General features: G+C 36.5%; 2 protein-coding genes and 1 pseudogene across 8 annotated transcripts in view; 2 read left to right on the plus strand and 1 right to left on the minus strand.

The window, feature by feature from the left end:
• TSPAN5 (tetraspanin 5) overlaps positions 1-9763 on the plus strand; it is a 175484-nt gene extending 165721 nt beyond the window's left edge. For both annotated transcript variants that reach the window (XM_043571959.1, XM_043571963.1), the window contains 4 exons: positions 2964-3089; positions 4967-5014; positions 5113-5229; positions 7573-9763. In XM_043571959.1, the coding sequence (XP_043427894.1) occupies positions 2964-3089; positions 4967-5014; positions 5113-5229; positions 7573-7638 (357 nt within the window). In that variant the 3' untranslated portion in view covers positions 7639-9763. The remainder of the gene's footprint in view (positions 1-2963; positions 3090-4966; positions 5015-5112; positions 5230-7572) is intronic.
• Positions 9764-28222: 18459 nt separating this feature from the next.
• RAP1GDS1 (Rap1 GTPase-GDP dissociation stimulator 1) lies at positions 28223-204195 on the minus strand. 6 transcript variants are annotated; one of them, XM_043571980.1, is made up of 15 exons: positions 203862-204191; positions 174660-174767; positions 137734-137856; positions 126600-126725; positions 90544-90690; positions 77149-77277; positions 63245-63370; positions 55139-55282; positions 54553-54684; positions 52948-53082; positions 51846-51971; positions 50949-51085; positions 44549-44675; positions 34429-34557; positions 28223-30122 (listed from the first exon to the last, which is right to left on the minus strand). In XM_043571980.1, exons 1-15 carry the CDS (start codon positions 203863-203865, stop codon positions 29995-29997), a joined length of 1821 nt encoding a protein of 606 aa, XP_043427915.1. In that variant the 5' UTR covers positions 203866-204191; the 3' UTR covers positions 28223-29994. The 6 variants fall into 6 exon arrangements, with proteins under 6 accessions (XP_043427915.1, XP_043427907.1, XP_043427923.1 ...); XM_043571972.1 differs by having other exon boundaries at positions 50949-51088; positions 203862-204159; XM_043571988.1 differs by lacking the exon at positions 90544-90690 and having other exon boundaries at positions 50949-51088; positions 203862-204195.
• LOC122478368 lies at positions 73720-74552 on the plus strand (annotated as a pseudogene).
• Positions 204196-271594: the final 67399 nt, after the last annotated feature.

Below are 271594 nucleotides of genomic sequence, written 5' to 3' on the forward strand. Positions count from 1 at the left end.
TTGAAAGCCTTCTCGAGGAATGAGAACATTCCTCCTGGCTTCTGCATGTGCCAGCTGGAACCTACCTCTGGTTCTTCCACATGGTTTTGTTTGTTCGCTTGTGTATTTATTATTTTCTGACCTGCTTTATGACTTACATGATTTGCACCCTGAATGGAAATGCCCTATTTTCACTTATCTCAATTTCTACGAAGTCCAAGGGACCAAGAAAACTTCTTGAGCAACAAGATTATAACTACAGTTGCTGTTTCCTATTGACATCTGAAGAATATTATTTTGCTAGAAGTGTAGCGTTTTATTTGGTGTTTAACATGCTTTCTTGCTCCTTGTCCCTTTAAAAAAATTTTTTTTTTTTTTTTTTTGCTTATTTTGAGAGAGACTGAGATAGTGTGAGTGGGGAGGGGTAGAAAGATTGAGAGAGAGAGAGAGAGAGAGAATGAGAGTCCCAAGTAGGCTTCAGACTGTCATCACAGAGCCCAGTGTGGAGCTTGAACTCACGAAACCATGAGATCATAACCTGAGCCAAAATCAAGAGTCGGACGCTCAACCCGCTGAGCCACCCAGGCGCCCCTTGTCCCCTTTTGATCGTCTTCCACACTTCACAGCTCACAATAATACATTTAGCAATAGAAAATTTGTCCACAAAGTTCCTAACATGTCCATCCAAATATCCTGGCACATGCAGTTCCATGCAACTGAAAGTTGAGAAACTTCTAAGCCCTGGCGGCTTCTAACAAGTAACGAATCTCTCACAGAGCCACCCCCCACCCCAGGTTTCTGAACATTACCAGGTGATGTCCTCTGTAATGCAAATGAAGTAGCAGGCACCCCGTTTGACTCAAAATGCAAAATGGTATAAACAAGGTTCAGAAGAACTACAGATCTAGTGCCAAAATCTGATTAGCAAAGTGACCATGGGCTAACAGAACCTTGACCTATTTCCCCGAAAGTAAAACGGAAATAATAATAGCTACTGTTTAACTCCTGCAAATATTAGGGCACTCTAATGAGATGTGCATTGTTTTATATTAGGCTTAAGGTGTAACTGTCCTAAGGTGTTAAGGTCTTTATTTGCATGCACTGAGAAACTGGATAAGGTGAGCAGAACTGGACAGTGCTGTCTGTGCCATAAATGCAGGACTGGAGGGCCAACAGAAGCCCAGTGGATCAACGGTGGTCTCTTGGTTGGACAGCTTTCCAGAATGAGCTGGGGTCCCTTCTGATAAAGGGAGGAGACAGCTGCATCAGCACTTGCTATCTGGGAGACCACCCTCCTTCCTTAGGTACTCAGAAGTCAGCTGAGTTGTGTTGGTTTTGTTCAGTAGCATCAATGACCGTCCTCGAGTAAGCTGCACCTCAGGTGTGAAATTAAGCCCTGTTTCATCTCCTCAGCAGACTTCAGTGTTTTGTTAGGTCATAATGGATGCAAGCTCACACCTTGCCAAATGTCATCGCTGACTAGTTTGCGTGACAGATCTGATGAAGCTTTGTGGGCAAACCTTGAGACGCACAACCCAAGCCCTCGAAGGACCAGACGGGTTGGAAGAACATGCGTGCACACGTTCTCTTGAAATGCTGTCTGCTTTATATGGAAATCCTGTTATTTCATGTGATTTTATTTTTCTGTTATAGAGTTTAATGTGTTGAAGTAGCTATTGGTCCTGAAAGCCTTAAAATGGTCAAGGCTTGATGTGTATTTAACTCTTGAGAGGTAGAGCTAGTCCATTTGAGGGGAGTGACGAAGTTGGCTTCTGGAGCAAGCAGTACTCGGACCAGTCCCCATTTGAGACTCACTGACTTTAACTGCTCGTTTTATATACATTTTAATTACATGATGGAATTTTTGTACATGCATTTACATTTTTTTTTTAATTTTTTTTCAACGTTTATTTATTTTATTTTGGGGACAGAGAGAGACAGAGCATGAACGGGGGAGGGGCAGAGAGAGAGGGAGACACAGAATCGGAAACAGGCTCCAGGCTCTGAGCCATCAGCCCAGAGCCTGACGCGGGGCTCGAACTCACGGACCGCGAGATCGTGACCTGGCTGAAGTCGGACGCTTAACCGACTGCGCCACCCAGGCGCCCCAAAATTTTTTAAGTTGAAAATGTAAATACATGCTCTTTAAAAACTTCAGAGTAGTAACAGATATATAATGAAAAGTAAGCCTCTAAAACTTTTGGGGGCAATGAGCATGTTCACTATCTTGATTGTGGTGATGGTTTCACAATGTATACGTATGTCAAATGTTATAAAATTGTACACTTTAAGGGGTGCCTGGGTGGCTCAGCCAGTAAGTGTCCGTGACCTTCGGCTCAGGTCACGATCTCGCAGTTTGTGAGTTCGGGCCCCGTGTCGGGCTCTGTGCTGACAGCTTGGATTCTGTGTGTCCCAGTCTCTCTGCCTCTCTCTCTCTTTCTCTCTCTCTCCAGAAATAAATAAACATTAAAAAAAGTTGTACACTCTAAATATGTTCAGTTTATATTGTATGTCAATTATACCTCAATAAAAAGGATTTTTTAAAAACCCTTAATGCGGTAGAGACCACAATTTTTAGACAGTAAGCCTCTAGCCCTCCCACTCATAACCCTACTTGCCTCCTTCAGGCACAGTCAGGGTTCAGTGTCTTATTTATCCTTCTAGAATGTTCTTCCACGTACCCAAGCCAGGCAGACCTTGTTCTGATTGAGCCTGCTGAGCAACTCCTCCCCTTCCTCCACCTAACACCATGGGTCTCCTAAATCATTTAAATCAGATGCTAACACATCTTACAAATCTTGGGCCTTAATCACTTTGGAAGCTTTTATAGGAGCTGCTTAGGTTTAGTTTGGTCTACAACTAAATTCTGAGACAGAAAAGAAGGTTAGAGCTGGCGGAAGCTAGGTGTCGGTCATTTGGTCGTGAGTATAGGCACCTGGTCGCCTCCAAGTCAAGATGTTCTAATTCTCTCCTGTTTGCTCTAGTGGCAGTGCTGTGGGGCTTTTGGAGCTGATGATTGGAACCTAAATATTTACTTCAATTGCACAGATTCCAATGCAAGTCGAGAGCGATGCGGTGTGCCATTCTCCTGCTGTACTAAAGACCCCGCAGTAAGTGAAGGCCAGCAGACTGTTGGCCAGCTCCACACGTCACACTGAGAATGGGCAGGGGTGGGGGGCTTGGGGGGAGGAGCACAGTGACTTTTTTTCTCGAAGCCTCTTCTTACGTGCTCATTCCCAATTGTAGCTCCTGTAGGGGGCACAGTTCTCAGATCTTCCCAGTAGGGGTAATAATTGCTGACCTTAATTTAGTAGTACGTGCTGGTTCCTAGTCTCAGTCTTTTTGTGAGTTGGCTCAATAAAATTCAGAATGTTCCTCCTGGCGGATACCACCATTATCTTCCCTCTTTGGGTGAAATGTAGGCCGGTAGAGTTTAATTAACTTTCCCAAGCTCACATTGCTAGCAAGTGAGGAGCCGAGCTTCAGACCCAGGAAGCCTGCCTGTGGTGTCTGTAATTCCTTCTCTGTTAGGTGAGAGCTCCCTGCATTGGTTTGGGGTTAGTGATCCTTTGTGTCCCGACTTGGTTCTGGGGGAGATATTAGGGATAGGAGAGGAGTTTGAGGTAGGATAGGGCTCATCTACTAGGTAGGAAGACCGCAGCTGCCTGGACTTTCAGTTGCAATGATGATAATAACTGTAGTTGGTATTTGAGAAAAAGATAAAATATTACACCTGTGCATAACGCCTTCTACCATGACTTTGGTTGTATTTTGGGTCAAATCATGTGACTGGGATATGGGATGTCTTGAGATGCAATTGCCTTGTCATAAGTTAAAAGCCAGGAGTGAATGTTAGAACAAGCGGGAGAATTTGCTTCTGCACATGTCCATCCCCCACTCTTCGGCCTTCTGGGACATCAATCCAGGCAGCCTCCTCCAGGCCGCCCTTCTCGAAATCAGGTGGAGCCCAGTGAGGACCACTGAACTCGTCAGCAATTTCCCCATGGAGGGTGTAAGGTGTGGGGCTCTTTAAAAGAGGACATGGTCTTGGGGTGGAATAGTAGTTCTCTGAGGGCTTCAGAGGGGTCTCCGGGCTATTACTCTTGGTCTGAAAGAGACTGAGAATCAGAAAGGACTGTGCTTCCCTGCTCTGAGACCCTGCCAGGAAGCCCACCTTTCCTACTGGCTAGTTTCGTGCTCTCCTCTGAGGAGGGCTCACAGGCAGGAGAGCACCCAGTACAGAGCCCTGGGTGCCCACGCAGGTACTGGCCGGCAGGTGCAAATTATTCTGTCTCCAGTTCCTGCCCTGTGTTAACATTCCATCAGAAGTATGAAGCGTCTCTGAAGGCATTATGCTCCCCTTTTGACTACAGATACTCTGGGTAGAGAGTTTTCATTCCATAAATGCCAAGCTAATAAAATCCACCCCATACCCTGCAGAGGGGAAAAAATAAACCTAAAACCGCAGAACCCACATTTCTTGTCAGACCTGTGAGATGTCAGGGTGTCTGTCCATGTGACGTGTTGTCAGCACATTGTTTTGTTTTTAATTATTAAAGTAATGCATTCTCATTGAAAAATCCTTTAAATGACACAGAAGTATATAGATTAAAAAGTAGAAGTCCCCCCAAAAGAGCATAAGTAAACATAGTCGTTGTGCCCTTTACCATGGTTTTATCTATGTCTTAGTTTTCTGAACCCCATATGCTTCCTGAGGTTGTCAATAACATGCTTGCTTTTCTTATATTTCCCGAGCCTCAGTTTTCTTCTTTTGGAAAAAAGAAGGCATATTTTAATACTTACTTCTGAGAATTTTTATAACAATTACTTGGGATAATACATAAAAGTGTTTAACATGGTACCTAGGACATCTCCATGCCTAAGCACACAGTTTATTAACAACACTTAACAGGGATCTTCTGCTAATTCTTAGGTGGGCTTCCTGTCTATTGAGTGAATTTCACTTTTCTATTTTCTTCCTCCCCAGGAAGATGTCATCAACACTCAGTGTGGCTATGATGCCAGGCAAAAACCAGTAAGTGGAATCTCATCTTGTCACTTAGCACAAAGGGTGTTTCTGAGGAGCTTTTGAACTTGCATGGTGACACTGTGCTCTCCTCTTCCCTTGCGAAGGAAGTTGACCAGCAGATTGTTATCTACACGAAAGGCTGTGTGCCCCAGTTTGAGAAGTGGTTGCAGGACAATTTAACCATCGTGGCTGGTATTTTCATAGGCATTGCATTGCTACAGGTAAGACCAGGCTCCTTTATGGATGTCACAGAGAAATGATGCTCTGGGAGAGCCCTTCCCAGGACAGGAGCTCTGCTTAATCACCTTAACATCACAATTTCTAAGACACATTGGAAGGCTGGGAAACAGACCTAAACTATTGGGTTTATATTTTATTTAAAGCCCATTTTAGATGCTACTATCCTGAAATACTTCAGGAAATCTTTTTTCCTTTCCAAGATGGAGAAATTGATTGGGTTAGAGTTGTCTGCTGGGATTCCAGTGTTTCCATGGGCAAAATAATATTGTATTGTGACAGTTGGGGCAGGTAGGAATGGTCAGAAGTAGATCCCAGTGGCAACATTAAGACTTTTTAGAATTTCACACACATCCAGTGTTCTGTTCTCTCTCTGGACCGCCTTGTCAAAATGCTAGTGAGGGAAAGAAGACACCCACTTTTCCTCCTAAGCCGCCCCAAGAGCTGAGGTTTTTATCTTGTAAAGATGTAATACTTTTCTTAGAGGGTCACAAATGGGGCACAGTGGTTGAAAGAGATTAAAGAAGTCCTAAATAAATGGAAAGCCATTCCGTATTCATAGATTGGAAGACTTAATTTTGTGAAGGTGGCAGTACTCAAATTGATCTACAGGTTCAGTGCAATCCCTTTCAAAATTACAACTGCCTTCCTACCCCCACCCCGCCCCCAAATGGACAAGCTGACCCTAAAATTCATGTGGAAATGCAAGGGACCGAGAATAGCAAAACAAACTTGAAAAAGAACAGAGTTGGAGAATTCACACTTTCCAGTTACACTTACTACAGAGCTACAGTAATCAAGATGGTACATAAGGTTGGATCCACAGATCAGTGGAAGAGAACTGAAAGTCAGAAATAAGCCCTACATCAATGGTCAGTTGATATAAAAAAAAAAAATTTTTTTAATGTTTATTTTTGAGAGAGAGAGCGTGAGGGGAGAGGAGTGGCAGAGAGAGAGGGAGATACAGAATCTGAAAAGGCTCCTGGCTCTGAACTGTCAGCACAGAGCCTGACACAGGGCTCAAACTCACCAACCATGAGATCATTACCTGAGCTGAAGTCAGATGTTTAACCAACTGAGCCACCCAGGTGCCCCTATGGTCAGTTGGTTTTTGACAAGGGAACAGAGATCAGTCAATGGGAAAAGAAGTCTTCTCAACAAATGGTGCTGGACCAACTGGATACCTATAGGTAAAAAGAATGAATTTGGGCTCCTACCTCACACCATATATGAAAATTAACTCAAAATAGCTCAAAGACCTAAACTTAAGAGCTAAAGCTATAAAACTCTTAGCTAAAGCTAAAGACAGTGTAGGTGTAAATCTTTGTGACCTTGGATTAGGCAGTGTTTTCTTATATATGACACCAGAAGCACAAGCAACCACAGAGAGTACATAAGTTGGACTTCATCAAAATTTTAAAACTTGAGTGCTAAAAATGATAAGAAAGAGAAAAGACAACCCACAAAATGAGAGAAAATACTTGCAAATCATTGTGTCGGATAGGGGTCCAAAGTCTAGAATATATAAAGAACAACTCAATAAAAAGACCAGCCCAATCCAAAGATGGGCAAAGAATTTGAATAGATATTTCTTCAAAGAAAGTACAAATAGCCAATAAGCACATGAAAAGATGCTCATCATTAGATATTTGAGAAATTTAAATCAAAACCACAATGACCTAGCACTTCACACATGCTAGGATGGATATAATTAAAAAGGAAGACAATAATGAGTCTTGGCAGGGATGTGGAGAAATGGGAACCGTAATACATTGTTAAAGGGAATGAAAACAATAGAGTCACTGTAGAAAACAATTCGGCACTTGCTCAGAAAGTTAAACGGAGTTGCCATTGTGACCCAGCAACTCCACTCCCAAAAGAACTGGAAATCTGTTCACTAGAAAGTTGTACAGGGACATCCATAGCAGCACTATTAATAATAACAAAAAAGTGGAACCAGTGTAAATGTCCATCAGCTGATGATGGATAAACAACATGTGGTTTATCCATAGAATGGAATATTAGTCAAGTCATCAAAAGGATTGAACTTGAGTGGTTGTGAGGGATGGGAGAATAGAAATGCCTGTGAATAGGTACAGAGTTTCTTTTCAAGGTAATGGAATGTTCTAGAATTAGACAGTGGTGATAGTCGTACACCCTTGTGAATATACTAAAAACCACTGATGTGTATACTTTAAAATTAGGACATGCTTTATAGTGTATGAATTATGTATCAATTTTAAAAATAAAAGAGATTCATTGACCTAGGAAAAGCCTAATGACGTTTTGAGTTTCACTGTTTGACTCTCTTTTCCTTCCTTTCCCAGATTTTTGGGATCTGCCTGGCCCAGAATTTGGTTAGTGATATTGAAGCTGTCAGGGCTAGCTGGTAGGGCCCCGGCAATGCTGCTGCAAAACACTGGACAGACCCAGCCTTCCTGCCCCTCCAGCGTGCCCAACCCAATCCATGCTGCACGGACCCTGATCACAGAGGCATCTTGCAATCCCACCTGATGGAGCTGCCAAGAACTTGGTTTGGGGGAGGGGGGTGGTGCAACTGGGAAATGCTGCTCACTGACAGAATTAAACAGATAACCAGTATGAAAGTCGTTGAGCCGTGAATCTCTACTGTAGCCATGAATTTATGGATGGATACTTACCAAAAAAAGAAAAAAAGGGAGGGTGAGGGACCCAGATGTACCTGAATTTGTGGAACACACAGTCTCGTTCTCCACTTCGATAACTGGAGGGCTGGAAGAAGCAGTTTTGTTCTTTGTCACACCTTGAAGGGACTGCTTTCTGTTCTATGGCCTAAAGAAGTACATCTTTCCTAAAACTCAGCCCCTTACCTGGGGGGGCTGTGGTGTTTTGGGGCACCCCTTCACTGTACATTTCAAGGAACTGTTAACAACTGTGATCCCAAGAAGAAAACAGCTTGTCTTCGGGGTTCAGATTTTGTGACCGCATTCAGCAAGTAATGCGGGTGGGCATGCGTGGTCTCTCCTGGAGTGTCCCTTAGAAGGGACGTTGTGTATCCCACGTGCATGGAGTAAGGGCAGCAGGACACTTTGTGATGCTGAATTTTAGCAGGACAGATCGTTGTTCTAAGTAGGCCTGAGCTTTATTTATCAATGACATTCAAGGAGAAATTGAAGTTAATGAAGAGGTTATTGGTTAACATCCCTCACCCCCGCCCACCCTATTAGTTGTTGGATTCTTTGGAAACTCTGGAATATTCTGGGTTTTGTTTGGCTTTTTTTTGCGTTTTTGTTTTTGTCTCCCAAAAGTGAGAGCTGGGATGCAGTTTCTCTTAAAGTGTTTTCTTACTCAGCTCAATGTTAATTTTTTGGTATAATCTCCCTGCATGATCTGTGAACCTGAATCCACCAGCTCCTTTTCCTGCCCTGTCTCCCACGAACATTTATAAATGTTATTTGGTCGGGATTCACTTTGTAGGTTCCTGGCCTTCAGAGGTGTGGCGTGTCCTCCCTGGCTGCGAAGCGACTGGTAAATGCTTCCACAGACTCGATAGTCCCTTTACCCCATCAGTCTCCGGGACCTCATCCGCAGCCCCCAGTTTTCTCTTTGAATGGAATTGAACCTAATGCTGAAACAGTGTTGACTCACAATCAAGAAATTTATAATGTTTTTTTCCCCCTTCTGGTTTTACTTTGCTTTTATTTAACAACAACAACAACAACAACAAAAAAGCATGGCCAGAGCTCCCTCCTAGTGCAGACTAGCCATCAGGATGGTAACAAAGCACAAATACTTAGGAGGGAGGGGCATTGATGGGGCAAGTGTTCTGTGACCCAAGGTCGGACACCACTTCCAGGTGCTGCCGCTCATCCTTACCCCCACGAAGGTGGGGAGGGATGAGTCCTGCCCCCAGATTTTAATCCAGCTGGTATCCACCAGGATGCCACTCTCCTGGGGAGCAGACATCAGCCTGTGGGATGGCGGGAAAACCACAGGTACATTTTACGGTGATGCCACACTTGCCAGCACAAAACTGGGCAGCTAGCATGCTTTGTGGAAATTTAGCAAGCTTTTCCGTTTTAGCCCCATGTTGCATCGCTGTGGCTGATGAACGTGTCAATCTGCTCAGAGAAAAGACAGAAATTCTTTGAAAACTGTCTCCAGAGTGTGGGTGTGTGTGTGGCTGCATGTGTGTTTTTGTGTCTCTGTGTAGTTAGAGATGTTCATTCCATCTTCTGGCTGTAAGATGATTTGATGTCATCTCTGCCCCCACGCAGTTGTCATTCTGTAATGTCATTCCAACACGGAGAAGACTCGAGCCCCGCAATTGGCACTCTTGTCTTTATTACCTCATTCTCCGGTGAACTCCCTCTGACCAGTTGATTCAGAATCAGGCAGGATCCCCTCCCTTTGGCACATCCAGTGAAAGGCCAAATGGCAAGTCCAAGTGCGTTCTAAATTTTAATTAGTCACCCTTTATTTTTTACACTTGAGAGTGGTTGTAATTAAGGCTGTCATTAATAAACTGGTTCTACCTTACGTGGAGTTCTGTCTTTCTTCATTACTTGTCTTGGAATTGCAGAATTCTCAAATCCAGTGGCTCTCGGACTTTAACGGGCATCAGAATCAACTAGAGGGCTTGCTGAAACAGATTACTGGGTTTGCCCCATCCCCACAATTTCTGATTTAGGAGGTGCGTTTCTGACAAGTTCCCTGGTGATGCTGTGCGTCTTGGATGCACAGTTTGAGAAGTACTGCTCTGATCAGCTCTCTAAGGGGGAAAGGAACATTTCGGGGTTGGGGAGGGAAAAGTCCCTTTGTGCTACTGGGTGCAGATAGGTGGGTATGTAGGAACTGTCTGTCCTTGAGGTCATTGTCTGCTGGTCACAGTCACCTGGGGACCACGTAGGATGCAGATCATCAGGCCTTGCCCCTGGCAGTTTGGGAGGGCATGAGCCAGAGCCTATGTTTTTAAGAAGCTCCCGTTAAGAATTTAATGCACAGTGAAATTCAGGACTCACTATCTTGGTAATATTCACAACTTTTTTCTAAGAAAATAATTGCTAGTAGTCCCTGAGAATAAGAATCTTAAAAACCCATTTGAAAAATGCTATTGTAAATGTCCTTTCATTGTGAATTACCACTGTAGAAAGACTTGTCTTTAAAACTATTAGACTTTTTTCAAAGATCAAACAAAATGTGAAGTTTCATAGAGACCCAAGTAGGTCCCAAGACTTGCTTGAGAAACGTTTTACCTCGTTTCCCTGGATATTTGAGACCAAAATGTTATTTTGACTTTAGAGAAGTTGTCAGTGGCAATTGGAGATAAACAGTCCCTACTGAGTTTTCTTAGCTGTGCTGGTAGGGATTATGTACCTCTATGAGGTGATTGGCCCTCCTTGCTCACAGCAGACACAGAGCCAACAAAGAAAATTCTAGCTTAGTTGTAAAAGGATGCTTTGTCCACAAAACTCAGGGCTTACAGGAAGTTTCTTCCTGTTTTGAAGGTAGACTCCTGCAGGATAGTTCCTAAATTTCTCTTTATCTGTATCGTTTGCTTATGACAAAATCATTGCTTCCATGATTTAAAAATATTTAATACCATTTTTAAAAATGAACACAGGAATAAAAGAATTTTGCATCACAAAGCACTTAAAAGAGAAGTCAGTCCCTCTATTTTTTCTCCCTCTTTTCTTCTCCCAAGGAGTAGATGTCTCTGTCCCCCCTTGATGTCTCTGTCAGCCTTCTCCCTACTGTAGGTCCCAGTCTTCCTTCTCTCCAGGAGATTCTGAAAAGTGTCTCTTTGCCTCATTGTGCAGAATGTTTCCTCATTCATGCCCTGGGTCTGTGTGGGCAGGAGTGGGGTCATTCTGCAGTTCTGTGGAGTCCCTCTGAGTGTCAGTTTCCGGCTCACTTGGACAGGAGCCCTGGGAAGCCGGGGGGCTGAACAATGAGGAGCTGGAGCCCAGTGACCTGGCTGGCCCTCTGCAGCTCTCTTTGTCATTTGTTCAGTGAAGCCCTCCTTCTCTAGGGAAATCCTGTTTAGACCTCCAAGGAAGAACTGGCAACCTCTCCATGAACACTGGCCAACGAGGGTTCATGGCCAGCACACTCCAGTGAGGTCATGGGACTGCTCGGAGGTGCTGCCCTCTCAGCAGTGAGAAGCCGCGTCTTTGAGGGAAAAATACAGTGTTTGCCTGGAAATATACTAACTTTGGCCTTCTGGTGACATAAAATCTATATATGACGACAGATAAGGCAGATGTCTCTGGGTAGGGGTAGGGGTTAGAGAAGAGAAGCCAAACTCAGAACAAAGACCAACGCCAACTTCAGACTTCCTTTGCCTTCTTTTTTGGAAGAGTTTGTGACAAAGGTCGAGTTTATAAAATCATAGAAGTGCTAATTTTTAGGACTTCTGTAATTTTGAAGAATTAAATACAGCTTCCTTTGGATTGTTCATGATGAGTACTTCTCTTATAAGCTTGGCACCCATGACAGGATGCCTGAATTAGTCCACTCCTGGTATCCGTTAACCCAAATCAAACTCCTTGGGACCTGCACTGGCCAGTGGAGGCCCCAATTTACTTCTAGGAGCTCCCGATCGGAGAATACCTGAAGGAAGAGCAGGTTAGTTTAAGAGTTTCTTACTGTGCAAAGACATTCTAAAAAGAAAACAGCATGCAAACAAGATAGTGCTTCCCATGTTGTTGCTTTTCTTTGAATGTGTACTTGCAATGTATGTGGGAGAAAACCAACTAGAAAGACTCCTTTTAAATCTGGTGCTTATAGGCTCCCTAGCTCAGGGTTTAGGGCACTGGTCTTGTAAATCTGGAACTTATCTTCGTATATTAACTTTTGCAGAGCAAATGGTTTGACAGGAACGTATTAATGGCCTGCCCCCTAGTGGTGACCATGTAGAACAACTACTGGCTGGAGTTCTGGTTTCTGCAGGAATGAAATCACTATTCAGAAGTACTTGTGCTTTGGAGACACTTGAGCATTATATGGCTGTATTTTGTGTGCCCTGGGTTGGTAAGTCCTTCATTCCCTTTATGCACTCCTGAAAATGACATAGATTGTTTTGGAAAGTGAGAGAGCAGGATGTTTGGCTCTCTTTACCGTCTATGTCCTGGGACTTTACAGGGCTCTGCGTCAGGGTGCATGCAGGTGAAGCTGGGCCCTGCCTTCCTGCCAAGACTCAGACACAGTTTACATGAGAGGTGGTGGCAGTTTAAAACTGCTTATCTGCCGGGCAAGCAATTCTCCTGAAGCAATGAATACGACATTTCTGGTATTTTCTCTATAAGCACCCGTTTGGATCCCCTGGAGTTTGCTTTGATCCGAGAATTTGCCACTTTGATTTTAAAGAAGATTGGTAGGGTGTTGGGGGTGGTCTGGATTACCAACTGTAACTTGTGTTTTAGGAGTTCGTTGTGAGTTGAATTGTCTTCCAAAAATTCGTATGTTGAAGTCCTAAACCTAATACAGCAGAATGTGACCTTATCTGGAAATAGAGTGGATGTACTTAGTTAAGATGAGGTCATACTAGAGTAGGATGGGTCTTCTGGGGAAATTTGGATGTGGCTGCACACAGAGGGAGAATGGCACATGAACACAGAATGCCGGGAATTGCCACTAAGCCACTGGAAGCTAGGAGAGAGTCAAGAACAGATTCTCCCTCAGAGCCTCCAGAAGGACCTAGGCCTGCCAACACCTTAATTTTGGGCTTTTACACTCCAGAATTGTGAGACAATTTCTGTGGCTGAAGCCACCAACTTTGTGGTACTTTGCTATTGTAGCCCTAGGAAACAAATACGGAGTTTGATTGCCTTGTGCTGGTTTTCAGGGAGGAAGTGGAAGGACTGTTCTGAGGTCCACATGCTGTTTTTCACATTAGAATTGGCATGTATGTGCCCTGGGCAGAGCTCCTCCATATTGTTTAAATGGATGCACCTGAACATGGCTTAGGACGTGCTCTCTGTATCTTCCTTAAGCTCTTACACATAGTCTCAGCATGTTTTGTGGGACATCTTAAACATAGGGAATGATTTATTTAAAAAAAAAATTTTTTTTAATGTTTGTTTATTTTCGAGAGTGAGGGAGAGGGAGACAGAGGATCCAAAGCAGGCTTCACACAGTCAGTCGAGAGCCCGATGTGGGGCTGGAACTCACCAACCGTGAGATCATGCCCTGAGTTGAAGTCGGACGGTTAACCAACTGAGCCACCCAGGTGCCCTAGGAATGTTTTATTGTTAAAAGTCGTGGTCCATTTTTAAGTAAATGATCTTAAATGTAACTTGTTGGGGTGATTAAAGCCTTATAAATAAAATAGCTGTATTTCCATGATGTGTGCTTTCTTTAAGTTTTGTTACTTTGTGACTGAATCAGCCCACTGGCCCACCCACAGCCTCCTCCTATAAGCTGGTACTGCGGGTAATGCGTCATCTATGCCTTGAAGTAACAGGCTGCATTTACTGAAAGTTTACTATGTTCCAGGCACTGTGCTATAAGCACTCTGCATACGTTTTTGAGGAAATGTAAACCAAAGGAGAGAATAACCCCACGCATGTGGAAAATTTAGACTTCATCCCGAGTTAAACCGGTATCTTCCAAGGTGGTGCTGGCCCAGAGGGGAAGAACACAGGGCCATGGAAGAAGGCCTCAAGGAGGAAGACAGGCTTGACCTGGGCCCCCAGCAAGAGCAGAGGAAGCCATCCCAGGGCAGGAGTGAGAAGGTGAGTGTTGCTGGGGAGGCCCCAGGGGTGAGGAAAAGTGCAGATAAGCAGTGAGAAAGTCAAGCACACAGAGTCCCGGAACTGTGGCCCAGTCCCTGGCACAGGCCAAGACCTCAGAAACTTGCTGAATGACGGGGGTTGGTACCTGAGGTGATCCATAGCCCCCTCCTTCTGGAATGAAGAGGTGTTTGATGCAAAGTAGGATTTGTGGTAAAGCTGGACAATGTCTGCAGGTACAAAAACCTGGCTTTTGATGAGAATACTCAAAAAATCATTTCAAAAATTTGCCAGAATTTTCTTTCGAAGTATTTTGTGGGAAGCAAATAAAATAACAGCCATGACACCCATGCCCATGCATGAAGTCACTGTAACTTTACAGATCAAATGGCCTTAGAGCTCTTCAGGGCAGCAGCAAATACCTTATTTTCTCCTTGTTCTGGAACCCAGCCATTTGCTCCATCCAGCTCCACCGTCCCTGTGAAATTTCTATGATCTGGGAGCTGGCAGGGTGAGCACCAACATGTTGCAGCGGGGAACATTGCATGGAAGCATGTGGAGGTTGGAGGTGACAGTCTTGTTCTTTTTCAGGTTGAAGCCAGGCCCTTGCCTGAGAGTAGTTGTTCTCAGCAGTAGATGCACATTATAATCCCATCGGAGTATCAGACAAAAACAAACCAAAACCAAACCCAAAACACCACCATGCAGAACTTCCCCACTCCCCATTTTTAAATTTTTTTTTTTTTAATTTTTTTTTTCAACGTTTATTTATTTTTGGGACAGAGAGAGACAGAGCATGAACGGGGGAGGGGCAGAGAGAGGGAGACACAGAATCGGAAACAGGCTCCAGGCTCTGAGCCATCAGCCCAGAGCCTGACGCGGGGCTCGAACTCACGGACCGCGAGATCGTGACCTGGCTGAAGTCGGACGCTCAACCGACTGCGCCACCCAGGCGCCCCCCCACTCCCCATTTTTAAAAAAAAATGCATATTTTTGTGAGAGAGAGAGAGAGAGAGAGAGAGACAAGTGGGTGGGGAGGCAGAGAGAGAGAGAGAGAGAGAATCCCAAGCAGGCTCTGCACTGTCAGGGCAGAGCCCAACATGGAGCTCAATCTCATGAACCATGAGATCATGACCTGAGCTGAAATCAAGAGTCAGACACTTAACTGAGCCACGAGGTGCCCCCTCCATTCCCCATTTTTTTAATGTTTATTTATTTTTGAGAGAGTGAGTGTGTGTGTGTGTGTGTGTGTGTGCACAAGTGGGGAGGGGGGAGAGAGGAGGGACAGAGGATCCAAAGCGGCATCTGCACTGACAACAGCAAGCCCAACGTGGGGCTCAAACTTGCAAACTGCAGGATCATGACTTGAGCGGAAGTCGGATGCTCAACTGACTGAGCCACTCAGGTGCCCCCCCATTCCGCCTTTTTAAGCTCCCAGGTAATTCCTCCTGCACTACCAGGGTTTTTCACATTTTAATGTAACATGAATCATTTGGGTCACCTTAAATCACCTGGGTCTGATTTAGCAGGTCTTGAGTAGCAGTGGAGGCCATGGTTCTAGCAGGCCCCAGGTGACGCTGCTGTCATCTACAGACCACACTCTGAAAGGCAAAGGCAATGTACAGGTAGGCCTTAGTTACAGCAGTGCAAAATTCATACCTTATCTTTGATATTTCTGGATGACATCTTTCCTAAAGTTACTGAGTTGAAATTTTCATGTCTGGGAAGGAAAACTCAGGGTGGCAATAAATAGGCAATATGTGTGTATTTGTTAAGTATATCTTGTGCTAACTGCAAAAGAATTTCAGTGCAAGAAGCACAGGAAAACAGAAAAAGAAATATGTGTTTTCATTTTTATATTTTATATCTTTGTGTATTTATGTGTATATATATTTGTATATATTTTATATTTTTACCATCTGAAGATCTGTATTGGTATAGACTCACGAATTAGTGTGTCTATGACTTTTTTGTTTTAAATTTTCTCCCATCCAAGTACTAACCAGGCCCGACCCTGCTTAGCTTCTGAGATCAGACAAGATAGGGCGTGTTCAGGGTGGTATGGCCATAGACTGTTTTAAATTTTCTAATACTGGTTATGCTCTTTTGTAGTCTGCTTTCTTCAAAATAGGACATTTTCACTATCACTGAATATTTTATACAGTAAACATTTTTATGGTCACATAGTATTCTATTGTATAGATTAGGGTTTTTCAAAAAAGGCAAAATGAAGGCAAAAGTCCAGGCAATTTTTGAGGTTCCCCAGGCCTTCTCAAAGAATCCACAATGTCAAGACTATTTCATTATAATACTTAGACATTTTCTCTTTATTATCCTTTCTGAGTGCACAGTGGAGATTTTCGGAGACTGAATGCTGTAGTGATGTCCTCACTCTGACAACTAACGGAATATATATTTGGGTATTTTTGTGCCTTACACATTTCTCCTTTTTAATTTTTAATATAGTAAATATTCATAGAAATAACCCACATAAACAAAAGTTCTTTGGAGCCTCAACCATTTTTAAGTGTAAGAGGATCCTGAGCCAAAAAAGTTCAAGAATTGCTGGTCTAGATAAACCATAATTTAACTAAACAACCATCACTATTGGAAAGTTAGGCCCTTCCCAAGTAAATACAGTTGCAGTAAACTTTCTTGTACATTTCTTATACTTTGCACATTGGTAGACTCCTAATAGTGGAAGAACTATATCAAAGGACTAACTAAGAACATCTAATTTGTGGCACTTACAGTTAAGCCTTATTTAAAACTGTGCAAAGTTGATACCTTATCATTCACAAATTTTAAAATGAAAATTGTTAATTTTGTGAAGATTTGCACCCAAAATAAAAAGAGGAAAATTTTCTTTTTTTTGTTCCAGATTAGTGCTTATGTTAACCTAATAAAATATTAGAAGGCTGGTTACCCCACCCCCCAAATCTGTTGTGATGGAGGCATTTGCCACTGAGCTGTCCGAGGGCAGAGCAGTGCTATCCTCTCCCACCATCTTCTCAGTGGGAGAACATGAATAAGAAAATGGCTCTCGAGGGTACATTATATCTTTTGGGAAAGATCGTCTCAGGACTCTGGCTTCAAGTCCTAATTTAATTTAAAAAAAATTTTTTTAAGTCCTAATTGTCAAGTCCTAATTTAATTTTTACTAATGCTTTCGTTACTCTGCTTCCTTGAACAATTGCTAATGCTGGCTCTCAACATGCGTCTTCTCAACCTCCTGTATATCAAGTGTTCTACTCAATTTTAGGGTGATGGAGGGAATACAGGGCAGTGTTAAAGCAAATACAAGGAGTCAAGTCATTCCACTCGAGTTCAAGGAGAGCCTTTATGAGATGTCGATTCCTTTATGGACTCTGTCATGGGAAGAGCTGGAGTGAAACTCGACATTGGAACATATGCCTGAATGACTCAGTCTCTGTGAATAGAAGTCTGGTCACTTGCTAAGCCTGAAGGATACTTTTGTTAAAAAACAAAAGTCAACCGAGTAAATTTTAAAGATCTTACTGACTTTATTCAATGATTCATGAATCGGGCAGCGTCTATCTAGCACATAGAAAGGAGCTCGGAGTTGCTGTACAAAATGAAAGACTTCTATGGGCAGAAGGCAGTGGGAACAAGGAAGTTATGCTAGCATAAAGCAGATTGGTTGTGGCAAGGTCACTTTCCTTTAGGGGATGGCAGGAATCTGTCAGGTACATAATCAACTCACTGGTGTGATTGGTGATTCCTGGTTGACTGGTTTAAGATTCCGTTTCTGGGAGAGGCCAAAATGTAATTAAGTCTTGGTTTGGTAACTCCATTTTGGGCCTATTGTCTTGTTTTTAATACTGTCAGTGAAAAGTCTTGGGGTTGCTTTTAGAAAAAAGGAAACCCATTTGTGGTAAAGTCAGAAGGTCATAAACTGTACGCGCTCCTTAGAGCTCGGCCACACCCCCGCCCCTAAGGTGGGTCCTTAGATACACTACTTTCTCTCCTACTTCAGTGCTCTACCCTGTAAGATGGAGATGGTGGTACCTATACCGTGGGATTAAAGGGGTCAAACTGCTCTTTTTCTCCAAACCCCATGCATGCCCTAGACTCACCTAAAAAAAAAAAAAAGGCTTTCTCAGGGAGATCCCGTCAGAACTCGGGAGGCCCTCTCTCCACTCCCCCAAACACATGCTCCACAACACTCACTTCTGAAGAACTCCTAACACATGAATTCCCTTGAACACTGCCTTTTTTCCATGGAATTGCCCCATGTTGTTGACCGCTGTGTCTCAAGCACCCAAATATTCACGAAGCTGCTTTTCTGAGGATGTCAGTACAGGATGAGAATAGAGAGTATAGGCTCACCTAAAGGATCGACTTTTATTCTATAAAATAGATCTTTACTTCCCTGTAAGATGATTTTTTCAAAGTTGAACTGACCCTGACAACTGCCAGACAACCCTGGATGAGCTCCGGCCTGTGTCTAACCCTCACAGGCTCTCTTCTCCTCCCTCCCTCCAATCCTATTTAAGCATCGAACAGGGAAGGCAAATGTGGGTGAGGATCAGACCTTGGGAGAAATTATTTTGCTAATGAATTCAGACTTTTTCCCAGGTTTGAAGGATTTTGGAAACAACTATTTTTTGAAATAGCTATGTTGCCGGGAGGGGGGATCAACATTAAGCTGAGAAAAACTCTTGTGAGATTGCCAAATGAAATTGAGATCCTCATGAGTCTCATGAGCTTAGGTTCAAACAGTAAGAGTATTTGTGCTGCACTAGTTGGCTATCCTTCAGGTATCCAGTGGTGGGAAGAGAAACCACCCTTTCCCAGACAAGAGGAAGTCATGGGTCCTCACATGGAAAGGTTGTAAGGCACACATGGACACATGGAAAGCTGAAGAGAAAGGCTATGTGCATATCAGGGGTGCATTTACTCCCTTTACCTTCTCTAGGAGCTCAAGGCCCCAGATTATCAGAAGAGGCTCTTGATGTCTGGGCTTTCCATCAAGGTGATGGGGGCAGGATGTTGTGGACAATGGGTGTATCTGGAGTTGTGCCCAGTAAAACTGAGCAAGCAGGAGCATATTCAGGTCATATCTTCAGAGGATGTGTCAAGAATAACCATTCCAGGGATTTTGGGGTGTCAGAAAGATCTGTGACCATTCTGGGAGATGTCTACCTTAGACCACATCTGGAGTGGAGCAGCTTAAGAAGTCCACTCATGGGGCACCTGGGTGGCACAGTCGGTTAAGCGTCCGACTTCAGCCAGGTCACGATCTCGCGGTCCGTGAGTTCGAGCCCCGCGTCAGGCTCTGGGCTGATGGCTCGGAGCCTGGAGCCTGTTTCCGATTCTGTGTCTCCCTCTCTCTCTGCCCCTCCCCCATTCATGCTCTGTCTCTCTCTGTCCCAAAAATAAATAAACGTTGAAAAAAAAATTAAAAAAAAAACAACAAAAGAAGTCCACTCACTTAGAAAGTTGTTATTGGTCCCTGGGTCAGAACTTAGTGGCTCCCAAAAGGTTGAAGTTTGAATAATGATCCTGGATTATTGATGCAGTAAATGGCCACCTGCCATTTGTTGGCCAGGTCAAGTTCTGAAGACTTTAAGGAAAGTTTGATTGGCCTAGTTTCTAATAGGCCAATGTTTTTCCACTATAGCTGCAGATAGATATCACTTCTGGAGCTTTAAAAATTCAAATGCCCAGGCTCCATCTCCGGAGATTTAATTCCCTAAGTTTTGAGTAAGGTATACCTTTTTTTTTGGCAGGCAGGGGGATGTTTTTGGTGTTTCCTGGGAACCCTGATGCAACACAACAATATGTGCATTTAGGAAGTACTAAAAGGCACACTGCAGGCTGAGGGTCTTATTGTTATATGGAACATCTCCTATAGGCATGGCTTAGCTAGATAAGGACCTGCCACTGGATGTCTCCTCAAGATGCCCTAAGCACCTCCAACCCAGTGCATCAAAGTCAGCTCACTGCTCTCTTACAAGAACCTGTTTCTCCTCCTTTGTTCCTCCTCTCCATTAACATCTTCACTGTCTTCTGCACTGCCACCCAATTCAGACACTTCACAATCAACTTTGCTTCCAAAATCCACCCTTTTCTGTCCATATGGTCCCAGTTTAAGCATGAAGAACTGTGATGACTCTGAGGCTTTACCCTCCATGTGAGCTAACAGGTCAGCCTGCCTCTGTTTCACCAATGCTGAGAGGAGGTATGAGATTCTTGGGTCAGAGACACAGGACTTTATTACTCACTGCCCTGCAGGTTGTAAGTTTCTCATGCCCCCTAGTCCCACAGGGGGCAGTGACTCAGATGGTGACTATACACACAGTAGGTTTGTGCTTTAATTGAGGAACACTTAGGAGAGCCCCAATCTTATAAAGGGGTCTGCCAACAATCTTGGCCATATTTTGCCATCAAAGGAGGCATTATCTCTGTCTTACAAGGCTGTTTCTTATACCAACATCCTTGTAGGGATAGAGACAAAAAGCTATCTCTTCACAGAAGTATAGAAACACAAGATGCCCATGGAGAATTGTCTCTCAATATTAGGAACTTAGCACAATTACCTATTAATCTTCCTGCTGGTGCGTGTGTGTCCTATTAGCAATAGTTCTGGTTGTAGAACAAAACATAAAGCCAATATTCCAATCTTCTGTTTAAAAACTTTTGGTTTTCTATGACAAAATAAAAATTTTAAATGTCTAAGCCCCACTGTCCCCATCTGGTCTTCTCTATTTTTCCCACCTTATCTTTTGCCTCCACCCTTCTTTCGTATGTATTCTCTGCTGCAGGATGCTCGGAGTCCTCTCTCTACAGACCCCGGTAATTGTTTATGCAGTTAACACTCTTACTTGTTTACTTAATGTAATAGATTAATGTTTCTCATCTTCTTCCCCAACGGACCATATCTGTCTTCTCGTTCTATCCCAACATGGTGCCTGATGTACACCGTAAGAGCTCAGTAAATTTTTGTGTAATGAGGAAAGCTGCTACATCAGCAAGTGAGGCTGTTCGGGGACTTTTCTGAACTTTGAGAGTTAAAGCCGGTAGCCCCAACTGTTTTAATCCTTTGTCTTTTGTTTTAATGAGTTCTGTGTCTATGGCTCATGAACAGAACAACTTGTCTTCAGAGGTTTTGATGCTTTAATGACTAGCCTTGCTAATCAAAATTGCATTCTCCTCCAAATAACAGAAAGCCTTGCTCTAGGGGTTTGAACAGCAGGTGTGTGTCTCATGTGTTACTGAGAGTCCTTGGCACAGGGCAGCTCCTCCAGGTCATGGATGCTACTGAGGGTCGAGGCCCTTTTCACCTTTCTGCTCCACTATCCTTGGTGTATAGTCCTTTCACCTCATGTTTGTACCTCATGTTTGCAAGAGGGCTGCTGGACATGTGGAACCATATCACTATCTGAGGCAGGGAAAAGGAAGAAAAGGAAAAGGTGAAGCTTAGAAAGCTGAGAAATTGGAGTATTTTAAGCTTGGCTTAATGTCTCCCTGAACAAAACTGGAGTTCTGGTAAAAAGGAATGGGGAGCTGGATATTGGGTGAAAAATTCATAATATCTATCACAAAATGTCTTTTAAATTTTTTTTAATTGATCCTACTAATCTGACCCTTTGCCTAAGCACACTGTTCCCATATGTTCTGGCTTTATAGACATTTGCACCATGTCTGTATCCCAAGTGGTGGCTGCTTTCTTCTTCCTCTACTTTTTCATGTTCTGCCTCATTTTCTCAAACTGAAGACGTTTTGTTTGTTTGAGTCTCTTCTTGATACTATATTCATCTTCCAATATGGGACAGCTATGGGAGCTCTGGCATATATTTGGTCCTGAATTAGTCACCTCTAGTGAAAACAAGGTTTGACAACTGTTCCTGTGCTATTGTCATATTTTAGCTCACGGTCTGTGTGATGTTGGTGGTTTGAATCACAGAGAATTACCTGGCCCTTGGGGCTTATTCACTCTGGAGTATACGGGGAAAATACTTCCGTTTGGTATATGATGTCAATGAAACATTTAGGAGCAGGGTGCTTTTCTTTTTGGGTTAGCAGTATCCCCCTTTTGTATAAAAGCACTCAACTCATGGGGATGGTTAGGATACTTTTGGCCTCAGGAGAAGGGATGCATTTCTGACCCAGATAAGAAGGGACTTTTTCAATTTCTGCAGTCACCACAGTGTGCTGCCAGCCCTGTGAGGGGACAAGAAGGTCAGCACCAGCCCCCTCCTGCTAGCAGGATGGAGTGGGGGCAGGCCGAGGCACGGCTTGTAGCTGTCTGCATTTCCACGCACTGACGTTTGTCAGATTGCAGCTGTCACTGACCCTCTGAATTTTAAGTCTTTGAGGGGATAAAAACAATGCATGTTTGCTCAGGGTCAATGCCCTTCGGTCAAATATTTGGACCTCCATTAGAAATGGCTTTTCCCGTAGTGCTGCTGCTTTTGCCCTAAAAATCCACTCCCCTTACTCTTGCTCCAAAAGTAGGTAGCTTGCACATACGGGCTCCACAGGGTCGCAGACACATGGACTTCCAAGAACTACGGAGGAACAGGGGAAGGCGGCCAGGCAGGGACTCTTAACAGGCTGGAGAAGCATGCCTTATCCAAAGGGGGACCACAGCCACATGCTGTCCTCCTGGAATAGAGAGTTCCTGGTTACCAGATTTCCCCATTGAAAAAAAAAAAAAGACTAGGTTTTTATCCAATATCATACAAATTTTCATTTTTATATTAAAATTTTTTTAATGTTTATTTTTGAATGAGAGAGACAAAGTACAAGCAGGGGAGAGACAGAGAGAGAACGGGAGACACAGAATCCGAAGCAGGCTCCAGGCTCTGAGCTATCAGCACAGAACAAACACAGGGCTCAAACCCAGACAGCAAGATCATGACCTGAGCGAAAGTTAGGCACTCAACTGACTGAGCCACCCAGGCACCCCCAAAATCATCCAAATTTTAAATGTTTACAGCTTTTCAGCACCACCCCCTGCCCCGTTTTTTTCAAAATACCCTGTGATACAAAGATGTATGAGGGTCCCCAGTTTGCCATGTTTGGTCTATAGGAAGAAATGGGTTAGCCAGGTTATCGAACCCCAAGGAGTGTTAAATGAAGATTCTTGAGGAAGAAGAGGCTCTCCACCCCACTCTTCCCCTCTCCATGTGAGTGGTGCCTGGAGAGTGTTTATCAGCTTGGAACAAATCAAGAGTGGTGGTTCACAGGATTGGTAACAGGTGCAAAAGTGCTGGTAGCAGTTGAGGACACTGCCAAGAGGCAATTAGGCTCCAATTAGCTAAACATCAGCTCTAATGGGTGTTTGGAGGTGTGTTCTGTGCCTACTCTTTTTTGGCCCACTCTGACACATTTGTTAAGGAAGAGGGTGTGGTCACTGGTGAGTGGGTGTAACTGACTTAATGCCTAGATGCCCAGGAGGGAGGTGCTGTCAGTCTGCTCTTGTGGCCCCTCTTCCCTAGGGTGGTCAGTCCCTTTAGGAGAATGGGGAGGGCTTGGCAGGAGCAGAGTGTCCAAGAAGTAATGAAAGGACAAGTGGAATCAGGAGGGTGCAAAGAGGCTACACTGAGCAATTGACAAGGACCTCTGAAGAAGATTGTAATAGGAATTAGAGGCAGAAAGTAGAGGGACTGACAGGTCAGATAATTTTTTAGGAACTGCTCTAGCATCTCCAAGTGCTCACGGCTTAGCGTTTGGGGTTTGTTTTTCAAAAATCAAAATATGTCTTAAGTGTCTAGATGTGGGGAAAATGGTTAAGTAAATTATGGTACATCCATATATTTGAAGAATATGCATCCATTAAAAATGAGGTTTATGAAATGGAGTTCTTAGTAATGTGGACAAATGCTTATTGTATAAGTGGAAAGAAGACGATGTAGGTACACGAGGCAGGACACTTCACCTTTGCATCATATGCACACGCACAGGGCAGTTGCTGTGGCCGAGCATGCCAGAACCTCATTCTGAAACTCTGCATAGGACTTTAGTCACAGGTTGAACAAAGCCTGCATTTTCTAGAGTAAGGGACTGCCAAATCCAGTTATAGGTGCTCATATGTACGGGTAACCCTCGGATGCTTTTCTTAGGTCAGTGCACATCTTGCTCCCACTTCTCATGGTTCCGGGTAAGGCACTGAAGCTCACAGTTATCCTGATAGGGGAACAAGAGGGCAGGATGTAGGAGCAGGGAAGCAGAGGATTTAAAAGGTATTAGTATGTGATATTATAAAGCTCAATGGTCACTCTGCTGTGTCACTTCCTCTACTTTCTGGGTACTAGGAATTGAGTGGTATGGGTAAAGAGTGGAATAGGAGTCATTCATACTTCCTCCCTTTTACTTTCCTTGCCTGCAAGAGAAAGGAAGTTATTGTAGGAAAGATATGATGGGGGAGTGGGTTGCATTCTAGAACCTTAAAAAAAGGGAAGGTGGGGTGAAGAATTGTATACTGATGGTTGGCCCCAAGTGAAATTGAGAACTGTTTTGGATTGCTTCAGAGATGGGTCTGAAATCAAAGCTGCTCTGGTTAATATTTCCTCCCCGTTGTTCACCCTGATTAGGTCAGCTATTTATCTTTTTGTGTTGGGTTGCAACCTACATGCCTTTATATTAGGGTATAATTCAACCTTTCCCTCCTTCATAAGTTCTAGGTAACTACAGGTATTCATCTGATGTGCCTATGCTAGACATGGGGATGGGACTGAGAACCAAGAACCTGAGCAGAATATCCCTAAGGGAAGACAAGGTCAAAAGCAGCTACCTTGCTGTGTTCCTGGTGATGGGGTGATGCTGACCTTGGAAGAGTCCTGTGAAATGTCCCAAAAGGAGAAGGGGTTTTTCATCTGAGTGCATGGACTCTGTGAGGTCAGGGATGAAGCCAGCTTCCCTATGGTCTTGGCTTCATTCATATTGCAGTCCCTTAAAAGCCAACAGAAACACTATTTTGCTAGGCCTATTTTAAAATAGATATGGTTATAAAATTTGAAGTGAGCATTCACAGAGAAATTTAGTAGGACTGTAATCTAAAGGGACAGCCAGAATTTCTTTCCGTCAAAATTCCTCAGGATTCCTGGGAATCAATAAATAACAAGTAACTACTTAAATAGTAATGTCTCTCAATTATATGTGAAAATAGATTACATATATTTTTAAAAGATCTATTATTATATTTAAAGTTCATATACTGGATGTATGTGTTAAGGATTTAAAATTTTAAAATATTAACAGAAGTCTAGTAACTTTAAAATTATTTCCTGAAAAAAAAAAAAAAACCTGAAACCTCAAATAGGTTTCAAAGCATGACAAGATTAGGCTTTATACTTCCCTGATGAAGATATATTTAGCCAAATTTCTGAAAGCCTAATCCTGAAACAGAAAATTACATATGTGACCAATACCAACTAAAAACCATTCCACACACTGCTGAATGTGGTTTTAACTCTATTTGGCTAAACAGAGTAAAATAAAATTGCACACATGCCTACCAGCAAGACTACAAATCTCTGAGCCATGGACAAGTTCCAACAATGTGCCCTCAGGTCAGGGGTGAAGGTAAAAGCCTTTTTTTTTTTTTTTTTTGATTCAAGTCAATTTTCCCTTGAGCCCCCATTTCCATGCCTTAGCCACCTTGCTTGCTCTGTTTTTGATTCCTTGAAAACTGCATTGACAATGTTGGGGACCAGAGAAACCATTGAAGTTGCTTGTGAGCCCAGGACACTGCTCATAACATCACCCTGATCTTCCATTTTGCTCAGTAAGTAGGAGGCTCTACATCTCTCTTTGGATAAATGTGGTATTAGGCAGTGGGAAAGCCAGGGACTGAGAAAACAAAAATGTCAGGAGAACCACAGGCATCAGTATGTACCTAAGTTTGGTCTAATTGTAATTGGTTCTAATATATAAATGAACTCTCACCATATTAAGTTCCTATCTATCTAGTATTATAAACAGGTGTATACTGTCCATTTTTGAAATGTTAGATTAAAATGTGGCCGTAGTGAAAAAGTTTTGGTAAAAAGTTTTGGTTTGTTGGTTTTCTAGGATGAAATAAAGTGAGAATAAGAAAATAATGATTTTTTAGAAGTCCACTAAGAAGGAAAGAATAAGGAATTAGTTAAATTTAAAAAGGAGCATAAATTCCATGCAATGCTCCCTTTTTTCCTTCAAATACTGTAGCTGACCATTCATGCCATATAACCAACAGCTTACCCTTGAAACCTCCAACATAAAGGGACTCTGCCTGTGTAGTCAAGAAGCATAATGACCAATAGGCCATCACAGGTGGATTCTATCAGGATTCAGAGCATAGCTACCAAAAGCCTTCATGTAAAACACACAGTATTTATATTTAAGAAAAAGGCATAAATGAACAGGTATATAAAAATATATACTGATAAACTGAGCAACACTGAAAATGGGAAGAGGGATTGAGAACTCATAGTACTGCAGTTTCATTTATATTGGCTTAATAATAATAAAAGGTAAGATTATTGAACTGTTATTTCCACTGTAGAGACAGAGACATCTGAATGGGAAGGGGAAGTACTGTATTAGGGACCTACATCCAAGGCCTGCTCTGCAGACCTGGCTGTCATAGTTTTGGCAGGGAGGGGAAGCAAGGGGTTATGTATTTTGAACTGAGAATAACTCAGTGCTCCTCAAACTATTAATCGTGTCTCCTATTTGGCTGTTCTTTGAATTCCTTTAGCTGGGATCCTGCAGGGGGAAAAGGGGATAGGCCATAGGGTATCACAGATATTATAGTTCTATCCAACCTTACCTTCAACCTCTGCAAATTTCAGTTATTACAGAAACCCTGGGAAGGAGAGATTATTAAACTCATCATATTGATGAGAAAACAGGCCCAGAGGGTTTAAGTAACTCTGTGATGGTCACATAGCCAGTATGTAACAGAACTAGGATGTGACTTCAGATCACACAGTAAAGACCTTACTCTTTCCACTAATTACACTTGAAACAGTTTTCATATGTCAGACACCCCTATAAAACATCAACCTATGAAGCTACATGGCATTAATTATGTATTGTATCTATATAAATTAAGAGAACACATCTGTAAAAAAAAAAAAAAAACCCTCAATTTTCCTGGTTACAGCTATGAAGATTCATCCCAAATATCATTGAGTGCTTTTTAAAAGATACTTGTATAATTCAAATATTATGGTTGCCTAGAGTTATGACTTTAAAGCTTACTGATTCTAGTTAACAGCTGAACACAAAGGGGGTAAAACTTACCTAACAGACATTTTCATCCCTCATATTCAGAATTAGATAATAAGCTTTCTAATGACACCAAAGAGCATTTCTGTTTGAAATCTTCACATGCAGGGTTTCTCAGAACACTTCACACTAATGCTTATATTTAAGAGCTGCATTTTGGTCCAAGTCAAAATCATTTCACAACCAAAAAACTTTGTCTACATCTCCATGGTTATCAGATAATATGCACAAACCATGTTTTATCAAGTTGAAAACACTGAATTATGGACCAGCATTTAATTAGTTTTGCTTTGAGCACAATGAGGTTAGTCTTAGGGTGGGGGTGGGGGGCTAGCAAGATCCCAAGGAGGTAATGGGCTTCCTTCCCAGGAGGGAGAGAAGACATTTTAGTGCATTTCACTCAGACATCATCTTCCTTCTAATTCCTGGCCTTTTTGCTTTTCAGCTATGCTCTAATCCTGACACAGCGATAATTAATGCTATGCCAGGCGGTTCCTCCCATTGTCTCCCTCAGAATGCATGTTTAATGGGTAGCAAACATTTAAATGTGGCCTCTAGAACTAAGATGAAGTAGCAAGATATATGGTATAGTATTGTCTGTAGACTCCCACCTCCTGCCCTGGCAGAGCAGCACGTCACCCAGTTTGGTGGACTTCTGTTATCATAAGGGCACAGCCTTCTGGTCTCGCTGTAGAAAGACTGGTGATTAGAAATGTACTTTGTTTTGCTGCAGATGGGAATTCCTAGTGTATCAATTGATTGCTGGTAGGTGGCCCAGATGATAGCTTCTCTTAAATCTGTAACTTTTGGATGCCTCTGACTTGAGGTTTTCTATATGATGCTTTTCAATAGGGATAGATCCTATAAAAGATATTCTTGGAAGCCAGACAAAAACACCTAAATCTCAATTTCTCTATGTAAATGGGAATTCATCAACAAATACTTAGCACCAACAATGAGCAATTACTGTTCTAGGAGCTGAAAATAGAAGTAAAATATACAAACAAACCAAATGATGCCATAATAGTTTGATATACTATTTATTTAGTTATTAATATGGATAGCCTATTCAACATTACAGATGTTTTTCAAAACCTATAATAAAATATAGTCCACTATCCAGCCCAGAAGAAGACAATAAACAAGATCATTCTTACAGTAAGTGTAGCATAAGCACTCACAATAATCGTTCCTTTTCTGGACATCAAAGGGAACAAAGTTTCTTTACCTCCACTGAGGTTTTAATTTTCTTGAATTATAGCTGTTTCTGAGTCAAAAGTCCAACTTCAATCACTCCATAGATATGTGCAGCATCTCCCATTGGACAGGAAAGAGCTTCTGTCACCCTGGGCAGCCCATTCTACTGTCCTGCAGTCCTTCCATATTGGAGCCCATCATCGTACCTTTCAGCCAGTATTTGTCAAACTTGTGCATGGGGACAAGACAGGTATGTCACAAGGATCTTTTGATTTACAAAGATTGTGTTTCAAAGTTCTAAAAACCCATTTGGTGGTAGTAGTGGCAGTGAAGAATACACTATATTTCGCCAAGAGGGTCTTCTCATCTCTTGGGTCTTGGCGTTGTCACCTTTTCTGATAGCTTTAAGATCTATTGCAGTTCTCTGTGGCAAATGGAGGTGGGACACTCTAACAGCTACTTGGTATGAGGCCATCTGCAGAATGAACTGGACTGGCTACTATGGCTTTTATAACCTGCTTCCTTTCTTTAGTATAGACAAACTTCTTTCTTAATCTTTTATTCTATGTACTGCTACTTCTATTTTCTTAATCATGTTTCCTATGTCCTGCTAGTTCTATTAGAAGGTTTAAAAGGATTATAACAGGGGAAATATCTTGCTTTCAAGCTGAATGATGAAAAACAGCCAAGAAAAACCAAAAAACCCCCCAAAAGAACTACCCTCCGATGAACTATACTCAATTTCCTTAGGTGAAAACAAATGCTAAGTGACTTTTAAAGACAAGTGTTGGACGACGCTGATTAATTGATAGAAGTGCTGAGGTCAAACTATATCAGATTCTAAAATATATAGAAAAAAAAAAGATGTACTTAGTGTAAAATAGATTCTTCAGCCCCTTAGTTTCATGCTGAAAACCACAAATGTTTTCAGTATCAGGCTACTGATGATAGCCAATTAAATATGAAATTTAAAAACCTCAGGGAAGTCTTGCCAAGTTTGTGGCAATTTCAAGAGTCTACATAGTTAAGAAGAAGGAGAAACCATAGGGTAAAGAGTGAGAGCATTGGATTTTATTTAACTCTAGGTACCATGGTTTGACATTAGTAAGACTAATGAATGAGCAGCCATACAGTTTTTTGGTCACTGTGCTTCCCAAGCACCAAAAAATGGAGCTATTTTTACTATTCAATTCCATCTTTAATAAGCTAGACAGATCCTGCTGCATTCTTGTTTGTTTCTAATTTACCAGTACATTATTATGTAGTTTACCAAGTGTGAGGAGCAAGTCATTATGTAGTACCAAGTTTACATCATCATAGGACTACAACATGCACATTCTACTTAATGTAGCTCAAGCAACAGGAATACAAGAGAACAGTTATGGGGTGGAGACTTGTTTTTGACAAATTCATGTTCACACTAACTATGGGTTTAGAAATCTTATTGGGCAGGTACCTACAGCAGTTCTTCAATTGGTACGGGAACATTACACGCATGCACAAGTGATATGGAAGAAAATGAAGCAGAAGAGGCAGCTGGATGGGAGGACAAGGGAAATCAGAGGTGGGATGATGCTGTGTGTCAGGGAAGGGCGGTTCTCAGCTTTCCACAGTAAGTCTCTGCTCTGTGAGAGAGGCCTGTTGGGCAACACTTTTGTTCTCATGACTGCGAAGTTTGGATACAACATCTAGAAAGGCCAAATCCTGTACTTCCTTGTGCAGAGATTCTGGAAGACAAAAAAACAAGATAACAGAGATGCTTCTGTTAAACTGTTCTAATCTTACTATACAGTCTATCCAATACATATACCCAAAATGTTTATTTAGATAGTATTTTGAAAAAACTGTAGTAGCCTAGAAATGCTAAGACACTTTTAAGGACAAGGTTGGGCACAGCAGTAGCCTAGAAATGTCTTCTTTATAGATGTGTTATAAAAAATCAAAGGAACTTTACTTGCCATATTTATACATAGATAAATCAAATGTCAAGTTCTATAGTCTAAGTTTGATTAGGGTAATGAGTTATAATGAAACACAGCTCATTGTATGATCTCAAGTTTCAGTTATATACCCCTTGACTCTATCATCAGTTCAAATATGAAGTCGATGACTTAAAAAAAAAAAATCTCAGATCTGTTTCAAATTAATTTTGTGGCAAATGAATAGGTTGTACTTCACATCCCTTCAACAAATTTCTGTGTCAACAGGCTTCCCTTTTTTATTCCTGATCATCCTCTTTCTGGCTTTCTTGCTCTATTTAACCTCAATTACAGGAAAATACAAGGCTCTTCTTAAGACTTTGAGACTGCAAATGAGAAGACTGAGGTCTAGTAAGTTTAATGTAATCAGCATTCCTTAAATTGATATATTTACATTAAGAAGACTTGAGGTCTTATTGTAAATAAGGTTTTTAATAGAAATAGAAAAACATATCCTAAAATACAGATGGAATTTCAAAGGACTCTCAATATCTAAAACAATCTCAAAAAAGAACAAAGTTGGAGGTCTCACACTTTCTAATTTAAAACCTGTTATAAATCTATAATAATCAAATCAGTGTGGTGCTGTCTTTATATCATATAGATAGGTTGCCATATACACACCCACACCCCAACAGAATAAAGCAGAGATCCCAGAAATAAACCCTCATATATGTAGTCAAAATATTTTTGACAAAGATGTCAAGACCATTCAATGATGAAAGGACAGTTTTTTCAACAAATGGTGCTGGTAAAATTGGACAGCCACAAGCCCTTATATACAAAAGTTAAATTTAAGAACTAAAACTGTTAAGACTTAAAATAGAAAGGGAAATGACATTGGACTTAGCAAGGATGACCTTGGATATGCATCAGAAAACACAGGCAACAAAAGGAAAAACAGATATACTGGACTTCATCAAAATTAGGAACTTCTGTGTACCAAAGTATACTACCAATAGAGTGAAAAGGCAACCCACAGAATGGAAGAAAACATTTGCAAATGATATATCCAATAAAAGATTAATATCCTAAACATACAAAGAACCTTTTCAACTCAACACAAAATGACCCTATTAAAAAATGGGCAAAGGACTTGAATAGACATGCCCCAAAGAAGAAAAACAAATGGGTAATGAACACATGAAAAGATCCTCAATGTCACTAATTGTTAGGGAAATGCAAATCAAAAGCACAATTTGATACCACCTCAGACTCCTCAGGATGGCTATTACAGAAAAAACGAAACAATAAATGGTAGAATGTAGAGAAATTGAAACCCATGTGCATTGCTTGTAGGAGTGTAATATGTTGCAGCCCCTGTGGGTGATGGTTTCCCCCAAAATTAAACTTGTCATTACTGTATGATTTAGCAATTCCATTTCTGTGTATATACCCAAAATAACTAAAAGCAGGGCCTGAAAAAGATATTAGTGCACCAGCGTTTTCATAGTGGCATTATTTACAATAGCCCAAAGGTGTAAATAACCCAAATGTCCATTGATGGATGAATGAATAAACAAAATGTAATACATCTATACAATGGAAAATTATTCAGCCTTAAGAAGAATGAAATTCTGACACAGGTTACAACATGGGTGAGCTTGGAGACATTATGCTAAGTGAAACAAGCCAGACCAAAAAAAAAAAAAAACAAAAAAAAACACTGCATGATTCCACTTATGTAAGGTACCTAGAGTAATAAAATTCTCAGAGACAGAAGACAGAATGGTAGGTGCCAAAAGCTGGGGGATGGGTGATTGGTGACATATTTTAACGAGTACTGGGTTTTAGTTTGGGAAAAACAATGGCGGTGATGGTTGTATAACAGTGTGAATGTACTACTCTGCCAATACACTATACATTTAAAAATGGTTATAAATGGTAAACTTTATGTATATAATAATCTCAATAACAGAGTCTCTGCAAGGGAACAAGACATAAAGAACTGGCAAATGGGAATTATAAGACCTAAAACTATAGTACTTGAAATAAAAACTTACTGGATAATTTCGAATCAGAGTGGAGTAGAATGGAGGGGATAAAAGAAATCAGTGAACTTTAACAACAGAAATTACCCAATTTGAACAAGAGAGATAAAAATCTGGGAAAAATTTAATGAAATATTCAGGGGCCTGTGGGATATAACTATAGATCTCACGTTCCTGCCACTAGTGACCTGGAAGGAAAGGAGAAATAGAGTAGGAATGAAAAAGTACCTGAAGAAATATGGTTAAAAAAACTTTCCAAGTTTAGCAAATAGTTATAAGCCTATCATGAAGGTGAGAAAACTTGAAACAGAATAAACCCCCCCAAAAATCCATGCCAAAACACATCACGGTCAAACTTGAATATTAAAGACCCCTCCCCCCCCAAAAAAAACCCAACCCTTGAAATGACACCTTACCAACAAGGGAAAAAAATAACAGGAAGACTGAATTTTTCTTAAACTATGGAGGTCAGAAGAAAGTGGCACATTTTTCAAGTGTTGAGAGAAAAGAACTGTCAACCCAGAATTCTATACCCAGAGAAAATATTTTTCACAAAAAGGGGAAATGAAGACATTCTAAAATAACAGAAAACAAAGAAAATCTGTCACTAGTAGACCTAACCCAAAAGAATGGCTAAAGTAGGTTCTCCAAATAGAAGGAAAATGTTTTTTAAAAAAGAAAAGGAACCTTGGAACATAAAGAAGGAAAACAACACATATAGCAAAGATGTAAATAAATACAACAGACTTTCTTTCTCTTGAGTTTTCTGAATTATATTTGAAGGTTGAAAACAAAAGTTGTAACAATGTCTAAATGCTGTTGTAAATATATAAGAGGAATATCTTAGATAATTATAAATGAGAGAGGGTAATGAAACTAAATGTTCAAGCAATCAACAAGAAGCCATGAATGAGAAACAAATAGAAAATAAAAAAAATTAAACTGCAGACATAAGCCATAACATCAGTCATTACATAAATGTAAATGGACTAAATAACACAATTAAAAGAGACTGACAGAGTAGATTAAAGCACATAACCTAACAATACACTGTACTTCAAATATAATGATAAAGCAGATGGAAACTAAAAGGGTGGGGAAAGATCCCATGAATGTTATTCAAAAGAAAGTAGAAGTAGCTATATTAATATCAGATAAAGTAGACTTCAAAACCAAAAAATTACCAGAGATGGAAAGGAACATTACATAACGATAGAAATGTCAATCCACCAGGAAGACACAGTAATCCTAAAGGTGTGTGTATCTACCAAAAGAGCTAAAAAATATGGGAAGCAAAAATTGACAGAATTAAAAGGAGAAATAGATAAATCCACCATTATTTTTGGAGATTTCAACACCCCTATCTCAACGACAGAACAATTAGTTAGAATATCAAAATAATATAGCAAACTCAATTCCACTACCATCAACCAAAAGGATCTGACATTTTAAAGAACACTCCACCCAATAAACAGGATATACATTCTTTTCAGTGTCCATGGAACATATACCAAGATATGCCAATGATTTCTTGACCAAATCCCTTAGCTAATATCATGATACACAAAATCAGAACTTGTTCTTTATATGAAATATTTGAGTTGATGAAACAGGTATTATTTTTTTAACACTGATTTTTGACTATTTGCTATGATACTTTAATTATAATCTTTTTGAAATATTTTCAAGTAATCCTATATCCTCCATAAACTAATTTCTTTTTTTTTTTTTTTTTAATTTTTTTTTCAACATTTATTTATTTTTGGGACAGAGAGAGACAGAGCATGAACGGGGGAGGGGCAGAGAGAGAGGGAGACACAGAATCAGAAACAGGCTCCAGGCTCTGAGCCATCCATCCGCCCAGAGCCTGACGCGGGGCTCGAACTCCCGGACCGCGAGATCGTGACCTGGCTGAAGTCGGACGCTTAACCAACTGCGCCACCCAGGCGCCCCCATAAACTAATTTCTAATGTTCTTAAAATCCAAAGCCACCATTTACGACTATTCTATATTTAATGTCAACCATATGTTGATAGATGTAAAATGATAGAAGAAATATTTACCAGATCCCATGAGAGCACAAATCAGGACCATGGAATTGTATTTGATTTCAGGAGCACTTCTCTCATCTGCTAGCAGTCTGTGTAAAATCTGTACAAGTTTAGCACTTTCTAGATCTTTCTCAGCAGTGCCTAGAATATGAAACAAAGTATCAGTTATGACCACTGTTTACGAGCCTGGTGCAATGTGGCTAAACATCGATTCCCTTTCTAGAAACTGACCACATAAAACCCTCCAAAAGGGACTCATTAAATAAAATAACAATGACTGAGAGAGACAGAATATTAAATTTAGACCTTATTTAAAAAATAGAGTTAAGAATTCAGATATTTCAGGAGTTTAAGCTTAAAATTTAGCTTTACAATATTCCTTTTAATATGAGGCAATTAAAAATCTTTATTTTGGAAAATGTTAAACACATACAAAAGTAGAAAAGAATACATAGTGATACATTACTTACTATTATGTCCAAACATGTTCATCTAGCTCTAGATTCATTCACCTACTTTCACCCATCCCAAATTATTTTGGAGAAAATCCTAAAAATGACATGGCTTCTTTCATATGTATTTAGGTATGTATCTTTAAGAAATGAAGTCTCTTAGTGCAACTCCTATCAAAATACCAGGAGATTTTCTGTAGAAAATCGCTAAGTTTATACTAAAATTTATATGGAAAGCCACAGGCCCTAGAATCTTGATAAAGAAGTAATAAAGTGGGGGGAATTTTCTACCTGATATTAAGGCTCACTATATAGCACAGTTATCAAAGCAATGTGGTCTTGGTGGAGAGACAGAGAATTTAACAGAGAACCCCAGAAATAGACCCAGTGTGATTTTTGACAAAGGTACAAAATCAATTCAGGGAAGGCAAGATAGGCTCTGCAAGAAACATTGACCTAAACCACACACCCTGTACAGATATTAACTCAAAATGGATTACAGATGTAAGTAGAAAATGTAAAACTATAAAACTTTTGGAATATATAAAAAATTTTCAACTCAATAGTTAAAAATTAGAAAATGAGCAAAAAGGGAGGTGTCATAATGGCAGAGGAGCATGGAAATTCTCTGCTTCTTTCATCCCTGAAATGCAGCTCAATCAGCACCAAACCATTTTGCACACCTAGAAAATTGAGCTGAGGACTAACACAACAATCTGCATAACTAGAGCCACAGAACTCAGCAGATAAGCAGTGCAGAGAGGTGAACTGGGGGAGAGAGAAGTCATGGAGGGTAGGGAGCTGTTTTTGTTTGCAGAGACAGGGGGAAGACAGGAGGGAGAGTACAGGAAAAGCACTCCCCCCAAAAGCCTCTAGAAAGAAAGAGAAAGAGTAGAAATACCCACAAAGAACTGAACAATAAAGGGAAAAAGGAGAGGGTTTCAATACCATTAAGACTCTATAAATAGGGGAGCACAGAGTTGGGAACTCCACAGCTTGATACCTGGTGGGGCTCTGGTGGGAAGGATGAATCCCTAGGAGCAGTGAGGTCTGAAGGGTCCTTGGGCCACACGGGGAGAAGCAGGTCCTCTGCCAGGAGGACATTTTGTAGAGGCCGTGAAACCTCCCCACAGGCAAAAGTCCCAGTGGACCCCAGATTATAGACAAGTTTGCTGGTGTTGCAAAAAGGATGCTAGGGTGCAGTGAAGCCTGGAGCCAGATATGTGTTATGATTTCCCTTAGTCCCTGGATCGCTGCTGTTACACCATCATGCAAAATTTTTCTGGGGTGGGCTGGCACCCGGACACAGTCTCTGAAGTGGTGTGCTTGTGGGAGCATTTCTGGAGGCAGGCCGGCACCCAGCCATTGCTTGGTGACCCCCTCCCCTAGAGGGTCAGAGTGGGTTCAAGCCGCAGGGCCATTAGAAGTGAGGGGTTTGGAAACACAGAAACATCTGAGATAAAATTTGGGAGGGAGGTGCTGCTTGGCAGGCTAATGGCTTGGTGGTGGACAGTGAAGAAGCGGAAGTGGATGGAAGCTGGAGACAAAGGAGGGATGCTTGATAGCCAGTTGGAAAGAGCACAGCTCTGATGCTAGAACCTGGGAAGCTGGGTGATTCCCCTGCACAAGTGTATACACGCATATGCACACCACACCAATCCACCCCAGTAAGCTAAGCAGCGCCACCTAGTGGAGAATGGAGCCGTTACACCAAGCCCCGTCCAATTGTGCCAACCAAGCCCTAGAAGACGACCACAAATTTCTCCCCCTACTTAGTGTATGGACTATAAAATGCTTCACAGTTTGACTTCTAGGGGAAACTAGATGTAATTTCATTCTTTTGACTGGTCCATCTATTCATATTTTGTCTTTTCTTATTCATGGATAGAGAAAGAGAAAAAAATTATTTTTATTTTGTTTTATAAAAAAGATTTTTAAAAATTTTTTGACGATATTTTTATTATTTTTTGTAGTCTACCTCATTTCATTTTGTCCTGTTATTGTATACATTTTTAAATGTTTTCTTTTTTTCCTTTTCTTTATTTTCCCTTTTCTTTATTTTCCCTTCTCTGTTTTACCAAGCTACTTTCAACAAACCACACCAAAATACATCTAGGATCTAGCTTCCTTTACTTGATTTGTGTGTATGTTGTTTTTATTCTTTTTCTTCCTCCAAAATGATGAAACAAAGGAATTCACCCCAAAAGAAAGAACACGAAGAAATGACAGCCAGGGACTTAACACAGATACAAGCAAGATGTCTGAACCAGAATTTAGAATCAGGAATACTAGCTGGGGTTGAAAAAAGCATAGAATTGTTTCCTGCAGAGATAAAAGAAGTAAAATCTAGTCAGGACGAGATTAAAAATGCAGTAACTGAGATGCAATCTCGAATGGATGTCACAGTGGCAAGAATGGATGAAGCAGAGCAGCAAACCAGCACTATAGAAGAGAAACTTATGGAGAATAATGAAGCAGAAAAAAGAGGGAAATAAGGCAAAAAAGCACACTATAAGAATTAGAGAACTCAGTGATGGATTAAAAAGGAATAACATCCGAATCATAGGGGCCCCAGAAACTGAAGAGAGATAAAAATGCGTAGAAGGTTTATGTGAGCAAATCATAGCAGAAAACATTCCTAACCTGGGGGAAAAAAAGACATCAAAATCTAGGAAGCACAGAGAACTCCCATTAGATTCAACAAAAACCAACCATCAACAAGGCAATCAAAGTCAAATTCATAAAATACACAGACAAGAAAAGAATGATGAAAGCAGCAAGGGGAAAAAAACTCCTTAACCCTATATGGGCAGACAGCTCAGGTTTGCAACAGACCTATCAACAGAAACTTGGCAGGTCATAAAGGAATGGCAGGATATATTCAACATGCTGAATCAGAAAATATGCAGCCAAGAATTCTTTATCCAGCAAGACTGTCATTCAAAATAGAAGGAGAGAGAGTTTCTCAGACAAACAAAAACTAAAGGAGTTTGTGATCACTAAACCAGCCCTGCAAGAAATTTTAAGAGGGACTCTCTGAGGGGAGAAAAGATAAAATAAAACAAAAACGACCAAAAGCAACAAAGACTAGAAAGGACCAGAGAATACCACCAGAAACTCCAACTCTAGAGGCAATACAATGGTAATATGTTCATATCTTTCAGTACTCACCCTAAATGTAAAGGGACTAAACACTCCAATAAAAAGAGATAGGGTAATAGAATGGATAAGAAAATAAGATCCATCTATATGCTGTTTATGAGAGGCCCATTGTAGACATAAGAACACCTTCAGATTGAAAGTAAGGGGATGGAGAACCATCTATCATGCTAACAGTCATCAAAAGAAAGCTGGAGTACCCATACTTATATCAGACAAATTAGGTTTTAAAATAAAGAGTGTAACTAGAGATGAAGAAGGGCATTATATCATAATTAAGTGATCTACTTGCCACGAAGATCTAACAACTGTAAACATTTATGCCCCAACATAAATGCACCAAAATATATAAATCAACTAATCACAAATATAAAGAAACTCACTGAAATAATACCATAATAGTAGAGGACTACAATACTTCACTTACAACAACGGACAGATCATCTAAGCAGAAAATCAATAAGGAAACAATGACACACTGGACCGGACTTATCCTGAAGCAGCAGAATACACATTCTTCTCTAGAGCACATGGAACATTCTCCAGAATAGATCACATACAGGGACACAAATCAGCCCTCAACAAGTACAAAAAGATCCAGATGATACCATGCATATTTTCAGACCAGAACACTGTGAAACTAGAAATCAATCACAAGAAAAATTTTGGAAAGACCATGAATACTTGGAAACTGAAGAACATCCTACTAAAGAATGAATGAGTTAGCCAAAAAGCTAAAGAGGAAACTAAAAAGTACATGGAAGCCAATGAAAATGATAACACCACAGCCCCAAACTGCAAAGGCAGTCATAAGAGGGAAGTATATGGTAATCCAGGCCTTCCTAAAGAAGGAAGAAAGGTCTCAGATACACAACTTAACCTTGCACCTTGAAGAGCTGGAGAGAGAACAGCAAATAAAACCCCAAGCCAGCAGAAGATGGGAAATAATAAAGATTAGAGCACAAATCAATGGTATCAAAATAAAAAAAAAATAGTAGGACAGATCAATGAAACCAAGAGCTGGTTCTTTGAAAGAATTAACAAAATTGATAACCCCCTAGCCAGTATGATCAAAAAGAAAAAGGAAAGAACCCAAATAAATAAAATCAAGAATGAAAGAGGGAAGATCACAACCAACACTGCAGAAATACAAATAATAAGAGAGTATTATGAGAAATTATATGCCAGTAAATTGGGCAATCTGGAAGAAATGGACAAATTCCTAGAAACATACAAACTACCAAAACTGAAAAAGGAAGAAATATAAAAATTGAACAGACCCATATCCACTACAGAAATTGAAATAGTAATCAAAAACCTCCCAAAAAACAAGAGTCCAGGGCCAGATGGCTATCCAGGGGAATTTTACTGAACACTTAAAGAGGCGTTAACACCTATTCTTTTGAAGCTGTTCCAAAAAAACAGAAATGGCAGGAAAACTTCCAAACTCATTCTATGAGGCCAGCATTACTTTGATTCTAAAACCAGGTAAAGACCACTCTAGAAAAGAACTACAGATCAATTTCCTTGATGAACATGAATGCAACAATTCTCAACAAGATACTAGCCAATCAGATCCAACAATACATTAAAGGAATCACTCACCATGATCAAGTGGGATTTATACCTGGGATGCAGGGCTGGTTCAATATGCACAAATCACTCAACATCATACATCACATTAATAAAATAAAGGACAAGAACCACCCGATTCTCAATAGATTCAGAGAAAGCATTTGACAAAATACAGCATTCTTTCTTGAGAAAAGCCCTCAAGAAAGTAGGGATAGAAGGATCATACCTCAAGACTACATAAGCCATATATAAAAGACCACTGCTAGTATCATCCTCAATGGCAAAAAAATTGAGCATTTCCCCCTAAGATTAGGAACAAGGCAGGGATGTCCACTCTCACCACTATTATTTAACATAGCAATCAGATAACACAAAGGAATAAAAGGCATCCAAATGAACAAGGAGGAAGTCAAACTTTCACTCTTTGTAGACGAAATGATACTCTATATGGAAAACCCAAAAGATTCCACCAAAAAACTGCTAGAACTGATCTACGAATCCAGCAAAGTCACAAGATATAAAATCAATGCACAGAAATTGGTTGCTTTACTATACACCAATAATGAAGCAACAGAAAGAGAAATCAAGGAAACAATCCCATTTACAATTGCACCAAAACCCATAAAATACCTAGGAATGAACCTAAGAGGGGAACAATCTATACACTGAAAACTAGAGAAAGCTTATGAAAGAAACTGAAGATGACACAAAAAAATGGAAAAACAAATATTGCTTTTGTTCATGCTCATGGATTGGAAGAACAAATATTGTTTACATGTCGATACTACCCCAAAGCAATCTACATATTCAAGGCAACCCCTATCAAAATAACACCAGCATTCTTTACAGAGCTAGAACAAACAATCCTAAAACTTGTATGGAACCAGAAAAGACCCCGAATTGCCAAAGCAATCCTGAAAAAGCAAACCAGAGCTGGAGGCATCACAATCCTGGACATCAAGATATATTACAAAGCTGTAATCGTCAAGACAGTATGGTATTGGCACAAAACAGACATTTAGATCAATGGAAGAGAACAGAGAACCCAGAAATGGACCCACAAACATATGGCCAACTAATCTTTGACAAAGCAGGAAAGAATATCCAATGGAATAAAGACAGTCTCTTCAGCAAGTGGTGCTGGGAAAACTGGACAGCGACATGCAGAAGAATGAACTTGGACCACTTTCTTACACCATACACAAAGAGAAACTCAAAATGGATGAAAGACCTAAATGTAAGACAGGAAGCCATCAAAATCCTAGAGGAGAAAGGAGACAGGAACCTCTTTGACCTCAGCCAAACTTCTTACTCAACATGTCTCCAGAGGCAAGGGAAACAAAAGCAAAAATGAACTATTAGGACCTCATCAAGACAAAAAGCATCAGCACAGTGAAGGAAACAATCAGCAAAACTAAAAACCAACCACAAATGGGAGAAGGTATTTGTAAATGACTTATCAGATAAAGGGTTAGTATCCAAAAGCTATAAAGAACTTATCAAACTCAATACCAAAAAACAAATGATTCAGTGAAGAAATGGGCAAAAGACATGAATAGACACTTTTCCAAAGAAGACATCCAGATGGCCAACCGAAACATGAAAAAATGCTCAACATCACTCATCACCAGGGAAAATACAAATCAAAATCACAATGAGATACTACCTTACACCTGTCAGAATGGCTAACATTAACAACTTGGGCAACAACAGATGGATCTCTTTTGCATGTGGGAATACAAACTGGTGCAGCTGCTCTGGAAAACAATATGGAGGGTCCTCAAAAAATTAAAAATAGAACTACCCTACGACCCAGCAATTGTACTAGTAGGTATTTATCCAAAGGATACAGGTGTGCTGTTTTGAAAGAACACATGCACCCCAATGTTTATAGCAGCACTATTGACAATAGCCAAAGTATGGAAAGAGCCCAAATGACCACCGAAAGATGAATGGATAAACAAGTGTGGTATATGTATACACAATGGAGTATTACATGGCAATCAAAAAGAATGAAATCTTGCCATTTGCAACAATGTGGATGGAACTAGAGGGTATTATGCTAAGCGAAATAAGTCAGAGTAAGACAAATATCATATAACTTCACTCATATGAGGAATTTAAGATACAAAACAGATGAACATGGGGAAGGGAAGCAAAAATAATATAAAAACAGGGAGGGGGACAAAACATAAGAGACTCTTAAATATAGAGAACAAAATGAGGGGTTGTGGGTGGGGTGATGGCTAAATGGGCAAGGGTCATTGAGGAAGACACTTGTTGGCATGAACACTAGGTGTTACACACAGGGGATGAATCACTGGATTCTATTCCTGAAATCATTATTGCACTATATGCTAATTAAATTGGATGTAAATTAAAAAATAAATTTAAAAAAATGAGCAAAAAATATCCATAGGTATTTCACCAAAGAATGTATACAGATGGCAAATAATGATGAACATCTTTTCATATGCTTTACCATCAGAAAAATGGAAATTAAAACCATAATGAGATACTTTAACTACAGTTATCAGAGTGGTTAAAATAAAAAAGTGTCAACACCAAATATCTGGTGAGGATGTGGAGAGGACTAGATCACCTATATAGTACTGGCGGGAATGTAGATGGTACAGTCATTCTGGAAAATAGTTTGACAGTTTCATAAAAAATTAAACCTGTAGTTACCATATAACCTAGCAATTGCACTCCTAGACATATATACAAAGAAATGGATACAATGCTCACAAAAAAATTTACACATGAATATTTATAGTAGTTATTTATTTTTTAAAGCCCCAAACTGGAATCAGCCCAGATGTTTTTTGACAGGAATGGTTAAACAAATACTGGTATGTACCTACCATCGAACACTATTCAGCAATAAAAAAAATTATTGAGACTCAAACAAATTGGATCATTCTTTAGGAAATTATGGGAGACAATCCCAAATGGTCACATACTACATGATTCTATATATATAACATTTTAGAAACGAAGGGAAGATTAGTGGTTTCTAGGGATTAGAAGCAAGGTGAGGGGTAAGAGTAGGAGGTAGGTGAGTGTGGTTATAAGTGGAGGGATCCTTGTGGCATTAAGCCATTCAGTAGCTTGACTATGGTGGTCGATACACAACCCTATACATCATAAAACTATATAGAACTTAACAAGCGCACACAAACGACTGGGGAAATCTGTGTAGGACTGGTAAATTACATGAATAGTTAAAATATTGTTTACAGTTTTGCAAAATGTTACCATTGGGAGAAGCTGGGCAAAGTATACAAGGGATCTCTGTAGTATTTTTTTTTTAGTTTTACAAAACTGCATGTGACTTTGTAATTAAATAAAAAGAAAAAAAAGACTCTTAAAGGTTGCTTTAATACTATTATCATACAAAAGATTTGTAATTCCTTAATCATATCAAACACCTGTAAGGAAACAAGGCTAGAAAAATATGGTTTTCAAAGTGGGTTGTGTATTAAAAAGTATTATCTTAAGCCCAAGGAGCCTAGAAAACATTAGGTAACAATAAAAAAAGTATGTACTGCCTTTTATATAATTCTACGGTAAAGGGACCAGATTCAGGCAAATGCTCTGCTATCAGGAAGCGATGCAATTACAGCTTGTTTGGAAGATACTGGCACAAAACCAGATTCATCCCAGGCTGGGTGGTCAAGCTTATTCTGAAATTGCCCCATCACTTTAAACCATTTAAAATCATGCCATGAACCCAGTTTGGTATTCAATGTCCTCAATGATTCCCACCTTCATTCATCATAGCTCCTCCAACCTAACCCTCCAAGATGGTTGGACTTCTAGGCTGATTCCACCCAAACCCTGTGTTAAGTCATGACTAATCCAGGACTCAAAATGACCTCCAAAGCATCTCTAACTATAGGCCAAGTCACTGAGAATAAGCATATATTTTCTTGAAGTGTTTTATCTTTAAAATTAAGAAAAATTTTACATCCTATTTATACCTGTGATTTTTTAAAGACTTTGAAAATTCAAAACCCTTTTAGATGAAAAAATCCAAATCTCTCACATCTAAAATCTGAGTAAATGTGACACTAGAGGAAGATATATGATGTTTATGTTTTGGCCTCTCCCTTAGGATAGGGGTTGGTGGGTCCACTTGCTCTTGTGTAGAATTATGGATATAAGTCATCACTGGGAATTAAGAGGTGATCAGTTAACAGTGTTTATCTAAATGGCTTTGACAGGACAAACCTACTAAGTCTATAGTCCTTTGTGGAAGGCAGCCTCAGGCCTTAACCACAGGCATGTGACTGATTGTCCCCAGCTAACTATATCAGAGATTGGTTCCTGGGACAAAGGTTACTATCCATAAGCTAGATGCCTATGAACTAGCTTCTCAAGAAGAATTCTGACCAAGAGGGATGCTATATACTAGACAGAAATTAACTGATTTAAACTCTGCTTTTGCAGAATTCTGAATGTAAAACACACAGAAGACTGACCCAGAAGGTGAAAATTTAGAATGAGGGCAATACTGTAAAGCAACAGAAACCATGGTGATAGAAGGAGATAAGAGAATCAGTAGTAGAGATGGAAAGGAAGGTCTGGGTCACTGGAAGAGTAGCAGACTCTAAACCCGCTGTTGTATTCTAAATAATGTTTCATTTCTCTGGGAGGCCTTCTGAAAATGTTTTCTGTATTCACTAAGTGCCTATAACTTGAAGTAACATTTAAGAGTCAAACTCTAAAAAAGAGTCAATGATTGGCCTAAAAATGTTACCGAAAGCAAAAGCTGTCGTCGCAATCTACAAAACATGATCTCCTATATTCTTAGCTCTAGGTTGCAGACACATACTAGCAAAAGGCTTCTAGTCATGGTTTTGTCTGACTTCTATTCCACTCCTGTGCTTCATTTCATCCAAGATAAAAATAGGAGAAAATAAGTTTGACACTGGGGTACTTACCCAATTCTAAAGCTGCTATTAGTGCCAAAGCAACAAGGGCTTCATTCTGCATTATTACATGTTCACTAGTTGCCATGGTAACTAGATGCTTGATGCCACCACTCTGTACAATGGTTTTAATTACATCCTACAATAAATAAATATCAAAGAATTATAAACTTTACTTTTACACAGAAAGAAACTGCACTATAGTCAGTCAATTCATTGTTAAATTGAGTGGTTTCCTGACAGTGTCCTGTATGAATCATTACATTTAACCATATTTTTTTTTCTTCACAGAAGAAAAGGAAAAAGCTTTTAGCTTTAAATAAATTCATCAAAAGATGACAACTTAAATTACCCAGGTGGAAAAGACCATTGCAGTTCATAGCAAGGAATAGGGAGTCCCAGAAGCTACCAAAGAAATAAAAGTGTGATTGCCCCAAATGTTGCCTTACCACAGGATTAACAAAAGAGAGTAAGACTTGGAATAACAACAACAAAAAGTCCTTCCTTTGAAATATTTATTACAGCACCAGGCAGTTGTTCCCCAGGTGATCCAGGTAAAGTCTCTTGTTTTTTTAAGCTTTTATGTCTTTGTTGGATCTGACAAAACTGGATTACATGCAAAGGGACCTGAGGAGAACTTACATCAAAATTCTGTCTCCCTCGGGCACCTGGGTGGCTCAGTCGGTTGAACGTCCAACGTTGGCTCAGGTCATGATCTCAAGGTTCGTGGATTCAGGCCCTGCATCAGGTTCTATGCTGACAGCTCAGGGCCTGGAGCCTGCTTTGGATTCTGTGTCTCCCTCCCTCTGCTCCTCCCCCCTTCGTGCTCATGTGCATGCGCTCTCTCAAAAATAAACATTAAAAAAAAAAAATTGTTTCCCTCATTTCTCATGGTACCTATAGCTCTGTCCTCTCCAAAGGCAAAGGAGACAGTGTGCTCCAGATTGAAAAAAGCCCAGTGCCAACATTGACTAAGGAAATTACAGAACCTCTCTGCATCTTGGTGACTTTTTCTATAATGCTGGAATAATGTGTTATCATATGTTTGTGTGATAATTACACGGTTATTGCATAAAAAGAACATATAAGAATATATGGCAAAAGTTAGATTTTTAGAAATGGTCACATTTATTTATTTTTTTGTTTTCATCTCAAAGTTTTGTTGCCTGAAAACTCTTGGCTTAAATATGATTTAGTGCAAAGTCTCAATTAGAGAATTTTTAAAAGTAATTTTCTTGGTTCTTACTACTTTCAGTCATTTGAAGTGCCAGGTATTAAATACCCCATCTGCATTAGCTTCAAGAGTATAAAACTACTGTAATTAGAATTATTTTTAAAATTAATCTGTTAAAATATTTGAAAAAGGGTTATTTTTATTTTTTTAATGTTTATTTTTGAGAGAGAGTGTGTGAGCAGGCAAGGGGCAGAGAGAGAGGGAGACACAGAATCTGAAGCAGGCTCCAGGCTCTGAGCTGTCAGCACAGAGCCTGATGTGGGGCTCGAACTCACAAACCGTGAGATCATGGCCTGAGCCAAAGTCAGACGCTTAACCGATTGAGCCACCCAGGCACCCTGAAAAAGGTTTTTTTTTTTTTTTTTAATGGTTCCACCTTATATAAATTCTTAAGAAAACTATCTGTAATGTCTTTGCTTTGAGCCCAAACAACATTTAGAGATCAAACAATCTAAACTGATGGGGTCCTAGTACTGAGATTTTATGGTAGTTGTGTTCTAGCATCCAACAAGCTTTTTCTCATCAACCTCTTTTAGTAAGTGAAAAATGATCTTTTAAAGTCTCTTCTAATGAGAAGAAAGCCTCTCAACACACTGCTTACTGGGTGGGCACTTTATTGAAACAGATATAAAATTCTTAAAATTAGTGAAGAATTTTATAAAAATCACAAAGGAATTTATTGAGTAAAGAAGACCACAAGAGATTCATAGACACACATGCAGTCACCTAATGAAGGTTCCTGGCCTATTATTTCATCCTTTATTTTGTGATTCACCCTGGAAAGTCTACTGTAGTAGAAGGGGCAGGTCATGAATGAAGAAGGAAACTGTATATCAGAAGCAAATAGCTCCCCCGAAAGTTCAAGCATAGGTCCTTTTCCATCTCACTTTTTTGAACAGATATTGAAGTATTTTTTTTTTTTAAATGCCTTGCCCTCTCTCCTCCTACTTCAGTAAGTTTTACTGAGTAAGTCCGCTATGGAGTTACTGTGCCTGACAGAATGGGGGATAAAAGACAAATGAAGCATTGTACTTGTGTTATATGACAAAAGAGAATGATATTGATAGCTGCCCTCTATAGAGCAACCACTACACGCTGGACATTATACAGGGTAGCTTACAGATATTAGCATATTTTTATCCTCAAAGAAAATCCCATTAGCTAGATATTTTCTCCAGTTAATAGACGGAGAAACTGAAGCTCAGATTAAGTTATGAAAATTGTCAGTGATTAAGAGGTAAAAAGCCATGATTCAAATCCAGGCAGTTAGACTGTTTGTGGTCTAACCAAAAGTAAGTGTACTGAATTCATCATAGTGCCATGCACAGGCAGTCACTTAATGTGTTCTCAAGAGGCTCTATGGATGTATTTTAAAGTTACATTTTTAAACTTCAAGATATTAAAAAAAAAAAAAAAAGGGATATCAGCACCATTCCACAGAGCAAAGAGGTTCATCTGGAGAATTACAAATAATTTCAATATCCACATCTAAAAATAATTTTAACTTTTCTAAAATCATTTCACTTATAATAAGTAAACTGTAGAAATAGTAAGATATTTTTCTGGGTAATCCTTCTAAACCCTAGATGTATCTGCAAAATCTCCAAAAATTTTGGACATACTTTAATGCTTTACAAAGTTTTAAATGATGTGTTATTTTGCAATCCTGTTTCTCAAGTTTTCTTATGGAAAGCTAAATTTTGGTACATACATAACCAAGGCAAATTATCTATGTAACAGTCTTGCATATTTAACTTTTACGGTCAATATGCCCTTAATAACTGAGATAAATTCCTGCTAAAAACTTTGTTGAAAACTGTATAATAACACTGATTATTACAATGTAATGTTCTGAAATAGGCCTGAGTTCAAGGTAATTTATAAGATTGCAGATTGGTGTAGGCACTGAATCACCTAACAAAAAATTTTCTTTCTCAACTTTGTAGCATCAAAAACTACTTCTCAGTGTAGGATTTAAATGTTTGTCAGATGAATGAGCGAATGACTAAAAACATTTGTTTACACAAGTTTTTAGCTTGATAATTGACGAAGAATGTTTCACTCTTAAAGGAAAGAAAAAAGTGTCTTTGACAGGAGGTAATTTTTATGTTCCTAATGTAGAGGCAAAATATATTTTCTGTTTTTGATATCTAAATCAGAAGGTCCAGCTAGTTGCTCAAGAGTTCTAGTCCAGGGCACTCTTTTGAAGGAAGATGTGAATTTACCTATTGGCACAAGTGCAGAAATATACTGTATATGGCTGAGATGACTAAGCTAGTGTGAAACCCTGTGAGTCAGTGCAAACTTTCAGAGGGTTGGACTCTAAGACAGAATTCAGGGTGACTTTAAAAGGAGTAGGATCTTCAAAGTTTAAAAATAACACAAGGACAGAGCTATAATTCACAACAGTTGGTTAAGGATCTACAGGAATGTAAAAAAAAAAAAAAAACAAACAAACAAAAAAACAGAAAAAAACCCTTGAACCTAGTGTTTAAAAGCTTATTCCAGAGCAGCATTTTCCAAAGTATGTTCAGTGGAATGTATTTAATAGATGCAACTTGCAAAAAAGACCCACTGTGCGATAGTAAAGGATGTTTTTTTTGTTGTTGTTGTTTTTTAGAGTAGTGCTAATGTGTGCTGTGAATTTCAAAGGCAGGGAAAAGAAATGAACTATTTCTCTAACTAATCTGATCGTACAACCGTTTCTCTTTGTGGAATATTCTTTAGCGTTATTATTCAATAGAACATGTTCTGAAAACTGCTCAAAAGGAATTGCAGATTCCACTTCAATGCTTGTGAAATTTGAAAATAATTCTAATCTGGAGCTCCAGAAGGAACACACCTGTGTTCTGATCATTAAAGTATGTCAATCAAGGTTCCTATTGCTGCTTAGCAGCAATATACACTCAACTGTAGGAAAGATATGCAAAAAAAAAAAAAAAAACAAAACCCAAACAAACAAAACCCAGTCTATTTGGTACTGAATTATAAACATAAAGTTATAATGTGCCCATAAAGTTATAATCTTGTATCATGGCTATTGTATGTAAGTGATGAATCACTAAATTTTACACCTAAAACCAATTTTACCATATAGGTTAACTAACTAGAATTTGAAAAAAAAATTGAAAAGAAAAAAAAAAAATAAAGGAATATTCAAGGGGGGAACTGTTTTCTTTAAAAAAAATTTGTTTTACATTTATTTAATTTTGAGAGAAAGAGTGCACAAGTGAGGGAGAGGCAGAAAGAGGGAGAGAGAGAATCCCAAGCAAGCTGTGCACTGTCAGTGCAGAACCCGATGTGGGGCTTGAACCCACGAACCCTGAGATTATGACCTGAGCTGAAATCAAGAGTCAGATGCTTAACTGACTGAGCCACCCAGGCGTCCCTTTTGTTACACTAACTAGAATTTAAATAAAAACTTGAAATAAAAAAAAAGATTCTATGGGGGAAATTGTTTTTGTTACACCCCCCCCCCCCCCCACACACACACACTCCTAGAAAGGTACAATGTAATGTTGCTCTTGTCTTTTTAAAGCACCTACATGTGATGGATGCTTAATGGGTACCAGAAAGCTTTTTTGTTGGGGGAGGGGAGAGTAGGGGTTTAGATGAGGGAAAGGGAACCCTGTGATAAATATTAGCAGAAAAGCCTCAACTCTCAATTTAGTCTAACAGTTTAATGAATTTAGTTCCAAGATTAGGTTAAGAAGTTGTGATGCATTTTCCCATGGACATAAGTGAAATGGTCAAAAGGCTCACTCTGGATAACAGGCTTAAAAAAAATAAAAGGTATATAATACAGATACTAAATCAGCTGGCTTAGCTTCCCACCATTATGATCTTTAAAATAATTCATTTAGTCATTCACTGAACAAAAACAGGTTATCAACCACATGTCAGACACATACTAGATTGGACACTCCTATGAGAATGGATTTCATCCAACTTTGTGAGTTCAGGGCACCATATACTATCTAGATATCATTTAATTTTTAATATCATTAGCTAGCTTGGTCAGTGCTTGGTACACAGAAGATATTTTACACTGAGGATAGTGGTAAAAATAATAACATCAACATTTATGGTGGTTCCATTTACTGAGTGCTTACTTTGTCCTACATTCCAGTTGAGTACTTCATATAGGTGATCTCACTGAATCATTCTCACAACACTTTCGGGTGGGTATCACCCCAGGTTTAATACACTGAGATGTGAAAGACACTTGACCAAGTAAATAGTGGGGATACTACGTGAACTCCTCTGTCTGATTCCAAAGCCTTACTCTTAACTATGATGGACTAGAACTAATTAAAAGCCTCAATTTTCAGTTCTTTTTTCAGAATTCTGGATCACAGGCATCCCTCATTTCATTGCACTTCATTTTATTATTATGTTTCACAGATACTGTGTTTTTTACAAACTGAAGGTTTGTAGCAGCCCCGTGTTAAGCAAGTCTGTCAGCCATTTTTCCAACAGCATTTGCTCACTTTATGCCTGCATCACCTTTTGGTAATTCTCACAAAATTTCAAACTTTTTCATTATTATTATGTTTGTTATGGTGATGTACGATCAGTGATTGACAACTCACTGAAAGCTCAGATGACGGTTAGCATTTTTAGGCATAAAGTGTTTTTTTAATGAAGGCATAAAAATGATTTTTTAAAACATGTTATTGCACACTTAAGAGACTACAATAGGGGCGCCTGGGTGGCGCAGTCGGTTAAGCGTCCGACTTCAGCCAGGTCACGATCTCGCGGTCCGTGAGTTCGAGCCCCGCGTCGGGCTCTGGGCTGATGGCTCAGAGCCTGGAGCCTGTTTCCGATTCTGTGTCTCCCTCTCTCTCTGCCCCTCCCCCGTTCATGCTCTGTCTCTCTCTCTCTGTCCCCCAAAAAATAAATAAACGCTGAAAAAAAAATTTAAAAAGAGACTACAATATAGTGTAAACACAACTTTATATACATTAGGAAACCAAAATGTTCATTTGACTTGCTTTACTGCATTTTCACTTTATTGCAGTGTTCTGGAACTGAACCTATATGATATTTCTGAGGTACACCTGTAATGTATTTATATATAAATAGTGAAATGCAAGCTTATTTATAGGATCTATGATATTGAGTTTCCAAAGGGGCCACTTGCAGGTTTTCCAGCAAATGGTTTCCTCTGGAACTTACTTTTGATTTACTGTGTCGTATGAGGGCAGACAGCAGTCTGTTTGACTCCCCCATCACACCAGCATGATCTTTGGCTTCACACCATTCCACCAAACGCTCCACTAATTTAACATTCTTTCCCAGTTGTTCAGCAGCTTCTGCTATAGGAAAGAAGGCAAACCACAAAAGAAGCAATCATTGATAGGCAACCAACTGAAGTACCTGGCACAGACTGTAAGAGTGCAAAAGGAAACTATACATCTAAAACCACAGCACAATGATTTTATTAAGAACTGCGAATACTCCGTATCTGATGGACTGTTTAGCTTTTTCTATAAAGTTGTGGACTTTCATACAAAATACAAAAATACAATTTTATACTCTTGTGGTTCAGCCTGGTAGTCTGTTAGTACTCTGGCAAAATACAACAAAGAGTATCAGAAGGACTGAGGAATCAATACAGACAAAGGTTTAGAATTTAGAAATAAGTAAATAAATGTAAGTCATTCCAAGCAGTGGTTTTCATGGTTGTTTCTGTAAACAGAAAAATGATCTTCCTGTCTGCCAAACAAATTAAAAAAAATTTTGACTGTCAGTATATTGAAACATGATTCTTAAGACAAAGTAAAAATGGGTATGAAATACTAAAACATAAAAACCCTTCAGAACTGCTAATGAATCAGTGATAAACCAGGATTATATGTACAATAAAGAGATGCAATATAATTTCCATTTAAAGTCAATTATAACCAAGCATGGGGATTAATGAATGGAGCTCTAAAACCAATCTCTTTTTGCCTTTTATTTGCCATTCATCTTTATGATTACATAATTCTCAAAGCTAAAAACAAGTCCTTTTCAACTAAGGCACACTGACTGTCATACCAAAAATGTACCTTGGGAAAGCATTTCTTTTACCTTGTGCATCTATTAACATTCTCAACGTTCCCAGAAGTTTGAACTGAACTGGGGGCATTTCGGACTTAAGGAATTTCAAAACTGCCTCGGTGACTCCAGCTGATAACATCTTTGCTTTATTTACAACTAGAGAGAGAGAGAGAGAGAGAGAGGAAAAAGAATATAGTTAAAATGGTGCTAGCATTCTTGATGATAGTCATTCAGTTCAATATACATTTATTGTCTTACTATTTTTAAGGCCCCATGTTACATTTTTCTATTTAAAGGTCATGTTGCTTTTCTGTGTATTTTAAGAATGGGACTGGGGGTGAGGGTAATTATCTTGTTTGTCTATAGGAGCATAACATACAAAATCATACATACTGGCTTTTTTAAACCTAATCTCAAAACACTTAAACAATTTGAAAAGGAACACTGACAATGTTGTCTTATTTACAAAAAGCACAATTCCTCAGGCTTAATAAATGTTTCTTTTTACCTGTGTTCTTGACCCAATTGCGTTACTATAGATGTTATAGACATTAATAAGCAATATTAATCTGTTATATGAACCAAATTGATATCTTATAGATTGTATCATCATACAGTTATACTATTTTACCTAATCAGAAGTTTATTTTTAGAAAGTAGAATAATAGCTTTAACTATCTCCTGTACTATTTACCATGATAATGTGATTTCATGGCTCAAAATGTCTTTAATCCAAAGACACATTAAGGCTATTTTTAAAAATTATGTCTGCTTATATAGAAGGGGAAACCCCCCCTAAAAGTCATTCTTATAGGGACTCTCTTAAATGATGCTATTATCCTACCTCAACTGAAGATGCTTAAAAAAGCTTAACCATACAATATGATGAAAATCTAGGAGTTTACAAAAGGTAACAGAATATTTGAATGATCTGAACAAATACAACAATTATACCTGTATAGTCTTAGAAAACTTATTTGATATATCTCCATTTATTAGTGAGAAAAATATAAATAATTTGAAGATTTTTTTTTCTTGGTCAGGGCAGGTCCACAAATCACATAAAATAAATACCTTCCCAAAACAATAGATCTTATTTCTTACATAGTTGTTCACCATTTTTAAGTCTTACCTGGAATGGCCAGATTTCTGAGGGCACTTAATGCTGCATGCTGCACAGTTACATTTCCATCTTCTACATGTCTGTCCAGTAAATCCATAAGTTTTTCTACAATTCCATTGTCTACCATATGGATACAATTTCCATCTGAACAAAACAAAAGCATTTTTTCCTTTCCTCTTTACAAATACCTATAAGTATTTTATAATAGTGATGCCTATCAATTGTCCATTATACATTAGGGAAAATGGAACTACATGAAAATAAGATGAATTCCAATACTTTCTCCCATCAGATTTATAGATTTTTTTCTTTATTGAGTGAGAAGTCATGACCAGAAAAATCTCTAGCATAGAGCCTGACAATATATTAGATGAGTAAATAGGAACCACATGCTTAAAATGTCTACCAATAATTTTCATTTATAGTCAAGTAGGCCTAAGTTCTGCCAATGTTACAGTGACAGTACTCTATATTTTGTTATCATGGCTGATGTTTATTTTTCAATGACAAAACTTTTGAAATATGTATGTATAAAGCAGAGAGAATATTATAATGAACCACTCACTACTCCACATTTACCTTCAACAATTACCAATATTTTACTATTCCTAATTACATCACTAAGGAGTGAATGATCATCCTCAGAAATAAGGAAGTAAAAACGAAATAAGCCATCCATTATGATATACAATTCACATTAGAATAAATTCGAGCTAAAAACAAGAAGAACCGATTTTCCTAGACACAGTATAAGTTTCTAGAGTGAACAGAAGTTCCAGACTTCAGAAAGGAACATGAAGGTCTGGTGCCTTGGAAATGTTATTAAACGAAATTAAATATTCTACTCTAAATGAGAGGACTGATTACTCATACTTAAGTTCAGTAGGCATAAAAGGATAAATAAGGCACAATAACCCTACAAATAATACTCACATTATTAAATTAAAAAATCACCAGGCGGGGCGCCTAGGTGGTTCAGTTGGTTAAGCAACTGACTTCAGTCTGGGTCATGATCTCATGGTTCATGGGTTTGGGCCCCACCACAGGCACTCTGGTGTCAGCACAAAGCCCGCTTTGGATCCTCTGTTCCCCCCTCTCTTTCTTCCCCTCCCCTGTTCGTTCTCTATCTCTCAAAATAAGTAAATAAAAACTTAAAAAAAACAATCACCAGGCAAGAGAGCATATCCTCCCAGGTAAGAGGATATTAGAATGGGACTCAAATTTACTGATCTCTAAAGTACAGAGTACTCAAAGAAGGACTTTACAATCACTATTCATGATCTTTAAAATACCAGGACTTAGTTAAATTGCACAAAATATGTAATTTTCTAGAAATAGCACTAAGTAGGGGTGCCTGGCTGGCTCAGCTGGTATAGCATGTGAATTTTGATCTTGGGGTAGTGAGCTCAAGCCCCATGTTGGTAAGCAGAGCTTACTTTAAAAAAACAAAAACAAAAACAAAAAAACACTAAGTATTTCGTATCTCAAAAAAATTAAGGTAGCAGTACACTTCATACTAACTTCTGAAATGTTCGTTTTAGTACATGTAATGGTGAACAAAAACAAAAACAAAATAGAACATCTGATTTAAAAAGGATAATATGAGATGCTTACCATTTCTGGCAAAATTTGCAATGGCCAGTGCTCCAGCAAGCTGTAGCTGGTGGTTATTTGATGGAATCCAGGACAGCACCCTTTGAAACACATTACCTTTTCCTCCTTCAAATAATTTCTGCATGGATTCATCTGGAAGTAAATGAAACAAATAGATAAAAGGAAAATAATATAGAGCAACAAATCCATATTCCTAAATGAATATCCAACTGGATAACTATATACTTCAGAAATGATATTTCATAAAAGGACAAGTAATGACTCTTTTTATAAAAGAGTTTAGGATTTTTCTAGTCTAAGTCCCAAGTAGCCCTCTAGCTTTTAGTGCCACAGTTGTCCTATGACAGCTCTTTGAATATTGTAAGATAGTGAAAACTCCTCTTTTCCAGGTTCACTATCTCTAGTTCTCTTCATGATATGTTTAAGGTTTCAAATCATCACACCAGGATTAAATGAGGCAGGAAAATGAGAAAATGCCTAATATATATATATATATATATTATATATATAGTGTTCACAAAAGAGACAATACACTAAAAAAAAATCTAATAATCATGTTCTTAGGTTGACTTAAATTATAACTCACCTCCAAGAAGTAATAAAACCATTAGATCTGAAGCAGTTTTGAGCTCAGCAATATCCTCCTCTTTTTCACTATCCACTTTCTCCTGAACAATCTCTAGTAGACATTCTACCAGCCCTGCTTCCACCAGCTGTAGTTTAATAGCATCTAAAAAATAATGTGAACAAAATAACCAAAACTTGAGATGAAACAGAAGTTCTGGTATAAGCAACCTATTATGAAGACTTATAAGAAATCAAGAAAATGCATGATTACATAATACATGTCTGAAGATTTGAGTTTCAAAAGGAACTATCTGACAGTGCAGCTTATATACACAAAAGTTTTATTTCAATTTTCTTTTTTACTTGACATTAGGGCACTTTTTGCAATGTCTGCAGCACCTAAACAAATTGATTCTCAGCTTTGAAGGAAAGTAATAGCACTCCACTGTTATTGTAGATATTATGCTCATGTTTTAAAAAGGTAATACTATTAAATACACTGTTTAAAATAAAACACATATGCTGTTATATAAAGTAAAAATATACTCACTAATGGCATGTGAATAGAAAGTTATTGAAAAGTAAAGAGCTATTAGTAAATTTCAAACTATACCATACGTATATATTTGGATTCATACTTGTATAGATGCTATTTTTCTTTTTTTTTTTTTTTTTTTTGACATTTATTTATTTTTGAGACAGAGAGAGACAGAGCATGAACGGGGGAGGGTCAGAGAGAGGGAGACACAGAATCGGAAACAGGCTCCAGGCTCTGAGCTGTCGGCACAGAGCCTGACGCGGGGCTCAAACTCATGGACCGTGAGACCATGACCTGAGCCGAAGTCGGCCGCTTAACCGACTGAGCCACCCAGGCGCCCCTAGATGTTATTTTTCTAATTTTTAAAATGTTTATTTATTTTTTTTTGAGAGAGACAGAGTGTGAGTGGGGGAGGGGAAGAGAGAGAGGGAGACATAGAACCTGAAGCAGGCTGCAGGCTCTGAGCTGTCAGCACAGAGCCCTACATGGAACTCAAACCCACGAACCATGAGATCATGACCTGAGCTGAAGTCGGACGCTCTACAGACTGAGACACCTAGGTGCCCCTAGATGTTATTTTTCTAAGGCAGTTAATAAATCTGTAACTTTCTGAACTTTAAAAGCCATGTTTTGAAAAAGGACTTCAGGTTTTCGTTAATTTCAAGTTTGCTTGGGTGATGGATCTTTGGTGGTTCATTAGACTATATTCTCACTACATCTGAATAGGTTTTAAAATTTCCGTAATAAAAGTTGAAAGAAAAAAATAACTTTTGAGCTTTCTGATAACCAACAGTGTGAAGGTATTTTAACAGAAAAATTTACATCCCAATTATATTGTTAAAAATTCTCTTCATAGTAAGTTCTACTCTTATCAAATTGTTTGCACCCCTAATAACATTTTTTTATTATAGAACATACTTAATTGCAGGTTTTATATTCATATCCATATCTGTCTCCCTCATTAGAGTAGACATACCTCTTTCATCTTTGTATTTTAACATAAACTGGTCTACCTAAATGCTCTGGGTATATTTATACAGCTTACAATAAATGTAGATGAACTGACCTTAGAAACTTGCTACATAGAAATTTTTAAACTTAAATTTTATTTTTCAGTTGGATATTATTTTAGCCATTGGTTTCCCTAAGCTGTATATGTGCACATATACAGCAATGGCAGCTTCAGGTTATTATTATTTGGGAGAAACAAAGACCTTTTTTATACTTGACATTTTCTTCTGGGCAATTTTAAGATATAAAATTTAGGTTTCATTTCCCCCTAACACCAGGATCACTGATAATCTTTAGAATATTATCTCCAGAATACACAGAATATTCAAACTGGAATATTTTTTTAAAAGGTACACTTGTACTGTGCTATCCTGAAAGTAGGGCGTTTCCTTGGTTACAGAATGCTAGGGCTAGAAATGTGTGGTGACTAGAATCAAAGCCATGTTAAAAAAAAAAAAAACCTTAAAATTCCTAAAAACCTTGAATTATACAAATCCCAATTTAAATGTCTCCTTTGCACATAAGGAAAACCAAGGGTGATATACTAAGGATAGTCCAGAAACAAGTTTTCAAAGGTATCATTCAATTTGCTGCACGATTATAAGATAGAAGTGAAGATAGTAAAGGAGAAAACATATAAGAAAAACTTTGTTATTTTGACATATTACAAGAAAGGTTACAGGTAATTCTATGGCATAAAATTGACTGAAGGTCACCATAAAAATTTCATTTGGCCAAACCACCAAATGAGATGAAAAACAACTTTCTGCCTAAAGAATAAGATCGAAGGCATTTAGAAAATTTTAAATCCGTCAAGATTAAAATTTATAGATCTCTCCTCTCACAGTTTGACTTTAATCATATACATATATATGTGGGAGGCTTCAATAGCCTTATTAAGGAAGATCAGCAAGGCAGTCTGCCAAAGCAGACAGCCCAGCACCATTTATTAACACCATTCTGCCTAAGGACCATCTATCTTTATAACTACTATTTGCATATGTATGTATGTATATAATATGTATCTATGTAGGTATATATATATATTTTAAAATCTTTTCTAAATGGTAAAAAAAGCCACAAATGCAGAAAAGTGCATAATATGCATATTAGCTTAATTATTATTAAGCAAATTACCATGCAGCTACTACCTAGATCAAGAAATTCATTGCCAACATCCCAAGAAGCCCCTCTGTGCATTCCCTTTTCCTATCACATATTCTTCCCTCCAGCCCTCTAACTACTTGATTTTTATGGTAATCATAGTCATACTTTTCCTTATTGTTTTTATCAAATGGGCATTCCTAAAAACCAGTTTAATTTTACCTTTTTTTGAACTTTATATAAGTGGAATCTTACAATACATATTTTTCAGTGTTGGCTTTTCCCTTTCAATGTTTATAAGATTCATCTATACTACTGGTTATAGTTGTCTTCATTCCTTTTTGTAAGTATATATTTTTCCATTATATGAATATACCATTATTTATTCTACTGTTAATGGATAGGAGTTGTTTCTAATTTTTCATTATTATAAATAGTGCTAAGAACATTCCTGTAATGGCTTCTGGTGCACATGTGCATGTTTCTGGGTACACTTTAAGAGCAAAATTGTTGGATCACACAGAATACAATCTCCAACTCAACAGATATGGTTTTCCAAACTGCACACCCACCAGCATGTAGTGAGTTTCCACTACTCCATAACCTCATCAACATTTGATATTATTATACTTTCCAGTAGATACATGGTAGTATTTTATTTTGATTTTATTTTGTATCTCAGTTATTAATGAGTTAAGCATATTTTCATGTTTATTAGCCATTTGGATTTTATCTTTTGTCTAGTGCCTATTTAAATTTTTTATGCATTTTCCCACTGGAATTTCTACATTTTTCTTAATGATTTGTGGGAGTTTTTATATATTTACACACTCTTTTGATTATGTGTGTCATAAATATCTTCTCACACACTGTCTTGCTTTTTACTCTTAACGGTGTTTTTTTTGGTGTCTTTCATTTTCATTATTAGAAAGTTTTGGCCAAATTTATCAATCTTTTCCTTTATGCTTGAGATTGTTGTGACCTAATAAAACTATACTCCAAGGCCATGATGATATTCTTCTATCTTCTATTTTTTAAGGTATGCTTTCTGGTTTTAACTTTTCCATTTTGCTTAATAATCTATCTGAATACCTTTTTTTTAGTACAGTATGAAATGGGAGTTTATATATGTGTCTTCAATTGATTTGTCCCCCATATTCCCAGCATTGTTTATTGAAAAGACTGTTCTTTCCACGCTGTTTTGCAGTGACAACTTTTCTTCCTCCTAATAAAATAAGCACCTATTAATGCATCCATTTGTTTCTGGGGTATCCTGTTCTACTGGTCTTCTCATTCAGCCTAGCACCAATACCACACTGCCTTTTAATTATTATAGTTTTATCAGAATAAAGTTTTATTATTGTTATGCAGTAAAACCAGTTTTGCTACTTTGTTCTCTTTCAGTGTCTTGGCTATACCTGGTCTTCTGAGATTTGGTTAGAATTCCATTGAGTCTACAGATCAATATGGGGAGATATAATACTTTTACAACATATCATCTCTTGATGCTTTTCTACAGTTTTCTACAAGAGACCCTGCACATCTTTTATTAGTCCATTCTTAAAGTATTTTGTTTTTTATGCTTTATAAATAATATATTTCTTAAAAATGCATTTTGTAACTATTTTTTGGCTGATTTATAGGAATAAAATGTTTTTGATTTTTTGTTTGCTTATGTTTTGCTTTGGCTAGCAACATAACTCATTCTAAATTTTTTTTTTTTAATGTTTGTTTATTTTTGACAGAGAGACAGAGCATGAGTTGGGAGGGGCAGAGAGAGAGGGAGACACAGAATCTGAAGCAGGCTCCAGGCTCTGAACTGTCAGCACAGAGCCCCATCCAGGGCTCGAACTCATGGACCACGAGATCATGACCTGAGCCGAAGTTGGCTGCTCAACCAACTGAGCCACCCAGGCACCCCAACATAACTCATCCTAATTAAAAAACTCACCTATAGATTCTTTTGAATTTTTGACATATATAACCATATCATCTATGAATAAGGAGGTATATGGTATTTATTTGTTTGATGTCTTTCCTGTATCTTTTCTCTACTGCACTGGTTAGTTCCCATAAGACAATAATAAACAGAAGTGGGAATGATTTTTCTTATTCATGAACTCAAGGGAAATGCTTTTTGTTTCACCATTGAGTATGATACTTTCTGTAGGCTTCTGATATATATCCTTCTCACTCTCTTTTAGTGCTGGCTTGCAAAGAGTTTTTTAAAATCGTGAATGGATAGTTAATCTTATCAGATGCTTTCTTTTCTGAAGATCATTTGATTTTTAACAAGTTTTAATACAAATTATATTCATTGCATTTTCAATATTAAACTGCTTTGTATTTTCAGAATAAATCCATTTTGCTATAATGATTAACTTTGAATATATTATTAGATTTGGCTTGCTAAAATTTGAAGGGGAATTTTAGATCTATGTTCATGGTGAGACTGGCCTTTATTCTCATAAATGGTGTCTGTTGGTATTTGGTATAAGATCTCTATAGTGAGATCTCCTTTTTCATTCTTGATTTTGGTTATCTATGCCTTTTCTCGCTCTCTCTCCTTTTTTTTTTTTTCCCTTGATTAATCCTAGCAGGGATTTACTAGTTTTATTTAGTCTTTCAGACTGAATTTTAGTGATTATACACCGATATTGCATTATGAATTTTCTATTTTATTAATTTCAGCTCTTCAGATTTCTTTCCAAGTATGACTTTACCTACATAAGATTTAAAATATAGCATTGCTTTCATTATTAGAAAATTTTCTAATTTCCAACACAATTCTTCTTTGACCTCTGAGGTATTCGAAGTATATTGTTAAATATGTAAGTATAAATGGATTTCCTAGTTATCTTTTTATTATTAGACAATTCACTTAAGTCAGAGAATATACTCCATAAGGTTGCAATCCTTTGAAATTTGTTAAAACTTTTTCATAACTATGCATGTTTTATATATTTCATGTGTATTTGAAAAGAAAGGGCCCTGCAGCTGGGTGCAGTACTCTATAATACATCCATTAAATCAATTTTCTTAATCATGTTGTTCACATTTTCTATATCCTTGTTGTTTTTCTTAATCTGCTTGTAGTATAAATTACTCAGAGGCATTAAAAGCTCCCATGATATTTATGAATTTTTCTATTTCTCTTCATAGTTCTGAGTATTTTGCCTTCATATGTTTTGGGGTAATGTATATTTATTATAGCTCACAGTTGAATTAAACTTTCATCACCATAAGTCACCTTATCTCTATTGAGTCTTTTAATCTTAAATTCTATTTAAGATTAAATATTACTATCTCAGTCTTCTTTAAGTTTGAATGATTTTTTAAATCCTTTTATTCTAAATCTTTTAAATCTCCTTATATTTAACAGGTGGGTTGTTTGTTTTAAAAAGTATAGTTGATTTTTAAAAAAAAATTTTTTTAATTAAAAAAAAGTTTTATTTATTTATTTGAGAGAGAGAAAGAGCAAGTAGGGGAGAGGCAGAGAGAGAAGGAAATAAAGAGAATCCCAAACAGGCTTCGTGCTGCCAGTGCAGAACCCGACACAAGCTTGAACCCGCAAACCGTTAGATCATAACTTGAGCTGAAATCAAGAGTTGGATGCTCCACTGACTGAACCACCAAGGCATCCCAAAAGTATAGTTGATTGTTAAAATTCAGCTGACAACTGGTCTTTTAATTAAAGCATTTAGGTCAAGTATATTTAATGTAATTACTGTAATACTGTGTCTTAAATCTAATATATTTTTTATGCTGTATTTGTAACTCCTGTTCTATGTTCCTTTTTCTCTCCTCTTTTCTGTTATTGAAGGTGTATTGATTGAAGGTGTATTTAAAGAAACAATCTTTCCAGGGTGCCTGGGTGATTCAGTCAATTACGCATCTGGCTTCGGCTCAGGTCATGATCTCACGGTTCGGGAGTTCAAGCCCTGTGTAGGGTTCTGTGCTGACAGCTCAGAGCCTGGAGCCTGCTTCAGATTCTGTGTCTCCCTCTCCTCAGCTCCTCCCCTGCTCACACTCTGTCTCTCTCTCAAAAAATAAATAAAGATTAAAAAAAATTTTTTTTTAATAAAGATTAAAAAATCTTCCCATAAATCCGTCCATTAGTTTGGCAGTTACATGTTGTTTTTAAAAATTATTTTAGTAATCACCTTAAAAGTCAGTGGTGAACTTTCTCAGTTTTTACTCTGAAAATATCTTTATTTTGCCTTTAGTTTTGAAGGATGCCTTCATTGGGTTTAGAATTCTAGGTTGGCATTTATTTATTTATTTATTTTTTCATCACATAGAAGATGTTTCATTGTCATCTGACTTTCATTGTTGTGCTGGAAGATTAACAATCAGTCAAACTATCACCTCTTTTAGGATAATCTATTATTTTCCTGGCTACTTTTAAGATATTTGTCGTTAGTTTCCTGTAGTTTCAGTATAAAAAAATGTAGATTTCTTTTTATCAGGTTTTAGATTCATTTGAGTTTTTGAATCTTTGTTATCTTTCACAATTTCTGGTAAATTCTATGCCAAAATTAAAAAAAAAATATTGCCTCTGCTTCCCCCCCTGCACTTTCTGGAACTCCACACAATGTATATGAGACCTTCTCACTGTATCCTCTGTACTTCTTATTCTCTTTTTTATGTATGCTGATTATTTTCTCTTTATACTTCATTGTGGATTTCCTTCCAGTCTATCTTCCAGTTCACTGGTTCTCTAAAACAACTATATTTAATCTGCTGTTAAACGCATCCATTAGGTTCTTATTTGGGGCTATATTGTTCCAATTCAGGAATTTCTAATTGTTTCTTTTTCAAGTCTGCTATGTTACCTTTTATAGTTTTTAGTTTCCTTCTAAATGTTTCAAGCTTGCCTTTAACTCTCTGAACATAATAAGCATACCTGTGAATCACTGTCTAATAATTTCAATATCTGGAGATTTGCTGTGGTTGCCTGTTCTTTGGGCTGGTTCTTGCTTACAATATCTTGTCTCCTCATGTACCTGGTCCTCTCTGATTATGTGCTAGACACTGTATCTGAAAAATTATATGGGATGTTTTGTTTACTCTGGTTCACTCTTATTCCAATGGTGTATCCCTTAAGATTTTTTAATGCAAAGATGGGAATAGTTTACCAGTGTCTACACTGTCCCTTTGCCCTGCAAGGTTATATAAGTGGAGTTCAGCCTCTCTGGTGCCTTTTCCAGATGGGCACAAAAATGTGTAACCTACAGAACGATGTTTGGCAAGACTTTAAAATCAAAGGAACTTGGTAAGTAGCTTTGGCCAATGTAGATATAGTAATCGAGTAGATAATGTAGCTAAAGTTATGGACACCCAAAATAAAACTTAACACATCATTAATAAAGCAAAGAAAGGCTTTGAGTTAAATATCTGGCAATTCAATAATATCAGGAAGAATGGAAAGCATACATGATAAATAATCAAGAGGTGCATTTAATTTCTCACCATTTTCTGCCAATGGAGCAAGGACTTCAAAAATCATTTCCCTTTTATCATGTTCTATTTGTTTCTTGAAGAGTTTTACCAGTTCTTCAGCAATGTTTGTACTGGCAAACTGTTCTTTACTTGACTCTGCAAAAAAGGAGAGGGACATATAGAGTAAGCAAATAAAATTTAAACACAGTAACTGTATTCTATTACTTTCAATACATGCTCATTTTGTACCATTACTGATAAATACAAATACTTTTCAAATACAGGAACTATCAGATACAGTTTAAATGCTCTTGAAAAGGAAAAATGGCATTAAAGAAAACGTTCTAACCCAGTTTTATTCAAGGCTGTAAAAAAATGTTCACCAGCATAACATATAGGTGTAACCATAGGAACAATTAAATTACTAAGTTATAAATTCATAGTTTCAAGGCTTTTAGCCAAAGAAGAAAAATTACTCTTAATAGACTGCATTTTTACATGGCTGAAGTAAAGGTGACTTATTATTACCCTCAGATCATTAAAGTGGTATGCTCTTGCACTGGAATGATATGCCTACTATTAAAGGTCAATGCTTCACATGTGCTTGGGGTCTCAGTCCCGCTTGCCTCTTTAGCATCTTCAATCTCTCTTCACTCTATAGCCTCATCATCTGCAATTAAATATGCTCTAATATTTCTTATACAAAAAAAGCAATATTAAAAACAACTTTCTTCTACTTCACTGTTCTTCAACTACTATCCAATCTCTGTTCACTTTCACAAACAAGTTCCTTGATAGCACTGTCTACATACACTGTCTCTACTTTCTCAACTCACATGCATTCTTAAACCCACTTCAAACTAGTTTTGGCCTACATCCACCCTCTGTAGTTTCAAACTTGCTCCTCCTTTTCCACCAGACTCTATAAATTCCATTTCCTTGGGACTTGATCCTTTTCTTTCTTACCTTATTTTGGTTGTTACTGTCGTCTCAGAAAATCTAATACCCTTCCATAGCATCAAAACTGCTCCTCTATGTTGATAGTTATACAGTCACATCTCTAGCCCTCTTCTGTGCCTCAAGCTATTTATTTAACTGGTCACTTGACATCTCCATTTGAATACTCCCCCCTGTAGCATCCAAACTCCATGTTTAAAAAGGACTTCTGGTATTACCTGAAATCTGTCTTCTAGACTTCCTTTACTTGGTAAATGAACAGTTTATCTATCCATCTATGCAGGCAGAAATCTAGGAGTCATTGCTCACTTGTTCTCATTTAATTCTACATCCAATGAATTACCAAAGTCTACCAATCTACCCCCAAAATACAACAGTAATCCATTCCATTTCTTTCCAATTATCTTCTTAATTTGCTTTGCTGCTTCAGAGTTCCCAATAATTTATCCAGCATTTTCAGAGAATTCTGACCAAATCCAATATAGATTTGCTTCTGTTTTGGGGGCACAGCTGACATCCTAGAATTTATTTTTTATCATTATCTTGATACGTTCTTCTCCTCTGTTACCTACATCCTTTTGCTTTCACTTGTTTTGATTTGATAGAAGCATCCTCTAGCAGCTTCCTAAGAGAACTACTATAATAATATATATAGGAGGTAAATATTTTGAAATCTTGACTGTCTGAAAATGCTTTATCCCACCCAGAGTTTATGCCTCTAATTTAAATTAGTCCCTCACCTTATTCCATTACTTTCTGATACAAGAAATTATGACAATTTATAATTATATGCTTGTTTGTAAATTTGTTTAAAAAACAAATTTCCATGGCTCCTGGGTGACTCAGTTGGTTAAACTTACGACTTGATTTTGGCTGTCATGATCTCATGGTTCATGACATGCTGATAGCATGGAGTCTGCTTGGAATTTTCTCTCTCCCCCTCTCTCTTTGCCACCCCCCGCCAAATAAATAAACTTTAAAAAATAAAAATAAATAAAAAATAAATTTCCATCTCGCCCTTGAGTATAAGCTAAAGTATAATAATAAGCTCCTTGAGGGCAGGGACAGTGCAGATTAACAATCACAAACACCGTATACAGTGTAATGCCCAGTACCTAAGAACACTTGATTGAATGAATGTGAGACTGAATGAACAGTTAAATAAATACAGGAGTGAGGTTCTACTCTCTAGTTTCAGGTAAATATCCATTGATACCAAATAAAAAAGTTTGCAAATTCAAACTTTAAAAGAAAGGAGAAAAACAAATCTTAATATGGCTTAACAGTTTTGATTTGTTCTCTTGTTACACTGCTTTTGACACCAGATCGATGCCAAAATGATGAAAATCCACTCCAAAACGTGAATGATTCCTTAATGCCATAAAAAAGAAGTAGGAGTGGAGTATGGATTGTCTTTTCCAATAAGCTACCTAAGCCCTCAGAGATCATATTCTATAAATGTGAGCAGCCTTAATCTAAAAAGTAACTTTGATATAAATAGGGATGACTTAAGTCCTGAACACTGTTGGTTGCTCCTTTGCTTCAGACAATACTTCAAATGAGAAGAATTTCAGAAACATAAAATCAGGGGTGAATCAGAAAGACATTAATATTTATCTAGTTATGTGCTCTCACTCTTTTTAAAAATGATAGTGTTAGTGTTCTTTTTTGCTATCCATATTCTATTCCTCCAAGTATTTCTCATAGTATTTTATTTTCCCTAGAATTACTTTTACTTCCCTTGGGATTATTTTTTTCATTTGCTTAGTTTTCTATGTAGTTATCATTAATTCAACTCCAAACTTTCCATCCGTTGTCTAGTACTTATCATTAATTAAACTCCAAATTCCCCATCAGTTATCTGATCTTCTCTTACTAAGCTTATTTAAGTATTTAATCAATTTCATCTCCTCCAAGAATTACCCCAATCTTGAGTCTAGCCTTTTGACTTGTTCCAATCTGGACTGGTTGCTCTTTGAAAACAGGCCATTTAGGGCTCTCGTGTCACCACACTACTAGAAATTTTTGTTTTCTTGTTGGATCCCTTGTTTTCTGATTCCTCTGTAGTCTTCTTTGTTAATTTAAACCCCTTCTTTTGGTGGAAGACATTTTCAGTGGCTTCCAGAGGAAAAGTAGGATACTGATTTTCTGAGATGTTCATGTTTGATAATGTCTTTATTATAACTTCACACTTGATTGACAGTTTGATTGGGTATAGAATTCTATATTGGAACTAATTTCCCCTCAAAATTTGAAGGCAGTACTCTATTTTCTTCTGATGGCCAGTGTTTTGAGATATCTGATGTCAACTGATTTACAGTCTTCTGTATGTAACTTTTTTCTAAGCTTGTAAGATGTTCTTTGCCCCATTTTAAAGTTTATTTATCTTTGAGAGAAAGAGACGGAGAGAGAGAGAGAGAGAGAGAGAGAGAGAGAGAGAGAGAGAGAGAATGAGAATCAATAGGGGAGAGGCAGAGACGGATAGGATCCTAAGCGGGCTCTGTGTTGTCAGCATGAAGCCCAGTGTGAAGCTTGATCACGAATTGTGAAATCATGACCTGAATCGAAATCAAGAGTTGGCTGCTTAACTGACTGAGTCACCCAGGTGCCCCTGTCCCATTTTAAAATTTCACATTGATGGGCCATGATATGGGTCTATTTTTATCCATTAGGCTAGGCATTTGACAGACCCTTCTAATCATAGAAAATTATGTACATTAGTTCTGTGATATGGGAGTTATTTGGCGATTTCCTCCTGTTTATCTCTTTCTAAAACTCTTAGCCCAATTCTCTCTATATTTTTTTGTATTTTCCATCTTCTTGTTTTTTGCTTTACTTCTGCAACTATTTCTCCAAACATTTGTCTTTCATTTTAGCTATTGTGCTTTTAACATTCAGCCTTTTTCGTTCTGTTCCTCTTTCTTAAAAATAGCATCCCACTATAGTTTCATGCTCACAGTAGGTTTTTCTAACTTATCTGAAGATACTGTTTTTTCCTTACCCTGTACAGTTTCTATTTTCTCTACAATGCTTTTTTTTCTATTTATTTCATTATCTTTCATGTTAGAAGCTATCCTCATCTCTCTCATTGTCTGCATATTCATTAAAGATTAGGATTTAAGTTGGCTGGGAAGATGGTAGAGTAGCAGGGCTCTAAGTTTGCCTTGTCCCATTGATACAACTAGATAACACCCATATCAGCATAAATAACCCAGGAAAATGACCTGAAGACTGGGAGAACAAACTCTATAACTAAAGACAGGGAAGAGGCCACATCAAAGAAGGTAGGAAGGGTGAAGATGCAAAGATGTGGTCTTGGAGGGAAACAAACCTGGGAGGGAAACAAATTGTGGCCATATATGGTGGGGAGGAAGCTGGTAGTACAGAGAAGGGCAGAAAACAAATCTTCCACAACAAACAGGGAGGATGGGTCTCTAATATTTACCTTTGAAAGTGAAAGCGGCCAAATTTCATGAGTTCTTGAAACCAGCATGACTTAAAGCCTAGAACTTTAAAAATAAGGAGGCTCCACTCTGGGAGAACCCAGAAGGTATCAGGAAGCAGAGTTCCTGCCCTTAAAGAGATAGCATGACAGCTTGTGCAGATACAGTGTAGAACGAGCAGTTTGGAAAACCCCGGGGGCGAATAGGGGGTGGGAGGATGGGGGCAGGTGAGGAGAGAGTAATTTGCTCATCTCAGAGCATAGCTAGGAGAGACAAAGATTATGGAGAGACCCCTTCCAGGAATAAAGAAGCTGGCAGGTACCATTTCCTCTACAGCAAAAACAATAGCCACCTGTGGGAACCAGTGAGGCTTCCACACTCCTTACCTAACTTGCTTGCATCAAATCTCCCTCCCCAACACGTTGGTCAAGATCCACCTTTCCCAGTCATGCTCACCTCAGTCCCAGTGCTATCCACTCCCTACCCAGAAAACCAGTACAAACCCTCGCAATAACATATCTCCTGACCTGCTCATTTTGCAGGACCTCAGTCCCAGCAGGGGCAGGTGTTTCGTAAGCTGACCACCACACACTTTACTGCATACAATAGAGAGACTCTGTAGATAATTAGAATGAAGGAAAAAGAGGCCAAGACTCAACAGCAGAGCACATGCAACACACATAAGAGATGGTCCCTGAAGTGCAGGCCCTGGGGAACAGGGGACACTGAACTGCAGGGCACTACAGGACCACTTCTTCATAAGACTAATATCATTAACAGAAAGAGAAGTAGCCGACTTTCCTAACACACAGAAACAGACACACAAAGTCAGACAAAATGAGGAGACAGAGAAACATCTCCCAAATGAAAGAACAGGATCAAGCCACAGCAAGAGACCAAAATGAAACAGATATCAAGTAATATGCCTGATAGAGAATTTAATGATCATAAAGATACTCACTGGACTGGAGAAAAGAGTGGAGAACATCAGTGAGACCATTAACACAGAGATTAAAAAGAACCAATCAGAGATCAAGAACACAGTAAACGAAATAAAAATAGACTTGATGGAATAAATACCAGGTTAGATGAAGCAGAGAAATGAATTAATGACCCAGAAGAGAGTAATGTAAAGTAACCAAGCTGAGCAAAGGAAAGGAAATTCTACAAATTGAGAAGAGTCTTAGGGAACTCTGACTACAACAAGTGTGATAACAACCACATTATAGGGATCTCAAAAGAAAAAGAGAGAGATAAGGTGGCAGAAAATTTATCTGAAGAAATAATAGCTGTAAAATTCCCTAATCTGAGGAAGGAAACAGGTATCAGATTAAGAAGGCACAGGGATTCCCTCGAAAAATTCAACCTGAGGAGGTCCATACAAAGACATACAGTAATTAAATGCCAAAAAGTAGTGATCAATAGAAAAAATTTTTAAACAGCAAGAGAAAAGACAGTTACATGCAAGGAAAACCCCATAGAGCCATCGGTGGGTTTTTCAGCAGAAAATTTGCAGGCCAGAAGGGAGTGGCATGATACATTCAAAGTACTGAAAGGGAAAAATCTGCAGCCAAGAATACTCTATTCAGCAAGGGTATAATTCAGAATAGAATGAGGTGAAAAGTTTCTCAAGGAGTTCATGAACACTAAACCAGCTCTACAAGAACTATTAAATGAGACTCTTCAAGTGAAAAAGGAAAAACTGTAAATTAGAGTATGATAAATAAAAAAAACACAAAAACAGTAGAAATAAATATTTCTGTAAAAAACAGTCAAGGGCCTCACAAAATAAAAGGATGTAAAGTATGACACCATACATTAAAATTGTGGTGGGGAGAGAAGTGAGGACTCAAATGTAAGTAACCACCAACATAATATAGATCGCTATACACAGAAGAGATTATATACAAACCTAATGGCAATCTCAAATCAAAGAGCAGTTAATAGATATGCAAAAAGTAAAGACAAAGAAATCCAAGTATATCACTAAAGAAAGATAACAATGAAAGAGAGCACGAGACGAAAGGATAAGAGGGAATCTACAGAAACCACAAAACAAGTAACAAAATAGCAATAATCAATAATTACTTTGAATGTAAATGTACTAAGAGCTCCAATCAAAAGACACAGGGTGACAGAGTGAATTAAAAAACAAGACCCAACTACATGCTGCTTATCATTTCAGACCAAAACACACCTGCAGATTGAAAGTGAGGGGATAGAGAAACATTTACCATACAAATGGCTGTCAAAAGAAAGCCGGCAAAGCAATATTTATATTGGACAAAATAGATTTTAAAACAAAGACTGTAACAAGAGACAAAGAATGACACTATATAATAGTAAAGGGGACAATCCAACAAGAGGATATAACAATTGTAAATATTTATGCACCCAACGTGGAAACACCCAAATATATAAAACAGTTAATAACAAACTTAGAAGAACTAACTGACAGTAATACACTAATAGTAGAGGACTTTAACACCCCACTTAGATTGATGGACAGATCACCCACACAGAAAATCAACAAGGAAAGAGTGACTTTGAATGACACACTGGACCAGATGGATGTAAAAGACATATTTAGAACATTTCATCCTAAAACAGCAAAACATACATTCAAGTGCATATATAACATTTTCCAGAATAGATCACATATTAGTCTACAAAATAAATCTCAACATTTAAAAAAAATCAAAGTCATACCATACATCTTTTCTGACCACAATGTTCTGAAATTAGAAATCAACCACAAGAAAAAATCTGGAAAGAACACAAATACATGGCAGTTAAATAACATGCTTCTAAACAATGAATGGGTCTACCAAGAAATCAAAGAAGAAATAAAAAATTACATGAAAACAAATGAAAACAAAAACACAATAGTCTCAAATCTTTGGAATACAGCAAAAGTGGCTCTAAGAGGGAGGTTTATAGCAACACAGGCCTACCTCAAGAAGAGAGAAAAATCTCAAATAAACAACCTAACCTTACACCTTAAGGATCTAGAAAAAGAACAAACAAAAGCCTAACCCAACAAAAGGAAGAAAATAATTGAGATTAGAGCAGAAATAAATGATGTAGGAACCAACTAACCAACCAAACAAACAACAACAAAAAACAATAGAACAGATCAATGAAACCAGGAGGTGGTTCTTTCAAAGATCAACAAAATTGATAAAAACCTCTAGCAAGACTCATTTAAAAAAAAAAAAAAAAAGAGAGAGGGGTCCAAATAAAATTACCAATGAAAGAGGGGAAACAACTACCAACACCACAGATACAAATAATTCTAACAGAATATTATGAAAATCTGTATGCTAACAAATTGAAATGGATATATTCCTAGAAATATATAACCTACAAAACTAAAGCAGGAAGAAATAGAAAATTTGAACAGACCAATTAACAGCAACGAAACTGAAGCAGTCATCAAAACACTCCAAACAAAAAAAGGTCCAGGACCAGATGGCTTTACAGGTGAACCCTACCAAACATTTAAACAAGAGTTAATACCCACTCTTCTCAAACTATTCCAAAAAACAAAAGAGGAAATAATCTTCCAAATTCATTCTAGGAGGCCTGTATCTCCTTGATACCAAAACAAGATAAAGACACTACAACAAAAGAGAACTCTAGGTCAATATCTCTCAAGAATATAGATGCAAAAATCCTCAACAATACATTAGGCAAACTGAATCCAAAAATACATTTAAAAAAATCATACACCATGATCAAGTGGGATTTATTCTTGGGATGCAAACATAGTTCAATATTTGCAAAAACAATCAGTATGTATGTCACATCAATAAGATTGCAGATAAAAAACATATGATAATTTCAGTAGATGCAGAAAAAGCATTTGATAAAGTAGAAAATCCATTCATTATAAAAACCTTCCACAAAGTAAGTCTAGAGCTCAACATAATAATGGCGTTATATGAAACACCACAGTGAACATAATACTCGATGGTGAAAAATTGAGTTTTTCCCCTAAGGTCAGGAATAAGGCAAGGATTCTACTCTACCACTTTTATTCAACATAGTACTAAAGTCTTAGCCACAGCAATTAGACAACATAAAGAAGTAAAAGGTATCCAAACAGGTAAGGAAGAAGTAAAACTCTCCCTATTTGCAGATGACATGATACTATATATAGAAATCCCTAAAGACTCCACCAAAAAAACTACTAGAATTGATAAATGAATTCAGTAAAGTAGCAGGATACAAATCAGTGTACAGGAATCTGTTGCATTACTATACACTAATAGTGAAACAAGAGAAAGTGAAATTAAGAAAATAATCCCATGTACATTACATTAAAAACAATAAAATATCTAGGAGAAAACTTAACCAAGAAGGTAAAAGACCTGTATTCTAAAAATTGTAAAACACTGATGAAAGATATTCAAGACCATTCAAAGAAATGGAAAGCCATTCCATGTTCATGGGTTAGAAGAACAAATATGGTTAAAATGTCTATACTACTCAAAGCAATCTATACATTTAATGCAATCCCTATCAAAATACCAGTACTATTTTTCACAGAAATAGAATAAACAATCTTTAAATTTGTATGGAACCACAAAAGACCTCAAATAGCTAAAGCTTGAAAAAGAAAAACAAAACTGGAAGTATCTAAATCTCAGACTTCAAGTTATATTACAAAGTAATTACAAAATTAAAACAGTATGGTACTGGCATAAAAACAGACACATAGATCAATGGAAAAGAAGAGAAAACCCCAAAATAAACCCATGATTATATGGTCAATTAATCTTCGACAATGGAGGAAAGAATAACCAATAGGAAAAAGTCTCTTCAACAAATGATGTTGAGAAAACTGGATAACCACATGGAAAAGAGTGAAACTGGACCACTTTCTTTCACCATACACAAAAATAAACATAAAATGTATTACAGACCTAAATGTGAGACCTGAAACCATAAAAATCCTAAGAGAGCATGGGCAGTAATCTCTCTAATACTGGCTGTAATAACATTTTTCTAGATAGAGTCTCTTGAGGCAAGGGAAATAAAAGCAAAAGTAAACTACTGGGACTATATCAAAATAAAAAGCTTTTGCACAGTGAAAGAAACAATCAACAAAACTAAAAGGCAACCTACAGAATGGGAGAAGATATTTGCAAAGGACATATCCATTAAAAGGTTAGTATCCAAAACATACAAAGAACTGATACAACTTTATACCCAAAAAACAAATAATCCAATTAAAAAATAGGCAGAAGATATGAACAGACATTCCTCAAAAAAAAAAAAAAAAAAAAGACATACAGATGGCCAACAGACACATGAGAAGAGGCTCAACATCATGCATCATCAGAGAAAGGTGAATCAAAATTACAATGAGTTATCATCTCACACCTATCTAAATGACTGAAGTCAAAAACACAAGAAACAAGTGTTGGTGAGGATGTGGAGAAAAAGGAACGCCCTTGTGCTGTTGGTGAGAATACAAACTGGTACAGCAACTGTGAAAAACAGTATGGAGATTCTTCAAAAAATTAAACACAGAACTACCTTATGATCCAGGAATCACACTACTGAGTACCCAAAAAAATACAAAAACAGTAACTCGAAAGGATACAGTCACCCCTATGTTTATTGCAGCATTATTTACAATAGCCAAACTATGGAAGCAGCCCAAGTGTCCACTGAAAGATGAATGGTTAGGGGCGCCTGAGTGGCTCAATCAGTTAAGCATCTGACTTCAGCTCAGGTCATGATCTCACAGTTTGTGGGTTCGAGCCCTGCATAGGGCTCTGTACTGACAGATCAGAGCCTGGAACCTGCTTTAGATTCTGTGTCTCCCTCTCTGTTCCTCCCCCACTCATGCTCTGTCTCTGTCTCTCAAAAATAAATAAATATTTAAAAAATTTTTAAAAAGAAAGATGAATGCTTAAAGAATATTATTAGAATATTATTCAGCCATAAAAGAAGAATGAAATCTTGCCATTTGCAACATGGATAGATCTAGAGAGTATAATGCTAAGTGAAGTGAGCTAGTCAGAGAAAGACAGATACCATGTGAATTTAAGAAACAAAATAAATGAGCAAAGGAAAAAAGAGAGAGAGGCAAACCAAGAAACAAACTCTTAACTATAGAGAACAAACTGATGATTACCAGAGAGGAGGTGGGTTGGGGACTGAAGGAAATAAGGGATGGGGACTAAAGAGTACACTTACCATGATGAAAAAAATACAAAATAAAATAAAATAATAAAATAAAATAAAATAAAATAAAATAAAATAAAATAAAAACTGGGATTTAAAAGTTGATTAGGAGCTATGAGTATATGTTGTCTTTTTGACTGCAAGATTATCTGTAAGGGTGGTCAGATAGTGCTTTTGTATAAGTACCTTTAAGTCTATGTTCTAGAGGACAAAGGGATATAACATTGGGATTTTCACCATCAGTGTACCTATTTTCACTTAATCTATATTTGGAATGGTACTCTGGTACCTGTTCCTTTAACTTAAGTCTTGTCCCCAGACAACAAACTTTCCATTTTTTGTCTCTCCAGAGAATAGTCTTTTGCTTACATGGGAAGGGGCAGTTACCATAAAGTGTGGAAAGGGGCTTTCCAGCAGTCACGACCTCCTCACAAGAACATGCCCCCTCAGGAAGGCCCTCTTCCACCCGCCCTGGAAGAGGGGAAGAAGCAGCACAAAAAGAAGTGCCTGGTGCAGAGCTCCAGCTCCTGGTAGATGTATGTGAAGTGCCCAGGATGTTATAAAATCACCACTGTTTTTAGCCATGCCCAAAAGGAATTTGTGTTGGCTGCTCTACTGTCCTTTGCCAGTCTATGGGAGGAAAAGCAAGGCTTACAGAAGGGTGTTCCTTCAGATGGAAGCAGCACTAAAAGCACCCTGAATCAAGATGAGTAGGAAACTATCCCCATAAACACGTTTTGATTAAATGAATGAATGAATGAGAAAGAGAAAGAAAAAGAAAGGAAGGAAGGAAGGAAGGAAGGAAGGAAGGAAGGAAGGAAGGAAGGAAGGAAGGAAGGGAGGAGAGACAGAAAGAAAAAGAAAGAGGGAAAGAGAAAGAGAGAGAGAGAAAGAAAGAAAGAGGAAAGAGAATAAGATTTTCATACCACCAAATTCTGATCCTTTTGAAGATTCCAAAGAGCAAATTGGTTACTTCTTGGCTTTCCAATTCAGGATTAAGATATCAAAGTATTGCTAAAAACACAAGTTATTGCTGGTATTTCTTCCCAGGTCCTAAAATGTTTTTGTTATCCCCTCCCCTCCCTTTTTTCCCCCCTTTCCTTGAAAATTTAAGCCTTTTAAAAAGTATCCCTTTACTGAAGTTTTAGTTTCCAGAAGGAATTGAAATTAAACTCAAGTTTTTATCCTAACATCTCTACCCTCAAAATCCTAGTGTTTTAAGCAGAAAATTTTCTTTATAGAAGATTTTGGAACCAAATAAAAAGGGAAAAAAATCCCATACTTAATCTATAATATTAGATAAGAATGCAAACTTTAAAATTGTATTCATGCTATAATTGTGAATATAAAAAAATTGTGTGTACATAAACTAGGGTTCAACGAGAACAAAAAGGCAGAGCTGCATTTTCCTTTTTTTGTCCCCAATTCCATAATAGATTGTACTTATTGAATTATTTTATATTTTGTCTTTAAGCTATATGTTTTGTGAGCAAAAACCACAAAAATTTCTGCTGTTTAACATTTTTATTTAAAAATTTTGACAAAAGTAACTCTAGCATATAGTGATATGCCATATTCAGAAGTCTGTAATACAAATATGATAGGAACTTGATATTTACCCTATGCCAATAAAAATAATACTATGTCGATTTTTTAACTCATGGGGAATAAAGCACACACTGAAAAGAAGAAAAGTATTCTGGGGCATAAGGTTCTACTTCAGTATTGACATATAACCTAGATAGTACATGAACATAACAGACATGATATAAACTCTAGAGGTCTTAGTATATAAAGGAATATTTCTCTTTTATCCTTTTGTCCTCCAAATGGGGTAAAGGCAGTAACAACTGGAAATAGACTATGAAATCGGACTGAACTAATTGAGTGTATATCCATCTTTTAATAAAGGCCAGGGAGAGGAGGCTGAATTGAGGTGGTCTATGCAATCTCCCAAATAAATCCTGATACCTTAACCCAGGCAACACACAATAAATGATGCTTATGCTTCTGTTACAAAGATTATGACATTATCAGGGATTATAACATGACTTCTGTTTTATTTCTATACAGTATACCAAACACAAACTGACAACCCATTTTAATATCTTATAAAACAATGAATAAATGTTCTTTCATTCTTGGTCTTACGTGAATGATAGAAATAATGAGACAGCATGAAAAAGAAGAAAAGCAGAAGAAAATAGAAGACAAGAACATTCATAAATACCAGGAGATGACCCACTGAATAAGAATGACTTTTAACACTGTGTGTCATCAATGCTAAAAAAAAATCTAGCTGTCTCATGAAAAGAAATTAAATCTAAACATGTTGCTGTTTTTAAGAAAAAAAAAAAAGACTTTTAAAATTTAGCTCTGATAAATAATCTCTGTTCCTTTAACTTGGAAGTCAATGCAAAAGTAAAGTACTGAGATCAAGACTTTAATATGCAGTATATAAGAACGTGAGCTTTCAGTTAGAAAATCCAAGGTTAGAGTCCTGGTTCTTCTGTTTATTTATGTATAAAATGGGTATGATTAATAGAATTTGCTTTAGCTGTTATATTTAGTTATGACAAAACATCATTTGGCTTCATTGTTCCCAGAATATGAAATTTATTATGAATATGGTTGTGGGGGTAGATTCAGACCAGGAATTGTAACTTTATATCAAGAATCATGGGAAGGGAGGCCAGAAAGAAGAGTATCATTAATGATACAGAGAAAAATAAAACAGAGAAAAGAGATAGGGGTGCTGGAGTCATCAGTCCCCTTCTCTGTTATGACTGGGCTGGTCTGTTTCCATCTGCCTTCTGATTTTCAAGGATTTCTCAGAATATTTTCTAATGCTGTTATAAACATATTTTTATGAAAAAGTCCTCTCTCATTTTGAGGGATTTTGTAAAAAGAGGGGGGAAAGCCTTAGTCTGCTAGATTCCTTTTTACCTGATGAGCAAATAGTTTACATAAAATGTAATAAATTACCAACTTTATTTTTGTCCTGGAAATACAATACTTGATTTCAAGACTGTCTCTCATATAAGAATACTAAAGTCAAGTGGAAATCATTTTAAATATTCGATTCTAATGAATAATATACAAGTGTAAATTTTAAATTTTGATAAATAAAACAATGAGGGAAGCAAAGCAGCTCCAATTACAAACAATTCAATCAAAATATAATTGGATCTACTTTTTTAAACATTGAAGCAAGCCAAATGCTGCCAAAAAATAATACAATTTACGTGGATCTTCAGGTTGTTAACATCTAAAGGAAAATTTATTGTAAGTACACTGATAAGTGAATTACATTTGTGGTTCATGGCTAGGACTTACCAAGTTCTGCTAAGTTGCCAAATGCAACAAGACACATTTCTGTAAGAGCTGCATTTTGGCAATGGATGCCCAGTAATTTCACTAAGGTAGGTATAACACCCATATTGATAAGCTGAGCTTGAAGGGAATCTGTAAGAAACAAACAAACAAACAGAAGTGTTTATGTATCAAATGGACATTAGTAAGAAGAAAACACCTTATTCTCCCTATTGCAAACTCAATACTATTTCAAGTACAGTAAAACAAGATTAAGTTCATCCATATAATTATCTGAAACATTTTAAAACATTAGTTCACAAGAGTTGAGTTTTGAATCTTTTCAATGATTAAAGGAAATTTAGAAATGAAATAATGTGTCAAATCATTTTTTTAAAACAGGGTCTTATACTTTTGTAGAGCAGGCTTTAAAAGTGCATAAATAATTAAACATTACTGCTGGTTGTTAAGTGAAAATGTTAGTCAAAGTAATATTTGTATTATAGGAAATCAGACTATATGAAAAGCATAGAGAAACCAATTTAATAAAGACCAAGAGAAGACAGAATCTTAGAATCTTTTAAAAATAGTTGCTTCATAATAATGAAAAGTATATATAATACACAAAAATTATTTTGATCATTTGCACCAGAGCGTTCTTCGATGACTGCTAGGAAGGAAAGTAGTTTTAACAAGGAAAAAATGTATTACTTAAAATATTTTTCTTTTCAACGTTTTCTTTAATAATAGTGACAAGCATCTTAGTAAAGAAAGGAAAATTTGGCTTGAGAGGTGAAGAGAATGAGATCAATAAGCTTTGTCATCATTGTTTGCCTTCATTTTCTAAGAAACTAATTGGTTTTAAAGTATTTAATATGCCTTGGATTTCCACAATGGTCTTCATGAACAATTATGATAGAATACCTGTACCAAAGCTGAAGGTAAATAAACCAAATGAAAATCAAAAGTACTGCCTCTCAGAATAAGCTAAGAAAAACATCAACACACGCTTATGCAAAACACTTACTATTAATAACTGTTTCACCCAAAGATACAAGAATGCTTTCAAAATTTTTAAAAATTATATGCCATTTTTAAGATAATAATTTTCTCCAAATTCTTCTAAGTTCCCTATTGGGAATCTAAAGATAAAAATCCTGTTTATTACAAACACATTTTCCTTTTAGCATGCATCCCTTGACAGTTTGCCTAATAACCCTTCATCACTCTTTATAGTTCTTAGCCAATAGATAAGGAGGCAGTTGGGTGATTGTCAGATAAGAACATGAAGGCCCTTGAGCTGCCTCACATTCCAGTTGATTGTATGCCTGGCAGTCTCGGTGGTTAATTTTTCCTATTTTCAGCGTAAAGTATGAAGAGACAGCCAACAGAGGCTTATCACCCTGAAAACTGATGAGTGTATGCATAGTAGCTGGTTCAGTTGTTGGGGGCCCATCTATCTTAGAAAGGGGCCTATCACCAAAACAAGAAAACAGCCCTGAGAAAAAGGGAAGTTTACATTTAGAGTTCAAAAAATCTGAAACAATTTCAAATTTTGCAATGGAGTTATGAAATCTGTTATAAAAGGAGACAGAAATAAAAGAATATATTCAACTAAATGATGTTTTTATGCTTTTGATGCTAAATATTTTCTTCTTATACAACTCAGCAACTGATGAATGATTCGCACTATTAAATTATCTTATAAGGTATAAGGTATTATTAAATTACTTATAAGGTATAGTATTAAGTATTATACTGGCAGAAAACTTGTATTGTGGCCACAGTATTTGTAATGATCATGCACCAATAAGCCTTCCAAGTTAGAAATTATTTTGATTACTTACCAGTAAGTTCCTTATTATTGGATCACCTTTGCAGATCTTTGTTCTTTAGCAGTATTTTTAACTTTCATTTATTTATTTACTCATTTTGACTACCTCTTCAAATACTGCAGAGCTGTTGAATCATTAAATTTCAGGTATGTAAGCGTGAGCACTAGCGCATGCATTGAGTGTGAGTCAAACTCCACTGTATGTCTGCATATATGTAAGCATCACACACCCCCTCAGTACTGTTGGTACAAACTATACAAATCCAACAGTCCAGGGACATCAGAGGAATAACAAATGCTATGAAGGAGATAACTCAATAGGAGAATGCCACTTAGAAGATGATGTTCTTCATATTCTCCTAACTTGGCATCTCTACCACTTTCTTGGACTGCTCTTAAGGTATGAATTTTGGTTCCAGGGAAATGAGGGGCAAAAAGTTAAGAAATGTTGCATAGTTTCATAAAATCTTTGGCATACAAATTGAAGCAATAATATTTGAAATTATAGTAGATCAGGAGAAAAAGTATAGCCCAATGGCATTTGGTGTAAATCGCCACAAATCATGAAAATCACTTTGTTTTGGGAAAATGTGTTTCAAAGCTACCCAGGAGCCAAATTAATTGTATACTCACATACAACACACATACCACACACAAGTAAAGAGAAAAATTATATAGTCATCCAATGGACATACCCATTTTTGATCACTTGGGTGTTTTCTTTTATATCCACTTCTATGAGGCTAACTAAAACAAAAATTATACTCAAATAACTCTAACGTCTGTTTATACCAACTGCAGGCAAGTCATTCTCCCTGGATAATGAAGGCCCAAATGAGGAAAAAAAACTTTACTCAAACAGATTGATACAAATTTTCATTTCAAGATAAGCAGGCATCCTAGAACACGGTTCTCAAAATGGAGTCCCTAAAACCCTTTCAGAGGATCACAGAATCAAAACTACTTTCATAAAAATACCAAGATTTTATGTGCCTTTTTCACTGTATTGATATTTACCCAATGGTATAAAAACAATGGTGGGTAAAACCGCTGGGCTTTATTATGACCCAGTCGGTGGCACCAAATTGTGTTGGTAGTCATCATATTCTTCTGCAGCACACATTCACAGTAAAATAAATGCTATTCTTCTCAGCAATATATTTAATTTTGCATTTAATTTTTAAGTAGGTTGCATGCCTAAGGTGGGGCTTGAACTCATGACCCTCAGATCAAGAGTCATATGCTCTACTGACTGAGCCAGTCAGGTGCCCCAGCAATATTTTTAAAATTGAAGTTATTTTGCATAAAAAGATGCGGTAACATGAGCTATTATTTTAATATGCAATATTAAATAATTTTTAAAATTGTTTCCATTTTAATTTCTAATATGGTAGATATTGATAGATGTAGCTCATTTTTTTAATAGTCCATATTTATAAACAAAAGTTCTATAGGGTCTTCAGTAATTGTTAAGTGTCTAAAAGAGTTCAGAGACCAAAAGTTTAAGAACCACTGCCAAAGGATTACCTACCTTTTAGAGAAGATTGAAAATAAAACAAAACATGGAATAGAGATTCTGAAATTCAATGATGTGCTTGGCAGATGAGATAACAGGAGAAGAAATAAAAATTAAAAGCATGGTAGGAGTACTAGATTTTGGTGTTCAGATATTTTAACCAAAATTACATTAAGCACCTGAACATACTATTTTGCTTATTTGGGTAGAAATTCTACTTAAGCTTAGGGGACTATTCCATGATTGGGTCTATTTGCCTATTTCAGTTACAACTTAGTATGTTAGCTAGCAACAGTTTTTTGGAGGGTGGGGTGGGGGTTAAGTAGAATAAATTGTGTGGAATAAATTGGTATTAATTCTTATTGCTGGAAGCAAATGATGAAGTTTAATCACTTTTTCTTATTGCCCAAAGAAAGCTTATGAATGGTCTTCAAAGGATAGTAGGTGACACGCTCATGTTATTATGAATGGTTATCAGGAGTATGACTTTTAAATCAAAGACTAACTGGAAAAAATTCTTAGAACCAGAAATGGTTCACATTCTCTAGAATTGAAAAAGTGAAACAGTCCAAGACTGAGAAGTTTTGTATCCTTCAATGAATACCAGCAACTCCAGGGGAATGTTTATCAGAGCTCAACAAACACAATTCACAAAATGCAACCCAGGCTCGTACATAGCAAACACTTATGTGTGAAAGACAGTCTTTAGACAGCACGATGTCATAAACGTCTGAAGACTTTTAAAAACTGCTCCTGACACACATCACAGACAAATACTGACCAAAATACAGAATTACAAAATATCAAGATGACACAGGCCCTACATGATCTATGGGGAGGAAGAGGAAGAAAGGCACTGAGGGGGTGCAATACAGATGCATATACAAAGAGATATAAGGCAATCAACGCATGCGCTGGTGTGAACACTTACCTACCTACATTTGAATTTCAATGGTTCCAAGTTCTTCAGGTCACACTCATGGAAACTCCAAAGAATGGAGATCTGGAGAGAAGATCTTAAGTTGAAGAACCTTTTTCCCCCTGAGTTTTAAGTTTAATGTTTAAAACATTGGTATAGATAGATTATAGGTCCAGAAAAGAATCCCAGTAACTCAACTGAAGTTACGTTGATCAATTACTATAAAGAATTAGTTTCTTAAGAAGACTGTAACACATGTTTACCTTATTTACAAGAAAAAGGCCCTTATAGACAATGTTACAAGATTAAACTTATTGGTAAACAGGATTTAATGATGAAACTGTGTCAAATAAAATATACACAACTCAAAATACATAGTCTCTACATTAGTATGTATAAATAGTATGTATACTATTCATAGTATAAAGAGTACAATATTCCTATTTACAGGCTTGCATAAAAACCCCATCTACAATCAAGTGAATTATATACAGCTGAAACAACAAAAACAAGCAAATATAAATCTTGATGAAGAGTTGTAATACAAATTGGATAAAAGCCATTTAAGAATAAAGACTGAAGAAAGTGCACCTAACTATTGGCATATATATACTTCCAAAAAAGGCTACAAAAATTAAAAATCATGTAAAACAGTGAATAGAAATGGTAAGTTTAAACAAGTTGTAGTGAATATAATAGTGAAAAGGAAACTGACTTTACAGCTACCAAGAGGATGATTCATGGTTAAAAACTTTACACATACACATGTGCAGGAATAAGTAGACTTCCTTTTCAGTTACTTATTACTTAGTATTTTTTTGCTGACTGGTCAGGAAAGTGGAGAACTTTTATTCTAAACCTAGTGTTGAGCATATAAAAAAATAAAAATACATGTGTTTAAAATTAACTTCAATTTTAAAAGCTCTTTTTAAACAAAAACATGCATTATGTGTTCTACACCTGGATTATCCCTATAATTTAAGCCCTAGGTTATGCATTTCAAGGACAAACAGTAATTTCAATGAAAAAAAAAAGAGACAATCAAGATTCATTAGTACTGAGAATCATGGAGGTTTAAAGCAATACCTTTACACAATTCTTGCTTTTTAACAGTTAATAAAAACAAGAAAAGAATTCAAAATTTTCTGGGTTCTGAAAATCAAGAGTCTCTACAAGAGTAAAATTTCCCTTTTTTTGGTAAAAGTTTTAGAGATAATGACAAAATTACGAGTGAGTATAATGTAAAACAACAGCAACAGCAAAATCCCCAAAGCAGAATCACAAAAAGGAAAAATGGTTTATTATTCTTAAGACACCTACCCATTTACTCTTCTCAATCCAGTGACATCTAGAATGAATATGTCTCAATCTTGTATAGTAGACTAATTTTTTTCTCCTAGGCTCACTCTTGTTATAATGGATACTGCTAAAAAGGAAATTCTACAAAGTATGTCTACTGTGACTGAAGAAAACTATGTCTCTCAAAGGTTAAAATTTTTTGTTGTTTTGTTTGTTTTGTTTTAAGAGGACTACTACCAGCTGCTGCTTAAGCAGCTCTTAGTGGAAGAAAAATATCCTGTCTCTGTTCTCATTGCTGAGAGAAAGGCCATATCCCTAGTAGGTGAAAATTTAAGCCTACATTTTTGTATAGCAAATCAAACTAAATGCCAGGTTAATGTACATCACAACATGTATATCTTATGAACATGTATCTTTAAAAACAAAAAGTCTTTTGTTTTACAAAAGGATTTACTAGCTTAAAAAAAAACCCAAACAAATATTGCTAGTTACCCTGGAGCATTATACTAAGTTTTCACACTTTAAAATTTTACTGAAGTTCACAAACTGTGTTAACAAGATATATCTACATAACAAAAGATTTCTGATTTCTGGCCAATATCCATCTTTCAAACAGTATTTACTTAAAAATGTTTCAGTTAAAAAAAATATAGGCAGTTTGATGTTGACTGGATTTTACTGGTAGTTAGAAAGCAGGATTACTACTTTTTATAACAAAAGAATTTACATATGATACCTCTCTGCCTTGAGTTTCTCTCTAGGCAGACATTGTAAGTAGCCCCACATTAAAGATGGCTATGTGGCCAAATTCCATCATTTATCCCTGGCTTTAGCCTTAGCTCTTAGAAGGCCAAACACCTGAAAACTTACTCCAATGTCACTTCTGGCACCTACAAACCTGTATGTGGCCAATAATCATGTGCTTGACACCATCATATTTCAACTGGTATAGTAACGTCAAGAATAAAAACAAGGCCTGGTCTTTCAGTTTTACTGTTACTCTAAATACTCATTTTTAAATTTGGGAAGCATTTCACGTGTGGAGAAAATCTCCCTCTGTGCTTCATATGCTGAAATTCTGTCAGTCAGCTGAAATGTAAACGTATATTTACATTGCGCTATTTAAAATGTGGCAATAACTAATGATGGTGACAAATATACAAATATACAAATTAAATTAAGGCAGAATAATAGAGATTAGAATATTCTCTTTAGAATTTACAATAATAAATATTAGGAACTGCTTTTAATTTTTAGTTGCTTAATTTCATTCAGGCCATGAATCTTTCAGAAAGCCCAAATTGGAAATTCTTTATATCTTGTGAGGATGAATTAAAATCAGAAAGCCACCTCTGTCACCTCAAACTTTTACTATGAGGAAAATCTTGAAAATGATATTCAATAATATCTACAATTAATCATCTTCAATCCAGACATGAAGTAAATAAAGAAAAACATGCTAGAGAATGAGGAATCACAAACATATTTTGTTACTCTACTGCCCTCAGTTAAAACTGTGTTATCTATTTAGTATCACAATTCTAAATGTACTATTATGATATAGGAAAAATCTAGAAGCTGAAAATACTAAGAAAGTATTATTTCTGTACCATAATGCCAAAATTTAAATCATTAACAAAAAAAAGTAAGAATCATTTCATTTTTTTTCTTATAAAATTTCAGATTCTTACATTTAGAAGTTCATTCTATAATGATCAAAGCTAAATAATGCCACTACTTGACCATGTGGAATTAAACCAAATGTGCATTTGGTACACTTCTACTAAAAACCAAGTTCTTACCCTATCTTAAGTAATAGCATTTTAGTAATTTTTCAGAAGGAGTATGATGAAAAGCTAAGCTAGTGTAATAGGTCCAAGTTAATACACAAATTAACAGGAGGCAAAAGAAAAACTAACTGCTCTGCCCTTCAGTGAAATAATTTGTTTAAAATGACATTCGTAGCAGAACTTCATGAGTGCAAACCGGGTGAGTAAATCTGAATGCTCTGTTGGACAAACAGTGGAAATTCAGAAATCTTCTACAAAAGTTTTTAAAGCCTAAAACCTTTTTAGGTGCATAATAAAAGTCTTTAACACAATTTGTTTAACATTAGTAGAATACTTTAATTTGACAAACAGGACTTTAAAGAATGTGAGCTTAAAAGCACATCTTCCAGGTCTTTATAAACAGAGAAAAAAAAAAATGAACACAAAATACACTGAAAATGGTATACTGAAAAATCAATATAATTAAGGGAATAAAAGACAATAAATTGCAAAGATAAAATTTTACATTTTGATTTTTTTTTACCTTAAAGTTAGGGAAAAATTTGTTAGTATTTAGAAAATATATGTAATCATTAATTAGCTTGTACCCATGGTAAATAAATCGCAGAAATAGTTCCTCACTCATGCAAAGCAAATCATTTTCTAAACATGTAACATCTAGGAAGTAGTATTCTTTTTTACCTATAATGAAGTAATACCAAAATGTAAATATAAATAAGTCGCTCACACCAAAGTGCTTTTTAGTTTTAAATCAGGATTATTCCTTACTAATTTCTTTTCTTCTTATTTTAAATGTGAAGAAAAATCAAGTAAGGCAAGTTACTGGACTGATTTCACTAGGAAAATGATTAAAATTGTGAAATTGTTGCTAATGGTTGAAATGAAGGTAGCAGCTAAAATTAATTATGTATAAAGTAATCTTTACTTAGAGGAGAGAAAATGCTTTACAGGCCTATTTTAAACAACTGAATTTATGCACTAGGCTGAATACTTAAATTCAATTGTTAGCTCCAACAACATACCCTTGCATTTGAGTTGCATTTCCTAAACTGCACCGCCTCCCTTCAATCATTGTTCAGTTATCGTGAGTCTGTGCTGTAAATCAATGTGAGAATTATCTTAAGAGTATCCCAGAGAGATTTTAGAAACCACAAAAAAGAGAAATTACTCTTTCGGTAACAGGGAGTTATTAAGATTTTAGAGAAAAATCAACTCTATTTGTAAAAATCATATATATATATTCACATATATGTCACATATATACGATATATATGCATACATATCATATCCTCAAACTGATATCCTATATATCCAATATACATCATATTCCTTAATTGATTATATATGTGTATGTGTGTGTATATACACACACATACACATATATAATATAGGTCAATTGAAGAAGCCAGTCATAAATTGTGTATATTATGTTAATCATTTTAGAAAGAAACTAATTTTTCCTTTCTTGCTGGCAAGTTTATTTCCTTTACTCTTCTCTCTTATGGCACAGATTATGTGAAACAAGTCACTTCAGTCCTTGTTTTATTGCTTACCACCAATAATTTTCCTAAGAATTATAACAGAGTTTTCACTGTATTTTATGTCTCTAGCATAGGTATATTAAGAAAAAAAATTACTTTCTCAATTACAGAGTTTTCTAAGAGATATTTACTGATTAATCATGGTTATTATATAGTACCTGTAAGATAATAAAAATGGTAACCACGAAAAGATTCATCAACAAAGTATTAAATTATACCGGTGCTTTGCTTTAGATTACTGGTTTGTTTGTATTCAAATTGCAATCAACTTTCAGATTTATTAAATTTGTGGATCACCTAGAGTAAATTTTTGATGACAGATTTGGCATTATTATCAGGATGTTTTCAATGCCACTTTCTGCTGCTGCCATGTATGTGAACAGAGAATATCAACTAATACAGTAGACAAGAGCTTATCATCTTCTGATAGAATAAAGACAATACATTCCAAAAACCCATTTATCTTCCAAGTATTGATTTTGTTAATAAAAAAATTTTAGACAATACTAAATTTCCAGAAAAGTCAATATTTTCCAACTGTATACTATATGCTAAAATGGTGTCATATTTGAAAATAGATCTGAACAAAATTTTTAGTCTTCACTGCAATGTTTTGGTATTGGGTAAACAATGCTAGAAAAAAAAAAAGATATCCAAGAAACTAATGAGATACAAAAATATCTATAATAATAGGCTTAGGTTTCTTATTTATAGAATAATAACTAGATGAAGAAAATATAGGAAGCTCAGCACATTTCCTCAAATTGATTATCAAATTGTCAACATGCTTTACTATAACCACAACTGTCAAACACTCAGACTATTTTGGAGGGCAACAGAATTGAAGAGTGTTTTCTGCCATGTGAAAAACAGGTATGATTTTTCCCAAAAGGATAAATTGTAAATGATTTTTCCTAAACAAAAATTTTGTCTTATTTTATGTAAACATGATTTGATTTATATAATATTATGGATACAACTTTTCTGGCTAAGCAATTATAACTTTTTCTATTCAGATACTCCAAACTTACCAGTCTGGGTATAAAAATTTTAATTGCTTCACCAATGGGGAAACAAAAGAATATATCCAGCTCATAGTTTAAAAGTGTATATAGTCTTGAGCTGGTTCAAAAAATTTAAAATTTCATGAACCTTGAATTTTATACAGCTTTATCAAAGGATACCAGAATGCCTTTTCCACATAGGTATTTTCACACTATATCTGTCTGGCATGTGGTTAGGAAATTTTTTTTATTCCCATTTAATGTATTTAAAAATTGGATGTGCTCACAGTTGTCTACCAGATGGACAGGAATCAAGATTATCTTAGGTATGGTCTTGTGTCAATTCACTTTTAGGCCTAATAAACAATTTGAAAATATTCTCATCAAAGAAACTATATTGGTAGGTCTTTGTGACCATTTTCAGTACTTTCTTATCTTTGTATTTAAAAATTTTTATCTGTGAAGCTAAAGTAACAACTCCCTAACTATGAATAAGGCTTAAGTTACTGGGTCTAAACACACAGTTAACTTTTCTGGTAGAGTAACAAGGGGGTATTATCAGTCAACTATTCTACTCAAAAACTAGAAGAGGCTTATGTACTGAAATTCAATAGTAAATACTCATAAAAAGAACTCATTTTCGAGGGCTAATAAAAACTGTCTCCTGAATTTCAAAAAGCTCTATTTTTTCTCAGTGACTCATCTAGGGGTACACAATATCAAAAGACCTGAAGTTAGCCAAAAAGACCTAATATTTAAGTAGGAAAGTCTTTAAACAGGCATTTTGAAGAAAAAGTAATCAACAGAACAAAGACGCAATAATTACGCAAAATGAAAAGGAATATAAGTTAAAGAGTATTATGGAGAAAAAGAATCACTTCACAAACTATGATCCCATGAGAGACAAATGTAAATACAAGCAAAGGAAAGAAGATAGTTCTACATTTGGCATCTGTTTGTTTAAAATACTAAAGATAACTGTACTTCTATTTTATCTAGTAAGTTTTGAGGCTGCATTCAAGTTGCAGCTTTTAGAATAATGGAACAAAAACACTTCTGCTTCAATAATTTTCTGAGAAAAGTTAATCAAGTTTTCCAAAGTATCTACTTTTGGGGAATACCTGCACACCAGAAAAAAAGCCTATCCTTACAAAACAAATATATTATGTATCTCATCTGTGGACTCTGCATGTTGTTAAACATTTCCTTCTCAGTACATATGTCTACATGCTGTAATATCCTACTGTAGAGACTCAAAGGAAATTGCAGTCTCCTTTGGATTAGAATTAGTGATATTTGTAAAGACCATTTAGTCATTTGACATGTTTCTGTATAGATTTTGAACAACAGCTTCCTCAAAGGACAAACAATGAGTTCAAATTCATAACAAGACTAATTCCTTTATATCCAAAGCAGCTATAATAGCTTCATGACTAGTTTCTTTCATTTACCTTTCTAAACAATTCTCCTATTTAGCACTTGTCCCACTTTCTCAAGGTGGGACCTTCACCCAGTGAAGATGGGTGTCCAAGATGTCCCAAATGAAGTTGAAGAGAAAGGAACATGAACAACTGGCCAATGAGTTCTTAATGCAATTCAGATACATATCTATTATGGTCAAATTTCAATTATTTAGGAACTAGCTCCTCAATTTGTAGATTACCTAGACTCTATCATTTGTTTCCCCTGTTCATTTTATTTTCAAAAATGATTCCACCACAGGGTTAAAAAAAAAAAAAAGTGGTAGTTGACCCTATAAACACTACCATTTGTTACTAGCTTGAGTTTAATAGGTCAGCCGTTTGACAAACAAAAACTATTTTATTATTGTTGTTGTTGGAAAATTTAATTCAAAGGTTTAAAACCGGTATCCCCTGCTTAGGATGTGACCTGAGGACACATTCTAAGTTTAGTTTGTACAGTGCTAAAAAAGCATATATAGGGGCGCCTGGGTGGCTCAGTCGGTTAAGCGGCCGACTTCACCTCAGGTCATGATCTTGTGGTCCATCAGTTCGAGCCCCGCGTCGGGCTCTGTGCTGACAGCTCAGAGCCTGGAGCCTGTTTCAGATTCTGTGTCTCCCTCTCTCTCTGACCCTCCCCCGTTCATGCTCTGTCTCTCTCTGTCTCAAAAATAAATAAATATTAAAAAAAAAAAAGCATATATAACCCAACATTTAAAACTCAGATATCACATGAAAAGACAGATTTTCAGTCCACCCCATCTCCAAATGAAAAGATTTGGCAGTATTTGGCCAAATTGCTATACAGAAACCACCAGCAAGAGGAGAGTAGTGACTCTCTCCACACAATGGGACAAGGGTTACAGTCTCCACCATTTGTGGTTGTCACCAACACCAAGGCCAAATGTCAGAAGCCATTTGTCATCAATGTTTATCTTTTTTTTTTTTTTAATTATTAAGAGTATTTCTTTTGGACTTGTAACTAATAAAACTGAAAACTGAAAAATATGCCTGAAGGTCCACATGTTTCTAGAACACATGAAAGTAAAGAATAATGTGTTCAATATGCAAATAAAATCTGTCTCTGCCAAAGACTACAGCTTAAGATGCCATTATAAAACAAACCATAAAAAGACCTTATGTATATATTACGGTCTAGAAAATGATCAGAATTTGAGTGTTTGATCCATGCTGTAACTCATAGAAGATGAATCATTTTTTGTGACATTCAAAAGTATAGTGAAGCTTTCATATCACTGATTTTAGGTTCATTTAATTAAAAACTATATAGATTATCTGAAAATTTTGACATGTCACTTGTTGCTAGGTTCTAAGAATGTTTTTACAGAGAAAAGAAACTTCTATAGACAAATATTTATTAAATTTCTAAAATCAGATACTGCAATCGCCCTGAATTTTATTTTTCTAAGTCCAGATTTTTTTATTTTTCTAAGTCTAGCCAGTTGGTTAAGCATCTGATTTTGGCACACATCACGATCTCACACTTCATGAGTTCAAGCCCCACGTTGGGCCGTGTGCTAATGGCACAGAGCCTGCCTAGGATTCTGTCTCCCTCTCTCTCTCTCCCTCCCCACTCGTGTGCTCTCTCTCTCAAAAATAAATACACATAAAAAAACAATTAAAAATTTTTTTTTCTATTCTTACAAGTAAATCTAGTATCTAGATAAAGTAATTTTACTTATATAGACAGTATTTGTGTTTTAAAGCTACTCCTGGCATTAATACAAAGTAATAAATGTGAAGCTATTTTAATATTGTTATTTTTAAAATGTGCACAGTGAGAAATCTTAAACCATTTATGTTGTTTTGCTCTTGGTATTAATTAACATGGGTAACTCTTCAAAAACTCATCCCATTTAATAAATTAGACCATTCTGTATTTTTGAAACACTGTGATCTAATGTTGGCTAGTTATTAATTTTATATGCCACTTATGAATTCTTTGTTCATCATTTTTCTAAATATTTTTGGTTTGTACTGTAGTCTGATTTTTAATTTTCCCCCAGAGATAAAGCAAGTTTTCAATTTTGTTTACCATTCTCATTGCTATAGTTCATCAGCATGCCACAAAAGACAGTCAAGAGCTTCTCATTGGCGGGATCTGTTATACTGCACAGTGACCTTAAATGGTCAATTACAATCTGTGCACCACCTGCTTGGTCAACTGCACTTCTGCCCTCATCTGTAAAACAAAGAGTTAAATTAAAAATAAAAGAAAAAAGAAACGTACCTTACAATTTCAAATATAAAACATAACAGTGTTGTTAATCCTTATTTAGTGAGTAAGTAGAAAATAAACTAAGCAGGGCATTAAATATGTCTTTTTGGAAAAACAAAACAAAATAAAACAAGTAAACATGGAAATGGGGGTGGGATGGGGAAAAGAGACAATCACTTTTTCAGAGAAAAAAGATTATTCTCACTGGCATCATATAGGAGCTTAAAGAACTTCTCTGTGTCCTAGGAATGTATGACTATCACATGTGAAAATTTTCACCTCCTCTTTCACAACTGATAATTCTGAATTAGAGGAAAAAACAGGAACTAATATTTTGTAGACATTTTTTTTTCCTCAGCTTGGAAACTACTAAATATATCTTCCTATCAGTGTGTTTCAAAGTTAGTTATTATCAAAGAAAACCTTCTGACCTACAGAATAATTCGAGATCACAAAATATAATTCTTAAATATTAGTACTGGGGTCTCTGTAATGGCATTTCTATAGTCTATAAGCATGTTCCCATTCTCAATTCTTGCTACTTTGTGTTTCATCTTATTCCCTCCATTCTAGAACACACCAATACACTTCATCATTACAACCAGTGGTCAAAATGATGGTTAAACATACCTTCTCTTATGTATACATATATATTACATAGAATAGATGTCATTTAACTGTTGGAACATATAAAGAGCTTTCGAATACTTTCTGACCCCTGAACGCAGGAATGGAAAGAGATGAAAGAAATAGTATCTGCATTTCTAAATCTGACTTCCACATATAAACAGCGAAAGACTCTAGAATAGTGCTGTCCAATAGAAATATGAGAGCCTAAGTATGATCCACATTAATATATATTTAAATTTAGCAGGATCCACATTAAAAATGTGAAAAGAAATATGTAAAAAATCAATTGGAATAATCTATTTCAATAGAATCCAATAAAACAGCATCTCAACATGCTATCAATATACAAATTATTAGTGAAATGTTTTACATTTTTATGCAACAAATCTCTGAAATCTGAGTACACTTTACACTTACAGTTACATGTTAATTTAGACAAGCCACATTTCACAATTGTTTAATAGCCAAATCTGGCTGGTGGCCACCGTACGGGAGAGTACAGCTACAGAAGCCTAATATAAAGGATCAGTAAAAGAAATGGCTCACAAAGGAGTTACAGTTATGAAGTTAGTAAGTGAAAGATTTTTTTTTTCTAATAAGAGAACTGAAACTAAGGTCATATCTTTATAATCGCTGCTGAATCATATTAGACAATGAAACAATATATATCATTTTTTATGATAAACACACACACACACACATACACACACCTTACAAAGCAGGGCCTCATAAATTCTAGTTTCATAATTTTGAAAAATTTTCAGGAAATCCATAACTCAAATGAAAAAAAAAATTTTGTTCACTTAGTTTTGTGCCATGTCCACTTAGCTTTACTATATTGTTATATACGTGCAGAACAGGAAACTATGCTAATCAGCTAATAAGACCACAGGAAATTCTTAGTTATCAGGGTAACTAGTCATAAACCAGCCGAGAACAATGGTAATATCTCATTTAGAAATCTAATATCCAAGGTTTTACTATCCAATAACATAAATGTAAATTATCTCAATTGCTGGGCAATTTGTATGGGGATGATGTCCGAGAAAACTGAACAGTATGATTACAAATCTAAATGGTTAGACCTTCAATATTATGAATATACAGTATAGTCCATGCCTAAAATGCAAAGCTTTAATAGTTTTTGATTCAAACTGCTGAGTGAGTACGTGCTTTCAAAATATAAATCACATATGCTTAGGACTTAGAAATCTTAGAGAATTGCTAAAGTAAGCCTTAATTTCATGTTCTAGGAAACTAAGAATCTTTGTAGAGCCTATTTGCTATGAATTTTAAAAGCTAAGCTGGCTTTCAAAAGTTAGCTATTCAATATTCAAAATATTCAATAATGTAACAAACTTTAATACAAATTTATTCAACAAATTTGTTCATCAAATTTAATAGTGCAGTAAATAAGAACGTAACTACAATTAGAAAGCAAACTACCTATTTGTGTTTCAGAGACACAGTGTTTTTCCTCCTGTCCTTTGCTTCCTTCTTCAGTTTCCTTCCTCCCTTCCTGCCCGGTTTGGATTATTTACAACAAAGATCTTCAGTCATGTATTATCAGGAGTTGGTTACAGAATGTAAACTCAATCTCTATAGTAAAAATTACATTATACTAAATTTGAGGAAAAAAGCAAAGCAGATATACTAATATAAATCTAAGCTAAAAAAAATATTAACCATCACTACAGCAACATTTATACAGTTCCTTCCTTCTTTCCTTCCTTCCTTCATTCCTCCCTCTCTCCCTCCCTCCCCCTCACCACCTCCTATTTTGGTAAGTTAGCCAGGGATGAATCTGAGGAATGTAAAATGCTGAATTCTATTACTTCACCAAAGCCAGTGAAAGAGTATGTCTTTAAAGATATCTTACAAATCATTTAAATACATATTAGATCATCTCTCATTGCACAAATCCATATAAATTATTCTCCTACAATAAAGGTAGCTCTATAGCTTTATGTTACAGTATTAAAATGAGTTATTATTGTTCACTTAAAAACAATTTACAAAGGTACCTTATCCTAAACTTTCATATCCCCAGAATGTAGGCTGACTTTTAACTCTTCTCATAGTATCTTCTAACTTGTGACGCATCCTGCCATGTTACTTCTAGAAATAGAATTTATCTTAATTTCCGATAGTTACAAGGTATCCAACCACTGATGAAAGTGCAGCCCACCAACTCTTTAGGGGCCCTGGTACATTCTTTAATTATGACTTGTCACAGGACAAGCACATTTCCTGGAAGCACATACTTCCAGCACAAGTATGATCTTTCTTCACACTAGGTAAGAGGAGAGCTATGAATCTAAAGAGATACTGCACTTCCATTACTTTTCAGTAGCCAAAAGCAGGAAGCAATAAAACTTATATGTCATGGTTATTATGTTTCACAAATGAGAAAAAAAAAATGTTACCAAAAAAAGTTACCAAGTTGGTATTCCATCATCAGGTACAAGTTATACCCTAAGGCTGAGGAAAGAACCTAAACACAACCACTGAATACAATCATTGTGATGTGCTAGAGTGTATTCTAATTTCAGATTGACTTGTATATTTCTCTCCCTGTGGACAACAATACTCAGTACGTAGTAGACACTTGGTATTTACTGAATAAGTGGGGCCTATGCCTACATTTTGGTAATTATCATTCACCTTGAGGATGAATGTGAATGAGTGAATGTGTGTATGTGTGGTGTATGGGTATATGTGTCAGAAAGAAAGAGAATGAAAATGAAAATAATATAATTGCTTTTGTTTTAAGCAGCACAATATGGTTATAGAATAGTTTAGCTCTGGTTGTTTTTTGAACTTTATTTGAATGGAATCATGTTGTATTTTTTTTTTAATGTTTATTTATTTTTGAGAGAGAAAGAGACAGAGCGTGAATGGGGAAGGAATAGAGAGAGAGGGAGACAGAATCCGAAGCAAGCTGCAGGCCCGAGCTATCAGCACGGAGCCTGATGCAGGGCTTGAACTCATGAACCGCGAGATCATGACCTGAGACGAAGTTGGATGCTTAACAGACTGAGCCACCCCAGGCGCCCCTCATTTATCCTTTTGTGCCTGTCTTCTAACACTCAACATTAGGTTTGTGAAACTCATGTTTTGTTATTTGCAATTATTTGCCTCTTCTTTTGATGACTGTTACTTGGGTTGTTCCTAGGTTTGGGCTATCATTAATAATTCACAGATGGTACTGTTGGTTCACACAATTTGCACACCTTCTAGGTTCTCCATAATGACAACATAATGGAAACATAATTTCCAAGGCCAGTGTTCACTCCTCCCAGCAGCGTGTGAATTCCTGTGGCTTCATCACTCTACTACTACTTGGGTATTGTTTGATTTGGGGTTGTGGGGTTGCTTGACTTTTAAAGATTAGGCAATCTGATAGGTAAGGCTGAACCTATTCCAGAATATACAAAAGCAGGTCTTTGTTGACAGTCCACTTTTCTGTACATTCAATAAGACAATTTAGTATGAAGTGTATACAGCATGTACATGAAAAAATAAAACCCCACAACAGTTCAAGTTAGGGAGGAAACGAGGGAAACAGATAAATGCAGAGATACATAGATGTTACAACTTGAAAGAAAAAATGGAAAGGCAGCCAAGTAGCTAGTAGATAGTGCCTTTCATGTAAAATATGATGAGATAGGCATAATTCTGGAACTTTTTTATATTCATGCTTTATAGAAAAGCCTTATAATAACATCAGCAAATACATAGTTATCATTTCTATCATCACCAGATTTCCAAAAGAAAAGACTCAACTCTCTGAAAAGACTAAAGAGAAAAAAATTGGGGAGGTGGCATGTTGCTGGATATAAAAAAAAAACAAAAAACAAAAAAACTAGACTCTGCAATAGCAAATATTATCTGAAATACATTTTTTACAGTATTAATTTATTTTTACAATTTAAAAGTCTATGATTTCCATGCTCCTTCCACTTTTGTGATTTAAACATCACCTTTTTCATATTTCTTTTCAGAAATTCTCAGTATGAAATACAAATTTAAAATCTATTTTAAAAATTATGCTTACATACATAATTAAAATTAGTTTCCTCCCACCCTCTAATTATTTGTATAACAATAGGATCTTGCTTCCTTAGGCATTCATCTGCTCAAACTTACTTCCTACAGAAGTCATCATTCTTTGTGACATCAGGAATGGTTATTGTGGTGACAACTATCATGTACAGCTCAGAAGATGACACGAGAGAAACAAACAGTGGCTGATCATACTGATAAGGTTTCATCTAAATTTTGTTAGAAATTCATACTGAGGAACATGAGAAAGTATATGTGTATAGAGATACTGTTAAATAAATTATCTCTTATCCTTTCAAAGAACTCTTAGCAAATAAAAACTTTACCTTTAACATTCTAAAGTGCCATGGATTTGGGCACTGTCTCCCTTTTTCTGTTTTCTATAAAAGCATCCTGCACATAATACTCTGCAAGTGTTAATTAATGATGCTGGCTGTTCACAGGCTGCACACGCACTGCTGTAAGTGCTAGAGTGTTTGGTGTAGCTTAAAATGGCATAGAGCATAAAGCTATAAAGGCTTTTTAAGGTTACTGATGGCAAAAACAGAAGCTAAGGCACTGAGCTGATAAATACAAATGACTTATATTGTAAATGTACTTCGGAGATAATACTCTGATAAGTGAATTAAAAAGATAAATTACAAACCGTTTTTCTTTTTCCCTTTTTTCTACTTGGACTTTGCTTAAAGAAATTATGATTAAACATCAGTATTCTGAACTACAACTTGGGAAATCTGAATTCTAATTCAGTGTTTCCTCATTTAACACACAAAAAAGGCACACTGAAATACTTCTGCCATTCATTTCATTAAGACAATAGCACTGTCTACTATCAATTGAGAATCTATGTTTGGAGATACACTTTTGAAAAGTTCTTGGTATCTTTCCTGCCAAAAATCTTTTTAGACTATCCATGAACTTAACAAATATTAAGACTAATTTATACACTACAACAGCCATCCAAAATGCACACTAAACAGAGAGCAGCTGATAGACAAACTCTATTTCACATATAATTGGTTAAAGATTAAAGAGGCAAAGTACAATAACACAATTTTCACAGCCATGTCAAAACTCATAGCCACTAATCCATTCAATGAGATCCATTTTGAGAGTGAAAAATTTCTAACACTCCTAGAGAATGTGCTTTTAATAACAATATTTAGAAACACTGCAAAGAATGGACAAGTTATATAATCTTTTCTTAAACTTCAAAAATTGTAAGCCTCAGGGGCGCCTGGGTGGCGCAGTCGGTTAAGCGTCCGACTTCAGCCAGGTCACGATCTCACGGTCCGTGAGTTCGAGCCCCGCGTCAGGCTCTGGGCTGATGGCTCGGAGCCTGGAGCCTGTTTCCGATTCTGTGTCTCCCTCTCTCTCTGCCCCTCCCCCATTCATGCTCTGTCTCTCTCTGTCCCAAAAATAAATAAACGTTGAAGAAAAAAATTAAAAAAAAAAAATTGTAAGCCTCATAAGCATGGACAAGATCTCAAACTGTGCTGCAATATTTCCTCACATGTCCCTGTCACATCACCCACAATGACCCACCCAGTCACAACTTTCTAAAGCCCCTCCCTTTCTCAACGCCTGCATTCTTAACAGAAACCACACCTGCTGCTCCACAACAGGAGCAGCACAACAGATGTTAGAAAACATCTAACACCATCTTTCCTCACTTTTTCACCCTCTCCACTATTAGCTGTAGGAGTATGTGCATCCTTTCCCCAACACTTTTAGACTCTCCTATTGTAATTTAAGAAAGTAAATTATAATAGGAGGTAAAACTTTCACTCTTCAAGTAAACAAAGTTGTACGCGTGTCATAAGCTAGGGTCTCTGAGGAGCTGAATGCAAAGAACATTTCATAATGAAAACATAGGACTAGTCCTGATTGTTGGGAGAGGGAGTCAGAATTTCTTTGCTACCTACAAGTTGAAATGTTAACTTAAGAAGTTTAATTCGGCAAGATATCAGTTTTTAATATTAGAAAAACTGTATTATCGCTGATGTAATAATGACTTATAAAGTAGCCATAATAAGGTTTCCAGATTATAAACTTTGTTAAATTTGACCATAAGAAAGCCTCTTAACCTCTGTTGATGTGTTTCCTGCTCTGGAAGAGGGGATGAAGGAACAGAAGACTCTGAGCTTCTATTTAGCTCTGACACTCTTATTCATTTCTATTTCAACCTCTATTTCTACTCTGCCTGTGTCGTGCACACAGGAAGTACTTAGTATATGCTGTGTTTAGTTTTGGTTTTTAACGCATTAAAAACCTTCAAATCTTGTTCTTTTAACTTTCCAATCATTAATCATTCTATCAGGTACTTATTTTTGTTTTCCCCAAGTAACTATTACTAGAAACTATAAAAGATGTATGGTAAATAAATCAAACATTCTTTTTACAAGCTAAGCTGGAAAGCTGAGACCTGGTTTTTTTCCTGCTGAGTTCTGAAAAATTATACTGTCTAAAAATAATAATTTTTCAAGTGCTCTTTCTTAGTGAACACAGACGTGATTCAGAGTAGATGCTTGAAGTCAAACAATTATAACTCAAGTCCTTACTAGTGTTAGTTTGCAAAAAGCAATCATTACAAAGGTGCCACGATAAAATTTATTTTAATGAAGTCCATCACTGCTTTTCTTCAAACTCCATTGCTAAGCTACTTTTTAACCTCTAAGAACAAATATTTTATTATGATAGGACCTGAACACATGTAAATATATTCTGCGCAGGGATTCAAAACAACAGGCAACATAAATTAGACTCTTAAATGTAGGGACACAAATACTACTGAGTCTGTTTAGTCGAGCCCAAACTGTAGCTAGAGACTAGATTTTAAACTTCAAAGAGCCCATTACTTCTCAGGGAATGCCAGCCACATGTGTGAGGCAATTCAGATGTTTTAGAAAGCTAAGTGAACAATATTACTGAAAATCCCCAAACTATCCCATTACTGAGTTAAGGAAAGGATTGAATTGCCTAATGTCACCAGAGTTCTATGTAAACAGTGCTCCAAATAAACAGCAAATGGGACAGTTTATAAATATTTTCATTAAATGTTATTTTTAAAATGTCAGTTGCTATTTGCAAATTTACTTGAATTGAAAAGGAATCAGCTATCAAAATCCTTCCTAAAAAGTTACAATAAATCCATGACACAGATCTACTCATGAATGTATTCTTAGCTTGTCTTTCAAATTCAGTAGTTTGATATCTTTACTTGCTTGAGATAATGCTATTGATATAGAAGTATGCTTTTGAGATACAGACTTTATGCCTGCTTATATGGGGTCAAACTATGTTCTCCCAAGATATATGTTCAAGTCCTAACACCCAGTACCTCAGAATCTGACTTTATTTGGAATCATGGTCACTGCAGATGTGAGTAGAGAAGATGAGGTCATACTAGAGTAGGGTGGATCCTTAATGCAATATGTCTGGTATCCTCTTGAAAGGAGACAGATGCAGAGAGGAGAATGCCAATGTAAAATTATAAAAGCACAAAGGGAGAAGACAACCATGTAAAGACAGGAAGAGACTGGAGTTTACTCCCACAAGCCAAGGAACTCTGGAGGACACCAGAAATCAGGAGGGGCAAAAAAGTCCTTTTCACCTACAGATTTCAGAGGGAACACAACCCTGCTGACACTCTGATTTTGGACTTCTAGCCTCCGCAACTATAAAACAATAAATTTTTGTTCTCTTAAGCCACCCAGTTTGTGGTACTTCGTAATAGCATTCCTAGGAAACTATTTATACTCCTCCACATAAACAATGTATAATATTCAAGCTTCATACTAAAAAACAGAAAAAAAGGATTTGACATTTAAGATTTAAGTAAGCCTTTACTATATATTCAGATTTTATACAGCTCACAGAAATTATGGTTTTCAGATCACTAACAATAATGTATAATTAATATACAATTTTAGTTAATCAATAGTGTACATGTAGTAAACTGTGATATGGGCACAACCTATGGAAAATTATTATTTCCTCATTACTTAATTGACTGTCCTTGAATTTTTTTTTCCCACTTAGCATCCAAATGTTTAGAAATGGGTTTTACTCTGGGCACTAGTAGTAATAGTGATAGAGGTTCTGCCTTGTGCTTGTCAACCATAGTCTACTGTTGGAAGAGGAATAGGAATATGCAGGGAATCCCTTTGTGGCACATGCATACCACATGTGGTACACACATATCACCTTTAGGTATGCACAGATGAATAAAGGCTGAAGAGAAAGCAAGAACAGTAAGCACCCCTCCTCTAAGCACAAGGTAAGAAGAGCCCACTACTAAGAGAGTTTGAAGACTCCTGCACTGAAGTAAAGTTAGCAACAGTAAAATGTGAACCCAGCCAACTTCTGACTAGATTGGCTGGACCTCCACCCTATACTGACTGCCTGAAATAAAAAAGGAAGTGTGCTTTTTCCAGGGGATTAAATACTGCTCATTTCAGTCTCTGCTGTTTTTCTATACATAATGCCCAGCACTCAATAAAAAATTAAGAGATGTATTAAAAAAGAGAGGAAAGAAATAATCCACTATTAAACGATAAACCAATCCTCAGAATGAGACTCATTGTGGGGCGCCTGGGTGGCTCAGTTGGTTAAGCATCCAACTTTGGCTCAAGTCACGATCTCACGATTTGTGAGTTTGAGCCCCACGTGGGGCTCTGTGCTGACAGCTCAGAGCTCGGAGCCTGGAGCCTACTTCGGATTCTGTGTCTCCTTCTCTCTCTGTCCCTCCCCAACTTGTGCTCTGTCTCTCTCTGTCTCTCAAAAAATAATTAAATGTAAAAAAAAAAAATTATATTAAAAAGAATAAGAATGAGACTCATTGTGACCTACATGTTAGAAATACCTGACAGGCTTTAAAATAACTATGATTAACTAGTGGAAAAGGTAAATAATATCCATGAACACATGTGGAATTCTGCAGAGAAATGAAAACTGTGAACAGTTAAATAGAGATGCTAGAAAAGAAACACACAATATTAAAGATGAAGAATTATTTCAAGAGGCTTAACAGTAGACTCAACAAAACCAAAGAAAGACTCAGTAATTGTAGATCAAGAGAAATTATAAAAACTAAAATATGAGGAGACAAAAAGAGTGAGAAAACCCAGAGCACCTAAGAGCTGAAAGAAAATAGCAAGCAGTCTAACACATACTATAATTAGAAGAAGAGATAAGGAATAGGGTAGAAAAAATATTTAAAGAGTTAATGGCTGAGAATTTTTCAAAAATAATGAAATATACCTTGCCACAAATCTATGAGGCTTAGGGAACCCCCAAAAAAGCACACAATAAAAATACATATCAAAGAGCCAAGCTGATAAAAAAAGAGAGAGAGACAGAGAGAGAGAATCTTTGAAGGCAGTTGGGGGGGGGGGGGTAGAAAAAAATTAATTTTGGAATAGAAAAAATAAGAAAAACAATAGATGTCTCATCTAAACTATTCAAGTTAGGAGACAAAGGAATAATATCTATAAAATACTGAAATGGTATTTCAAAATATTTTTTACAAAACCTGCAACCCAGAATTCCATAGCCATTGAAAATATCTTTCAATAGTTAAGGTGAAGTAACAAACTTTTCAAACAAATAAAGGTGGAGAGAACTCACTGACAGCAAATCTCTTATGCATAAAAATACTCACAAAAGTTTTTTAGGCAAAAGGTGTACAATACTAAACAAAATTTTGGATCTACCCAAGGAAATGAAGAAGACTGAAAATGACAAAAATGAAACTAAATATTAAAATTTCCTATTTTTAAAGATAATTAACTGCCTAGAGTAAAAAGAACAATATATTGTGGGGTTTCTAACCTATGTAAAAACAAAATATATGACAATAATAGCACAAAGAATGGGAAGAATTAGAAGTACACAGATGTAAGGTTATTAAACTATATATGATGTAATTAATATATTTTAAGGTAAACTGTGATAAGTTAAAGATCTATATTGCAAACCAAGGGGAACCACTAAAAAATTTAAAAGGTGTAAGTAATAAGCCAATAATGGGACTACACAGGAAGAATAAAGATTACCCAATTTTTCCAAAAGAAATCAGAAAAAGATGGAAACAGGAATAAAGAAAAGTTCAAAAAACCAGAAAACAACTAGCAAAATGTCAAGTAAAGCGAACCACAGAAAGTCACTTTAAATACATATGTTCTAAATCTGCTACTTAAAAAGTAGAGATATGCTGGATAAAAAAGCAAGACCAACTGTGTTATCTATAAACAACCCACTTTATAAGGGCATTCAAATTAAAAATGAAGGAATGGTGAAAGATATATTATGCAAACACTAATCAAAGGAAATCTGTGTCGATACGGTCAGAGATAGTAGACACAGAACAAGCAGTATCACCAGGGATAAAGTGGGACATAATACAATGTTAAGAAGACATACAATCCTAAACAGACCTTCAATATTTACAAAATAAAAAACTATTAACTGATTGGCACATTTCATTATAGAATAGGTGCTTATCAAACGTTAACTTAGCCTTTGTGTCAGGCACAAACAGAAATATAAGATGTTGCTTTCATGGAGTTTCTATTCCCATGAGGAAGATAAGAATAGAAAAACAATAAACGCTTCAATAAAGTTTTTTACAGGGTGTTATAGAAGCACAGAGAATATACACATCTTCTGGAGGAACCGATGGAGAAAAAAAGGAGAAAGGTGGTTTATATAAAATTTCACAGAAATTAACTGTCTATATTTATGACAAACATAAGTATATTCACCTAAGATCTATAAATTATGAACTCATAATGAGTAGATTTATACAGTAAGGTGTCTTCTCTAGCTCACCTGTAATCTAAGTTAGCCACTATTGAATAGGAGTAACAGTTTCTTAAAATACTGATTAATGACATATATTGCATAATCATTTTGGTCAAGGGATTTCAAAACCTGTGACCAAATTAGCATTCATTTTCCTGCCTTTATTTATCAAACTTTTGGGGGTGGGTACCTATTATTCTTCATAAACTTGAGCTAGGTTTTAGGAATACAAAAATAACTAATTCACAGTTAAGGAGAGAAAAGTATGAAGGAAAATATTTAAGCAGTAAATACAATAAAGTTTTCAGAATATAATGGAAGGACAAATAAGGAAATTAGTTTACATGGAAGGATCAGAGAAAGACCTATGGTCATGTTTTCCAGAATGTCTTTTAAGACCAGTGACATTTATTATATGTATAAAAAAAAATGTGGACTTTTTTGTTTAGATTCTGATTCCCTGATTAGTTCTATTGAAGGAAACTTATGTAAAATAAACTAAATAGATATAAAATGTATACCTGATGAGTTTTGATGGTTCTGTTTACCCTGGACACCACCAACACAATCAACATAGCAAGTATTTCATCACAATCAAAAGATTCCTCATGTCTCTTTGCAAACCATCTCTCCCTCTACCTCTGGCTCCAGACAATGAATGTTTTCTGTCACTATAGATTATTTTGCATTGTGTGTGTATGTATATGCATATATATATATATATATATATATATATATATATATATATATGTATGTGTGTATGCATCAGATATAAATATATGTATGTTCATACAGTATGTATTATTTTATGTCTGACACTCTTTTAGCTCAGCTTAATGATTTGGAGGTTCATCCATGGTGTCAGGTATGTATGTGGTTTACTCTTTACTGCTAAAGAATATTCCACCATATGGATACATGACTATTTTTTTAATCCATTTACCTATATTGATAGATATTTGGGTTGTTTCTAGTTTGAGGATATTGTGAATACAACTGCATCGAATGCTGATATACAAATACTTGGGTAAATAATTGGGAATGGAATAGTTGAATCATATGGTGGGTATTTATGAGTGTATCATTATTGAGTGCTATTATATTTAAAAGAAGAATGTGAAACACCACTGAAAAATTTTACTTAAGTATTCAAAATACTGGGGCACATGGGGTGGCTCACTCTTGATTTCAGCTCAGGTCTTATGGTTTATGGGATCGAGCCTCGTGTTGGGCTCTGTGCTGACAGTGCAGATCCTGCTTGGGATTCTCTCTCTCTCTCTCTCTCTCTCTCTCTCTCTCTGCTCCTCCCCCTGCTTGTACGTGTGTGTACTCTCACTCTCTCAAAATAAATAAACAACAAGAAAAAAAGGTTCAAATACTATAAAAATTGAAAATCTTAAAAAAAAAGTAAGTATTCTTGAGCATTTAAGAGGTGCTTTAAATACACATCAAATTGAGGTCAAACTTTAGCTGCTTCATAACTATGTAAGGACAGGGTTTCTCCTCCAAAATCACTTTTGGCAACCACAGAAAAGCATCAGCCCCATTCTACAAGATTGCTTTTAATGTACAACTTTCCTAATTAACTTTATAATATTCATCCAAATCAAAAAATGAGGGAAAAATCAGGGTTAAAAGAAATAAGGGTAGCTAAGAAAAAAATTCTAGAAATGACAGAAATTATGTCATAACAACTCAGAAATGTGAAGAGGAAAAAGGCAACCAGGTCTTTGTGCAAGAATAATAGCATTGATCCTACACTCAGAAATCATTAAATATTTTCACCTGGAGGCTTGGTTCTAAGTCAATCAATTTTAACATTAAATTATTATTTAAAAAATTGCCTATGATTTTCATTCAGTTATGGCTTCCTGAAATATATACCATTCTGTAAAAAATGACTTGGCATTTCTTCATTTCCATCATTTCTTTATCATAAAGCACTATATATACTGACATGATTTAGTAAAGTTTAGGTGATACAAATGACATATATTAAATAGTTATGAACTGGCCTATATTATGTGGAACAAAGGAAAAAACAACAACAATCACCTGGTATTCACGCAGGTGACAAGCTGTCCAGTTGAAACAACCAGTTTCTGTTCTTTCATCTTCCTATCACTGCTTATTTTAAGAAGGTTTTTCAGGTCACTGAAGAACTTTTCTTGCTGTTTATTTGACACATTACTATGTTTTTGCAGCTTAAAACCTCAATTTAGGTTGGAGGAAAAAAGATGGCGGAGCAGCATGGAGACCCTCAGCTGGTCTCATCCCTGAAACGCACCAAGATCATCAGGAAACCATTTTGCACACTTGTGAAAATGATCTCAGGATTAACAAACAATCTGCATAACTTGAGCCACAGAACTCAGCAGCTATGCAGTGCAGAGAGGTAAACTGGGGGACAGAAGAGGTTGTTTTTGCAGAGAGGACAGAGAAAGGGGGAGAATGCAGAGCATCAGGAGAGCGCAGGAAAAACACTCCCCTGAAAGTAGCTAGAGAGAAAGAGAGAAAGAATAAAAATACTTGCAGGGGAATGAACAAGAAATCTGTTCCCTAAAACCACTGATGGAAAGGAAGGAGAGGGTTTCACTACCAACAGGATTCTATAAACAGTGCAGCACAGAGTCTGAAGTATCAGTGCTCTGTATCTGGTGGTGCTCTGGTAAGGAAGCAGGGCATCGGGTCTCAGGGGTCCTTGTGCAACATGGGGAGAAGTGGTTCTCCTGCTTGGAGAGCATTTGGTAGAGACCATCTGGTCTCCCCACAGGTAAAGGTCCCTTTGGACCCTGGAGAACAGCCACATTTGCTGGTATTGGGACAAAGATGCCAGAGTATGGTGAAACCTGGTGCCAGCTGTGTGTTGTGATTTGCTACAATCTCTGAACCTCTGCACTGCGTGATCACATGAACATTTTCTGGGGCAAGCTGGCACCTGGCCATTGCTCAGTGAGACCAGCTCCCAGAGAGTTGGCGTGGGTCCAAGCCACAGGGGTTTCTGAAGTGTGTGGTTTTGAAACACATTCCTTCTGAGATAAAACTCTGGAGGGAGGTGCTGCCGGGCAGGCAGAAAACTTGGGACATGGACAAGGTACAGGTAGGAGTGGACAGAGGCCTGAGACAAAGGAGGGGTGCTTGATTGCAGGTAGGTGAGAATGCAAAGTTCCTGTATCAGACTAGGGAGCTGGGTGAAGCCACTTCAACCTCTCTCATGCATTGGTGCCTCAATGATCCACGCCAGTAAGCTAAGAAGCACCACCTAGTGGAGAATGGAGCCATACACCAAATCCTGCCCTACTGTGCCCTCCAAGCACATCCCCCATAAAACCAGCACAAGTCTCTCCACCTGCTTAGTGAACAGAAAATAGAACCTTCATAGTTTCAGTTCTAGGAGAAACTGGATATAACTTTACTCAGGTTTCATTGTGTTTGCTGGTTCATTCATTTTTTTTTTTGCTTCTGTTTTTATTTAAATTGTTTTTGTAGTTGTTTTCTTTTTCTTGGATGCAGAAAGAGAAAAATACATTTTTCTTTCAATCTAAAAAATTTTTTAAATTTATTTTTAATTAAAAAATTATTTCATTTTTATTCTTTTTTAGTATATAATTTTTATTCTTATATTTTTTATTATCTTTTTTTTTTCTTTCTTTTCTTTCCTTTCTCTATTCTATCAAGCTACTTTCAACAAGCAGACCAAAACGCACCTAGGATCTAGCTTCCTTTATTTAATTTTTTGTTTTGTTTTTAATTTTAATTGTTATTTTACTAATTCATTTTCTTCCTACAAAATGACAAAATGAAGGAATTCACCCCAAAGAAAGAACAGGAAGAAATGACAGCCAGGGGTTTAACAACACAGAGATAAGCAAGATGTCTGAACTAGAATTTAGAACCACAATAAAAAGAATACTGGCTGGGGTTGAAAAAAGAAGTAAAATCTAGTCAGAATGAAATTGAAAATGCTATAACCACGAGGCAATCTCAAATGAATGATACGATGGCAAGGATGGATGAAGCAGTGAATCAGTGATACAGAAGGTAAGATTAAGGAGAATAAGGAAGCAGAAAAAAGAGAGAAACAAAGGCAAAAGAGGATGATACAAGACTTAGAGAACTCAGCAACTTATTAAAAAGGAATAACATCTGAACCATAGGAGTCCCAGAAGATGAAGAGAGAGAAAAAGGGGCAGAAGTTTTTATGTGAGCAAATGAGAGCGGAAAACTTTCCTAATTTGAGGAAGGATGCAGACATCAAAATCCATGCAAAAACCAACCATCACCAAGGCATATCATAGTCAAATTAACAAAATACAGAACAAGGAAAGAATGATGAAAGCAGCAAAGGAAAAAAGTACTTAATCTATGTGGGAAGACAAATCAGGTTTGCTGCAGACATATCCACAGAAACTTGGCAGGCCAGAAAGGAGTGGCAGGATATATTCAACAGGCTGAATCAGAAAAATATGCAGACAGAATTCTTTATCCAGCAAGGCTGTCATTCAAAATAGAAGGAGAGAGAGTCTCCCAGACAAATAAAAACTAAAGGAGTTCATGACCACTAAACCAGCCCTGCAAGAAATTTTAAGGGGGACCCTTTGAGTGGAGAAAAGACAAAACAAAAAAGACCAAAAGCAGCAAGACTAGAAAGGACCAGGGAACACCACCAGAAACACCAACTCTAGAGGCAACACAATGACACTAACTTCATATCTTTCAGTAATTACTCTAAATGTCAAAGGACTAAACACTCCAATCAAAAGACATAGGGCATCAGAATTGATAAGAAACAAGACCTGTCTATATGCTGCTTACAACAGACTCATTTTAAACCTAAAGACATCTGCACCCTGAAAGTAGGGGATGGAAAACCATCTATCATGCTAATGGTCATCAAAAGAAAGATGGAGTAGCCATACTTATATCAGACAAACTAGATTTAAAATTTTTTTTTTAATTTTTTTTTTTTCAATGTTTATTTATTTTTGGGACAGAGAGGCAGAGCATGAACGGGGGAGGGGCAGAGAGAGAGGGAGACACAGAATCGGAAACAGGCTCCAGGCTCCGAGCCATCAGCCCAGAGCCTGACGCAGGGTTTCGAACTCACGGACCGCGAGATCGTGACCTGGCTGAAGTCGGACGCTTAACCGACTGCGCCACCCAGGCGCCCCAGACAAACTAGATTTTAAAATAAAGACTGTAACTAGAGATGAAGTAGGAGATTATATCATAATCAAGGGGTCTATCCACAAAGAAGATCTAACAATTATAAATATTTATGTCCCCAACATGAAAACACCCAAATATATAAATCAATTAATAACAAAGAATCTCACTGATAATAATACTATATAGTAGGGGACTTCAACACCCCACTTACAGCAATGGACAGATCATCTAAGCAGAAAATCAACAAGGAATCAATGGCTTTGAATGACACACTGGACAGGACAGACTTAACATATATTCAGAACATTTCATCCTAAAGCAGCAGAATACACATTCTTCTCAAGTGCACATGGAACATTCTCCACAGTGGATCACATACTGGGGCACAAATCAGCCTTCAACAAGTACAAAAAGATCAAGAAGATATACCTTGCATATCTTCAGACCACAGCGCTATGAAACTCAAAATCAACCACACACAAAATAATTTGGAAAGTCATGACTACTTGGGAGATTAAAGAATGCACTACTAAAGAATGAATGGCTTAACCAATAAATTAAAGAGGAAATTAAAAATTACATGGAAGCCAATGAAAATGAAAATATGACAGCCCCAATCCTCTTGTGTGCAGCAAAGGCAGTTGTAAGAGGGAAGTATATGGCAATCCAGGCCTTCATAAAGGAGGAATAAAGGTCTCAAATATACAATCTAACCTTACACCTAAAAGAGCTGGGAAAAGAACAGCAAATAAAGCCCCAAACCAGCAGAAATGGGAAATAATAAAGATTAGAGTAGAAACCAATGGCATCGAAATCAAAACAACAGTAGAGCTCATCAATGACATCAGGAGGTTCTTTGAAAGAATTAACAAAACTGATAAACCCCTAACCAGCTTGATCAAAAAGGAAAAGGAAAGGAGCCAAATACATAAAATCATAAAAAAAAGAGACACAACTAACACTGCAGAAATACAAGCGATAATAACAGAATATTATATGTCAACAAAGTGGGCCACCTGGAAGAAATGGGCAAATTCCTAGAAACATATAAACTACCAAAACTGAAACAGGAAGAAATAGAAAATTTGAACAGACCCATAACCAGTAAAGAAATTGACTCAGTAATCAAACATCTCCCAAACATAAGAGTCTAAGCGAGATGGATTTCCAGGGAAACTCTATCAAACATTTAAAGAAGAGTTAATTTAAGGCCTATTCCTTGGAAGCTATTCCAAAAAATAGAGATGGAAGGAAAACTTCCAAACTCATTTTACGAGGCCTGCATTACCTTGATTCCAAAACCAGACAAAGACCCCACTAAAAAGGAGAACTACAAACCAATTTCCCTGATGAACATGATGCAAAAATTCTCAACAAGAAACCAGCAAACTGGATCCAATAATATAATACTTATCTACCACGATCAACTGGAATTTATTCCTTGGATGCAGGGCTGGTTTAATACCCACAAATCAATGTGATACATCACATTGATAAAAGAAAGAGTAAGAACCACATTATCTTCTCAGCAGATGCAGAGAAAGCATTTGACAAAATGTTTTTTCTTGATAAAAACCCTCAAGAAAGAAAGTAGTGGTAGAAGAATCATATCTCAAGATCATAAAAGCCATATACGAAAGACCCAAAACTAAAATCATCCTCAATGGGGAAAAACTGTGAGCTTTCCCCCTAAGATCAGGAACACGACAAATATGTCCACTCTCACCATGAATAAAAGGCATCCTAATCAGCCAGGAGGGAGTCAAACTTTCACTCTTCATGGACTACATGATACTCTATGTGGAAAACCAAAAGATTCCACCAAAAATCTGGTAGAACTGATCCATGAATTCAGCAAAGTCGCAGGATATAACATTGCTGCACAGAAATCGGTTGCATTCCTATACATCAATAACGATGCAGCAGAAAGAGAAACGAAGGAATCGATCCCATTTACAATTACACCAAAACCCATAAAATACCTAGGAATAAACCTAATCAAAGAGGTGAAAAATCTATACACTGAAAAGTATAGAAAGCTTATGAAAGAAATGAAGAAGACGGAAAGAAATGAAAAACATTCCATGCTCATGGATTAGAAGAATATTGTTAAAATGTCAATACTACCTAAAACAATCTACATATTCAATGCAATCCCTATCAAAATAACACCAGCATTCTTCACAGAGCTAGAACAATCTTAAAATTTGTATGGAACCAGAAAAGACCCTGAATAGGAAAAGCAATCCTGAAAAAGAAAACCAAAGCTGGAGGAAACACAATTCTGGAGTTCAAGCTAAATTACAAAGCTGTAATCATCAAGACAATATGGTACTGGCACAAAACCAGACACACAAATTAATGGAAGAGAATAGAGAACCCAAAAATGGATCCACAAATGTATGGCCAACTAATCTTTGACAAAGCAGGAAAGACTATCCAATGGAATAAAGACGGTCTCTTCAGCAAGTGGTGCTGGGAAAACTGCACAGCGACATGCAGAAGAATGAACCTGGACCACTTTCTTACACCATACACAAAAATAAATTCAAAATGATTGAGAGACCTAAATGTAAGATAGGAAGCTAACAAGATTCTAGAGGAGGAAATAGGCAACAACATCTTTGACTTCGGCCACAGCAACTTCCTACTTGACATGTCTCCTGAGGCAAGGGAAACAAAAAAAAAAAAAATGAACTACTGGGACCCCATCAAGATAAAAAATCTTCTGCACAGTGAAGCAATCAGCTAAACTGAGGCAACCGACGAAATGCAAATGTAAATGATATATCAGATAAAGGATTAGTATCCAAAATCTATAAAGAACTTATCAAACTCAACACCCAAAGAACAAATAATCCAGTGAGGAAATGGGAAAAAACATGAATAGACACCTTTCCAAAGAAGACGTCCAGATAGCCAAAAGACACATGAAAATATGCTCAACATCACTCATCATCAAGGAAATACAAATCAAAACCACAATGAGATACCACCTTACACCTGTCAGAATGGCTAAAATTAACAACTCAGGAAACAAGAGGTTGGCAAGGATGCAGAGAAAGAGGAACACTTTTGCACTCCTGGTGGTAATGCAAACTAGTGCAGCCACTGTGGAAAACAGTATAGAGGTTCTTCAAAAAATTAAAAATAGAGGGGCACCTGGGTGGCTCAGTCAGTTGAGCGGCCGACTTCAGCTCAGGTCATGATTTCACGGTTCGTGAGTTCGGGCCCTGCATCGGCTCTGTGCTGACAACTCAGAGCCTGAAGTCTGCTTCAGATTGTGGGTTCCCCTCTCTCTCTGCCCCTTCCCCACTCATGCTCTCTCTCTGCCTCTCAAAACTAAAGAAAACGAATAAAAAAAATTTTTTTTTAATTTAAAATAGAACTACCCTATTATCCAGCAATTGCACTGCTAGGTATTTATCCAAAGGATACAGGAGTGCTGTTTTGAAGGGGTACATGCACCCTAATGTTTAGGGCAGCACTATCAACAATAGCCAAAGTGTGGAAAGAGCCCCAAATCCATCGACTGATGAATGGATAAAGAAGATGTGGTGTGTGTGTGTGTGTGTGTGTGTGTGTGTGCGTGCGCGCATATACAATGGAATATATACAATGGAATATTACTCAGCAATCAAATAGAATGAAATCTTGCCATTTGCAACAACATAGATGGAACCAGACTGTATTTATGCTAAGGGAATTAAGTCAGTCGGAGAAAGACAAATATCATATGACTTCACTCATATGAGGAATTTAAGGTACAAAACAGATGAAGAAAAGGGAAAGGAAGCAAAAATCATATAAAAACAGAAAGGGAGACAAACCACAAGAGACTTAAATACAGAGAACAAACTGAGGGTTGCTGGTGGGAGTGCTGGGTGGGGACTGGGCTATATGGATGACACTTGTTGGGATGAACGCTGGGTGTTATACGTAAGTGACGAATCACTAAATTCTATTGCTGAAATCATTATCACACTATATGTTAACTTAGACTTATATTAAAAATAAATAAATCCTCAATTTATTTCATCAAAGCACAGTATCCAAAAAAAATTTTTCTGTTAGTGAGCTACTAAAAAGAAAAGATCACTTTACAATGCCAATAAATTAGACAAATTTAAAAGCGTATCAATCAGTAAAAGTTGATCAAAACTTAATTTTAAAATATTTGTTGGGGCGCCTGGGTGGCTCAGTTGGTTAAGGCTCCGACTTCAGCTCAGGTCATGATCTCATAGCCTGTGGGTTCGAGCTCCGTGTCAGGCTCTAGGCTGACAGCTCAGAGCCTGGAGCCTCCTTCCAGTTGTGTCTCCCTCTCTCTCTGCCCCCCACCCTGCTCATACTCTGTCTCCCAAAAATAAATAAACATTAGAAAAAATATTTGTTAAAAATAGGTAAGATGTGTATAAATTCCTATCATTCTTCATGCCAGGAATGGAAGAATTTTTTTCAGACAATTATTAAAGACAGTATAATTTTAATTTTTATCATCTATCACTTTGTATACAGAAGAAATAAGACAAAGCAACAGATATTTGTCTGAAAACCTATGTTTGCCTAACTGGTTTGAGAACAATAAAACTCTCAGATTGTTATATGGCTTTCCTTAGTTTTACTAAGAATCCTAATGAAATCACAGTGTCTTTTATTTCCCAGTGAATAAACGGGGAAGTATTTCATAGACTCCTCTACATTTATAGAAAATGACAAAAGTAAAGGATCAAATATGATAATAAAGCATATTTATGCACATATATATGTTTTACATAACATTTTCAAATTTGGAAAAATGTAAGGAGCTTTTCCCTCCTCACTTGGTTCTGCTCCATCTCTCTCAATTAGGTAAAGTTTATTTTTGTGATTTTTAACAGATTAAACAAAATGTTGGTTTAGGATTAGCTTTTAGCAAAATTCTTATAGCATATTCCTACAGCTGCAATTCTCCCCCTATATCTGCAATTCTAAGAGCTGAACCATTAATGTTGAAGCATAAATTGGGGCGCCTGGATGGCTCAGTCAGTTGAGCGTCCGACTTCAGCTCAGGTCATGATCTCACGGTCCATGGGTTCAAGCCCCGCATCAGGCTCTGTGTTGACAGCTCAGAGACTGGAGCCTGCTTCAGATTCTGTGTCTCCCTCGCTCTCTGCCCCTCCCCCATTCATGCTCTGTCTCTGTCTCAAAAATAAATAAACATTTAAAAAAATAAAAAAAATTGAAGCATAAATGTACTTAATGAAGTATGTATTTATGAAAGTGATAACTTCTTCAAATATAGTACTTACAGAGACAATGAACCAGAGAAATGGATTTTAGTTTAACACTAACCTGAAAAATCACTTGAACTCTCAGGACTCAGTTTCCTTTCCTGTAAAATTTGGAAGGGGTGGAATAGATGACTTATTCTATAAGTTTTTAGTACTTAAAGAAATTATTTTAAAAATGATGAATTCTAGCTTTACTCCCCTAAGTTTTCTATTTTTTTTTTCCCGAATCTACACCACCTATCCAAGTATAATCTGAATATTTGCTAAATGCAAAAAATTACCTAAACTTTTTGGGTGTTTATCCCCAAAATGTACATGAATATAAAGATATAGAAATTGCCCACCTATCATTTCCTCTTGCGTATCTCTATTAAAAACTCAGACTTATTACTGCCCCCAGAAAAACAAGCAGCAGTAAGAGCAAAAGTCAGAAAAATATAAGAAAACAATCTTTGTTCTCTCCTGTATCAGTAAACTGCCCTAACCTCTGACTAGCTGCTGAAGCTCCAAATCTAGACATTACTCTTGATTTCTCTCTTATTCTCACATTCCTGATCCATCCACCACTGCAAATACTTCTCAAATTCTTCTGATGCCTTCCATCATCCTCACTACCATAATCCTAAACCAGGTCACCCTTCCCTCTTGCCTGAACAACGACAACTACAAGTCTCACAATTGGGTCTCCATGCTTCCATCTTACTACTCAACTTCCATTCTTTTCAACCCACTTTCCATGCAGCTCCAAGAGTGAGGTTTTTAGGGGCGCCTGGGTGGCGCAGTCGGTTAAGCGTCCGACTTCAGCCAGGTCACGATCTCGCGGTCTGTGAGTTCGAGCCCCGCATCGGGCTCTGGACTGATGGCTCAGAGCCTGGAACCTGCTTCCGATTCTGTGTCTCCCTCTCTCTCTGCCCCTCCCCCGTTCATGCTCTGTCTCTCTCTGTCCCCAAAAATAAAATAAAATGTTGAAAAAAAAAATTAAAAAAAAAAAGTGAGGTTTTTAAAACCCGAATCAGATCCCCTTTGATAAATTCTTATTACTCTAGAATAATCCACAAGGTTCTCTATGATCTAGGTCTTATTTCTTCCATGTTTTTGTACAATACTCTTCCTGTACACCGCAGCTCCTTTATCTTGATCTCTTTTCTGTTCTTTAAACACAGTAAGTTCTTTCCTCACTCAGGGCTTTGCAGTTGCTATACTTCTAAAGAAATATTCTTCCCCTTCTCTTTAAATAGTTTATTCTCATTTCTCAGACCTCAGCTCAAATAACATCCTCAGAGACAACTTTCTCCGCCTTCAGATTCTCTCCGTTACATCATCTTGCTTATTCCTTTGATATCAATGACCACAGTCTGTAAATATTTTCTTCTTGTACTATTTACTTCTTTATTTCCTCCTGTGTAAGCCCCACAAGGATGTGAATTTCTTGCTCTTATTTTCTCCTGTGATGCCCATCACTGGCATAGTGCCCTGAACACCGTGGGCTCAATCAATATTTGTTGATTAAAGTACTTGGTGCATCCATATACACAAAAGAATACAAAGACACAAAGTGAGAATTTCCAGGGATTTACTCATCATCACTACTGGAATAAAAACACTCAAACCATATGACCCATGGTATAGATGCTGAGACTTTCTAGAGGCAGGAACATAAATACATGTCTTCAATGACATAAAGGCATGTTTCTAAATCTAATCTTCCTAGTAGTGATAAATTTTTTCCTATGTCATATAAAAGACTGACTGAAAGGATGGTTCAACAGGTTAAATCTTTGTTAGTTTATTCAAATATGTCTTAAGCATTTAAACGAAAAATGTGAATCCATCAGTATCTTTTCTGGAACTCAAAAAGCAACTTATTCATGACCCAGGTGCAGGTAAAATGTATGAAAGACTAGATATGAAAGTAAAAGCTATAAATATTACATCAGTGAAATTACAAAAGGAGTCATGAAGAAAAAACCATGATCATTAAATACTCACATATCAAAAAAGCATCAAACTTGCAATTTTGTGGCACAGTGTTATATTCAGGTTTAAATTTTGTCTTTCTGCAGGAAAATTTCAAATACATTTACATATTTACATTTATAATGCAGGATCAGGAAGAAAGCACTAGTTCCACAGATGCAGTTTAAAATTAGGTCACAACATGGCATCTGATAGACATAGCTTTGGGGCGCCTGATGATACTTGTGCTAATTTCTGCAGTCAATAGATTTCTTACATTAGCCAAAACTGTTTGATAATCCTTTTTTTCAAAAAGCCTTTAAATAATAGAGCATCCACGAATCACCAAGAAATCACTGAAATTACCCCGTTTATTTTTATATTTCTATACTATCATTTTATTAGCAAAAGACTGAGTAACTGCAGATTATAAGAAAATTATACAATAATTAAACTCAATTATTTCCATAAAATTACCTTAAATGATTTCTGAATAGCTTTTGGGTTACAATGTAAATAATTTACTATTCTACTTTATAAGTCTAAACTGCTCAAGATCAAAACTAAATTTTATTCCAATTATTTTATATATGAGAGAGGCTTTTGTATGAAACCATTTCATACTTAAAAGAAATGCTAGGTTATGTATATGTATGTGTGTATGTGTGCCCACATGTATATATAGTTACAACTTAAAATTTAACTTGAACTGACAACAGCACGGTTTTGGGAAAGATACATTTATTCCAGCCAGCAAGAAGAATGTGAATTATTCACTTTCAAATAGCATTTATCTTTTATATTCCCTCCCAGCCAAGGGAAATATCTGCAACATGCAGCAGAGACTACTGATTAAGAACAGAGAGAGTTCTCAGTACTTCAGCTTGGTTACAAAGAACAAAAATTGAAAAATTAGAACACAAGAGCAGAAGATAACATGTATTAACAAGGTTCTCATAAGCAGACTGAAAATTTTATGTTTAATATATCTAAACATTGACTTCATCTTTAACGGTGAAATTAAGGTAATAAAGGGGGGAAAGTTTTAAGCAAAAACAAATCTTATTTTTGAAGAACTTTATAAATTAGACTTTCCCCACCCTAAGACTTGTTATTCAGGAAAGAAAAATTCCAAAGGCCATTCAGGCTTTGACTCAGAGACTAGGAAGGAGCCTGGTATCCAGGGGACAAAAAAAAAAAAAAAAAAAAAAAAAAAAAAAAATTAATTTGGCAACTATGTATGAGTTCTTATTGAACTCAAGAAAAATCATCTAATATTTCTGTCACATGCAACACTTTCTCGAATGCTGTCTCCACCTTCATATCTATAAAATTGGTAACAACTGCTTGAAAATGATTATTCCATCTCTTTTTAACAAGACAGTCACATCTTTATAGTACTTGGAAACTAATGAAGTATTGGAAAAAAGCAGCTCTGTAATGTGTCCTTTGCCCTACAATTATCAAGGTAAAAAATTAAAGAATCTTTGAGTTTTAAATGCCACTTTAATAAACAAGAGGCATCTGAATGTGATAGCAAGTATAAAAACGGAAAAGATCACAATTCCTCAACATGTAAACAAACTATCTGAAGGGTTACTTAAACCCTTCAGGTTTAACCCTTCATGCACTGTTTAAATCCAGTGCATGTTTTACTTTGCAAAAATAAACCACACTGATAATAAACAATCTAATCTCAATTCATATTATAATTTCATTCCTTCTGTTGTAGTCAGTTTTTACCACATCACACCTGGCCTACTGCAATGGCTTCCTCCTCTTTTTGCCTCACTTTTCTTCCCATTCTGATCCAAGTATATGCTTCTATGAAGCTGAAGTATCAATTTCAAGTTATTTTCAGTGTTTTTTTCCTCCTGTCCAGACATCAAAGTACAAAATAACTCCTTATAGTCTACATACATTTTAAGTGCACAACACACATTGACACATGGATGCAAAAATCAAGATGTGTAACCACAGTAAACCTCCACTACTATTTAGTTATTTAAAAAATTCTATCTTCATGACAGTTGATATCATGCCCCACAGCCCCAATTCTGAACTTTCCCCCCACACCACAAGTTTCCTACTATTGCCTTGCTGCTGACTTTTACTGACAGATGGACTTAACTTCTATTTTATTGGGAAGATAGGAGGCCATGCCAGAAACACTATTCTGATTGCCCTCTTTACTGCCTTAACATTTTTTTTTTATACTTTCACCTATCTTCTGACAGTTTTCTATAATACCAGATTTACTTGGGTTCATGATTTCATTTCTCCTCTTTTCATCCATGATCTTTCTCCATCAGTTATTCCCTATAAGAGATTTACTCTGTCCTTGTCCACAGGTTCTAGCCTAACAAATATGTTCCTCTCTCCAGTGCTCTATATCACTCTCACAGTGCGGCCCTTCCCTCAAACTACTCATCTCTTTTTTTCTCGTTAAACTTCCAGAAAGTTAATATTCCCCCTTCATTTCCTCATTACCTACCATAGCCCTTGAAATTTGACTTCTCTCTAAACAAGACTCAACTTAAAGATGTCTTTTAAAATATGAATGTCTCTTTCTCCAGTCATCAAAATTCAGTATTTTTTTTCTTGGCAGTACTTGACACTGTTTAGCACCAACTCTATGAAATCCATGACAAGAAATAAATTTAATTCCCTTGAATCTTTCAGTGCTTCTTCACAAGTTCCTTCATGTCTTCTACATCCTAAATATGGCTGTTTTCCTTTAAGCGTTTCTTCTATTCTCATGGATCAACGATCACTCATAAATGCATGAATCCTAAAGCACATTCACCAGAATGTGACAACAGCACTTCAGGTTCAACACACCTCCAAACATATTCACCTAGATGGGATCTCACTAATGATGTCTCTTGTTGGTATTATCTTGATTCAAATTCTGGACCCATGGACTCCTTCCTCTTAAATGATACCTTTTTTGATTCTACACACACACACACACACACACACACACACACACACACACACTCTTCCTTCCTGTTCTCTCTTTCATTTGTTCGTCAAGTTGAAAAAGGGGGAAAAAAGTTTTTTAAGTGGTTATTCTTCATCTAGTCCACTGCCCAATGATTTTTAAGTAGGAATGTGCATCAGAATCATTTAGGGAGCTTTTGCAGAATATTTATACAATAGGCTGTATTCTAGCCTCAGAGATGCTGATGATTTACTTGTTCTAGCATACGACTACAAAAACGTATTTTGAAAATGTTCCCTAAGTGTTTTCAGATGCACACTTCTTAAGAATGGCCGCCTATCTTATAATATACATCTCTTTCAAATTAACTTTGTCTATTGTATCAATTTGAACATTTCATTCTTTTGCTGAAATACCTTCAACGGCTCCCCATTACAGAAGCTCTTCCCTAACCTGGGTTCCTGAGACATCACTCCATTATATTATCTATCTTTTAAAAGGCTTTTCTGTGCTCCTGAAAAAATCCTTTAACATTCTCTCCACAGGTTGAAATCCTATGCAGATTAAATGCCTTCTTTTTCATGGATACTATTGAAAGAGCTCAATCACAAATGAGCTCCTTCCTAGACCTATATTATGTAACCTCTTTTAGCATTTGTTACACAGTACCTTGTTTTTTAACATTGATATACATGCTTCAATACAATGAATACACTACAACTTCCTTAAATATAAGAGACACACTTGGACAGAAACAGAAGTGATTATCAGCAAAATCATTTTCCCCCTCACATTATTTGCATTGGTTTTCTAGAACAAGGGTAAATTATAAACTACTTAAAGGCTGATACTTACCAGAAATCTCACCTGAAGTAGAGGCTTGTGGCCAAACACAGAAATTCTCCTGAGACTAGGAATACTAATGTGTAACCTATCACGATAGGTTGCATAGAAGGCAGAAGCTAATAAGTTGTAACTTGTTCATTACCTGTTCTAAGACTTGAGAGTATAAATTCCCTCTCCCTAAGAAAGGGGAACCTTCTGGCATTGTTAGTGGGAATGCAAACTGGTGCAGCCACTCTGGAAAAGTGTGGAGGTTCCTCAAAAAATTAAAGATTGAATTACCCTAAGACAGAGCAATAGCACTACTAGGAATTTATCCAAAGGATATAGGAGTGGCTGACACAGAGGCACGTGCACCCCCAATATTTATAGCAGTGCTATCAACAATAGCCAAATTATGGAAAGAGCCCAAAGGTCCATCAACTGATGAATGGATAAAGAAGATGTAGTTTATATATACAATGGGATACTACTTAGCAATGAGAAAGAATGAAATCATTTGCAACAACGTGGATGGAACCGGAGCATATTATCCTAAGTGAAATAAGTCAGAGAAAGACAGATACCATTATGTTTTCACTCATATGTGGAAGTTGAGAAACTTCACAGAAGACTACGGGGGAAGGGAAAGATAAAGGGTGGAAGGGAGTGGGGAGGTGTGGGGGGAGAATGGATGATGGGCACTGAGGAGGGCACTTGTTGGGATGTTTTATGTAAGTGATGAATCACCGAAATCTACTCCTGAAGCCAAGAGCACACCGTATACACTGTATGCTAGCTAACTTGACAAAAAATAGAGTAAAATAATAAATAAAATAAAATAAAATAAAATAAAATAAAATAAAATAAAATAAATTCCCTAAATCTTATTTTGGGACTAGCAATTTTTTGTTGATTTTTTCCTGAAAGTCAAATTTGAAAATTTGAAGGGAGAAAAAAATAGAGGCAACTGTATCCTCCATTTTAATTGTGCAAACCCAGTAAACCAAAACAAACAAAACCTTAAAAACCCCAACAGTTATTGCTGTAGATCATACTTTAAAATTTTATATGCATGTGTATACATGCATAAGTGTGTGTGTATATATATATATATAATTTATGTATATATATATATATAATGTGTGTGTATATATATATATATATATATATATATATATATATATAATTTCCTCCACACTACAAGTAGAGTTGAAAGAAACAAGGTCATTTCACATACAAGAGAGAACATGTATGCCTCTCAGATATAAGGAGCTTTTTAAACTTTTAATTTTGAAATAATTAGATGCTCAAGGAAACTGAAAAGAAAAAAAAAAGCAGTACAGAAAGGTCCCATGTACCCTCCATCCAGCTCACTCGAAGGGTCACATTTACACAACTTTAATACAATATACCCCAACCAGGAAACTGCCGCTGATACAACCCACAGACCTTGTTCAGATTTCATCAGGTTTCATAGGCACTTGTGTATGTGTATGGACATGTATAATTCCAAGCAATTTTATCACATATATAGGTTCATACAGCCACCCTCAATATGTGGTATTTTTAAATATTCACTTTCATGCAAATCAGATTTTTATCAAATTGATAACAGGCTTAAAAATAAAAGATAAACATTTTTTTTTGGTCTCAGAAAACAGAAATGTGGATACATTATACAACATAGAAATTGAGCATGTACAATGAGTACAAACAAAGTAGAACTGTATTTTGGCTGAAAATAAACTAGAAAATACATTCAAGTCAAAATTTCAAATTTTAAGTTGTATGCTTTCAGTTCACTAAAAAACAATATATCTGGGCTATGATGTCCAATTAAAACAAAGTATTCAGTATTATTTCTTGGATTCTGTTGAAGATTTGGTATAAGAAACAATCATATGGAGACTATCTGGGCAATTTTTATACAGCCATTATTGAAGATGCTGTCTCCAATAACAGCCAATATCCTCTGCATATTTTAAGAGGGATGTGTACAGATTCATCTAGGGAGCTGATATCCCAGTGATAAATCTCTTCTAGCATTTGTCTCAACAGTTTTGTTTTGTTTTTTTTTTGACCAAAGAACTAGACTATTTCTCCTTAGCATAAAATAAAAATTACTTAGCATAACAACTTTTTTTTTTTTCACCCTGGCTGCCAAGAAGCTCAAATTAAATTAGTGCTTATTATGGTAAGTATATTATCCCTGATTCTTAAATGATTTATCTTTGCCTCTCTTTATATGGCTTCTGGTCCTTGTATCTTTATTTTAGATATCTTATGTATATTAGTATATGTATTACATTATGTCACAGCACACTTTTAGAAATAATAATGTATGGACTGAATGTCTGTGTCCCTCCAAAATTCACATCCCTGATGTGATGGTAGTAGGAAATAATTAGGTTATAGAGGTAGGACTCTCATAATGGGATTTGTGCCTTTATAACAGACAGGAGAGCTTGCTTCCTCTCTTGCTTCTCTCTCTGCCATGTATGCATACAGTTTGCTATGGGCAAAAACTACTGGCTTCTTGATCTTGGATTCCTCAGCTTCCAGAACTGTGAGAAACAAATGTTTGTTGGTTAAGCCACCCAGTCTATGATATTTTGTTATAGTGGCCCAAACTAAGACAAAGGATCATGCATATATGCTACATATTTCCTTTGCACAGCAGCTCAAAATTTATATTATACATCTAAATATAAACCTAACTTAATTCACACAAGTCCACTTTACCAATGAGGATATTAAAATTCAGGAAGATTAAATGACAACTTAGTAAATGGCAGAATTGGAAATCTTAACATCTGCAATATTTGCCTTCCAGGGGCATAGTAAAATCTCACTTATTTATAATTACTTTTATTTTAAAATGAACTATATTTTATATAAGCAATGCACTATTTGCTTAATTTCTAAAAATGGCTCCAATTACAACTCCTATCATCTATTTCTTTTTATTCTGACCAAAACCCACATAAATTTAGTGTGTACTTTTAACTGTCAACAAGTTGTGTTCCTTTGTGCATTTTATTTTCTCTATCATATTAGAGACAGACATCTTTAATGGCATGAAATTTTTCAGTTTATAATCGTGTTACAAAACATTTTTTCCAATATATTCAGCATATCTGTGTAATAAAGTATTTTCATGTGATAATAGCCATAATTACTATCTCTAAAAATTGCAGCTGCATGTAGTTTTTTATTCTCATATACATAATACACTTTGGTGATAAACCCATTCTTATACAACAGATTAACTGATAAAAGAATCTGGTTTTTACTTATTGGATAATAATTCTATTTTGTTCTAAAACTGACTACTGACACAAAGTAGGGTAAATATATGAACCTGCAAAACTCTCTAATACATGATTAAATACTTAACCTAATTTATACCACTGAAATAAGCATTTATTTTAAATGCCAGACATAAATTTGCAAATACACTTTGCTTACTTAGGCAATTTCAAAGCGTGTGTGTATTATAACACATACTTATCTAACCAACTTACATTACAAAATACTATAGAATTAATGCGAATTATATTTTAGCATTTGCAATCAGAAGGATGAATTTTTTACATAAGAATAGGGTAGCAAAGTTATAATCATTAATATATAAATAGGTCCAGGCATATATTTGGTATCCTTTCCATTTATACTTGAAGTCAATGAAATAAACAATATTTATTTCACTTCATAAATACTGGCTATGGCAAGCCTGATCATCATCTCATTTTGAATATTTATTTATTCTTCAGTGGGCACAAATCCAATTTTCTTCATATCATGTAAGATGGCATACTATATGTTTCTTAAGTGGGTACCTTTCCAATAATAGTATCAATTATATAATAATCATTAATTTTCTATAAAGATGCACATTTAATTTTAATATGTATTAACTTGAATTGTACATTATTCTTTCTCTGGTATATATAAAGGCACAAATATTTGTCTAATCATTTTCTTCCAGCTTCTACTAAATAACCTTGGACAAATACATCTAATATCAATTATTTCCTGACCTCAAGCAGTAACATCTTCAAACAGAGAAAACTCAGTCTCCAATCACCAATTTATCCTTACAAATTATAAATACAGTGTGGAAATTTAAAAAGCAGCTCTTCACTACCATAAGGCTATTTAACTATATCAACAATTTAAAATGTTACAGCTATATAAACAAAACTAGTCATTGAAAGAAGGGAATACTACAGAGATAGACAAATGAGAAAAAAAAGAACTCATTCTTTTTAATATCTCCTTTGAGAGAAATGTAAATGAAATAGGCTGAAGGCATGCAATTCTGAAATGTAATGCTACTTCTCTTTATTTAAAATCACATTACCCAACATATCCCATCACAATTTTGCTAATTCCTTTCTAAATTGAAATACAAATTTTCCCTAATCTTTTTTTTTAAATTTTTTTTTTTAATGTTTATTTTTGAGACAGAGAGAGACAGAGCATGAACGGGGGAGGGTCAGAGAGAGGGAGACACAGAATCTGAAACAGGCTTCAGGCTCTGAGCTGTCAGCACTGAGCCTGACGTGGGGCTCAGACTCATGGACCGCGAGATCATGACCCGAGCCGAAGTCGGCCGCTTAACCGACTGAGCCACCCAGGCGCCCCCCTAATCTTTGATTTAAAGCATCTCAAATGCCTCATAAAAAGGGGTTTTTGGCAAAGTTCAAGGCAGGACAGCTTTAAAATGTTGCTTATATCAGAAGTCTGTTTGGATACTTGGAAAGAAAAATCCATAACTGAAGTATCTTTGGAGGCTCTTTGGAAGATCAGAAAAAAGACCAGGCATCTTAAATGAAAAATGTTCTTATCCAGTGATTCTTTCATCTCTATATGCAAGAGAAAGACTGGGATTCAAAAAGTTGATCAGCAACAAAGCCTCACTCCGTCCTATTTAGCAGTTCTGTCAGCCTGCTACCTATGTTATGTAAGAGTTTCCTTCCATTCGGAAGAGTTCCTAAAATGTCAAAGCCAGTAAAACTGAAATCTGACCTACTTTTTTCAAAAGATTTCCATGGATTTTATGGCAAGTGTAATTCCTTTTACAGTTGGAGTTCTCCTCCTTTCAAATAAACTGTGTTAACTGAAATATCCTAGCAACTGCATTACCTTTTAAGGGTTAAAATAAAAATCCATAAAATATACACAAATTTTCTCAAATTTTTATCTCTTATAGTGAATTCCTTCTGGTGCTTTTTGCACATATTGGCTTTATTATCTGTTGTAAGCCTAGTAACATTCTGAATGAGCCTGCATTAAAATATTATCCACTTAGGAGTGCCTGGGTGGCTCAGTCATCTCATGTTTTGTGGGTTTGAGCCCCATGTCAGGCTCTGTGCTGACAGCTCACAGCCTGAATCAGAGCCTGGAACCTGCTTCAGATTCTGTGTCTCCCTCTCTCTCTGCCCTCTCCCACTTGAGCTCCCACTCTGTCTCTCTCAAAAATAAACATTAAAAAATTTTTTTAATAAAAAAATTAGCCACTTGGAGTACATTTATAAAATGTAAGTAAACTTCTTAGTCTGACAGGTAAGTTTGATAAAACACCAATGTGAATTTTAAAACATGTATTATTTATAAGGAAAAGATTCCCTGTATTTATAAAGATGTCATGTGTAGTTTTCTATTTTCTTTTTAAGAATGAAGCATTATATTCTTTTTTTTTTTTTTTTAAATTTATTTTTGAGAAAGACAGTGTGAGCAGGGGAGGGGCAAAGAGAAAGGGAGACACAAAATCCAAAGCAGGCTCCAGGCTCTGAGTGGTCAGCACAGAGCCTGACGTGGGGATCAAACCCATGAGCCATGAGATCGTGACCTGAGCTGAGGACAGATGCTTAGATGACTGAGCCACCCAGGTACCTCAAGAATGAAGTACTACATTCTTGAGAGGGAAGAAGGTTAATTAATTAAAAGAGAAGTTACTCACTACTTTTTAAAAAAGAAATCTAATTCCTGGGTTCTTTCAAACTCCTAATTGTCAAAATATATAATGAGAAATGCATTTCAAATAAATTCACAAATCAAGCACACAGCATCATATTTACAGACTAAAATATCATTTTCGTAATTCAAATAAAAGTGCTGTACTTTTCTTACAATTATTCTGACAAAATCACTGAGATGTTCACAGAGATTTAATTTCAAATAAAAGGATAAGAAAGCATACAGGCTTATAGAAATTATATGCATAAGATAGCATGGCACAATGAATACATTTTATCAGACAATTTACAGTAATAAATCACTCTTTATATTTATACATTTTTAAGACTATTAACTTCACTTTCCTTAAACAAGGTTTACAAGTATAAAAAACAGCCTATATTTGCTATGCTTAATTTTCCATTTAACTATAATTTACATTGAATTAAATGAAAATGAAGTGGTTATAAATATTTATAAGTAAATGAAACAAAAAAAATTAACTTCATAGCCTAAAGCACACCCACAGACTTTATACCTCATAAGAACAGAGCAAATGGACTTTACTTTCATCAGAATGATAATCTTATTAACTACACATTTACTACCCTAACTTCATGGTTCTTTAGAGTACACAGGAAATAAAATTACTGTGTGCCCATAAAAATAATAGCAGTATGAGATAAGAGATCACTATGAGTGTTTCTTCTATTGTGCCAAAACTAAGGGAAACTCCAGGACAAAAGTACTTAAAATAGAGAATTCCTATATTTAAATAATGCATAATTTAAGAATAACTAAACAGAGCAAGGGTTAAAGAATACTTGTGGCAGCCCTAAATTCTAGTAATATAACACAGAAGGATAAGAATAAACATAGTAATGATCAATGGTCACCAAATACATGCCATCAATCTTTGGCTATTACTCTGTAGAGATCTTTTTAACTTTTATTCTTAACATTAATGATATAAAATATATCTTAAATGGTTCACTCAATACTCAAAGCTAATACTGTAAGCTATGATGTTTAATAAAACTCCTAAATATAAAAAGGCAAAGTTACAAACATAAAGCACTAGAATTTTATAAATAAAGCTAATACCCTAGGATAAAAGGCACTGGAAGGAAGGAACAGATAGATAAATTTATAATCAGTATTGGGGACTGGAAATTGTAAGTTAAAATTCATATTAAGACATCCACATCCTCACACATAATATATTATGTTCCAGAAAAAGTAAGGAAAGGAGAATAAGTTAGGCTAGCCTTACCACCAATGCTACAAAGAAATTAAAACTGAAAGTTACAGTTTCAGTCTTTTTTCTACTTTCTTTTATCATAAATAAATATGTTTATGACCTTATTTTCTATCTGGCTTACATGTCCAAATCACTTTGTGAGGCATCGCCTATGATGAAAGGGTTATGTCTTTTGTGCATGAAGTCACTGGGGAAAATAAACAGTAAAAGTTATCTTAGTTATATAAATAGAACTAAATTCCTAGGAGACTTTAAAGGTAAATGTTAAAATATGTGTTTCTGGCTCAGAAAATATAAATCTAAGGAAAATCCAGGATAAGGCAAATTTAACTGAATATACTCAAGATTTTTCTGTATTCTGTTTACATATTTGTGGAGAGGAGAAGTAGAAAATGTAAAATTTTTGCAATATATCCAAACCCAAGTTCTTGCTTTGTCTTTACCTGGCACAGTAGCGTATTACAGAAAGCGGTGAGGATGATAATGACATTATGACAAATAGGAATGGAGTCAATGCAGATGCAGTAGGCCAGTCTAGCTTTTGAGAAGACAATGGTTTTTATTAATGGTTTTATTGAATTACAAGTAATTAAAAATTTATTTGGACAGACTTAAATACTTTAAAAAACTGTGTTCATAAGCATTCTCATTCAGAGATATAAGTGCAATAAAACCTAACTGAAAAGACAATATACATTTGTTCTAAAACGCTTCAAACACCCCAATTTCTCAGAAATTGACTTACTTTCCTCTGAAAGTATTATTTGTGATAGCAGAGAAAAAGAATTCACTTCCTTAACTTCTTAGTTAAGAATCCTATGGCTCAAATTTCCACTGGTTCTGCTAAGCAAGCAGAGCTAAATCATCTGGCTCATGTTAGTGTCTTAGCCTAGAAAAGACAGTGCTAACACTAAAAGTGGAATTAGTCTGAAAACCATAATTCTTAAACAAAAGTTTTTAAGTGTATCATTGATATTTCAACACTTACGGCTATCGTAACATATGTTTCCTAGAGCCCTGCCCGTTTGAAGTAGCACTTCCTGGTCTTTGCTATTTAGCAGCTGCACCAGTGGTGAAATCAATCCAGCATCCACACATGGAATACGCATAAATTCTGAAAATAAGAGACATATGTAATTAAAAATCTAAAAATTCACAATTTACATAAATCACGTCCCTTAATAAATACCTACGATTAAAATGCTTAAGATGGCTTACCATTTGAAGAGTACATTGTGTTCAAAAGCACCATTATAACCCTAATAAATACTTCATAGAATAAGTACACAAAATGAGTGGGCTCTTATTTTTATTGACAGTCTCTGCCACAACCAAAAAGACTTTCAATTAACTTTCATTATACCTAATTGATCACTATCTTCTTATAATTACAAATGTGCTTGGGATGCAATGTGTGATGATGGAAACATTGGCAATGCTCCTTCCATGAACCTGATAATTAACGTACTACAGTTATAAACTAAGTTATCAAACTGTGCGAATTTTCACTACATGGTCTCTAAAAAAGACAAAATATGATTTTTTTCAAAGGTTCAAGTGTCTCATTAAAAATAATAGGTCCTTTTCAATTGCTAAGATCTAGTGGAATCATCTATTCCTTATCTTCATTCCTACTCTTTATTTGTATGGATCATTAATATCTGCTGTTATACCCACACATTCATAGGTCTTAAGTACCAAATGCTAAGTTTTCTTATGCTTCCAACTCATTTTTCATTAGCTCTATAGTAAACCATTCTCAAATTTATTGTCTCCCAATAACAGCATCACAGTCATGATGATTAGACATAAGTTTTACAGTGTCTCATGATAGACTACTACATAATTAAAGGATAATAATGACATCTAATTAATAAAAGTTCTCCAAATAATCAGTATTTAGAACCATTATTTTGGACATCATGATTTGCTGTAAGGATGTACTGGTCAATGAAGTTAGTCAACATACATCTAATTCCTCTACCTATAACCCATCCTACTACATAAATAAATCACTATCTTTTCAGTATTACTTTCAAGGAGGCCCACTCCTTAGCTTGCTCCACAAACACCATCATAAGCAACCCTCCTTCTCTTTCTCTTCATTTTCAAATTCCTAGAGCACATCATATAGGGCTGTTATGTGAGCTGTTACCTCTGACACAACTTTTCCTGCTAAGATAGCTATGAGTCACAGAGGTATTCCTCTCTACTTAAACAAAGGATTGCATTTCTATTATATCTCTTACTTACTACTGTATTATTGAAAGCTCTCTGTAATTTAAACTTCCAAGATTAAGAATACTTGTTACTTCTAAAGCTAACTTTTAAGTTTACTGTTAATTTTTTTTTTTTTAACTCCCTAACAGGAGTTTTCCCTATTGGGAAAACAAATCATGCTATATGTACTTCCAAGAATTCAATGACCATCTTCTATGGAAGATGACACATCAGTCTACTTGTCTACCTCTTAAGTTAATGGTCACACTTCAGGATCTTTATATATTTCAAATCTTAAAATAGCACGTCACCAACTCAAATTAATCAAATTAAATACACATATTCATTATCTCTTCCACCTTTTCCTATAACTAGTTTCCAACAGTGAGATCATTTTAATAACTACTAAAATAAGAAATTTAGGCACAGTCTGATTTGCACTCTTATGTCATAAATGGAATCTGTTGTTAGATTGTACTGGTTTGTTTTGTTGCTATGCTTCACACAATGGCAACATTTATGAGCTACTATTTTTGCTTTGATACCCTAATTGTCTATATGATACCAACATATCTTTCAAAATTCTGATGGTACAATCAACAGCTTCAGTTATTCTTGAAATGATAGAGAATAAGTAATTACAGGAAAATTGCAGATTCAAATAAAACTAAAGCTGTTCTGAACATTTTTTTTTCAACGTTTTTATTTATTTTTGGGACAGAGAGAGACAGAGCATGAACAGGGGAGGGGCAGAGAGAGAGGGAGACACAGAATCGGAAACAGGCTCCAGGCTCTGAGCCATCAGCCCAGAGCCCGAAGCGGGGCTCGAACTCACGGACCGCGAGATCGTGACCTGGCTGAAGTCGGACGCTTAACCGACTGTGCCACCAAGGCGCCCCTGAACATTTTTTTTTTAATAGAAAAGCATATAAAGAACACCTTAAACACTCACCATGTTATAGGTCAATTAGGTTTCAATTTTTTTAAAAAGCACATTAAAGGGGTGCCTGGGTGGCTCAGTCGGTTGGGTGTCCGACTTTGGCTCAGGTCACGATCTCACAGTTTGTGAGTTCAAGCCCCCCGTCAGGCTCTGTGCTGACACCTTGGAGCCTGCTTCAGATTCTGTGTCTCCTTCTCTCTCTCTGCCCCTCCCCAACTTGTGCTCTGTCTCTCTATGTCTCTCAAAAAATAAATAAATGTAAAAAAAATTTTGTTTAAAGCTCATTAAAAATAAAATAAAACTAGTACATTCCTTAGCTTTCAATATAAAGGCAATACTGCCAGTCCCTGAAAAGAGTAAATTCCCTTCTAAAACCTGCTTTTCAGCCAATTTGTTTTTTAACTGAGGAGTGCAGCCCTCCTTAGCTAGTTTTAAAGACATGAAGTTACATACTTTAGAAGGATATATGTAAAAATACCAGGAATCAATAAGGAATTTGTTTAAGATCTTATATAATTAATATATATAATTATGTTATATATAATATATAATATAGTAGTATAATACATAATATAGTGTTACATATGAAATATAGTATATAATAGTTATATATATAGTTATATATAATATGCATATATATGTGCATTATATATATTATATATATAATATAACATTATATATATATAATGTAGTTACATACTTTAGATGGATATATGTAAAAATACCAGGAATTAATAAGGAATATGTTTAAGATCTTATATAATTAATATATATAATTATGTTATTATATAATATATAATATATAATATATAATATATAATATAGGGTTATATATGAAATATAGTATATAATAGTTACATATATATTGCATTATATAATGTAGTTACATACTTTAGATGGATATATGTAAAAATATACCAGGACTTAATAAGGAATGTGTTTATTGGCACAAAAACAGACACATAGACCAATGGAATAGAATAGAAACCCCAGAACTAGACCCACAAACGTATGGCCAACTCATCTTTGACAAAGCAGGAAAGAACATCCAATGGAAAAAAGACAGCCTCTTTAACAAATGGTGCTGGGAGAACTGGACAGCAACATGCAGAAGGTTGAAACTAGACCACTTTCTCACACCATTCACAAAAATAAACTCAAAATGGATAAAGGACCTAAATGTGAGACAGGAAACCATCAAAACCTTAGAGGAGAAAGCAGGAAAAGACCTCTCTGACCTCAGCCGTAGCAATCTCTTACTCGACACATCCCCAAAGGCAAGGGAATTAAAAGCAAAAGTGAATTACTGGGACCTTATGAAGATAAAAAGCTTCTGCACAGCAAAGGAAACAACCAACAAAACTAAAAGGCAACCAACGGAATGGGAAAAGATATTCGCAAATGACATATCGGACAAAGGGCTAGTATCCAAAATCTATAAAGAGCTCACCAAACTCCACACCCGAAAAACAAATAAACCAGTGAAGAAATGGGCAGAAAACATGAATAGACACTTCTCTAAAGAAGACATCCGGATGGCCAACAGGCACATGAAAAGATGTTCAGCGTCGCTCCTTATCAGGGAAATACAAATCAAAACCACACTCAGGTATCACCTCACGCCAGTCAGAGTGGCCAAAATGAACAAATCAGGAGACTATAGATGCTGGAGAGGATGTGGAGAAACGGGAACCCTCTTGCACTGTTGGTGGGAATGCAAATTGGTGCAGCCGCTCTGGAAAGCAGTGTGGAGGTTCCTCAGAAAATTAAAAATAGACCTACCCTATGACCCAGCAATAGCACTGCTAGGAATTTATCCAAGGGATACAGGAGCACTGATGCATAGGGCCACTTGTACCCCAATGTTCACAGCAGCACTCTCAACAATAGCCAAATTATGGAAAGAGCCTAAATGCCCATCAACTGATGAATGGATCAAGAAATTGTGGTTTATATACACAATGGAATATTACGTGGCAATGAGAAAAAATGAAATATGGCCTTTTGTAGCAACGTGGATGGAACTGGAGAGTGTGATGCTAAGTGAAATAAGCCATACAGAGAAAGACAGATACCATATGGTTTCACTCTTATGTGGATCCTGAGAAACTTAACAGGAACCCATGGGGGAGGGGAAGGAAAAAAAAAAAAAGAGGTTAGAATGGGAGAGAGCCAAAGCATAAGAGACTGTTAAAAACTGAGAACAAACTGAGGGTTGATGGGGGGTGGGAGGGAGGAGAGGGTGGGTGATGGGTATTGAGGAGGGCACCTTTTGGGATGAGCACTGGGTGTTGTATGGAAACCAATTTGTCAATAAATTTCATAAAAAAAAAAAAAAAAGAAAACTGAGAACAAACTGGGGGTTGATGGGGGGTGGGAGGGAGGAGAGGGTGGGTGATGGGTATTGAGGAGGGCACCTTTTGAGATGAGCACTGGGTGTTGTATGGAAACCAATTTATCAACAAATTTCATATAAAAAAATAAGGAATGTGTTTAAGATATTATATATATAACATAATTAAGATATTATATATGTAACATAATTATATGTTATGTATAATATTATATATATAATTGAATGAATGGCTGTGACAGTGATCCCTGTTCAAAGGGGTTCCCACTAGACACATCCCTAGTTCACACTGCTTGTGCCTGTTACCTGATCATAGCTGGATGGACTCTGACTCCAGTCCAGACTATATACAAGCTGGCCTATCAGATATTCTAGTTCAAAAAATCTTCTAAATGGGGCACCTGGGTGGCTCAGGTGGTATAGCACCCGACTCTTGATCTCAGGGTCGTGAGTTCAAGTCCCATATTGGATATGGAGCCCACTTAAGAAAAAAAACATCTACTAAACAGGATAATAGTGATGAATTAAAAAAAAAAGAAGAAGAAGAAAGAAAAATCAGATCCTCTCTTGACAATTTTTACTCCAGGGGAGTGAGGGAAGGACTATCAGGGGAAAGCTGAAACTAAGATACATTCAGAATGACAGTGAGTGGAAAAACCAAAGTCTGTGGAAGCCATTATGTAATAGAAGGCAGAAACCACTGGGGTGCCTGGGTGGCTCAGTCAGTTAAGTGTCTGACTTTAGCTCAGGTCATGATCTCAGGATTTGTGGGTTCAAGTCCCACATCTGGGTCTGTGCTGACAGCTCAGAGCCTGGAGCCACTTCAGATTCTGCATCTCCCTCTCTCTCTGCTCCTCCCTTGGTTGCACTCTCTCTCTCTCTCTCTCTCAAATTATAAACATTTAAAAAATTTAAAAAAAAAAAAAGAAACCATTAAGTATTTGTACGCATATGTGTGTGTCTATGCAAGATAAAATTCATTTTGCTTTTTGCATAATGTGTGGACTTCAATGCAGAAATTCAATATAGAGCTTTAAGGAATAGGCATTGTTCTATCTCAATACCAACCCAAATTTATTAACATAAAGTTGATTTCTTAAGAGTAGTTTTTTCTTTTGTAGCAAAACACTCAAATGCTTGATAGAATATCTCTATTTCTTTCTAAATCCAGTCTTCCTTTCTTTTTTGCCTTTACTTTCCCAAACCTACTTGAATTACATATCATTTAGCATCATCACAAAGTACAGTACTGTGACAAAACTATAAAATAAAAAATTTCTTTTTATAAAACCTGCTTTTTACATATCTATTTATCAAATATTAAAAGTCACTTTCAGCTGCCAGACAGAACCAAATCTATTTTATTAAAACTAAACTCTTTAAGCCAAATAAAAACAGAGTGCTAGAGTCTGCCTTAATGTTTGTTACACTAAACAATAAGTATATTCAGTTTGAATTTTCTCTAATAACCTCATAGCAATTATTAACTCTTAGCTTTTTACAGTTTTCTTCAGAAGAACAAGGAAAACTATGAGGAATAAATATATAAAAAGCTGTGACTTTTATATGCAGGTTGTCACATTTTTCATTTATACTTTGTATTGCCTTTTGTTAAAAAATTGCTACTAATTCTTACAAAATGACAGAGACTAAACTTCCAAAACTACAATATCAAGGAATACTTAAAGCTACCTGACAACCTGGTGCGTTATTTTTGGTGGTGGGTATTAATTTTATCCAACAACTTTTCTAGAGCATACATATATTTAATACTAAAACAGACATATACTTGTTATAGAGTAGAGGGCAAAATTAAAACAAATTTACAAGAGAAAACACGAGACTTCCATGTTTCTGGCAGTGCCCTCTCTAGTCCATCCTAGGCGTACACTTTTATTCTTTTGTGGTTGGGAGCATTCAAGTGGAAAAGTTTGATAATGACTTTTATAATCTGATAAAGTACAGATGGGGGAAAAAAGCATAATGTTGATCCAAACTACTGATTCCACATTACGTTAGACTGCGATTTAGTTCTCAAGCTATAGAGGTGTGAGAATCACTGGGGGACTTGTTAAACCAAATGGCTGGATCCCAGTCCTAGAGTCCCTGTTTCAATAGGTCTGAAGGAGAGGATCAAAGAATCTGCATCCTAATAAGTTCCTGGTGATTCTGATGCTGATGGCCCAAGACAGGGAAGGAGTGTTTTAGAGAACTAAAGGAACAGAAGCCAAGTGGTTGACCTTTTGTCTGCTTTTTTATACCCTTTAACTTCAGTTATCAGCTTAATCTTTCAGGTCATACACTGCTATCCCTGCATTAAAATCACTAGTACCTCTTCCACTGCTATCATAATATCTCATTTACTGAAGAGAAGTAAAGAAGAATAAAACAAGGTGAAGCACAAATTCCAAAGACTATCACATATATTTTTTAAATTTTTTTATTTTAAAGAGAGAGCACATACATGTGGGGGAGAGGGGCAGAGGGAGAGAGAAAATCTTAAGCAGGCTCCATGCTCAGCACAGAGCCCAATGTGAAGCTTAATCCCATGACCCTGGGATCATAACCTGAACTGAAATCAAGAGTTGGATGTTTAACCGACTGAGCTACCAAGGTGCCCCACATAAGTGTCTGAATCTCAATCTCAGCTTTACTACCTACTAGCTGGGTAAAGATAGGCAAGATATTTAGCCTGTTATCTCATGTGCAAAGTCCTATCTCATATGGGGTTGTTATTAGAATTTGAAATAATGTACATAACTCCTGGCACAATGTAGGCATATTAATGGCACCTAGTCTTAGGAAATTATTATTATATCTTGACAATACAATTCTGAAAAGGAGGAAACATTCATAGACACCTCCTATCTTGCTTATTTTTTTTTTTTTTTTTTTGGCCTCAGTCTTAAGTGTATTGCATAGGGGAATATTTTATTTAAAGGTATCAAAATCCTTTACTGTAATTTATGATCATGGCTATGCTCCCACATTAAACTTGCACATGAAACTTCTTGCTAATCCTCTCAAATTTCAACATTAGTATGCTAATTTTTGGGAGATTTTGTATGCACAAATTTAAACATAATTATATTTTAAGGTTAATCTGAATCTATGAAGTATATGCTAATATTTCTCCTCTGTAGTTACATAAAATGCACAGCAGAGTGGAGATGAAAAAATCACCTTCCAATCTCTTTTTAACTCTGGTTCACAAAATCTTGTTTTCACCACCAAGTTTCTAAAAAGAAGAAATATAAGCCCAATTAATATACTCTGTGAGTCATGTTGCATTTCTGAAGATATTATTTATTTTTAAAAAAGATTCTAATTTACTTTCTCAGCCACTTACAAAAACAATGTGGTGATTAAGCAAAAAATAACTATTTAAATGTATCCCACTTATTTTAACCAGTAGAGGTAAGTGATATGCCCTTAACAAGCCTCTGATTAAAAATATAAATGCTACAAATTCTATTATGTCTTTAGAACATAGCTGTCATCTACTAAAGTATTACTAGAAGCAACCTATAGCAGCAGAGTTATCATGAAACTGTGACAAAATATTATAATGACTGATATTAAGTAAGATCACAGAGGAATGGCAATCCACAAAAATTTACTATCCAAAATTTCTGAATCTATGCTAAAATTAGTATGGAAACTCATTCTTAAGAGAAAAGGCTTTTGTGGATGGAGCTGGAGTGTATTATGCTAAGTGAAGTAAGTCAGAAAAAGGTAAGTACCATGTGATTTCACACATATGTGAAATTTAAGAAACAGAAGAGATGAACACATAAAGGGGCAGGGGGAGGGAACGAGAGCGGGAAACAAACCAAGAGACTCTTAAAGATAGAAAACAAACAGGGTTGATGGAGGGAGGTGGGTGTGGGATGGGCTAGATGGGTGATGAGTATTAAGGAGGGGACTTGTCATGATGAGCACTGGATGTTGTAAGTGATGAATCACTGAATTCTACTCTGGAAACCAATATGCACTATACGTCAACTAACTAGAATTTAAATAAAGATCTGAGAAGAGAAAAAGAGAAAAGACTTTGAGAAAATAACTGATTTCTGGAAATCTATACTGTAATTCTCATTAAGTTAAAAATAAACCATGTGATCTTAAGAATCAAGCTGTATTGGGGTGGCTAGGTGGCTCAGCTGATCAAGCATCTGACTTCAGCTCAGGTCATGATCTCACAGCTCGTGAGTTCAAGCCCCACGTCAGGGTCTGTGCTGAAAGCTCAGACCCTGGAGCCTGCTTCAGATTCTGTGTCTCCATCTCTCTCTGTCCCTCCCCATCTCACACTGTCTCAAAAATAAACATAAAAAATTTTTTTTTCAGTTAAAAAAGAAGTCAAGCTGTATTCCATCTAAGAAGATTCACATAGTGGTTGGTCTAGGTTAACAAACAACATCTGGAAGGGTTCCATTCTCAAACTAGATCTGCTTCTGGAGTTCTTTGTTGCCCCAAGGCAATCTATTCAGAGCAATTCGAATCTGTTTGAAGTACACTGAATACTCCCAAACCACTAGGAATCTGAACATTCATGACCAGCTCAACTACAAAGCACAGCATAGTGATTATATATGTACAGTAGCTGAGACATGACATAAAACAATAGGTGGCCAGTTTTCAGCTAACGGCCAAAAAATGATTTACCAATACAGAACCTCATTGGAATTTGAAAGACATTTTGAGAACTCCTAAACAAATGAAAAAATTTCATGGCAATTTTTTTGGTAACACACATGAACAAGTTGTTTCACTGGGCCCCAAACAACACATACCAGTACTTTACATGCCACCTGCTCTACTGATTATGTAAATGAAGCCAGAATTTTTAAAACTTCTTAAAAGTATAATATATGCAAATTACTAAAATAAAAGGCCTAAAAATAATATCAAATTTTGAAAATCCAGGCACACTAAAGACATGACATTAACTAAAGCCCTTATACTTAAAAACGGCTTTAAGAAGTCAGTGTTCTGGGGTGTCTGGGTGGCTCAGTCAGTTAAGCATCTGACTTTGGCTCAGGTCATGATCTCATGGTTCGTGGGTTCAAGCCCTGCGTCAGGCTCTGTGCTGACTTCTAGGAGCCTGGAGCCTGCTTCGGATTCTGTATCTCCCCCTCTCTCTGCCCCTCCCCTGCTTGCACTCTGTCTCCCTCGTTCTCTCTCAGAAGTAAATAAACATTAAAAAAATACATATTTATTTCTTTATTTATTTTTAATTTTTTTTAAAGTTTATTTATTTTTGAGACAGAGAGAGACAGAGCATGAACGGGGGAGGGGCAGAGAGAGAGGGAGACACAGAATCTGAAACAGGCTCCAGGCTCTGAGCAGTCAGCACAGAGCCCGACGCGGGGCTCGAACTGATGGACAGTGAGATCGTGACCTGAGCCGGAGTTGGACGCTTAACCGACTGAGCCACCCAGGGGCCTCTAAAAAAAAATTTAAAAAGAAGTCATGTTTTTCTCAAACTGAATTAAAATCACGTGCAAATATTTCTGCTAAAATACAATTCTTCCAAAGAATCTCTCACTGGACATAAACCACATCTAATAGGATGGATTAGATATCATATAATCTAAGTCTTGCTGTCATTGTTGTTTTTTCATAGTATTCTTATGTGGAAACTTAAGAAATAGATGTGTCCTGGGGTGCCTGAGTGGCTCAATTGGTTGAGTGACCAGCTTCTGTTCAAGTCATGATCTCATGGTTCATGAGTTCCAGCCCTGCACTGGGCTCCCTGTTGTCAGCACAGAGCCCACTTCAGATCCTCTGTTCCCCTTTCTCTCATCCCCTTCCCTGCCTGCACTATAAAAAATAAACAAATACTAAAAAAGAAAGAAAGAAAGATGTCCTACATAGGTGAGTGCAGAAAACAGAACATACATTCCAACTGCACTGTTGCAGTTAAGAGCCAAGTGCCAATATTGGTAGGATAGGCTTAGACTAATTAAAAAAAAAAAAAAAGGAAGTTTATCTGGGTATAATACACACCAACATATAATACACTGAAAAAGGTAAGCTCTCCTGTGACAATTAAGATCAATGACTCAGGGGTGCCTGGGTGGCTCAGTCGGTTAAGCATCCGACTTCAGCTCAGGTCATGATCTCACAGTCCATGAGTTCGAGTCCTGCGTCCGGCTCTGTGCTGACAGCTCAGAGCCTAGAGCCTGCTTCAGATTCTGTGTCTCCCTCTCTCTGACCCTCCCCTGTTCATGCTCTGTCTCTGTCTCAAAAATAAATAAACATTAAAAAAAATTAAAAAAAAAAAAAAGATGAATGACTCAGTGGCAAGCTCAAGAATCCTATTACCAAAGTAATAAATGACACAGGTACAGCAGGGACTAGCAGTACTTCCCTTTAATTCTACCCTGAAGGAACAGAATAGTAAATGGGAAATGTATGAATAGAATGACTATAACTCTAGTCATTTTAAACAATTATATGGGAAAAAAAGTCAAAGAAAAGAGAAATAGAAAGAAATGGACAATGTCTAATCTACAAAATTAAAACATAAATTAATAAAACATACTGACAAGTGAGGTGTAAAACTGAAGATGTTCCCAGCAGAAAAGTTCTTGAGGAAAACCTCACCATTTTTGGCTACTTCTGCTATGATGTTAGCTACTTTGGCTGTGCAGGAAGACTGTGGAATCAAAAGACTTGCAAACAGCTGAAGTATTCCACTTCCTTGGATTTTTTCACTTGTTTCCATATCTGAAAGAGATACAAAGAGCTTTAAGGAAAATCTTCAACATTAATACTGACATTATCTACAATGAAGTCTTCCAGGAATTTTCACCGTCCATAATAGAAGTTACTTCAGTTCAAGTGTATATACAAAAGAAATATAATTTTCAGTTCAAAAAGCTGCTTTTATTTTGTTTTTGTTTGCACAAAATACTTTATAATACAATGTTTTGTCTACCTAAAGTCATATTATAAAGGAATCCTTTCTGAATATACACCACTGGCATACCAAATCTGCTTTTCAATGTTAGTTCCAACCTGGTCTATTTGGACTAGCAAGGCCTTTTTTCTACTTCCCTTCTGAATTCTTTTTTTTTTTTTTTTTTTTTTTCAACGTTTTTATTTATTTTTGGGACAGAGAGAGACAGAGCGTGAACGGGGGAGGGGCAGAGAGAGAGGGAGACACAGAATCGGAAACAGGCTCCAGGCTCTGAGCCATCAGCCCAGAGCCCGACGCGGGGCTCGAACTCACAGACGGCGCGAGATCGTGACCTGGCTGAAGTCGGACGCTCAACCGACTGCGCCACCCAGGCGCCCCTCCTTCTGAATTCTTAACAGCATATCTGTATCTATGTAATTTCTGTGGTTTCCTACAATGCTATAGCAATTTTTTAATGACAATTAAATGAGCAAATCATTCACCTTATGTCATTTTGTATGGAATCCTATAGAGGAGACCATATAGTTCCAATACTATGTTTTTCATATAACTCATTCAAATAACTGCTCATGAAGAAGAGAATGAGCAGCAATAAGGTCATGGTATTCAGAACTCTATTTGTTGATACAGAAATTCAAGAGTTCCCTTTCTCCCTTCTCTTCTTTGTTAAAATACAAATAGCCTTTCTATGAAACCACACTACTTCACTTTTTCTTAACAGGTCACTGAAAGCATGACCTATTAAAAGACAGTAAGAACCTGGAATGAAGGAACTAAAGAAAAACTCAAGGAAACAAAACTTAAAATCATTATTTGGTTCTGATCAAGGAAGAGGAATGGCATGTGTTTAAAGACAGAGAATTAAAAAGCTCTTTAAAATGTTCAATTTAAATTTAGTCCTCTGTATCCTTTATATCCTTAAAAAAAAAAAAGGTAGACTTCTCATTATCTTTAGCCAGACTACTATTGACATTGTAACTACACTCCTTTTAAATGTTTGTACAAATAAGAGAGAACTCTAAAGATTTCTTGTTAAGTAAATGGCAGCTGATATGATCAGTAGGAAATAGGAAAATCATTTCTTCAAGTTTATTTATTTTGAGAGAGTCTGTATGCACATGCTCACAAGTAAGCAAGGGACAGAGAGGAAGAGAGAGAGAGAGGGAGAGAGAGAGACAGAGAGAGAGAGACAGAGAGAGAGACAGAGAGGGAGGGAGGGAGAGGGAAAGAGAGAATCCCAAGCAGGTTCTGTGCCATCACCACACAGCCCGATGTGGGGCTCAATCTCAAGAACCATAAGATCGTGACCTGAGCCTAAAGCAAGAGCTGGACACTTAACTGAGCCATCCAAACGCCCCAGAAAATCATTTTTAATAGAATAATTTGAGAGTCTACCAAAAAATAATGTATTTCTTTATGGTAAGTGCTGACTGTTTAGTATAGTGTTTTTCAAATTGTGGATCCCAATGCCCATTAGGAACTCTGGCTTGGTGAACAAGAACCAGTATTTTCTTAAAAAGAGAAACAAAAGGGGAGCCTGGTTGGCTCAGTAGGTTAAGCATCCGACCAGCTAAGGTCATGATCTCATGGTTTGTGGGTTTGAGCCCTGCATCAGGTTCTGTGCTGACAGCTTGGAGCCTGAAGCTTGCTTTAGATTCTGTGTCTCCCTCTCTCTCTGCCCTTTCCCAGCTCATTCTCTCTCTCTCTCTCTCAAAGATAAATACTTGGGGCACCTCTGAGCCTGGAGCCTGCCTCAGATTCTGTGTCTCCTTCTCTCCTTCCCCTCCCCCGCTCACGCTTTGTCTCACTCTGTTTCTCAAAAACAAATGTAAAAAAAAAAATTTTTTTTAAACCATACTTTAAAAAAAGAGAGAAACAAAAATAATATCTGCAACAACAACAAAAGAACAGAAAAAAATTTTGCCCATAGTGAGGTAAAAAAGTGAAACTTTGGTTTGAACATGTGTATGCAGACACACGTGTAATTGTATGTGTATGCCTGCTCTCTGCAAAATGCATTTCTAATTATAGGTTCTGGTCAAAAAAGTTAAAAACCACTATTCTGTGCACTCTTTGACTACAGTGATTCTGAGCTAAAGAACCTTAACATTCTCTTAACATCATCAGGAGAACTGTGAAATGGTTGAAGAAAAGGAGAACTATATGGAAAATTGTACTTCCATGGATTTATTATCTTAAAAAAGTTATGCGCAATTGGTTACATGTGTGTATTCACCTATGATATCAGTACTACAGATCAAGTAACCAAGGTTATTCAATGTTGAAACTCCACCCATGCATTTCCTGTTGCTACCATAAACCCAGTACATTTTCACACATCTGATACTATTTTAGCTTCTTATATTTTATATACTACAATAAAAAGGATATTGTGGGGATACCTTAAAACAACCTCAGTTCTTAAGTGAAGAAACAGAGCCCTGAAAGATGAAGTAAAACTTGTCTAAAGCCACTAATCATAAAGCATAAACAGCAACTTCAGATGCTGACACTAACAAATCAACATGTGTCTTATCTGGCATCCACTGGTATGTTTTTCTTAAAGAACACTTACTTGAGCATGAATAGAGGAAACCTGTTCTTTTGTGTGCAGTTTCTTACTAAGTTTCTTATAATTCAGATTATTACAAACATAAACTAACCATGATGGGACTTAAACACAGAAGCTGCCCTTTGAGCAAGAATATTTACTTTTTTTTTTTTTAATTTTTTTTTTTCTTTCAACGTTTATTTTTATTTTTGGGACAGAGAGAGACATAGCATGAACGGGGGAGGGGCAGAGAGAGAGGGAGACACAGAATCGGAAACAGGCTCCAGGCTCTGAGCCATCAGCCCAGAGCCTGACGCGGGGCTCGAACTCACGGACCGCGAGATCGTGACCTGGCTGAAGTCGGACGCTTAACTGACTGCGCCACCCAGGCGCCCCTTGAGCAAGAATATTTATAAAATACAATGTGGTGTTTTGCTTTTATTTTGTTTCTTGGACTAAAAAATAAGTTTTTAAGGTACTACCTGAAAATTGGACACCAAATTTCCACTAACTGATTTTTTTCCCCAAGAAGCCAAAAAGAACTGAACTCAATTTGCCATATTAAAATCCTCCCTTTTCTGACCATTGTTACCAGAAGATGTACATCCCCAGAATGCTGGGACACGCTGCCCCAGGGGTCTTGTCCCACCATCTGCTGGTGCTGGGATGACAGCAAGAGTCTGGCATAAGGCGTGAATCACAATTAGATGTGACGCTGAGGCATTTGTGTGTGTGGAGGCGAGCAGTTAAGTGCAAATCACTCATACGTGTCTCATTTTAACCTTAACTGAAAGAATGGCTTAACATCAGAGCTGAACTATCAGGGGCAAAAATGAAAACAAAACAATACAAAACTCTTACACTCTGATGAGACTTGCCACAGATTACAATCCAAGGAATTGGGAAAATAGTTTGCACTAAAACGAATGAGGATTTGGGAATAGTATTTTTTTAATGCTATTGTCAGAGAAATAAAAGGGAAAATGTAATCTGGTTTTTTTCACATAAATCTGATTTATAGTTTAGAAAAATCTTACAGGAATTCTATTAACCTGCTAGCATAGGATTTCTATGTAAGTTTCGATTTTAAATTAAACAGCTGGGAATTATCTTCTTTCCTTAGGCATAAAAACATAAAGAACCAAATACTGCTTACCACTAAAATGCCACTGTAGAGTAAATAATTACAAAGTTTGAGCCTCATTTCATATATACTTTCTGCACTGGCCATCTACTGTATCTCAAAATGTATATTTATCTGTGAACGAAAAGATGTTCTCAGGTATCTGTGAGTACTCTTGAAATAATTTTAAAAGAACATTAAGAAATAGTCGGCAGTTAGTGTTTGCAATCCAAATGATTGGCTACCTGTAAAGAAATCATGCACTGTGATCGTGAGTCTTAAAAAAAAAAAAAAAGAAAAAAAAAAAGAAAAGAAAAAAGAAAGGTAGACTTTGCATTATCTTTAGCCAGACTACTACTGACATTTTAACTACACTCCTGGTAAATGTTTGTGGGAATCAATTCAACATCTTCCCCCCCACCTCCCGCCCCCTTCACATTTAGGTGTGGTCATAAAAATGCTTGACTATGCCTACAAATTATAGGCAGCTGGCAGTCCTTGAAGTTTGAAGGACCCATATATGAAGGACAATTGCTACTTTAAGTAATATCTGGGGGGAGCTACTGCAAGAATCACATCCATCACAGTAGCCTTTGCAGTTATGCAAGCACTCATTCTGTTCCTGCAGTCCTATGTCCACACTCCACATGACCTCCTGATGGCAAGGAGGCAACTTAGTTATGAAACTGCCAGTGATAGAAAGAACAAGAAAAGCAGGCAACTGGATTAGAGAAACTTGAAAGAAGAATAAATCAAGGAGCCAGGGTACATTGCGAATAACACACAATGCCTTAGAGGAGAAGTTAAAGAACTACCTGTAGAACTTCTCAAGGCCAATAACCTGGTAGAAGAGTAGGTGGAATGAGAAGGAACTCATAATTCCTTCTACAAAGTCCAAAATTCCCAACAAAGCTGCCAAGTAAATACGTTAAAGTAACTGGGTTTACAGTTAAACACCAAGAGGGGGTGTTCAGGTATGTTACTGAGATAAGCTGAATTTATGGTGTTATGTCAGCAGATAGACTACATGAGAATAAATTAATGGCATGCATCTGATAACCAATTTATAGTAAACTCCAAGTTAGAAAAACAAAAATAATGACTGTTATTAGTATGACTCTATAGGATTAAAAATGTACCTAGATTAGATTAAAAGTATTGATTTAGAATAATAAAAAAAATGTGTGGAATTTTACTTAGAATTATGGGAAGAATAAAGAACTGGTATCTTTATATTACATGTCCAAGGGACCTTTATGACTATGAAGAAAAGATTCAGATTTGGGATTGACTGCAAGGACCAAGAATAGGACTCATGACCCAAAGGGCCAGGGAACTCAAAGTTCCCTGAGTAACTATGTATTTCTCAAGGGGTAGATTTTTAGAGTAAGGTGTAACAAGAGACCTGGCCATGTGCCTAGGCCATCTGACCCAAATGCAAGGCGTCATTGATTATTACCACATAGACAAGTCCCAAATCTTTTCTTTTATCCAACTGAAAACAAAGCATTTGCACTTGGATATGCCATAAATACCTCAAATTTAACATTTCCAAAATTAAATTTACCCTTTTCCCATTAGATTCATACTAGTCTCTATCTCAGTGAATGGCAGGAAACCCATCTAAGCCAGAAGCTCTTGAATGATTATAAGTTTGTCTCTTTTACTAAATGTCTTCCTATCACCTACATTTCATCAAAAACACAGGCTCCACAGATTCCATCTCACCAGCATCTTTTGCATCTATCCTTTGTACATCCATGTTACTTCAGGTTCTCAGTTCTGACCTTTATTAAATCCAACAGCCTCCTCAAGAGTCTCCTTAACTCCAGCTCCCATCCTCCCCCATCTGTCATCTACAATGACACCAAAATAAACTTCAGGAAATGTAAATTTCATGTCACTCCTCTACTGAAATCTTTAAATGATCCACCATAACATTTAATGAAATAGTCAAGCACATCTGTCATATTTCCCAACCGGTCTCCCAACTCTTGCATTGACATCCTACACGCTAGTCACACTAAATTACTTGTAGTAAAACAAATTAACCTTATTTTATACCTCCCTACTGCACATGTTTCCTCTCTGAAATGCCACCCCACCATTTTAGGTTATTCCTACTCAGACTCAGTGTTTTCATTTAAAGATGCCTGATTGAAAGTCCATCAATCTTTCTAATCATATCTGACCAGCATAACAGCTACTTTAAATTTGTATTGAGAGCATTTTTTAAATTTCAAAGCAATTTCAAAGATATTCTCTCATCATTTTTAAAACAGTCATGTAGAACTGCATTATAGGTTATGTTTTTCTAATATTACAAGTAAGGCCACATAAGATTATATTGGAAAAGAAAAAAGAAACCAGTTTCTCTGATTCCCAGTCCCCTACTCTTCCTACCACAACTCATTCAGATATGTGGTGATAACAATACTTTGACTAGATTTACCAGTTATTATGTGAGAAATATTTTAAAAATTTGTTAATGTTTGTTTATTTTTGACAGACAGAGACAGAGTGAGCGGGGGAGGGGCAGAGAGAGAGGGAGAGAGTGAGAGTGAATGAGTACATGAATGGGGGAGGGGCAGAGAGGGAGGCACAGAATCCAAAGCAGGCTCCAGGCTTCACCCTGTCAGCACAGAGCCCGACACGAGGCTCGAACTCATGAACCATGAGATCATGACCTGAGTTGAAGTTGGACGCTTAACTGACTGAGCCACCCGGGCACCCCAAGAAATATTTTTTATTTGACATATTTTGCAGTAGTAAGAACTGAAGTAATAAAAGGATATACAATATTTTGAGATAAACTGAGGCAGTAATTGAAGGAAAGAATGGGAACTAAGTATAGAGAAAGCAAAGCAGGTTTAAAACCAATTTAAAACACATAAGAGGAATGTATGCTGGCTTCAGAAGATTAAAGTAAGAGCCTGACAAATAAGAAATTAATGTTCCTAAAAGAAAATGGAAATATATGAAGTGGGGAGTGGGGAATGAATAAAACAGTTTCTTTCACTGGTGAGAATCTTTTTTCTCCAGTAAGGATTTTAGGCAAATAAAAGGACCATGAGATGCGAGAAAATGTATGCAGTCATGAAAAGAAAGAGGGCAGAACAAAGACCCATTTACACAATGACTCACCATCAGAAACAGGTCTTACTAAAAGAGTAAGTTGTGACAGTCATTTTATAAAATTACAACAAATGATTCCGAAAGTCTTGCAGTCATTTCAACTCCAGGGATAATGTAAGCTGTGGGAGTGGGAGAAGTCATGTGTTTGGAAATCTCTGCAAGAAAAAGCCAGGATATCTACTAGTTGGATTACTTTAACATTACCACTAACTAGGTCATAAAACAGTTGCTAAGAAATTAAGAGTTCTGTGGTTAAAAAATAAAAGAAAGATATTTACTGAGAAAGTAAACACCAGAAGGAAGTGTTTTCATGATTGCAATAAAAGCAGAGTATATAACTAGAATTGTTCACTTAAAAGCTGAAAGTACTGAAAATATGGTTCCTATAGTAAATATGGATTTCTTCATTGCAAATTAAGAGTATGAGGTTATAGTAAAACACAGTGCAGCAATATTTTCAGTAAATGACACATCTCCACTCTAAGTCAAATACTTTTAGGTGAAAACATAAAGCAAGCTAGAGATTTGACATCTGTAGGATTCAGGATTCTTTAAAGTCCTTAATTTGTTAATGTTTAATGTAAGCATATAACAGGAGTATACATTCTTTCTCAAATAAACAAGTCATTTCTTAATGGAGCATCATTAAAAAAAAAAAAGTGATCCAAGAAATGCACTTAAGGAAATAATACTTAATGCAAACAAGTCAACTTGAAGCAAACAAGTCAACATGATGTAAAATTTACTCCACTTTTTCAGGAAAACAAACAGCAAAAAAGTATATAGAAAAGGAAAAAAGGAGTCATTTAAAATTGACATTACTGTAATCTTGGACGAAGGAGATAGAGCTGAATGGCTCACATTATCATCTTTAATTAAGATTTAATTAAGAAATATCCAACAATAGATACTACCATTGTGGTCTAGCCATCCAAAAGAACATTATGTAATCATTAAAAACATCATTTAAAAATATCTGACATCATAAGCAGATGCTCAAAAATAAGTTTTTAGGGACGCCTTGGTGGCTCAGTCAGTTAGGCATTCGACTTCAGCTCAGGTCATGATCTCACGTCTCGTGAGTTTGATTGAGCCCCACGTCAGGCTCTGTGCTGACAGCTCAGAGCCTGGAGCCTGCTTCGGATTCTGTGCCTCCCTCTCTCTCTGCCCCTCCCCTGCTCACACTCTGTCTCCCTCTCTCTCTCAAAAATAAATAAACAACAACAACAACAAAAAAAACATTTTAAAAAAAGTAAGCTATGTTTATGTGGAATGATTTCAAATTTTATAAAATAAAAAAATTACAATAAAAACATTTTCTGTATTTTCAAGTTCTATACCATATGCTGGCATTATTTTATAAACAGAAAATCTATTTTAAATCTGTACATATCAGGACATACTGTAAGTAACAGAAACTACTACATACTCCAATTTATGCTCCAACAGAGGAATGTACTACCCTACAATTTGCACCATTGTAAAATGTGAAAGTATAGTGAGCTTCATAAATGGTTTCCTGCTCCTGCTGCATTCCTCTGAGCTCTCCTCAACTCTCTTCTTCTTTGTGTTGACATTATCAGACTAGCCCATATCATGGAGGAAAAATGGTTGTACCAGTTTCAGGTCTTACTGAAGAGCAACACAGAAGTCTTCTCTCCCCACACCGCTCCTCCCTGCCTCAAAAAACAAAACAAAACAAACCCCAAAAGTACCATGGTTCACCCAAACTGAACCGATCTGAATTAGTTATTTTGGCCAGACCCATGCCATGCCATGCCATGCCATGCCATGTATTGATTAGTTTAGGCCTGAACCAATTTCAGCAAATAGCCCCTATAATCTTGGGAGTTAAATTTCACGGCTTCCCCAAAGGAGGAGAGCTGTGTAATGAGAAAAAGAGGGGGAGATGGGGAGAAGATTTTAAGTCACAGTAAAGAAAAAGCGGAAATGAAGAGACACAGGGCATAAATGAAACAAAGAACTGACCAAGATTTGTAGTGATTTACTACTGCTCTATTAGAAAGAAGAAACAAACCCAAATAAAATTATGTTAGCTTAGGTAAAGTTGAAAAGTTTTTAAAGTTTTGTGGAAGGAAATTATCATTTTCTTTCAAGTATAGTCCTAGAGAATAGGAACTGAGTTATCAAGCAAAGCTCAAGATACAGGGTTCCAGTTATGGAATGAGTAAGTCACTGGAATAAGATACAGCATAAGGAATACAGTCAATGATATTATATAGCCATGTAACAGGACAGATGGTAGCTACACTTTTGGTGAGCACAACATAATGTATAAACCTGTCAAATCACTAGGCTGTATACCTGAAACTAATGTAACATTGTGTCAGCTATACTCAAAATAAAAGTGACGGCGCCTGGGTGGCTCAGTCAGTTAAGCATCTGACTTCAGCTCAGGTCAAGATCTCTCGCTTTGTGAGTTTGAGGCTGGCATCACGTGAGCTTGAGCCCTGCTGCAGGTGAGCTGGTGCATGCTTTGGGTGAGTCCCTCTTCTCTCTCTCTCTCACTCCCTCTTTCTGCCCCTTGCTCACTTGTGCCCTCTTTCTCTCAAAACAAAACAAAACAAAACAAAACAAAACAAAACAAAACAAAATTGAGTGAATGAAGAGTTGAGAATAAGAAAGCAAAAGAGAAGGGCGCCTGGGTGGCTCAGTCGGTTGGGCGGCCAACTTCGGCTCAGGTCATGATCTCGCGGTCCGTGAGTTCGAGCCCCGCGTCGGGCTCTGTGCTGACAGCTCAGAGCCTGGAGCCTGTTTCGGATTCTGTGTCTCCCTCTCTCTGACCCTCCCCCATTCATGCTCTGTCTCTCTCTATCTCAAAAATAAATAAACGTTAAAAAAATTTTTTTTAAGAAAGCAAAAGAGAAGATATTACTAATCAAGAAAAAAATTTGATGTTAATTTCACAAAGATTAAAAACACTTCAGAACAGATGACCTAATGTTGAAATGATAAATAATCAATTTTATGTAAACTTTTGGTAGAAGTTTTTAGTTATTAGGGGGAATGAGTGACTAGGCTATATGCTGTGACACAGGAATAGTTGACTATAATATATTTTAAGTAAATTCTTTATTTTAAAAAGTGTGTGTTAGGGAAACTGGAGAATGAAGTGCTATGAATGGAAGAAATACCAAGCCAAAGCACTTTAAGAAAAATAACAAAAAAGACTGTCAGTTGAAACAATAATTGCTGGGGCACCTGGGTGGCTCAGTCAGTTAAGCATCCGACTTTGGCTCAGGTCACGATCTCGCGGTTCATGGGTTCAAGCCCCATGTCGGGCTCTGTGCTGACAGCTCAGAGCCTGGAGCCTGCTTCAGATTCTGTGTCTCCCTCCCTCTCTGTCCCTCCCCTGCTCATACTCTGTCTTTGTCTCTCTCAAAGATAAATAGACGTTAAAAAACAAACAAACAGTAATTGTTACAGAATAAGTCATGAGAGACTTTCAGAGACCATAAATGATTTTATATTTGTTGAGAGACATCAAGAACAAGGGTAAAGAACAATTGGCAAAATACTGATAATCCTATTCAAAATATGTGTAGCACTACAAGTGCACTGAATCATTTTGAAAAGACGTGAATCAAGTAAACTTTTCCAAGGAAATGTTTCCAATATACTCTGGCTACAGTAGGAACAAAAAACCCCAACACTAAACTCCGAAAAGAGAAACAGACTTCAGACTACCATAACCTACCAAAATTGGGGGTAAGTTATGCGTTGAAATTACTGCTGATAAAATAGTAACTAAATAGCTCTTAAAATACACACGAGACTGAAAAGCTATCAGTAAACCAACAGACATTACACATCATGAAAGCTGTGAGGAAACATGTGCCATGTTACTTGAGAAACTTCTTTCCTTTCCTTAAAGAAACCTATAAGCTTAATGAAGGAGCAGGATATCACCATTACAAATATGTAAGTTACATTATTAACATTTGTAAGTCTTCCTCACCACTCTAAAGAAAATTACTAGATTCATGCACTGGCTTAGCTTTAAATACTTAGTAAATACCTACCCTGTGCTAGGCAAATGGCTAACAAGACATATAGTCTATACCTTGCCCTCAAAGAGTATAAAAGCAGTTATATGATTTTGATAAAAATCCCACAGACCAAACTCAGTGTAGACTTCCATTTGCCTACTCTTCATAATATTTGATGATTATCCATCATTTTAGAACCTCATTTCCTGCAGAGAATTACCATTTTCTGTACCCTACTGCTTTGTAAGTCCATACTGAAATGGAAGGTATTACAGACCAAACTAGACTAGGCAGAATATTTACTCAAGGTGGTTAGAATCAGGGTTCAAGAATACAGTAGATTTCACAGTGGAAGTAACAGAACATATCAGGAGGTCAGTTATCATCACTAGGATCTTCACCATCCATTTCCCTCTCCTTACCCACATACAACTTTTGTAGCCACTTAAGTTTCCATGATAGCTTAGAGCATAAAGACCCTAGTTTGGCTTACAGAACCTTGCAGGTGTCAGAACACTCTTCCAAGTACAATATTTCAAAATAGTCTTCTACCTCAGCCCTATGCTCAAAAACAGCTCCAACTCTTCATTATCTACCACACTTACTCTCCCAGTCCTATCACCATAGCAACCAATTGCCCTATGACAGTAAAAGCAAGACTGGCAAAGTAACCTTGGCCCCAATTTGGAGATGTTTGTGCTCTAAAAACTTACAATGCACTTTGCAAACTGTGGGAAATGGTAATATGTAGCACCCTAAAATGAGTGCTGGAAGTTTTCCAACTTGGTCCTGGATTTACCAGGTATCATGGCACTGGAATAACTGACTAGGTCTCTGTAACACTGAAGACAAATATCAAACTGTAAAAATCCTACAAACCAACAGGGAAAGGCCCAGGCAAAATGTTCTAAGAGAGAAAGCAGGGCATCACAGGGTAGCCTACCTAAATGATAAGAGAAAAAAGTGTGATGGGGGTTTGTTAACAGTGCCTAACCCAGAACAAAAGGGGAAACATTAGTCAAAGAAGAATTCACTCTGCTAAGCAGAGACTGACAAAAGATCATAAATGAGAAAATGGATCGCAATATCCCAAGCTATATAGACAGAACACGGTAACAGGGAAAAGAATAATTGTGAGATGGCCAGTTAAAGAACTTTCCCATCCCTAAACTTCTTCAGACCTCATCTGAACCTTTCCTCACTGTGTCCTTTGGATCCCTTGACTACTGTGTACAAACACCAGTCCCTCTCAGAACTCTACCTCCCCACCTTCACTGCAGCTGGAATCCCTCTCTAGGGATTTCCTGTGAAGTGCTCTCAAGCAGATCTCAACTCTCTTCTCTTCCCCTTCTACCACAAGACTCAGAGCTTGGAGCTTGAGCTGGTATTTTCTGAGCTCAAAAATATCATTTCTGGGGCGCCTGGGTGGCGCAGTCGGTTAAGCGTCCGACTTCAGCCAGGTCACGATCTCGCGGTCCGTGAGTTCGAGCCCCGCGTCAGGCTCTGGGCTGATGGCTCAGAGCCTGGAGCCTGTTTCCGATTCTGTGTCTCCCTCTCTCTCTGCCCCTCCCCCGTTCATGCTCTGTCTCTCTCTGTCCCAAAAATAAATAAACGTTGAAAAAAAAAAAATAAAAAAAAAAATAAAAAAAAAAAAAAAAAAAAAAAAATATCATTTCTAAACCATTAGTCCTCTGGCTTCACTCAAAAACAATTTCTCTTTTCAACCCCTACCATCCAGTAAGATTGTGCAATTCTCATCACTAATATCCTAACCCTCAAGTACACTGGATCTTTCTCTTAGGTTCTCTCTCCCCTCCAATTCCTGCCATCATTCTGAACAACTGTGAATCTACACAGGGAGGTTAATAACTTGGCCTCACATTCCCTGTCTTTAATAAATGGTCTAATTCTCCACTGCTCTGTAACAATCCATCACAGAGTAACACCCAGGGCCCTCGCCCCTTCATCCTGGAGAGTTGTTCCACAGTTGAAAGCTAGTTGAAAGCTTAAGTTTGGAAATTACTTTCTATTACAGTCTGCTATTTTATCATGTATTTTATTTCCTTATTAGGAAGCAAATATTTTTTAATCTCCCTGAAACCTCTATTCATTCAACTCCTGCTTTCTTTTCCCAATCTATCAGTCCTTTCCATGACTGACTTCATCCCTACCTACTCTGAATAAAATGATCAATGATTTCAGCAATTCTAGTATTACCTCAGTTCCCTAAAACCCTACCTAGCTATTTAGCCTTGCCATTCAATCCCTGACACTGGATGAATCCAGCCATATGCTTCTTCCCGCTCTCCAATTTTAAAATATGTTATTAAATATGATAACTAGTACCACAACTAATTCACATTTTACAATCTTAACTGGACCCTCAACATTGTTCAGCAATCCTTTTATTTATCCCTAGTTATTTCCCTTCCACATTTCCTAAGCGAATAATTCTAAACACCTACTATTCTATACATATGCCATATTCTCCATCATGGTCAGCAAATAACTTTCCCTAATAATTCAGAGTGTAAATATTTTGTTCCTTCACAGTTAAACTTACCTATGATATTACCTATCCTTAATTCCTGCCTCTGAGAAAAAATGTCCTCCTCCTCTTTCTTCTCCTTGCCTATCCCCCAACCCTTCTTTCAAACTGTTACCACAATCTTTTCAAAACACAAATCTGATGTTTATTTGCTTGTGCTGGTTCCCTTAGGATGGTGCTATAGATTGAATGTTTGTGTCCCCCTCCTCCACCCCACCATTCAGATGTTGAAATCTAACCCCAGGGATGCCATTAGGAGGTGGGGCCTTTTGGGACATGACTATATCATAAGGGGAGTTCTCATGAATGAAATTTGTGACCTTACAAAAGAGACCCCAGAGAGATGCCTGGCTGCTTCTACTATGTGAGGTTCCAGCAAAAAGCTGTCTGAATCAAGAAGCAGGTCTCACCAGACATTGAGTCCACCAGTGTCTTGATTTGGACTTCCCAACCTCCAGAACTGTGAGAAATGCAACCTGGTCTTGGGTATTTTGTTATAGCAACCCAAGCAGACAAAGACACATGTCATAAAAGTCCTTTCATAATTTGAACCCTTTACTCCCTTTTCCATTTATCATCTCTTGCCCCTTCCCTGAGTGTACTTTTTTTTTTTTTTTTCTGGCCATACCAAACTTTTCAGTGTCTAATTGAACCATATTTTTTCTTATCATTACTACAACTTTGTGTATATTGTTTCCTCTGCTTGGGATGTTCTTCTCATAATCCTTAAGCCCTCACCAGTACCTGGGTAAGTGCGCTGTATTTTCAAAATCCAGCACTATGATCCTTCTTATCAAACTCACACCTCTCCTCCAATACTCACACACAATGTTGTAATTGTTTCCAAGTTCTTAGCACCTATTTGATAGTTGAAGACTTGGGAGTAGATCTGAGATCATTTAAAAAAAATTAATTTTTACAGAGTTCCTACTATGTTGGGAATAGGAGACAAACAGGAAATGGCATATCCTCACATAAAGCTGTCTAGTAAGAGAAAGAGAGGGGCTAATAAATTATCATGATTCAATGTGACTAATACCACAATGAGGTTATGTAAAACAGATATAGTGGGAAGCAATCACAGTTCCATAAAGATCATGGAAATTTTCAATAAGAAGGTAACATTTGAGCTGAGTTTTGAAGGATAATAAAGTATTGTAAGCAGAAAAGGAGAAAAATATATTCTACAAAAAGGAATATGTACAAGCATTACCAGCTGAGGCTAGGGACCCTAAATTTGAAACAGCAACATTCCATACTATTGGGTGATTTTATTTTATTTTATTTTATTTTATTTTATTTGGCCAACAGCTGAAGGGTACTAGAATTGGAAAGTGAAAAAGGTAGACAGTTGGTATTATCCAAGGTATGAAGAAGAGGGAGGTAGAAGAAGTGTATACCTATAAAATACTCATTTATCCATCAAACCCAGGTGAGATGTCAATCCCCATGTGATACTCTGAAAGACTCTTAAAATATGACTTGAATCCAGCTGTTTCCCCAGTACTTTGTAATCAGCTCTATTACATAATGTATTATATTGTATTAAAATTTATCTACCACTTGTCTGTCTAAACTCTCCAGGGCAAAGTACCAATTAATGTGTGGTGGTACCCAACTAACACTAGTTGAATAGAATTGTCCTGCCCTGAATAAATGAAAAAGGCATACACAATTAATACACACTAAGTTCAAACAGAGGTATGTATAAACTGTTATAGAATATTAAAGATGGAGTAACCAAATTACATTTATTGATGTTGTCACAGGCACAGTTACTTCTAACAGAAAAGAGAATAGAGCTTGTAAGATTGCCTTATATTTTAAGAACTCTCCCATCAAAAATGAAGTTTTCTTGTAGAATTACCTATCACTAGCTCATGCAGAGACTAAACTTTTCACTTTGCATTAGGCTAATCAGGCCTTAGATTACATGTTTTCAAAAGCAAACATATGCAAAAATGTTCTTTAAACCTTCAGAAATCATTGCAGAAAATTACCTTGCCTTTATATTATCCCTCCCACATATACACATCAGAAAGAAAAGATGATCAATCCATAACTAAGTTATTATGAGCCAAACGAAAACATTCTGTTTGCTCTTTTAGTACAATGAATAGAAAAGATGTGTAATACTTAACTATGGGAAGAGAAAATTACATGCATCTAAAATGAACTCACCTCACAGAACACTGTGTGCTAAAACCTAGACTTTGAATTTATGTCTTTTTAAAAAGCCCATTACTCTGCTTTTTGAGCCTCATTTTTGGGTTTATCCCAATGAATATTAAAAAACAGAGGTCATGGAAAACCTCAGTAAAATCAGTTATAGATTCCTCTCTGGAAAGTTCTAATACTAATGGCATCATTCTTCACTAGCAGCTATCCCAAAACATAAGTATTATGCTACACAATCCATTTTGATATTTCAGAATACATATTCCACTTGTGATGGGTACTTTAAAAAAATACATTTATCTTGAGAGAGGGAGAAAGAGAGCATGTGTGTAGGAGTCAGGGAGGGGCAGAGAGGAAGGAGAAAGAGAGAATCCCAAGCAGGCTCCACACTGAGTGTGGAGCCCAAAGTTGGGGCTCAATTCCAGGAACTATGAGACCAGGACCTGGGCCAAAACCAAGAGCTCTGATGCTCAACTGACAAGCCATCCAGGTACCCCTGTAACCGTTACTTTTGTGTGTCAACTTGGCTGGGCCACAGTGCCCAAATATTTGTTGGAACATTATTATGGATGTTTCTGTGAGGGTGTTTTTGGATGAGATTAACGTTTAAATGCATAGAGTATGAGTAAAGCTAATTGCCCTCTAAACGTGGCTAGACCTTATCCAATCAGATAAAGGCCTACATAAAACAAAAGACTAACCTCCCTAACCCTTTCTCCCCACTCCTCCACCTACCCTATTCCCCTCATCCTGAGCAAGAGGAAATTTTGCCAGTAGACAACCTTCAGATTTGAACAGCAACATTAGCTCTTCCCTGGGTTTCCATCCTGCCAACCAACCCTGCAGATTTTGGATTTACCAGGCTCCATAATCAAGTAAGCCAATTTCTTAACATAAATCTCTCTCTCACCTACACACACACACACACACACACACATACACACACACACGCACACATATGTATAGATACACACACATATATTCTATTGTTTCTATTTCTCTTGAGAACCCTAATATGCCTCTGCCCCTAGAAAAGAGGATCATCTTATCCTCCTAAACATTTCTAAGGAAGAACACACACATGCCATGCAGATAGTAGGAAAAAATATTCTCAACCTTGGTTCTATCACCTTATATCAATATACTACTGTCTCTTTGTCATACAAAGACCAACTGAGGAAATGAGAAATGTGATAGTTATCTCCAAATAAAGAAGGTCTGTTAGGGAGGAAATATTGTTTGTTTATCTAGGAGCTACAAATAGGACCAAAGAGTGGTAACTGCAAGGATGAACAATCAATATTAAAAACTATTTTCTAGTCTTAGGTCTATAAGAAAAGAAAAGAAAAGATAAGATAAGAAAAGAGAAAAGGAGAAAGAAAAAAAAGAAAAAAAGGAAAAAGAGAAAGAGAAAGAAAAAAAAGAAAAAGAAAAACAAAGGGATTTTCTTAAAAATAATGGAGCTCTTCATAAAGCCTGAGTAACTATTTGAACAACACCTTCCATGAACAAACACCTTCCTTGGCCCCGAAAATAGTTAGCCAAACAGGTCTGCAAGTATAACAGAAGACACTACAAAAATTGTTCCCAACCTTAAATATAATCATCTATGTCCTCACTGCTTTCTATTATTATTTACTATTCTCTTCCATCCTCTACTATTGTCCCCTTCCTTCTCTGACTTTTCTCTACCTTATCTTTCTCCCCATTCTAATTTCATCATCTACTGCTTAACTGTTTTTAAGAATACAGAAATGAGAGAAAATATCTAAGAAAAAAGCAAATACTTTAGATAAAAGATCTCTCTGTGCCACACACAATTGTATCTTTATAACTGTATGGATTTTTTTTATGACAATTTTCCTTCTCTCCTTTCTTTAGATATGTAAGTAAATTCTGTTGTCTTAGAGATGATAGGTTGAATCTTACTTTCCCATAGGACAAACAGTTGCTTTTATTTTTCTCTTCATTTTCTTAATAACACAATGACAAATATATACTCACTTTTTTTTTTAAGTTAGAGTCTTTGACAAAATTCCACAAATCTTTCTTCAAAGGTCTAGCACAAAGTTCATAATTAAATTCCTCTAAACAGTATGACAGTGTTTTATTTATAGATTAAACCAACTAACAGATTGTGTCAACACTGATGTGGCCTTTGATTCATCCCAGACATTCTTTTCAACCCCACTAAAAAGATATTGTCTACATTAGAACCTTGTTACTTAAAGTTTGATCTACAGATTAGCACATCAGTATCCTCTGGGAGCTTATTAAACATGCAAATTGTTGGGCCCCACATAAAGCTACTGAATCAGAACCTGAGGATAGAGCCCAAGTATTTGTGTTTTAATAATCCTTCCAAAGTGGGGCACCTGGGTGGCTCAGTTGGCTAAGTGCCTGACTCCTGATTTAGGCTCAGGCCATGATCTCCCAACTCATTAGATCAAGCCCTGCATCAGGCTCTGCGCTGACAAAATGGAGCCTGCTTGGGATTCTCTCTCTCTCTCTCTCTCTCAAAATAAATAAATAAACTTAAAAAAAATCCTTCCAAATAATCTTTATGTACCCTAAAGTTTGAAAACCATTTGTACAGAACAGTGCTATCCGATGAAATATAATGTGAGTCACATAAACAAACATCATTCTCTAAGCAGTCATGTTAAAAAAGGTAAAAAGAAACAGACAAAATTAAGTTTAATATGCATTTTATTTGTATAGAATATTATCATTTTAACATGTAATCAACACAAAAATTGAGTCATTTGACTTTTTTTTTTTTAATGACTATCTCTGAAGTTATAAATCATCTCAATTTCAATTAGTTCCCTTTCAAGTGCTCAATAGCCACCTGGGTATCAAAGTTACTATATGGTCAGCCCAGGTCTAGAATTGGTTGAGAAGAAGCTGGGTCCTTAATACAGCATTTTCTGAGTTCTATTTTAACATTTGTGTTAAGGTAGACATAGCTTGAACTCATATGAAATCCTGGAGTTTTGCTATCAGCAGCTTTGTAGTTTGAGAAACAAAGAAACCAAACCTGAATATGTAAAAGAATCTATATCTAAATCTAAAAAAAAGACATTTTTTTTGTTCTCAAAAAAAGATATTTATCAAAGGTGTAGTTTTTCTTAGTGTTCTAAGTTTTTAAACATTTGATCTTCATATTTGCATCAAATGTGTCTTTATGTACAAAAGGTATGTTTTCCCTACTTAAAATGCCTAAAAATTAATAGCTACATTTAATCTGTACATGATAATTAAGTGCCTTTAATATTATAATTTAATGAAAGGTATTCCTTGCCCAATGGATGCATACATTTTTGAAAGAATAAGCAGAATTATATAATATGAAATGCTAGATAAAGTTTTCAATGTAAAAAATGTTATGTATAATACTGCTAAAAATCCCATGCTTTAATCAGGTGGTAAATCAGTAAGGTTTTAAAAAGTTAAAAAAAAAAAAAGTGGTTAATGAGGTTAATGAACCAAAAGCATCAGCATGCATACTATTAGTCAATCACGGCACAACGCAGTATAAAGTAGTTCATTCTGTTTCATATAAAGTAACTACTTCTAGTGTCTTCTAAAACAAACAAAAACCAATTCAATCAACAAATGACAAACTGATATTTTTTAAACATTGAAGTAAGTATGAGAGTCAGATCATGTCTTTAGTTCATTTTATGATTATTTCCTTTTGATTTGACAGAACTACTTTTACTTTCTTAAGTTCAGCAACTATATATATTCCCACCAGACACTGAACATACCTCTATTACAGCATTTATGAAAAATTATAATTTTACATTTACTTATCAGTCTCTATCACAGAATAATAAGCTTCTGAGGGCAAGGACTAAATTTCTGCCATTATCAGGAGACATCACAGTATTTGCAACTTACTAAATAAAACTCAGTGCTGAATATACGAATGAATGAGACCTGAAGATGAGGAGATGTGCAGTCAAAGTATGATATGACTGCACATGATGTTCCACATCTAACTTTAAACTAAATAGTTAATGTTTAACCAAAGCAGTATGACATACCATGGCAGTATGAACTTAACTATATTTGAATACTCTACAAATATTCTAATAGGTCCACCTACATTCAATACATGGACTTTTTTTTTTTTTTTACTCTAGCCATGAATAACTGATATGCCAGATCACAAATGTCACACAGTGTTCTCTACCACTGCTCCAACAGCCCTGTATAACTACAGAGGAAAAAAAATTACTTCTGTTTTACCTAAATGTGCTAGCTTTCTTAAACCTCAAAGAGTTATACAATGCATTGGGGTTTTTTTTGTTTAAGTGGTAGTGAAACAGCTGAAATTACCAAGTGAATTATCTGTCAACAGTAGGCACTGAATACGATTAGCTTCTGTTAAGAAATTTAGAGAATAAAGATTTGTTGTATATAGCCCATTACATGAATATTATGCTAGAAAATCATACCTAAACTCTACCTCACTAAAAACACAAAATATTCATATTTCCTTAGTTGTTAGTGATTTTCATATATGGTATATAATACCTTGGTCTTCATCAAGATCTTATTGTACAGCAAACAAAAAATAATGTAGTGTCTTATATTCATATAAAAAGATACATTATTGATTTACCATGCATTTCTTCAACTAGAACCACTCCATTTTAATGTGCTTCTAAAAAGTATTTCTTAATTTAGGATCTTTTCCATTTCCTGGCTCTTCTTCCCTTACTTTGACTATCTCAGGCAGAGTTATTAATCTTTTACTCTATTTTGTCTTTAATGTTATGACTATTTTTCCAATTTAACAATTTTGCTGTTGGTCATTAATATTCGCATATATTCCTAACTCAAAAAAAATGAAAGCTGCAGTTAATAATAAATGAGTCACAATGAAAAATAAAACTACTTCGCTTTTATTTATTAACTTGGTATAAAACATATTCCCATGGTGTGATATCTCTTTCAGTTTTAACATAATGGAAAAACTATAATTTTATGTGAAGATTTACATGAAATCAAACTTCAAAAAAGGGGAAGAATTTACTTTAATTACCTACTTTTCTGGCTAGTGTTAGAAACTTTTAAAATAGACTCTAGTGGGGCTCCTGGGTGACTAAGTCGGTTAAGCATCCAACTTCAGCTCAGGTCATGATCTCACGGTTCATGAGTTTGAGCCCTGCATAGGTCTCTGTGCTGACAGTTTGGAGCCTGGAGCCTGCTTCAGCTTCTGTCTCTCTCTCTCTCTCTCTCTCTCTCTCTGCCTCTCCCTTGCTAGCGTGCTCTCTCTCTTAAAAATGAAAATAAAACATTAAAAAAAATAGTTTTTAAGGCTAAGTATTTAAAACACTTTTAATTTATAAAATAACTTATATGTATACTTCATTATTTCAGTAAATCTTAAACTACCAAATTCACATGACATTAAAAACTCACTAAGAGGTATCTATATAAAAGTACATTAAAGAAGAAAAATCAGAAGCAATCAAGTTCACACTTTCAGTGTTGAATAATATAAACATAAACCGGCCAAAAAATGAGTATCTAAATTTATAGCTATAGCACAATTCAAAAGCTTGTATGACGTAACTTTGTGAACAGTTTTCTTGTACTAAAAGTAATGCTTTACCTGATATTATCAATCAACAAGAGAAAGAATAAAAACCGTATGATCATTTCAATAGATGCAGAAAAAAGCATTTGACAAAGTACAATATCCATTCGTGATAAAAATACTCCACAGGATAGGTCTAGAAGGAACACACCTCAACATAATAAGGGCCATATATGAAAAACCGACAGCAAACATCATATTCAATGGGGGAAAATTGAGGGCTTTTCCCCTAATAAGGTCAGGAACAAGACCAGGATTCCACTCTTACCACTTTTATTCAACATAGTACTGGAACTCCTAACCACAGCAATCAGACAACATAAATAAATTGGTAAGGAAGAAGTAAAACTTTCACTATTTCCAGATGACATGATACTATATATAGAAAACCCTAAAGTCACCACCAAAAAACTACTAGAACTAATAAATGAATTCAGTAAAGTTTCAGGATACAAAAATCAACGTACAGGTTATCTGTGGCATCCTATACACTAATAATAAATCAGGAGAAAATGAAATTTAGAAAATCCCATTTAGGGATGCCTGGGTGGCTCAGCTGGTTAAGTATCCAACTCTTAATTTCAGCTTAGGTCATGATATCACAGTTCATGAGTTCGAGCCCCATATCAGGCTCTGCACTGACATTGCTGAGCCTGCTTGGGATTGTCTCTCTTTCTCTCCCTCTCCTTCTCTCTCTGCCCATCCCCTACTCATTCTCTTTCTCTCTCTCTCAAAAACTAAAAATCAATCCATTTACAATTACACCAAAAATAGTAAAATACCTAGGAATAAACTTAACCAAAAGAGATGAAAGACTTTTACTCTGAAAACTGTAAAACACTGATGAAAGACATTCAAGACAATGCAAAAAAAATGGGAACACATTCCATGCTCATGGACTGGAATAACAAATATTGTTAAAACAAATATTGTTAAAAACAAAAATTGTTAAAATTTACTGCAATCCCTATCAAAACACCTACAGGCTTTTTCATGAAAAAAGAACAACCTTTAAATTTGTATGGAACCACAAAAGACCTTGATTACCAAAGCAATCTTTAAAAAAAGCAAAAACAAAAACAAAAAACTGGAGGTAGGACAACTCCAGACTTCAAGTTATATTACAAAGCTGTAGTAATTGGGGTGCCTAGGTGGCTCAGTCGGTTAAGCCTCTGACTTTGCCTCAGGTCATGACCTCATGATTTGTGGATGCGAGCTCTGTGCTAACAGCTCAACGCCTGGACACTGCTTCGGATTCTGTGTCTCCCTCTCTCTTTCTGCCCCTCCCCCACTCATGCGTGCTCATGCGTGTGTGCTCTCTCTCTCAAAAATAAACATTGAAAAGAACTTTTTTTAAAAGCTGTAGTAATCAAACCAGTATGGTACTGGCACAAAAACAAGCACACAGCTCAACAGAACTGAACAAAAAACCCAGAAATAAACCCACAATCATATGGTCAATTAATCTTTGACAAAGGAAGAAAGAATATCAAAGTGAAAAAGAAGTCTCTTCAACAAATGGTGTTGGGAAAACTGGACAGCTACATGCAAAAGAATTAAACTGGACTATTTTCTTTCACCATACACAAAAACCCTCAAAAGACCTAAATGTGAGACCTCAAACCATAAAAATCTTAGAAGACAGCATAGGCAGTATTTTCTCTGACACTGGTTGTAGATACATTTTTCTAGATATGCTTCCTGTGGCAAGGGATTTAAAAGCAAAAATAAACTAATGGAACTACATTAAATAAAAAGCTTCTGCACAATAAAAGAAACAACATTCTAAAAGACAATGTATAGAATGGGAGAAGACACTAACAAATGACATATGTGATAAAGGGTTAGTATCCAAAATATATAAATAACTTATACAACTTAACATACCCGAAACAAATAATCCAAATAAAAATGGGGAGAACACACCAACAGACATTTCTCCAAAAAAGACATACAAAAGGCCAACAGACACATGAAAAGATGCTCAACATCACTCATCAGCAAGGAAATGCAAATCAAAAGTGCAATGAGATATTACCTCATCTGTCAGAATGGCTAAAATAAAAAACACAAGAAACAGCAAGTGTTGGCAAAGAAGTGGAGAAAAAGAAACCTTCGTGAGCTGTTGGTGCGAAAGCAAACTGGTGCAGGCACTGTGGAAAACAATATGGAGGATCCTCAAAAAGTTAAAAATAGAACTTCTCTATAATCCAATAATTGCACTACTGGACATTTATCCAAAAAAATACAAAAACACTAATTCAAAGGGATACATGCACCCTGATGTTTATAGTAGCATTATTTATAATAGCCAAATTATGGAAGCAGCCCAAGTGTCCATTGAAAGATGAATGGATAAAGAAGATGTGATATATATATCATGATTTATATATATATATACATATATATATACACATATATATATATACATATATATATACATATATATATATACACATATATATATGTATATATATATCATCAAAAGAATGAAATCTTACTTTTCAGTGACATGGATGGAACTAGAGAATATTATGCTAAGTGAAATAAGTCAGAGAAAGACAAATACCATATTATTTCATTCATATGTGGAATTTAAGAAACAAAACAAGTGGACAAAGGAAAGAGAGAGAGACAGAGACTGAGATTAAGAAACAGACTATAGAGAACAAACTATATAGAGAACAAACTGATGGTTACCAGAGAGAAGGTGGTTGGGGAAATGGGTGGAATAGGTGATGGGGATTAAAGAATACACTTATCATGATGAGCACTGAGTAATAAATAGAAATGCTGAATCACTATACTGTATACCTGAAACTAATATCACACTGTATGTTGATTATATGGAAATTAAAATTTTTAAACTTAATTAAAAAATTGTGTGACACCCTACAAAAAGAAAAAAAAAGTAATTCTTTACTGACTGTACTTCTGAAAACTTTGAGGGCTATATAGTACTAAATTGAGAAATTTCCTAGAATGTTTATCAGACCATTTAATAATCACTCATTCTACAATACACAATTCATACTGTTAATTTTAATTATTCTTCAGGTACTAATTCTTATTAGGTAAGTATTTGTCCCTGAATATGCAAAGGAAAATATAAATCATACTGAACCTTACCGGTATACTAAATGGCCTTCAATCTGAAATTGTAAAGCTATGTTGTCCTTCCCATTCTTAAGAAAAACTTCCTCTAGTAATAATTCTCCCAACAAATAATTTTATCATAAACTTTATAATATTAAAAATAATATTTTTAGTATTAATTGATTAGGCTAAAGGTTTATGCTTTAAAGGTAAACTCCTCTTGATTTAAAAAATTCATTAAGACTATTTTTTTAATATGAAAGAAAACTTTTACATTAAATCAAGAGGTATTATACTGAATGATGAGGCATTAAAAGGGCTGCCATTAACAGCAGAAATTAAAGTAAGATACTATCCATATAATTGTTATTTACTGTTTTGCTGGTATTTCAAGCTAACACAGTAAGTCATCTAGAATTACAAGGGAAAGAGGAAGCAAAAATGTGACTGTGCAGATGTTCTGATTGCAAAATCAAAAAGAACTAGTTGAAGTTTTATTTTAACTACTAGGTGGGTTTAGAAGGTAGCTGAATACAAATAAAAATATAAAAATCAATACAGATTTAAAATTTTTCTCCAACAATAACCACTTAGAAGTTATAATGGCAAAAATTCCATTTGCTATAACAACCAAAAAATGTAAAATAATACGAATACTTAAAATGAGGTATGTATGGAAAGCGTATGTACCAAACTACATCTCACTGAGACACAAAAAAACTTAAATAAAAGAAGATATAATCTGTGTTCTTAGACTGTTACAGGAATATGACAATGCAAATTTCCAAAATTTCTGTTATATACTAAACCCATGAAAATAAAAATTTTTGACAGATTTATAGAGAAATTTCCTCCATAAAGCTAATATAATTAAAATAGCATGGCTACAACACAGTAATAGACAAACAGATTAATGGCGTAGAATAAAACTCCAAAATTGGCCCAATTACATTAAATTAAGTAGTTATTATATGATAAAAGGAGCATCGTCAACCAATAGGGAGACTAAACAACACAGAGTATTGGGGAAAAGTGACTGTCTAGAAAAAAATACAATTAGACCATCACCTTATACCGTATATCAAAATAAGTCATAAACACAATTCTATCAATTAATTATAATATGTATATTTTATTAAAAAGTTTCCATTAGGAAAATGATTAAATGTTTATTATTTCACAAACTCTCTCATTTATAGAATTGAAGGAGTACATAATGGTGAAACTTTAATCTTTGTTTCAAATGGGTACTCAGGAAATCTGAATTACCAGAGGTAAAAGTGGAAATATTTAAACCATGTAAGGAAGGTTGCTAGAGGAAACACAACCACCATGGACTATGGTACTATGGAGGTAAAAGGTATGATACTGCCCATACATTTAATATCAGCTTCAAACATTTATAATCACAGTAAAGACACTGAATACAGATTAATCAATCTATTACTTTGTGCTATTTTCCTTTAAATATCAACTATACCCTTCTGTTGAGAATTTCCATTAAATATCAACTATACCTTTCTGTTAGGAATGTATTAATTCATTTCTAATTCACTGTATCGTCAAAAGTCCAACCTATATACCTCATATTCTTTAACACATTCAGAACATATTGGGATAGTGCTTAATTGATGAGAGAAGTCAGTTACACAAAACAATGAGCAAAGTTGGGAAAAATAGAGAGAGGCAAACCAAGACAAACTCTTAAGTCTAGAAAACAAACTGATGGTTCCCAAAGGGGAGGTGAGTGGGGGATGGGTTAAACAAGCGATAGGGATTAAGCAGGGCACTGGTGATGAGCACCGGGTGTTGTATGGAAGTGTTGAATCAGTATATTGTACACCTGAAACTACTATTACACTATGTTAACTAACTGGAATTTAAATAAAAACTTAAAAAAAAAAAAAAAGAAGAAGAAGCCAAGTGTGCCTGGGTGGCTCAGTTGGTTAAGCATCTGACTTCGGCTCAGGTCATTCATAATCTCGTGGTCTGTGAGTTTGAGCCCCACATCTGGCTCTGTGCTGATAGCTCGGCGCCTGGAGCCTGCTTCAAATTCTGTGTCTCCTCTCTCTGTGCCCCTCCCCCAGCCTGCACTCCATCTCTCTCTTTTTCTTTCTCTCTGTCTCAAAAATAAACATTAAAAAAAACTTTTTAAATAAAAAATAAAAAATAAAATAAAAAATAATAAAATAATAAAATAATAAAATAATAAATAAATAAAAGAAGCCAGTTACATCAATCAAGCATATAACCACAGAAAACCCACAGTAGCTGTCCAGGCAGAGTTACATGCAACCCTGTTCTGTTGAAAAAGAATGTCAAAAAAACAGAGCAGCACAAACCCCATCACTTTTCCCTCAACAATAACTTAAAAGTGTACTCCTTAGTGATAGTAAGTCAGCACTGGTACTATGAATATTGAGGACAGATCCTTTTAAGTATATATTTGGCATATAGCATCATTTCTCTTACATATTTTACTCTCTGTTAGGAGCAGAAGAAGTTTTTCAAATTTAGCAAACTTAAGAAGCAAAATGGTAACATTTATAGCTAATGTTAGAAAACCAGGTCTTCTGCCAATGTTTTAATCACAAAGTACAAATACCAATGGAAGCTTATCTCCTTCTGGAGAATGCACAAAACAAGTGCTTTTATTGCTCCTTATGAAGTACAGCTTAAAAGCACCTCAAAAGGCAAACAGCGTCCAGTATCATAGTTATACTTTGCTTCTGTTGCTAATCTCATGGCCTGTGACAGATTTCAAGACAGTCTTTCTCATTCCTCCAATCAGATTCAAGCCTTTCTGCAAACTCCTGGATACAAATATATTTGGATATACACCGTCCTCTTCTTTCTGCTTTTGACTAAGTGCACAGAACATATCTTGGAACCAATATGCTGCCTCTTCCTTAGAATGTGACCCTTGACTAATGAACTTAAGTTCATTATTTTAAATGTCTTCTTATAAATGTCCTCTCCTACACTGAATAACCCAATTGTATTTTATTGATGATGTTGCATTTTCCATCATATCACACTGGGCAGCCCAAGTCTTAAACCCACTTTAATCAGCCACCAGCCACCGTTCAAGAAACAATGGCTTATAGAAATCAAGTATTTGTAAATACCTTAAAATTTTTTTAAAATGAGATTCAAGTAGATGGAACTAGAGAGTATTATGCTACATAAGTCAGAGAAAGACAAATATATGATTTCACCCATATGGAATTTAAGAAACAAAACAGATGAACATAGGGGAAGGGAAGGAAAAATAAGATAAAAACAGAGAGGAGGCAAACTATAAGAGACTCTTAAATACAGAGAACAAATTGAGGGTTGCTGCTGGAGGGAATGTGGGGGCTGGGGAGCCCTAAATGGATGAATGGCATTAAAGAGGCCACTTGTTTGAATGAGCCCTGCGTGTTTTATGTAAGTGATGAATCACTAGGATCTATTCCCGAAACCAATACTACATTGTACGTTAACTAACCTGAATTTAAATAAACTTTTAAAAAATGAGATTCAATATATAATCAATATTTTAAAAACTGTTAATAAGGTTTTGTTTATTTTATTTTATTTTATTTTATTTTATTTTATTTTATTTTATTTTATTTTACTTTACTTTATTTATTTTGGTACTAAGTCTTTGAAATCTACAGTGTGCCTAAATTCAGACCAGCCTCATTTCAAATGTTCAATAGCCATGTCAGTGAAGGAATACTGGACAGCATGAGTTTAGAGGATTCCTGTGGAAGACTAAAGAGTATAGTGTTCCCTGGGTTTTTCCACATTTAACTGTTTTGTTGTTGTTGTTTTGAATAGCCTTGATACTGAGCAGCTTACCTCAATATAAAATACTTATTCCTTGAATTTTTTTAAAAATACTGTTTCATTATTGAATTGCTTTTATATTGCAATATATTGCTAAGAACTCTGATGCCAATCTGATTTTCTTTCCTTTTTAAATAACTTGACCTTTTTGAATGTAGGTCCTAAGGATTTTTTCTTTGTACTTATTTTTACTTTTAAAGTAAAAGTTTTTGGGGAGCCTGGCTGGTTCAGTCTGTAGAGCATGCAACTCTTAATCTTTGGATTTTAAGTTTGTGCACACATTGGGTGTAGAGATGACATTTTTAAAAAAATCTTTAAAAAATAAAGTAAAAATTTTACTAGACTAACTCTCTGAGTTGACCATTACAGGTCAATTTTTGCAAGTACATGGCTGGCTCTTCCACATCATGTAGATTGTGGTCTTTATTTCAGAAAAGTTCATAGTTTTAAATATTAGCTCTGTTTCAGTGTTTTTTGTTTTTTTTTCCCCTTTAGGGCTTCAATTGTGTGTATGTTGGATCTTTTTGCCTATCTTACATATCTATCATTTTCCCTCTGATCCTTTGTTTTGTCTTCATTCTTTTGCCTATTTTCTTCAAAGCCCCTTAATTTTCAGTCACCTCTATTCTTTCCTGGTATCTTATAATCTAGTTTTAATTACTAACATGATTCTTTTTCAGGGTGCCTGGGTGGCTCAGTCAGTTAAGCTTCTGACCTCGGCTCAGTCATGATCTCAGTTTGTGGGTTTGAGCCCTGTGTTGGGCTCTGTGCTGACAGCTCAGAGCCTGGAGCCTACAATGGATTCTGTCTCCTTCTCTCTCTGCCCCTCCCCTGCTCACTCTCAAAAATAAATAAACATTAAAAAAAAGTTTTTAAATGATTCTTTTTCTTCAGTCTTCTAGTTAACTCTTATTTCACATCATCCTGGTATTTATCCAATTTTATTCCAAGTATCTGAAATTCTTACTTGAGGATTTGTTTTCATATATGCAAATACGTATAGATATTTAATATAGGTCATGGTGTTCTGTTACTGATAACTGCTTTATGGTTTGCTTAGGAAGAAAACTTTTAATAGCTAAAATGTTGGTTCTTATTTTCTGCTTTATTCATTATAGCAATTTGTATGTTTATCACCTACAATTTCAAATTCTGTATATACAAGCAAGAAAAATGTATGCAATAAGGGTAAGATCTGGGATCAACATCTAGGTTTCTAGTTCAAAAGCTCCCTCTTCTGAACTTAAACCAAAGGGGATTATTAGTGTGTCTTCTAATTTTGTGGTTTTCTTACTTGTACAGAACACTTAATTTCCCTATTTTGCTTCCTTCTTTCCATCCACCACCAAGTCTGCAAGGCAGAATAAGCTCATCCTCAAAAGTGGCACTCACTTGATCTGTTACGTAGGGTCCTGTTTTTAAGTCTCTTCCTTTTGATATCTCAATAGCAAATATTCTAATCAAATCTAAGACCAGATCTTAGTATTTTCTCAGGCTAGGACTTTTTCTTCCTAAAGGCAATTTTAAATATGTACTATCACCCTTGGGGTCCTGGTTCAACCAATTTTCCTTTCTTCTTTTCCATGCAGTTTCTGCAGTCTCAATGAACTCTCTCATGGCTCTGATGCTGAGTAGGCTAGATTTTGATATTTATTTCTCTCCCTAATAATTTGAAGGTTTTAGTCTAACTTCTAGTTATGCTTAAGACATAAGTTATGTTAATTGGTTTTACTTGATCTCTTTGTTGGAATGCTTCCTGGAGTGTCCGGCCCTGGACAGTATATGACTCCTTTTTAATATAGTAGTCCTCTCAAGTGCAGGACACATAACAAGCTTTTAAAACACACACAAGACAGAAACTTAGCCAAAATGACAAGATGGAGGAATTCTTCCCAAAAGAAAGATCAAGGAGAAATCACAGCCAGAAAATTGCTCAGAACAGATATAAACAATATATCTGAACAAGAATTTAGAACAACAGCCATAAGACTAATAGCTGGGCTTGAGAAAAGCATAGAAGACACAAGAGAAACCCTTGCTGCAGAGACCAAAGACCTAAAAACTATTCAGTTTTTGCTATAACTGAGATGCAAAATAAACTAGGTACAGTGACAGTGAGGAATGAAGAAGCAGAGGAGAGACTAGGTGAAATAGAAGATAAAATTATGGAAAATAATTAAGCTAAAAAAAAAAGAGGGAAAGGAAATTACTAGATCACAAGAGGAGAATTAGAGAGCTAAGAGATTCGAAAAAATGAAACAATATCCACATCATCGGGGTTCCAGAAGAAGAGTGAGAAAAAGGGGCAGGAGGTTTATTTGAACAAATTATAGCTGAGAACTTCCCTAGACTGGGGAAGGAAACAGGCATCCAAGTCTAAGAGGCACAGAGAACTCCCTTCAAAATCAACAGAAACAGGTCAACACCACAACATATCATAGTGAAACTGGCAAAATACACAGATAAAGAGAGAATTCTGATAGCAGCTAGGGACAAACGGGCCTTAACCTACAAGGGTAGCCACATAAGGGTAGCAGCAGACCTGTCCACTGAAACCTGGCAGGCCAGAAGGGAGTAGCAGGAAATATACAACGTGCTGAATAGGAAAAACATGTAGCCAAAAATCCTTTATCCAGTGAGGCTGTCATCCAGACTAGAAGAAGAGACAAAGACTTCCCCAGACAAACAAAAACTAAAGGAGTTTGTGGCCACTAAACCAGCCACGCAAAAAATTCTAAGGGGGACTCTCTGAGTGGAAAGCAGTAAAGACTACAAAGGACCAGAGAACATCACCAGAAACAGGAAATCTTCAGATAACAGTATGGCACTAAATTCATATATTTACCTGATATCTTTGTTGATCTGTGTGAGTTTTTAGAGAATGTGTGTAAACTTCTGACTTAGGTCACTTGCTCCCACTATTCTATGGCAATCCAGGAGTCTCAATTCATCCAGTACTGTCAATGTCTTTTTGGTGGACCATTTTCTCTACTTTAGTCTCCTCTATTCCACAATGCTATCTTTATTTAGTAAAAACTGAACTTTGAGGGGCGCCTGGGTGGCGCAGTCGGTTAAGCGTCCGACTTCAGCCAGGTCACGATCTCGCGGTCCATGAGTTCGAGCCCCGCATCGGGCTCTGGGCTGATGGCTCGGAGCCTGGAGCCTGTTTCCAATTCTGTGTCTCCCTCTCTCTCTGCCCCTCCCCCGTTCATGCTCTGTCTCTCTCTGTCCCAAAAATAAATAAACGTTGAAAAAAAAAAATTAAAAAAAAAAAACAAAAAACTGAACTTTGATAATCTATGATTAGCACCACTAATAAGCCCTTATGGAGTATGGACACAATAACTACAAGAATCACATAAAAGAAAACTATGTAAATGAGGTAAACAACATAACAAATTTGGCTCGCAAAAGAAATATATTGCTTCTGTGGTACATCGTACGCTTCTGTGGTACATTAAAAAAATTGAAATCCAGATATTACTATGAAAGAAGTAAAATAATTTTTTGTTTCTACTAAATTTGCAGTAATCTTTCATGGTCAGTGATTTCAGATTTAACATGGCTATTGAAAACCATTTGATAACAAGTTTCAAAGTCCCTTAGGAAATAATTTTGTTACCCAAAAGTAAGCCAATTCAGAAATATTAAAGGGTGCCTGGATGGCTCAGTTGTTCGGTTAAGCGTCTGCCTTTGGCTTAAGTCATGATCTCACAATTCCTGAGTTCAAGCCCCACATCAGGCTCCCTACTGTCCGCACAGAGGCTGCTTCAGAGCCTCTGTCCCGCTCTCTCTGCTCCTCCCTAACTTGCGCTCCCTCTCAAAAATAAATTTAAAAAAGGAAACATTAAAGGTATGAAACAGACTAAAAGCAAATGACAACAGCAAGTTCTGTTAGAAAAGATTCAGAGTAATCTACATTAGCAGTTTGTATACATAATCTGGTATGCTTAGGATTATAGCCTAGAAGGGAGCCAAAAATCAAAATAAAGAAAAAAAGAACAAGGGCTAAGAAATATCCTAAGACAAGTAGAGGAATACGATATAAAGTTAGGAATGTGGAGCTATATACTAAATACATTTTTCTTTAAAGACAAGTAAACTGGTGTTCTCTCACAGGGTTGTTCTACAGAAAATCAACGTTTATGTGACTCTTGTATGAAGTCAGGCAATTAACTAAACAAAGTTAGAGTACAAAGATACATGATTCAATGAGACAGAGGAAAACAGCCTAATCCTTTAGAACAAGAATTTAAGGCTGTGTTGGTGATCATGCTGGCATTGTTTTGTGGTTCCCTCAGCAACAGAACATGGTCCCCATGCTCTTACAATGGAATAGAATTTTTTACCATGAATGGACTGTTAATTTTTTTTTGTCTTTGAACCTTTGATTTATGCTAGCAGTTTGTCTGACAAGGTGATTTAGATATCATATTCTCTAAGGACAATTCCTGTCCTAATGTTTAGGGATGAAAATGTGGCCTATTGTTTTAAATTTTCAAATAAGCATGAAATAGAGTAAGCATTCTACAATAAGCATTTACAGAGAATCTTCTATTCTCTGAATCAAAAGAGACAAGAGTAAACAGAATCTGATATCTTAGTGGGTGGCCTTCAAATATTTACTAAAAACATTTTATGTTTTTATTTTTTTCTAAGTTTATTTATTTATTCTGAGAGAAAGAGTGCACACACATGCAAGCAGGGGAGGAGCACAGAGAGAGAGGGAGAGAGAGAGAAGTAGGCTCCACACTGTCAGTGCAGAGGCAGACACTGGGCTTGAACTCATGAAAACGTGACTTGAGCTGAAATCAAGATTTGGAAACTCAACTGACTGAGCCACCCAGGCGCCCCTAAAAACATTTTAAAATTGAGATCTGAAGTATTTATGAGTAAATAATTGCTTCTATTATTAATTTAGATCAGAGATTTACACAAAATACTTAAAATGTTTTCCATAAAACCTGGTCAGTATTAAAATGTTCTAACTCATACCTCTTAAGATTCTGGTGTGTGCATGTATGTGTATATATATATACATATGTATATGTATATATATATACACATATATATGGATATATACATATACATATATATAAAACATTACTCCAAAAATTTAAGAAAGAAATCACTCTGAAGTCATACATCAAAGCAAATATTCTAATTTCAGATTATGATTTTTGATGGGCAATTCAAATATACTAAATTCCCACAGTGTAAAAATTTTAAAAAGCATAATTTCTTTCCTTTCAGATTTGTCCTTTCCAATGACAGGTTAGTAGATTGTAAAATAAAAATTTAAGTTCAGATTTTATTAACACACATTACCATCTTGTACAGAATGGAGAAATCATTGTTTCTTTATCAGGTGCAATTCTGGTACAAAGAGGGATATTTTTAGCTAAAACACCTGACACTAAGGCAGAATTATGACACCAGAAGGTCTCTCTAAAAAAAAAAAAAAAAAAAAAAAAAAAAAGCCAGTACAGATTCACTTAAGTTAAATGTTTTATAATTTTACCTTGAAGAGGATGAAAGTAACAATGGATCAATCACTTCAAGGAAGAACAACTGTAGAAAATAAAGATCTTACCAAATTTTTTTTTACTTCTTGTTTAAAAGCTACATGCTAATTTTAAAAAAATAATCAATCCCTATAAAATAATCCATTTGTCTGTAATTCAAGGTAAAAAAAGTTTATATATCATTCCCCTCTTTAGTAATATAATTTGAACCTATTTTAAAGAAAAAGCAAAAATTCAAGACACAATATTAAAACCTAGCTTTTGAAAACAAGTTTGTACTCTATAAATTCAGTAAAAAGCCACACTTTACTCAGAATATAATTTTTTTATTTGGTAGTTCAAAATAAATCCAAACTAAGAGTTCAAATCCAAATGCTAAATTCTGTCAGAGCAAGGAAAGTAACCTTATAGTGTCTATTCCTTTTCCTTTACATGGTGATGATAATCTGTCTTCATGGGACTATAGGAAAGATTAAATAACAGATATAGTCCCAAGTCCAGTGTTGAGTACACAGGAGGCACTCAATCAATGACAGATATCACTCTTAAGTCATAGACTGAACATTTCCACGAACTCTGTCTTCCTGTGTCAAATTCTTTAGTGTCAATAGTCTTAGAGGTAAGGACACGTGAATTTTGTTACAGAGTCTTAAAAAGACATATTCCTTTGCTCCCTTCTTGGGGAGTCAAGAGTTAAACTGGTAGCATTTGTTGGTTTATTAACACCTTGTGGCTATTTGGCCTTAACACTATAATATACAATTTCAAGGCTATTTTCTTTTTTTTTTTTTTTTTTTTTTGAATATATTTTATTTTCTCATAAAAGTTCTACCAAAAATAGACTTCAAGGCTATTTTCAATCAGTGGGTTCAACGAGTAAGTCTGCAATGGATCTGAAATTTAATCCAACAATTATATACTTGTATTTTTTACATCTATTCTTCAAAAAGTTATAAACTTTTGCTTCCTTTTTTCATTTCTCTAATTCAACTTCACTTCTCTGTCATTAGTCTTTCCAGGACAGGATTTAACAACCCTCTACATATAACCAAGAACACTGCCTCCATATCTTCAGTTCCTGAACAAACGATCCATCTAGAAAATTATTTCATCAAACAGGAAAAAAAAAAAAAAGGCCACCGAAAACAAGAGTATAATAAAACAACTCTTCCTAAAAAAATGAGCTTGAGATATTCAATTTATTTAGGCTTAATCACATGATTATGTAAATCTGCCTATACAGGCATGTTTAAAAATCAGGTTCTTTCTAGTCCTCTAGACCTATGCTATCCAAAAGAATTTTCTGTAATCGTGGAGATGGCTTATATGTGTGATCTTCAATAAAGTAATCACTAGCCAAATATGGCTATTGAAAAGTAAGACTAAGGAAATTACTTTTAAATTATTAAATTTAAATAGCCACATATATCTACTACAATGGACGGCACAGCCTTAGACACTCTGCTTTTCTGTTGTTTCTCTTTACCATGGTGAACCTTGCTCTTATTGAACTCCTTGTTTCAAACCCTTTCTCTGTTATCTCTAAGATTAAATAGCTGGACAGAGCTACAATCTCAAAAGCAAAGAGAACTACTAAAAAAGAGTTTTCCAAGCTAGCTTTAAAATGTGCTTTTCGAGGAGCACCTGGTTGGCTCAGTCAGTTGAGTGTTTGACTTCAGCTCAGGTTCGTGAGTTCAAGACCCACATCTCGCTCTGTGCAGTGTGGTGCCTGCTTCAGATTCTCTCTTCCCCCCTCTCTCTCTGCCCCTCCCCCTTTTAAAATAAACAAACATTTAAAAAATGTGCTTTTTGATGGAGAGTACTGCAATCATCTTAGATTTTCTAAGCATAGTACACTAAAAAATAAAGTAAAAAAGAAATAATACAAATATCTCTGAGTGTTTGAAATTAAAACTCTAACACTACATACTTTCTCCTGAATTCTTTGACAGCTACATAATTAGTCCTAGAATAAGATAATGGTGTAATTAAAAACTAGTACAGCACAAGCCATAGCAGGACAAAGAATTAAGGGAGCACATAAAAATCATTCTGTACCTGTTTTCTGTGATACTACAAAAATTAATGAATGGAAATATGATGGATCAAGTGCAACAATACGTTAGCCAATGAAGAGCTGTATAATTTTTATCCCTGTTATTATTTACCACAGCATCAAAGATCAAGTCTTACTTCAGGTTTAAGGGATTTTTGGATGACTTACGGCTCTTTCCAATTAAATCTAAGCATAAACATTATTTTACATTATTTTAAAATAAAATTATTAAAAAGTTGACTTTTATTAGAAAGGAACCACCTGAGTGGCTCAGTTATCAAGCATCCTACTCTTGATTGCGGCTCAGGTCATAATCTCAAGGTTTCATGAGTTCGAGCCCTGTATCAGCCTTGGCACTGACAGTGTAGAGCCTGCTTGGGATTCTCTCTCCCTCTCTCTCTGCCCCTTCCCTGCTCATCCTCTCTCTCTTTCTCTCTCTCTCTCTCTCTCAAAATAATAAATAATAATAATAATAATAATAATAACAATAAAATAAAAATAAAAAGGTGACCATAGGATCTCAGAAAAAATTTTTAGGTGTTTTAAGCTCCCCTCTGCTTCTCCTCCCCAGTCTCCCCACAAATGCACAGAAGTCTTGTTCAAAGAACAAAGGTAGGTGTTAAGAAGAAAAAACAACTATGTTGCTTATCTGTTAGGAATGAAATAATGGTCTCTCTCTGGGGCTGATATTAATGTCATCACCACCAATCAATTTCTCCTTTCTTCTGCCTATCAAGTTGGCTTTCAGTACTTTGAGAGTGGCGGGGGGGGGGGGGGGGTAGGTGGGGGGGAACATGTGAAACAACCCCAGTATTCTGGGATAGGATTCAAAAGAACTCAAGTTATGTGAATGCAAGTTATGTGCTAAACTACATACCAATTGCTAAATGATTGCTGATTTGACTTTTTTGTTTGGCATTCGAAACATAATGAAACTTACTATTTTGGGCCAGGGCTTGAAGCAGACAATCCAAGCATCCTTCTAAACTATCCTCAGTTCTGTCAACAGCTGTTATCTTCAACTTCTTCAAGGTATCACTGAGATTATCTGCATATAGAAAAAAAGAGAAATCAGAAATCTCACTAACATATGATCATCATGTTTCATGACAGTTATCACTAACAGGCAACAGGCCCTCATTATTGTGAATTAACTCCCACATACATTACAAAATGGCAATCGACTGTACTATTACAAATTTTTTAAATCAAATGTACCCATTTAACTTGGATATGAAATATTCAATCTGTATCCATTAAGATACCAGGAATATTCAGGAATAATACAGGTTATCACAGAACATTTTTCTCGGGATTCTTATTCCATAGTTAGCTTGTTCGGGAAACCAGCCATGATTAATTGAAAAAAAAACTGAACATCGACAAAAAAATTATATAGCTTTGCAAATAATATCTTGTTTCATTTTTGGCTTCCTCTGCTATATTTTAAAGACATAAAATGAAAACGAAGGTTTAGAAAAGTTTCAAATAACGTGACTTAGGAGTGCCTGGGTGGCTCAGTCGGTTAAGCGTCCAACTTCAGCTCAGGCCATGATCTCCCAGTACGCGGGTTTGAGCACTGCATTGGGTTCTTTGCTGACAGCTCAGAGCTTGGAGCCTGCTTCAGATTCTGTGTCTCCCTTACTCTGTACCCCTCTCCCACTCACGTTCTCTTTCTCTCTCAAAAATAAACAAACATTTAAAAAAATGTGACTTAAAATAATACAAAGCTGATGACTATAAAACCTACTTTAACACTGCCATTTGAAAAACACTTCAAACCAAAGTACTGCTTGAAGCCAAAACATGTACATTTTGGATTACAAAGCTGTGCTCTCATGCTAAATTATACGTGGATTCTGCTACACCATAGATTGTCAAAATCTCTTTACACTATTAAAAATTCAGATTCTTAAAGGGCTTTTATTTACATCAGTTATTTCTATTGACGTTTAACATACTAATAATTAAAACTGGGACTTTTTAGGATTTATTTTAGTAATTTACTTAAACCTAATACTAAAAAACTATTACTTGTTAAAATTATTATTGTAATACAAAATATATTACAAAAACAAAAAACTCACTGAAAAGAATGGTATATTATTCTACATTTTTACAAATCTCTATAAATCTGCCTTAATAGAAGATAACTGGATTCTCATATCTGCTTCTGTACTCAATCTTCTATAATTTGTCACTTGGGTTGAGTAGATGAAAAAAATTCAGCCTTACATATATACATAGTTGGAAGATCAGAACAGTATTTTAATAGCCTTTTCAGATAATCTTGGATAGTCTTTGATACCATACCAAACCTTGAAAAGTGGTAGTTTTTTAAAGGTTGGTTGCCATGAGAAATCTGAAACGATTTTAATAAATGCTTCCAATTCTCACATTCAAATCCACTGATCTCTTGCAATTTGAATCCTTCATGCAGGTGAGATATTTATCATCAGTGCATTGGTCATTTAAAAAATTAGGTCATGGAGTTATCTTCCAAATACTGACACATTTCATTGTACTATTTCAAAATATCACATTTATTAGTATCATCATTAATCTTACTAAAAGACACTTTGTAAATACTGGTGAAATGTCAAGCTGAAGGTAAACAAGTTTTTCAAAATCCTTTTTTTTATGTTTATTTTTGAGAGAGACAGAGCATGAGTGGGGGAGGGACACAGAGAGAGGGAGACACAGAATCCAAAGCAGGCTTCAGGCTCTGAGCTGTCAGCACAGAGCCCGACAGGGGGCTTGAACCCAGGAACCACGAGATCATGACCTGAGCCGAAGTCAGATGCTTAACTGACTGAGCCACCCAGGTGCCCCCAAGTTTTCCAAAATTCTAATCTTCTCTTACAAACTTCAATTTTACTACCAGCAACAAATACTGTCAGTTGTTTTTCTTAAGTGAAAAATTAATTTCATTCATTTGTGAGAAAACGTCTTCCAAATATGAAAAACCAGTTTGTCTTTCAGTTCTTTCAAATAAAAAATGTTTTTCCATGGAAAAAGGTACCTTGGTCAGCTCATAACTCAAACAACTGCACAAGTGCTTCTCTTCAAAACAGCCATCAGACTTTGCAATGCAATGAAAGTGTTTTATGAGCACCTTCCATTACACAGAATATTTTTTAAGTGTGTTAAGGAGACTGAGATTTTTTTTAAACATTTTTTCCTGCTTCATCATGGGTATTCTTACGTGAAACTGGTGTGTGTATGTGTGTGTGTGTGTATGTGTGTGTGTGCCTGTATATGTACATATATCTTACTCTAAGTATGTCATGGTGAAGAATACTACTAGTATTAATACTAGTTTGGTGCTGCTACTACCCTGATTCACATATACTAGAAAGCACCCACAATTTTGTACCCATAATTGCTTTTGTACTATTAAGGGAAATGTCAACAGAGTGAAAAAGACAATGTCTTGATGGCATTATGCAAATGGTATTGACTTCATAGACACCCTAATGGGATACCAAGGACCTCCAGCATTGCTGCTACAGTACTAGAATTTCAGACATTTTCTTACTTCAAAGTAAGGTATACATTTTTTTTTTTAATTTTTTTTTTTTCAACGTTTATTTATTTTTGGGACAGAGAGAGACAGAGCATGAACGGGGGAGGGGCAGAGAGAGAGGGAGACACAGAATCGGAAACAGGCTCCAGGCTCTGAGCCATCAGCCCAGAGCCTGACGCGGGGCTCGAACTCCCGGACCGGGAGATCGTGACCTGGCTGAAGTCGGACGCTTAACCGACTGCGCCACCCAGGCGCCCCAGTAAGGTATACATTTTAATAGACTTTTGTACATTGCCAGCTGATGACAATTCTAAAAATATGATGAAACACCCTATTATGAAATGAAAGATAATTTACTTTCCCTGCCAACCCAAGAAAAAGTAAACTTAAATTTTATATCTAATAATACTAATACGGTCTAGTGACACCTTGTACAACCTTGACAACCTTGGACTTCACATCCAAGATTAATATTTACTTTCTTAAGAGGGACTAAGCAGTTTTGAGAAATTGATTTTTAGTCTAAAGAAAACCGTATATTTGTATATATCTCTTCTCTTCTATAAGCTAAAAAGAAGTTGTAGTGAATAATATCTTAGATATTCTTGTTCAAACTTATTAAGCGCATATTAAGGTGATTTTCCTGAAATAAAGTATGAATAACATATAATATCTAAGTTAATATTATTAAAAGCAATAAAAAGCAATTATCCCAACACTGAGGAAAAAAGTAAGACTTATGTTAGTCAAATTATAGCAATCTATCAAAACTATCAGTAAACAAGTAATAAAAAGCAGTTAAGAGTTATTCATACTCTATATTGGCATCTGGGTCTTTTTTAATTCTTTCCTTCCCTTTATCCCATCCCCAAAGCTCCTTACCTGACATGCCCTCCTCATCGAGTCTCAATCTGGATGTTACCACCCTAGAGACCTTCTTGCCCATTCCACCTAAGTGTCCTCTTCCTTAACCCTACAGGGTTCATTCTCAATCACTATATCCATCCTTCACAGGATTTTTGTTTTAATTTTTTTTAATGTTCATTTACTTTTTTGAGAGAGAGAGAGAGCAAGTGGGGAAGGGTCAGAGATAGAAGGAGACACAGAATCTGAAGCAGGCTCCAGGCTCTGAGCTGTCAGCACAGAGCCTGGCGCGCAGGGCAAAAACTCACAGACTGCGAGATCATGACCAGAGCCAAAGTCAGACACTTAACTGACTGAGCCACCATGGCGCCCCAGGTTAAATTTTTTTTTAAATTTTTTTTACATTTATTTATTTATTTTTGAGAGACAGAGAGAGGCAGAGCACAAGTGGAAGAGGGGCAGAGAGAGAGAGGGAGACACAGAATCTGAAGCAGGCTCCAGGCTGAGCTGTCAGCACAGAGCCCAACACGGGGCTTGAACTCACAAACCGTGAGATCATGACCAGAGCTGAAGTCGGACACTCAACCAAGAGGGCCACCCAGGCGCCCCTGATAATTTTTAATTATATTTTTTAATTGTTAACATATGCTCCCCACTATATTGTATGGGGCATCTTGTTAATTATAGTCACTGCACTATACCTATCACTTGATACATAGGAGGTATCCAGTAAATATTTGTTAAATTAATTGAGTAAACAAAGGAATGAATTACTTACTTGTACAAAGCCGTCTAGTTACCATCCTTTGTATGACATGCTGAAGAACCAAAGTGTACCAATAGCAAAGGGAAGGTAAATGTGTCCTGTTAAGCACCTACTATGTACTCCATATGATTTGAAGTATATAGTGTCTTATATTTTAAGATCAATGAAGTCAATTGAAGCATTAAAGAATATAAAATATATAACTAAAACCTACATAGATCATCCCACTTTTAAAAGATTTCTTATTGACAAAAAATCATTTAGTCTCTCCATGGGAATAATTACATGCCTATTAATGATGTGAGATCTTTTTAGGAAAGTTCATTAAATTCTTCATCCAGAGACAACTAAAGCTGTCAAAGAGAATTACTACACATTATTATGATTTTAAGCATTTTATTTATTTTTTTTTAATTTTTTTTCAACGTTTATTTATTTTTGGGATAGAGAGAGACAGAGCATGAATGGGGGAGGGGCAGAGAGAGAGGGAGACACAGAATCGGAAACAGGCTCCAGGCTCTGAACCATCAGCCCAGAGCCCGATGCGGGGCTCGAACTCACGGACCGCGAGATCGTGACCTGGCTGAAGTCGGACGCTTAACCTACTGCGCCACCCAGGCGCCCCAAGCATTTTATTTTTTTAACGTTTATTTATTTTTGAGAGAGACAGAGAGACAGAGCACGAGTTGGGGAGAGAGGGAGAGAGAGAGAATCTGAAGCAGGCTCCCCACTGTCAGCACAGAACTGGATGAGGGGCTCCAACTCACAAACCATGAGATCATGACCTGAGCTGAAACCAAGTGTCAGACACTTAACCAACTGAGGCACCCATGCACCCCAAATATACATCAATTTTAAAAGAGCATGTTGGAGGGGAGCCTGGGTGGCTCAGTCGGTCATGATCAGGTCATGATCTCAGGGTTTGCGGGCTCTAGCCCTGCGACGAGCTCTGTACTGACAGCGCAGAGCCTGAAACCAGCTTCTTCAGATTCTGTCTCCCTCTCTCTCTGCCCCTTCCCTGCTCGCACTCTGTCCCCCTCTCTCTCAAAAATAAATAAAACATTACAAAAATAAAATAAAAGAGCATATTGGAGAATAAAATGATTGGGGTTGCAACCCCTTTCCCAGTGGCCTCAAGCTTCCTTATGGAAAAATTTCTACTACACTGACACTTCTGGTCCTTTCTGCGTACTCCCTTGGCAACTGCCCACCACTACCTCTGTTCTCTAGGAAAGAAGTAATATATATGATTAATAAGTTGAGAAAGAAGAAATGGATATGTATAACTCAGCCCCTTCTGGGTTCCTGATTTTTTAGAATGGCAAGAACTCTCTGTTTCTCCATACCTTTGGGTGTCCAGCTACACCAGTGACAACATTAGCAAATACATCTAATTCAGCCCTGGAGTATTAGCAGTTCCTTCGTAACTATACAAATAAGGCTTCACCAATTTTAAAGCAGTTATTTTGAATTCCATCAGAGAACTCATTTGCTTACGTCTCCAGTGATTCTGAACTTGGGTAAGGAACAGAGGGTGTTATTTTTGGACTCCCTCAAACCATGACAGTAAATCTCAGCAATGAATCCTTACCATTAAGACACTGAAACTCTTCTAATGAAAAATTTGTCAGCTTTTGGATGGTGGGAGTGCGGGGGGACAGTGAGTCAAGAATGATAATTTTCATGGGAGGTTCTACTACTAAGAAGTATTAATAATTTTTCTTAAAAGTAATTTATTTCCTATATGACAGTAGATGGTCTAGCCTGCCTTGTGAAAAGAAACATAACATCTTCAAAGAGGTAAGCAAAGTTGACTTTGGTCATTAATTCTGCATCTCCTACTTCTAACTATTTCATCACTCTTAAAACCACAATCTAACCAAGTCCTCTTAAATTCTATCAGAACTACTCAGGCAAAGGTCTTAAATGATATCATGACAAATCCAGTGGATTTTTCTCAGTCCTCTTATTTGATATCTTTGAAGCAACAGACTCTTTTTCTTTTTTTTTTTTAATAGTTTCTACTGACTTCAAAACACCAGTCTCTGAACATTTGTTCTTGGCTTTCTCCTCTCTCTGCCCCTTCAATGTTAGAACCAAGATCACCCTATCTCTTCTGCTTTTTTCATTTTGCTAGTTTTATAGTCCTGGGTTAATAAAACTCTTTTAGCTTATTTACTATACTAGAGGGAAATTTATTTAGCTTATTTATTATAGTAGAGGGAAATTCTTATAGCACAGGAAATTCTTCTAAGATACTCTAAGACACTAAGATACTAATTCTTCTAAGATACTCTAAGATACTAAGATGCTAATTCTTCTGAGATACCCTAAGATACTAAGACACTAAGATATTATACTAGAGGGAAATTTATTTAGCTTATTTATTATACTAAAGGAAAATTCTTGTAGCACAGGAAATTCTTCTAAGATATTCACACTGTTCTCTATAGTAGAAACTTCACAAATCCTGAAAATCTACCTTACTTTCTGAGTTACTTGTGCTTGCATCTTTTATGATAAATTATGGTACAAACCACCATACTTAATATTTTTATTAAGACGAACTATCCTAAAAATAACGACATTTCTAAGTGTTCTTCTCATCCTAATTATTTCAGAAATCAGATAAAAACCTTATGAGCAATCACTTTTCATTCATTCTTAAATGATGTTAAAGTCTATTTTAGTTTAAACCAGAAACAATGTAGTCTAACTTGTCACATTTGATTAGAGGGTCAAGAGTCTGACAGATGATCTTCACAACTATAATATTAAGCCATCATGGATAAAAGCAAGAAATAGTTTGTAAAATTTTATTTCACACAATGCCTAAAACCTTTTTACTTAGAGTTCAAGAATTATTTTCATGTTTTATAACTATCAATTATAGCTTTAGCATATAACATAATTGATAAAAAGTTAATACATTGGCTTTTTAAAATTAGATAGGGATTTACACTGAGATCCAGGCTTAATGCCTTGTCGCAGAAATGACCCAGAAAAATATGAGGGCGATTTCTTTTTCTCAACAATTCCGTAACAGAATGACTTAAAATACCATACCCAATAGTAGTCAACACCCAAAATATTATAAGCCAACTTAGAAAATCAATGTAGATAAATCAACAAAGTCTGATGGCATTTGTCAAAGAATTTAAAGAAACCCAAGAATTATACCAGAATGATGTTGGTAAAAATGTGCAATCTGTCATTACAAACAGCTTCTGTGTGAAGAACTACCAGGATGCTCTCTGGACACATGAGTTCCAGAAGATGCTGGAAAGTGGAAACAATATACTTTCAAACTTCACTCCTGTACAGGTAAGCTCATTGAACCCTAAACAGAAGAGAAACTCTGTAAACATACAAATAACCACATGAAATATATGTGCTCTGCTCTAACTTCTTATACCTAGCATGTGCCTGCAAACCAGAGTTCTCACAGTATCAATATTCTACCACCAGGATCCTTACAGAACAATGTTCTATCCTGGATTTCCCAGTTTTGTTCAGGCCCCATCTAATTTATCCCTTACATTCCACTTAGCCCCTTAGATTAACACATTGATCTTGGACTTAACTATTTTAGCTGTAACCTTCTACTCCTCCAGGATGATACTTAAGTATCTGCCTACAATGCTTTGGTTCCTGGCACTTAACATTCAAGAGTAAATGATATCATGCCTCCAAGCTCTGCCCTAGACTCTAAGATATGCCTGACAGGAAAGGAAGGTCAGACAAGGGGCAGATAATATAAGAGGAAATTCTGCCTAAGTGTATGGGAATTTCCGAAGGCTATCTACATAACATAGATAAAGAGAAGTGTTTGGGGCTAAACACTGACTTACAAGCAGTCTTGAGCAAGATTCTCCATCAGAATATACTTAAAGCTGTCACTAATCAAACAAAGAGAAAGAAGGAAAGACCCTGTTTACAACGCTTTGTAATAATAGAGAATTGGATGGAAGACTGACATAAAAGACCTACAGATAAGGAACTTTCTTTAGCTGGAGAAACATATAAAGAAGTATATTTCATTAAGATCGGTGCAAAGCAAATAGTTTCACTTAGTAATCTAATAAATAACAAGGAAGAGATAATGTACACTGAAATTTATAAATTTTTAGGCAACACTAGCTTTTCTGAATAAAATGCCAAAAAGAAAAAATGATATCTACACAAGTAATCATAAATGTGACAGGTGAGTTAAACATAGGTATATATTAAAAATCTTTTCTAAAAAATCTTTAGAAAATGATACTGTCTAAACTATTATTTATGAACCCACAAAAGAAATATTTTCCCAGGATACTGCTACAGAAAGCATAATGAAAATTTAGAGTCAAGATAAAACAAAAGACGATTTAGATAAGAACTAAATAAATCAGAAAGTATGACAATGCCCTTACTTAAATGGTGCTAAAGCTATGATGCACCATAAATTTGAAAGAAAATTTAAGCAACAGGATGAAGAGACATTAGGTCAGTTATCAACTTATGTCTCTCAGCTCCAAATTCACCCTCACTGCCTGATCTGTAAAAATGAATCCTGGCCCTTTAAATATTCTCCCTTTGCCAGATGGCAAGATACAAGGTATGTCTGTAGAGGACAATGGATAGTACTGAAGAGGAAGTGCTCTCCTTCATGCTCAGTCTTCATAATTTTCTCCAGTGCCACACATCTGCAAGTCATAGCTTTCACCATACTTTTTCTCCAGCTCTCAACTGAGGCAGGAGAACTCTGTACAAGAGCCCCAGACAACTCGTTTGCATCCCAGCCCAAGTCATTGCTTCCCACACCATCTCTTCAGCCCTGGAAAAGTACATGCTGGAAACCCTGTGGGGCTGGATGACCAGAGCCGCTCTGGTCCAAACTGTACAAAGAAGTGTGCTGGGTTCCTGTAGACAGGGGCCTCTCTAGCCCAGTTCTAGCAGTACCTGCTGCGGCACCCCAACTTCCTCTGCATGCCCTGTCTGGGGCCCACTCATCAACCTCAGCTTGCATGCTCTCCAAAGAGTTGTTCCTGCAGGCCTAGTGACTGTGGGCTGCCTCTGGCCTGGGCAACCCAGTGATCTTAATTATATCTTAATGAGAACTCACCTTCCGAGGAAGTTTGTCCTTCCTTGGATGTACTCTCGTAGCTCAAGGTTACCCATCAGATTTGTTATATACCTTTAAAGTTACTCTCCTATTATTGCTTAATATTTTTTACATTAAATGTCTCCTGTTTACATTTCTGTGTAATGGAAGACCATTCTCCCTGGATTTTTTGACATTCCTTACTACTAGGGCCTTCTGAGCAAGGGAAATTGATAAGCTATAATAAGTCTCCTTCTCTGGAGACATTCTAGGAACATAAAAAAAAAAAAAAATCCCCCTCTTCTTTCCAGAGGTTTGCTTTTAGCTTACATTTAGGGTAATAACACTAGAGATACTTTTCCTCTTCAGTAGGAATGATTTGTTTAATTCCAGATTATAGACTGTGTGTGTGTGTCTGTGTGTGTGTGTGTGTGCGTGTGTGTGTGTATCTTGGATGACAGATGTGCCAGCAACCCTACATAAGCTTTTAGTGTTGTAATTTAAGAGTTCCTCTCCTGTGGTGCAACCCTGCTGTATGTACTAAAATGCTCTGTAAATAACAAGCTATGTTGTATGATGTATATACTTCATGTTCCTTGTCAGGATATTTATATATACATATAAATTTAACATTATGTGGTTTGTCTTCTGATTAGACCCAGACTAGTACAGATACATAAATAGCCTTCTTAGAAAAATGAGAAATCATGTGAGAAAAGACAAAGAATATTAGCTCTTTCAGTGAAAAATATCATAATGTATCAGGTCATGAATGCTGTGGATCAAGTGAATAATACATTAACAAGATAACCTCAAGCTTCTTTTTGTTCAATGATATGAACTAAAGGCTGACCTAGCACCAAACGCTGCACTAAGTGCCAAAGATACAAACATGAATATAGATAGCAGTTATCACAGTTAGAAAAACTTTTTTTCCCCCTTACTTTCGATTTTATTTTGGGTGGGAATTACCTTCACATATCCCAGTTCACTCCCAGAAGCAATCAATGTTAACATTTTCTTGTGCATTCTTCTAGAAGCACCTTGTGTGTGTGTGTATGTGTATATAGATGTACACATATGTATATACATGTGTATATATATGCAGTTATTTATATTTACAAACACACACACAAACTTTAAAGCACAGTCCATCCAAATGTTACTACAATACTGATTATCTTCTGCATGGTAATAGCCTTAATAAAAAGTACCATTATTATGACAATTATATTTTAGAAAATCATAAGAATGGCCCTATAACTGAAATCCCTTGGTAAATGTACAACAAAGTATTATTTTATTATTTGGTGGTAATAAATGTAGAAATCCACAGTCCCCCAAAAAGTGACAGGAAAGCCACAAATTCAAAATAATTTTGCCAAATATACTAAGATGAGATTATTACTATAAGATTAACATTAAAATTGGTATTAAGGATAACTACTAAATTTTAATTTGGAAAGATGAATATAGATATTCCTTTGTTCCCATCAGGTTTTATTAGGCTACTGTGCTTTGAGAAAAAAAAAAAAAATACACAAATTTTGGTGTGGCTGGGTGGCTTAGTTGGTTAAGCATCCGACTTTGGCTGAGGTCATGATCACACAGTCTGTGGGTTCAAGCCCCATGTCAAGCTCTGTGCTGATAGCTCAGAGCCTGGAGCCCGCTTCGGATTCTGTGTCTCCCTCTCTCTCTGCCCCTCCCCTGCTCATGTTCTGCCTCTGTCTCTCTCTGTCTGTCTCTGTCTCTCTCAAAAATAAATAAACAAAAAAAAATTTTTTTTTAATACACAAATGTTAGTGGTAACTATCCTTACTAAGAGTATTGACAGTTTTTATTAGCCAAACAGGTAAAGTTTACCATAAAGCAATAATGAAACTGTTTAAACTGTTTAAACATGCATATTTCTTTTCTGGCAGCAAATATTTCTTCAAGGGAATCAATGTCAAGTAAAAGACAATTAAATAAACCACAGGGAAATGCTATTTACTAGACAAAATTCTCTGTTAGGCCATCTTTGTTTAAAATGAAAAGAAAAACCCAGTAAACATTTATTCATCAGGTAGTTCCCACTTTGGAAAGTTTTAATAGCAATCCGTTTCTTACTGAAACAATGTATCTTTCAGGTTTTATAACTGTTCCAATTATTATTGTTACATTAACAACCCCCCCGCCCACCCCCTCAAACTTCATGGCATAAAACAAAAGCCATTTTACTGAACTCACAGATTCTGTGAACCAGGAATTCATAAAGGGCACACTGAGGATGGTTTGTCTCTGTTCCACAAGGTCTGGGGCCTCAATGGAGAGTCTCAAAAGATAGGGGTGTGTCTCCGAAAGTGACTAAATAGCAGGGGCTGGCATCATCTGAATCATTTGATGGTTCTGGTGACTGGACTGAAAGGACTTGGAAGGTTATGAATGCCAACCTGAGACCCGAGGCTTCCAGATGGCCTGGCTTCCCCACAGAATGGTAGCTACAGGGTCAGACTTTCAGGGCTCCAAGCAGGTCAGTATTTCCACATATGGAAGCAACATTTTTTACTATCAGGCCTAGGAAATGATAGAACATTTATGGTGCATTCTATTGGTTACAAGTGAGTCACAAGCATGCTCATTTTAAACAGGAAGAGAACTCCCCAGCTCTCAATGGGGAATGGCAAGTTCTTGAAAAATATGTGTGGGGAAAGAGATATTGTTGTGGGCATCTTTGGAAAGCACAATCTGCTATAATAATTTGATATTCGGTATACCGATTTGGTTAAAATAACACAACCAACAGCATTAGATCCTTTGATTGCTTTTTCATCTGAACACAAGATACAGTTTCCCAAAAAATGTATGTTCACCTTTGGGAATAGAAATTAAAATTTATATAGTTATTATTTCATCAAATTTTGGAACTACCTTGTGAAATAGGTATTATTGTTATTGTCCATATTTTAATGGAAAAAGTTGTATCTGAAAGCTGAATAACTTGCCCAGAAAGATAAGTGCCAAAGGTGGGATAAATCCAGACACATGTGTCTTCAATGTCTAGGCTCTTTCCAGTGAACAGGCAATCTTCACAGTACCAGGTTAAATGAAACTCATTCATATTTCATGAATATCAGAACTGTGCAAAGCAAGGAGTACCTATATTTTGCTTTATGTAGACGTAAATTCTTCAAAAATTAATTTATAACCCAACCGTGTTAGGTAGTTTTACGAGCTAACAACTGTCTATATATGTGAATGTGTGCAAGACAGAAAAGAATAGAGAGGAAGAGAGGAAGGAAGGAAGGAAGGAAGAGGGAAGGGAAGAAAAGAGAGAAGGAAGGAAGGAAGGAAGGAAGGAAGGAAGGAAGGAAGGAAATCACAATGAGATGTACCAGGAGCAGTCTCTGCCATAGTAACTCAAGGGCAGTACCAATGCTGGATACATACTCCAGCTTTCATTAAGTGTTAAATAGAAAAATAAATTCTAAGAAAAATTTTCTAGATCACTGTAAGTAATGAGCGCTTGTATATTCTTGAGAAGTTTTATTAGGTGCTTAAAAGGTAAATATGATCTATTCTCTTATTTAAATTCTTTGGTCTCTGCGTTTTCTCTTTCAAGAATCCAAACTATATCTTCATCTGTTCCTGTTACTCATTTCTTTTATGTTATTATCTTATAGTTAGAGGTTAAGCTTTTCAAAAGCAAAACTGTCATTGCTTGCATTATTTGTCACTTTCTGTATTGCCTAATAGGATAGTCCTGTGTTTCTGATCTGACTGATGATGTTTTATACAAACTACATAAAAGCCAGAAATGTGACACAATACAGTTATTCTTTCTTGGAGCTTCACACTACCCTTCCCAAAAACGCATTCTTGCAACTAAAAGGAAATTAAGTTAATCAGCTCATATAAAAGTCCTGTCATTATTATAATTTTGTTGTTAAAGATAAACTAACATTTATATTTCTGTAAAATAAATATTTCAGTGTAAGCTTTGCTTCTTTATAAGGATCAGTGTCATCTTTTTTTTTTTTTAATTTTTTTTTTTTTTTTTAACATTTATTTATTTTTGAGACAGAGAGAGACAGAGCATGAACAGGGGAGGGTCAGAGAGAGGGAGACACAGAATCTGAAACAGGCTCCAGGCTCTGAGCTGTCAGCACAGAGCCCGACGCGGGGCTCGAACTCACAGCCCTCACGGACCGCGAGATCATGACCTGAGCTGAAGTCGGCCGCTTAACCGACTGAGCCACCCAGGCGCCCCCAGTGTCATCTTTTATAATGGAGCTACTGGAGGAATCTTCAAAATGGAATATTTTTTGTAAGAACTAAAGGAAACAGTTTTTCATTCCTGACAAATTTCTTGTTAAAAATAATCTTGGTGTAAGCTTCTCACAGCTTTGAAAGCAATTTTTTGTTAAAGTACAATGATTCCTGTTTTTTTCTTTTCCTGACTATAAAAACAAAATCCGCACACATAAAAAAAGGGGAACTTACTAGTTACTTGAAATTATTTTTATAATTTTGTGTAATTCTTTTTTACATAATTTTAAATTTAAACTGTTGCTTTAAATACTTTAAAATTATGTAATTCATTTGATATAATTATTTTAAATAATTTTATATAATCCTTATATGTTAGAAAATGCTTTCTAATATGTACAAGAAAATAATTTTTTTAGAAACAATCTAGCAGCCTATTGCACTTTGATGACTTTTTAAAAAATACCATACCATCATTTTCCCTAGTAAGTGTATTTAATGCTCAAGGGCATCCCCACACACACACAAAAAAGGGAAAAAAATACAATAGATCTGGGTCTGGGGGTTGGTCAGCCTTTATTAAGTAACTGAGTGTGAAGGATTCCTTATTACGAGTTGTATTAGTTCTTTATGAAATGAGCTTTTTCCCCCTTCCATTTTTATTAGAAATCTATTATCTGGTTCTTATTCAATAATAATGATAATATTTTAAGGATAAAGATAAAATGAGGGCTTAAAGAGCTTAAGTAACTTGCTAAAGGCTATACTACAGAATTAATTTATGAAAGAGGAGAGATTCTATCCTCTATTTCTCTAAATCCTTGTATCATTCTGATCAACTGCAGATTAAACCATGATTGATGGCCAAATGAATACAATTAACTCTTTGGTAATTCAAAAGTTACAACAGAAATCTCAGAGATCACAAATTCAAATACCTGTAAGGGCCATATGCCACAACAACAAAACGAAGATAAAAATCATATGAAAATCTCAACAGATGCAGAAAAACATGACAAAATTTAACATCTGCTCATGATAAAAACTCTAAACAAAGTGGGGTTAGAGAGAACATACTTCAACATAATAAAGGCCATATGAAAAACCTACAGTTAACATCATATCTAATGGTGAAAAATTGAGACCTTTCCCTCTAAGGTTAAGAACAAGACAAGGATGTACACTCTCATCATTTTTATTCAACATAGTACTGTAAGTCTTGGCCATAGTAAACAAACAAGAAAAATAGAAGAAGCATCCATTTTGGTAAGGGAGAAGTTAAACTGTCAGTATTCACAGACGACATACTATACATAAAAAAACCTTAAACACCCTACCAAAAAAGTAACAGAAGTAATAAATGAATTCAGTAGAGTAGCAAAACACAAAATTAATAACAAGAAATTGGTATCTTTTCTATACACTAATAACCAAACAGCATAAAAAAGAAATTAAGAAAACAATTCCATTTACAATTGCACCAAAGACAACAAAATACCCAGGAATAAAACTTAACTAAGGAAGTGAAAGATCTGTACTCTGAAAACTATAAAGCACTGATGGAAGACATTGAAGATCACACAAACAAATGGAAAGATAGTCCATGTTCATGGGTTGGAAGAATTAATGCTGTTAAAATATCCATACTATCCAAAACAATCTTCAGATTAAATGTATTCCCTATCAAAATACCAATAACATTTTTTACAGAACTAGAACAAAGAATCCTAAAATTAGTATGGAACTAAAGACTCTGAAGAGCCAAAGTAATCTTGAGGAAGAACAAAGATGGAAATATCATAATCCCAGATTTTATGATATACTACAAAGCTGTATTAATCAAAACAGTATGGTGCTGGCATAAAAATGGATCAATGGAAAAGAATAGAAAGCTCAGAAATAAACCCACAATATGGTCAGTTAATATTATATGTTTTATATTATATATATTATATACATATACAGCCAATTAATATATGACAAAAGAGGAAAGAACATGCAATGAGGAAAAAAAACAGTCTTCTCAATAAATAGTGCTGGGAAAACTAGACAGCTACATGCAAAAGAATGAAACTAGAGCACTCTCTAACTCCATACACAAAAATAAACTAAAAATTGATTAATGACCTAACTATGAAACCTGAAACCACAAAAGTCCTACAAGACAGCATGGGGAGTAATATCTCTGACATTAACCACAGCAATATTTTTCTAGATATGTCTCTTCAAAGAAATTAAGACTACATACATACATGCACATACATACGTGTACATACATACACATACAAAAAAAGCTTTTACACAGCAAAGGAAATCATCAACAAAATAAAAAGACAACCTACTAAATGGGAGAAAATATTTGCAAATAATATATAGGACAAGGGTTTAATATCCAAAATACATAATACATAAAGAACTTATATAACCCAACACCAAAAAAACAATCCAATGAAAAACTGGGCAGAAGATACAAACACACATCTCCAAAGAAGACTTACAGATGGCCAACAGACACATAAAAAGATGGCTGTCATCTTGGCCAAATGTCAGAATGGCTAAAATCAAAAGACAAGAAATAAAAAGTGTTGGCAAAGATATGGAGAAAAAGGAGCCCTCATGCACTGCAAGGGGGAATGTAAATTGGTGCAGCCACTGTGGAAAACAGTATGGAGGTTCCTCCAAAAGTTAAAAATAGAAATACCGTATAATCCAATAACTCTACTGGGTATTTACCCAAAGAATACAAAAACATTAACTGAAAAGATATATGCACCCCTATGTTTAATCAGCATTATTTACAATAGTCGAGATACAGAAGAAACCTGAGTGTTCGTCAGCAGACAAATGGATAAGGAAGACGCAGTGTACACATACCCACCACACACACACACACACACACACACACACACCACACACACACACACACACACACACACACACACACACACACACACAGGAGTATTACACAACCATAAAAAAGGACATCTTGCCATTTGTGACAACATGGATAGACCCAGAGGGTATAATGCTAGGTGAGTTAAATCAGACTAAGAAAGACAAATACAATATGATTCCATGTGGAATCTAAAACAAACAAAACAGATAAACAAAAAGCAGAATCAAATCTATAAATACAGAAAATTAAAAGATAGTTGCCAGATGAAAGAGGTATACTCAAATTAAAAAAAAAATAAACTAAAAAATAAAGTACAAATGAACAGGTTAAAAAATATCTTCCAGATAGAGCACTGAGTGAAATTTGTAGGATTTAAAATAATAGGAAGAAGTACTGAACTGGAAACCTCACACCTTGCCTAAGGACACTATCATTAACTGTCACCAATAGGAATACAGGCTCAGGGATCTTAAATTTTTAATTTTTCAAGAAAAATTTGCAAACTAGATTTCTATCAGAAATTTCATGTTATTTAAATGTTGACTAATTCCAATTTCTAAAACTTCTCTAACAAAACCCATCCGCAAAGTATATTTGGCCCGTTGGCTGCTGGTTTGCAAGCTCTATTATAAACATGACTATAATCACTATAGGATAATGCTGTTAATTAAGAAGACTGACCTAAGTCTGCAGTGACTCTATGACTTGAACAAACAAGTATTACTGAATGCCAACAAGAAATATGAAACACTGAGTGACTAAAATTGTATTAGTGAATGTGTTATAGGAGTCCAAGAAGTAACAGGTATCCAGAGAAATAAGAGGTCTGAAGTAGCCTTCATGAGCTAGACAATGGAGAATGAATAAGAACAGAGGAAAAAAGTTACTCTAGGAGGAGGAATAACGTGAACAAAGGTATACTGGTGTTATCACTGACAAAGAATATTTCAGGGTCAGTGATTATCAAAGGAAGATGTATTTCAGAGAGAGAAATATAAGAAAGGTAACAGATTTCTATGACTTTTGAAAGCTCAGCCGAGTTTAGACAAGATAGGATAGTCAGTTCAAGTAGTAGTAGATCTTGAGAAGAATGATATAATCGGTGCAGTATCTTTTTCCTAATCTAAAAGGATTAATCTGGTTGTAGCATGTAGAAAAGACTGGAGAGCACACAGTCTAGTAGTAGGGAGGCCAACTAAGAAATGGTCTCAGCAGTACAGGAATGAAGAGATGAGGACCTAGACTTTAGTAATAAAAATGTTACAAAGGGAAGAGTTTTCCACTAACCTATTTACGTGAGTGAATCCTTGAAGTTAGCTCATTTCTGTGTGCATGTGTGTATAGGTATGTGTGTTTGTGTATGTGTACAGATGTGGTTTTTTTCATTAACAAATTGGAGCTGGCCTGGTATAATGAAGAGAACACTAGCAGAGGAGTTAGGAAATCAAGATTCTAGATCTGACACTACCCCTAACTCAATGTGTGAACTTGGGCATGTCTCTTAGCCTCCCTAACCCTTAGTTCTCTGCCCTGGACAGAAAGATACAGAGCCATGATGTCACTGTTGGAGGCCCTGGATCTTACAATTCGAAAAACCATTAACAATCTTAAGTGCAGATGACCCTTGCACAACAGAGGTTTGAATCACACACAGGTCCACTTATACGTGAATGTTTTTTCAATTAATACAGTACAGTACTGTAAGTGTATTTTCTCTTACGGTTTTCTTTTTTAAAATTTATTTGAGAGAGAGAGAGAGAGAGAGAGCATGTGCGCGCGAGCGGGGGAGATGGGGTGAGAGAGAGAGAATCTTAAGTAGGTAGCCATGCTTAGTGTGGAGCCCAAGGCAGGGCTCCATCCCACAACCCTGGGATCATGAACTGAGCCAAAATCAAGAATCAGACGCTGAACCAATTGAGTCATCCAGGCACCCCCACCTTTTGATTTTCTTAATAACATTTTATTTTCCTTAGCTTACATCATAAAAGTACAGTATATAATACATACAACATAAAAAAATATGCATGGGGCACCTGGGTGGCTCAGCTGGTTGAGTGCCTGACTCTTGATTTCAGCTCAGGCCAAAATCCCAGGGTTGTGGGATCGAGCCCCACATGGGACTCTTTGCTGAGGATGGAGCCTGCTTAAGATTCTCTTTCTCCCCCCGCTTGTGCTCTCTAAAGCAAAAACAAAAACAAAAACAAAAAAAATAGGGGCACCTGGGTGGCTCAGTGGGGTTAAGCGTGTGACTCTTGGTTTTGGCTCAGGTCATGATCTTACAGTTCATGGGTTCAAGCCCCATGTTGGGCTCTATGCTGATAGCTGCGGAGCCTGCTTAGGATTCTCTGTCTCCCTCTCTCTCTACTTCTCCCCACTCACTTGCGCTCTCTCTCTCTCTCAAAATAAAATTTAAAAAATATGTTAATTAACTACTCTTGGTCAGGATTCCAGTCAACAGGTTATTAGTAGTTAAGCTTTACAGAGAATCAAAAGTTATATGTGGATTTTCAATTGTGTGGGAGGTCCATGCCACCATTTTCCATGTTGTTCAAGGGCCAGCTATCTGTAGGTAAAAATCTAATTGCTGGATTCTTTTAGAAGTCCCCAAATCTGGCTTCCCTGGGTCCACATTCCTACACGGCAAAAACGGTTGGAGTGCAGTAGGGAACTCCTGTTGTAGGTTAGGCACATACCCTCTAGTTTGCCATAGTCTCCTCATTTCCTGTTGTATCTTCACCTTGAGGCCCAGTGTTAGTTGCCATTCATCATGCTTTCATTGCTATTCTTATTATAGTAGAGAGATATTTTTCTAACCTTTGTCTTTTATCAAAAGAGAGAAAATGAAAAACAGACAATTTTTAAGAAAAGTGAGAGGAAACATACATCTTTATGAAAATAAAAAATATTCCTTGGGTGCCTAAGTGGCTCAGTCAGTTAAGCATCTGACTCTTTATCTTGGTTCAGGTCAACTTCTCATGGTTCGTGAGTTCAAGCCCCACATCAAGCTGTGCACTGACAGTGCAGAGTCTGTTTGTGTTTCTCTCTCTCTCTGCCCCTCCTCTGTTTGCTCTCCATCTCTCTCTTTCTCAAAATAAATTAATTTTTAAAAATATTCCTTTCAATTTAGTATGTGAGGAAAAAATTGCACCTGTGTCAAAAGCCTACCACTTTAACCCTCTTTAATCATATAGTTTCTTCATTTGAGTTTGGGAACCCTGCTAGATGTGTTGGAGAGCTACTGAAAAAAATATATCTAAGAAGTGAAATGATCAGATTCACCTTTTAAACAGAGTACTCTAGCAGCATGTAAAAACTGGTTAAGAGGGGAAATGCTGGGGGAAAGAACATCTGTTACAGAAGAGTAAGAAGATTTCAAGGGGTAATAAAACCTTGAACTGGCATGTTTGCAGTGGAGAAAAGAGGAGAGGGCTGATTCAAAGAGGCAGAACTGTTAGAATTTAGGGAATCCAATGGATGTTATAATGACTAGATTTTAGGAACGGTTGACTAGATAGATAGTGATACCATTTACTGAGCTAGGGAATTCACAGGGAGAAAAAGTCACCAGTAAAGATGAGGTAGTTTAGCATGACTCTATAGTAGAAGCAAGCAAACTACTCCTGTTTTTGAATAGCCTATAGGTAAAACAGTTTTACATTTGTAAATGGTTGAATAAAATCAAAAGAGAAATATATTTCATGATGTGCAAATTATATGAAATTGAAACTCAGTGTCCATAAACAAAGTTTTAGTGTAACACAACTTACTCCTGTATTTATTGTCTATATCTGTGTTCACATTATGATGACAGAGTTGAGTAGGTGAGACAGAAACCGTGGGTAGCACTTTCATCAGTTTGCCCTGTTGTCTGATGTGCTCCAAATTATGGACAGCACTGTGGATAGCACAGTTATGGCTGTCCACTGTTTCAAGTACCATGTCTACTGACATAACACAACATTTCACTTTGATCAAGTCAAAACAGGAAAAGCATACTTCAAATGTCATACTTTTAAGGTATTTAAAGTGGTATATGGATTAGTTTGTTATTGAATAAGATAGCAAACCACTGTATCGTGCAGTGACTCTATAGCTATGCTAGAAAAATACAGCACTATATTATCAGACTAAGCCTTCATCATATTCACAATTCATAGGAAAGGGTCAGAGAAATTAGAAAACATAAAACATAATGGCTCATCACAGCCGAATTTCTTTTCAAAAATAAAAAATGAAAATGAAGTTGCAAATGAAGTAAGTTTCTGAGTGGCTCACTCATTAACCAAGCACGGAAAGCTTCGTGAGCTCATGGTGAGCTAAAGAAATATTTTGGGGGGTGGGGGGGATGCAGTGATTTGTTTGAGACAGCCTTTCTGTGATGATAGCTACTTGAAGAGGTGAGGATACTAGGAACAATATAAATATTCAACTAAAAAATAAGGCAAATGATTTTGAAAGGTTTTCCTTGGTTCTTGATGAGCTGACCTGTATTAGTGACACTGCATAATGTTATTTGTGGAACGACTGATGCCGAGTGTGAAGTAACTAAAGAAGTAGCTTCTATGAAGAGTCTGCATAGAATAGGCAAGAATGTTTTCAAAGTTGAGAAAATATTAATTCAGTACAACCTGAAGTGGAATCTGCTAAGATGTGTTACAAATGATGATGGTAAAAATGTGAAGAACAGTAAAAGGCATAGCTGAACAAACTTACAATGTTCGTGGAAATGTAAGGTGGTTAAAGTCTATGCTTATTCATTACATTATTTATTGGCAGGCATTTTATAAGGAAGATATTTTAAATTATCATGCCAGGAGTATCAACTTCATTCACTCTCACTGATTTAACCACTGTCAGTTCTGTGTACTTTGCTAAGAATTAGAAGCCAAATATCCTGACTTACCTTGTCACAGAGCAGTTTAATGGCTTACCAATGGTAGAGTTTTATTGTGATTTTTCAGCAGAAAGGTGAGAATGCAGGGTGCATGGGTGGCTCAGTAAGTTAAGCATCTGACTCTTGATTTCTGCTCAGATCGAGTCCCACGTTGGACTCTGCACTGACGGTGCAGAGCCTGCTTTGGATTCTCTCCCCGCCCCGCCCCGCCCCGCCCCAAATAAGTAAAACATTTAAAAAAAAAAAAGTGAGAATGAAATTTCTGGGGAAAAAATGCCACTATTATCAAACAATGAATGCCTCTGGAAATTAGATTTTGCAGCGGATTTGGTGTTTCCTAGAATTTGACCTGAACATCAAGGCAAAATAGTGCTTATATGAGAAACATAACTATGTTAAGTCATTTTGACAACGTTGTTGGAAACACAAGTAACCATCAATCTGCTATATACCCTTCTCGTGCTGTCAAATGTTATACAATAAGATCTCCACACATATACAAATCTGCAACAGATATATTTTGCAAGCTCAAACTACTGTTGCAGCACTGTTTTTTCAGACCTTATTTCAGACGCAAATGAAACTTCCAAACATCAAAATCCATTTAAGTAACAGAGGAGTTTCTACTTCACTATTGTAAGTGGTTAATTTGCAATGTAGTAGCATGCTAAATGTTAAATGTCAAGAGAAGAATCTAAAAGATTCTATAATTCCTTCCATAGAAATAAATAGTCTCATTAATAAAATCATATGCCCATGGACAGATACACGGATACAAGCATTTGAGAGTACCTATCTGTGTGAAAACATGTTCCAAAGACAAAATCCATAAAATCACATTAAAGATCTGCATTAACAAATGAACATCTGGATCAATTTTGATGGCAGGGTAACTCTGAATCCCAATTAAGTGAAATGCTATCTCAAAAACAGAATTACAATATTTTCATTGGTAGACCTATATTGCAATAACTTTTGTTCAGTTAATGTTGTATTTTGAACATAGTCAACAAAATATTTGTGGATATTTGTTTTCTCTCATCATATATATTTTCTCTCTTATTTTTGATTTTGCCTCTTGGCCTAAATACTGACCATCTGACCCTTTATGTAAAAAGTCTGCAGACCTATGCTCCTATGGTGAGGCTATTAAAAGTGCAGCATCATCTACCAATGTCTTGACAATGCAAATTCTCAGCCTACCAAACACCTACTTACCAAAATTTCTGAGGGCGGGCCTAGTAATTTTTTTTTTAACAAATGCTACAGGATTCGTAAGCAAGCCAGAATTTGAGAATCACTGCTCTAAAACAAAATTTTAGAGACTGAGCTCTCTCCCCCTGGATAAATTACTTTAATTCTCTGAATCGGCAGAATGGGGATAGTATCACCCACTTCATAGAATTGTTGAAAAGATTAAAATTAAATTTTAAAAATATGAGAAAGTGTAAAGTTGAACATAACTCATCAATAATTCTTATTAAACAGTAATAAATGATAATTATTAATCCAGTGGTATACCAGAACCCACCTGTACCAGCCCATGAGAAATGATTATTAAATTTTTAAGAATTTTCGAGGCAATTATTAAAACACACATTATTGAAAATTAAATCTTATAAACTTAAGTAAGTTATATTAAAACAAAGATATTACTACTCAAAACTCATTACTACTTAATTATTTTACTACCCTTCACTATTATCTGTGCTCATAGGTTCTTATATCTATATAGCGGATCCACCATATACTAGTGTGCTGTATCTCATCTCTTCCCAACCATGAATTCATAGGATATCAACAACCACCACAAATCAGGGCTTTTGTGGAGAAGGGTTTTTGGTTAAACATTAACCATCACACCTCTAGTTATCATTATTAATTATCACACAATAGTTTGCTTTTGAACTAAATGAGTTTGAATTAACTATGCATGTAGAGATGTCTAATAATCTCTTAGATGAAAAGACAGCCCAGACACACACACACACACACACACACACACACACACACACAGGCACTAACAGCATACACATAGTAATTAAAATCATAAATATGGACAAAATTAAGCAAAAACAGCTTTTAGAGAAGAGGCCAGATACATAGCTTATAAAGACAAAATTAATTTTCTGTACAAAAAGTTAGAAGGACTTTGGAGTTTGTAAGCATAGCCAATCATAGCTAGCAGCTCAATTTACTTCCATTTATCACTATCCTAATTCTCACTTTTAATGCCTGGAATGCTTCTAGCAACAAAAGTTGTATAAATGGATGTACTGAGAGAATGGCATTACTCTGCAATTTGAATCCATATCTTAGCCAGTATGAGTAATGGTATTTAAGGCTGTCTGGTTAGACAAAGCTAACAGGTTGGTTCAAACCCTGAAGTGCTACCTCAAGTCGATATTACTCCAAAGAAAAATGAATTATATAAGTATGTTTATGGCATATTTAAGACATCAATGATACTGAGTACATTTTAAAGTTCAGTTTCACAGAATCATAGGATTTTATAACCAAAATAGACTTTATAACCTATTCTGGTATCTTCATGTATTATACCTCCTCTCTCCACAAGAAAGAACTATTTGCCAAGTTAAATGCCTAGGAAAATATTTTAAATTAAGTGTTATCTGAACATGATTATCTAAAATTAACATGAAGTTCCCAAAGGAGTGGATCTTCCTTCTCCACTCTTCCTGATGTTTATGAGCAAGGATTAAAAAATTTAAGTCATTCTTATAGCTGTTGTTGGTGCCACCAATAACACCAGAATTGCCAAGTTCAAATTCAGGTGACTTGGAATCTCTGAAGAGGAAAACCATACTCTTCCCCAAAGGCAGCTAGAAGCTCCAACATTCCACTGTGAAAGTTAAAATCTACAGTTCACAAAATGAATTAGGGTTATTAAAACCTCCCAAATCATAGTACTAGATAGACTATGACTCTACCAAAGTTAATGATTTCAATTCTCCTATAAGTTAAAAAAAAAAAAAAAAGAAGACATATACAACATAGATATAACGGCAACATAAGAAAAATTATTGAACTAGTCAATCTCTTTTAAAATAATAAATTTTAGTGATTATCAGTTTACAAAGATTTTTATCACTCTACTTTGCAAAGAACAAGTAAAAGTACTATTTTTTACTATTTATCTATGAAACCATTCCTGGACTTAGAAATACAAGAGAGAAAAAAAAAAAAAAAAGACTTACATCTAAAGCTAACACAAATTTATAGAGAAAAACAAAAGTCCAGGAATTAAGAGTATAATTAGAGGCATACATACAACTAGAGAAATCCAAAATTCACAAAGACTAATAGTAAATAAAAAGTGATAAAACCATTCATCAGTGAAGAGTACACTTTATGTAAAATGTCATGTGAAATTATAAAACCATTTCTAGGCTCACTCTGTATGACAGATATTGCAAACATAAAAAGCATACTGTACTAAGACACAATGACATAAAAAATGGAATGTCAAAGAAATTTTGAAGCACTATGGTGAGATAACAAATTATTCTCAGGCAAGAAAATAGCATGTGTCATTCCATGTAAAGTGCAACATTTTAAAAATGTTTTTAAAAACCTATGCTTACTTACAGATCTTTAAATAGGTCAAGGGATATAGCATGAATACATTGGGAATTCTTAGTTCCACTTACTCATTATCCAGTTAGCCTCTACAACTGACCTCCATTTCTAGCATACCTCTTAAAGCTGCTTTTTAGAAAATATACTGAGTAATATCCTAAGCAAACTACATCAACAAAGATCCTTTTCTCAGTCTTTATCACTGGTCTGAAGCAAAAGACATTATTGACCATTCTTTCATGAAACCAACCACATGCAGATTCTAGTCTTTCACTCCTACGTCCCTTCCAGTGTCAAATCGTTCCATTCCACTTCCCTAACAATGGGTCATTCTTCAAGATTCTTACTTTGGACAAATTTTTTCTTTCTCTCTGTTGTCTCTCAGCCTCCTACCTAACTTGAAATATCATCTCAGGAGATTTATGGGTAACTTCCAGATCTCTAGTTCAAAATCCTCTCTTAAGAGTTAAAATAACTGTTTGTTAAATATTTTTTTTTTTACCTAGTTTCAGTCAGTCAACAAATGGTTACTGCATGGCTACTATGTGTCAGACACTAGTGTTAGAAATGTATTCAAAACCTATTATAAGAATCCCTGTCATCAATGAACAGAGAATCTAAATGGCAAACTAAACAGTCCAATTCACCAGGTCCAAAACTAACGATTCACATTTCCTCTTCCAGTGGATTAAATATATATTAATAATTTTACATCTCTCTATTGCCCAGGTAACAATGTATGACTCCTTTCTCAATTGCATATTCAATAGGTTAGCAAGGAAATTCTGTTCTTTATTTGCAGTATTCTCTTCCCATTGCCACAGCCAAGTTCAGACCAGTAAATATTTTCACCCACACTGCAACAACCACCCTCTGAAGTGTTCTCTATTTTTTGATCTAATTCATCCTTGACTCAATTGACAGATTAATTTTCCTAAACCACAGACTTGATCCGTCACTTAACTACAGAAAAACATTTCACAGTCCCTCAATAGACAAGTCAAAGTCCAAAAACTTTTTCAACTTGTCATTTAAGGTCCTCCATTATCTGGTCTTTACCTATTAGTACTGAAGAAGGTGACACACACTCTTACCTTACCTTTTGTTCCAACCAAACATGGTTATTTAACCATATCCTGAAACTCCTTGAGTGTTCCCTCTCTAACTTCACTTATGCCATTTCTCTCCTCCCAACCCCCAGCCTGATTAACCGTCTCCATTCATTTTTACCTTTCAGAAGCTTAACCAACTTTTTTTGTTTCAAATAACATCATTTTTCTAAAACCTTTTCTCCATGCCCTGAATCTACAATACATGTAAATGTAAAGTTATTTTATATCACTTATACTTTATTTCTGTTATATCTGTGTATGTACCATCTCATTCCTGTTAATATTATATGCAGCTTGAAATATGAATGTCTTATTCCTCTCTTTCCTCCCACAGTACAGTGTACATGGTTGATATTCAATAAATATTAAGTACATGTTGAATTTATAATAAAATATATACATTAAATAATAGCCATCACCCATAACATTATATAGGAAGTTTCTTTCACTTTCTTACAGGGAAAAATCACTGCCATGAGATTATTAAAAATCACCTTATTTATGGAGCGCCTTGGATGGCTCAGTCGGTTAAGCATCCAACTTCAGCTAAGGTCATGATCTCGCAGTTTGTGAGTTCAAACCCCACATCGGGCTCTGTGCTGACAGCTCAGAGCCCGGAGCCTGCTTCAGATTCTGTGTCTCCCTTGCCCTCTGCCCCTCCCCCACTCGCACTCGGTTTCTTTCTCAAAAACAAACAAACATTAATTTTTTTTTTAAATCACCTTATTTATTTCTTAAGACGGCCTTAAAAAGTGATTTTTTTCCTACCATTAATCAAGATACCTTTTATGTATACACGAATTGTTATAACTTCCTTGGTTCAGAATATGAAATTGCTTTCCACGGTTTCAATTTTACATTATTGTATGTATCTAGTGATCATCCGATAAACCACCTTACCATTGAAAACAGCAGTGCAGAAGGAAATGGCTAGCCTGGAGGCTATTCCAAAACCTTTAGCTCTGAGAAGACCCAACTTTCTTTTTCTTTTCTTTGTTTTTTTTTAGTAAGAGAAGAGTAGTCATAGTAAAATTATACTTCTCTGTTCCCATTTCCTCCAAGCCTCCATGATAGTCTACCAACTTGAATGTTTGTTCACAGCCCATACTTTCAGGTTCACAAACCGAAAATAATAGGTAGGTTTTAAGTTCAACAATGAATTCACCAAAGATTTATTGAATATCTACTATGTGGAAAGCACGGAGGGGTGGGGGGATACACAAAAATCAGTAAGACATAATTTTCATCTTTTGGAACTCATGACTAAATGGTAACCACACACACACATAAACAACTCCATTATAAGGCAGATTATGTAAGTACTAAAAAGCCTCCAACAAGGTACAGAGTGCTATGGGAGACTGATTTAATCAAAGAGTATCTGAGAGGTTCCAAATAAGAGGTTTCTATCTGGCCATTCTTTGAAATCAAGCAATAACATTCAAGATTTTGAAGATTAATTATTTTTAAGTAAATAATTTTGTTTTAAGTATTTTTATTCATAAGTATTGCAACATAACTGAATTTTTTCTACTGAAAAGATTCTTACTCAACATGGAAGTTAAAATTTTATTTAAATGGATTTTGTAGCTCACCTTGAAACATGGGCAAATGTATTTTACAGGAGAAACTTGTGACCTACAATTAGGAGTAAATTTTTGAATGTTCAAGGAAAATTCACAATGTGTCCGATAATCTGAATTAATATTTATTCAAATTTGTACTCCTAGAGAAAAGCTAAGTACATATGAGCCACCCATTTCTACATAAATTTGTTCACCATGTCAATAGCACATCAAAAGGGGGAGAAAAACTGAACTGAAAATAAAATTCAGGGCCCGATTCATTTTTCATTCATATCACCTCCTGCAACACTAGCCTCAAAAGTCTGAAACAGAGCTTGGAGCATTTGCTTTCCCAGTAAGCTCCATCGACACCATTTCTAGATTTAGATACTTCCTTGAAGATTCTGAGTTGCCACGACCTAACTCTAGTTGTGTTGAGCACTGTATTGACAGATCAAAGAACCACACTCATTTTAGGCTTAAAATAACCTGCACGGAAGGGGTAGGAGAATCCGAGTTGACAGATGCCAATGGAGCAAATTTTAAAAAGAGGAAACTGTGATAACAGTGGAAGCAAACTGGGAACATGTAGCAGTATGCTATTCCGAAATGCTACTATTAAAAAAAATAACTGCAGAATTAATCAGACGTTTTTGTAATTACTGAACTTAGTATTTAAGCAATATGTTAAGAAAAAATTTTAAGATAAATTACATGCAGTTTTAGAAAATATATTTGCTTTTAAATATCTCATCCAAAACAATCTCTTGAGATTAACCAGACATACAAAGGAACTAAAATCAGATTATGTAGATGTAGGCAGGCTAAGCTGGAAACGAATAACTAACACGTAAGTTCGGTAACATGTTACAGGGTGCGTTTCCTCCTACAGTAGACAGGCGAAGGAACCAAGAAAATGGGCTGAGCACAGGAATATTGCACACTGTAGTCACCCAACACTAATTCAACAGCTAGCGGCTCTATGCATCCTTCCTCACGTTCCTCGTGGCCTCTGACAAGTCATCCTTTCAACCCATGAGGCTGTCCGCTCTCCCCCATCAAAAATAATTTCCGTGCACGTTGTACAATCGCCCTGACAAACTACTTGCTCGCACTTCCCCGCCTCGGGATGAACAGTCCCCAAGATGGGGAAAGGTCGCCCTGACAGGGAAGTTAGGCGAAGTGGTCTCTCTGGCGGTCCGACCGAGCCTCCAGCCCAGCAGACGCCGGGGAAAGGAAGCGGGCGGCCTCCGGAGAAACGGGGATGGGGCAGGCAGAGGAGGCTAGCCCGCGAGGCAGGCTCCGCGGTGCCCGGGCACCCGCTCGGGCAGGAAGAATGGAGGAGGGGAGGCGAGGCAGCGAGGTGCCCGAGAGCCGCGGCCCGACCCCACCCCGCGCTCGGGACCCTCCCAGCCCGGGGACCGGCGTGCGTTCCGCGTGCGCCGACTCTCCCCGGAGGAAGAGCCACTGTATTACACCCGTGGATTTGAGAAATCTGGCAACTTTGCGCGAGGAAGGCTTCCCACCCTGCAACACGCCGAGAAAGAGAAAAATGTCAGGCGATGACGGGGGAGGAAGGATGACTTACCCATGTTCCTCCCAGAGGGTGAGGAGCCAGCAGGGCGAGGCGAAGGTCTCCGGTGCGGGCGGCGCGGCGCTGTGTCCTCCCTCTACCTCTGTCTCTCCCGCAGCCAGGGAGGGACCCGCGGGGGGCGGCCGCCGGGGAGGAGCAGCTGCTGCTGCTGCTGCTGCTGCAGGCGGCGCGGCCGCGGCGGGGACGAGCGGCGGGGGGCGGGGCGGGGCGGGGCGGGGCGGACGGGCGCAGCCTGCGGCGGGCGCGGCTCCGAGCGGGCGGGCGGCGGAGACGCCGAGCCGACTTGAGGAGCGCCTGCCCTGACTCGCGGCCCGGGAGCGCCCCGCCCTCCCCGCCGAGCATGCTCAGTACCTCCCTCTTTTTTTTTTTTTTTTTTTTCCTCCACTCCAGAGGCAAGTGATTCTGAGCGTGCGGGTGGGCGTGTTTGCGGACCAGCTGCAGCCGCCGCGGAGGAGCTTGATGGCGACCGCCTGCGGTGCGGTGGGTGGGCCGGAAGAAGGCAAGGCAAGGGGATACTGAGTCCCGAGTGCTACCATCTGGCTTGCCCCGGCTTGCTCTCCGACCCCGCCAGTCCACACCCGGAAAACCGACCCATGTTCTTTACGGGACAACCCGGTTGCACAGGCGGGAATTTCCCGGAGACTCTGGGCCGCCTCAGACCCGGGAGGGTGGTCGAGAAGCAGAGCGGACACATTGAAATGAAGCTGGAATGGACGCATAGGCGATAAGGCCAGCACCTCTGAGAGACAGATACCTGAGGACGCCCGTTTTCCGAGCAGCCTGTGGGCCCGCTGAGCACAGAGCAGGGAGGTGGTCGCTGGGAGGGCGCTTAATGTTGGCGGGCGTAACGGTGGGACAGTTAGGGCTGTCTTGGCTGTGGCTAGTTTAAAAACAGAGAGGTCTGGGCAGTCGAGAACAGTGACCGCCCCAGGATTTCCTTCAGGGAGTCAGCTGTTCTTCCGACATTAGCGCGGCCTTCCATTCCCCCGAGACGCCTCAACAGCCTTTTAACTGGGGTGCCCTCGGGCTCCACCCTACCGCGAGGGCGCACCCCTCTCCCTGGGACGGTGGCGGGAACATGGTTACCAGGCAGGAAAATAAAAGTCTAGCTGAGTTAGCGGCGGCCCCGCCCAGTTGGCCGGCCGGAGTTTCCCCCGGCCGCCGGGCCGCTGCGGGTTCCCGGCACCGCCCCCTCCCCCCTCCCCCCAGCCCCCAACAGCTGCGGGAAAAGCCTGAGCAGGGGCGCGCTCTTTGGACGGCGCCCTCCCGACTGGGCATGCGCGCAAGGCGCCAGGTTTTTGGTTCTTCTGCCGGGAGGGAGGAGGCTGGAGGAAAGGTTCTTTTTCTCCACACTCTGGTCTTGCCCAGACCCCTCGTAATCGTGGTAAGGAATCAGCTTGCTCTCCCTAGACAGCAGCACCCGCACTCCTGCAGGGGAGAGGGCCACAGCAGTACAACCTGTGGAAGTGAGATGCTGCATAGTTGAACCGGGCTTGCTTTTCCCTTTCAACTTTTATTTCAATTCAATGTTGAGAAAAAGGCGCTTTCTCTCTCTTAATCCGGGCCGCCTCCCCCCCCCGCTCCCCGCCCACAGCCAGATCAGTTTCCGTTTATTCCATACAAGCACACAAGTCAGAAGCGCCTTGTAATTCGTTAAGTAGAGAGCAGATTTTATGTGAGTTTTCTAAAACAAAAATGAAACACGATAATTAAAAAGAGAGAGGTTTGGTAAAACAAGAAAATACAACTGAACTACAGATATCCAAGCTATTGGGCTTTTCTGATGCATAAAGACAATCAGGCACATCACTCTTCTGCACCCTTTCCCTTTCTGTGATAAAAGAGTGCTCTTGGTGTTTGCCTTAAAATAATCTTACACGCTGAATTAGTTTCTTACCGCTGCTGTAACTAAGTGTCACAAACTGTGTGGCTTAGAATAGAAATTGAAGGTCCCACAGTTCTAGAGGCCAGAAGTCTGAAATTAAAGTGTTGGTGGGGCCATGCTCCCTCTGAAGGCACTTAATGAAGGATCTCTTCCAGGCCTCTCTTAGCTTCTATAGGTCGTTGGCTTGGGGTGGCATAGCTCCACAATCTTCATGGCATGTCTGTTCAAATGTTCCTTTTTTATAGGACGCCAGTCATGGCAGATTGGAGGCCCAACTACTCTGGTGTGACCTCATCTTTAATTAAATCTGCAATGACCTTATTTCCAAATAAGGTTAAACTTTGAGTTACTAGGTGTCAGGTCTTAAACATACAAATTTGCAGGGGACAGAACTCAATCCATAACACACCAATGCAAGCTACACACATACACACACCCCTGCCATATTCCCTATTCATTTTGGAGACACACACCATGTTTCACATTCATTTTGAACCTCTCCAGATCACCGTGGGGTCTTTGTATTGCTGCTCTTCATTTTTTGTCTTTCTCTTTTCTTATTCATTAATCTCTCCCAGATTCTCAAATTTACTTGCTTCAGTTTTCCTGCTACTTCCTTTTCTTATACATTACAGTAATTTCTAAGAGCATTTTCTATCTTTCATTAGGATATACAAATTGAAACTAGCAAAAGCTGCTTCAGCAGCTTTGTGGCCTCCTACCTGACACTACTTTAAGTGCTTTTTTTGGTTCTGCTTGAATCCATAAACCATCCCCTCAGCACTCCTACCAATTAAAATTACAGGGCTGTCTAGGCAGACTGCATACAGTGAAGCCCAAAGCACTGGTATATCGGTAGTGAGACCCAATACTTAATGCTACATGCAGAAGTGGACCAATGTAACACCTACCTTTTCACACTGAACACTAGTTCTCCTCACCTCACCTTTCTTCTATTATAGGAATATGACCTTTTTCTCTTCATCTTTTTATTCAAAAGTTACCTGCATGCGGGATTCCTAGCCATTTTATCTAAAATTTCAACATTCCCACTTTATATCCTGAATTCCATACTAATTTTTTCCTTAGCACTTACCTCTAAAATAATATATATTTTGCTTATTGGTATGCACCCCCATTTAAATTTAAGCTCCCTAAAGGCAGGGATTTTTGTCTGCCTTATTTGCCCTTGTATCCCCAGGGCCAGTACAATGCTAGTACACAGCAAGTGCTCAATAAAAATTTTTTGTCTGAATGAGTCTTCATTCTCTCAGAGTTTTTATCCTGAAAGAGAGAAAGAATGGTATTAATATTCATTTGATAAATTCTAGCGCTTTACCAAGTAAAATTAGTTATTCAATAAATATTTATAATTGATGATGATGATAATGCCTGCTATCTGTGTTGTTTCTATCCTGAACTATGAGTCTTCTGCTAGGTGGTTACTGGTCTTTGTATTAGTTTCTTCTCTGTTGACTAATAGAAATTTACTGAGTGCCTACGATACAGGCACTATGATACTAGGCACTAGGGATAAAAAATAAACAATGGCCCCTGCCCTCAAAAAGCTTACACATTAGGGGTGCCTGGGTGCCTCAGTCAGGTAAGCGGCCAACTCTTGGTTTTGGCTCGGGTCATGATCTCACAGTTTTGTGAGTTTCAGCCCTATGTTGGGCTCTGCCCTGACAGTACAGAACTTGCTTGGGATTCCCCCTCTCTCTCTGTCTCTCCTCCACTCACAATGTCTCTTGTTCAAAATCAATAAACTTTTTAAAAAACCTTACGTATTAGAAGAATTGCTTTGAGGATACCTCTAGTCACTGATTACATAAACAGCTAGAAAATAGTCACCTGATGTCAAGAGTTTTCCAGAAATAAAGCTACTAGTGTCCATGCTCCCGGTTAGACGATAGTCAAGATTTCATTAGGCCTGCTGCAAAATAAAGGAGGAAATTCTGGCACAAAGCAAAGGTTTTCAAATTCTATCTAAAAAATATATTAAGTATCACAGACTTATTTGTCTATCAAGTTATTTTTGAAAATTGGTTTATGATTAGCCAGGTAGCTATTGGGAGTGGGTGGAGAAAGATCAAAGAAAATGCTTATTAGAAAGGCTCAGAAGCACTACATTTTGGCAAGGTTTATAACATGACTTACCTCATTGATGTGTATATCCTTAAAGAGGTTAAAAGTGATTTAAATTCTTTAAAGGAACTGTACTGGGAAGGGCAGAGCAAGAGGAAGTCGAGAGAAAAGAGAATGTTCTTTAAAAGAATAATAGGGAAATGATTGCCTCTTCTTTACCATAACATTCTGAATATCATTTAAGGGAATCTCACTGGAGTAGTTAACTGAACTTTACAGTGATAAAAAATGAGTTGGCAGTGAACAGTCTTCTACCTAAACTCTTTTATTTTTTTTATAATGTTTATTTTGTAGAGAGAGGGTGAGGGAAGGGCAGAGAGAGAGGGAGACACAGAATCTGAAGCAGGCCCCAGGCTCTGAGCTGTCAGCACAGAGCCAGATGTGGGCTCAAACCCATGAACCAAACCGTGAGATCGTGACCTGAGCTGAAGTCTGATGCTTAACCCACTGAGCCACCCAGGCACCCCTAAACTATCTTCGAAATATCTCTATGAGTTTAGGCTGGTCTAGGTTGAACAACAGAAATGTCTCAGCCCCTGGCTCATTATAACCCTACCCCCCCTCCCCACCCGCAGCCCACACACATCTTTCATTTACTTAATAGGTTAACTGTTTTCTAAATATTATGAAATTAAAATTTTCTTTTTTCATAGTCTATCACCTCAAACTGACTAATTACATATTGCAACTATAGCCTCAGATTGAATGCATTTCTTTTTTTTTATTTTTTAGAGAGAGACAGAGCACAAGTGGGGGAGGGGTAGAGACAGAGAGGGAGACACAGAATCCAAAACAGGCTCCAGGCTCAGAGCTGTCAGCACAGAGCCCAATGCAAGGCTTGAACTCACGGGCTGTGAGATCGTGACCTGAGCCTAAGTCAGATGCTTAACCGACTGAGCCACCCAGGTGCCCATTTTTTTTAAATGGGACAAAGCACTTCAAAATCATCTGTTCTGAGCTCAGCACTGGGTTCAGTACTATTAAGAGATAACTATAGGTGCTTATCATGTGGAACAAAAGTAGGGAGTAGCCTGTTAAAGTCTCTCCTATTTAGAAAATCCTCTAAGTCTGTGAGTGGTAACATTTAAAAAAAAATTAGTCAAAGATGGCTTCATAAGAAGAGGATATGGGTGGATAGAATTTTTTTGTGGAGAGATGTTGGGAAGAAAGGCATCTATTCCAAGAGAGAGAAACAGCATGAGGAAAGATATGTCATATATAAAAGGGTACATATTAGGGCATAGTTAGAAATAAGATTGGAAATTTAGTATGAGGGACACGTTGTGGGGGGTTAAAAATGCCAAGAAAGGAATTTAAACTTGATAAGGTAGGAAATAGAGAGTCACTGAAAGTTTCTTAGAAATAGAATGACATGATTAAAACAGTATAGGGGCAGGAAAAGAAGTAATAGATTAAAGAAAGCAGTATTTGTTGAGGGCAAGTGCCAGTCTACCTAGGAACTGGTATACAAGTATGACTAGGACACAGTTTTGGCCCTCAAAGAGCACAGAGACAGACAAGTAAATAGTTAAAATACAGTGCTATAACTACCAAGATGGGTAGTGTGGAAGAATATAGGTAGGACATTTAACCCTATCATGGAAAGCCTCCTCGAAAAGATGTCATCTCAGCAGAGACCTGAAAGATGAATAAAAGTCAACGAAACAGAAAGCTATATATGTATGGGCCTGGAGACAAGAGCTTGAATCTTTTTAAATAATCTGTAAGCCATTAATGGTTAGGGTGAGGTGTACACAGATTTGGCGAAAGGGAGAAGTCATGGAACAAAAGTGGACAAGTAAGAGGGATCAAATCTTGTAAGGCCGTGATGGCTGAGGTAAGGTATTAGATATTATCCTGAGGGTAGCAGGGAGTTATTGAAGGGTTTGAAGGTTTGAAGTTTGAAAATGTCATAGTTAAATTTATATTTTAGTAGTTGCAAAGTGAAAAGTGGCTAAGAATGAGGTCTACACTGGAGGCTGGGAGACCATTATCATATTCTAAGTGTGAGCTGAACTAAAATAGAAGCAGTGGGGATAGAGAGTAATGGATAGTCCTGAGAAATTTACTAAGGAAATGGTATTGGCTTCGTGACTGATAAGATGTTATGTAGTATTGCTTATTTTAAATAATATAGCAGCACTATGAGTGAGGTATTATTATCTCAGCTTTACAGATAGTGAAACATGTTCAGAGAGGTTAAATGATTTAACTTAGGATCTATAACTAGTAAATAAAGCAGAAATAAGATCTAAGCCTCTCTGGTTCGAATCCACACTGCAATAATATGGAAATAAATGTATTGAGGGAAAATACCTTATATTTTTTGTGACCTCATCAGATTAAAAAATAATACTATATTGTAAAATATCTTTATTTGTCTTTTTATTCATTGTCTTTAAAGTATTTAAAGTATTTTTGTCCCTGTTTCTCTGAAATTTACAAATATAAAAGACAAAATCCCTGCATTACTATAATATTTTATTTGTGAATTTAACACAACTACTTTTGATTAGGATATAGGCTCAGTTATTTGAAATGATATTTAGAATTTTAATCTCAATTGGCTTTGCCATTCTATTGCATTAAAAAGAGAGTTAGAAACTTGCTATGCATCTAGGATTCGAAATCATAATATGCAATGATTTATTATAATTCTATGTTTTTAGACCATTGGATAAGTATGGGTAAATTTTCATTCCTTTTCATCTCTAAACTTTGAATTTAAGTCAGTCCTTAAAGAGTTCATTAGCAAGATGTCAGCTTAGAGAAAGATGAGTTCTCAGTTTACAGGTTCTTTACCAAGTCTACTCACTTCATTGTATGTTCCACATTGCATAATAATGAGAAAATTGTGCCAAAGTAAAAAAAAAAAAAATAGGTGACTTCAGAACACCAAGAGAACTTATGGTTGAGTACAATGCCATAGAAAGAAAGAAAGTTCAGGACACAAGAATGTTGAGGCCCATTCTACCTTTAAAGACTTCTGTCTGTGGCAGTTAATTTTGTCTTGGGTGGGGGTAATTCACTTTGTCTCTGACTCTCAATTCATCTTTGTAAAAACTGTGAATTACGTTTGTCGAGGGAAAAAAGCATGAACTGCCTTTCAAATTTAAGGAATATATTTTTCATGATGCTTGGTTCTGATAGAGGCACTTAGCTCTACAACCTAAAAGTATCTGACTCTCTACCCCACCTGCCCACATATACACATCTTCACCGACTTGGTAGAGAAATCCTCTAAGTCTTACAACAGTCCTTTCCTCTGACCCTGAACTGGCCTAAGGCAAAACTGGGAAGTAATTGAAATTAGTTTTGATGCTCTTGGGATTATTTATGTGTCAAGAACTCTCATGTAATACTAACTTCCAGTACTAGCCACATGAGTTAGGTGTTTTACAAATAAGGAAATGGAGAAACAAAATAGTTTGATTAATTTACCTAATGTCACATGACCAAAAAAAAGATAGAGCCAGAATTTGAACCTGGTCTGTTTGATTTCAAAGTCCACATCCCTTTCATTTCATCACACTGCCGAATGTCAACCTGTTTCATTACCCCTAACTTCACTTCCACTATGACACTGCACAAGAAAGAAACACCTATATCTTATCTTACCTACCTCTCTATACTGGCAAAGTTACCTGTCTGATTTAGTTTCTACCTAGGAATAGTTTTCTGTTCAGAGTTAACTGAAGCTAATCTAATAATCTATACCCAAGGCTTGTAATCATCCTTTCCTCTTGTGAAACATCTATAAGCATTTTGAGAGTGGCCTTTCTACCCCCCAAGTTTATTTATTTATTTTGAGAGAGAGAGAGTGTGAGCTAGGAAGGGGCATAGAGGGGGGGAAATCTCAAGTAGGCTCCTCACTGTCAACACAGAGCCTGATGTGGGGCTCAAACTCATGAAACTTTAAGATCGTGACCTGAGCTGAAATCAAGAGTCTGACACTCAATTGAGTGAGCTACCCAGGCCCCCTTTGAGAGTGGCCTTTTAAATAAAAATAAAGTAATTCAAAAGAGGAGTTTTGATTACATTATCCTTCATATACTTCTATGTAGCTCAAGTCACCAGTGACTGCCTATTTCCTCTGGATTTTTCCAGATCTCTCATAATCTCCATCATTTCCTTTTCAGGGGTCCTCTTCTAACACTTTAAAAATCACTTAAAGACTTCCTTAAGGAGACATATCCTAATTTAATCTCATCCAACCCTGATTAAGCAATTCTTAGTACTTATAAAGCTTCTATAATAAAAACTGGCTCATTCAGACTTTCTAATAGAAAAGCCTCATTAATCAGCATGTCTATTTACCTACAGTTCACTAATAATTGATTCTTATAGTGATGACCCTGAGGGGCTGCAAGATTCTGAAGTATTAAAGACTGAATATAGTTTTTGCTTAATGTATTTGTTTCCTATGGCTGCTATAACAAATTACCACAAACTTATTGACTGAAAACAATACAGATTTACTATGTTATAGTTCTGGAGATCAGAAGTCTAAAATGGAGCTCACTGGGCTAAAATCTGGATATCAAGGGGGCTGCATTCCTTTCTGAAGGCTTTAGAGAAAGATCTGTTTCTTCGCCTTTTGTAGCTTCTAGAGTCTGCCCACATTCCTTGGCTTGTGTGCTCCTTCCAGCCAGCAATCACATCTTCTCCTCCTCTTCTGACTCTTTCTTTCCCTTGCCAGGATTCTTGTGATTATATTGGGCCCCACTAGGACAATCCAGGGTAATCTTCTTATCTCCTAATCCTTAATTCAGTCACACCTACAAAGTCCCATTTGCCATGTAAAATAACATATCCACAGGCTCTAGGGACTTAGATATGCACATTTTGGAGGTGGGGGTGGGGCATTATTCCACTTACCTGACTAGTTAATATTAAACTTACTTTGCTATACCAAATGTATGAAAATTAGTTAAAACCTATGTGTACAGGTGACACATATGTGATATTACATATACGAGTATCCTTGATAATTTATTAGTAGTTCTCTAATCTGACTTTTTCTATACTTTTTTTCTGACTTTTTACTATATATGTATGCTTTCATCATTTCATGGGTTTTTGTCTTTCCCAATCCACTATCCAGATCCACTTTTTAATGTTTTTCTTTCCTTCCTAGAACCTAGTAATTGTTCAATATGTGTAAGCTCTCAGTAAACATCATTGATTGACTCCTGTATTCTTGACATAATCATCTCTCTAAGGCATTTGCACTTTTGAAATCCAATTTTTATGATAAACATACCTATTCCCAGTTTTCTGGGAACGAAACCATTATAGGAATATGAAAAATTCACATGGAAATCTACTGGAATTAACACTTTGTAATTATCAGTTCAACAAGTCAGATATTAATTCTAAGTTACTGTTTTCACGTAGTCATTCATTTATTCAACCAACAGTGATTACTAGCCTACTGAGCTGAGACTTGGGTATATAGCAGTTCACAATGAAGACTTGTTTCCTCATTGAATCCATTTGAGTGAGAAGGACAAAAAGCAACTAAATAAACAAACAAAACATAAACATATGATAAGTACTGTGAGAGGAGCAGATAAGGAGCTAAAACGGACAAAAATGGCAGTGAGGAAGGAACATTCTGTAACTAACATTGTGTGAGAAGGCCACTCTTTGAACAAGATAATTAATCTGAGACCTGCAGATAAGAAGCAGATCATGCAAAAAACCAAAGGAGGAGCTGGGGGAGCCACAAGTGCAAAGATCCTGAGGCAGGAAAATTGTGACTATGTTTTAGGAAATGAAAAAAGACCAGAATAATTGAAGCATAATAGTACGAGAGAGAGAGGCAAAAAAATGAAGTCGCAGAGACAGTGAAAACTCAAATATTGTAGAATCTGATGTGTTAATAGGTACCAATAAATAAAAGCCCTCTGTGTTATCCCAGAATTTAAAACCAAGTGAGATACAGGACTCAGGAGTCAGATTAGCTGGAGGTCAAATTAGCAGCTATATTACAGATAGTGCTAATGAGCAAGGAGAGCCAAATGGGCAAACTAGCATTCCTCCCCCTGCCATGGCCCTGAACAAACCAACTCTCCTGTCATCCCAAAGAGAGCTGAACTGTGGGTTTTCCCTCCAGTGGCTGGCTATTTACTAAAGGGCAGAGGAGAATTAAGTCATTCTGAAGGAAAGAACCCAAGAAATCTCTGGCCACACATTCTCAGTTCCCTTTCCCCAACTCATCAGTGAGATAATTTAGCTCTATCTTTCAGGGGATGGAAGGCTTAGGAAGGAAGAGAGTGGAGGGGGCGGTTGCTGAGAGAAAACAGGAGTATTTTCTTAATTTTCTTCCTTCAGAGGGAAGTTTCTCTCCTTTGTATGGAATGTGTGGAGTGGAGGGGAAGGATAAATATTACCATTATAATCCCATCAGATGGGTCTTATAGGTCATGTTTCAGAGTTGAGATTTCATTTTAAGTACAGTTTATAATTCGGAAAGATCACCTTGGCTCCGGTGAAAAAATAAGAGCTGATGGTGAGAGATGATGTGGTTTGCACCAGGCTGGTTGCAGTGAAGAAGAAGAGTAAAAAGATTACAGGTATAGAGGCAAAAAGGCTGCACTTATTGATGGATTAGATTTAGGTGAGAGAGTCAAGGAGGAATTAAGTGTAAGTAATTAAGGCTAATTAAGGCTGAGATTTCTGGTTTCAGTGACTGGATGGATGGTGATGCCTTGTATTCAAATGGAGAAAACTGAAAAAGAAACAAGAGGGCAAGAAAATCATATTTATTGGATTTAGCAATGAGAAGATTATGGGTAATTCTGTAAGCATAATTTTTGGGAATACTGGGAAGTGAAGCCAGAGATAATTTTTTTTAATGTTTATTTATTTTTGAAAGAGAGAGTACGAATGGGGGAGGAACAGAGAGAGAGGGAGACACAGAATCCAAAACAGGCTCCAGGCTCTAAGCTGCCAGCACAGAGTTGGAGGTGGGGCTCAAACCCCTGAACCATGAAATCACAAGCTGAAGTTGGACTGAGCCACCCAGGTGCCCCAAAATGAAGCCAGATTTAGAGTTTGAAGAAGGGCTGGCAGGTGATTGCTTGTGTGCATTTTTAAAAGAATTTCTGCGGAGGTGAGCAGAAAAATAGCATAATAAGGGAGATATGGGACTTGGGGTACCTGGGTGGCTCAGTTTTAAGCATCTGACTTTGGCTGGGGTCATGGTATTGCAGTTCATGAGTTCAAGCCCCACAGAGGACTCTCTGTTGTCAGTGTGGAGCCTCTTCAAACCTGTCTCCCTTTCTCTGCCCCTCCCCAAGTCGCATGCAAATGCATGTGTGCACTCTATCAAAAATAAATAAACATTTAAAAAATGTTTTAAAGGGAGATATGGTATTTAAAAATATTTTTAATTGGGGTGTCTGGGTGACTCAGTTGGTTAAGTCTCTGACTTCAGCTCAAGTTCATGATCTCACGATTCATGAGTTCGAGCCCTGCATTCGGCTCTGTGCTGACAGCTCAGAACCTACAGCCTGCTTCAGAGTCTGTGTCTCTCTCTCTCTCTGTCCCTACCCCACTTGTGCTCTCTCTCTCTCTCAAATAAATAAGGAGGTACAAAACCTTTGGAAAAGCAAGAGGGGATGGGACCCAGGGCTCTTAGTGGGCTGATGAGCCTGAGAGACAGACACCTGAAGTGAATCTCTGTAACAGAAGTGAAGATACTAACCCACTTACAGGTGGGCTGGTAGATTTGATGTCAGGAAGATGTGGAGTCTCCATTGAATGATTTCTATTTTATTTATGAAGCATGAGGAGACATCATTAATGGAGGGTAAGGGGTGGGGCAGGGGAAATAGGAGATTTGAGGTGAGAAGAGATGGCATAAAATAGTTGTGTCCAAAATTATGAATGCAAACCTAATGCAGAAACTAGTATTGTGGGCAGTGATGAAGGTCCGTATGAAGTTTGTAATTATCAATGAAAAAATGTGTTAGTCTGATTGTGTTATTTCCTTCAACATGTCATTGCCTATTAGAGACTCTGATGTGGCCAAATAAGTGTTTCAGTGCGGTTAATAGCACATGTGAGGTAAAAGAATGAGATACTTGAAATTAATATTTCAGAGGTGGTTCCATTTATAAATTCTAGGGTATGACCGTGGGATCAGGTGGCCAAAGAGGAGAGGAAAACTTAAGAAGTCAAGGAACTAAGAGGAAGGTTATAGGCTGAGTCATTCACATGGATGTTGAAATTATAGAGCACAATGACAAAAGCAGGAATCAGAGTGTGAGCCAGGGGCTAGCTTGTCTTTGAGTAAAAGGAATGGCCAAGAGATCAGCAGATGGCAGCAGCATGATTTAGGAAGGCTATAGCCAGATGGCATGAGCTTCAAGAGAGCAGAGGTCTCTGCAGGAGGACAGTGGGGAGCAAGGACAATATCTGCTCAGTTTATTGGCCCTGGCATAGGTGGGGTGTGAGGGGAAAAGCAGCTGTCACTTGAGAGGACTGTAGGGTAAAATGTCCTCAACTGGAAAGTCAGTTTTCAGTCAAAAGACGGAAGAGAAAGTTTCTAGACGATTAAGAATATAACAGAGGATTTTGTTATCAATGCTGCTTGATAAACCATACCACAATTCAGTGACTTAAAGTAATAATTTTACTATTTCATGAGATACTGTAGGTTGACTGGGCCCAGCTGAGTGATTCTTCCAATTCGCATGATGTCAGATGGGGCTGAGGTCACCTGGGATTTGATTTGGCTTGAAAATCCAAGTTGCTTCATTCACATATCTGGTGCCTTAGTGGAGATGACTGGAAAGCTGGGCTCAGCTAGGACAATTCCCTGTCTCTCTCCCTGTAGTCTCAGGGTCTCTCCCTCTCCACATGAACTTTCCAGCAGTGTTGCTACACTTCTAACATGGCAGCTCAGAGCTCCCAAATGCACAAAAGTGGAAGCTCACAGAAATTCTTGAGGCTTAGACCCAGAACTGGCATAGTACCACTTCTGCCACATTCTATTTATTAAAATGAGTCACAAGGACAATCCAGATTCCAGGGAGAAACTCACAATATTGTCAATACCAGGAGATGTGATCATTGTGAGCCATCTAAGGAGATTAGCTACCACAAGAAGTTGGTGATCCAGACTCAGGCTTTTTAGAGGGCAGAGTGGAAAGGTTGAGATGGGAGTGGGATTCAGTCAGATTAGAAGATTGAAAAGCAGTATAGAAATGGAACAGCAGGTTGTAATTGATAATAAAGGCACTTGTACCTCCAAAGATGGGTGAAGTAAACGGGAATTTGAGGCATCATGGGACTGGTTCTACTAAAGCAGTGATCTCCAAATTTCTTTTTAGATTTTGCACTCCTGACTAAAAATGTTTAAACACTGCTCATTCACTATAATTATATAATTATTAATTATATATATTTAATAATGTTCTGTAATGTGTACTTAGTTTTTTTAATGTTTATTTTTGAGAGAGAGAGAGAAAGAGACAGAGTATGAGTGGGGGAAGGGCAGAGAGAGAGAGGGAAACAGGCTCCAGGCTCTGAGCTGTCATCACAGAGCCTGATACAGGGCTCAAACTCATGAACTGCGAGATCATGACCTGAGCGGAAGTTGGACACTTAACCTACTGAGCCACACAGGCACCCCAGACTATAATACATACTTCATAAAACAAACAAAATAGAAATTAAGAATGATGAGATAAAAAAAGATTAAATAATAGTTTTCACACTGTTTCATTCTATTTATCAATGGTTCAACAACCTTTTGCCTTTTTTGGTGATGTCAATTTGGTTGACATACATCATTAATTTAGAACATCTTGGTTTAGGGGTGCCTGGGTTGCTCAGTCAGTTTAACGTTTGGCTCTTGATTTCAGGTCATGATCTCACTGTTTATGGGCTCAAGCCCTGCATCAGGCTCTGTACTGACATTTCAAAGCCTGCTTGGGATTTTCTCTCTGCCCCTCCCCAACTCGCACTTGCTCTCTCTCTCTCAAAAAACAAAAACAAAAACAAAAACAAAAAAAAACCAAAATAAAACATTAGCAAAAAAATCTTGGTTTAATATCTAATGATATAGTGGCTCAGAGGTCTGGTTCTAAGTTCAGTTTATTCCATATTGGTTTTAATGTCTATTTTAGCTGAAAGAGCTATCTCACAAAAATAAGTACAGCCAGATAGAAGAAGTGTACCATTATCTGTGTTTGATAACTCATACTTATTTTTATTTTTATTTTTTTTTTTTAAGTTTATTTTTGGGACAGAGAGAGACAGAGCATGAACGGGGGAGGGTCAGAGAGAGAGGGAGACACAGAATCGGAAACAGGCTCCAGGCTCTGAGCCATCAGCCCAGAGCCCGACGCGGGGCTCGAACTCACCGACCGCAAGATCGTGACCTGGCTGAAGTCGGACGCTTAACCGACTGCGCCACCCAGGCGCCGCACTCATACTTATTTTTAAATCCCGTCCCCAATTATGCAAAGGGTTTTGTTGAAATGTAGCTAGCAAACATTATCAATTGATCAGCCAATATCAGTCAATTGTTCTCAGAAACTAATCAGAACTTATTGCATTTTTCTAATTTTAAGAAAGGGGCTTAAAACCCATTGAAACTACTCACCTGGAAAATTTTTAACAACAGTTTTAAACACTCTATTTCCATGTTTTTAAGTGTGCAGATATTAGAAGTTTTACATTTAAATTGTTTTCAGCAACAAAACAGGGGGACATTTCCAAGTAACTATTTTAAAAATGATCTCGCTGTAGCACAAATGTCTTTTGAATAGCAGTTTTTCCTTCATTATTGAAAATATCACCTTTACCTTGAAGAAACTGATTAAGAATATTATTTTGGTTTCAAAAATGTCTTACAGTCACTTGTATTCATAGCAAAGCTCAGCAAAGTGGACACACTTATCAAAATTTTTTTAAAGATAAATATTACTCACCTTTTAGTTGGATAATCCTTTTTAGGAGATAACCAGTGAACTGCCTACCATGTGGTAAAAATATTTTCATGGTCACACCTTGTCTTAGACAAAGTATATAAAATCTCCATTGTTATTTTAAAGATCTAATCTTGTAAAAATTAACCACATTGACAACATTCTGTGTAGCATGTAAATTCCGGTATAACACCTAGAAAAACAATTAACTTATGAGCACCTCAATGCCAACCCTTCCTGGGCCTCCTGTACATGCTACTGTGTTTGACTTGTGGAACATTGAGGTCAACCGTGTTAGTGCATTAAGTATTAGAAAAGTATAAATCCCTTCATATTTTTTAGACACAAAATAAATGTGTCAAGTCTAATATTTTATTCTTACGCCGCACTTTGGAAACCATGTCCTTTGAGTAGAACAAAGAGGATGGACACTGGGTTTTTTAGCAATATAGGCCTAAGTAAAACATTGAAACTGTCTTTGGAGTTAGGTTACTGTTCCTTCTGGCAACTCTTGGTGTACTGGAGACTTCATGCCAAAAAGTCTCACTGCAATACAATTCTTAAGCCCCAACTACATGCAGACAATAGTTGTAACAATGACTTTCACATTCAAAGATGAGAATTGGCATAAGAAAGAGGATGAAGAGACTGGTATTACTAGTTTATTTTTTCTTACGCAAAATTCTTAACCACCAAATCATAGAGAATAAAAACTGTTAGTGTTTGTCAAGACCTCTAGATGACAAAGAGATCTGATCTAACTCCTGGTCTTTAGGTACCTATTATATACATTTATTAATTTACTCATTCACTTAATGTTTTTTCCATAACTTTTAGTATATATTTTAGAAGTGAGGTAAATTAGTTTCAAGGATTTACCAAAGATTATACTTCTAGTCAGTGGTGAAGGTTAAGCTAATTGGCCAGGCTCTCTGCCTCAAGTACTTCTCTTAAACTCTTCAGCTACTAAGATGAGGTATGAAATGCTTCAACACAGAACACAAAGGTACCTCTGAAACAAAAAGCACAACAGGACTTGTGCCATCAGGGAAAGCATGAACATCTAGATGCCAAAGTCAAAGAACAGAGTATGCTGAGTTTGGAAGTGACGGGGTGGGGGGGGGGGGGGCGGCGGCGGGGTGTGTGTGTGTGTGATTTGCATCAGGAAAAGAATCTGGCAAAAGGAGGAAGTCATTGGAAACATTTGTATTCTTAGAACAAATATGAATATTGGACAAGCAGCTCACAGAAAAATCCTAGAATTTCTTCAAGCAGTAACAGAGGAAAAGGATATCTTGTTGGTTGTTTGGGGATGATTATAAAATAGACATTGAATGTAGGAGTCTGGAGCTCAGAAAGAAAGAAGAGCTCACGCTCTGCTTGTCCTCCGAACTCAGAGGCCCTTCTCCTCTGCTGTCACCAAAATATTGGTAGAAATACCCTCTAAACATCTCCTCTTCTCTCTTCCCTTCTTTGCTCTACATGCACTCCCTGATAGTCTCTATTTAGTCCCTGGTCTGTACGTCATCTCTGATCTTGATGCTGAATTTCTGATTTGTGTGTCTAGCTACCTATAATGGCATTTCCTCTTGCATGTCTTATAAGCATTTCAAATCTGAAATGGCCAGAAAAGAAAGTTCAGTAGTCCTGCCATCTCCAGTGTGCTTCTTTGTTAATATTTACCATCTCATTTTGTTTAAGCCAAAAACATGGAAGTCTTGGCTGATTCTTCTTTTTCTCTCTCTGTTCCTCTCCCATCTCCACACCCAATCCATCTGATTCTTCATTCTTTCAAAACATATTTGACATCTAACCACTTCTGTCTCTGTTACACCACCCTGGTCCAAGCCACTGTCTTCTCATGGCTAGACGTCTTTATGAGCCTCCTACTTTTCCTCTTGCCCCCTCACAATCTCATCTCTGCACAGCAGATAGAGTCTTCATTTTTAAATGTAAATCAGATCCATCACTCTCTTGCTTAAAACCTTTCAAAAACTTCCTATCTCACTTAGAAGAAAATCCATACTCCTTACCATGGCTTGCAAGGCCTCATGTGATGTATCCCCATGCATGCATCTTTGTCATCATTTTGAACTCTCCATCCCCTTACACTGCCTTTTCTTTCTGTTCCTGAACATGCCAAGTTCATTCCTCCTCAGTGCCATTGAGCTAGCTATTCCCTCAGTCAGGAATGTTCCTTTCTCAGATATTTCTATAATTGCTTTCTTTTGTCATTCTGGTCACAGCTCAAATATCGCAGAGTAACTCAGTTGCCTCACATTTCTAATGTACTGAAGCTAACAAATCTAAAGTAATCAGTCAGTCATTCTATCACATTGCTCTGTTTTATTTTTTTCCATAGCCTTATTGTTGTCTGATATAATCTTGTCTTATTTGTTTGTTTTTGCCCTGTACCAGAATGTAGCAACAATAAGAGTTAGGATTTTGTTAATTAGCACTGTTAAAATAATGTCTGGCATGATTTTCTTTTAAACACCAATTGCATGCTCTAATTTAGTGCACTGGAAGAGAGCTTTAAAGATAGACTATCATAAGCCTCATTAAAAGTATCTCACATCTAATGCTATTTAATGGGAGAAGGGGTCATATCCAACAACTGTTGTTTGGTAGTGGTAAAGAAGTCAAACGCAACAGCTGTTTTCTAAAGAATTTTAATGGCTTTTGATTTCTGATTCAAGGAAGGAATAAGTAGCCTCACGGAGCTTTTCTAAGCATGTGCTATGTTGGTGATAGTGAGAGGATTACACCCCCACCCCCCACCCCATGAGTCTCCCTGTGATTCGAAAGTAGAGCATTTCTATGAAATCATTTGTGAGCCAAAATGATGTAAAGTGAAGAAGTAATTACCATTTATTTCTATGTAAAATTTTGTGAGCATTTCCAGACCCCTCAAAATAATCTCTCTTGTGCTTTTCTCATACCTTAGGACATATCTTGCTAACAGATGCAGAAAAGGAATTGAGATAAAGCACAGGTACAGACACAGCTCAAAGTTATGCCCCTTCATGCTGAGATGTTGAGTGTAGTTCCAGGGGAAAAAGCTCGGGGGCGCTGCTGGAGGTGCTGCTGCCTCTGTAAGGTCTCACTGCAAAACAAATGCCACCTTCCACCTTTTTTGTAAAAGCTAAAATCCTCTTCATATTTCTTTTGGTTAGTGAAGACAGGTACTAGTGTAGGTCTTTCATAAAACCCAAGTGGAGTAACACAGCAGGGGATACCAATACAGAGGAGATAAGATTGTGGAAATGAGCCAATTCATTTGTCCAGCTGATTATACTAGAAGGATTAGGAGAATAGTACACAGAGATAGTATTAAAATAGAAATTAAAGGAAAAATACAGGTTAGAGACTAATAGAATTCAAATCAATCACATAAGCAGAGATCAGTCCCTATAAACCTGATTCATGCCTTCAAAAACATTTATAAAATAAAGGTGGAAGCAAACAAATATGCAGTTAAATGGAATCCAAGGTCAGCTTGGACTTACCTCATGTACTCCTTCAGGCCAGGCCACTCAGTTTTAGCCCTTAAATAAATCCAACTGTGTAGAGTATTATTTAGAAAAATAGACTTAGTAAAGATTTAATGAGAAAACAGAGGAAGGAGTCATACAGCAAAACAGCTCAAAACCCTGCTCTTTCTGCAAAGTTTCTCTTTCTTATAATTGCCTTATTATTTCCTCAGAATCTCCTTGGTCCTCTTTGTACCCTTCCCTCTTCTTCAGCCAGCTTGCATTAGGTTCTTAGTAAACCAAAATGGAATTGTCAGCCAAACTACGACCACCTATTTTTTTCTCAAGTGCTTAGGAAAGTCTGTGAAGGAGTGTGGGTGGGAAGAATGGCTCAACTCTTATGCCACATATATTTGGAAAATGGAAAATAATCAAATGTTATTATACTTAAATTTAAGAGGGTATTTAAGTGGAAATAAATCTGACAAGACAGGACACTCAGGGCATAATCAACCTTGAATGCCACTCTAAAACTTTTGCTTTGGGAGTTATGGGGGGTGGATCTTGAAGGTTTTTGAACAGAGATGTTTCATGATCAGGTTCATATTATAATAAGTCTGAGAATAATATGAGTGATCAATTAGAGAAATAGTCAATTGAAACCAGGAACATAGGTTGCTACTATTTTAAAGTTATTTGATGATGAGAATATAAAATAGGGTAATAAAAATGATATGGGGACACCTGGGTGGCTTAGTTGGTTGTGCATTTAACTCTTGATTTCAGCTGAGGTCATGACCTTGGGGTTGTGGGATTGAGCCCCGTGTTGGGTTCTGTGCAGACTGTGGAGGCTGCTTAAGATTCTCTCTGTCCCTTTGCCCCTCTCCAGCTTGCACTCTCTCTCTCTCTTTAAAAAATAAAATGTAAAGAATACAATTCCCGAATACATTTTAATTTCAAGACTCTTCAGAATTTTAGGTTTGGTTCGATGTAGATGGTTGAGAAGGTTCCCTTGTTTCTAGCTTTGGCAACCAGTAAGAGAGTGGTGCATTTAATTGCGTTAGGGAATGTAAACAATGAATAGCTGTGCTATTTTTGTGTGTATTTTATGATTTGTTTTTTTTGTGCATAGAGACAATGATTTAGATGTCAAACCAGACAAGTGTGAGTAGGAAAGCAACACGCCCACATGAAGATGTACATTTGGAAATGCAGGTGTGAGGTTTAAAGGAAAGGTCAAAGCAAGAGGGAATTAAGCCATACAGAATGATGATGAAGTCTATGGAGACAGATAAATGATTCATGAACAAGTGTGGAGCTGGGAGAAAATGTTACTAAGAACATGTACATTAGGAAGTATTACATTTAAGATATTTGTGAAAAAATAAGAGCAGAGAAGTAGATTGATGAAGGATTGTTAGAAGAAGGAGTATTAGCAAAAAGGAGACCATTATTTTTTTTGCAAGTAAGAACAATGTGAAAGCTAGGAAAAATAATTAGGTGAATTAACAAGTGGACATGGAATTCTGATACACCATATGTTTTTAATCACAAATTTTAATTATGACAAACTGTTGATAGTTGTAAGCCCTAACTATAAGGAAAAGGTGAGATGGAGAGGGGAGGAGATGAGGGAGAAACTTTAGTTCTGACAATAGGATAGAAAGAATTCCCATTTTCAAGGCTCCTTGTACAAGTTCAAAAATCTAAATTAGACCTCTCTGCTTTCTTCATATATTCATATATTCTTGATCAGGGATCAACAAACTTCTTCTGTAAAGATCCAGATAGTAAATATTTTAGGCTATTTGTGGGCCACATTACATCTATCTCAACTCAACTTCTCTATTATAGAGCAAATGCAGCCTTGGACAATACATTTACAAATGGGTACAACTGTGTTACAATAAAATTTTATTTCCAAAACAGATGAGAGGCTGGACTTGGTCCACAGACTAAAGTCTTCTGACCCCTATTCCTGGTCGATGAATGTCCATGAGATTGATATCTGATAGGTTGAGGCAAGTTTGATCTTGGTATAAATATTATTTAACTATAAACCTCCAGTGGAGCTGGGTTTGCTTTTGTATAGGTGAAAATTGCTTTCATCTTCAGATTTGATCTAGATGTGGTAATCAGTCTGTGATCTCTGAAGTTCCAAAAAATGAGATGGTATTGTTAAACCAGCAAGGTACTTTTGGTTTTGTTGAGGTAAAGACCTGTATGATTAACTGAATATCCACTGGACTTTTGATGTTCTTTGGGATCTTGACAACTGCATACAGTTTTTATAGTTCCTTCATTATCTTTTTACTCCCTAATTTAATTGATAAATCAACATATGTTAACAAATAGACCAACCCCATTGATACGTTTGCATTACTTTACAATTTGCTGACATGCCATTATTAATCACTATAATTACAATGGACTCAAAACAGTCAAAATGAATTACTGTTCTTTTTTCCCTATCAACCAAAATTTCCTGTGTGCTTTATTTGATTAGGTGCTCTCCTTTAGTTGTAGTTAAAAATAAAATATGTATTTATTCATTCATTGAAATCTCATTGAATGCCATTCTGCTTGCAGAATGCAATGTACTGGCAATACAAAGATTATCTGCTCAATCTCTGCCCTCAAAATTCTCTCTGTCAAGAGACTATAGAGCTTCAAGAAGGATGGAATTGTCAACAGTGTCAGATATAGCCAAAATATCAAACTTGAGAAGAAAATGCATTGGATATAACAGTAACAAAATCATAGGTGACCTCAGACAGAAGTTTCAGTAGAGTTTTAGTGGAATTTGGCATACTCTTAGATTCTTCAAACTTTGACCTAATGTCATGAGGCCCAGATTCCCAACAATACAGCCCAAGGGCACAGTCTTTGTTTCTCAACAGAGTTTATACGATGAACTCTTCCCTTACTTTCCAGGTAGATTGGACCTCAGAGCTGTATCAGTTTAGGTTTTCAGCTATAAGCAATAAAAACAGTTCTGCTAGGCATCAACAGAAAAGGATTATGGTAAAGACTACTGGATATTTCTCAGAATCTCTGGGAAGAAAGGGGAATCAATCTTGGAAGCTACACGTATAGGAACTAAGTTGGAAGTCTGAAGCCAAGCTAGTCTTATAAAGACACCACTGCCCAAATAGTGCATCTTTTTTATTTTTAAAGACTTAATTTTTTAAGAGATGTTTCAGGTTTACAACAAAATTGAGAGGAAGGCATAGATATTTCTCATATTCCCTTTTCCCTTCATGTACATAGCCTCCCCCATCATCAGATCACTCACCAGAATACTTTTTTTTTTTAACCAAAGATGAAACTTTGCATCACATCAAAATCACCCAAAGTCCCTAGTTTAACTTAAATGTCACTCTTGGTGTTGTAAATTCTGTGGGTTTGGACAAATGTATAATATATAATGTATAATAGACATATATTCATCATTATTAAATCATAGAGTATTTTCATTACCCTAAAATTTTTCTGTGCTCTGCTTCTTCACCTCTGCCTCCTCCGACTTCTGGCACTCACTGACCTTTTTATTGTCTCTATGTTTTTGAGTTTTTGAGAAAGTCATAAAACACTAATCATATAGTATGTAACGTTATTAGATTATTTTCTTTCACTTAGTAACATGAATTTAAGATTCTTCCATGTTTTTTCATAGCTCGATAGCTCATTTCTTTTTAGTGCTGAGTAATATTCCATTGTCTGGACATATCACAGTTTATCCATTTACCTACTGGGGAACATCTTTGTTCCAAAATTTGGCAATTATAAATAAATCTACTGTAAGTATCTGTGTGTCAATTTTTGTGCGGTCATAAGTGTTTAACTTCTTTGGATAGATGCCGAAAAGCACAATGGCTGGGGCATTAGGCAAGAATATGTATAGCCTCCTAAGAAATTGCCAAACTTCCAAAAGTCTTCCAGAGAGCTATACCATTTTGCATTCCCACTAGGGATGTATGCGAATGCCTGTTGCTTCACATCCCCTCCAGCATTTGGTGTTGTCACCGTTTTAGATTTTGGCCATTCTAATAGATATGTAATAGTATCTCATTATTGTTTTAATTTGTATTTCCTTAATAACATATGATATGGTACATCTTTATATATGCATATTTGTTATCTGTATATCTTCTTTGGTGAGATGTCTGTTGAAGTCTTTTGCCCATTGTTTTAATCAGGCTGTTTTCTTATTGTTGAGATTTATTTAAAACATTTTTTAAATGTTTATTCATTTTTGAGAGAGAGAGAGAGAAAGAGAGAGAGAGTAAGAGAGAATGAGAATGAGTGGGGGAGGGGTAGAGAGAGAAGGAGACACAATCTGAAGCAGGCTCCAGGCTCCAAGCTGTCAGCACAGAGCCCAACTTGGAACTTAAACTCATGAACCATGAGATCATGACCTAAGCCAAAGTTGGAGGCTTAACTCACTGAGTCACCCAGGTGCCCCTTATTGTTGAGTTTTAAGAGTTCTTTGTAAATTTTGGATAACAAACCTTGATCAGATGTGTCTTTTGCAAACATTTTCTCCTTGTCTATGATTTGTTATCTCATTCTTTTGAGTTAGTCTTTTTTATTGATCCCATGAACCCTAAGATCATGGCCTAGGCTGAAACCAAGAGTTGGGATGCTCAACCGACTGAGCCACTCGGGAACCCCTTTTTTAATTTGATTTTTTTCAAATATTATATTGCTAAAATAACTTTCTTTGGCTAGTATTTGCATAAGATATATTTTGTTTTTTTATTTTCAGCTGTTGTGTGTGGTCTTTAGGTTTAGTGTATTGTTAGCAGCATACAGCAATTTTTTTGTTTTATCCAACATAATAATCTCAATTATTAATATTTCTGATATGGCTGCACTTATTTTTACTAAGTTATTTTATATTTTATGCCTACAATTCTTTTTTTGGTTACTTAAAAATTTTTTTCTGACTTATTACAAAAATTTTCTATTCTCCACTTTATATCTGCTGAGTCATTTATTGTTGATTTTGTATTTTGTCTTTTAGTTGTAATCTTTATTTTTTTGGCATAATATTTAACTATAGATTTTTCTCACAGACTTTAAATTATTTGGTGTTTCCATTCTTCTTCAAACATAAAAATGATCTTAGCATGTTTTAATGATCCATTATTATCCTCTTAAGTCTTAGAATTGCTTGACTTTTTAAAATGTGAAAGCAGTGAATTGTCTTACCCTCAGTACTAATTAAATTTATTTTCGTTGAGTTTTATACACCATTAAAATAAAATCTTCATATGTCCCTACTGGTTTTATTTTAGTTACTGCTGAAAGACATTTTTTATTAGTTCTTTTCGTCAGAATCCATAAGCAGTAACTTCTTTTAGCTTTTATATATCTGAAAATATAATTGCCTCATTCTTTTTTTTTAAGTTTATTGATTTATTTTGAGAGAGAAAGAGAGCATGAGTGAGGTAGGGGCAGAGAGAGAATCCCAAGCAGACTCTGCACTAAGCTGGACACAGGGCTCCATCACAGGACTGTGAGATCGTGACCTGAGCTGAAATCAAGAGTCAGATGCTTAACCAACTGGGCTACCCTGGTGCCCCTGCCTCATTCTTGAATGATAGTTTGACTGGATATAAAAGATCAGGTTTATATATTTTTTTCCTCGTTGCTTTAAATCTAATAATTTATTGCCTTCTGTTGCCTTTTATTTTTCAAGGAGAAGTCTTAAAATGTGTTCCTTTTCTCTCTCTGATAGCTTTTAATATTTTTCTTCATTCTTTTTTTTTTTTCAACGTTTTTTATTTATTTTTGGGACAGAGAGAGACAGAGCATGAACGGGGGAGGGGTAGAGAGAGAGGGAGACACAGAATCGGAAACAGGCTCCAGGCTCCGAGCCATCAGCCCAGAGCCTGACGCGGGGCTCAAACTCACGGACCGCGAGATCCTGACCTGGCTGAAGTCGGATGCTTAACCGACTGTGCAACCCAGGCGCCCCTCATTCTTTCTTAAAAATTCAGGTTCATTGAGGTGTATTTTACATAAGTGAAATCCACTTTTTTCATGTGTATAGCTCAATATATAGAACATTGCCATCAACCCCCAAATTCTTTCATGTCCCTTGTTATTCAACCCTTCACCTATCTCCAGTCTCTGACAATGATCTTATTAATATTTCTATGGATTTGCCATTTTCAGAATGCTACATAAATGGGATCATATAAGATTTTGTGTTTAATTTCTATCTTAGCTTTGGAGATTTATTAATATTTTTATATGCATTATACTTTGTGTCTTTTTATTGCTAAGTTGCATTCCACTGTATAGATGTTCCACAATTTTTTTTTATCTACTCACTTTTCACCAGTTGATGAATTTTTGAGTTCCAGTTTGGAGGCTATTATAAATAGATCTTCTATAAACCTTCTCCTACAGATATTTTTATAGACATATGCTTTTCTTTCTCTTAGGTCAATACTAGGTATGTGATTTCTGGTTCATACAGAAGTTTATTTGTTTGTTTGTTTTTATAAGAAATAACAAAGATATTTTTGAAAGTGGTTGTCTGATTTTATATTCCTACCAACAATGTAGGGAAGTTCTAGTTGCTCCTTGTGCTTTAGCTGTTCTAGTAGTGTGTAGATGTATCTCATCGTATTTTTAATCTTTATTCTTAATGTTATATACATTCAGTAGGATACACCTCATATGAATTTAGTTTCATTTTTTTACATGATGTTTAGAGTGTTCTTGATCTGAAGATTTATGTCTGTCTTGAGTTTGGAAATTTCTCAGGTACTATTTTTTCAATAATTGTTTCTCTACTATTCCTCCATTATCTCCTGTTAGAATACTTATTGGACACATAGTAAAGCTTTGCAGTCTGTCATCTGCTCTTTTTCAATAAATATCAACCCTTAAATCCTCTATTTATCTTCTTTATAATAAATCTCTTTGTTTCTAAGTTCTACTTTTGGGGTAAATTTCTTGATATTATCTTTAAGTGTACTAATTCTCTTTTTTGTATCTATTATGTCTTATTGTGAATTTTATTCAATTTATTGTGTTTTTAAAAATAACTTCATTTTTAATTTCTGTAAGTTCTGTGATTCTCATATTTACCTGTTTTTTTTTTCTTTTATTTCTGTCTCCTTTTGTTCAGATTTCTTTTTCTTTTCCTTTTTTATCTTTATCTTTTATTTGGCTACAGTGTTTACATATCAGAAGACATTAAAGGAACAGCAATTGTCAGCTTTATGACACAAAATTTAAGTACTGTATTACTGGGACAAATTTTTCTTTCTCTTTTTATGTTTACTACAAGCCCATAGAAAGTACAAACACCCAAAGATGGCAAAACCAGGTAGGTTTGCATAAGTTAATTTATGTATCAGTTAAGATATTTTCAAACAAGTACTTATTCTAGTATTAATGAAACTATACTGCTGAGGATATATATACTTTAAGAAACTAAAAATGAACTTGATAATGACCATTGAAAATGGTCACTCCTGGGGCGCCTGGGTGGCGCAGTTGGTTAAGCGTCCGACTTCAGCCAGGTCACGATCTCGCGGTCCGTGAGTTCGAGCCCCGCGTCAGGCTCTGGGCTGATGGCTCGGAGCCTGGAGCCTGTTTCCGATTCTGTGTCTCCCTCTCTCTCTGCCCCTCCCCCATTCGTGCTCTGTCTCTCTCTGTCCCAAAAATAAATAAACATTGAAAAAAAAAATTAAAAAAAAGAAAATGGTCACTCCTATCCACTAGTCTAAATCAATATTTGAAAATTTTCAGCTCTTCTCTTTTTCTTCTTTAAAGAAAACTATGTCTTCATTTATATCAATGAACTTGCTAAATACCTATCTAAATATCTTTGTTAGACTGTTCTCTAAGTTAATTTCATCTGGGATGGATTCGTTTAATTGTTGACTTTATTGTTGTTGTTCTTGGATACACACAGGCACACACACACACACACACACACAAGTGTATGTATTTTGAAATTTTACTTTGCATTTCTATCTCACTCTACTTCTGTGCTCACCTCTGCTTAGCTGGTGGTCGTATGGTTGCCTCTTCCAAATCTCTAGGCTAAAATAGAGTTTTATAATAGAACTTGGAGTCATCAGTACATGTTGATTTGACGGTACTGCAGATCTGTTCCTCAAGCCACCTAACAACTTGCTTTTTTTCCACAGTCAAGGAGCTGTGCCTCTCTGCTTAGGCCTGAAGCTCCATATGCACTGTGACCAAAGCAGCAGATACAACAGTGTTTTTTCATTTTCCTTTTAGGAGGTGAGTTCCACCCCAGGCCCTAGCCTTGATCAGTGGATGTCATTTCAGTTCTCCATCTTGCGTGCCATATTGTTGTCTCTGTTAGCCTTCAGAAACAAAATCCTAGCTACTAGTGCTTACTTTTGGATTTAGAGTCTAGCAGAACTTCTGGCATTTCTCTTCTGTTTCTCATCCATGGAGACCTATCTCATGTTTGAGTTTGACTACATCTTTTTGGTTTTCTCTTCTAATGTTTTTACGTATTATTGATTCATTTTTGGTGCTACAGGGGTACACAAAAGCCTAAATTTACAGTGTTACCTTGACTGTAAATCTCTGAACATTCTTTCAAAGCCTAGTGCTTCATGCTTGCTCTACACCTGAAAAATGCATGAGAAAGCACACTTGGAAAGATTGTCTCTGCTTACATGACACTTTCAACTAATAGGAAAAGTTTTTCTGTCCAACCTTTATGTGGAAAGGAGATCATACATTGAGTAGAAAGGTAAGGTTGCATAATATTTCAAAGTTTTCCTTGTTCTCAGTAAAAGTTTTATTTTATGGCATCATTATTGTGGCCATTCATTTGTGTAGCTCTGGAAATTCTAAAAATGTCAGGTATGTTCATAGAAAATTATACTCTAAAGTTAAAGGAACTGATTATCCAATCCTCAGGGTAATCTACTATAGGTCTCCATAGTAATGTTGAACTGCACAGTAGTTACCTCCTATTTTTTTTTTCAGTATACTTATAGTTCAACCCTTCAATTATTTGTGCTATATTTTTAAGTTCTATTTTTTTCTCTTTCTTTTACTAATTTTTTATTATTTGTAAATATAAGAAGTTTAGCTTGTGGGCCTAAAAATAAGGATCCCTTTATATTAACCAAAATGTGCCATTAATTGGGAAATTAATGTCACTTTAATTCTCATTTTCTCATGCGTAAAATAAGACATACTGGTTTTCTATTACTGCTGTAACAAACTATCACAAACATACTGCCTTAAAACAACACAAATTTATTATTTTTACAGTTCTGGAGGTCTAAGTCCAAAATGGGTCTGACCGGGCTAAGGTGTTAGCATGACCATATTCCTTCTGGAGGCTCTACAGGACATTTTCTTGCCTTTTCCATCTTCTAGAAGCTGCCTGCATTATTTGGAGTCCCTTCCTCCATTTTCAAAACCAGCAGCATAATATTTTCAAATCTTTCTGTGATTCCATCTTTTCTATCTCCCTCTTCCACTTACAAGCATTCTCATGATTACATTGGACCCACCTAGATCATGCAGGATAATCTCCACACCACAAGTTCATCTGAATAGCAACCTTAATTCCATCTGCAACCTTAATTCCTCTTAGCCACATAACCTAATTTATTCACAGGTTCTGAGGATTAGGATATGGAGTTCTTTGGGGAAGCATTATTTTGTTAATCACAGAAAGTATTATTTCAAGTCAGAGGGAAAATAAATTATAGATGATATTGAAATAAGTGGGCTAGCTACTTGAAAAATCAGAAATAGGGCTATTCATTTTACTCTTAAAATCAAAATAGCTAAATCAAAGGCTTAAGTTTTATTAAACAAAATCATAAGTGTATAAGAAGAAAACATGAGTGAGTGAGGTAGATATTTTAAAGAATATCATGAAAATTAGAAGTCACTAAATGAGCAAATTTAAAGTTACTGTATAAGCATGTATATAGAAAAATTGTCTTAGATACACTAAATAGTAGTAGGCAATATCTGGAAAAAATTTTGTGACACATTCTCTAACTGAAGGGCCAGTCTCTGATATAAAAAGAGCCCTTAAATCAATGGGAAAAGGGCAAACAACCCACAAGAAAAACAGAAGTGGACAAATACATAGAAGAATCAATAGAAATATGAATAGATACCAAACATATAATTTTTTCTTTTACTTTGAATATGTTTGATTTTATAATTCAGAAACAAATTTTTAATGTAGGTTTTATACTAATCCTGTTCTATCAAAGATTCTAAATTTTGTAAGTGCTTTGTGAGATTGCTATTCATATCAGTATAAAACAATAGTATGTAAGTACTGAACAATGCATAAGAAGCTTAACTACAGAGGCGCCTGGGTGGCGCAGTCGGTTAAGCGTCCGACTTCAGCCAGGTCATGATCTCGCGGTCCGTGAGTTCGAGCCCCACATCAGGCTCTGGGCTGATGGCTCAGAGCCTGGAGCCTGTTTCTGATTCTGTGTCTCCCTCTCTCTCTGCCCCTCCCCCGTTCATGTGCTGTCTCTCTCTGTCCCAAAAATAAATAAACGTTGGAAAAAAAAAAAAAAAAGAAGCTTAACTACAAAAATTATTAGAAGTTTTTGTATCTTGCCAAAGTTACAGAACTATTTTTTTTCCATTGGATACATTAAAATATAAAAACAACTATCCCAGTGATTACTTTCCACTAGTAATTCAGAAGGTAGCCTCATTATCATATATTAACATTTTAAACTGTAACCCAGGATTAGAGTGAGGATTTTTTTATACTTTTAGAAAACTACTTAAAATTAAAAATTAATTTTTTTTTCCTTGTTAGCTAGTCAATGAGAATATTATCACAATGGTTTTGTAGGTACTCAATTGTTAACATTTGGTGAAATACTTTTGATTAAGTTCTCTGTACCTTATTTGCAATTTGCTTTGTTTTTTATGCAGTGAAAAAACACAAATGTTTCTCATGGGAACTTTCATATTCAAGGTCATAAAAATATTCTCAGATCCTATGAGATTTATTGTGAACATTAAACTTCTCTTAATTTTATCATGTTTGTGTGGTCAAAGTGGGATCTATTTAAATAATTCCATGCTTTTGACAAGGGAGTTTATAGTTTTATTACTTTTACCAAGTCAAATGCTATCATAAAAGTAATAGCTTTTTTTTTTTTAAACCAAGACAGATAAAACAATAATAGCTTTCAGGTTTCATATAAGGAATATATTCTTGAAAGTAATTACTTCAGTTCCAAAACAGAGAGAATGATCTAAAATGATAATGCAAAATAATTTTATTTTCATGATCCTATATTGCTCTTTTATCATTACCATTTTGGTTTAAATTCTTGAACACAATTCATTTGATATGCTTGTTTTGTAGATGTTTTTCCCTCTGGAGGATTTTTCAGAATATTGCATCAGCTTGTGTTTTGCAGTTCTCACATCTGAATTTGAAAAGAGGTTCCCAAAGAGATTATAGCTAAGGGACACCTCATTATTTATGCATACTTGGTTTGAATATATGCCCTAGGATTGAATGTATTTATCATCATCCCTTTTCTGACCCCTAGTTATTAAGATAGGTTGGTATTTTCCACAGTCATCATTTTTAGTTACTGAAAGAGAAATCATACATATAGTTTTTAAAGGTACACCTATCATATCAGAAATGCAATTGATTCTATCTTCATTGAAACTGTAATTAAAAGAGAATAGTAGTGTGACTTGTGCTTACATATTTATACAATCACACACACACTATATTATTTCTTTTTTTTTTTTTAATGTTTATTTTTTGAGACAAAGAGAGACAGAGCATGAGCAGGGGAGAAGCAGAGAGAGAGGGAGACACAGAATCTGAAGCAGGCTCCAGGCTCTGAGCTGTCAGCACAGAGCCTGATGTGGGGCTCGAACTCCTCACCTGCGAGATCACGACCCGAACTGAAGTCAGACGCTCAACTGACTGAGCCACCCAGGCGCCCCTATATTATTTCTATTTCTTAAAAATAGCTGGAGTATTTTAGTACATAGCTTTTCACAATTTTCTAATTAGACATCAACACAGATGAATTACTCTTCTGTAGATGTTGCATAGATCCTATCTGCTCTACAAACAGATGTCTGTGTCTATAGTCTTCAAATTGTCAATGATAATAGTAAAATAGCATATTACAGATGCAAAACATATTACAGACGTCCTCTTTGCCTCTGGAAACACCTCATTTTTTTTGTTTTCTTATAGTTTTTTTTTGAAACACCTCTTTTTTTTTAAAGATTATTTTATTTTGTTTTTGAGAGAGAGAGAAAGAGAGCATGCACATGGGAGGGGGAGAGAGAGAGAAAATCGCAAGTAGGCTCCACACTGTCAGTGCGGAGCCAATGCAGGGCTTGAACTCATGAATCATGAGATCACGACCTGAGCCAAAATCAAGAGTTGGAGGCTTAAGTGACTGAGCCACCCAGGCACCCCCTGGAAACACCTCTATTTAATTATTTAATATTCCATAAACCTTCTAATCATCTAGGTTTTCTCAACTGATCTAAATGTGTTTGGAGGATGGTCGGGGCTTTACGAATTAATGATCTTTTAGGTGTTTTAAAAGCTGTTTCTATTTCTATTTAATAGATATTTCTGTTTTCACTGTAGCCTGGCTTATATTTTATATTTGTTCTATTAAAAAAAAAAGTTGTGTGTGTGTGTGTGTGTGTGTGTGTGTGTGTGTGTGTGTTAACTATGGTTTAGGTCCAGAGGCAAAATTCAGAAGTTCACACAAATATTGATTTTTCAAACTATGAGTTACATTGTAGTAGTCACTTATTCATGAAAATTATATTTAAAGGAGTTTTGCAGTGAAAACTACAAAGTAGAAAATCTTCCACATTTTCCCTGGCCAGTTCAATACTGAGTGATTTGAACACAGATGTTTTAAATATCAGTTGGTCAGATTCTAATAGGGAACTTATTTCATCTACAGTCTTATAACTCACCAAAGTCCACTTTATATAACACTTTCCCCTCTTATTCTGATAATAACGAAAGCTTTCTCTCATTTGAGAAATTGCTGCACCAGTTTTTCTTCACAACGTGTAAGTAAGGAGGGATTCCTGTGGGACCAAGTCTCCTTTGGTATATGGGAAGTGTCAGGTAATTCTGGCTGAGGATCTGCTGATTTTGCTGGAACTGCTCTGCAGTTTTAGATTGGCTTTTTGCCTTACTAGTCTCCTCAAGACTGCTGGTCTAAGACAATTTTTGAAAGAACCAGCTTTCTTGTAGGCTGCCCATATAAATCAGGAAAGTGGAGGTGGAGTTTTATAGACATAGTGGGAGAAGTGACATTGAAAGACAAGTAGACATTTCCAGGTATACCTGAAAATTCTCTGGCATAGGGTCACCGGTATGAATATCTAGCTCTATGGATATATATGAGACTTCAAAAAGGTCAGTTGCTGTCATAACTCTACCAAGAGGTAGAGGCGTTTGGTGAGAAAAAGTCTGGTTAGGGAAAAATGATTTATTTTATTTTTTTCCTAATGAATTCACTTTGTATCCATGAAAGATTTAACAGCTCTTTTCTCACTTGAAAGCCATGATAGATAATAAAGGTTGCAGGCCTGTCTCAGAGACCACAAAAAGATGATGGCTAAGGAAATTGAACAATAGGTCATCTCAATGATTCTCAACTAATGTGAAATCCTAGCAGTGCAGAGTGATGTAGAGAAGTATAGCTGAGAAACTGGGGGCCATAAATGTTCCTGGAGCCTCTCGGGCAGGGCACATCTCCTTGCTGCCCAGACTAATTAGGCCAACTTTTCATTGGATGCCAAAGTCTTTACTGCATTTATCATAACTGTGCTAACTACTATTATAATTAAATAAATGTGATGCATTTCTTTCTTATTAGATAGTAAATTCCTTGAGGGCAGAGAATATGATTGTCTTACTGCTACAAACCCAGTGGCAGGCAAATAGTTGAGTCAATATATTCTTTTTTAATGAATTAGTCATAGTAAAATGGATGGAAACAAAACTGTCCTGCAGCTTCTTCAAGTCTTTCTTGAAGTGGAATATAACTTATTTTCTACCCTCTTGTCCTCCAAATCTGCTTTTCTTCTTATATTCATTAATACAGTGAATGACATTATCACTTCTCCCAAATTAGAAAATACAGAGCCATCTCACATTCCTCTCTCTTCCTGAATCTATGTATAATGGACTTTCTGATTTTTTCATTTTGTTAAGGCTGTGTCTAGATTATGATTCTCCTCCCTTCATAATGCCATGATCTTGATCTAGGTTTTTATTTTCTATTATCTGAAATATTGCAAAGACCACCTAATGGAACTCTAAGCCACTGATTTCCACCATTTAAATCTATACAATACCATTGGTGGTATCTTCCAAAACACCCGTGTGTGAACACCTTTCTGCTTATAATTTCTCATTGGCTCTATATTAACTAAAAAATGATCTGATGTTACTTAAAGAGAAGTCTTCAATGGGAGTAATACTACTCCCTATATCTGCAAACTTATGAATGCCTTTTTGGTTGTCACATGATTTGGGAGTAGTATTAACTTTTATCGGGCCAGGGAAGCTAAATGGCCTATAATGCATGGACACTCTTGCTTAATGAAAAATTATTTCATATCTTGCACAGTGTTTCCAGAGAAATTCATGTAAGTGGAAAGCCTGTTTAGGCATCTAAAAAGTGGTTTTACAGAAATGGAAGTATTGTGCAAATTGAGGGAAGTATGTACTTAGGTTTTGTTCAGAACCTTACAAAAGTTGTTTGCCATTTTGGAGAATCGTGTTATTGATGGCGGATGCTGTTTGGGTATTTGAGTTGCCAAAAATGCATCCACATTTCTGGCTGTCACATTTATGGTGAGTCTATATATAGATGCAAGCATCTGACTACTTCATATTTTCTAGTGTAGTCGTGTCTGAGCACTGACATATTGAAATACATATTATTTTATTATAAATTACTTTCCTTTTATTTCCTTTATATATGACATTAAAATATTATATTGACTTTTTTGAACTATGTGTAGGTTGGTAAGAATTATTTGGTTTAAAGTTATATATGAAGCAAGATCTCAGATTTATTCCCACTATGCTCAGGTAATCAAAGAAAATGGAATTTCTTTACTTTGTTTAGGGCTGATTTGATAAGCCCTCACTTACTGTGTGGTGGGTAAGAGAAAATCTAAATTTTAATCTAAACCTGTAAATGTAATCCAGCAAAATAATTTTAAACATCCCTTTGGATAAAATGTGTAGTGTTTTGTAGAGTGCTTCGTCTCTGAGATTTCTTCTCCCTCCACCATTACTCTCTAAGAGTATCTAGGCTGGGAAGAAAGGGTGGTGCAGCTCACAGGACTTCTCGGTGGTGAGGGGGGTTCCTTGTTCCCTATCTAGATGACCTCATCCTGCCTGTTGGCTTTTAATACGATCTATATGCGACAGATAATCTGTAGACTGACCTCTCATCTCCAACCCTATATTGTCCTGCTCTGAACTTGTATATCTATCTCCCAACTTTGTATCTCCACTTGGATGTCTAACTGGTATCTCAAACTTAACACTGCCAGGACAAGACTCTTGATTCCACCTCTCCCCAAATTCACTCATCTCCCACCAAATCTTCCCACCAAGTAATGGCCACTGTGCCTTAGTTGATCAATCCAACAGCCTCCATTCCTCTTTGCCTCACATCCTAGTCAGATTCATCAGCAAGACTTATTGGCTCTACTTCCAAAATCTATGCCAAATCCAACAATGTTTACTGTCTCTGCTGTTATAAGTATGCTTTTGTCATCTCTCACTTGAAATACTAAAACTGCTTCCTGACCCACCTCCCTGTTTTCACTTTTGTCCCTTACAGTCTGCCCTTTATATGGCACCCAGAATGATCTTTTTTTTTTTAAGTTTATTTATTTTGAGAGAGACAGGGAGAGAAGAGAGAGAGACAGACAGAGAGAGACAGAGAGAGACAGAGAGAGAGATTGAGAGATAGAGACAGCAGGGGAAGGGCAGAGAGAGAGGGAAAGAGAGAATCCCAAGCAGGCTCTGCACTGTCACTGCGGGCTTGAATTCACTAACTGTGAGATCGTGATTTGAGCCGAAATCAAGAGTTGGATGCTTAATCGACTGAGCCACCCAGACACCCACAGAAGGATCTTTCTAATGGGTAAATCTGATCATGTCACTCCCCTTCATGCAACTCTTCATGATTCCCCACTGTAATCAGAATAAAATCCAAACTGTCTACCATGGCCGGCAAGGCTCTGTATCTTCTGCTTCTGTGTCTTTCTCTGACTCTAGCCTCTGCCATTGTCCTCCTCATTCACAGTGCCCTAGCTCACTTCAGATCTTCCCCCAGATCTGCATGTGCTGCCTTCTTCTCACCAATCAGGGCTCAAGTCAAATATCACTTCTTCACAAAGTTCTGCCTGTCTCCTTCATCTCTGTATCCCCACAGCAAAGAATACAGCTGCTCAAAAAATATATGTTACTTGGCTGATGGGCTAACCTTTACAGTGAAAAGGCTGAATGAGTATTCTCCTTGGACTGGTGAACATCGAGGTGCAGCTTTTGGGAGGATGGGATGGCACTCACTATTGAAGCCTGGCCATTTGCTCTGGGACTTTAAGTTCTCTCACAGAGTGTCCTTTCTATGACCCCAGGCTAGGCTGGTCTACTGGCATTCTCAGCACTTTCAGCTTCCCTCTCAAAAGCATTCAGGAACTTCTGAGATTCCTGTAGGACATGCATAAGCCATGAGCAGCCAGGAGATGTGCTGCAGGTCTGTTTATGTGGCCATCATTTATCCCCACCTCCACATCATGGTTCCTATGCCGTGTTGAACATTGCACTGAGTGAAGGGTGGGGTTTGTCTAGGCCTATGGCCTCCCCAGCACTACTCTTAAGGAGTGAGTCCCTAGGTCCAAAGCCCTCCATCTTGCTAATTTCACTTTTTGACATTTCTAAATGCTTTTCCCTCTCATGCCCCACCCTCCACCTGCAACCCTACTGCTTTCAAAGCAGGAAGTAGGAGGAGAGAGGAAACATGCCCCTGGTTTCACTCTTCCTGTCTCATCTTTCTGTTTAATGAACAAGACTGAAAGAAGCAGACTCTTCCCACATAACCTTCCTTTCTGGATTGCCTTTCCCTTATACAAACTATTTAGGCTAGCTTTTGAAATATTAGGGGGAGAGATCAAGGAATTTAGTAAATCCTTTTTCCTCCCTTCTAAAACCTGACTCTCTCAATTACTATCTTCCTAAAGAAGTCAAAAAAAAGTCTGCTTTGAGACTTAAAGCTAATCAAAGGCCGCCTTATCTTAGGGTATCTCCCATACTTTGGTATGATAAGCCTCATGGCTTGACTTTGGAAGTGCAAGCATGTAAAGGAATATGCTTTAATGGAGACATTAAAGTGCACTGATGTAGTGTTTGTAAAATATTATACCTACCGCATGGACAAAGCACATCATAACCTGATCTTAATCTGCTTTATCATTTTATCCTTGTTTCCTGCCATGTTCCATCTGGCACACAAACCCTATTCTTTAGATACAATAATTGTCTTAACATTTTCTGAACACAATACAATTCACAAATTGGCATAGCTCTTTGTTTTGCCTAGAGCATCCTTCTCCAACTTATTCTCTGCCTGGCAAAGTCTTTCTTATCCTTCCAGATTTAGCTCAAATGCCATCTCCCGGGGAAGCCTTTTTCTGACCAACTTAACTCCTATAATGTCATAGCAATACGTAAATATCACCACTGAAGCATGTATCACATTATAATTATTTCTTTACCACTAATTTGTTTAGCACTTCAATAGCAGGGGCACAGTTTCACTCATCTCTTTATCATCAGCCTCTATTATTCTGGCTAGCCATATTTCTTCTGTTTTTATTTAATTCAGACAGGAGGACAAATTTAGTCTTATCTAGGAAAAGCTTACTGAATTCCTACAGTGAGGTAATTCTTCCTTTCATTTGCTGTATAAGAATGTGAAAGCAACAATAAGAAAGAAGATAGTTTTATAAATCTAATATCTTTTCTCATATTACCTCTTACTGATTTTTTATGCAAATTATATTCATGTTCAGAAAAAAAATTGTGAGGAGTTTTTAAAAAGTCACAATTTTACACAAACTTCAAAAAGAATTACAAACTAGTATTTTTAAAAAATCCCACACATTCTATTCTACATGACTAAACAATCAGAGTGTTTTAGATAAAATAAAATATTACAATTGGGCTTCAATGGATGAATATGCTAAACTAGAGAATGAAAGGAAAGATGAAGATAGCATTAAATGTACAATTTAAACATCAATTGACAAAATAAAAGGGTTTTGTTTAATGAAAAGAAAGTCCGATAACAAGCCTGCGGAATATGTCCTATCTTCTTTCCTTCATTTCCTTCTTTCATAGTGAAATAAAGGCAGAATGTGTCTATCACAAGTAGGGAAAGGTGTGTGTATAAAAGCCAGCACTCATGGGAAGGCTGTGTTCTCAAGAATTTAAACCTGGAGTTTGGAAACTCTGCCTTTTCTTTAATGCCCTGTGTTGCTGTGTTCAATCAAAACATTTTTGCTTTAACCTACTCCCAATGTAGCCTTGTAGCTATTTTTTCCTTTGATCTTTAGATTCAGAACTTATTACTTTTTTACCTTTGCATAACTCAGCAACTGTAAAAAGGCAACATTTTTCTTTACAAGATGTGGGAGCATGCCTGGGACATGTTTAGGTTTTTACTTAGGTATCTATAGTGGGTTAAACAGTGTTTCCCCAAAATCTCTGTCCACCCAGAACCTCAGAAATGTAACCTTATTCAGAAATAGAGTCTTTTCAGATGTAATTACTTAAGGGTCTTGAGACAAGGTTATATTGAATTAAAGCAGGCCCTAAATCCAATGACAGGTGTCTCCTTATAAGAAGAGGTGAAGACACACAGATACGTGTAGAAAGCCGTGTGAAGACAGAAGCAGAGATTGGAATGAAGCAGGACTATGAACCAAGGAATCCCAAGGGTTACCAGGAGTCACCAGAATCTGGAATAGGCAAACAAGGATTCTTCCTCAGACCTTTCATGCTTCAGAGGGAGCATGACCCTATAAACACCATAAACAGTCTTCTGACCCCCAAAATGGTGAAAGATAAGATTTCTGTTATTTTAAGCCAGTAAATTTATGGTGATGTTTTTACAGCAGCCCTAGGAAACTAAGATTGTACGGTAGATAATTCTTAGTTCCCCTTCATCTAAGAAAGCAAGGACACCAGGGATTTGGTGGGGAGAAGAGTTCTTCCTTCTGTGAACTTTCCCATCACTGTTGGTAACAATGTAACACTCCTGTTTCTCTTCATCCAGTTGGTAGCCAATCTATGGATGACTGGCCTCTGGGGAATTAAGGAGTTCATGCAAAGCATCTTTGAAGCCATTCTGAGCTAGATAGTATCTGAGAACTGAATAAATAGGTTTCCTCATGTTTTGCTCAACTGCTTCCAAAGATTGTAGATGTTATAGTCACAGCCACTGGTAGGTAGCATTCATCTCAACATCAATGTTCAGAAGAACCCAACAGTGCACAATATGAACACACATATGGCTGTTGTGATTCATAAAATATAGTTTCATCTAAAAGCATTATGTGAGTTAATGGCACTTGTTTGTTAGTATGTGTTTCTCTCTTTGTCACTGGATTTTTATTTTTATTTATTTTTTAAAGACTTTATTTTTTTAATTTTTAAATTTTTATTTATTTTTGAGAAAGAGAAGGAAGGAGAGAGAACATGCAGGGGAGAGTCAGAGAGAGAGAGAGGGAGAGACAGAGAATCCCCAGCAGGGTTTGCACTGTCAGCACAGAGCCCAACGCGAGGCTCAAAACCATGAACTGTGAGATCATTACCTGAGCCGAAATCAAGAATCGGACACTTAACTGAATGAGCCAACCAAGCGCCCCAAAAGATTTTATTTTTTAAGCAATCTCTATACCCAATATGGGGCTCAAACTCACAACCCCAAGATCAAGAGTTGCATGCTTTACTGACTAAGCCAGGCAGGCATGCCTGTCATCGAATTTTTATTTTTATTTATTTTTAACTTTGTTATGTTTATTTTTTTACTTTTTGAGAGAGAGAAAGAGAGAGCGAGCGAGCGAGCCAGGGAGGGACAGAGAGAGAGAGAGGGAGAGAGAAATCCCAAGCAGGCTCTGCACTGTCAGCACAGAGCCTAATGAGGGGCTCAAAATCACAAACTGTGAGATCATGACCTGAGCCCAAAACAAGAGCCCGATGCTCAACCAACTGAGCCATCCAGGCGCCCCAGGATTTTTAAATTATAGCTGGTATCCTGTTGGTAGCTATGACAGTCTTCAGAAGATGTCCTTACCAAAACAAATAACTTTGCTGCAACATAAACGTATTGCCTGAGGGTTGCTTTTATCTTTCCCTCTCATTTGTTACCTATACCAATTAGTCCCAAAGCTCTACCCATTTCTTCTTCACAATATTTCTTATACACTCTCTGCCTCTGCATAAGAACTACTTTACTCCAGGCAGTCAGGACCTCTGTACTATAACAGATTCCTATATCATTTTGTTTCTCTTCTTGTTAATTTGTTGCAGATTAATCTTTGCAAAGATAATTTTTATTATGTCAATACCCTGATCAGGAAATTTTACTGGCTTCTTTTCTCATCCATTCATCAAATCTCTGTTTATTTATTCTCTCTGATCTCTTTTCTCACCACTTCCTATCTGTTCTTTTAAAGTTGGTGAATTGACTTTAAAATAATATTAAATAACTGCAGTGAAATTTTGATTTCTCTTTATTGTTTCCCTCTTCCATATTTTGGCCTGTCATCACTTCAAAAGAAGTTCTAGAAGGAGAATATACATGAGTCATATACAGGAAAAAGATCTGGGTCAAAATTATGTTTTTGCTTTTGTTTTGAACTTTAGAAACTCTGTTTCGTAAAGGTACTTGAAAAGAAAAAAACTAAATATAATAATTGTAAGTAATTATTCTTTGTGAGAGCTGATAATACAATATAACTATTAAATAAGTAAAAATTGATGAGTTACCTATTTATTAGTAATCATCAGTTATTATATATGGTCACAAAACACACGTTTCAAAGCAGGTAATTAAAATTAGATTTCAAGAAACCTTCCATTCATATTGCAAATGCATGTATCTTAAATTTAAGAACCTATTTTTAAAACATTAAAACATTTTAATTTCTCATAAAATATATTTTTGAAAGACTTACACAACATTATTATCACTTCCCAATAATTATTATGATGGCAAGTAAAATTTCAGTTTTTTCCTTTTACATCTCAGATAAAATAGATATTCACATACAAAGTGGTAGCAGTTCTTTTGAGGCTAGTTGAATATAAATTAAAGTTCTATTGATTATATCTCATACTTTCTACATTAGTAGTGAGGTTTACTATGTATATATATATATACATATGTATATATGTACATATATATGTGTATCTATGTGTATCTATGTGTATATATGTGTATCTATGTATATATGTATATATATGTGTATATATGTGTGTATATATATATACTATGTATATGTTTACTATGTATATATATATACATATGTATATATATACATATGTATGTGTATATATATACATATATATGTGTATATATATATATAATTCATAGCAGATCTCAACCATTATTCAGTATGTAAAACTTAAAACTTACAAAATTGATACAATAGGGAATTAAACTAACATATCATTTAAAGTTAAAAAATTTTCCTAAGGAATATACCATGTGCTAGTTATTTATCTGTGTAGGTCCATAAGCACGTTTTAAAAACATAGGAGGTAGGAGAATTTTATGTAGAATGTGGACACGCCCTGGTAAAAGAGAAATTCCTAAGGTTTTGTAATGGAAGGAAAATGAAAGGTAGATCATGAAGGAGGGAAGGCACTGCTAAGATCTGTCCAAATGTACAAAACCTGAAGGCAGAAAGAGCTGATCTCTAGGTGCAATGATAATCCGGAGTGCTATTATCTGACAGTGCCCAGCAAACCACATTAATGACCACCACAGCAATCTTTTCTTTCCTGAAAGCTTTTCACTCGGCGATTGGAGAATTTGTTTTTCATGGTAATAATATCCCCAATACTGTAATTAAAATACCAAGTAGGATTTCATCAAATTAGCTTTTCAGACAGTTATATAGAATCTCATCTGTCCTTAAAGAGTAGGGTACTGAATAATCATTTTAATACTGTCTTAATGTAATTCCTGGAAAAAATAATAACTGTTTTTTGGCTTCAATAAACCACATTTATTAATTAGGATTGCAATACCACTACTGGCATTGGCAGAGTAGGAAAAAAAACATATGCTATTTACTCTGGTTCTGAGCATCTGTGTTTTTTTCCCCTTTAGTGTTTATTCACTTGGAGCTGAAGAAAGTTTAAAGGCCAAATGGGAATCTGACAGTTATTTAGCCAGAAGATGTCAACAAATCAGGAAGTTTTTAACTAGAAAACTCTGCTCAGAAATAGATGTTAGACACTAGGCAAAAAATAAAGGTTAGAAAAAGCATGAAATAAGTTTGGACAACAAAAAAGTGACATGTACACCTATGTACGTTGTTTTATTCCTTGTGAAAATGTCAGGAACGCCATTATTTATTATTGGCTACATGTTAGCAACTCAGGGTAACCTGTCATAGTAGCAGAGATGAAAAGTACTCAACCTACACGTGAGAAGTAGGAGTAATGGCCAGAAAGTGGTATTTAAGAATCTTGACAGGAAACTAACCATGGGGTGTGGGGTGGGTAACAGACAGATAAGTTTTCCCTTGCAAACTACATATGGCCCCAAGGCAATCTGAAACAGTATTCCTATAGATTCTGTGGCCTGTGTAGCACCAAAAATGAGCCTGTTGAGTGCCAGTAAGAAAGCAATTACCCAACTTCGTCTACTATTTTGTAATGACTGTGTTTGTATATGGTGTGGGTACCACTTCTGAGTGAGGCATGCCCACAGCCCTAAACCATATAAGCCATTCATTATAACCTACAACTTTATAATAAAAGCATGGCAACAACGACCAGTTTTTATCTTCAACTTGAATACAATATAGTTAATGAGCACCTTTATGAAGTCAATTTGTATTAAATATCACTATTTCTTTGCAATCACTTTCCCTAAGTGATACTGTTGCTTGTACTTGGAAGTTAATGAAACTCTGGTCTGGCCCGCTTTCATGGAAGACCAGTGGGTGCCAGTTAAGCACACAGATGGATCACAGGTGAAATCACATGAGGTGGTTACCTGGAGCACTAGGAGTAATGGAAGCCAGACCAAATGCAAATGGAGTTCAGAGAATTGAGCATAAAAACCAGGAAAACCAAATTTGTTATTATTTCCAAGAAGTAATCCTAGACCAGGAATAAGAGACAGGCCCAGAAGACAGGAGTTCAAAGCCACTGGTATAGAGACTGTTCATGGAATAGCACTAGTATTCCAGAAGATTGTATTCTTTTAATTTGAAGTATTATTGATATTGTAGAAAATATGAACCTGCTAAAACCCTTAAATGAGTATTTGGAGGTATAAAATGAAATATAAAATTTCCTACTCCATCCACTTCTGGTTCCATTCTCCAGAGATAATCATTGTTAACATTTCTCTATGTACCTCTCCAAGAATATTCTAACCATATACTAGTTCATCAGGTTTTTACTTGTAGAATTATTATATTTATTATGAAATTATATTAAAATATAAATGTAAAAATGTAATACCTTAAAAAGCAGAGTCCCCCAAAATAAATCTACAAAGTAAACAAAATTCTAAAAATCAAGCGTGCAAACAAAAGGAACTATTCATTAGTAATCATCTTGTATTGTGTTTAATGAAAAGCATAGGGAACAAATCAGTTAACTGAAATCAGATATAAAGAAAATGAGTATCCTTAAGGCAAAACACATACACCTTTTTAATCCTTTTAAATAACAATGGAATTATACGATAAGCTGCTTTGTATTTAGCTTTATTTTTTTTTGAATGAGCAATATATTTTGAAGATCTTTCCATATCAGCCTATGTAGATTTACCTTAAACTTTTTGATTACTGCACAACTTCTATTATATAGATTTGCTGTAATTTATATAACCAGTCCAATGTTAGTGAACACTGAGCAAAATGCTGAATTCCTAATATTTCAAACAATGCCCCTGAAATAATTTTATGTTTTTGTACATTTGTGGAGTACATCTGTATGTTAAGTTCCTTTTAAATGCAGTTACTACATCAATTTTTAAATTTTAATAGGTGTTGACAAATTGTCCTCCAAAGAAGTTGTACCAGTTTACATCCATTAAAAGCAGAGGAATGTGCTTATTTCCCTAAAGATTCGGCATCACTGAATGTTTCAACTTTGTAATCTTTGCTAATATCCTAGGTGAAAAAAAATTATACATCAATTTTTAAAGTCCTTTGAATTAATTACAACTGAAGTTGATTATTTTTTCATAGATTCATAGCTATTTTTACTCCTTTTTTTTCTGTTAAAATAAGATGGATCATATCAATCTTCTCTCAAAACTGTCCTGTGGTTTTCCATTTTATCCAAAGTAAAATTTGAGGTTCTTTCCCAAGCCTGGAATACCGTAAAAGATCTGACTCTTGGAGTCTTCTCTGACCTCATTTATCAATCCCTCTCTCACTCTGCTCCAACTAGTGTGGCTTTCTCACTATTCCTCAACCATGCCAGACCTGCTCATGTTTCAGTCTTTGCTCTTGCTCTTTCCTCTGCTTAGAATCCTCTTCCCTCTCTCACACTTAAAGGGAGTTCACTCACTTTAAAGCTGCTGCTCAAATGTCATCTTTTCGTAGAGTGTTTACCTGACCACCCTACTGAAAGTAGCATATGGCCTCCCTCCATTCTGTCACTCCCCACCCACCTTTATTTTCCTTTATAACACTTTGTAATGCTCTACCTGGCATATTATATGTATTAGTCGTTCTCAACAGTGGGAGGGGCATTTGACAATGTTTAGAGACCATTTTGATTTTCCTGAGGTGGATGAGCTGCTACTACTGGCATGTAGTGAGTTAGAGGCCAGAGATGTTGTTAAACATCCTACAATGTACAGAACAGCCCCCAACATAAAGAACTATTCAGCTCAAAATATCAGTAGTGAAGAGGTTGAGAAACTCTGGTATATATATATTTTTGGTTTATTGTCTGTTAATCCTGTACTAGCAGGGATGATATTTAAAATATTTAACAACAGGGAAGGGTATGGGCACTAATCAATCGGATTGGGCATAAGTCATAATAGCAACTAGTGTGGTTGTACAAAACTTACCAGCTGATTATCAGCCCTGCCTACTAGAATTAAGACTCACGAAAGAGACTTTGTTTTGTGCCTGCATCATTTCTTTCTTAAAGAAAATATTTTAAGTGTATTTCCAAGTCTATATCCTAGGTCAATTTTTATCTATTCGGTTGCTTTTTTTCTTATTGATTAACAAATGTTGTTTGTATATTAAAAAAATTAGAACTTAATTGTCATGTGTTACAAATTGTTTTTTCTCCAGCTAGTTGGTTGGTTGTGTTTTGTCTTTATTTGTAATATTTATTGTTGTCTTGTAGGAGCTCTTAGTTTTTGTTTAGTCATATGTATGACTCTATTTCTTAATGACTTCTGGATTTTCAATCTTCCTATAAAAAGTCTCCTACTCTAAGATTGTAAAAAAAAAAAAAAAAAAGGTCTCATCTTTTCTTTTAGTTCTTTTATGTTTTTATTTTCACAATTAAATATTACTTATCTGGAATTTATTGTGAGATCGTTCTTAAATTGCTACCCTGTTGTTCCAGTATCATTTATTGAATAATCCATTCACCCCTAAGAGACTCAAAAAGATATATTTACTATGTGGTAAATTCCTATATATTTGGGGGTTTATTTCTGAATTATCTTGTTTCACAGATTTGTCTGTTCTTTGCTAGTAATCATATTCCGTAATGTTGAAGATTTACATATAGTAACATCTGGTAGGTATTTTCCCTTCATATTAATATTCTTTTTCAGAAGTATTCTGGCTCTACACTAACACATTTATTTTTATAGGTGAACTCCAGAATTATTTTTGCAAGTCCAAAAAGAAAAAAGGAAGCTTTTTTGGAATTTTTTTTGGGATGACATTGATTTAACCCATTAAGCTTTGGGAAAATTCTCATATTTATATTATTATGTCATTCTATACAAAGTATATCTCCATTTCCCATTTTTTCCCAAGTAAATCTTATACTTTTATTGTTAAGATTATTACTAAGTACCTTATTTTTAAAATCTGATTTTATTTCTTTCATTAAAAATTTTTAAAAATATGTATTTATTTTTGAAGGAGAGAGAGAGACAGAGTGTGAGTGGGGGAGGGGCAGACAGAGAGGGAGACACAGAATCTGAAGCAGGCTCCAGGCTCTGAGCTGTCAGTACAGAGCCCCACGCGGGGCTGGAACTCACAAACCTGATCCATAAAATCATGACCTGACCCAAAGTTGGACACTTAACTGACTGAGCTACCCAGGTGCCTTAACCGACTGAGCCACCCAGGTACCCCTCTTTCATTTTGTTTTCTAACATATTTTTTTCCAAAGTTCTGTTTCTTTATTGGGTGCCAGCTATATAAGGAATGGGAGTGTGAATCGGGTTTTAAAGTACAGAGTTAAGACAAACAATGTAAATTTCTTGGCTATATTTGGTCTTGTTTTCGTCTAGGTCTTCTACTTGCCACCTATTCATTCTAACACAGAATAGTCTTCTCTTATCATTCAATCAATCTGTATCTCAGGATCTTTCTCAGTTAGCCAGCTCCCTACTGTTCACTTAAACACTGAGATTTGTGAAAAAGTGTATTATAAATCTATACACTATTTTCTTGTTCTTAAAAATTTTCTTAACATTTTGACTTAAGTTGATATTTAAAAAGTAAATTTATCAACTATGTTTTCCTGCTCAGTTATTACACTCCCATTGAAGAAATAGAACTGTGATCTAAGTTTCACAACATATGTGGCTTATACCCAAAGATATAAGAATAGAGGGAGGCTTCAAAACTCTAAAAGTAAATAGAGCTGGAAACCACAACTGAGTTTATCAGCCTGACATATCTCATTCTCAAATTTGTAGAAACACCAATGTCTGCCTACTGTGATCTTCCCATAACAAGTCGTTCACAATGGTCAGTTCAGCTTTCAGAAAGAAGCTAGAGGAGAGATCCAAAAAGTCTATCAGGTCTTTTAACACCAGAGGTGTTCTGCTTTTGTACTTGGTATCTCTACTAAGCACCTGTTCTACACAGTCTCAGGAACACTTATCCACTGCTACAAGGATATCCTTTACTTGGCCAGATCCCTTAGCCCTCTACAGTTATAGCATAGCTAATTTTCAAATTTATACTTGCACACATTCAGCCATTGGTCCCTAAAGAATCAATGCTAGGCCATTACCGGAAGCTACTGGAGTATTTTCATGCATCCCATGTGCTTATTTTAGACATCTAGGTCTTGAGTTGGCTGAGTCTTAAAGACAAATCACTGAGGGAGAGTTCTACTTCAGAGTCCTTGGTGCTACTTTCCAATGAAAAATCTTGGACTGAACCACCTCAATCTGTCAGAAAATTTCTAACAATGTTAAATCTCGAAAAGGAAGTTGTTCAGATCTTGATTCATTTTTTTTTCTCAAATGGCATCTTCATCAGTATGCAAATTTTCCCATACCTTCCACTAAAAGCATGCTCTGTATATCAAGAAGTCTTTAGGAAAAACATGAGGTTATGAGACTCGCCCCCATGAGAACAGGTGCCTGACCATCTTACATAAGTGAGAGCAAAACAGACATCTCCAAGGGGACTTGCTACAGGAAACTAACCCAAGAAATGTTGCCAGTTTGTCATTCAATATTTTTTTTTAAGTTTATTTATTTATTTTGGGAGAGAGAGCACACACAGGGGAGTGGCAGAAAGAGAGAATCTCAAGTAGGCTCTGCACTGACAGTGTAGAGTCCTGAAGTGGGGCTCAAACTCACAAACCTTGAGATCATGGCCTGAGCTGAAATCAAGAGTAGGCCACTTAACTAACTGAGCCATCCAGCCACTGTTCTCAATTCAGCCCCACCTGAAACCTTATTACACATACAGGCTATCAAAAGCCAAAGCAGGCCAGAAGGAGGTATAAGTTTTGGGGGAGAGAAATGGGAAAGTGTGGAGGCAATTGCCTAAAACTTTCAGTGTTTTCAGTCTGTCTTTATGGTGTGTGGGTGGCTCAGCCAGGTGTAAAAGACTAGAGACAGAAGGGACACTATATAAATGTAATGAGTCTAGTATGCAAGTTGTTAAAACAGTCCACATAAGCTCTGTTATGCTTAGAATACAAATGCCACATCTTTTCAACATTAGCAGAATTCTATTCTATCCCCATACGTTGCTTTAGGCATCTTATTTGCCAACACATTTGGACATCAGATAGGTATAAATTAAAGTATATAATTTATAGTGCATAAAAATCACAGAAATGCTTATTGATTCCTAAATTAGGATAATATATTTTAGCTGGTGCAGTCTTTTATCAATAAATCTTAATTGAATTTTCAAGTTATAGCCTGCAGGGAAAATGTGCTCTAGTTTTCTTTTTAGGTTTCCAGAAACACTGAACTCAAACATTGTGAATGTTCCCTGACTAAATGTAACTAGATTGCTTTGCAACAAAGATGAATCAATTCTCTTAATTTGTTCAAATGAAAATCATTCACATATTCTAGGTCTAAGGTTTTCAACTATTCTGTGAAAGTAATTAGATTTCTTGTAAAATACATCCCAACCAGTAGAATATTACTGCATGTTAGTCTTCTCCTTTTAAGTACATTCTCAAATTTCAGCACTATTTTCAGTGCAAACACATATGAAGCCTTTTACTTCTGGGATAAACACAGAGATAACTTGATATATTAAAAATACTATTCCCTTTAGAGAATTTTGTCAACATTTCTGTGGAAAATAAATAATCTATGCCAGATACCTTAATGGCATAGAAAGTCATGGGAATCATTCCAAAATTTTAAAAATAAAATTCCATGTTCAAGCAATTTGACTTGAAGAAAAGAATGATTGGGGCATTCACTTTGGAATTTTAGTTTCAAATGCCTCTTTTTATCTGAAATGTTCAAAGTCAATGTTTACTGTTTTCTTGGGATTGCGCTTCCTTTAACGTGGTCTGTCCTCCTTGGGTTCCCTCAAAAGCCGACCCTGAAACAAGAGCTTGGGCACAGATAGTGTATTTGGGAGATGATCCCAAGTGGCAGGCAAATTAAAGAAGCCCAATTGTGTGACAATACTTTATTTTGTTTAATTATACACCAACCCTGAGGTAGATCTATCAGTCATCACTCTTAATTTCAAGCAACTGAAGCTAATTCTCTTTAGCTAATTAAGCAGAGAAGGGAGTTTATTACAAGGATATTCATTGGCTTGCAGAATTGTTAGAAGGCCTAGAGAACTGGACTTTCAACTTATACTCCTAGAAACAATTCTCAACACCATATGGTACAGTTGGACTAAAGAGGAAACCACTACTTCTCTTGCTGTCCTACAGAGCATTAGGGAAGGTAGTGCCAATTCCCAGCTCCTCCCCAAGCCCCCATGCCACTTATGTGCCAGGAAGTTGACCATCAAACTACTGAGAAACTGCATACACTATTGCTGCTACCATCAAAAGAAGCAGCAAAAATGCATTCAGACTGTAGATTCCTACTTGTTGCTCACTGATGCAAATTCCGGGGCATATAAGTCTGAATAGAGAAGCTGAGTCACGGTCATAGCCTCAGGTCTAGATGCAAGAGAGGCTGGGGATTTAATTTTCTTTTTTCTTTTTTTTCTTGAGAGAGAGAGGGAGAGGGTGCAAGTGAGTGAGGGGCAGAGAGAGAGAGAGAGAGAGAGAGAGAGAGAGTGTGTGTGTGTGAGAGAGAGAGAGAGAGAGAGAGAGAGAGAGAGAGAGAGAGTGTGAGAGAAGTGGGGGTCAACTGAAGCAGGGCTCAAGCTCACCCAGTGTGGGACTTGAACTCACAAACCATGAGATCATGACCTGAGCTGAAGTCAGATGCTTAATTGACTGAGCCACCCATGCGCCACAGGGAATTTAGTTTTCTGTATTCTACCCTGTGGAAGCAGCACTCTTAAGACTGAGAATATTCCACTATAAATATCTTTTTAAAAAAAATGTTTATTCATTTTTGAGAGACAGAGAATGAGTGGGAAAGGGGCACAGAGACAGAGGGAGACACAGACTCTTCCCGACACGGGGCTCGAACTCACAAACTGTAAGATCATGACCTAAGCCGCAGTCAGATGCTTAACCAACTGAGCCACCCAGGTGCCCCAGGAATATTCCACTATAATAAAGATATTTTCAAATGTACTGGGTTGGAAACATGACAAATATCCATGTGCAATATAGTAAGCGACTTTATTTTACCTGTGAGGAAACTGAAAATCAGGAAATTTCAATAATATGTCAAATGTTATATGCAGCCAGAAAGGGTAGAGTCAAACTATAAATTCAGGTTGGTTTACCTCTAAATCCCATGCCCTTATTCAAGTCTTTTTTGTTGTTGTTGTTGTTCCAGACTGAAAACATACAGACAAGTGCACAGTCTCACACATAGAATTTTTAAATAAGAAGAGTTCTACTATTGTTGCCAAAGAGCATTCAGATATGTACTGGGCATCTGCTGTGGGTTTTTTTGTTTGTTTTTGTCTAACCACCATCCCTCCTCTCTTCTGGTAACGCAACATTTCTTTTGGGGAGCCTTTCCACTCCAAATTCCTATAAACCTAATTGGACCATGGTTACAACATTTTCATTCCATCCCTCAGGACTAGGCATGCAAATTAGGCTGACTAATCCTTGACATTCCTTTGGCCATGATGTTTGACTTAGGGATGTACATGTTCCCTAAACTGGGCCAATTAGAGTTCTCCCTAGGATTTCTCTGCTAGAATTGGTGAACACGACATCCTCTCTGGTTGGATGAATAATGGCCCTCCAAAGATGTTGACATTTGAAACTCTAGAGAACCTGTGAATATGTTACAGGGTAAAAGAGATTTAAAGATATGATTAAATTAATATTTGAGATGAGCAGATTATCCTGGATTATCTGGATATTTCATTTTGGGTGGGTTTGATGTAATCCCAAGAGTCCTTATAAGAGGGAGCAGGAAAGCAGAGTGAGGAGAAAACAAAATGACCATAAAGGCAGAGAGTTAGAGTGATGTGTCCACAAACCAGGAATGCTGGCAACTTCCAAAGGCTTGAGGAGGCAAGTACATTGGTTTGGGTTCTCCAGAGAAACAGAAAAAAAAACCATAAAGAGATTTATTATAAGGTATTGGCTCATGTGGTTATGGAGGCTGAGAAGTCCCAAGATCTTTAGTCAGCAAGCTAGAGAGACCTAGGAGAACAATGGTGAAGTTCCAGTTTGAGTCTGAAGGCAGATAACTGATGTCCCATATCCAAAACAAGCAGAGAGAGCAAATTCTTCCTTACTCTGCCCTTTTTGTTCTATCCAGATCATCCATGGATTGGATGAGGCCCACACACAATCTGCTTTACTTAGCCTGCAGATTCAAATGTTTAGTCTCACCCCAAAACACCCTCATAGACACACCCAGAATAATATTTAAACCAAATATCTGGATACCATGTGGCCCAGTCAAGTTGGCACATTAAAATTAACCATCATAGCAAGGGACAGATTCTATCCTGGAACTTCTGGAGAGAATGATTCCTGTCCACACCTTGATTTTAGCCCTACAAGACTTATTTTGGACTTCTTTCAGAACTTGAAGAGACTAAATCTTACATTGTTTTAAGCCATCAAGTTTGTGATAATTTGTTAAAGCAGCAAAAGAAAACCAATACACATATTTTTCCAGAGAGATAAGAGATATGAGAGAAATAGAGCAAGAGACATACAGACTTCAGTGAAGGCTTCAATAGTGATGAAGGTTGTGATGATGCAGTTTGAAACCCTTGATTTATTTATGTCTAAGCCAGCGCCATTCCTGTGCATTGCAGTTACTTGCCTACACATTTGTTTTGAGTACCAAATAATTTGTATTGTTTCTGCTACCTAAAGCTGAAAGACTCTTAAGAATACATTGTAGCTGCCTCATTTTTAACATTTCTGACTTGTAAAATATGGAAAATGAGAGAATAGAGTCAACAAGTTTCTTCTCTTCCATGCACCCAGGTAAAGTGGCTTTCTTGAAGAAAGAAAAATGTTTTCTGAATGCATTAGTGCATTTTAACTAAGCACATTCAAGTGGAGACAGTATTAGAGGTAAAAAAAAAATGTTGAAAAAAGATCTCTGAAGGCAAAAGAAAGTAAAGTCAATACAGTTAGTGCTGAATATAAATTTGCTTATTATCTTTGGATAAATAGCAAGTATTTAGCTTTCAATCATTAAAATTTGTTGGTTTCAAGAGTGAAGCTATCATCTTGGCCAAATACAAATTTTGTTCTTGGTTTAGGAGAAATAATTCCCCAGGAGAATTCCAATCACATGAAATTTTAACAGGAGCAGTAACTAGATCTTTTGACAGTATGATTGATTGAGGCCCAATACCTGATAAATATAGCATATACCTTTGCATGAGCCAATAACCCTTCCCTCTAGTTTGGAAGGCATATATTACAATGACCTCCATTACATATACAAAGGCAATTAAAGGAAGGAACATGGTCATTCACATGCTTTGACAAAAAGATGGTCATTCTATGTAGGAAGTTCATCTTTATTTTCATTTTAGGGGACAACATAGCAAAAAGGAAATATTCAAAGTTTGATTCGTTTTGGTAATCAAAGGGGTGAAAAACATTGCAATTAAGTTCCCCTGGCATTTGGACATAGGTAAAATGTGTTTTAAGCTTGAATCCAACCGTGGTGTAAATGTTCACACCAATTTTACCTTTATATAATTTAATTGGTCTGAAGTTATATACCTTCCCATATTTATGTATAGTTTATTATATACCTGACACTGTGCTAAACACTTTACACACATTCTTTCGTTTTGCTGTAATAGCAACCTAATGGGGTAAGTACTGCTATTATTTTTATTTCATCAATAAGAAAACTGAGGCTTTGAGAAATTAAGCATCTTTCCCAAAGTCACACAACTAGTAAGTGGAAGAGTCAGGATGCGAATTTGGCATTCCGATTTTACAACCTATAGTCTTACTTTAGAAAGTATTCTCTCTCTTTTTTAAGTTTATTTATTTTGATAGAGAGAGAGTGTGTGTGTGCAAGTGGGGGAGGGGCTGAGAGAGAGGGAGAGAGAATCCCAAGTAGGCTTCATGATGTCAGCATAGAGCCCAATATGGGGCTTGATCCCACAAACTGTGAGATCATGACCTGAGCTGGAATCAAGAGGTGGATACTTAACTGACTGAGCCACATAGGTGCCCCAAGAGCCTATTCTCTAAACCTGTAATACCAGATCAACCCCAGCTTGAATTTATTCATGTTACCTTTGTTTCCTTTATCATTCTGGTGTTTGTGTCTTGTTCCAGATTCATAAATCTTTATGGAAATACATGATAACAGTTTTACTATGGGCTTACTAAAATGCTAGCTTTGTTAACTTAGAACTACACAAAGATTTTTCACAGAATAACTGAAAAAAAGGGATTGATGGTTTTTGTTTGGACTGCTGAACTATTTTTGTATATAATTAATTGATATTGCTTCTAAACATTTATTTGCCTCCTTTATCTTTTTTTTTTCTCGTTTATTTATTTTTTGGGGGACAGAGAGAGACAGAGCATGAACGGGGGAGGGGCAGAGAGAGAGGGAGACACAGAATCGGAAACAGGCTCCAGGCTCTGAGCCATCAGCCCAGAGCCTGACGCGGGGCTCAAACTCACGGACCGAGAGATCGTGACCTGGCTGAAGTCGGACGCTTAACCGACTGCGCCACCCAGGCGCCCCGCAGCATCCTTTATCTTAATTATCCAGGTTTTCCAGGGTTATGTCCTAAGCCTTGTTCACTTATTCTGCATATAGAACTTTACCTGCATAATTGCAGGCCCAACACCTGATAAATATAGCATATAGTTTTGCATGCATCATAATTTTAACCACCACTTATATTTCAGGTAACTACACATTTGTATCAATAGTCCAAACCTCTTTTCCCAAATCTAGCTGTTTAGTGGCTATTTCTGTTTAACACGTCCACACACACCTTGAACATAATCAAAGCAGAATTTATTATCTCTTCTTTTTGACCACATCCCTTTCCATTGTGACCCCCTCAATCCTGTTTTATCTCGTGTACCCTGTTCAGTTAGTGGCACCACTATCCATCATCTAAGCATGCTTGGTTCTTTTTGTCTCTTCTGAATCTTTTTTTTTTTTACATATCTGATCACATCTGATCCCTAAATTCTAGTAATTTTCACTTTTCAATATACTTTTTGTCTCTTTGTCTTAATCTCAGATTGAAGTTCAATACTTCAGATTGTTATTATCTTCCTACTGGTCTTTCTCCTCCATTTTTTCTTTTTCACAGACATAATCCACAGAGACAGATTTAGACGATTTTTACTTCTGTATAGATGGACCGGCTTATATCATAATTACTTACTTTCCAACAACAACTTTAACAGAACTGAATGAAGTAAAAAATTGGTTTTGAAGCAACTAGGAAAAGAAACCCTGAACCCAGGATTTTGGAAAAAGAGGTATATAAATTGAGATGATCCCAACAATCTGTGCTGCTTATCCCCTCCAGGCATGTACTAATTGTACACTAATTGTGTACAATTGTGGGGGATTAGCTATCAGATAGAAAGCAGTGGCCAAGAGGTTGATTAACTGCACAGGGGTTTTATTTCTCATGATGCTGGGGAGATAAAATTTGAGTTCAGAGACCATCAAAGGAAAGAGGATTTGGTAAACACTCTAGACTCTCAGTTGAGGCCCACTAGAAATGGTACAAATAAAAGATATAAAGTTATCACAAAGACCAAAACTTTGAATTGGTATAGCCCCAGAGCGTGTTCAGGTGATTATCCCTATTCTAACGTTTCAAAAATAAATACATAAATAAAGAAGTAAGTCTTCTCTGGAGAAAGAAAGCATCAGAGATTCAAGTTATCACTACAAATCTTTATACATAACTTCCAGTATTTTGTGGAAAGTTATAGATATTCCAGGATGAGACCACAACATGAGAGAAAAAAAACAAAACAGATAAAGTAAATAAATCCATAGAGATCCATATATTGTATTTATTGCACATGAAATTTAGAGTAATTGTCAATACATTCAAGGAAAAAGATAAAAGAAATTTCAACAGAAATTTTGACAAATTTTTGAAAATTAAAAAGCTTAAAATTATGGTAACTCAAATAAGAACTTAATGAGCTTAATAGCAGATTAGACATGACTGAAGAAAGGATTGATAAATGAGAAAAAAAAAAGATTAGAAAAGATTATCCAGATTGAATTAGAATAAGAAAAAGAGATAGGAAATGGAAAAAAAAGCATAAGAGAATTTTGGGGCATGATGACATATTCTAAGGTACATGTAATTTGAGCTCTGGAAGGCGAGGAGAGAGAATGAGCAGAAGTAATATTTGAAGAGATGATGACCTAGATTTTCTAAAATTTACAAAAGATATCAAGTCATAGAATCTGGAAGCTTTATGAACTCCAAGCAGGATAATTAAAATCATATGTAGGTACATTAATAGCTGAACTGCTAAAAGTGATTACAAAGAGAACATTTTATAAGCAGCTGGAAGGAAAAAACTCTTTAAAGAAGTACGATGAGATTTCTCAACAGCAATCATGGAAATACCAAACAATACAATAATTTCTGTAATCAAATGAAAGCAAATGCCTTATAATAACAAACCTGCAAATATATCCTTCAAAAGTTATAATAATTTGGGGTGCCTGGGTGGCTCAGTAGGTTGAGCATCCGACTCTTGATTTTAGCTCGTGTCGCGATTCCAGGGTTATGGGATTGAGCCCCATATTGGGCTCTGTGCTGAGCATGGAGCCTGGTTAAGATTCTCTCTCTTTCTCTCCTTGTGCCCCACACCCCAACTCATGTTTTTTCTCTCTCTCCAAAAACATTTATAATAATTTAAGATGGATCATAGAACTAGATGTGAATGTTAAATAATAAAACTTCTAGACTAAATAATAAGAAAGTATCTTCATATTTTTGGAATAAGCAATTATCCTTAAAATCAATCATAATAACCATCATAGAGAACAAAATTGGACTTCACTAAAACTAAAAATTTATGTCCATAGAAAGACATCATTAAGAGGCGAAAAGGGAAGCCAAAGGTCAGAATATATTCATAAGACTTCTGTATACTCAAAGCCCGATATCCACCAGAAAGGCTAAGAATAAAAAGATGAACTATACCAAGGGGTTAGTGAGGATGTGAAGAAATGAACTCTCATAGTGTTAATTGTTGATAGGAAGGATGATTGGTATAGCTACTTTGGAAATTTGTTTGGCAGTTATCTGTTAAACAGTCTACAATTTCATTCCTAGTACAGTGAATACTGTGTTTACCAAATACATGTACAAGGATGGTTATAGCAGCTTTATTCATAATCTCAATCATCTGGAAGCAACTCAAATCTACATCAATATAATAATGGATAAATCAACTATGGTATAGTCATGCAATGGAATATTATTCATAAAACTGCCACATGCAATCAAATAGATAAATCTCATGAACACAATTTTGTGCAAAAGAAACCAGGCCCAAAGTAGCACATATTGTGTAAGTCCAGTTATATGAAGTTCAAGAGCAGGCAAACTAATTTATAGTTGTAAAGGTCAGGATAGTATTACCTTTGGGGAAATATTGATTAGGAGAGGCATAATGGAACCTCCTAGACTGGTGGAAATGCTTCTAGAATGCTTGATCTAGGTTGTGGTGACATAAATGTACATATATATAATAATTCATTTACCTGAAATGAAAGACATTTTCAGAAAAACAAAAATTGAAAGAATTAATCAATAGTAGGTGTGCGTTAAAAGAAACAAAAAAGGGAGTGCATCAGCCAGAAAGAAATGATTCCTAATGGAAGCATGGAAATGCAGGAAGCAGCAAATAGTAACAGAAAGTGTCAAATGTGGGTTAGCATTAACTGTATAAGACAATAATAGTAATGGCAAATGACATTTATAATATCTTGAGTTAAAATACTTGACAGCAATAACACAAAAGGAGAGAAGGAGTAATTAATAGTGTGAAAGTGTTCCAAAGTCACAGGACGGCAGAATAAGAGGATCCTAAACTCATCTTATCCCCTAGATCTTATACAACTGGATAACACTCACATCAGTGAAATAACCCAGAAAATGGCCCAAAGATGGGCAGAACAAACTCCACAACTAAAGATAGAGAAGAGGGTAGGAAGGTTGGAGATATGGTGGGGAGGAAAACCATGGCCATCTATGGAGGGGTGGTTAGGAAGCCATGGGCATGAAGGGCAAGAAATAGACTGTCACACCAGGGAGTCTGCGTGGGGAAGACAAATCCTCATAACATTTGGTTTTGTACACTAGAGGGGCCGAATTCTTACAACCAAGTCTTAAAAGACTTAAAGGCTGGAATTTTAAAAATCTGAGGGCTCGGCTCTGGGAAAACCTAGAGCAGATAGGAAGCCGAGTCCCTGCCCTTAAAGAGACAGTACAACAAACAGCCCAAGGAGTTACAACACAGAATCTGCAGTGTGTAAAATGCCTGGGGCAAATGGGAGGGAGAGTTACCTAGCATTTCAGAGTATATCCCAGAAGGGGCAGTGTTCCCAGAGGGACTTCTCCAGGAACAAAGAAGCTGGCAGGCATCTTCTACCTCCCTTGCTACCCAGCTAAAACAGATGGCAACCAGTGGGAACCAGCACACATTCACTACCAAACTTGCTTACACCAAGCCCTGTCCCCCTGTGCTTTAGGGAATCCACCCTTCCTAGTCACATTTGCCTCAATCTGGGCCCTGTGGATCCCTACCTCAGAAGGCTGGCACAAACCTTCCTAACACTGTGTCTCTCATTTCCTGACCAGCATGCTTTGTGGGGCCTTGGTCCCAGTGGGTGGCAGCAGGTCTCATTTTGCAAATAGACGGGGCACACGTTGTTATAACTGTGTGCCCCACCATGGCTGGGGAGCAAACATTGCCCACAATGAGCAAAGAAAGCCTCTGCAGATAATGGAACTGAAGGAAAGGGTAGCCAACAGGAAAAGGGCACAACAGCTGGGCACACAGAACACACATAGCGGACATCCCTGAAGTGCCAGATACTGGTGAACCAGGGAGAAACTTCACTGCAGGGTACTATAGGAAGTTTTCTTCATGAGGCCATTTCTTTTAAGCGCAGGAGATGTAGCTCACCTCCTTGACACACAGAAATAGACAGAGAGGCAGATAAATTGAGGAGAGAGAGGAATATGTTCTAAATGAAAGAAATGGACAAAATCACAGCAAGATACCAAAGTGAAACATATATAAGTAATATGTCTGATAGAGAATTTAAAGTAATGGTAATAAAGGCACTCGCTGGATTTGAGAAAACAGTGGAGGACATCAGTGAGACCCTTACTAAAGAGACAGAAGCCATAGAAAAGAGCCAATCAGAGATGAAGAACACAATAGATGAAATTAAAAATAACTAATGAAATAAACAGCAGGCTATAGAAAGAGAAGAATGAAATAGAAACTCAGAGGACACAGTATTGGAAAGTAATCAAGCTGAGCAGGTGAGAAAAAAAAATTGTGCAAAATGATAATAGACTGAGGGAACTCAGTGACTCTATCAAGTATAATAACATTTCTCATTGTCGGAATCCCAGAAAAAGAGAGATAAAAGGGGGCAGAGATGTATTTGAAGAAATAATAGCTGAAAATTTCCTGAATCTGAGGAAGGAAACAAATATCCAGATAAAGAAGGCACAGAGATTCCCCAACAAAATCAACCAAGGAGGTCCACACCAAGTCACATAGTAATTAAAATGGCAAAAAGTTGTGATAGAGAATTTTATAAGCAGCACAAGAAAAGAAGACAATTACATATGAAGGAAACCCCCATTAGGCTATCACAAGTTTTTCAGCAGAATCATTGCAGGCCAGAAGGGAGTGGCATGATACGTTCAAAGTGCTTAAAGAAAAAAAAAAATCTGTAGCCAACAATACTCTATCGAGCAAAGCTATCACTCAGAATAAAAGGAGAGATAGAATTTCCCAGACCAACAAAAGCTAAAGTAGTTCATGATTGTGAGACCAGCCCTACAAGAAATGTTAAAGGGCACTGTGAGTGGAAAGGAAAAATTATAAGAGTAAGAAAAATACAAAGCACAAAGGCAATAAAATAGGTACATCTGTAAAAATCAGTGCGAGGACTCGCAAAATAAAAGGGTGTAAAGTATGACAGCATACACCTGCAATGTGGAGACAGAGGAGTACAGAACAGACTCAAACTTAAGTGACCGTCAACTCAATATAGATTGCTATACACAGAAGATGTTAAATACGAACCTAATAGTAACCACAAATCAAAAACTAGTAATAGATATGCAAAAAATAAAGAAAAAGGAATCGAAGTATATCACTAAAGTAAGCCAGCAAACCATGAGAGAAGAGAGCAAGAGAAGAAACAATCATGGAAGAACTACAAAAACAACCACAAAACAAGTAACAAAATGACAAGAAATACATACTTACCAATGATTACTTTAAATGTAAATGGAATAAGGGCTCCAATGAAAAGACATAGGGAGACAGAATGGATTAAAAAACAAACAAACAAAAAAAAGACTCATCTATATGCTGCCTATAAGAGACTCATTGCAGACCTAAAGACACCTGCAGATTGAAAGTGAGGGGATGGAAAAACATTGTCATGCAAATGGGTGTCAAAAGAAGGCCAGAGTAACAATACTTACATAGGACAAAATAGACTAACACAAAGACTGTAAAAAAGAGATGAAAAAGGACACTATATAACAATAAAGGGGACAATCCAACAAGAAAGTATAACACTTGTAGATATTTATGCACCCAACATGAAACACCCAAATACATAAAACAGTTAATAACAAAGAAATTAATCAGTAGTAATACAGTAACAGTAGGGGCTATAACACCCCACTTACATCATTGGACAGATCATCCAAATAGAAAATCAATAAGGAAACTGACTTTCAATGACACACTAGACCAGATAGATCTAACACATAAATTCAGAGCATTCCATCCTAAAAGAAGAGAATATACATGTTTTTTTCTCAAGCACACAGGGAACACTTTCCAGAATAGATCACATATTAGGCCACAAGTTCAAAAAGAGTGAAGTCAAACCATGAATCTTTTCTGACCACAACGTTATGAAACTAGAAATAAATCACAAGAAAAAAAATCTGGAAAGACCACAAATACATGGAGGTTAAATAACATGCTACTAAACAATGAATGGGTCAACCAAGAAATCAAAGAAGAAATCAAAAATTATGTGGAGAAAAATGAAAATGAAAATGAAGGGGCGCCTGGGTGGCGCAGTCGGTTAAGTGTCCGACTTCAGCCAGGTCACGATCTCGTGGTCCGTGAGTTCGAGCCCTGCGTCAGGCTCTGGGCTGATGGCTCAGAGCCTGGAGCCTGTTTCCGATTCTGTGTCTCCCTCTCTCTCTGCCCCTCCCCCATTCATGCTCTGTCTCTCTCTGTCTCAAAAATAAATAAAACGTTAAAAAAAAAATTTAGAAAATGAAAACACAACAGTGCAGAATCTTTGGGATTCAGCAAAAGCTGTTTTAATAGGAAATTATAGCAATAGAGGCCTACATCAATGAGTAGGAAAAAATCTCAAATAAACAACCTAACCTTACGCATAAAGGAGATACAAAAAAAAAAAAAAACAACATGAAAAAGAAAAAGAAAAGAAAAAGAATATTTGGGTTCTTTCTCTCTTTCTCTTTTTTTTAAATGAGTCTGGCTAGAGGTTCATCAATTTTGTTGATCATTTCACATGCTCACATGTGGCCACTAGCTAACATATTGGACAGTCTGGGTCTAGAGCAGTGGTTCTTGTGAGGAGAGATTTTGCCTCACAGGAGATATTTGTCAATGTCTGAAAACAATATTTGATTGTCTTGTTTGTAAGAGGGTCATTGGTATTCTTGGTATGTAGGGGGTAGAAGTTATGTATGCTGCTAAACATCCTATAATATACACAGAACAGCACCTCACCTTCCCCATAAAGAATTATTCAATGCAAATGTTAGTCATAACATGGTTGAGAAACCTTGCTCTAGAGCAACTCCTAAAATAAAAGTTAAAATGTTTGTACTAATAAGCTAATGGTGGAGAGAAAGAGAATGAATGGTAAAAATTATTTGACTAATTCAAAAGAGTGAAAAAAAAAAGGAATATAAAACAGATGGGACAATTAGAAAGCAAATAGTTTTATTAGTAAAATTGTATTAAATATAAATGGGTTAATATTCTAAATAGTCTCAATAAAGACTATTGTCAAAGGGGGAGAAGTTCTTTCCTATATGTTCAAAGGAAACATTTTAAATAAAAGGATGCAGAAAATTTAAAGAATTAAAAATTCCAGACCATTCAAATTCTAACCAAAGTAAAACTGGTATAGATATACTAATATCAAAACAGTTTTATTTTAAGTTTATTTATTTTGAGAGAGAGCGAGAGAGAAAGGAGTGGGAGGGGCAGAGAGAGAGGGAGAGAGAATCTCAAGCAAGCCCCACACTGTCAGCACGGAGCCTGATGCAGGGCTCGAACCCACAAACCATGAGATCATGACCTGAGCTGAAACCAAGAGTCATATGCTCAACTGACTGAGCCACTCAGGCTCCCTTCAATACAATTTTTAATGCAAGATATGGTTTTAGAAGCAAAGAGAGATGTTTCATGATACAAGAGTCTTCATGAAAGTGATGAAAGTGATTGATTTAAAACTCCAGATAACCATATTACCTCACTGATATAAATCTTTCAATGTTTCCCCAGTGACCTTGGATAAAGCTCAAACTACAATTAGGGCAGATAAGATCCTCCATTAATCACCTGCTTTATCATTAAATCTCATATTACTTTCCTAAAACTTCATGTTTAGGAGTGTTGAAAAGCATGCAATTACTCAAACTACCCTACTGTTTTATACACTCTGCTTTTGCTCATATTAGTCCTTCTGCCTGGAATGCTTTTCTTCATTGAAATCATCCAAAGAAGTTTTCTATTTATCTTTTAAAGATGCATTCTGTTATATTCTATCTGAAGCTTTTCTGACTGAGCTCCACGTAAAATCCTTTCCTCTTCTGTGAACCTCTGTGCTTCATAAGCACTTTAAAAAATCATTTCTTAGACTCTTCTGCCTTTTCTGGTAATCAGCAAGAAGATATTAGGCACTCATTAACTTTTACTGAACTTAATTTATTTGTGTTGGTAAATGCAGTTAGCCTTGTAGTGATAATACTAAAAAATTGTCTAAATTTTTTTACCAATGTATTTTGCTAATTAATATAGTCCTTTTAGATTCAGCTAAGATAATTTGTAAATTGTTTGTATAGTGATTCCACTTAGTATTTTTAAATATAATAATCCATTATTCTCTTCTCATTTTATTAATTTCATACTTATGAGTGGACTCTTTTTGGCAGTTAATACAATCAGTTATGTAAGTAAAATATCTGAAAAAGAATATCTATATTTATTACTCTTTGTTACAGATTGCTGATTCTTTTTCACAGTGTTGTTAGTCTTCCAGATTGATGTAGCCAAACTGTAAACCAGTACATGAATTATCTTGAAAATTTTACATTTTGATATATTTGGCTGAGAATTTATAGTAGAATTTTCAGAAATTATTCAATACAGCACTTTCAACCAGGGTGATATCATGAGGAAAAATTGCAATGACAAGTTTTAAATTTTTGAATATTATTCAAGATGTATTCAGCTGATTCTACAGTTCTTTTTGTTAGATTCAGAAATTAAAATAATGAGTAATATCTCAGAAGAATTGATTTATAACCAGGCTAATGATGTTTTTATAATTTTTAAATTGAGGCATTTTAGATTTGTGTTTTGGTAGACTATTTAAGGATGAACACTTTGGGTCATACCTCCTGGATCAAAATGTTTTGCCATATCCTAGCTATATAACCCTGGACAATTTCCTTAACTTCTCTAAGCTGCAGGGTTTTTTTTTTTTGTCTGTAAAATAAATAATAATCCTACCTACTTCATGAGTCATTTTGAGGTTTAAATGATTTAATATAGGCAAGACACTTAGCATGGTTCCTGTTACCTAGTAAATGCCTGGTAGAAATGAGCTAATGTAAAAGATATAGCTAAGTAAAATACATAAATTATATAGTTAATTAAAAGGGTTATTTTATATTATCTACCATTTATGCAAGCACTAATAAATAAAAGCTGTCATTTGGTGACAACTATGCTATATATTTTGTATACATTAATTATTTTATTAAAGTTTTTTATTACATTTTATTTATTTTTGATAGACATAGAGAGACAGAGCACATGTCGAGGAGGGGCAGAGAGAGAGAAGGAGACACAGAATCTGAAGCACGCTCCAGGCTCCAAGCTGTCAGCCCAGAGCCCCGTGCGGGGCTCAAATTCACAAACTGCGAGATCATGACCTGAGCCAAAGTTGGACGCTCAACCGACTGAGCCACCCAGGTGCCCCTATTTTGTATACATTATTTAATTTAAAATTTACAATAACTTTGAGAGTTGACTGTAGTGTCTTTATTTTATGGATAAGTTAACTAAGATTCAAAGAGTATAACCAAAGTTATATATTCAGTAAAAGTATTTTGTTTTTAAATTAGTTTAATATTTTATTTTATTTATCATGTAAAGTAAACTTTATTTGTAGCAAATAATGGAGGTCATGAGGAATAACTTCCAAAGCCATGACTCTCCATGAGAGGGGCAAGTAAAACTATTTTGACATGATTATTTGAAACAGACATTTTAATGTCAGGGATATTTTGGTACAGCCTGCAAAAAAAAAAATCTTCAAACTTTCTGTTTTCTCCTTCAGAATGAATATAGCTTTGTTGTGTTTTCTTTTCCAGTTAAAAGAAAACAACACCATGTTGAAAACAATTCAGGCAATACAAAAGGTATAGGACTAATCTATAATTTCACCACTCAAAGGTAGCCATTGTTAAAATATTTTGTGACCAAAATAGGAGACACAAGTAGCTGCCTGCAAAATATTCATTCTCCCCCTTATTTGTTAATAACAGATCCAAATTTTTGTTTGAATCAAGTGCAAATACTTATCTCCCCAGACAGTGGTGGACCTGTGAACCAGTTCTAGCCAAGAAGATAGAAGCAAAAATCACTTCGTAGACACTGTTTGAAAGGTGGCCAACTTGCCTGGCAATCATCTTCTGCGTTTTTCCCTTTTTCTCCCTCTTTTTCCTGCATAGAGTACAAACATGCTAGGAGAACAACAGACATTTTATGGTCCAAAGAAAGAAAGTTGCATGAGGTCTGGCAGAATAAAGCTTGAGTTTCTGGTGACATCATGAAACCATTTTATCAGTTTTTGAGACTGCCTATTTTGGGAATTCTTGTTACTAAAACAACAACAACAACAACAAAAAATGCAGCAAAAAACAACAACAAAAAACCCTTTTTGGTAATCCATTTTAGTCTTGTTTCTGTTTCATTCAGCTAAAAGCAACATTAAGGGATACACCATCATTCTGGAATTTTTTTTTCCTATTCAGTTGCATTAAAATTTAAAAGGTAACCTTATTAATTTGCAGATGACATGATACTGTATATAAAAAACCCTAATGACTCCACCAAAAGCTACTAGAACTGATAAATGAGTTCAATAAAGATATAGAATACAAAATCAATATACAGAAAGTCATAGGATTTCTATACACTAATAATGAAGCAGCAAAAAGAGAAATTGTGAAAACAATTCCATTTACAACTACACCAAAAATAATAAAATACCTAGGAATAAACTTAACAAAAATTAACAAACTATACTCTGAAAACTGTAAAATTGATGAAAGAAACTGAAGACGACACAAACAAATGGAAAGACATTCCATGCTCATGAATTGGAAGAACTAATATTGTTAAAATGTCTATACTACCCAAAGCAACCTGCATATTTAATGCAATCACTATCAAAATACCAATAGTATTTTTCACAGAACTAGAACAACCCTAATGTTTGTATGAAACCACAAAAAACCCTGAATAGTCAAAGCAATCTTGAAAAAGAAAAGCAGAACTGGAGGTATCAAAATCCCAGACTTTCAAGTTATATTACAAAGCTGTAGTAATCAAAATAGTATGGTACAGGCAAAAAAAAAAAAAAAAAAAAAGAAAGAAAAGAAAAGAAAAGAAAGAAAGAAAGAAAGAAAGAAAGAAAGAAAGAAAGAAAGAAAGAAGGAAGGAAACATATAGATCAATGGAACATAATGAATAGCCCAGGAGTAAACCCATTAATATGGTCAATTAAACTTTGACAATGAGGCAAGAATATCCAATGGGAAATATAGTCTCTTCAACATGTGGTGTTGGGAAAACTGGACAGCTACATGCAAAAGAATGAAACTGGACCACTTTCTTTTACCATACACAAAAGTAAACTCAAACTTGAATAAAGATCTAAATGTGAGATCTGAAACCATAAAAATCCTAGAAGAGAGCATAGGTTGTAATTTCTTCGATTCCAGCCATAGAACATTTTTTTTTTTTTAGATATGTCTCTTGAGGCATGGGAAACAAAAGCAAAAACAATCTATTGGGACTACATCAAAATAGAAATTTCTACACAGCAAAGGGAACCACCAACAAAACTAAAAGACATTCTACTGAATGGGAGATATGCAAAGGGCATATCTGATTAAGGGCTAGTATCCAAAATATATTAAGAACTTATACAACTCAATACCAAAAAAAAACCCCAAATAATCCAATTTAAAAATGGGCAGAAGACATGAACAGACATTTCTCCAAAGAAGACATACAGATGTCCAACAGACACATGAAAAGATGCTCAACATCGTTCATCATCCGGGAAATGCAAATCAAAACCACAATGAGATATCATCTCACACCTGTCAGAATGGCTAAAATCTAATACTCAAGTAACAAGTGTTACTAAGGATGTGGAGAAAAAGGAACCTCATTTATTGTTGGTAGGAATGCAAACTGGCATAGCCACTGTGGAAGACAGTATGGAAGTTTCTCAGAAAATTAAAATAGAAAACTACCACATGATCCAGTAATCGCACTATGGGCTATTTACTCAAAGAGTATGAAAACAATAATTTGAAGGGATATATGCACCCCTATGTTTATTGCAGCATTATTTACAATAGTCAATATATGAAAGCAGCCCAGGTTTCCACTGATATATAAATGGATTAAGAAGAAGTGGTATACATATATAATGGAATATTACTCAGCCACAAAAAAGAATGAAAATTTGAAATTTTGCCATTTGCAACAACATGGATGTCAGTGAAATATGCAAGTCAGGAAAAGACAAATACCATATGATTTCACTTGTATGTGAAATTTAAGAAACAAAACAAATGAATAAAGAAAAAAAGAGAAACAAAAAAACGAAGTCTTAAAATATAGAGAACAAACAGGTAGTTACCAAAGGGGAGATGGGTGGGGGAATGGGTGTAATAAGTAAAGGGGATTAAGAGTACACTTATCATGATGAGCACTGAATAATGTATAGAATTGTTGAATCACTGTATTGTACATTTGAAATTAATACAACACTGTAGGCTAATTATACTAGAATTAAAATGTTTAAAAAGGTAACCTTATTATAATGCTTACTATAGAAAGGTAAATTTACTATAATTATAAAAGGTAACCTTATTATTTATCATAAATTTACAATTAGGAATATTTATTTAACTATCAGGTAGGAAGACATCATGTCTCCTAATTCTTAGTTAAAAAAAATCCAATTTTGTTTAGATGGCATTGTGTCCAATCCCTGGCATAAACCTTGATTGGTATATATGCTTATTATGTTATTCATTCCCCTTTGCCAGTAATTTATGTAGAAATGACAGTGTGAAGCCATTCTGGCCAATGAGACCTCAGAAGAAGTCCACTGTAGACATTTGGGAAACAGTTAGCATCCTGAAAAAAAAAAACAAGTAAAAAGATATTCTTCTTCTGTTATAATTTCTTCTGCTTTCTATTGTATAAAGACATAATGTTTGCAGCTACAGCAACCAACTTGCTAAAATAGGGGAAGATATCATTGGCACCTTGGTAATGACAATGCAGAGAATCGTGGCATGAACCAGGTTTTCCTATAATATAAACAATAAATGTATTTAGGCTTTAATCTACTGTTAATTGTTTTATTTGTAAACAAAAGCATTCCTAAATGTCACATTTATTCAACATTTATTGTGACATATTCCATATGTCTGGCACCACTTTATGCACGTGAGAATATATCAGTGAACAGAATAGATTCTTTTGCCTTCATAGAGCTGACTTTCAAAGGGAGAGCCATATTAAGTAAATAAAGTTGTGCTCATACATTTATAACAATATATGTGTAATTTTATTTTAAATGAAATTCATTTTATTTCTCTTCTGTATTATAGATAGGGCTTATATAGCCCTTTTTTTGGCCAAAATTATTTGTTTGTTGGTTATGTCACCAAATAATTACATTTTGGATGGTGAAGTGGTCATTTCAAAGTATTTGCTCTAAGAGAAAGTGTTGTATCTAACAGCCATAAAACCTACTGGTTTGAAGGAATGTTTTTCTTGTCTCCATCAAGAGTTCTCAATAGTCATAGTGTCAATTTTCAACCTACGATTACCTTATCACAGATGTAAGACATCTTAAGAAATTTCCAAGGTAAAACAAATACATGGAACATTAGAGAATAGTCAGACACTCATGATGAGATAGTGACCAATGCTTTCTTTGGTTTTGTTTTAAATACATGGGCAGATAACCCTGCAATCTGAACAACAAATGCCTACAACCAAGATTTCAGTACTAAGCATCATAAGCACATAAAATTTGCAAAAGGGTCCAGTCCAAGGTGGTGACACCTCATTTCACAGACATACTGAATCTATAGCTCCACACAAAGCAATTCCTTCCAGTAAAATCCAGAAAGTGTTTGAGTGACTCCTACACATTGGGTGAAGAAGAAAATACCCATGTGGAAATGGGTAGGAAGGGCTGTTAACCTCACCCCGGCATAGCAACATGCAATCCAGAGGGAACTTACAACTGCCAGCTTCTTCCTGTGGAGTGAAGGGTTTGGACCCAACATTTAGTGCCCCAAATTTTAAAACTTCCATCTGGGTGACAGTCCCTCAGAACACCTCGCTCTGAAAGCCAGTGGAGCTCGCATCCATGTGACCCATAGGGCTATAGCCAACCAAGAGATAGTTCTCGGCCTCCTCACAAAGACTCACAGTGGCTATCTGCCTAGAGTTCATTGCAGAAGAAACAAACAGAAATCCCTTTCTCCCAGTCTTTCCCTGTCCCTGAAAGAGGCCTTTTTGTATACTTTAAAAGCTGTTGTCTAAAGGTCAGCATTCTAAGTTAGCACACATCTGGGGTGACTATGATTCTTCCCAGGCCAGGAGGCCTGAAGGTGCTATCACTACATCCCTCTTGCTTGTTCCACGGGATCGTTGTCCACCTAGAAGAAGCTTATGCACACATCTGGCACCCTGGCTTTTGTGGATGCCACCTAGGGGACACATCCCTTGATCACCTGGCTCTGGTGGCCAGTGGGACTTATATTAGTGGGTACCCACAGGATTGTAGCAATCAAAGAAAAAGTTCGTAACTGGCTCTCCTCCCAGGGCCCAGCACAGAGAGCAAACAAAAATACCCATCTCCCAGGTTTTCCCAGAAAGAGGGCTATTTGGATACTTTAAAAAATCACAGGTGTAATATATCTTAAGAAATTTCCAAGGTAATACAAATACATGGAACATTAGAGAACAGTTAGGTATTCATGATGAGATACTGATCAATGCTTTCTTTGTTTTTGTTTTTGTTTTTTTTATACATGGGCAGATGACCATGCAATATTAACAACAAATGCTGACAACCAAGATTTCAA

Source organism: Prionailurus bengalensis, chromosome B1 (assembly GCF_016509475.1).
Source record: "Prionailurus bengalensis isolate Pbe53 chromosome B1, Fcat_Pben_1.1_paternal_pri, whole genome shotgun sequence".
Classification (NCBI taxonomy): domain Eukaryota; kingdom Metazoa; phylum Chordata; class Mammalia; order Carnivora; family Felidae; genus Prionailurus; species Prionailurus bengalensis.

Excerpts from the sequence above, each read along its gene's own strand:
- RAP1GDS1 (XM_043571972.1), bottom strand. Across the intron at positions 90,691-126,599 it reads AAACATATGTTACGATAGCC|ATGAGGGCAGAAGTGCAGTT; the intron begins GTAAGTGTTGAA and ends TTTGTTTTACAG. Across the intron at positions 30,123-34,428 it reads TTGTGCTCTCATGGGATCTG|AATCTCTGCACAAGGAAGTA; the intron begins GTAAATATTTCT and ends TTTGTCTTCCAG.